The 288358-nt window shown below is 43.3% G+C and overlaps 1 protein-coding gene across 2 annotated transcripts; it reads left to right on the top strand.

Annotated features, from left to right (window-relative positions):
* The first annotated feature begins 62671 nt into the window (after window positions 1-62671).
* PPARGC1B (PPARG coactivator 1 beta) lies at window positions 62672-253213 on the top strand. Of its 2 annotated transcripts, none has more exons than XM_068272876.1 (12): window positions 62672-62743; window positions 191632-191799; window positions 200077-200274; window positions 214796-214912; window positions 216428-217481; window positions 226704-226740; window positions 227312-227376; window positions 233900-234611; window positions 236780-236849; window positions 247608-247726; window positions 248694-248848; window positions 252355-253213. In XM_068272876.1, exons 1-12 carry the CDS (start codon window positions 62672-62674, stop codon window positions 252456-252458), a joined length of 2871 nt encoding a protein of 956 aa, XP_068128977.1. In that variant the 3' UTR covers window positions 252459-253213. The 2 variants fall into 2 exon arrangements, with proteins under 2 accessions (XP_068128977.1, XP_068128976.1); XM_068272875.1 differs by having other exon boundaries at window positions 236777-236849.
* The last annotated feature ends 35145 nt before the right edge of the window (window positions 253214-288358 follow it).

The following is a 288358-nucleotide window of genomic DNA, read 5'->3' as shown; positions in this document are numbered from 1 at the left end:
GAGATGACAGAATCTGCTTCTATGTTGTGTAGGGAAAACATGTTATACATGGACCTAAGTATGTATTCGCTGTGCTGAGCAAAATTTGTGTTTCAGCATTATTTGCAAAGTTATCAGTACCAACAGCTGTTTGCCTTTGGACTTTTTCCACCTGTTTTTCACTCATTGCACACATGCCTGGGTGTTTTCCAGCATGTTATTTTGTTGGTGGCATAGAAGCAAGAATTTCAAAACCTTTACCTCAGATGAGGTGTCCTGTCCCCAATGGTGTCAGCAGAGGACATTCATACTTCATACTTAAAGCAAAGTACATTCACATGTCCTTCTGGGGCGTATGTTTGATAAAGATGCTCGTTTGAAAGGGTGCGAGAATAGTGGTAGTAGAATATCGGAAATCGTACTGATATTTTATTCCTTCATATAGTAAAATATTTACAAATATTTTACTATGACCTGACTTAGTTCTCCCTGCTTTCACACTAATCACCCCCCCCCCCCCCCCAGCTGGGCACCTAACCTTAAACAGCCCCCCACACACACACACACGCTATTTGTAGACTAATTTGCAAAGCAGGAGGGCCCTGGAACCCACTAATATCAGGGTCACCCTTTTAAACAGGACGCATTTTGCACCTTGTGTAAGACTATTAAAGTGAACCTCCGGACTAAAAATCGACTCAGCAGCACTGAAAAGGTTTTGTGTTTCTTTAACAGTTTCACAGCATCAGAACTTTGTTTCTCTTATACAAGCCTCATTTTTAGCTGCACAGAAGAAAACTGCCCGGGCTTTTTTCCCCTGATGCTGTGCAAAGCATGATGGGATTTCTGATTTTGTGGTTCTCGTTCTGCTGTTTTGGTGCAAATTTTTTTTTTTTACATTTTGAATTTGACATTTGAAGCCTAGCGTGTGCAGCTGGGAGGGGTTATCAGGACACAGGACTGTTGGAACTGTGTCTCATGCTCCTTGTCACCTCCTTTCAACCAAAAAGATGGCTGCCCCCATGACAAAGATGGCAGCCCCCATGAATAACAAACATTTGCCTGTTCTTTTAAAACAGGGTGGGTAAAAAATTATATTACCTATCTATTCTAATTAACATAACTAATGTAACACAATGACAGTATGTTTGTTTAGGCTGAAGTTCCCCTTTAATAAAGTACATGTTACCATGTAAATGAATAGATAAATAATTATTGGTTTTTTTCAAATTTTGCTTAGTAGGGATAATCAATGAGATGTAAAAATGTCCAAGTTGATGCAAGTGTATGCACATTTTTATGCAAATATATGCAGTTTTAAACCGGGTTTAAATTGATTGTTCCATGTTCACACTGCATATATTTGCATAAAATTTGCATAAACTCTGAAGTATTTGCATCTCTTTTATCATCCCTATTGGTTAGATGAGATCACACCAGAGTTGCCATCCAAGGGTCGGTTCACACGGGGGGTTGCCAGCAGCTAGTTTCACCAATGTCATATGCTTTTCTACTGCCAGGCAGAAAAACGTTGGGCATCATTTCCCTGTCAGTTTGTCTTCATGTTGCGTTTTGAGCCCCTAGGGGGATACAGCTTGCAGCAGTCTATCTAAACTGGCCCTTCAATCACTTGCATGATTGCAAACACCAACTTTGTACAGCTAAATGTGCTGCAAAGCAAATGCAGCTTTTCTTGCATTCTTTTCTGCCTAATCTAATTCCTAATCCATAAAAAGATTGTGTAGCATAAGTCTATTTTTAGCGTGCTTTAAGTGCAATGAAAATGTCTTGCAACGAGGCTTTGACCAATAACCGCATGTACTTGTATTAGTATTTTTAGCCTTATTTTTTAAGGCTGGCATATCAGCCCTAGTGTGCATAGTAAAAGCCAGTACAAATAAACAATAAACTTGAATTATGACAGTAAACTAACTGCAGTTTGTAATGTTCCCTGTTTCAAATGTGTGCTTTTAAGTCATGAGCAAAACTGCTGATATTCTTTTCGCATTAATTTTCACGAAAATAATTCCTTCTAGACCCAAAATTATATAAGATGGTCTGGCGAAAAGGTGGACAATCTATCCATTATTGACTTCCAGACTTGTCCCTTGTGCACAGAGATTTTCCCCCAAATTATCTGAATCTTTTAATTGCATTATGTACACTAGATTACTAAACAGTTGCAACATTTGTCCATGTAGCATTTCACAGAATTAAATGATTACAATATTTACATCTGAGAATCTGGGATCTTTCACCCAATCATGTGACATTTTGCCAATTAGCCTAATTGGTTATGAGATGACTTTGCCAGTCTTCTGCTGATGCGTCAAATTCAAAATTAGTGTCACCAGTTCAGGCATTCTGCTTGGCTGCCTGTGGAGACTTTGGTTGTTGCCGGGCAGATATTTACCACCAAAGCTGGTAAAAAAATTAGCCATACTGCCATTGTTGTTAATAGGAAAACTACAGTAAGGCCAGTATTTTTTCCATGATAGAAATAGTAATGGAAGGCTTTCATCATAACTGGGAACAATGCTTATACAATTCACCCTGGACAGCAAAATAGGCAAGGGCACTGACAGGCTCAGAGGAAGAGCAGGTTTGTAACACTCTGAGGTATGAATTGAGTCATCTGACAGGCGGAAGATTGATTTTAAACCAAACAGTCTGGGCAGAGCGGACTGACAAGTTAAATGGTGAGGATGATCAATGTCAGATAATTCAAGAATGGATAACTAGTTCATTCACTTAATCTGCATAGAATGGTCATATTCTGAAAGAAGACTTCCAATGCAGATGACTCCAGGATGGACTTATAAAAATGATAGAATAGTTTAATAGACTATACTCATTGATACAGTTCTGTGAAGTACATGTACAGAGGACATCTAACCTGTCAAAACTGGCCTGTTTCTTTAGATGGTTGCTAGCTAATCATGTACGTTACTGAAACAAGCAAATATGTACCCAATGCATGGCCCAGCCTGGTGTTAACTTACAGCACTTAGGCTGTGTTACCACTTGCTTCTGGATCATGTGCAGCCAGCAGGAGTGGACAGATTCACTCCCCCATAGGCCAAATGAGGGAACACATCTGCCTGGCCCGTGATTATCGTGGACTGCACAGAAGTGTGGTCCGCTTACTGCAACGGCTGCTATGTATAACTTTCACTTTCCACTTAGCAATGAGCAGAGAACAGACAAAAGAAGTCAGTTTTCTCCTCTAGTGGGAACATAGCCAAAGTATGGAGCGAGAGAGGTTTAAGAGGAACCTTAACCCAAGATTGAACTTCATCCTAACTAGTAGTCGATAACCGCTGTTTTTTAAGTGTTAGATGGCTGTACAGGCAGGTAAAAGGTTAAGTGTAGGGTGGATTAGCAGAATAAGGGTTAACTTATAGTTGGCTTTGCAGACAGGAAAGGGTTCAGGAGGAGGAGAGTCAGGTCAGGCATGGAAGGAGGTATGCACAAGCGATGAAACCCCATTTCCAGGTAAAATAATTAGGGTTTTAGATGGTTTGGAAAGGGGTTGGAAGCTCTGTTTGGATTTTGTATTGCTTGCCTGTTCTCCCCAGAGAGGAAGCTGGGAAATCTATTTGGGTCCATTTCCACTTGTACAAGTCTTTAGATGGGCAATTGCAGCATATTGAAAACAAAAGGCTGCTTCCAAATTGGCTTGCAGAGGAAAAAATGGACATTCAGCAGAAAAAGTTCCCATCATGCATGGGATTCCCATATCCTTATATGGCATGGCTAGAGGAATCACATGCGTACTCTCATTGAAAAGTGCCAACGTGCATCTCGGAGATGCATGTTGGGCACACATGGAGAGACTGATGGAGAGCCTTCAACAAATAAATTATTTTGTATTGAATCTGCAGCCAGAGATTCATATTTGGAATGCTTCATTCGGAAGGAATTCCATTGGTAAGTCTACAGTCAATAAGAAACCCTTGTGGTAGATTAAAGTATGATTTTTTTTTGTCTGCATCTTCTTTATTACAACTTTGAGCAGGGAAACTGGAATGTCCGCATAAAACATCTTTGAATTTGTCACCCGAGCATCTCTTTGGTCCTTTGATCTGTCCACTGGGAATTCTCTTCAGGAAGGATTCTCATTGGTCCAGAAGCTTTATGCTAGTCCTCTTGTTAGCATTGCGACGTAGTCCAGTGGTGTTGAGGTGGCAGTGCTGTGTGGACGGACATGTGAACAGATTAAAACTAAAGTATTTTACATATTGTTTAAATATCTGTTACTCAAGGAGCTTACATACAGGTTTGACCTGAACAGAACTAGGTGAGTGATTTAGAAGGTACTATGTAGACTGAGGGTGTGTATAATGGAAAGGCAACTGCCATTTGGTAGCCACCATGATATTCTCTCAACAGATTTAGTTTAATATGTGTTACTAGTCAGAAAAACTGGACTATACAGATTTAAGTATACCAAAGGTGAAATTTGGTAGCTTTTTATAACATATCATTTTTTCACCTACAACCTCCAACAACAGTTGGAGGTTATCTGACAAGTGTTGCAGACATCTCCTATGGTTTGTACTCTGACACCAAACTGCAACTTGCATAGCTTTTAAAAGATTAGGTAAGATGATCTCCCTCCCCTCTGTTGAGTTAACTAGACAGCCTCTGCTTTTGTTTACATATTACCTCTGAGCCCCAGCTGCCAATCACAGCATTAATTTTAATGAGAGGGTGTGGATAGGTAACTGGCTAATGGACAGCATGGATAGGGAACTAGCTAATGGACAGAAAACAAAGAGTTGTGGTCAATGGATCGTACTCAAAATGGGAGACTGTTAGCAGTGGGGTCCCACAGGGGTCTGTACTGGGTCCAGTGCTCTTCAATTTATTTATTAATGACCTAGTAGATGCAGTAGCGAGCAATGTTGCCATTTTTGCAGATGATACAAAATTGTGCAGAATCATCAACTCTCAGGAGGATAGTGTCATATTGCAACAGGATCTGGATAGGATGGCTATATGGGTACATACATGGCAGATGAAATTCAATGTTGAAAAATGTAAAGTCATGCATTTTGGTCGTACCAATGGTCTAGCACCATACAAAATAAATGGGATACAGTTGGGGACATCAAACTTGGAGAAGGACTTAGGAGTACTCATCGACAACAAGTTAAATAATCGTACTCAATGCCAAGCCGCTGCAGCTAAAGCTAACAAAATTTTGGGATGCATTAGAAGGGAAATAAAAACTCGAGATGCTAGCATAATATTGCCCCTGTTTAACTCTCTAGTAAGGCCACATCTGGAATATGGAATTCAGTTCTGGGCACCACATTACAAAAAAGATATTGCAGTTTTAGAGCAGGTGCAGAGACGAGCAACAAAATTGATACGTGGGATGGAAGGTCTCGCTTACCAAGAAAGGTTAGATAAACTGGGTTTATTTAGTCTAGAGAAAAGACGCCTTAGAGGAGATCTAATTAACATGTATAAATACATCAGAGGGCAATATAATAGCTTGGCGGATGAGCTTTTTGTCCCTAGGCCTTCTCAAAGGACTAGAGGACATGATCTGCGCATGGAGAAAAAACGTTTTAGCCATTTATTTAGGAAAGGGTTCTTTACAGTAAGAGTGATTAAGATGTGGAATGCATTGCCACAGGAAGTCGTTATGGCAAACTCTATACCTGCATTTAAAGGGGGCTTAGATGCTTTCCTTGCGTTGAAAGACATCCATGGCTACAATTACTAGGTAATGCCTAATGATGTTGATCCAGGGATTTTATCTGATTGCCATCTGGAGTCGGGAAGGAATTTTTCCCTTTTGGGGCTAATTGGACCATGACTTGTAAGGGTTTTTTCGCCTTCCTCTGGATCAACAGGGATATGTGAAGGAGCAGGCTGGAGTTGTACTTTGTACTGGTTAAACTTGATGGACGTATGTCTTTTGCAACCAAAATTACTATGTAACTATGTATTCTGCTCTCTCATTGGTCAGCCAATCATAAGAATGAGAACACCAGTGTAGATTGCAATAAAACAAGAATGTATAATGTGCACTCTTAAAATATTGCAGTACTGCTTTTTTTCTTTTTGGTTTCTTCTCTTTATTTAAACATTAGCTGGAAGCACATGCTACAATGCACAGGTAGGAGTGCATGCACGATGTCTCTGGACGTTGTGTCATCTCCCCATGTGCCATTCTGACGGATGCTAGCAACACCCAATAAACGCGGTGGTCAAACACAGTGGGGCGGGGCAGTTCAGGGGGTGGTGGGTCTGTAGCGGACAGGCAACAATATACAGTGAACAGCTTGAAAATTATTATTATACAAACTTTTCGATAATAACTAGGCTGCATCTGCAGTGCTGGGTAACCCGATTCTGCATAAAACTCATTTCACGTACTCAACACGTATACCTTTTGTCAGTGATCTCCCATCTCAAGATAAAAGGGTTTTATAAATTAATAAAGAGCTTTCCACTAGTGCCTATATATAGCTGCTTTGCTTTGGAGTGGCTTGTTCTTGGCATGTCTTTTAATATTGCATTGTTGCCTTTATCTCAGAAGCGTTCAATAATCCATAAACCTTTCTGTAAAGTAATATATTCACTAGGTTTATGCTGCCGGCTGGTTAGTGAAATTCTAGGACACACGCAGAGTAGCTAGGCGCTCAGGGTCACTTATGTGTTATACCGGCAGGGAACATGAAACTAGTCAATGTTCATTGGGATTTTTCTTAATGCTATAGAACGCCCAATTATAGACACACACAGAACCATATATACCAACTTAGGGTTTTGTGAGCAGGGTGAGAAATTAATTTTAGTGCCAGAGGTGGCTTGCTTAAGTGATAGGCATGTGATTCGAAGCAGCAAAATGATACAACAGCAGGTTCTGTGGAAAGTTAAATTGCTGCTCCTTGGTGTTGCATCATCATGTTTAACGTGTGTACAGTACGCATGCATTATTAGTGTCACCTGTCAGGATCCAGCTTGAATGTGTGGGTGACACTGGTCTGATATACCCAAGTGATGTGTACTGTCTCTATGGGGATGAAGGAGGGATATAGGTACGACACACATTGGAGAAGCATGCTAGATGTTTAAATGAGCTCAAGGGACCTCTGTACACATGCTAGATTCTTGACAGAGGTGATTCTATCTAGCATGTGTAAGAGGCTTCAGGGTGCTTTCACACTATGCATGTTACATTGTGCAAAAATGGAATGCATTCCATACAGTTGAACTCACTGTTTGTACAATTGTATGGGTATGTTTACATCTCTGCATTGTATCAAATCATGATATTCCACTGTACATCTCCAGTGTGCTTCTGGATAGAGTGTGCAAAAAAGCATGTGTTCCATAGTAACTTACAATGCATAGTTGTACATTGCATTATATGCACAATATAGCACACACGTTAAGCAACACACATGTTGTTAATGTACCTTTAAAGTGACTCAGAGGTGAAAATAAACTGATTAAATATGGTAAACAGTTACATTGACCCTCCTATTCTTAAAATTGCAATACCATATTTTAAAGATATCCTACCATTTTACTTTATGTTTAAAAACTTAAAAAGTAGATAGTAAATATACTGTGGGGTATTGTGGTGCGATGTAACAGAGCCATTTTAATGTAAATAGTCATACTGTACTATTAAGCATATGTGATGGTCAGAATACGTCCAGTGCAATACAATCCAGTGGACTACAGTATCGCCATGCATTACTGCATAATGCACACGTTAATGTCGGCAGTGAAGCATACTGTATGCAACATGGTGTGCAACATGGTGTGCTCATGTGCTGCTCAAGACTTCCTGTGTCCCCTGGCTCTTGCAAGCAACATGTCAGCTGTGCAACAATCAGGGATTCTTCCTGTGTGGCAATCGCTGTCTCATATCTATGAAGCCATTTAGTGGCTTCTTGAGACACAGCTGCATGATCCTGGGGCACATCTAGCTATGGGAAGGGGGGCTGACTTGTACTGGGGAAACATCTGGCTACTGAGGAGGGGGCTTATACGTGAATCAATCACTTTTTCCTGGTTTCTGAGGGAAAGGTGGGTACCTCGACTTATACATTGGTCGGCTTATGTGCGATTATATATGGTACTTTTTCATTGACCGTATGCTGCACTGTATGTGACGAATCTGTTGTTGCTCATTTTTAGCACCTGCCCAAATTCACTGACTGGCAGCAATCTCTGACATTCTAGTGTGAGTGGAATTGCTGTGTTTTATATGCACAAAAAAGGAAAAAACTATTGCAAGGCACCCACTGCACTGTAAATATCACATAGTTGGTGCATTGCAGTGCAGCAAGGCAAGTTACAAAGCGGCCATTAACACACATAGCAATGCACCACTGTGAACGTAGCCTTAGTCTAAATTCTTGCTATATACAGAGTGTAACTGCATGCATTGTTTTTTTTGCATGAAAGGTGGACTTTCTCTTTAAGGACTATGATGAAACCGGTGTTGCAAAATACTAGTACAGTGCCCCCAGAATTTAGGGGTGGCGGAGTGAGTGTCATGCCTAGGGCCAGAGCAAGGGAACAAAAAGCCATCTTGGCAAATACATGAAAATGTGGATAATATGCGTGATTAGTATCTGCTTATTGCTCCTCAGCTCTGCATACAAGCGCTCACACAAAGCAGCGTTCAGTTGGTAGACTGAATAAGAGGACCGGAGAACCCTATCATTGACTGCCGAAACGTCCCACTTAGGACATGAGGTTTGTATACAGAAACTACAGGAAAAAGGCGTACATTATCAAATATGTTTTCATTTCATGATACATTACTAATCTTTTTACATGCAAATTTCAATTATAAAATGTTTTACAAACTTTATTTAAAACTAGTACTTGAAGTTCTACTTTAAAGGACAAATGAAGTGAGCAGTATATGGAGGCTTCCACATTTATTGCCTTTTAAGCAATACCAGTTACCTGGCTGTCCTGCAGATCCTCTGCCTTTAATACTTTTAGCCATAGACCCTGAACAAGCATGCAGCAGACCAGGTGTTTCTGACATTGTCAGACCTGACAAGATTAACTGCATGCTTGTTTCTGGTGTGATTCAGAAACTACTGTAGGAAAATAGAACAGTAGGGCTATCAGGCAACTGGTATTGTTTAAAGCGGAATGAAACCCCGCATTTGTTCTGTACTCTAAGATTATTTACAGCATATTATAAACTACCATCATTTTTTTTACTGGAACAGCATTTAATTAGTTAAACACAGGACTTACAAGTTCCCTGCCGAGAAAGCTGGACACATCCGTACTGGAGATGTTATCTTGTGTTTACATTCCTCACTTGATACAATTAAGAAAATACTTCTCTGAAAATGCAGACACTCCTGAACACAGTCAGACTTTCAAAAAGCATTTCTGCTCAAAATTCAAGATGAATAAAACAGTTATGAATAAAATGCAAAGGCAGCTCTCAGAGCAAAAAAAACTGTACTTTGGGAACTTGTAATTTCTAAATGAATAATAATACTTATGCACAAAAGCAAATATAACTGTATGGCATATAAAAAAGTAAAACATGGTTTTATTGAATATTATGTCAGGGTTTTATACCGCTTTAAAAGGAAATAAATATGGCAGCCTCCATATCCCTATCACTACAGTTGTCCTTTAAGTAATCAGCATGCTAAATTAAACTTAGCAATTCTTGGTTAAGAAGGCATATTTATTATTGATAGAAGAAAAAATAAAATAAGTTGTATTCTGAATGTCCTATTCATTAAGAATGATTGCAGTCTAATTATACTTGACTGCATTTTATAGGACAATGGGTCTGTTGGTTTTCATTCACAGCTACTTTGTTCAGCACCCAGTGTATATATACTTTTCATTCCCTGATCAGATTTCAGTCATTAATTAGTGTAAGAGCCAATGCTCAGCAACTGTCAAAAGTCGTATTATTAGGGAATTGACAGAGGCGTCCTGCCAGGTGTACAGACATCAGCCAATGAACTACAGGCCTCTCATTGTCTAATCCTAATTATGTAATATGCACTGACTGTATCCAAGGTATTATGGGGCACAGTAAGCATTCTGTAATGTACAATTGGGTTCTTGTGTTCTTAACACCTGCTCACTCCACTGTGAGACTAGAAGTCAGTCCTAATGTCATGCTTCTGCTGCATATGAAATCTTAACAAGCGACTTGTAATCAAGGTTAGTACAAAGTGCATGGCAGACATGTGCTCAGACTTCACAATATTGCATCATCTCACAATCACAATTTAATAAAGAGGCTATGACTGTAATATAACTCGATCAAAGTAGAGCACTGGACTCACGTTCTTTATTGAAATGGAAGCTCCTGGCGCCATGTGATATTGACCAGGTTGAGTTGTTGAAGCTGGCTGGTCACTATCGCTATTTTAGAATCCGGAAGCCCCCTTTAATAATAATGGTCAACAAGATATCTGTCTCTTTATAGAGTGAAAAATGAGCAAGACTGAGGCTTGACGACTGAGGCTTTAGCCCCTGAGAAAAGTGCAGTAAGGGGTACATAGAAGAGGGGCGGAGCTGACTTCTTTCCTCCCTCCCTCCTGTAGTGCCCTTTTCCTTTGCTCCCTTAGTTTTGTCACCTCTCATCTTCCTACCTAAAGTGCAGCAGTGGGGCTGGAGCTAGATTCATACTTCCTCCAGCACTGTGTCAGCAGCCACCCGTTGTCTGCTTACTGGTCCTGATTCTTCCTGCATGTCACCCACATGAGGGATGGAGACAAAAATCTTGTCTAAAAGTGATTTGACCACTATAACTGCTAGCTTTGTACTGCTCAGTGTGGGTCTATTGAAAAAAACTATTTACGGTGTTGCCAACCCAACTTAAAGAGACACTGAAGCGAAAAAAAATATACGGTGATTTGTATGTGTAGTACAGCTAAGAAATAAAACATTATTAGCAGAGACATAAGTCTAATATTGTTTCCAGTACAGGAAGAGTTAATCTCCAGTTGTTATCGATGCAAAAGAGCCATTGAGCTCCACAAAGTTGCAGAGAGCTCTGTCTTCTGAAGCTTGTTATCTCAAGTGTCTGTCATGGTAGTTTCTTTTTCCCTGCAGAGGACAGGTCAATAGTTCACTGGTCTGCTCTGTAAAATAATTTAGAATGCTGAGTAGTGTGTAAACTGCAAATATTAGAGCATGATGCAATGTTATAAAAAAAAACCTATATAACCGAAAATAAAAATGAGAATATTTTTTTTGCTACTAATGTTCTAGTAATTATCCGTAGTACACAACCAATTCATTATATCATACATTTTCTTTCACTTCAGTGTCTCTATTTACTGACATGTATGAATTGTACCGGTCTCATGGCTAGCTTGATGCACTATAGACATTGATTACATGTAGGGAGCTCCGGAATCTGTAAACCTTATACTTGCCAATTGTTAAAGGTCTAATTAGGCAACCCTGCTAGTGTATGGGCACCGTTAGGGAAGGCTCGCACTTTTTCACAGTGGGAAAATGCATTAGAACTGACAACCCATGCAAGTCAATGTCCTGTCCTGATGAATCGTCAATGGCTGACACAAAATAGCTGTCGGCGTCTCTGCACTGTTACTATGCCCCTCTTCATCATTGTTTGCAGTCTTCTGTGTTGCTGGCTATGCGGAATTTTAAGTGAATTCAATAATAATGTTACTGTTTTTTTTGCTGTATATGGTCCACTGCTGTTTATTCTGTGCATTTAGCCCATGTAAATCTGTAGGCTTGCTCACATCTAATGCAATTATCCATCTGCAGGAAAGAAAAAAAAAACCTTGCCGATTTGGTTTTATTTGCAAATTGATATTTGTATCAAAACTATTCGCCAGTGTGAAGAAGTGGCTGTGAACACAGGATGGTTGCTTTAGTTGCATGCCTGATGATTATAATGATAGGTTTCCTCAGTCTCCAGTGCTGGAGGACCTTGTCCTGGCCCTGGGAATGAGTAGAGGGATGCACCCCTTACACATTCCCCAGAAGAGGTGAGAGTAAAAACAACAACAAAAATTGCATCTTGAAAAAATATTTAGAATGTAAACAGGAAACAAGATCGAAATAAGTGTTTGTTTTTTGTTTTGTTTGGTTTTTACTCTTAAAGGGATACTGTAGGGGGGTCGGGGGAAAATGAGCTGAACTTACCCGGGGCTTCTAATGGTCCCCCGCAGACATCCTGTGTTGGCGCAGCCACTCCCCAATGCTCCGGCCCCGCCTCCGGTTCACTTCTGGAATTTCTGACTTTAAAGTCAGAAAACCACTGCGCCTGCGTTGCCGTGTCCTCGATCCTGCTGATGTCATCAAGAGCGCACAGCGCAGGCCCAGTATGGTCTGTGTCTGCGCAGTACACTCCTGGTGACATCAGCGGGAGCGAGGACACGGCAACGCAGGCGCAGTGGTTTTCTGACTTTAAAGTCAGAAATTCCAGAAGTGAACTGGAGGCGGGGCCGGAGCATCGGTGAGTGGCAGCGCGGGCACAGGATGTCTGCGGGGGACCATTAGAAGCCCCGGGTAAGTTCAGCTCATTTTCCCCCGACCCCCCTACAGTATCCCTTTAACCAATTCCAATCCTGTGTTGGACACATTTTTCTAGAATAGGTCCAATGTTGAACATAGTCCGACATAGAAAAAATGGCTGCTGCTAGGGGATGCTGTTGCAGGGTAAATTAGGCACAGCGTAAGCCTGTTTAGATCTAAGTGTGATGATATATTGTGGTGATGATGATATGTATGGTAATATGCAGAACATAGCAGCCATGTTGTATCTGGTGGAAACCATATTTTCACATTTTCTGTCTGTGTCATGTGTATGTCTGCTAAAACCCAGTCTGGCTTTGGGGGAAGCTGTGATTGTCTGTATGTCAATGACAACTACATTTGCATTTAGTCCCTGTGGTAGCAGGGTGCTGCTAATTAGCAGCCACTTGGCAAAGAATAGTCTGGGTCTGCATGGCTTTTGAACTCTGTGTACATGTAGACAGCCCATTGTCCCAATATACAAATCCGGACCAACGGAGTCTGAGAACTTCAAAGGCTAACAGGAAACTCTGTAATTTACATATGACAGCCTGCTGGAATGTTGAAAGCAGGCACGTGCAGAGGGGGGTGCTCTGGGTGCCCAGGCACCCCCCCTTTTTAAAATCTTCAAAAAAGACTACTCTCGCGCAAAATAAGCTCCGTCCCGACCGCTATAAGCCCCGCCCACCCTCAGGAAGCTCCGCCCCCCACCTGGAACACTTTGAAGTAAAGAGGCTCAGACAGGAATCCTAGTGTGGCATACTGACCTCTCCCTCCACCTAGGACCCATACTGGCCTCTACCTCCCCCTGCACCCATAGTGACCTCTCCCTCCACCTAGTACCCACAGTGACCACTCCCTCCCCTAGCACCCACAGTGACCTCTTCATCCACCTAGCACCCAAAGTGACTTCTCCCTCCACCTAGGACCCATACTGACCTCTCCCTTACTCAGCACCCACAGTGACCTTTCCCTCCATCTAGCACCCCCAGTAACCTCTCTCTCCCCCAGCACCCCCAGTAACCTCTCTCTCCCCCAGCACCCACAGTGACCTCTCCCTCCACCTAGCACCCACAGTGACTTCTCCCTCCACCTAGGACCCATACTGACCTCCTTCCTTTCCCAGTACCCACAGTGATATCTCCCATCCCATCACCTAGCACCCACAGTGACCTCTCCCTCAACCTAACATCCACAGTGACCTCTCCCTCCCCCATCACCCACAGTGACCTTTCCCTCCATCTAGCACCCGCAGTGACCTCTTCCTTCACCTAGCATCCACAGTGACCTCTCCCTCTACCTAGCACCCACAGTGACCACTCCCTCCCCTAGCACCCACAGTGACCTCTCCCTCCCCCAGCACCCACAGTGACCTCTCCCTCCACCTAGCACCCACAGTGACCTCTTCCTCCCCAGCTCTAGCAGTGATCCTGCCTACCTCAGCACCCACACTGACCTCTCCCTCCCCCAGCACCCAAATGGGTGTGGCTACAGCCGCGGCGAAAAAAATGGGCGTGGTCATGACCGGATGAGGGCGGGGCTAACAGTAATTTAAAGTGAACCCAGGGTGAGAGTGATATGGTGGCTGCCATATTTATTTCCTTTTAAACAGTACTAGTTGCCTGGCAGCCCTGCTGATCTATTTGGCTGTAGTAGTGAACTGAATTACACCAGAAACAAGCCATGCAGCTAATCTTGTCAGTTCTGACAATATTGTCAGAAACCCCTGACCTGCTGCATGCTTGTTCAGGGTCTATGGTTGAAAGAATAAGAGGCAGAGGACCAGCACGGCAGCCAGGCAACTGGTATTGCTTAAAAGGAGATAAATATGGCAGCCTCAATATTATTCTCACCTCGGGTTCCCTTTAAAAGTGCAACGCAAAGACAGAGGGCCCAAGTTTTGGTGACCCTTTTCCCAGAAAATTCACATAATTGTGCAGGTTTTCTCAAGAAAATACACGTAATGTGAGCAGATTTTAACAAAAAACACGTCCAATGACCCCAATATGCACAATCGTTATCAGATATGGCCCCAATATGCACAATCGTTATCAGATATGGCCCCAATATGCACAATCGTTATCAGATATGGCCCCAATATGCACAATCGTTATCAGATATGGCCCCAATATGCACAATCGTTATCAGATATGGCCCCAATATGCACAATCGTTATCAGATATGGCCCCAATATGCACAATCGTTATCAGATATGGCCCCAATATGCACAATCGTTATCAGATATGGCCCCAATATGCACAATCGTTATCAGATATGGCCCCAATATGCACAATCGGTAGCAGATATGACCCCAATATGCACAATCGTTATCAGATATGGCCCCAATATGCACAATCGGTAGCAGATATGGTCCCAATATGCACAATCGGTAGCAGATATGGTCCCAATATGCACAATCGGTGGCAGATATGGTCCCAATATGCACAATCGGTGGCAGATATGGTCCCAATATGCACAATCGGTGGCAGATATGGTCCCAATATGCACAATCGGTAGCAGATATGGCCCCAATATGCACAATCGGTAGCAGATATGACTCCAATATGCACAATCCGTAGCAGATATGACCCCAATATGCACAATCGGTAGCAGAAATGACCCCAATATGCACAATCGGTAGCAGAAATGACCCCAATATGCACAATCGGTAGCAGAAATGACCCCAATATGCACAATCGGTAGCAGAAATGACCCCAATATGCACAATCGGTAGCAGAAATGACCCCAATATGCACAATCCGTAGCAGATATGACCCCAATATGCACAATCCGTAGCAGATATGACCCCAATATGCACAATCCGTAGCAGATATGACCCCAATATGCACAATCAGCATCACCTGAAAAAGAAAAGAAAAACCCATTTACTCACCTACAGCCAGAAGACCTTCTTTCCCGACCTCCTGTCCCGAGTCCCGACCTCATTGTGGCGCGCAGCGCCCGCGCGCCCACGATCCTCTTCCTTCCCGACGTCACGACGAGACTTCCTGCCTGCATGCAGAGAGCAGGGCTACGGGAAAATGGCCGCCCGAAGCCATGCACTGCAGACTCGAAGTCTGCAGAACAGGGCTCCGGGCGGCCATCTTACCGTAGCCCTGCCTGCTGCTCCGTGCTGCCGCTGTGTGAACTGACTTGGCGTCTTTTAGACGCCTGAAGTCAGTTCACTCCAGGGGGTGCTTTGGGGGTGCTTGGACAATTCTAGGGGGTGCTCGAGCACCCCCAAGCACCCCCCTGGCGCCGCCCCTGACCCACAGTGATCTTTCCCTCCCCCAGTGGCTACTCTCCTGCCCCCTGCAGCACCCACAGGGACCTCCCATCCCAAAAGCAGCACCAACAGTGATCTCTCCCATTGCCAGCGCTCACAGTGGCCTCTTCCAACACCCAGCATCCACTCCCTCCTCCAGTAACTACACTGACTATCCCAGCACCCACAGTCACCCCCCCCTTCCTCCAGCACCCATACTGTTCTCTTCCTCCCACAGCACCCACAGTGAATTACCCTTCCCCCAGCACCCACACTGACCTCTACCACCCTTAGCAGCAACTATGCCATTCACAGCAGCACCCATAGTGCCCTCCCCTTCCTCCAGCACCCACAATGACCTCTACCTCCAACAAGACCCACAGTGACCTCCCCAAAGGACCCACAGTGACCTCCCTTTCCTCCAGCACTCATACTGACCTCTACCTTCCACAGCACCCACAGTTACTCCCCCCCAGCACGCACAGTGGCCTACCCTTCCCCCAGCACCCACACTGAGCTCTACCTCCCGCAGCAACCACACTAACCTCTACCTCCCCTAGCAGCAACTATGCCATTCATAGCAGTACCCACAGTGATCTCCCACCCCCTGCACCCACAACAATCCCACCAATATTCAGCACCCACATTACACTCAACCAGTAACCCCCACTATAGCAAGCACCCAGTACTTGCACCAAGCACCCGGCACCCAATACTCACATCCGGCCTCAATATGGCACTTAGTACTTGCATCAACCAGCCACATGACACCCAGTACTTGCACCCCTTCACCCTATAGCTGGCACCCAGTACTCACACCCACATGGCACAGTACTTGCACCCAGCCCCAACATGGCACTCGCTACTCACACCTGCACACCGCCTTCACATGGCACCCACTATCAGCACTCACATAACTAGTACTAGCATCCAAAGTACCTGCACTCAGAACCCACATAACACACAATGCCCACCCATAGCTAGCACCCAGTGCATGCATGGCACCAAGTATTCACACCTATGTGATACCCAGTACCTGCACCCAACACCCACATGGCACAGTACTTGCACCCAGCCCCAACATGGCACTCACTACTCACACCTGCACACCGCCTTCACATGGCACCCACTATCTGCACTCTCATAACTAGTACTAGCACCCAAAGTACCTGCACTCAGAACCCACATGACACACAATGCCCACCCATAGCTATCACCCAGTGCAGGCATGGCACCAAGAATTCACACCTATGTGACACCCAGTACCTGCACCCAACACCCACATGCTTCATCTGCAGTAGTTCCAGTTGCACTAAGCCTCCACTTAGTGCCCAGCACAAACACCAAGCACTCACATATGACATCCAGTACTTGCACCCAGAACTCACAAGGGACTGAGTACCTGCAATCTACACTTACATGATGGTTGATACACACCCATACAGCCAGAATCCACATGACACCCTGTGTCAGCACCCAGAACCCACATGGCACCCAGCATCTGCATTTAGCACCCACATGACAACAAATACCCCATTAGCCAGCACCCATCACCCATATGTCACTATGTACTCACTCCCAGTACCCGCTTGGCACTCAGTATTTGCACCTAAGACCAACAGTGGGCACCTATCACTGCTGATGTGTGGGTGGTGGCGCCAAAAGAGTTGGTTGAAAGGAGACACAAAGTCTGCCTGATACTGCTATAAAGGTGTGTGTGTGTGTGTGTGGGGGGGGGGGGGGGGGTGTTTGGTGGTTAAAACTGCCTTATGCTTTCTGGAGAGGGGATATTACATACACAATTTAGCACAATTTATCGATTTCAAATTTGAGCACCACCCCCTTGAGGATCCTCTGCACGGCCCTGCCCCTTCCTGCAGCATCCACACTGACATCTACTTTTCCCAGCATCCACCCCTTCCCCTCATAGCTGGCACCCAGTACTCACACTCACATGACACCAAATATCTGCACCCAGGCCTGACATTGCACCCAGTACTCACACCTGCACACAGCTTCCACATGGCCCCCACTATCTGCACCAAGCACCCACTTAACTCGTACCCGCACCCAGAGTACCTGCATTCAAAATCCACGTGATGCCCAAAGCCCACCCATAGCCAGCACCCAGTACAGGCATGGAGCCAAGTATTCGCACCCATGTCACATTCAGTACCGGTACCCAGCACCCACATGACATCCAGTACTTGCACCCAGATCTTACATAGCACTAAGTACAATCAACACCCGCATGACACTCGATACCCACCCATAGCCAGAACCCACATGACACTCAGTACTTACACCCAGAACCCACATGGCACCCAGCATCTGCATTCAGCACCCACATGACAACCAATATCCCCTAGCCAGAAACGAGGAGGGGGGGGGGGTATGCAGGGGAAGACGTTGCCAGGCCCCTTTTTTAAATTTGAGCACCCCCCACTTAAGGAGCCTCTGCACGGCCCTGGTTGAAAGCATTGTTCAAGTTGTCACCTGTCACCTGGAGATGGGAAATCTCTGCAAAAATAACAAGCTAAAACAGTAAAGCTTTGAAGTTTGCATATCACAGAAAGGATATGACAAACTGGGAAATTGCATTAGTTTTGGGACTGAACATTAAATACCCCCGGGCCCCACTTCGAAATATATAAGTGGCCTAGAATAGTCAAAACTGGTAGCTCCTCGGAGATAGCAAAGATGTTAGAGCTGCCCCGACTACTGGTCGGAAGCTGCATTCTCCCGCAAACAACTCTGTATACGCTGGTAACATTTATTTCCCTTTTATTTCTGCAACTTGTCTTGTTGTATATCTTTGTAACTTTTATTTTGTAACTTTTGCGTTACAAAGTCAGTGCCTGATTGTGTCTTGCTACTGTACGATTGTAGTGTGTGTGTGTGTGTGTGTGTGTGTGTGTGTGTGTGTGTGTGTGTGTGTGTGTGTGTGTGTGTGTGTGTGTGTGTGTGTGTGTGTGTGTGTGTGTGTGTGTGTGTGTGTGTGTGTGTGTGTGTGTGTGTGTGTGTGTGTGTGTGTGTGTGCGTGGCGTTCCCATATTTGGCCTAAAGCGCAAAGCTGACCCGAATACAAAAACGCGGACTGCGTGTAGATCACTCTACAGCAGAGTGGAAGTGTCTAGCGGCAGCTAGTGGTGGCAGTGAGAAGTGTTCTGAGGGGTCACAGCCTTTTGTTAGCTCGACTAAGGCTGCTTCCCCTCTCGATCTGGTCAAACCCGCAGTCGGGAACCGTATCTGCAGGCTTGCCGTGGGGCCATTTCCTGACACTAAGTGTTGGACGAAGTCTGACACTTTGATCACCACTGACCCTGTTCTGCGCCACGATATTTACGGTAAATATGTATTGGGCACATTTGGGGTAATTATGATGGGTGCCATTGCTGGATCTAGGCCAGCATGGGGTCACCTGATGTGGATGAAATTGTTGGATACTGTGACCTGCTCCAGCACCATGCTGCGCTGCATAATTACAAAATGACTCAGGCACGCCCCGCCCATCCCCATGATGCGTTGATGCCTCCTCGCTCTAGTGTGAGAAGGTAGAGAGTGCTGCAGTGGTAGGGATCCGGACCTCCCATGTCCCCCCACACAGCAGAAAAAAGTAAGAGGTTTGGATTGAAAAGTGTTAATGTAATCCAACCTAACAGTGCTTTCTCTGCAACTCCACTTCCTTGTTTTGGTAACACCAATGTTATGGTAACAAAAGCACAGCACAATCAGCTCATTATTAATGGTTACACAGCCAGTCTTGATGCCACGCTTAGCTGCTTTCTCTGACATCTATACTTTGTATTCAGTCAATACACTGTGCACAATTTCTAGGCAAGTCAGTACTCTGACCTTATCATGGTTTCTGTGCACATTTTCCAACTCTACACCATAGAAACCTGAATGCTTATTGGGTATGATGATTTTCAGATCATATATGTAATAATTGAAAGCTCCTTTCCATCACTATTTCTTCAGGTGAACATATGTCAGCATTCTGTTGTTATAATATCATAGCTCACAACTGTTTCTCTTTCGAAAGGGACAGTCCCTCTTTTGGAACCAGATCCCAGTCCCTCTTTCTTCCTCATTTGTCCCTCTTTTAGGAATGATGTACAGATTTTTGTAAATATATGTATTTTTATACTGAAGAATGTTTAACTCATAATTTTAGTCCCATCCTTTAAATTTATATATTCCTTATTTTCATGTGTTAATATGAAGAAAAATCAACCGGTATAGAATTATAAAACACGTTTTTCTTATGAAATCTTTATGGTGTGTGTGGTTAGGGGTGTGTCTGGGGGGGGGGGAGGGAGGGGTAGGGACTGGTTAGGGGTGTAGCAGGGGCATGGCTTAAGTGTCCCTATTTCTTATCTCAAAGTGTGGACGTATGTAGTATTCCTGTAGGTCTCGGGGTACTTTGCTAAGCCTTTATTTTATTCAGTACAGCCATGCTATTTTCAGTTTTACGTCCTTATGTTGAACTTGCGAGTATTGTAAGCTGCCAAGGGCAGGGCTCTCTCACCCTTTTCTCTCTTGGAACTTGTTATACATTTTATTCATAATGTTACATTTGTCACTGAAATTACTATGGCTACCAATTCCGTATTTTGTACCAGTATCTATATCTGGTGTTTATCATGGTTTCTATTCTGTGCCCCACGTTTTGTTTCTTACTTTGTACAGCACCACCTAACATGTTGGCGTATTATAAATCTATAATAATAATAATAATAATAATAATGTATATTGTTATGCACATTTTAACCTTTTCAGTCGCACGGATGTGAGTCTCATGTCTGCAACAGCTGCTGGGACGCGAGACTCACTGCCGTGCACTTTGCAGGGCTGCGCGTGCAATCGCCCGTGATTGAGATGGTCCTGGAGACGGGTATTGATGGTAGGGGACAGAAGTCCCCTAAAGCTAATCCGTTCTTGTACAACGAGAATGATCACTGTTTTTATTCAAGAACAGTGATCATTCTCAGATAGTGCCGTCGCGCTACCTCCCGCTCGCTTGTTCCCGCTGCTCCTACCACCGATCGTTAATTAATGAATGGGAACTTTGTTCATTCATCTCCCTTATAGGTCTCTGTAATCACTGGCATCAATGAGAGGCCTGCGTCCATATCGAGATAACACAGCCACACATTACTTCCTATTTGCGTACTTATTGTACGCAATAGAAAAAATGTGCGAGGACATTTTGTGGCCAAATAGTGGAATTAAACAAACTTTACAGACATTAGGTAATACTTTTTTTTTTAATATGTATGTCAAGAGGGTATATTATTATTAAATGATGTGCTTGAAATTCGTGGTGGATGTAAAACTGAAAAAATGCACATTTATTTCCAAATAAAATATTGTCACCATACATTGTACTAGGGATATAATTTAAACATTGCAATAACCGGGACAAATGGGAAAATACAATGTGTGGCTTTAATCCACAGTTTTACATTTTATTTTGAAACTATAATGGCCGAAAATGTAGAAATAATGAATTTTTTCAATTTTGTATGTATTATTCCCATATAAATGCAGAATGCAGTATTTAGTACTGTACCACCCAAAGAAAGCCTAATTGGGGAAAAAAACAAGGTATGGATCATTTCGTTGTGATAAGCATTGATAAAGTTATTGGGGAATTAATGAAAGAAGCGCTGAAATGTGAAAATTTCTCTTTTCCATAAGGTGAAAACAACCCACAGGCTGAAGTGGTTAAAATGTCCTTTGTGGAAGTGTAGTCCTACTTAGGCCTGTTTTATAAATGTGAGATGGTGACCATTAATACATATTGGATGATTTTATTGAAGTTGTTGTAACTATATAATCATGGTGCTCGGATCATAAAGTCATGGGAATGGATGTGTACACTTCATAATGCAAATAACTGCACTTAGCTTATAGTCCATTTGAAAGCTTACAGCAGCTTACAGGTAATGTAGCTCCTAAGTCAGATAGCAGTGGTTAGTGGAGGACATAGAGACGGGCTGCACACACCACCCCTGCTACCACGTAATTCCAGCATGTGAAACTGATGTCTCTTCGTCTGACAGAGGAGATTTAATCAAGGCCAGATATATATTTTTTGTGCCCCTAGGCTAGTGATCTGCAAACTTGGCTCCCCAGCTGTAAAGGAACTACAAGTCCCACAATGCATTGCAGGAGTCTGACAACCACAGTCATGATTCATAAAGGCAAATGCGTTGTGGGACTTGTACTTCCTTAACAGCTGGAGAGCCAAGTTTGCAGATCACTTTCTTGTTGGTCCTCTTCCATTAGCAGCTGCATTGCCCATTCAATGTGTAGCGCCAATTTCATGAGTACCATCCATGTACAGCAGCCCCTCTTCCATGTACAGCTCTCTTGGACAGCAGTACCCCTCTTCCATGTTTCACTCCTCATTTGCAGCCTTCTTTTTCATATGCACCAACACCTTCTCCATGTCCAGGTGCCCCCATGTCTGCTGGCACACAAGGCCTAGGCCTTTGTGGCCTTTCCAGAAATCCAGCCATGAGTTTAATTGGTTCAGCCCTTGCTAAATCTGGTACTCCAGGCAGGGCCGGTTTTTCCATAAGGCACTGTAGGCACGTGCCTACAGGCTCCTGATAAAGAAAAGGTGGCTCTTTTTTTTCCTCCCCGAGTGCCTCCTTCCCTATGCAAAGCCCTGAGCAGCACATAAATGAGAGATTCTCAGCATTCTACAGACAAGATCTCTGTTCATCCGGGGGCACCTCTAGCTACTTTATCTCCCTGGCGGTAATCATGAGCTGAGCTCAGGGTAGGAAAAATGAGACAGGAGTGGTAATAGCGAGCTCAGCTCAGGGTAGCTAAAATTAATGGTGCTGCAGCTTACCTGGTTCTCGCGCGCAATCTGCGCTGTCCAGCGGGACTTCAGGCCTCTCTTGCCAGTCACTGGGATCCCCATCTCCCATTCTTCCTGGATTCCGGTGGCTAATTAGCGGCAGTATGGAGCAGCGTGACGTCATCGGGTCGGTGTTTAATTTTAAAATGGACCTGAACTCTTGCATAGAAAAAAGGAAAATGAGGAAATGCACCCTGTATGGAGAGAGTTGAGCCTGTCTTATCCCCCTCTGGAGCCCGATCGTACAGGACAGAGAAATGCAGACTGTATGGAGAGAGTTGTCTAATCCCCCTCATTTGTCTCTAATCACAAATTGTAATCTGATCTCTCTTGTGTCACATGACTGCCATGGCAGATAAGCTCATTTGAAAGCACAGAATGCTAACAATATAGCCATTTGGTTCCCATCTGCTTCCGAGCTAAGTGCTTCTGCTGATCTGCCTAAGGGTCCCTGCACACTGCATGCAATTCCGATTTTTAATCGTTTTTTACATCCGATTCCGGTTTTTAATTGTTACTGCATGCTGCGTTTTTTCCTCCATTTTTCTGTTAATTGCATTCAGAGAAAATCGGCATTGCAAAACGGAAAACTGAATCGCGAAGCGGATTTGCAGTGTGCAGGGAGCCTTACCGTTACTGATTTTTGTCTGGATTTTGACTACTCTCTGCCTGCTACCTGCACGGACCTCTGCCTGGATTTTGACCACTCTGCCTGTCGCCGACACGGACCTCTGCCTGGATTTTGACTACTCTCTGCCTCCCGCCTGCACTGACCTCAGTCTGGATTTTGACTACTCTCTGCCAGCCGCCTAAGACCGATCGCAAAGGGAAAAACCTCCAAAAGGAATCGGGCTTCTACTGCCCCGATTGTGATGTCGCCCTCTGTGCCATTCAGTTTCAAAATGTACCACACGCGGGAGGTGTGTTAGGTATACTGTATATGTAGTACATACGGTATGGTCTGGTGCCTTATTTGTAGTTTCACTATATTTAAGTTTATTCATAAACTTAGAGACTCTGAAGTCTCACTTTTTACCAGTTTCTTTAATTTAATCTTGTTTAGCATTATAGCCTAAGTTGAATCGCCGCAACCCTGCTGCAAAACGAGTGTTATTTCATATAGAAAATGACCTGAAAAGTTCCACGACTTTGCAGGTCGCAGATCGTGCTGCCCTGGAGAGGTAGAGCTTTGCGCTGTAGCTCTGCCTCTCCGCAGTCAATCTCCGCCTCCTCCCCGCCCCTATCAGTGAAAGAAGACTGAGAGTGGTGGGAGAAAGGGGGCGATGAGCAGAGATTGACTGCGGAGGAGGCAGAGCTACAGCGTAAAGCTCTGCCTCTTCAAGGAAGTAAAGTCCTGCAAGGCCAGGAACTTTGCAGGGCTTTTTCTCTATGAAAAAAACACTAGTTTTGCGGCAGGATTGAGGCGATTAAACTTAGGCTATAATGCTAAACAAGATTAAATTAAAAAAAAACTGGTAAAAAATGAGACTTCAGAGTCTCTTTAATCACTTTAACAATTTTGTGTTCTAGTCTTTTATTATACGTGGGTTGTCTACATGATCTTAAGTCTGACATATTTTGTTGAGTTACGACTTAAGAATTGTAGGCCTAATAAAAATGTACCGCTTTTAGACCTATGAATTTTGAAAGAAATGAACCGCCAGGGAGGTTAGTACTAAGGGTACCTCTGGCTATTAGGGGGCATCTGTGGCTACGTACACCGGGCAGATGAAATAGTAGAGAGGTGACAACTGGACCAGCCAGCAAACTTGTGGTGCGATTCGGCATGGGTTTGTGGAGGGAAAAGTCTAGGTTGTCAGAACATCTGTGCCCTTAGGCTCCTGTGATGTAAATCCAGGCCTGACTGCAGGTGTCGGTGTGCCTTTCCATTTGCTGATAGGCTTACCCTGCAGATCTTTCAAATAGCCAGGTGATACCTTTGAGTGAGCACTTGCCATTCGTTGTGTTTTGCATCAGTATGTCATCCTGCCTTTGTAATTCTTATATAAACTCTCTGCTGTCAATCAGTATCTTTGCTACGGCTGTCAATCTTGGGGGTTTAAAGGTTGAGCATGATTAGCGCACTGAGATGGAGCAATAGGATCAGGAAAAAAAATTCAGTATCACAAAGAATTACAGTCCATCCACTTCACATATCACTTCTACCCCTTTTGCTGTCCTCCAGCTTTCATAGTAAACTCATATCATGCAGCCCTCACTTGAGGGTGTATCATGTACTTGGCACTGAAGACTTGGCCTCTTCTATATTGCATTATACTGCACAAAGGAAAGCTTGACACAGCAATAGCTGACTAGATTGAGTTTAAGGTCATATGGCATTATTTTATTAGCATTGCCCTCAAACTGCAAACACACATTTTTATTCTGTGGAATGTTTTTATTGTCATTGTAGCAAAATTATAGGTGAACGTCTCTATAAAAACGAAATGACTTAAAGATCAATACAGAAGAAAAGACTATGGAAGGCAAACAAGGGGCATATGAATGTAGGCCTTCAGGAAACAGGCCAAATGTCAATTGAGCACAGAAGCGTCATTGAACATTACTGGGCCCTAATGCACCTACTGCACTTCTAATCAGCACCCTTTGGTGTTGGACCTGTGGTGACACTAGAAGGACTTATACCTTATAAAGATGTTTGTTCTGAAAATCACTGTGATAGTATCAGCTGACACTTTGCATGCTCCAACTGACTGTTCATACTTGATCATTTCAGCTAAGATGCAAGTACTGTCCTGTGGAGAAGAGAGGAGGAGGAGAAGCAGAAGGCACTCCAAAGAGCCCAGGCACAAAGCAGTCAGCAAAAAAACAAAAAATGCTTGTTACTCAAGTTGTGGCAGGTACAGAAGATGTTGGACGCTACAGAAAGCACAGTATGTGCATAAATTTACTTTTCAGTAGTACTGATGTCTATAGGTATTGTAAGTGGAGTTGTTTTTGGAGGTCAGGATGACCAGCTCAGCCTGGTAGGCAGGGCCACGTAGAGGCGAAAGAGGCTCTAGCCTCAGGGTGTACAGTTCATGAGGGGGCGCACAACTCACTCAGCTATCATTCCCCTCTTGTGTTTGAAGCAGAGAGAAGTAAGAAAAGATACATGGCAAGCCAGATAACTAGAGATTAAGGTGTTGAGGCAGTTGGGGGCCCTGGTGCGCCTCTTAGTCTAATAGCAATCAGTGTGTGATGGGTGGGAGGTATGGAGATTCGCACTTTGGTGTCTCAGCCTTGGGTGCTGGTGGACCTTGTCCCGGCTCTGCTGGTCTTGAATTTTTGTCTTCTGCAGTCTTTGAACCAAATCATGCAAAACAACTGTGGCCTCCCTATTAAAAGTGGACCTGAATACCCATATACCTCCTTCATATGGCCTTGCCTCTAGTCATTTATCTTCTTGCTGAGCAATGTTCTTGTCAAAACATATATAATGGATTGTTGCACTAATGAAGTCCGTTTCCCTCCTCCTTCCCCCCCCCTTTTTTCTTATCCTATACCCCTTTTCTTCAACCCATACCTTGGGGGCTTACCCCCCCCCCCCCTCAGGTCCTCCCCTCACCCCTTCCTCATTTTCCCACCCCCTCCCTTCCTCCCTCATTTTCCCACCCCCACCCTTCCTCATTCCTCGTATTCCCCTCTTTTATGTTACTGACTTCTCCAACTCTTTGGAGACCTAGTATCAGAAGTGGTGCCTAGACTTGTGTTAAGCTGTTTTCAGGTACTTTTCTTAATGTTTATTGGCTTAGATGAAAACTTTAGTTGCAATACTGTACCTTGTTGAAATTCATTGCACTGTTCCCTGTACTGGATATAAAATCAACAAAATATGATTTTTGAAAAAAGTGGACCTGAAGGAAAACGTAGAGAAATGCACCCTGTATGTATTTAGAGAGTTTAGCCTGTCTAATTCCCCCGCTGTAATTTGATGACTTCCCTGACTGCCATGGCAGAAAAGCTAATTTGAAAGCGCAGGATGTTAACAATATGTCTGCTTCCATGAAAGCAGGAAGTAGAAACACTGCATATTTATTGCAGGATTTGTTTCAGCTGTAACAAGTACATGTTTTCCTTTAAAGATTATACTGTTGTGTGCATTGTGGGAGACAATACGCTCACTCCAACCTGAATTATCACAAATACCTTCTGTTTTAAGAAGGTAAACTTTTGTTTTGTTTATCTTTTAGAGCAAAGGGGAAGTTCTGAGTTCAGATCCGTTTTAAAGACTCCACCCTCCATAAGCCTTTGCTAGAGCTTAATTTGGTATTAAGCTGTTGTGTGATCTTCTAACTTCTGTTCCCAATCCCCATTACTGAGATTCCTTGTTTCTGACCCTGTTGCTGTTTCAGACCTGAATACTATTATGATATGCTGCTGACTTAGACAAAGCATACTGTTGTGGTCATTTAACTGATCAGCCTGGTGCATGGGTTTTGTATAAAGGAATGTTTTCTAGGCAGTAAAGCCTATAACTATAGTAACCTCCATGGCGATAAAAAGACTCTCTGTTCATTGCACTAGCACACCTCTAGCCAACGTTTGCTGGCTGAAACAGTGAATGATGTTCTTCAAATGGTTGGTTGGCTGTAGGTAGTTGACAGCCTACCATTTAAGGACAAAAGTTCCAAGTCTACAGTATGACACTGATTGCAAACAATACTTTTTGCAAACAATACTTGGGAACAATTGCAGTACAGAGATATCAGTGGCTGCAAATTGCAATAAAGGCTCACATTACCCATTCACTTGATGCCTTGGTCAGCTGAAGTGGTCAATATAATAAATAGAATTCAAGATTCCTCTCAGAGGAAAAGCTAATCTGAAAGTGTCTTATGCTGGGCATACACGGCATCGAGGGGAGGATTATCAATGATTGTCCGATCACCGCGCTCGATCCCTGCAGGCGGAGAATAGCGGAGAATCGAGCGGATGATAAGAAGCGCCAGCGGGGAGGAGCGGGAATCGATCCGCGGGGACGATGCGGTGGCCGATTAGCCCTTGTATACCCAGCATTATCCAAAACACTACTTATCAGACTGGGTTACTCTATGATGACAACCTCATCTAACACTATAAATCAAATGAACAGAATAGTAATTTCAAGCAGACGGTCACCTTATGCACTGATGGTAGAGGAGACATCAGCCAGGAGCAAGGCCAGATTTATACTTTCTATCCCTAGACCAATGCTTTTGGGGCTCAGATTCCACGCAGAGGTACCCTACTGTTCCATGTGCAGCCCCTTCTCGTATGTGCACATTCCATCTACAGCAGCCCTTCTCTTTCATGTACAGCTCTTTTGGGCAGCAGCTCCCCTAAGGAGTTGCAGCCTATCCTATTCCATGTCCAGCTGCTCCATTTGGGAAGCAGCCACCCAAAAATCTGGCCTTTGAAGCCTTTCCTGGAATATGGCACACTGGCCAGAGGTGTCTAGGGTGAAGCACTAGGTATGGGATGTTCAGGTTAGGCAGGGAGGGAGTTACCAACCATGATGTGTTAGGGTTACACGCCATGCAGAGTGGTTAGGATTAGAGGGTAAGCACTAATTAGGATTAGCTTATGCACTGTGTCAGGAACCGGCCCGCGGCACGCCTGCGTATATGGTTCCCGACTGCGGGTTTGACCAGATTAAGCGGGGAACAGCCTTATTTAAGCTACAAACAAGGCTGGAACCCCTCAAACACTTCCCACTGCCACCACTAGCGTTGCTAGACACGTCCCCTCAGCTGTCGAGGGCTCAACACGCAATCTGCGTTTTCGTATTTGGGTCAGCTTCGCGCTTAGGCCGAATATGAGAACGCCACGCACCCACACACACAGTACAGTTGTACAGTAACACAGCACAATCGGACAATGATTTGTAATGCAAGTTACACTGTTGTGCAGCAAAGCCACTAACAGTCGTTCCGAACGATACTGTTAGACTTCCCACTCGGCTGTCGAGCGCCGAAGTGCCCCACACACACAATGCAATTGCGATTTCATATGGTAGTGTTGCTCAAGCATACAATTAGGCACGGACTTATACACAGCTACACTGCAGTCTCCTCTAGGCTATGAGTGTTAGTTTAGTACGGCAGAAGTCAAGCTTATTAAATAATAATTTAATATTCCAGAAAAACATGGAACAATGCAGAACAGAATATATACAAAAGATTACAAAAAACAAAGTAAAAAAGTTACAAAATTAAGAGTTACAAAGATACACACAAAAGCAATTTGCTTACCCAAATACACAGGGATCAAGATAAACGAATCTTGGACTTGGGTTCTGTGGACGGACACCCTTCTGATTGGATCAGGAGCCCCTTAGCTTGGGCCGGGAGTCCAGCCGCAGCTACCGTCAGAAGAGGACTGATTTGAGGTAGCTGTCCCCTGGTTTTTATAATGAAATAGTCGCCTCGAGGCTGTAAGCCTGTGTGGACGGGGGGGGGGGGGGGGGGGGGGGGAGGGGGAGCTAGATTTAATTACATCCTCAGTCATCATTGGATTTCCAGAGGCCTAGTCCATACATAACGCGCGTCATATTCTTTCCTGTGATATGCCACTTGAAAACCTTTCCTGTATCAGTTTTCAGATCATCAAAAAGGTCTTTTCCCCACTCCAGGTGACAATTGATTAAGGCTTCCTCCCCAACCCCGGCAGGCCTGTCAGATGTAAATTCTGGAGTCCTTTCTTAGCCTTTGAAGTTCCCTGACTCTGTCCTGATTTGTATAATGGGACAATAGGGCTTCTAATTAGCTCCCTGCTCTCAGAGGAACTGAGGGTAATTGTATTCCACACTGTCACACAGACAAGTACAGCTTCCCCAAAACCAGATGATGACCCATACATACGCATCTGAAGTACATAGCAGACAGGAAAATGAAAATATTATCCTTACATCATAAGCACCCCAGTATATTCCTGACATGCCCCCTCCTCCAGATGGCGTCGGCAGATGATTCTAACGAATCGTCCTGCCAAAGCCGACACTGACGGCCGGGCCTGGGGGGGGGTAACTCCTTAGCCCCAAGCTACAGGACTGGAAAGCTAGGTCAGGTTGCTGCAATGTGTCATTGCCCCTGACAACCTGACGTAACCAACCAGGGGAATGAGGGTCAGTGACGACCGTGAATTCGCAATCATAGAGACAGTGCTGCAGCTGGGGAAGGGTTCCAACAGTCGCTACACGCACTTTCTCTATAGTGGTAGGAGCTATCTCTCGGTCCCTTTGGGGAACGATTATCTGCCGGTCTGCCTCCTCCACTTCGGACAGCTCCAAGGGAACAACTTCCCAGAACCCTCTCAGCCCGCCCCTCCCAGCTGGTGACCTGCTGGCTAGCCCCCTGAGCTCTTCCAGGCTGCTGTCAAATCGAACAGCCCCAGAGAGCTCAGTGCTGCCTGTCACACATTCCAGGAAGGCTGCAGACGGAGAGGCTCCTGGGCCCTCAGAGCCAGGTTCCGAAGTGGATGTTGCTGACCCAGCAACATTTGTCGCTTCAGTGGACAGTCCCTCTGCTGTAGACTCGCTAGCGCTGCGGGTTACCACTGCAGCTGAGGGGGCGCCCACCTTACACATATCATAAACCACATCACCTTTGGTCTTGAAACCATCTGAAGGAGGAGGATCTGGCCTGGTGCCATCTGCCCCTTCAGTGGACAGTCCACCTGCTGCAGCCCAGCGAGCCCGGCTGGTTACTCCTGCAGCCGACGGAATGTCCACCTGACACACAGCATTATGTAGCACAACACATATGACATCAGCATTATCCATCTTACACCTATTGACATTTAGAACATTACATTCCACATCAACATTATCTGCTGCATTATACCCAGTGCTACCCAGCACTTCACAAGTAGCATCAACAGTTCTTGCATCGATCGCCTCGATAGTCCGTGCGTCATAAAGGACATAATCAGTTTCTGCATTCTCCGGATCAACATGTCCCACTCCCGGCCTAGGCACTGGAGAATCACTAGGGCTGGCTCCTAGCACACAGTCCATAGCCCCTGGGGGCCCACTAGCACTCCCCACTTGCACAGCATTATCAAACAGTACCTTGCAAGAGTCTTGAACTTCTGCTGGGGAAGCGGGCTTCAAGGGGGTTGGATTAGGCTCATACCGGACTACTAACCGTCCCAGGTCAGTACCCAGCAAAACGTTGGTGGGGATTTTGTCAGTTACCCCAACTTCTTTCAATCCGCTGCCGGCCCCCCAATCCAGGTGGACCAAGGCGGTGGGTATTGCAGGGGTGACATCCCCAACTCCTCTGACAGCAATCATTTTCCCAGGTATGTACTGCTCCGGGTTCACAAGCTGGGGATGTATGAGAGTCACTTCTGCTCCAGTGTCTCTCAGCCCAGTGGCAACTATACCCCCAACCGTGACAAGCTGCAGATTCTCTGCATAGCCAGTGGCATTCCTGGTAGCACACAAAGCCGTTGGGACTTCACTGGGGTTTGAGGCCTCACTGGATTTTGGGGCCTCCCTCTTCCTCTCTGGGCAAGTCGTGCTGATATGACCCACCCTGTCACATACAAAGCATTTCTGAGTGTCAGTGGTTGGTTGCCTGAATCCAGGAGACAGCGGTGCTTGCCTCCTCTGGGTGCTGGGTGACACAGGTTTAGCACTCTGTTCTCCCATCCAGCTGGGCGTAGTAGTCCTCCGGGACTCAGGTGCTCTATGGGCGGTGTAGGAATCGGCCATTTCCGCAGCCTCATCCACTGTCTTTGGTTCTCGATCCAGCACAAACAGCCGGACATCAACAGGACAGGTGTGGTCTTTTATCATCAGCTCCTGCAGGGCATCCAAGGTTTTGACTGACAGTCCTTTTAACCACTGCTGGAAGGCAGTGCGCAGGTTGCAAGCATGATCCAGGTAACTGTCATTAGGACCTCGCTGCACTGTCCTGAAACGTTTGCGATACACCTCTGGCGTGAGGTGGTATCGCGCAATGATGGCTTTCTTAATTGCCTCAAAGTCTGTTTCTTCCTCCTGGGGGAGACTCACAAACGCCTCCAGGGCCTTGCCTCTCAGCCCTGGTGTGAGGTATCTTGCCCACTGCTCACGGGGCACCCCATACTGCCGACAAGTCCTTTCAAACCCCTGTAGGAAAGTGTCTATGTCGGAGTCCTTGTCCATAGCGGGGAACTTATCCAGGGGGATTCTGTGGACTCGCTCACCTTCGCGTTCTGCGGGTCCAGCAGACCGGTTCTGCTGCTGAAGTTTAGCCAGCTCCGGCTGGTGTCGCCGTTCAGCACTTTCCCTCTCGGCCTGGAGTCGCTGTGCAGCTTGTTCCCTCTCGGCCTGGAGTCGCTGTGCCGCTTGTTCCTTCTCTGCCTGTCGGTGCAGTAGGATCAGCTTTAGGCGTAGTTCGGGATCAGCCGAGTTCAGTAGCTGTGGATCAGCTTCCAGAGATGTCATCTCCGTGTTCGGTGGATCAACCAGGACATCGTCTCCACTCGCATCCTGTGGCGGGAGCGATTCCTCCTCTGGCGTGTCATGAGCTGCATCCGCTGATGTTGAAACACGGGCTTGCTCTGCCTCATCATACTCCTCGAGGACACGAACTAACTGCTCCTTAGTCTGGCCGCTCACCGTCTTGATGCCTTTGTGCTCACACAGGTTCAGTAGTATCTCTTTGCTTTGCCTTGCATAGCTGGATGCTTTCTGAGCCATCGTGTTGCAAAAAATAAAAGAAAAAATGGGGGAAGGTAAAGCAAATACCAAGTGTGTATCTTTGAACAACAAAAAAAAAAAGTATATAGATTCTGCACTGAGTAGACTTCTGTAGGCTAGTTGCTTCTAGCAAGCTTCCAGCCTTTAGTACTCAGAATAGCGAGCTAAACTGCGTACTAATGTACTAAACGTTCCCACCACTGCCAGCCAATTATGTCAGGAACCGGCCCGCGGCACGCCTGCGTATACGGTTCCCGACTGCGGGTTTGACCAGATTAAGCGGGGAACAGCCTTATTTAAGCTACAAACAAGGCTGGAACCCCTCAAACACTTCCCACTGCCACCACTAGCGTTGCTAGACACGTCCCCTCAGCTGTCGAGGGCTCAACACGCAATCTGCATTTTCGTATTTGGGTCAGCTTCGCACTTAGGCCGAATACGAGAACACCACGCACCCACACACACAGTACAGTTGTACAATAACACAGTACAATCAGACAATGATTTGTAATGCAAGTTACACTGTCGTGCAGCAAAACCACTAACAGTCGTTCCGAACGATACTGTTAGACTTCCCACTCAGCTGTCGAGCGCCGAAGTGCCCCACACACACAATGCAATTGCGATTTCATATGATAGTGTTGCTCAAGCATACAATTAGGCACGGACTTATACACAGCTACACTGCAGTCTCCTCTAGGCTATGAATGTTAGTTTAGTACGGCAGAAGTCAAGCTTATTAAATAATAATTTAATATTCCAGAAAAACATGGAACAATGCAGAACAGAATATATACAAAAGATTACAAAAAACAAAGTAAAAAAGTTACAAAATTAAGAGTTACAAAGATACACACAAAAGCAATTTGCTTACCCAAATACACAGGGATCAAGATAAACGAATCTTGGACTTGGGTTCTGTGGACGGACACCCTTCTGATTGGATCAGGAGCCCCTTAGCTTGGGCCGGGAGTCCAGCCGCAGCTACCGTCAGAAGAGGACTGATTTGAGGTAGCTGTCCCCTGGTTTTTATAATGAAATATTCGCCTCAAGGCTGTAAGCCTGTGTGGACAGGGGGGGAGCTAGATGTAATTACATCCTCAATCATAATTGGATTTCCAGAGGCCTAGTCCATACATAACACGCGCCATATCCTTTCCTGTGATATGCCACTTGAAAACCTTTCCTGTATCAGTTTTCAGATCATCAAAAAGGTCTTTTCCCCACTCCAGGTGACAATTGATTAAGGCTTCCTCCCCATCCCAGCAGGCCTGTCAGATGTAAATTCTAGAGTTCTTTGTTAGCCTTTGAAGTTCCCTGACTCTGTCCTGATTTGTATAATGGGACAATAGGGCTTCTAATTATCTCCCTGCTCTCAGAGGAACTGAGGGTAATTGTATTCCACACTGTCACACAGACAAGTACAGCTTCCCCAAAACCAGATGATGACCCATACATACGCATCTGAAGTACATAGCAGACAGGAAAATGAAAATATTATCCTTACATCATAAGCACCCCAGTATATTCATGACACACTGGACAGGGATGTTTAAGTGAACTGAGCACTATTTTTAGCGCCCAGAGCATATTTGAAATGCATGCCAACAATATGTCTCATTAAAAAAAAAAAACTTCCATTTTAACTTTTAGTTTTACATTTACAGTTTAGCACAGGTTTTATAAGCCTACTTCAGCAGGCCTGCCCGTCTGCAAAGATTTCAGGCAGCTTTTATTGCACTCATTAGCAAGAAGTAAACAATACCTTTTCATCAATAGAGGGTGTGGGTAATTATGAAAACTCCTTCAAAGAGCTAATCCAGGGGGAATGTGTGAAGATGGCATCTGTGATTTCTGTAAATAAGGAAAGCGAGGATGGGAGCGGGGAACATGGCAGGCAGCTATTACATGGCAGGCATACTTATTACAAGCCAGGAGAAGTTCCAGGGAAATAAAGGGTGCTTTGTTCCCTTTAAAGCTAGCTTGAGGGGGGGTGGGGTGCTGTGGGTGTGTTAATGATTTAACTACCTTAAGACCGTTCCACGCCCATGGGAGTGGCCGCGGCAACAGCCCCAGGAGCGCCTAACGCCGATTGGCGTCAAGTCCTTGGGCAGAAATTTGCAGGAGACTGCGCACAGGCTGTATGGATCAGGCCTTCATGGAGATCGCGTGCAGGCTGTGTGGATCAGGCCTTCATGGTAGAGTATCTGCTAGGAAACCACTGCTAAGGACAGGCAACAAGCAGAAGAGACTTGTTTGGGCTAAAGAACACAAGGAATGGACATAAGACCAGTGGAAATCTGTGCTTTGGTCTGATGAGTCCAAATTTGAGATTTTTGGTTCTAACCACCGTGTCTCTGTGCGACGCAGAAAAGGTTAACGGATGGTCTCTACATGCCTGGTTCCCACCGTGAAGCATGGAGGAGGAGGTGTGATGGTGTCAATTCTAGGAGCAAAGGATTGCCGGCACTCCGGGATCTGTAGCCGTACCACTGGGAGTGAGGATTGACAGATATTCAAAAGCCACCTAGACAATATAGCAGATGCTGCGTGCTCATGATAAATGTGCGAAATTATACATAAAGGATTAGCATCAGAAAGAGAAAAACTGTTGAATCAGGCACTGCAGTTAACTCTGTTTTAATGGTGTTTTTAATGTGGGTAAGATCACCATTTGTATAAAAGATTGTTGCATTTAAAGAGGTAGGTACAAAAAAATCATCATCATGTGCAGACATCTTGTGCATTCAAACAATTGCATGAGGAGGATGTCCTACCATATCAGAGGGTGGCGGTGGTGGGTGCAGGGCAAAATTGGTAGTGTTTTTGCCCTGCACCCACCACCGCCACCCTCTGATATGGTAGGACATCCTCCTCATGCAATTGTTTGAATGCACAAGATGTCTGCACATGATGATGATTTTTTTGTACCTACCTCTTTGAATGCAACAATCTTTTATACAAATGGTGATCTTACCCACATTGAAAACACCATTAAAACAGAGTTAAAGTGACTCCGAGCTCATAAAAAAAATGAAAGTTGTACTCACCTGGGGCTTTCTCCAGCCCAGTGCTGGTCGGGAGGTCCCACGACGGCGTCCTGGCTTTTCTCCTTCTCCCCGCTCCGGAATGGCTGACAGGCCGCAGCCCGGGCGACACTCAGCAGAGTGTCGGGCTGCTCCTTCCGCATATGACGCGGATTACGTCACACGCCGGCCGCCTCGCGTCATCACAGCGGCCGGCGTGAAAGTACTGCGCATGCGCGATTAAAGCGCGCATGCGCCGTAGTGCCACGCCGGCCGCCGTGATGACGCGAGGCGGCCGGCGTGTGACGTAATCCGCGTCATATGCGGAAGGAGCAGCCCGACACTCTGCTGAGTGTCGCCCGGGCTGCGGCCTGTCAGCCATTCCGGAGCGGGGAGAAGGAGAAGAGCCAGGACGCCGTCGTGGGACCTCCCGACCAGCACTGGGCTGGAGAAAGCCCCAGGTGAGTACAACTTTCATTTTTTTTATGAGCTCGGAGTCCCTTTAACTGCAGTGCCTAATTCAACAGTTTTTTTCTTTCTGATGCGGAGGTGTGATGGTGTGGAGGTGCTTTGCTGGTGACACTGTTGGGGATTTATTCAAAATTTAAGGCATACTGAACCAGCATGGCTACCACAGCATCTTGCAGCGGCATGCTATTCCATCCAGTTTGCATTTAGTTGGACCATCATTTATTTTTCAACAGGACAATGACCCCAAACACACCTCCAGGCTGTGTAAGGGCTATTTGACCAGGAAGGAGAGTGATGGGGTGCTGCGCCAGATGACCTGGCCTCCACAGTCACCAGACCTGAATCCAATCGAGATGGTTTGGGGTGAGCTGGACCGCAGAGTTGAAGGCAAAAGGGCCAACAAGTGCTAAGCATCTCTGGGAACTCCTTCAAGACTGGAAGACCATTTCAAGTGACTACCTCTTGAAGCTCATTAACCATCTTAGCGGTATGGACGAGCTCAGCTCGTCCATCACCGCCGATGGCTGCCGCTCAGGCCCTGCTGGGCCGATTTTGATGAAATAAAGAGCAGCACACGCAGCCGGCACTTTGCCAGCCGCGTGTGCTGCCCGATCGCCGCCGCTCTGCGGCGATCCGCCGCGAGCAGCGGCGAAAGAGGGTCCCCCCAGCCGCCTGAGCCCTGCGCAGCCGGAACAAATAGTTCCGGCCAGCGCTAAGGGCTGGATCGGAGGCGGCGGACGTCAGGACGTCAGCTGACGTCCATGACGTCACTCCGCTCGTCGCCATGGCGACAGGAGAAGCCAAACACGGAAGGCTGCTCATTGCGGCCTTCCGTGTTAATTTTGGCCGCCGGAGGCGATCAGAAGAACGCCTCCGGAGCGCCATCTAGTGGGCTTTCATGCAGCCAACTTTCAGTTGGCTGCATGAAATAGTTTTTTTTTTATTTACAAAAAACCCTCATGCAGCCGCCCTGGCGATCTTAATAGAACGCCAGGGTGGTTAAGAGAATGCCAAGAGTGTGCAAAGCAATAATCAAAGCAAAAGTTGGCTACTTTGAAGAACCTAGAATATGACATATTTTCAGTTGTTTCACACTTTTTGGTTATGTACTATACTTCCACATGTGTTAACTCATAGTTTGGATGCCTTCAGTGTGAATCTACAATGTTCATAGTCATGAAAATAAAGAAAACTCTTTAAATGAGGTGTGTCCAAACTTTTGGTCTGTACTGTCTATCTATCTACTCTATCTATCTATCTATCTATCTATCTATCTATCTATCTATATATAATTTAACAGTCAATATAGCTGTGCAGCTAACACGCAGATTTTTTTTTTTTTTTTTTTTTTTTTAAGGGAACCTAAACTGAGAAGAACATTTATTTTTCCTTTTAAAATAATACCACTTGCCTGACTCTCCTGCTGATCCTGTGTCTCTAATACATTCAGCCACAGCCCCTCAACAAGCATGCAGATCAGGTGCTTTGACTGAAGTCAGACTAAATTAGCTGCATTCTTGTTTCTGGTGTGTGATGCAGCCACTATTGCAGCAAAGAGATCAGCAGGACAGCCAGGCAACTGGTATTGTTTAAAAGGAAACATCCATATCCTTCTCAGTTAAGGTTCCCTTTAAATATTAACTTACTGTATTTTATTATTGCTTTGCCAGATTTTCATGACTGATGTTGATGTGATTTTTATGGCAGAAAACCAAAACAATTCTGACTGCAATCTTTACTTGCACTGCACAGGGTCTATGCAATCCCTTCATTCCAGTGTGGTAAGACAGGTCAATAGTATGTTCCCTTACAGTCATCAGGTCTGGAGTGGAACTTTGGAGATTCTGGATATTTACCAGGTGGGTCTGGTCTGGGTAGGAATATGTAATAGCTTGTGTAGGATGCATAATCTTATTTAGTGATGTTATATTAAAGGCAAAAGTTATCAGGACATTATACATAATCAGCATTCAAGCTCAACAAGAGTACAACGTTTTAAGCAATCAGATAGAAAACTGTATTTCAACAGCATACTCTATCTCTTTCTCTCTCTCTCTCTTTTGCTCTCTTTTCATCTATAATCTACCAAGTGGCGTAGCTAGGGTGTTTGACACTCGGTGCGGATAATTTACGGACGCCCCCCCCCCCCCAAAAAAAAAGTGGCAAAAAGTGGATGTGGGCATGCCGTGAGTGGGCGTGACCATGGGTGGGGCCAAACGTACATGAACTTAGCAGCGGTGTAAGCTACAGATAACGGGCCTGCCCATTGAAATACTGGATGGAGCCCCCTGTCCTTTATTTAGATAATTTACAATCAGTATAGGCATAGATCAATTTTGATTGGTCAATCACGGACCAATTTTACCACCCCCATGCAGTAAGTGAGCCAACACACAATTAATTTGATGAACAGAGCTAAAATTGGTTAATCAAAATTGTATGTGTGTACCAGGCTTTACAGCTAATACTGTACATACTGAAAGTAGAAGGGATCAGCATACAACACAGCTGGTTTACACTCAGTGAAGGCACAGAGTAAAACCTTATACTGTACACATTGGAGGTAGATCAGCACACAGTGCAGGCACTAGCAGGGTCGGACTGGGCCACAGTAGTACAGTTTTTTCCTTGGTGGGCCGCGCCTCCAGGTCTCTGGTGCCCCCCCCCCCCTCCTCGTCTGACAGAGCTCCAATTGCTGCTTGCAGCATAGAAATTCTCTTCTCAGTGCTGTAATCACTCATGCTGAGTGCAGTGGCGTAGCTAAGGAGCTGTAGGCCTCAATGCAAATTTTACAATGGGGCCCCCCAAGTAGTCAATACATAGCAATTGATACGGCGCACTCAAACCTGCCAATGGCAACTAGAGTGTCAGAGGTGCAAGAAGGGGGTGGGGAATAGCTTGTTAATGATTATTTCCCACCATATCTAGCCTAGTGTGCTATATTTGTATTATGTATTTATATAGCATTAACATCTTCTGCAGCACATTACAGAGTACATAGTCATGTCACTGGCTGTCCTCAGAGGAGCTCACAATCTAATCATACCATAGTCATAGTCTAATGTCCTACCATATTAATATTATTATTATGTATTTATATATCACTGACATCTCCTGCAGCAGATTACAGAGCACATAGCCATGTCACTGACTGTCCTTAGAGGAGCTCACACTCTGATCCTACCATACTCCTAGTCTAATGTCCTACCATATTATTAGTAGTATTATGTATTTATATAGCACTGACTTCTTCTGCAGCACTGTACAGAGTACATAGTCCTGTCACTGACTGTCCCCAGAGTAGCTCACAGTCTAATCAATATCATATGTATGGTAACTAGGACATTACTTTATATTGAAGGAGGGGACCCTGTGCAAAATTTTGCTGGGCAGCAGTGTCTCTGAATTACAATGCTGCTAAGATCATGTACATTTGGCCCTGTCCATAATACATCATGACTACGCCCACCTTCCGGTGCATGGTCACTCCCTGTTTTCACCGCAATCATGGGATGTGTGGGCCACAGGTTGAAATTTCTTTGGTGGGCCCCCAGTGTCCCAGTCCGACCCTGGGCACTAGAGAACAGCTTATACTGTACATACTGTAGGCAGCAGAGATGAGCACACTGCAGCTAGCTTGCCAAAAAATATGAGGGTTACGTTGTGCGGCGTGCATAGAAAAATAGGTGTGGCCATGGACCAGAATATGGGCGTGGTCACGGGTGGAGACAAATTTACATGAACCTAGCAATGGTGGGCCATTAGACTAGGACAGTGGTGGCAAACTTTTTGGAGGCCGAGTGCCCAAACTGCAACCCACAAGTCACTTATCTGTCACAAAGTGGCAACAGCAATTTAAACTAAATACAAATGTTTTAACTCATACATGAACATTATGGAAAATCCAAGTTGAACATAAACTGTGAAGATAAACTATTTCATCCATCCTACTCCTGAATAAATGAATTCATTTTTTTAGAACCTCCCAGTTTTATTTTCTGTTTTAAAAAGCTAAAAAAGCAGGTTTAATGCTATTGTTTCATATGAGGATTCAGCTTTTCCCATAGTCTCACAGTTAGCAATCATGTGACCCCCAACAAGACAAATTAAGCAATCATGTGACCCCCCCAACAAGACAAATTAAGCAATCATGAGGCCCCTATCCAGACAAATTCAGCAATCTTGAGGCCCCCAACAAGACAAATTCAGCAGTCATGAGGCACATAAATAGACAGCATTTCACATAAATAGGCAGAATGCCCCCTTAATATGGTAGACACCTCTCACCTGGCTTCTGAATTCTCCTCTACCGACTGCTGTGCCTGGCAATACTGTTTTTGGCTGGAATGGTGGATGATGTGTGAGCTGAAAGGCCTGGCAGTGATGCTGTGGCCGGGTTGGCTGGCGGAGATGCTGTGGCCGATTTGGCTGGGTTGGATGGCAGTGATGCTGTGACTTGGCTGGCGGTAATGCTGGTTGAAGTAAATGCTGGCCTGACTGGTGGTGATGCTGTGGCCTTTTTGACAGTAATTCTGGGCTGGTTGGCTGGTGGTGATGCTGGGCTTGTTGGCTGGTGGTGATGCTGGGCTGGCTGGCCTGGATAGTTTAGGTAGCAACAGGTGCCCCCTAGTTAAGGTAGCGCCAGGAGCCCCCCCAGTTCATGTAGTGACAGGAGCCCCCCCAGTGTAGGTAGTGACAGGAGCCCCCCAGTGTAGGTAATGACAGGAGCCCCCAGTGTATGTAGTAACAGGAGCCCCCCAGTGTATGTAGTGACAGGTGCCCCCCAGTCCAGGTAGTAACAGAGACCCCCCAGTGTAAGTAGTGACAGGAGCCCCTCTGTCACCCCTCTGCCCCCTGCATTGCAATAGAACAGATTGCTAGTCTGTAAACTAGCAATGCATCTGTACAGCCTCGGCCCAACAATATAAACATGTTAATTTGTAATCTCAGAAAATGCCTTTCTGAGCATGAGACTTCTTATAGCTGCCACCTTATGGAGGCCGCTGGCTATGACATGCAGCTTAGAGTGGCATCAACAGAACAAATACTCACCACTCATTAAGCCCTTGTAATCACATATTGTGTCAGCTTTTAATCTGTCAGCAAATCTTTGTCAATTTTCTGTGGTGTCAATACAACATATGAAAGGAACTGGCGGCTTTTCTGAGAGGAATGAGAGACAAGACAGGTGGTTGGGTTTAGCAGTCAAAAGGTCAAGTGAAAAGATGATAGGAGGAGAGCAAGAGTCTAACAGGAACTGAACAATGATGAAGTTGTCAACGTTACTTTGTACTGCCTACTAAAACTGCAGCCCTAAACCTGCTTTTCTACTGTGGAGTTCTTTAGTATTGTGTCTGTCAGACTTCTGTTTCATTCCAAGGGGCTGGGTGAATGCAGGAAGTTTAATTTGTCTGCAGGCCACTTTAAAATTACCCCCTGCTGGGATAAACTGACACTGTCGTTATTATTCTGTCTTGTGTTGTGCCGATAACCCAAACAGGTTCTTCTGAGCTTCCTGTCAGAGCCACCCCAACGGCCGCTGACCAGGCACTGCATTTAACTGTCAAGTACTGCAGGTGCTGTGATATTCTATCATTTATTCATGGATTATTAGTTTAAGAAGGCTGCTTCAGAGTAAGAGCCATTGTTAGCAGAACAGAACTTGCAGGAGATGTCATGCAGATTTATAGTATGCATACCTGAATATGTGATACTGTTTCACTCCGAGCACTCCAGGGCATTCCTCAAACAATAAAGGTGATTTCCATTCATGTGGCATTAACAGAGCGAGACAGAGTGCAAATACCGGCAAAATGACCCAATACATCTATGTGATTCCTTTTCAAAGGAGTTTTTTTATTGGACTGGGCATTTAATGACGATACCAATTGTAATTAATATATGTCAAAGATTAAACTTAACACTTATTATCTCCAACTATAAAGAAAAATCTCATGATTTTGTTCCTCCTTTAAGCAGACTCTAATTTTAGTGCATGCAGGTGTCCTATACTATCTAGACTATTGTAGCACCTTCCTCTGTGGTTTACCACTGACACCCCTTTATGCTTCATGAACCCTGCTGCTTGATTTCTTCAGTTTTGCTCCTCAGATGCTGCTCCTCTCTATAGTGTTGCAGCAATAGAACCTTTGGTCAGGTGTTCATTTTACCCTGGGCCCCCTGCAGAATTACAGAACACAAAGGGGGTCAATGCCAGAGAAGGATTAACGTAAAATGGGGCCCTAGGGAGCATAGCAAATTTGGCTCCCCCTGCTGGCCACCTAGCTTCTTTGCTTTGGTAAGATAAGCAACAGGAGACGGAAAAGCTGCCAGCAATGCCCCTGTGCTCCTGCTAGGCCCCAGGCACCTGCCTAAGATGCCTACTTCTGTCGTTCTAATGTGTAAGACTTGTGCACACTATTTGTTTTAACTGATGTATATAATACAAACAGATTGCATCTTTGGGTGTGCAGATTATTTGTATTTACCATTGTATTGATGAGAGTTGCACTCAGTTTTGAACTAGCACCCCTCCATCTCTGTATATGTATAGCGCCACAGAATATGTTGGCACTTAATAAATCAATAATAATAATAATGTGTTAGTATGGAGTGCATGCCCTGCATTGTCGTGTTTCTGAAAGAGCTTCCATGCTTAGCTGCTTTGACTGTATTACCCAAAATGGTATCCTAAAAGCCACCTTCTGCTAAGCTACACAGGCCAGACACCAGTGTTCAAGCACCGTGGCACACAGGCACCAGTAGCTGAACCAAGCCTCTTAGGGCCCATTCACACTTAAAAATGTGATTTTAGCGCGATTAGCGCAGTAAATCACTGTACACTTCCGCGATTCCCGCCGATCGCGATTAGCACTGTACCACAAATGCTCGAGAATCGCGAGCTGCAGGTAACACATTTTGCTGTTAATAGCGAAACACCCGCAATCGGCAGCCGCGGCAGTGAGATCACTGCCATTAGGTTTCTATTGCACTAGCGCTTTAAAAAGTGCTAGCGCTTCAGCGATTAGCGGTAATCACCCGCTAATCACCCAAGTGAGAACAAGCCCTTTCTGTCATTCAGTTTAGGCCATCTCCAGATGCCAGGTCTGCTCCCCAGGATCTACTCAACCTAGTGAGAAGGAAAAAATATGAATTTAAGATAATCTGCAGACTCCAAGAATATGTTTTATACATGATCCAAACTCCTTTCTGACTAGGATTACTATAAAATAAATACATTTATTTTTTCTAGGCAGTTTCCAGGCTAAATTGCACCCAAGGCGAGGGTGTAAAAATTGCACCTCCTTCCCCCTGTGGACTCACAAACCCTTACTCTTTAGGGACAGTCACAAGTAGATCGGCCTACTTACTAGTGACAACCATTCATCCAGGAGGAAGCAGGGACTGGGAAAACACACAAGTGAAGAGAGCTCAGAAAGCAGACTCCTGATCACGCTGGTAATCTTCTTTCTTCTTCCATTTGGCTGCACTGCGTGTCACCAGCTCCCTCCTGTCCTTCTGCCTGCGCGGTCTGCGCCCAGGGCGGTCGACATGTCCGCACTGCCCAAGAAACAGGCCCTGTACATAGCAATATGCCCGCACCTCATTCATATCACAGTGCACACCATACGCCACATCAGTAATCATTCCCAGTGCTGTTTGGCCATTAGTTGTAATGGGATCCCTAAAGTTAAAGTGGTCTGAAACTCTGCATTTATTTTTTGCAATGAAATATTATTTACAGCCTTAATCCTACTACCACAAAAAAAATTGTAGCAGAACTGCATTGAAACTGTTAAACACATCACTTTGTTCTTCAGTGAAAAGCTCCTTCAGCTTCTGGCAGCATCCAAAGAGGTGATAAAATTATTTTGTTTACATTCCTCTGTCTGCTACATTGCTAGCTGTGCTGAAAATAAGCTCAGCTCTCTCTGCTTCAAGTATGCATGCAGTTGAGAAGTGATCACTAGAAGATTTTAATATATAATTACAGCAGCAATGAATAAAAGGCAATAGCATCTTTCAGTACTTCGGGGATTTGTAATTTGTAAACAGACAATATTACTTGTGCATTGTGCACACAAGTAAATATGATAACTATGGGTAATAAAAAAGTAGGAAAACATATTTTTATTGAATGTTAAGGACCAAACAAAGGTGAATAGAAGGGGAGCTTGGAAGTCCCTAAAAATCGTATGTGGGTAATTGTCAGGAACAACTTTGACATATTTTAGTAAACAAATATGTAATGAATTTTTTGTTGTTGCTAAATCTTATCTTTGTATAGAAAAACTTCTAATCAAATATTCCATCAAAGGGTTTTATAGTGTATTGACTTAAATGTGTGCGCTAAAACCTTAGACATGGTTAAAATGGAAAGCAAAGGGACAGGACATAAAACACAATAATTACTGTGGTTATCCACCTTCACATGACAGTTATGCATTGTCTTGTACTTATTTTTTACACTTGTCATCATCACTGCATGTGACTATATATTTAATAGAATATTATACTGGTCTTATAGGCTGGCAGAGAACTGTCATGGAGCCATAAAACAAATATCAAATGTAGCATACAGTATGTCAGAAGCCAAAACAACACTGAGGTTAATTTACAAGGTTGGAGGAAAGCTGTAAATGTAAGTGATCCAGCAAATCAATCAAGCAGGATTTTTAAAAGTGGAGATACTTCTGGTATGTTAGTGGGTATACTGCAATAGAAAAAAATGAACATCATCTGGATGTTGCTCACCATACTATTCATAAATAAATTCTATTAGTTATTGGTTAAAAAAGCCAGACAACCGCCTTTGCCAAGAATCCAGCGTGGGTACACACCAGCCCGATGGCTCAGCTGGCGATCAGCCTGGTGGATCAATTCAGCTGAGCATTGCCTGAGAACAGTGTTCTCCTCACTCGCCTCGCCCATCGTGTGGCATCACTTGTGTGTCTCTGACAGTCCTTAGCCATCCATATAGCTACAATGCAGTAATGACACCTGTGATATAGACAATTACTTCAAACCGTTAGGCATCTGAAGAAGGAATGTTGCCTGAAATGTTTCCTCTGCTCTGCTAGATGTAATGTTTTCTTTTATGTCTTTGGCTGAAAAAAAGGATATTTCTGTGTGTGCAGCATTAGCCTCCGTTTGTTTCTTTTCACACACTGATCTATGCAGTGCCCTGGAACAGTAGTAAAGCAGTGGTAAAAAGCAGTAGAATGCAAGTGCAGTTCAATTGCTTCATGATCATATTTATTTAAGAAAATCTGATAAAGATCAAGCAGGGGCAAGGTGCTCCTATCCAATCAAGGAGCAATCATTCTCTTACAGGATTGGACCATTATCACCTGTGTATGACTAGTTTTAAATGTCCCATCAATATTTAGTCACACCGGTTACCTTCATGTTAGTTTGCTAAGCGCCATTCCCCCTCCCTATGCAATGGATGCAAATGTTAACATACTTCCCAATTATATTATCTTTGAAATCTGTATACAAATTTACGGAAATATTTATGTAAGTAACTGGCCTAGTGAACTGGATGACTAGCTAGCCTTAATCTCCTTCCAGATTCAGATGCCTAGTCTTGCTATGGTTCCAATGTCAACCCCTTTCTAATGTTTAACTCTAAATTCCCACAATGTTAATGCCCTCGTAATGCCTAAGCCTACTACCGCCCCCCCCCCCCCCCCCCCTCCCCAACCACTATACACGCACACACACAATCAGTTAACTTTTTTGATGCCTAACCCTAATCTACCATAACTCACAATATCACTATAAAAAGTGTAACTCTGTAGAGTACCAAATCTCAAGGAGTTTGTTTGGTGCCAAAACTCACTGAACCTCGGTGGTTACCAAATCTCAGTGGATTTCTGTAGTGTTACAGATCTCACTGAATCTCTGTAAAATCCCAAATTTCTGTAAATTTTTGTGAACAGACGGAAGCACTGTAAGTTCACAGGAGGCTAAACCAACAAACGTTTGGTTGTAACCACATCTTCCCAATTACCACCCTCAAATTTCACCTGCATAACTCATTATTGGTGGTTAACGTGTGTCATCCAAACAAAACCTGCTGATGTTGCATGTTGTTAATTAAAATCCATGTAAATGAAAGCCTTGTAAAATGAGATTGCCCTGTACATATTAAAAGTACAAGAAGAGTATGCCAGATGCACAGTTGTGGAAATACATTCTCGGCATTGACTATAAATAATAGGGGGAGGGTCCTGTCCTTCTGAGCAGACAATCTTTGTTTGAAAAGGGTGCCACGTGTTCCCCGGAATAGACGCCGCTATGCTGCTGTAGCTCATCAAGTTTCAGATTGACAGTGAATCTGGGGGGCTCAGATGCACAGGAGGATTCTGGAAGCCAGGAGAGGCTATTTACCATATTTCTAAGCCTATTTATTTCTGTGCCAATTATCATTCCAGCAGTTCTGACCAGGCCATGCAGAAAGCAGTCTCATGGTAGGAAAAACCTGTTGACTACATTAGTGGCATCCCAGACGCTATTCAGTAATTAAAGCAGGGCACCCCACCTCTTGTAAGAAAGTGCTTGAGTTATTTTTAAATTATGTGAAAAGAGACACTGCTGTTGTGAAAGAGAACTGTAAACCGTGACCACGGCTTAGAGCGCTTTCTAGCTGCAGAGGTCAATCTCTCTGTCATCTGCAAGAACCAGGGGTAAAAGTGATCTCTGCATGGACCTCTCAAACATTTCTCCTTCTTAATTAGGTCAAGTCAGCTGTAAAATCCTTGAGCCAGGGTAATCCATCCAACTTATCTCAGGCTAAATCTGGGTATATAAATAAAATAACTGTTAGCCATTGAAAATGTGATCTACAACCATTTTAACCAATCGGCGTGTAAACCTGCAGTCTGGCGATTGGCTCAGCTTTGTAGAAAGGTTTACTTCTATGGTGAGAATAAACGGAAAGGAGAGGCGAAACGGGAGAGGTAAGGGCATCAGAAGTAAAGAAACTCCTCTGGCAGGGGATACCATAGCCAATGGCAGGCAAATCCAAACCAGCATATCGCTATACTCGAGTGCAGAGCTGGATCCATACAAGTACTCTTGATAGATCTGACTGTAATTGTTCATCTCAAGCTTTGTACGCACGATATAAAAAAAATTTAGAAACATCTGACAAACTACAGATTTTTCTTTAACAGGTGATAATCATTGCAAAAAATGCAGCTAAATAACAAGAAGCAACTCATATTGGGCATTTTTCCTGATTCAACCGGAGGTCCAGTTCAGATAACTGTGGGGTAGAAATCATGCAGTTGGCCAGGTGTGTACAATACTATTCAAATGACCTTGTTTTACAGTGTGCGCGCATGTCATGCAAAATGTCCCTTCCGCTTGCATGCTAAGTATTTAAACTACATAGTAGTTTGGAATATCGGTGTGTGAACAACGTCATTTGAAATACTTTTTTTCTTGTCACGGGTAAAGTTATTCGCACGACATTGCATGTTTGTTTGCAGCGACTTTACTCTAGCATGTGTATGGACTTTAATGTTTGTATCTATCATTTTTTCAGGGAGGCTCTATCCTGCCAAAATTCTGTAAGTCTGATCAGACACTCTTCCAAAGCTTTGCTTGCAGTTTCGTTTGAACTTTTTTTGTCTTTCCAAACACATGATCAACACTGTGCATGTGATAAAAGATCATTAGAGGAAAACTGATGAAATCTGCATTCAGAAAGATCAGTAGTTCTAGAGATACAAGGTCCTAAAGTTACTAGTACTAGTTAGTGAAGCCACCCATCACAGTAAAGAACCAAGAGGGACACTTGAGTGTTGGTTTAGCCAAGGTGGACTTTAACAGGAATTGCTCCAATCTGAATACTGCTTTAGCAGCTTGCATCACTCCCTGCAGATCCACGTTACATGCTGCTTTTTTTCAGCGGAATCACCTAGGGTTTCTATAGATCTTTTCCAGATACGTTCTTTATTTTTATTTTTTTTGTGTATAGATGCATCCACTATTTACACATTTATTAAAACCACTGACAGATTGAGTGAATAACATGGGTCATCTTACTAGTACTACAATGGCACCTGTCAATGAGTGGGAAATATTAGGCAATCTTCTTGAAGGTGATGTGTTGGAATCAGGAAAAATGGACTAGCGTAAGGGTCTGCATGACTATGACGGGGGCCAAATACGGACAGCTAGATGGCTGCTTCAGAACTCCAAAACAGCAGATTTTGCAGGGGATTGTGTGTGGGACAACGTCTAAAGGGTGACAACTGCTAAACAGGCTACAGGTTAATGAGTACTCAGAGCTCACTGATGCATAGCTGGCTAATCTGGACCAATCCCACAGAGGGGATACTGTAACACAAATAGCCGATTAATGAAAGTAAAGGTGTCAGGGTACACCATGCACTGTGGTTTGCTGCATGTGATCAAAGTGCTCATGTTGATCCCCAACATCTACTGAAAGTGCCAACAGTGAGCATGAGTGCATCAGAACTGGACCATGGAGCAATGACAAATGGTGGCCTAGTCTAATGAATCACATTCTTTGGCATCACTTTTCCCCAACTCTCAGTCCTACTTGGCATCTATGGGATATACATGAAGGTCCCACCTCACAAGTTAGACAGATCTTTATGGTTTCCAAGCCAGTCCATGGCTACTGAGGCTATACAAGACATATTAGGCAAGTCGTTTTATATTTTGACTGAATCAGTATTCAGTATATGATATTCTCTTAGGAAGACCTCTTACTTCCGTTATAGTGGACGATGTCTTGCTTTTCTTTAATATTTTTTATGGCAAGTTCATAACCGAATGTTAGTTGGAACAGAACAGCCATACCTTGCACCCTAATGTCACTGTATTGGTGAATCATGCTGCAAACCACCTGCTTCAGTGTGACCCAGGTGTGCGCTGCAGTCTTTTACCACATAATAATGGACCATTGAATTATTCCAATTCAGATTTGCTGAATCACTTATGAAATCTGAAACCTGCTGCAGATGCTTGGAGATCTTGGCATAGTACACCAGCCAAACAGGAATTTTTGTTACTTTTTGCCCTGAGTTTCTCTTTACACTAAAATTTCAATTTTTGTGAGAAAAAAAAAAAAACACCACCTTAGTTCAGGTTCTCCTTAGTTCTTAATATTACCATATTTAAAATTGTTTACCCTAATTTATAAAGGGATTTAAAAATAGCTTTTTTGAGCCTTCAAGATTGTAAGTGATTTGTTAATTAGTGCATACGTTTAGTCAAGATTTGCAATGTTTCCTGCTCTGTGCAGCTCATTACTCATGCAGAAATAAGACAATTACTGGAATAAAACTTACCAGGAAGTTCATGAAATCATGACTTATTAAAGGATTCAGAAAAACTGCTATTTGAGTTTACAGTCCCTTTTAGGGTTTCATAACGTTCTTCAAACTGAAATGCAAAGATAGTGTTTCATAAATTAATTGTGTGGCACTGAATTGTTTCACAGCAATTTCTTTAAAGTGGGAATATCACTTTGAAGGACCACTATCGCAAAAAAGTAGACAGTTAAAATCTGACAGAACCAACAGGTTTTGGGCCAGTCCGTCTCTTCATGGGGGATTCTCAGGGTTTTCTTTGTTTTCAACAGCATTTCCTGAACTGCAGTTGCAAAGTCTAACTGACAAAATAGTGTGCAAGTGAGTAGGGAGGCTGGCTGGTATCTTACTATTTTGGCAGTTAAACTGCTGTTCAAGAAATGCTGTTGAAAACAAAGAAATCCCTGAGAATCCCCCAGGAGGAGATGGACTAGCCCAAAACCTGTCAGTTCTGTCAGATTTTGACTGCCTACTTTTGTTGAGATAATGGTCTTGTATAGCAGTGTTCCCCAACCTCAAGGCCCACCAACAGTGCATGTTTTGTGGAAATCCACACAGGTAAATAAGAGATACTAATTACCCCACCTGTGCATGTTTGTGGTTTCCTGCAAAACATGTACTGTTGGTGGGCCTTGAGGGTAGGGTTGGGCAGCTCTGCTTTAAAGGACTCCTAAGCACCTATTCAGTAGGAGACCTTGGGCCAGTCTCCCTAACACTGATACTGCCTATAGAGCGCGTCCTAGTGGCTGCAACTCTGGCGCTTTATGTCCGCCATGAGAAAAGCGCGATATGTGTTCTGTGTTTGTTTGAACTGACCCAAAATATCCAATAATATGGTGAGTGCATAACAAGAAAGCTTCCAGCTGGGGCTGCTGAACACAACTTCGGGGGGTGGGTGGGGGGGATTGTGGACAAAAGAGAAGAGCTCCTTTAGCTTCTGAATCACGAATGGGGGCAGTATGGTGGAATATGGAGGGGGAGGGAAGGGGATTATACACCCAAAACTAACATTTTAGCAACTACGCCTCTGTACCGAAATTTGAAAGCATTCCCAAGCATCCCTTGTATTTAAAACGTTTTATGTTCACTGGAGAGAATAATACAGGCTAGCTTTTCTCTGGCTAATCATCAAATTTAATCCTTGCTGGCCAGGAGACGCTCTCTGCCTGTGTCTTTATTCTGCTCCTTCTGCTGAATAAACACATTGTCCTGGCAACAGCTGAGTCACTTCAGTAGAGGAGGAGGGGCAGAGTGAAGACACTGACAGAGATTCTTGCCAGCAAGGTTTACATTTGCCAATTAGCTAGAGGTAAGCAAGCCTGTACTGCTCTCTGCAGTAAAAGTAAAAGTTAACATTTTTACACACAGGGAATATGTGGGAATGCTTTGAATTTTTTTTGTATTTGTTTTTGTAACAATCTTACTGAAATGTTAGTTTTGGGAGTATAATCTCACTTTTACTGCATGTTTCAAGAGCGTTTTGTGACTCTTCTCCCCGGGCTCTGCATTACTTCCCAATTCAGTTTTCCAGATAACAAGGTAAGAAATAAAGGTCTCACTTGTCCTGGAATGTTTTATGGCAGGTAGAGCTAGAGGTGCCTGCTTTGAATTTTTGTGACAGCTGCTATTTCTCTGGGTTTTGCACACTGCATATGAAATAATTACCAGCTCCCCAGTCCAGCAGCCTTGAGAAAGCTAAATACTAGGTTTCCTCAGCTCATGTATTTTGAAAACTATTTACACAGCATAAATATACAGTAATCATCAGAAAAGTAAATAAAATCAGTCTGCCATATTATCAACACATTGTTGTTTTCATAGCAACTATAGTGGAATCCCTTCAAGGGACCTGGACAAGTAGTTTGCTATATCAGACGTTTACTATATCAGAATGGGTCATACATTGTATATTTTTACAGGCACATTTGACGGGTCCTGGGGACAGAGTTTACTATAGTCAGAGTATTACTATCTCAGAGTTTACTATAAAAAGATTCTATTGCATCACTTTGTTTAGAAGCAAGCAGCTAGAAGGCAATGCTAAGGGCTGTTTGACACCTTAGAAAGCTTTAGTGATTTTTCAATCGCTAGCAAATTGAAAGTACTTGGTTAATGTAATAAAATGGGCTATTTCACAATACAGTGATTTGTTGTTGTTTTTTTATTGCAAGAGCGCTGCATGTAGCATTTTTGCAAAAAATATAAAAAACTAAAGTGCTGTGAAAATCGCTTGCCAAAAAGCACTAAGTACAAAGCGCTTTTTGATGTAAAACAGCCCAAGGCCTCTTAAATTCTTACAACTGTTGAAAGGGTAAGTACAGTAGCAAGAAAAAGTATGTGGACCCTTTGAAATTATATGGATTTCTGCACAAATTGGTCATAACATGTGATCTGATCTTCATCTAAGTCACAACAATAGACAATCACAGTCTGCTTAAACTAATACCATACAAATAATGTTTCCATGTTTTTATTGAACACACCATGTAAACATTCACAGTGCAGGTGGACGAAGTATGTGAACCCCTAGACTAATGACCTCTCCAAGAGTTAATTGGAGTGAGGTGTCAGCCAATTGGAGTCCAATCGATGAGATTGGAGGTGTTGGTTACAGCTGCCCTACCCTATAAAAAACACCAGTATTGGGTTTGCTTTTCTTAAGGAGCATTGTTTGAAGTGAATTATGCTTCACACAAAAGAGCTCTCAGAAGAGACCTACTATTAAGATTTGTTGACTTGCATAAAGATGGAAAATGGTTATAAAAGTATCTCTGAAAGTCTTGCAGTTCATCAGTAGAGATGTCCCGAACGGTTCCCGGCAAACTTCGGTGGTTCGCGTTCGCCTGCCAAAGGCGAACTTTCCCGGAAGTTCAATTCACCCCATAATGCTCTATTGAGCAGAACTTTGATACGCTACATCACAGTCAGCAGGCACATTGTTGCCAATCAGACTTCCCTTACTCCTAGAGCCCCACCCCCCTTATAAAAGGCAAGGTCCTTTAACCATTTGACTCACTCGTCTGCCTACACTAATTAGTTAAGGGACGGCTGCTACACACACTCTGCTAGGGAGAGTTTAATTAGCCTCATCCTCCCTCCTCCCTTCTACCTGTTCCCTCCTCCCTCCTGCCGGAGGGAGGAGGGTCTCATCTGCCAGGGAATTCCAGTATTTCAAAAGCCAGCTTACATACCATGGTTGGGAATTGAACCCAGGTCTCAGTGTATGGTAGGTAACTAACATATCCATTATACCACCAACACTACTAGCTGAAGCTAGCCTAGCATGTACCATTTATGCTCAATCCAAAAGAAAAATTAGACAAGACAAATAACATTTATATCACGCTTTTCTCCTGGCAGACTCAAAGCGCCAGAGCTGCAGCCACTAGGGCACGCTCTATAGGCAGTAGCAGCTTTAGGAAGACTTGCCTAAGGCCTCCTACTGAATAGGTGCTGGCTTACTGAACAGACAGAGCCGAGATTCGAACCCTGGTCTCCTGTGTCAGAGGCAGAGCCCTTAACCATTACACCATCCAGCCACTGCTTAAGGAATTGTAGCCAGGCATGGCCTTGCCTTTTGTGTTCAACAGTTGTCCAAAGAGAACCCCAGATAGCCAGGTAGATTAATCTCTCTCTCTCTTGTATTTTTGAGCATAAATGGATTGAGCATAAATGGTACATGCTAGGCTGGCTTCAGCATGTAGTGTTGGTGGTACAGTGCCATTGTGGGGTGAAGGGACTTCCTCCAGGTATTAGATCTCTTGAAATATGGTTTATATCATTTTTCCAGCCAGTAGAAATTTTTCTAAATTTTTAAGTTCGCCTCCCCATTGAAGTCTATTGCGGTTCGCGAACCAAACTTTCCGCGGAGGTTTGAGAACAGGGTTCGCGAACCGAAAATCGGAGGTTCGCGACATCACTATTCATCATTCCACAATAAGACAAATTGTCCATAAATGGAGAAAGTTCAGTACTGCTGCTACTCTTCCCAGAAGTGGCCATCCTGTAAAGATGACTGCAAGAGCACAGCGCAGAATGCTCAATGAGGTGAAGAAAAATCCTAGAGTGTCAGCTAAAGACTTACTAAAGTCTCTGGCATATGCTAAAGTCCATGTTAGCGAATCTACGATATGTAAAACACTAAACAAAAACATAGTTCATGGGAGGATACAACAGAGAAAGCTACTGCTGTACAAAAAAAAACCCCTCATTGCTGCACGTTTAAAGTTTGCAAAAAGAGCACCTGGATGTTCCCCAGCAGTACTGGCAACATATTCTGTGGACAGATGAAACCAAAGTTGAGTTGTTTGGAAGAAGCACACAATTAAGGCCTCAATTCACTAACCTTAACTCCTGTCTTTAATAACTCTTCTGAGCTTTTTTACAGTTATCACAATTATATCACCATGGTGATAACTGTAAAACAGCTCAGAAGAGTTATTAAAGACAGGAGTTAAGGTTAGTGAATTGAGGCCATATGTGTGGAGAAAAAGAGGCACAGCACACCAACACCTCTTCCCAACTGTGAAGTATGGTGGGGGGGGGGGGGGCATCATGGTTTGGGGCTGCATTGCTGCGTCAGGGCCTGGATGGATTTCTATCATCAAAGGAAAAATGAATTCCAAAGTTTACCAAGACATTTTACAGGAGAACTTAAGGCCATCCGTTCACCAGCCGAAACCCAGCAGAAGATAGGTGTTGCAACAGGACAACGACCCAAAGCATAGAAGTAAATCAACAGAATGGCTTAAACAGAAGAAAATACACCTTCTGGAGTGGCCCAGTCTGAGTCCCGACCTCAACCCGATTGAGATGCTGTGGCATGACCTCAAGAAAGCGATTTACACCAGACATCCCAAGAATATTGCTGAACTGAAACAGTTCTGTAAAGAGGAATGGTCAAGAATTACTCCTGACCATAGTGCATGTCCGATCTGCAACTACAGGAAACATTTGGCTGAAGTTATTGCTACCAAAGGAGGTTCAACCAGTTATTAAATCCAAGGGTTTGCATAGTTTTTCCACCTGCACTGTGAATGTTTACATGGTGTGTAAAATAAAAACATGGAAACATTTGTGTGGTATTAGTTTAAGCAGATTATAATTGTCTATTATTGTGACTTAGATGATCAGATCGCATTTTATGACCAATTTGCGCACAAATCCATATAATTCAAATGGGTTCACATACTTTTTCTTGTTACTGTATGTTAAAGTTACAGAACTGTCCTTGATGAGACCAACCCCAATAGTCTGATAAGGCATTGTGGACAGCTCTCAGATGCCAGCAGGGCCTTTCAAAGGCTGGATGAGGAGGTGCACTACGTGCAGCCTGGTTGGTGGAATGCCTGGTGGGTGCACATGAGGTGCTGCTGTTAGAAAGATGTTCTAGACTTGTAGGCAGAGCAGGATCATCCACAAGGCAATTTAAGCAGGTGATTGATGTTTTTTTATTTTTTTTATTTCGGGTTACAGATAGTCCGGTATTGTATTTACTATTTCTGCAGTGGAACGCAGAGGAAACTTCCTGGTTCCAGTTTGGAAATATGAAAGCTGATTAGGAGTGGAACGCATATGTCACGTGTGCTGTTAGCACCGTAAAGTAGATGTGTTTACGTTTGGCAAGGCATACGTGAACATGGAGGCGTGCCGTGTGCATGAGATAATATGATGCACCGTTATGGGCGCACTATAACCAGAGTGTAAGTTTAAAACAGGGCTGTGGAGTCGGAGTTGTGGAGTCGGAGTCGTGGAGTCGGGCAATATTGGGTGCCTGGAGTCGGAGTCGGGAAAAAATGCTCCGACTCCGACTCCTAATGAATTTGTAACTGTAATTAAAATAGAAAATATGATAAAATGTTCTATTTCTCAGATAATAGTCATTAAAAATAATGTATATATACAGTATATATACAGTAATAGCTGTGCTTAGTCCACAAAAATGAAATAAACCAATCAAAATTAGTTGTGCTGCTTCAATAAAGCAGTCCCCGTATTTTTAAGGTCAGATATACATATCTGATTGTGACTGTATATATGATGTGTATACAGGAATTTCTTATATATATATATACTAAATAACATCTATGCTGTAAGAATAAAGCCTGGTGTGTAGCTGTGTCACTAATAGAGATGGTCAATGAGATGGAAATAATTCTGCACTGATGCTGATTTATGCAAATGTATGCACTCCCTTTGCTGATGAAATCAAATAAATTGATATGTTAAAATTTGGTTTGGTGACTACAAATTAAAGGGTACCTGAGACGGATGAAAAGTAAAGTTTTATACATACCTGGGGCTTCCTCCAGCCCCCTTCAGGCTAATCAGTCCCTCGCTGTCCTCCACCACCCGGATCTTCTGCTATGAGTCCTGGTAATTCAGCCAGTTAGCGCTGTCCGGCCGCATGCCGCTCCCACAGCCAGGAACATTCTGCACCTGTGCAATAGTGCTGTGGAGTCAGTCCAAAAATCCACCGACTCCGACTCCTCAGTTTAGGATTCCACCGACTCCGACTCCTCTAATTTGCATATTACAATTTTGTTGATTAAGAGTATGTAACATGAAATTCGTCTCTTAACTGCCAACGCTTAGGAATTTTACAAGACAACTGAAGTGAAAAGGATATGTAGACTACTATATTTATTCCATTTAGAATAAAACTAGTCCTTGGTAAGAGTACTTGTAAAAGGTACACACCGGAACAAAGAACATCTATCAGGCCCTAGGCAATGTAAGTGTGGGTACATGTAAGAATGATGTGCAGGTACTCTGCAGGGGAATGAGGAGATTCTTCCTCTATTACACATTCTTCATGCACAATCTGAACAAGGTTTATGGGTGACAGACAATACCTCTGTGTTCAATGTGCACAGCATTCTCAGTGGATTCCCTGCAGCTCTGTGGGGAGTGCATATGTAGAGTATAGTACTACTGTGTAACAAAGTAAACCTGAGACAGATGAAATTAAAGTTTTATACATACCTGGGGCTTTCTCCAGCCGCCTTCAGGATAATCAGTCCCTCATTGTCCTCCTCCACCACCTGGATCTTCTGCTATGAGTCCAGGTACTTGAGCCAGTCGGGCGTAGTGCGCATGCACACACTCCGCCGCCAGGAACATTCTGCACCTGTGCAATAGTGCTGCACAGGTGTAGTATGCTCCTGGCGGCGGAGTGTGTGCATGCGCACTACGCCCGACTGGCTCAAGTACCTGGACTCATAGCAGAAGATCCAGGTGGTGGAGGAGGACAATGAGGGACTGATTATCCTGAAGGCGGCTGGAGAAAGCCCCAGGTATGTATAAAACTTTAATTTCATCTGTCTCAGGTTTACTTTGTTACACAGTAGTACTATACTCTACATATGCACTCCCCACAGAGCTGCAGGGAATCCACTGAGAATGCTGTGCACATTGAACACAGAGGTATTGTCTGTCACCCATAAACCTTGTTCAGATTGTGCATGAAGAATGTGTAATAGAGGAAGAATCTCCTCATTCCCCTGCAGAGTACCTGCACATCATTCTTACATGTACCCACACTTACATTGCCTAGGGCCTGATAGATGTTCTTTGTTCCGGTGTGTACCTTTTACAAGTACTCTTACCAAGGACTAGTTTTATTCTAAATGGAATAAATATAGTAGTCTACATATCCTTTTCACTTCAGTTGTCTTGTAAAATTCCTAAGCGTTGGCAGTTAAGAGACGAATTTCATGTTACATACTCTTAATCAACAAAATTGTAATATGCAAATTAGAGGAGTCGGAGTCGGTGGAATCCTAAACTGAGGAGTCGGAGTCGGTGGATTTTTGAACTGACTCCACAGCCCTGGTTTAAAAAGAGGTATAATAAAGTTGGTTGATTTACATCACGGCCTGATGCGCCGTAAACTGTGCATTGTACTTAGAGCGTAGGTTGGAGGATAGGTACAATAAAGTTAGTTGAAACGTCAGTATAAAAAGTGCCGACAGAGTGTCTGACGTCAGCCCCTGATGAGTCGCATAGGGCGGAGCTACGCTAGACACTGTCGGCAATACCAAGAAGTACCGGCGCACACGCTTAGAGACACGGAGACTGAGGCGGATGTTGGCAGAGTGGTCACCGGGGACCCAACACTGTTATAACGCTAATTAACAAGTCAGCAAAGTGTGAGTGCAATCCGGTTTTTCTAATTCTTATAATAAAAAGTTGTACACTATCGAGATTCTTTTAGTCCCACAGTTAATTGATGAAAAAGGAGGCGGTTGAATCCTGTTTATTAAATACCCTACTATGCTGTAAAACCTACCTCCAGAGACTGCAGGAGGTTTACTGGGTGAGTGCAGACAAGGTAAGGGTGTGTCAAGGTGCTCACTTGTGGTGTATTTTAAGGAATAGTTTCCATGGTCATTCTATAAGGGAGAAAGTGGTGGTAGACACTGATGTCCATGACAGAATTACACTATCTGCCCTCTTCTTTTTATATGACGTGTTGACCTAAAGCGGAGCCTGAATAAAGGGAGAACAGAAGCAATCCAGAGTTGAAATATATGGACTTTTGATTGCCCTGTATATGGACTTTCTGTCTGGTTTTTACAGTTTTGATTTTTAGCTTAACAGGTCTGGAGCGCTGCTTTAATTGTGAATAGCAATTTAAGCAGGTGCCTGGGTCCTAGTGGGTGTATAGGGGCCTGTCACCTTTTTTGACTTCACCCCCATTTCAGCTTACCAGAAAGACTATGGTGTGGGTTTGCAAATTTATGTTGTCGTGGGCCCTGTTTTGTCTTAAAGTAAACCTGTAAGAATGTTAGGCAAAAAATGTAGATACTTTGGATCCTCTAGAGCAGTGGTTCCCAACCTGGGGGCGATCGCCCCCAGGTGGGCGATTTGGGTTCTAAGGGGGGCGGTAAATTTGTGGAGGGCGACAGGGGGCGATCAGTATGAAAAGGCAGAAAAAATAGTGTCGCAGTGTCACTCGTTTTTAAGAAAATTATGGGCAAAAAATATGATCTGTATAAAATATGCAAGTGTGCATGATAGAGTTGCGTAATTCCTCAGGGCTCGTTGGCCACGCGCCGGTGTAATGTCAGATATTGCAGCCTGGAAGCAGCCGCATGCTCAGTGGGAAGTTAGATATTATTTACCTGAAATATCTCCGCTTCCGCACCACGTACACTCCCGAAATTTTCAGGGGAAGGAGGGGACCCCCAGATCTAGCTCTGTGTCGAATTGCAGCCCCCGAACCCCGCGAGTTCCCGAGATAGGTTTGCTGCAATCAGTCTCGGGAACCAGCGGGGCTTGGGGGCTGCAATTCGGCACAGAGCTAGATCTGGGAGTCCCCTCCCTCCCCTGAAAATTTTGGGAGTGTACGTGGTGCGGAAGCGGAGATATTTAGGACGTTTTATGTGGCTGCACAATTTAATAGGACGCAGGCTCCTACTGCGCATGCGGGGCTGCACAACGTGCGGGGCTGCAATAGCTGACATTACACCGGTAAGGGAATTGGCGCAAAGTAGTTGAGTCACCGGCTATTTTTAGCTGGCAAGGTCACAGCGATACCCCCTCCACTGGCACCACCACCTGGCGTAAGGGTATACCGTACTGAGAAGGGGGGCGACAGGGGTGAGTCGTCTTCCCCTAAGGGGCGATACCTCATAAAAGGTTGGGAACCACTGCTCTAGAGGCTTTCACCATCCCCCTCCATTCCAGCGCTGGGAATTCTGAAGTTCGTGGCTGGACAAGCGAGGCGGCACTGTGCAGGACAGCTCGGGTACCACAGAGCTGCTGACCAGGCTTGGTGGAAAAAGCAGTGTGGCTGAACTCTGTAGACAAGCCCTTTATGGGCTTGCAAGGGGTCTTGGCTCTGGAACAGCAAGGAGGACTGAGGAAACCTCTGGAGGAGGATCCAATGGTTTCTCTCTCTTGAGGTAAGTACCCAAATGTAGCACTTTGTTGCATCAGGGTGCTTTAATAAATGTTTGGGTTTAGAAACCTGACAATATACAGTCCTGGCCAAAAGTTTTGAGACTGTCAAAAATATGAGTTTTTACAAAGTTTGCTGCTAAACTGCTTTTAGATCTTTGTTTCGGTTGTTTATGTGATGTACTGAAATATAATAAGCACTTCATACGTTGCAAAGGCTTTTATTGGCAATTACATGAGATTTATGCAAAGAGTCAGTATTTGCAGTGTTGGCCCTTCTTTTTCAGGACTTCTGCAATTTGACTGGGCATGCTCTCAATCAACTTCTGTGCCAAATCCTGACGGATAGCAATCCATACTTTCATAATCACTTCTTTGAGTTTCTCAGAATTAGTTGGTTTTTGTTTGTCCACCCGCCTCTTGAGGAATGACCACAACTTCTCAATGGGATTAAGATCTGGGAAGTTTCCAGGCCATAGACCCATCATTTCAACGTTTTGGTCCCCGAGTTACTTAGTTATCACTTTTGCCTTATGGGCGGCACGGTGCTCCATCGTGCTGAAAAATGCATTGCTCTTCACCAAACTGTTGTTGGAAGAAGTTGCTGTTGGAGGGTGTTTTGGTACCATTCTTTATTCATAGATGTGTTTTTTGGCAAAATTGCAAGTGAGCCCACTCCCTTGGATGAGAAGCAACCGCACACATGAATGGTCTCAGGATGCTTTACTGTTGGCATGACACAGGATTGATGGTAGCACTACCCTTTTCTTCTCCTGACAAGCCATTTTCCAGATGCCAAAAACAATCGGAAAGGGCTTCATCAGAGAATATGACTTTGCCCCAGTCCTCAGCCGTCCATTCACCATCCTTTCTGCAGAAGATCAATCTGTCCCTAAAGTTTTTTTGGGAGAGAAGTGGCTTTGTTGCTGCCCTTCTTGACACCAGGCCATCTTCCAAAAGTCTTCGCCTCACTGTGCAGGCAGATGCACTCACAACTGCCTGCTGCCATTCCTAAGCAACCTCTGCACTGGTTGCACTCCAATCCCGCAGCTGAATCCTCTTTCGGAGACGATCCTGGCGCTTGCTGGACTTTCTGGGACGCCCTGAAGCCTACTTAACAAGAATTGAACCTCTTTCCTTGAAGTTCTTGATGATCCTATAAATTGTTGATTTAGGTGCAATTTTAGTAGCAACAATATCCTTGCCTGTGAAGCCATTTTGGCTGCACGCGTTTCTTTGCTGGTCACCATGGTTAACAATGGAAGATCAATGATTTCAAGCATCACCCTCCTTTTAACATGTCAAGTCTGCCATTCTAACCCAATCAGCCTGACCTAATGATCTCCAGCCTTGTGCTCGTCAACATTCTCATCTGAGTTAACAAGACGATTACTGAAATGATCTCAGCAGGTCTTTTAATGACCGCAATGAAATGCAGGGAAAGGTTTTTTTGGGATTCAGTTACTTTTGATGGCAAAGAAGGAATATGCAATTCATCTGAACACTCTTCATAATATTCGCTTTCCAATATTTTTGACAGTCTCAAAACTTTTGGCCAGGACTCTATTGTGACCTGTTTCTTCCCTGCATACATTCAGCGCTTTAGGGCCAAGGTAGTCAGATGTTAGAAATCTTTTTTTAAAAAATGGCACAGCTCCGAAATTTCTGATAAAGTGCAGTTCTGAATCCTGAACTGTCATCCTTTACTTCACTAAAACAAGCATAAAACAAACCTGGAAAATATGGGGCTTAGTAACCTGGAAGCTGTCTTATTTGGGAATATTAGGAATATTGGCAGTCCCAAAATGGCAGCTAAGTTTTTTGTTTTTAAACTGTGTTCTTGTGTTCAGGGGACTTGGTGTGCGGGACAGAGTCAGGGTGCAGCGAAGTCTAGTGGCGTAGCTGCAGAGCCGTGGGCTCCATTGCAATTTTTTAAACCGGGGCCCCAGCCCACCCAAAACTATACTGCTTGATTCAGAACACCAAAACCATCTTTCTAAGGACAACTATTGTGTAGGGTTGCCAGGTGTCCGGTTTTTGGCCGCTGTGTCCTGTCCAAAAAGGCATGTTAAACCGGACAATTAAGATGTCCGGTTTAATGCCTTTTGTCACTTGCCGCCACCCGTCCGCCAGCGCTGCGCGACCGCTGATTCGCTGCCTGGCTGTCAGTCAAAGGCACAGCCAGCCAGCTTACACGGCGTAAGTTACGCCAGCTTAAGTACCGCCCCCGAGCCCGCGCTTCCCGACGTTGCTACGGCAACGCCAACGCACGCATGACGTGCGTCACTCGCGTCATTTGCAATGCGATTCTGCATCTGCGAAGGAAGCAAGGTAAGGTCAGGAGCCTGGAGATATGGTGAGTGAGTGACCCATAATTCTCTGGTTGTATTTCCGCTCTTTGTGTGCATTGGCTCCACTCTATCTCCCCTCCGTATAGTCCAGGCGTGACTTTCAATCTCATTCAATCTCGCCTGAGCCCGCTGCTTACTATACTTTACACTTGAATTCATACTATTGTACAACGCAATTTATACTGTTATACTTGTTATATTTGCTCAAAATGTGTACATACATGTATGCGCAGATTTATATTTTAACTTTATGCCTATGTATGTCCACTTTATTGTTCTCAATAAAAAATTTTGGTGGGAAAAAAAAATAAATTTTAAAACTTCACGCAAGAAATTGACCACTTCACTGTGCAGAAACGCCATAAATGCATTGCATTATTTGCATAGTTTTCCAGTTTTGTAATAGTTTTCTGCTTTGTCTCTTATGTGCATTTACTGGTGAAAAGCGGTCTCTTATTAAGTGCATTTACTGGTGAAAAGTGGTCTCTTATGTGCATGTACTGGTGAGGACAGTTAGTGACATGGCTATGTACTCTGTAATGTGCTGCAGAAGATGTCAGTGCGATATAAATACTGTAAAAAACATTTTTTTAAAAAGCCCATTGCTTAGCCCCACTCTACATAAAAGTGCGCTTCTGACTCCGCCCCTAACTCCACCCCCTGTCCGGTTTTCTCCATCAGCCGACCTGGCAACCCTACCATTGTGTGAGTGGTGTAAGCGAAGGAAAAGGAATGGCTTGTTAATGATTATCACTACTAGCCAAAGCACATGGAGATATGATCACTACAGCACCAATAAAGATCATGCAGTGCCCCTTACAACAGTGGTGAATAACTGAATATTATTCATATGCTGGACTGGTAACAAGAATGTAACAGCTACAAATTAAAAGGGAATGACAGTGTGGTGTCAGATAAGTATACAGGAGCTGGTAGACATAAACCAGCAGCTCTGACAAGTTTCTTAACTTTTTTTGCCAGGGAGCATTGCTTCTGGTGATTTCACACTGCTACCTGCGGAGGAAAAAAAACTCAAGACGTATTGGGAAGAAGCAGCGTGTGACAATGTGGGACAAAGGTCTAGCAGTGAGAGCAGCAGCAACGTGCACTCCAATCCCCGGGCTGTCACTGTCATCCTCCTATCCTATCCTGAGCCGGCTGCTTGGCCCTCCCCATTGCCGGCTCGCCTCCTCCTCCTCCTCACTGTGCTCTGCTCTCTCAGCCGGGGGAGCTGCACTCGCTGATGAAGATGGCGGACTGCAGCACACTGTTGGATGAAGATCTGGAGTCTTTCGTTTTCAGCTATCTGACTGACAGCCCGGTAAGAAGCGGCGTCTCGGGGGATGTCGCCAGGCTTCTGCTGAGAGTCCCTAATCACTGCAGCGCTTTGCAGTGACAGATTAGGGGCACCCCATTCTTACCATACACCCCAATTTTTGAGTTATGCAGAAAATGATCTGCCAGGTGATCCTGCAGCATGTGCAGCCATGCCTGCTGATGCCCACATGCTTGGCGTGCCCCCCCCATTTCCTCACCAACGCTCCTTATCTTCCATTAACTGCATGCATGATTTCCTCTTCATATTTTACATCCGATTACTGCTCCCAACTGGGACCCTTAATAATCGCAGGAACAATATTGCAGACTGCACCCTATTCCTTTTTCTTACTTACAGCCCAGCTTTGAGCAGGTTATCACCACTGACCTGCACTTTCAGCACCATACACGTGGACTTTGCTGAAGTGCTGCTGATCGGGGTAGTAGCACACCACTAGTCCTTCTGCAATGTCTGGAGAAGTTGTTACTAGTTTCATTCATTCTTATGTGACACGTGGAGCCGGTAGGGTAGCGGCGGGTGAGGGTTCAGGCTAGATGTGCTTGTGGATGGGCACTAGTATGCATACCGGCTGCCCATGTGCTGCTGGCAGCCAGCATGTTCCGTGCACTGTGCAGTGCTGGAGGGGGCGTGTAGCTGCCTGGCCTCATCCCTCTGCCTGGAAGAGTGTGAATGTGTGAATATAACTTTCGTAATCTATGTTCCAGCTACAATCCATGTGGCATGCAAATTCTCTATAGCAGAAAATACTATTTCCTGCATGCTTGCAAAGCTTCCACCATCTGTGATCATTTCTAGATCTATGGATGGGCTGCATTGAGGAAAAAAACGTGGCATACATCACCATGATGTATAGATCTAAAAGCACTATGTACTAATGCCTTCTACACGCCAAGCAACTGTCACTTCAGATTCTACGTTCAATCAAGAAAAACTATACAGCCTACTAATGACCAGTGGCCAATGTCGAGTTCAAAATCAATCTCTTTTTTTGATCAGATGCAGATCAGACATGCTGGAAAATATTGATCAAAATATCAGTCATCATTCCATGTGCATGTCCTCTGGTTCCATTTTCGATGGTATCTGATCGGCATTTGAAAAAGAAAATCTCATACATGTGTATGCAGTTTTCTTCTGTATCTGATCGATATCAGATCTGAGTATCTATCTCATCGCTAGCTCAAATAGGATCTGATGTTAAAATTGCATGGTGTGTACCAGGCTTAACAGGTTGATGGAGGATGGGGGAATATTTGGATAATTAAGTAATGTTGCCGACATCACATTTTCCAAGATTTTTTTGAACCATGCTTCAATCTAGCCTGCCAGCCTTCGATTTCATGCAGTTCATTTAAAAGTCTGATTGGGCATGTTGGATGATCATTGTTGAGTATGGTGGGAGATGCATATAGTGTTGTGCTGCATTGAGTGGTACAATGATAGCAGTTTATCCATTCTCAATCACATTTCTGCTGAAATCTAATCTGGATCATGTGGAAAAGGCGGTAGTATTGACCAGAGAGTGAACAATGATTTGCTGGATAGGGCTGTTATCAAACCATGTATGGCTGCTGGATTTAGTTATGAAAGGATTTTGGAGTGCCAGTAGTTGCATTGTATATGAGATTTAGCATTATACCAAGTCAGTCAAGAAATACATTAATGCTGAATAAAATTTGGATGTGTTGCAGACCTATGTATTGTGCATGACTCCCTCTCTACTGGTGATCACAGAGAAAATCAGAGGCAGGTGTATGTTTCATCTTGGAGGCTGCATTCAGGGCTTCCTGTGTTGACATTCTTGTGTTTCCAGAGTGACTCCAAAGCTCAGTGACCATAGCCAGGTTTGCAGATGGAATCTACAGTGAGCCCTGTTAATTACTATGTTTCCTGTCCAGCCATACGGTTATGAAAGTCGTTCCAGGCTGTCGGTACTCGGTTTTATAACAGAGTGTTATAACAGATCCTCAGAGTAGTGGTTACAAAACAGAGCTGTTCTGGGCATGTGTGAGTTTCTGCTTGCTCCAGGCTGTTGTTGGGAGAGAAATCTTGTCCAGTTGTCTTTTATAATGCATAGTGACTTCACTGCATGAATCATCCCCATCAGGATTGCAGAAGCACCATCTAGATAGCAACTTGCTGGATCTTGACTGAGCAGTACTGTCGCAGTTCAGATTATGAAACTCCTTCCAATGTACAATTACCTTTAACATTATCTGACTTTGGTCTGTGCACTTTAATCTCAAGACAAGGTTTTCAATGAAGGTGTGTAGATCAAATCACAGGAGACAGGAAATACAACATTTCCTGAATTTCAAAGCTCAGTTAGCTCAGTTCCTAATTTAGAAGCAGTCGATAACCTGCTTCACTTCAGTAGCATTACTGCTGGTGAAATGACAAGGCTGAGCTAATGCTCTGCCTCCCCATCCTGCACACTGGATGATTTGTGCTGCATTTGCTCCATCTGACTATAGACCGCTCTGCCAACCCAGACTGCACACATTACGTCCACTCAGAAATCATAATTACAGGCGTGATTACATCTTTATGGAGAACAAATAGCTTTTCAAGAGCTTGTAGATTAGAATGTGTGGTGGGAGGCAAGGGCTGCTGCAGTATGAATTGGTAGCACAGAGCTGATATGAACTATCGTCATTAACTTCTCCATGAGAAACTAACAGGTGTCTGCAAAATTGAGTTGAGGACTCCAATGCCGGCATGTTTCCATAGTTATAAGTGTGCAAAAAGCACTGGGGAGTGCTAGCCCATGAGATGCTAATGGTTCATTCCTCTTAAGGTCCCCAGAGATGTGTCGCGGATTATGCAGATTTCGATGGGGAGTGGGATATCTGTGTACACACTCTGAAGAATCTCGATTATGGATTGGGGGAATCAATCAATTGGATTGGATCTACTTATACTTTTGTGGGGATTTATTAAAATCAATGCATAGAGAAGTGATGCTGTTGCCTAGTGCCACCAGTTTGTTTTCGTCTGTTCAAGAGAGCAATAATTGGGATTGGTGGCACTGTTAAATGGCTCTTTGCTTCTTTGCACAGGTGTTGATAAACCAGCCCCAGCCCCAGGTTTCACAATGTGACTGTTGGAACACGTCCAACTGGCATCTTCTCTCTGTGGTTGGCAGCATTGATGATTTTCATGAAAGATCCATTTTCCTAATGATTGTTGCTGGGCTTACTGGAAAATACTGGCTACTAATGTAGAAGACATTGTTCTCGACCAGAGCATGTATCTGATACTGTGCAATTAGTGCTAACCGAGACAAAGTTAGTTGTACCACTAGAAAATCTGGTTATGTATCAGTTATATCTATGGTTGTTATAGCAAACACCACCATCAGACCTTAACCCTGTGAGTGACAGAAAGGGTAGTTAGTACATTCACACTTTTGTCTGCCTTTACTTGTGTATTATAGTTTTGCTAGCCGTTGGGTTGGTCTATAGAACTGGTTTTAGTAATGTACACTTTCGTATTGTTCAACATTCTTTTTTAAAAGAATGCTGAACTACTCAATGTCTGTTAGTAGTGATGTGACTTGTATTAATGTGACAATTTATCAGGAGATGTTAGAATGATTGTTTATCAGTAAAAGTCATGGAAATCAATAAGCAATAAGGGGTAAAGGGGGGGGGGGGGGGTCAAGCAAGCAAACTTGAAGTAAACAATTTGCTGTTGGACTGGGCACCAATTCTATGTTTGTAGGCCTCTAGGGCATCTTCTGGGACTTGACCTATTTGGAGAGGAGCAATCTGCCAAACTGCACTCCTTCAGAATGTCTGTCTCCATAGAGATGGACAGGCACACTTGACCAAGTTGAGCTGCCAGTTCTTGCTTGCTGTTCCATCATTGGATCTTGTTCTTTAGAGTGTATGACCATCTGAAATGTGTAGGTAGTCTTATACTATGTATAGACATTAGAGATTTCTCATCCAGTCCAGGTGTCTGTGGTTGGATTGAAGGTCTGATGATATGAATTCTGCTTCAAGAGTTTTTGATTGCTACTGTTGGTAGATAAAAATCTTGATTTGACACCTATGAGTCCAGTTAAAGGACCATTCCAGCATAAAAAAGTAAGCAGTTAAAACCTGAAAGAACTGACAGGTTTTGGACTAGTTAATCTACTCATGGGGATTCTCAGGGATTTCTTTGTTTTCAAAAGCATTTCCTGGATGGCAGTTGCGAAGTCTTACAAAATAGTGTGCAGGGGACTAGGGAGGCTAGCTGGTATCTTACTATTTTGACAGTTAAACTGCCATTCAGGAAATTATTTTGAAAACAAAACCCTGAGAATCCCCCATGTGGAGAGGGACTAGTCCAAAACAGGTCGGTTGTAACTGCTTACTTTTCTCACTTGAGTGGTCCTTTAATTCATGGGTAGCTTGAATGTTAGAATGCATTTTGCATTAAATGGTGGTGTTGGCATTTAAATACAAGTGACAGTTTTTCTTGACTTTAGCCCTAAACTTGCAGCTTGCAGGAACAAGACTTTAGATAATAGGCAGACAAATACTTCCAGCAGCTCCTCACCTACACACTAGCCCAGTGTTTCTCAAACCTGTCCTCTATTCCCTCCAACAGTGCATATTCTGCAGCTAACTTTATTTATACATAAGTGGAGTAATCAGTATTTCAGTAATGTGAATTAACCACCTGTGGGGATGTGCAGCCCACAGAATGGAACTCCTTGTTGGAAATTGTGATCGGGTTTGGGAGATGCTGGCCAATAGACTATACAGACTAATGCTTGCCAGCTGATGAGCTTTATCCAGCAGTGTGCCAATGTACAGTAGCTTTGAATAGAGTTTCTACATTCCCCACTGGCAGATCATCATGGTCATGTGACACATCAACTGGCTGGTGCGACCATTTGTTCAGACGATGGTCTCCTGAAATGGCAGACGTCTGTTTCAGCTTTATGTCTGTGGGTACCTTTATGGTACCTGGAATTGCTCATCACCTCATGCCCATCTTTCCAAACCCTGCAAAATGCAGAAACAATGAATATGCCCAGCATATCTCCCTTTGTAGCTGCTCAGCAGTCAGGTCTTGTGAATAATCTCTCATTTCTGCAAAACAATTACTGCATGGCATGCATGCATGCATATCATTTGATTTTCTGTACCTATCCAGCTTTATTATCAGTGGCCATTTGAGATCCTGATATGCAAAAACACCACATTTTTACGTTACATGTTTGTCCAACCTCACCTTTTTCCATTTAGTGTAATGGTGGTCAAAGGTCATGGAGTGCAGCGTGCAAAGATAAAGTTAATGCTGGCATCCTGTAAACATCTATGTTACTATTTGGATTATATTGCCATGCAGTAAATCTATCTAATGCAGTAGCATAAGTAAATTACTGCATTTTGCGGGACTGATCTGACATACTTGAAAATGTTCCTGTCTAGTATTCATTCCTTTCCTGTCTTCATACACATAAACGCAAGCATGTGACCAAGCGTTTCTATGTGAATGCCAGCTGACAGAAGGTCGTCTTAAAGGTAACAAGATTGTCTCCATACCTCTATTGTCTGTGGGTGGCATATTACCGCACAAATGATCACACTGTAAGGAATGGTATCCTAAGTGGGTGAAAGACAACAGCAGACCATATGCAAATAGACATTTCAAAAGAGGCGCTTGACCATGTTTGCATGCATTTCTGTTTGTTTCCTAGACGCTACACAGCTTGGCCATCTTGAAACATTATAGCCTCCATCAATGTGTATACTGGCATATTAGCATAAAATGAGATTTAACACAAATCAGCTGTGGGGCATTACAACACTATTTTATGCTGAGCAATTGTTCATGTAAACTAGGCCTAAGACTAGCTCTTGCCATACATCCAGTTCTATCTTTGCCACACATCCAGTTCTATCTTTGCCACACATCCAGTTATATCCTTGCGGTACCTCCAGTCATGCCATTGCCACACCTCCAGCCACATCTTTGCAGTACCTCCAGTCATGCCATTGCCACACCTCCAGCCACATCTTTGTGGTACCTCCAGTCATGCCATTGCCACACCTCCAGCCACATAATTTCGGTACCTCTAGTCATGCCATTGCCACACCTCCAGCCACATCTTTGGGGTACCGCCAGTCATGCCATTGCCACACCTCCAGCCACATCTTTGCGGTACCTCCAGTCATGCCACTGCCACACCTCCAGCCACATCTTCGCAGTACCTCCAGTCATGCCATTGCCACACCTCCAGCCACATCCTTGCTGTACCTCCAGTCATGCCATTGCCACACCTCCAGCCACATCATTTTAGTACCTCTAGTCATACCATTGCCACACCTCCAGCCACATCTTTGGGGTACCTCCAGTCATGCCATTGCCACACCTCCAGCCACATCTTTGCGGTACCTCCAGTCATGCCATTGCCACACCTCCAGCCACATCTTTGCAGTACCTCCAGTCGGGCCACAGCCACACCTCCAGCCACATCTTTGCGGTACCTCCAGTCATGCCATTGCCACACCTCCAGCTACATCTTTGCGGTACCTCCAATCATGCCATTGCCACACCTCCAATCATGCCATTGCAGTACCTCCAATCATGCCATTGCCACACCTCCAGCCACATCTTTGCGGTACCTCCAGACTCCAGTCATGCCCATTGCCACACCTCCAGCCACATCTTTGCGGTACCTCCAGTCATGCCATTGCCACACCTCCAGCTACAACTTCGCAGTACCTCCAGTCATGCCATTGCCACACCTCCAGCCACATCTTTGCGGTACCTCCAGTCATGCCCATTGCCACACCTCCAGCCACATCTTTGTGGTACCTCCAGTCATGCCATTGCCACACCTCCAGCCACATCTTTGCGGTACCTCTAGTCATGCCATTGCCACACCTCCAGCCATGCCATTGCCACACCTCCAGCCACATCTTTGCGGTACCTCCAGTCATGCCATTGCCACACCTCCAGCCACATCTTTGCAGTACCTCCAGTCATACCATAGCCACACCTCCAGCAACATCTTTGCGGTACCTCTAGTCATGGCGTTGCCACACTTCCAGCCACATCTTTGCAGTACCTCCAGTCATGCCATTGCCACACCTCCAGCCACATCTTTGCAGTACCTCCAGTCATGCCATTGCCACACCTCCAGCCACATCCTTGCTGTACCTCCAGTCATGCCATTGCCACACCTCCAGCCACATCATTTTAGTACCTCTAGTCATACCATTGCCACACCTCCAGCCACATCTTTGGGGTACCTCCAGTCATGCCATTGCCACACCTCCAGCCACATCTTTGCAGTACCTCCAGTCGGGCCACAGCCACACCTCCAGCCACATCTTTGCGGTACCTCCAGTCATGCCATTGCCACACCTCCAGCTACATCTTTGCGGTACCTCCAATCATGCCATTGCCACACCTCCAATCATGCCATTGCAGTACCTCCAATCATGCCATTGCCACACCTCCAGCCACATCTTTGCGGTACCTCCAGACTCCAGTCATGCCCATTGCCACACCTCCAGCCACATCTTTGCGGTACCTCCAGACTCCAGTCATGCCATTGTCACACCTCCAGTCACATATTTGCAGCATCTCCAGTCATGCCATTGCCACACCTCCAGCTACAACTTCGCAGTACCTCCAGTCATGCCATTGCCACACCTCCAGCCACATCTTTGCGGTACCTCCAGTCATGCCCATTGCCACACCTCCAGCCACATCTTTGCGGTACCTCTGGTCATGCCATTGCCACACCTCCAGCCATGCCATTGCCACACCTCCAGCCACATCTTTGCGGTACCTCCAGTCATGCCATTGCCACACCTCCAGCCACATCTTTGCAGTACCTCCAGTCATACCATAGCCACACCTCCAGCAACATCTTTGCGGTACCTCTACTCATGGCGTTGCCACACTTCCAGCCACATCTTTGCAGTACCTCCAGTCATGCCATTGCCACACCTCCAGCCACATCTTTGCGGTACCTCCAGTCATGCCCATTGCCACACCTCCAGCCACATCTTTGCGGTACCTCCAGTCATGCCATTGTTACACCTCCAGCCACATCTTTGCAGTACCTCCAGTTGGGTCATTGCCACACCTCTAGTCACATATTTGCAGTACCTCCAGTTGGGCCATTGCCACACCTCCAGCTACAACTTTGCAGTACCTCCAGTCATGCCATTGCCACACCTCCAGCCACATCTTTGTGGTACCTCCAGTCATGCCCATTGCCACATCTTTGCGGTACCTCCAGCCATGCCATTGCGCACACCTCCAGCCACATCTTTGCAGTACCTCCAGTCATGCCCATTGCCACACCTCCAGCCACATCTTTGCGGTACCTCCAGTCATGCCCATTGCCACACCTCCAGCCACATCTTTGCGGTACCTCCAGTCATGCCATTGCGCACACCTCCAGCCACATCTTTGCGGTACCTCCAGTCATGCTCATTGCCACATCTCCAGCCACATCTTTGCGGTACCTCCAGTCATGCGATTGTCACACCTCCAGCCACATCTTTGCGGTACCTCCAGTCATGCGATTGTCACACCTCCAGCCACATCTTTGCAGTACCTCCAGTTGGGCCATTGCCACACCTCCAGTCACATATTTTCAGCACCTCCAGTCATGCCATTGCCACACCTCCAGCTACAACTTTGCAGTACCTCCAGTCATGCCATTGCCACACCTCCAGCCACATCTTTGCGGTACCTCCAGTCATGCCCATTGCCACATCTTTGCGGTACCTCCAGTCATGCCATTGCGCACACCTCCAGCCACATCTTTGCGGTACCTCCAGTCATGCCATTGCCACACCTCCAGCTACATCTTTGCAGTACCTCCAGTCATGCCATTGCCACACCCCCACCTACATCTTTGCAACACCTCCAGTCATGTCATTGCCACACCTCCAGCCACATCTTTGCAGTACCTCCAGTCGGGCCATTGCCACACCTCCAGCCACATCTTTGCAGTACCTCCAGTCGGGCCATTGCCACATCTTTGCAGTACCTCCAGTAATGATGTTGCCACATCTGGTCATCATACTATGAGTAATTCATAAGAAAAAGATGTTGTCTATTATTCACCTTAGGCGTCCTCTCTAACATCACTACTCCTCTGTCATGTAAGCATATGGAAATAAGCTGTACATCATTTTCAAGCATGGGGGGTATATAGTCCCATAAGCCATTTTCAACAGAGAAATATATACACAGATCAGCACACCTGACGGACAAATGAGGATGACAGAAGGAGAGGAGATTCAGTTCCAAAATAAGGCCTGTTTGTCGCCCCCTCCCCCCAAAAAAGAGGGACACTTAGAAGCTCTGTATAGCAGCTATGTGCAGCTACTGGTCTGCTGATCCTAAGTTTAGCGGAATAGTGTGAGACTGTTGTGTTGGCATAATTAAACTAAATCTTACAATATAAATGCAATGTTTTTTTTAATCATCTGTTTTGTATGGATCATGTTTTTCACTATCTTACTGGGCCCCAAGTAGGTAGTTTATTGCTTTTCATTGACCTGAAGGCAAAATGGGCCTGCAATAAGATTAGACAAGGACTGGAAACAGAACTAAATATGTTAATCCCTTCACTGCTTCAAGTGCAGAAATGGTGAAAAAAATGATAATATGATCTAAAGCCACCTAATAAAGTAATATGCAGTGCGGCTGTCTGGCCAGCAGTATGTGTTGGGCTGGTGGAGACAGGCGAGGCACTGTAGTCACAAGACAGCACTGCTGCTGAGCACACTACTGCTTGCGTCTATGTAACCTCTGATGCAATTGTCTTAGGCTTCCTGGAACAGTCACATGCTTTTCTCTTGTAAATTATAAATGGGAGGCGGATACCCGGACTACTGCTGACGTCCTTCATTACTACCTAACCAGCCTCCTTTAGACCCGCCTCCTACACTACTTCTTACTACGGTCTCTGATCCTCTGAATGGAGGCACAAGGCAGCTGGAGCAAAGTCTGCTTGGCTCATGTGTTTGCTGTGTGACATGAAGGACATTAGGCAGCTCCCAGCCGCGTTTCTGCTGTGAACAGTTCTCTTCCTCTCCCACTGCTGGTCTGCACCATTCTTCATCCTGCAGGCAGCAGCAGTGCACATTGTTTATTGAGAAGGATCCCACAGCTCAGTGTATTGAATACAGACCATGAACAATTAACAGGAACTTCAGAAGTATTCATGCTTATTATACAGTTATTACAATCCTCTAGTCTGCACAGTTGTTGCTTTGTTTAGGTGCAGCCATGTTGCACATGCAGATACTTCACGCTTTGTAATATAATCTACTGTACTTTTTTTGGATTCTCCCTCTTGAGATAAACTTTTTCCACAGCACAGAGTGCATCAAACATTCCATGTCACTAGCTGTCCCTGTTAGGGCTCAAAGTCTAGCCCACACCATAGTTCTAAGCCAGTTTTCAGAGGAAACCAATCTTGTCTGATTTTTGGAGCACCCGAGGGACACACACAAATATGTGGGAATCATACAAACTCCATGCACATAGTGTAGCCTGGACTCTAGCACTTCAAGGAGTTTACAATCAAATTGCGGAATTGTTCTTTAACCCTCCTGGCGGTTTGCAAAAAAATCGCCAGGGGGCAGCAAATCTTTTTTTTTAAATTTTTTTTTTTCTTTTCATGTAGCGAGACAAAGTCTCGCTACATGATAGCCGCTGCTCAGCGGCATCCCCCCAGCCCCTCCGATCGCCGGCGGCGATCGGAGATCCGGAGATCCCGTTGAAAGAACGGGATCTCCTGGAGGGCTTCCCCCGTCGCCATGGCGACGGGCGGGATGACGTCACCGACGTCATCGACGTCGTGACGTCAGAGGGGACTCCGATCTGCCCCATAGCGCTGCCTGGCACTGATTGGCCAGGCAGCGCACGGGGTCTGGGGGGGGGGGCGGCCGCGGCGAGAGGAATTGCGGCGGATCGGCGGGTAGCGGCGGCGATCGGGCACTGCACGCAGCTAGCAAAGTGCTAGCTGCATGCAGCAAAAAAAAAATTATGCAAATCGGCCCAGCGGGGCCTGAGCGGTGCCTTCCGGCGGCATAGCCCGAACTCAGTTCGGGCTTACCGCCAGGAAGGTTAAAGAGAACCCGAGGTGGGTTTGAAGAATATTATCTGCATACAGAGGCTGGATCTGCCTATACAGCCCAGCCTCTGTTGCTATCCCAAACCCCCCTAAGGTCCCCCTGCACTCTGCAATCCCTCATAAATCACAGCCACGCTGCTGACAAACAGCTTGTTAGAGCTGGCTGTGTTTATCTCTATAGTGCCAGTCTGCTGCTCTCCCTGCCTCCTGCAGAACTCCAGTCCCCGCCTGCATCCCTTCCCTCCCTGCTGATTGGAGGGAAGGGACGGGGGAAGGGACCGGAGCTATGCAGGAGGCGGGGGAGCAGCTGAGACTGACACTACAGATGTAAACACAGCCTCACAGCATGGCTGTGATTTATGAGGGATTGCAGAGTGCAGGGGGACCTTAGTGGGGTTTGGGATAGCAACAGAGGCTGGGCTGTATAGGCAGATCCAGCCTCTGTATGCAGATAACATTCTTTAAACACACCTCGGGTTCTCTTTAAAGCGGACCTGAATGCATAATATCTTTTAAAGAGAATAATTTGTTACAGCCAATACAAATCCTGTAGTAAATGTGCAGTGTGTCTACTTCCTGCTTTCATGGAAGCAGACATATTGTTAACATCCTGTGTTTACCAGTTAGCTGCTCTGCTGTGGCAGAGGAGATTTTTACGGTGACACAGTTGAGAGATCAAAATACAGTGCACAGATGTGGATGAATTGGACAGGCTAAACTCTCTGAATACATACATGGTGCATTTCTCATGTTTTCCTTTTGTCCTGTGCAAGAGTTCAGGTCTGCTTTCAAATTGTATGTTTGAGTTCTCTACAAAAGCCTCTATAAGCTGTTTTCCGAGATGCTAATTCTCCTTGTGGGTCTCCTAAAAGTTGCACACTGACTCCTGAGGTCCTTCCTACAAATCACTGAGCACGTCTGGCTTACCGTAAACGACCCACACACAATTGGTTTTAGCGTTTGGTTTTCAAGTGATGTCTCCTGAGTGACCTGCTGATCTGAGGTGCTTCATGATTTTGTTGTAATTGGTGTTATATTCTGAGACTTCAGTATAGAGTCTACCACATGATATGAAATGAAGCCGTAGATGTCAGAGGATGGCCAGCTATAGTCTGAGCCATTAGTGACCATAGTGGTGTGTGTTTGTGTGTAAACAAACCTGATGGCTGGACAAAAAGAATATTTAGCTCCAAATCACAGGTTACCATGCTGAAAACAATAGTGATGGGACAATGTTTCAGACCTGTCCGGCAGGTATCACAGGGTGATCAATTTTAAATGCGGAAGTCACTATTCTAAAGCCATATGCACAGAATGAATGGCGCTATACTGATCAAACAGCAGGAAGTTTTAAATCAGGATGATTTAAAAATTGTTCTACTGATCAGTATCGTGTCATCCGCTGCTTTCTCCCATCCTGCATTCAGCCATTTGTTCTACTGGCAAGATGCCCAAATTGTGTGATCATATTGAGGCATCATCTCTGAAAGATCTGTTATGTATTATTCCACAGCATGAGCAGCCCTGGCTCTGCCATCCATTCCCTTTCCTGTTATCTCTCACACTAGAGACACTAAACTGAGAAGCCCACAGCCATGAAATGATTCTTATCTGATTCTGACCTTTTTAGGCAATGATAATTGTGTGTCAGTCATTACAAGGTGGTAGATCACCTCAGCCCTCTGATCAGAAGCCTTGTACAGACACTAATGTTGGCATATGTGGCCTGATAGCGTACATTGATCACTTTTCAGGTTTTCCATGATTTGCAAAACTGAGTACTCTGAACTGAAGATTATAGTTGCCTAGCGCTTTGGAGTCAATTCTGTTTCCAATTCCAAATTGGACACTGCAGTGTGCTGTTGTGAAGCCGTAGCCAAATCTCTATAGCACAGCTATAGTGATTAGGATGTGGTCTGCGGAAAACTGCTGGTGGCATTTTTTTTGGGGGGGGGCTGCACGCAATTTGGATGCAACCTGTTGATTTTAATGGGCTGCAATTCCGCATCCCAAATCACATGCGGAAAACGCTAGTGGAAATAGGCCCTTAGGCGTATGATTAGTTTAACACTAGTCACAATATTCATGTTGAGGGATTGACTGCCATAAAATCTAATTCCAATTACCCACTGCTCTGTGTTTATTAACTAGTCTACATCATGAACCTGCATAGCAAGCAATTCAATATAATCATAAATGTGTCTGCTGTAATGTCTCTTAGTCTCCTATTTCAGTCAGCTTGGCCACTTTCTGGTACATTGCGGGGGAGAGGGAAGCTTGTTATCTCTACTCCCACATTCCTGCTCCTCACTGATTGGCTGAGGGCATTTTAGTGTGACAGGAGGCTGAGAAGGGAAATACACCTCACCCCTCTGCAGAAGCTACTGAAATATGAGCTATAGCAGTTTTCTCTTTATTTACTAAATAAAATGCACTGAAATCAAAACATGGTCAGTGCAATACATACATACATACATACATACATACATACATACATGCATATATGCATTATGTAAGTAGAATAAGTATTAATCTACTTATATATGTTTTTCCAGGGATAGTATGGCTTACCCTTGTGCTTTAAGGTTTGTACATACTCTTTTAATTGGTATTGCCCAAAACAAACATTCTTTTCAGATGACCGCTTAGGAATGATCGTTGTATAGATGGGCAGTTCATCTGTTTGCCAATAACAAGCAACCAGTTCTGTTCTGTAAAGAGGAACAAATATATGGTGACTCTTATCCATGCCAGTCATATTTTTATTTCATTACAATCCAAGGTCGCTGCAAAAGGTAGCTGTCTATCCCTAGAACATCCTGTCAGAAACCTTGTTTTATTAATCAGCTGAAACCTGATTGGTTGTTCTTGGCTCCTCCTATACTTTTGCTCCAGTTTTCTATTCATCTGTCTAGACAAACTACCATTGCTGTCTATGTACGGATGCTTTTAAAGTCAATAAATAAATGATTATGGCTTTATTTTGTTCTTGCATTGGGTCAATAGCACTGCTTCCAGTCCCCTTTAGTGCAGGCAGAGTTGCTTAGTTTAGTGTCAAAGAGTTCATGAAAAACTTATTAACCAGTGCAAGTTCCACAGGGCAGGAGTGTGCATTTATCAGGAGCTAGATACCACTGTGCTAGGCATTTGGATGGTATGTCAAACCTTTTAATGACTTTAGTAGAGGAGCAGCGATAATGCAGACCTGCTGGCGCTAGTTAACATGTAACAGGATTTTACAAAGCCTTGCAAGTCTGCACGACAATCTGCAGGGATTTACATTGTGTTTTATAAATCTCTTAAATGTTTATAAGTAGGAGGCTGTGACTTAGAGGCATGTTTGGTACGCACAATGGGACTGGCAAGGAAAGTCGAGCTGTTGGCAGTAGCAACCTAGTCACTTTGTAAATATTTCAGCAGCCCGGCTGTTGAGGTTTGCATTAGAATGGGGGCAAGGAATGTATGTGGCTTGTCGGCACATATAGCAGTGCTACTATCCTTGGATAATAGTGTGCAGCTGTTAAAAAAATATATGATATGATATTACCCCTTGACAGGCTTTGTTGCTGATGTTATGACTGGTATTCACCAATGATTTCTTGCTTATGGAAGAAGAGGAAAGACCTCAAGAACCAGGTACTAAAATTTAAAGAAAACATCCAGGTTTTTTTTTTTTTAAAAAAAAGCACATCTACTTAGCTGGGGCTTTCTCCAGCCCCTGGCATCTTATGTGTCCCTCGCTGCAGCTCCGATCCCAGCCGGTGGCCTGGGATCCCCTCTTGCAGCAGCTGACCTGGCGAGGTTGGCAGCCTCTGCGCCTGCATGTGGTCGCGCTCCCGCAGTTGGGAGTGTTCTGCACAGTACTTAGTACTGCGCCTGTGCAGAATGATTCCAGCTATGTGAGCGGTGTGGCCAGGTACAGGTGCAGAAGCTGCTGACATCGCCAGGGGCACCAGCTGGGAGCAGAGCTGCCAGGGGCTGGAGGAAGCCCCAGGTAAGTAGATTTAAAAAAAAAAAACGGATGTTTCCTTTAAAAGTAATCTACAGCGAGAGGGATAGAGAGGCTGCCATATTTATTTCTTTTTAAACAATGCCTGGTTGGCCTGCTGATTCTCTGCCTCTAATACTTTTAGTCATAGACCCTGAACAAGCATGCAGATCAGATGCTCTGACTGAAATCAGACTGAATTAGCTCATGCTTGTTTCAAGTGTGTGATTCAGACACTGCTGCAGCCAAAGATATCAGCAGGCTAACCAGGCAACTAATATTGCTTAAAGTGAACCAGAGACGAAGCACCCTCATGTATTTTTCCATATATATCAATAGGGACATTAGAGAAAACCCCTACCAGCAGCTGCTAGAGAGATACGTAGAGGGCGCACTTCTCTTAAACCAGACTGGCTCTGACTGACGGAAGTGCAGGGACTTGATACCGGAGCTGCGGGAAGACTGAGGATGGCGGCATGGCAGCGATCCGAGCGGATGGAGCTGGAGGAACCCCCAGTTATGTATACATCTTTTTATTTAACAGAGCTCTGGTTTCCTTTAAAGAGAACCCGAGGTGTGTTTAAAGAATGTTAACTGCATACAGAGGCTGGATCTGCCTATACAGCCCAGCCTCTGTTGCTATCCCAAACCCCCCTAAGGTCCCCCTGCACTCTGCAATCCCTCATAAATCACAGCGGTGCTGTGAGGCTGTGTTTACATCTGTAGTGTCAGTCTCAGCTGCTCCCCCGCCTCCTGCATAGCTCCGGTCCCTGCCCCCGTCCCTTCCCTCCAATCAGCAGGGAGGGAAGGGATGCAGGCGGGGACTGGAGTTCTGCAGGAGGCGGGGAGAGCAGCAGACTGACACTATAGAGATAAACACAGCCAGCTCTGACAAGCTGTTTGTCAGCAGCGTGGCTGTGATTTATGAGGGATTGCAGAGTGCAGGGGGACCTTAGGGGGGTTTGGGATAGCAACAGAGGCTGGGCTGTATAGGCAGATCCAGCCTCTGTATGCAGATAATATTCTTCAAACCCACCTCGGGTTCTCTTTAAAAGGAAATAAATATGGAAACCTTGCTTTAGGTTCTCTTTAAGGGGTTGCTCTGTTTTGACACAATCTATATAGCATTCGTCACCACTATGGAATTCATTTAGTAACTGAATGTCATTAAATATTACCTTTTAACCTGAGTCTGCGGCTGCTATAAGCTTTTAGTAAACTTGCAGGAAAACGTAAACTATACCCAGAATTCTCCTCTTACTGATGTATCATTGGTTTATGATTCTGGACAAAGTGGGAAGTAAAATACTTCTGCCTTTGTATCCATCTAGCTGTGCTGGTTTACTGCAGTGATAGTCATTCCACAGAGAGGATGTGCACTTGTCATTTGTCACGTGTCAATCTCTAAGCAGCTGTGAGAGGGGTGACTTTACTCTGAAGTGAAAACTGCCCACTGTTGAGAACACCCACTATTATGTCAGCACCAAGCTTTCTGAATGAATCTCTGGGTCACATGACTGAAAGGGAATTTCTCTGGAATGGCTGCACCAAACCTGAACATTTAATGAATAGAAACATCCCTTATTCAACTATATTAAGAATGACCGCTTTTCCTGACAAGGCACCCGCTGCAGATGCCCGCGGAAGCAATAAAAGCATATGAACAGTTTATTCACGGCCACATACCTTTAGCACTACCTTTTAACTAGCCTATTTAAAGCCTTTGTGGCAGTGGGCACAGTCTCATTTGCTTGTAACATGCCCAATGCGTGTTCCATGGTCATCCACAACAGCCTGACAGTGGTTACTACCACCAGTGTACAAGTTGGCAGCATGATCACTGGCAGCTGCATGGACCAATATTGCAATGCAGCTATGAGGGCGGTAGAATGCCTACAGTGTACCACCCCTATAATCATCAGTTGTGAATAAATTCCTTTTAAATATATCTCCCTCACTGTAGCCATCTTCTTTGTCATGCTGATACACTTGAAATCAGAAACAAACACCCCCAAAAAGTGGGAAAAGCATAGGATCTGCTTTTTATCAGTAGTTTCATCCTTTCAGAATAAAAGCAGCACATTAAAGTGTCTGGGAAGCCTTTATCAGTGCTTATCCCCAGATAGATGCACATCAGTACATGCCATTGACTGTGCTGCTTTCACTCCGTGCAGCTAATTGGCAGAGTGTGCAGCCTCCTGCTGTTTGCTACATGGACTGTGGAGAAACTGAACACGTTTATAAGTGTCTGGTGGACTGATAGGAAATGCTACGTTTTCCTACATGTCCGATTTTCATACTGAGATTGCTTAACCATCAAGCACAATATGCAATTAACTTCCACTTGTTTGGAAATGAGAGCGCTGACAAATAGAACATTGTGTGTACAGTCCTAGTGAATGGTGTGATGTCTGTCTTCCTTCTTCTTCAGCTCTTGTCACTGATCCCAGGCCTTTGTTAGTTTTTCTTTTTTTCTTTCTTCCATGTCTATCTTGGTTTGTATAGAGAGTATGGATGGACATCTGCCGTGTTGGCATCCGTTCTGTGAATTCTCTGTGAGGTGACAGTCGCACTGCTTCCGCATTACGCCCTCTGATGAGCCAAACAGACCTGTCACATTCCCCAATTTGATACATGAATCTGTTACATTATTATTGTTATGCATTTTTATAGCCTTGACAGTTTTCATAGTGCTTTATAGAATTCACTGAATAATTTCTGGCACTCTCTCTCTAAGGGAGCCTTAGAGAGAGTGCCAGAAATTATTCAGTGAAATGCACACTGCATGCGATTCCGATTTTTAATCGGTTTTTACATCCGATTCCGATTTTTAATCGTTACTGCATGCTGTGGATTTTCTTCCGTTTTTCTGTTGATTGTATACAGGGAAAATCGGAAACGAAATCGGAATCGCAAAACGGATTTGCAGTGTGCAGGGAGCCTAATGCTGATGATCTAATGCCCCTTATATGGTCATAGTCTAATGTACCTGCCACAGTCCAAGGATAATTTGAGCAAAAAAGAATTAACGTGCCAGTATGTTTTGTGAGGGGTATGTTGGCGGTGAAAGCAAGATACTGTAAAAATGTGGACATTGGGATTTGCTGCTGTGATGGTCAAGTGACCACTGGGAAGCTTATCTTGAGATAGTTAAAGCCAATTGGTGGTTCTGTTTTTGCGTACGTATATCTACGCCGCCCGTGTCCTGGGCACAGGGTGAGCTGAATGATGGTTCACCCTGCTGCTACTGAAATTCCCGGCGGCGTAAAATACTGTTTATCCTCAGTCGTTGCTACTTGGAGGGAGATGTCATTTGGGGTCCAGCTATCTCTGGAACCTCAAATTACCCTTACGCGCCCTGCACAGTATAACATTACTGCTATGGCGGCACCTACTTGCGGAGCTGAAAAAAAACACCTGCTACATTTGTTTAAACTGGCCATACACTAAACAATTTTTCTTATTTTAATGCTAAGATTGACATTATGATTGACCAACCAAAAACCAACGTTGCGGTTTAGTGTAACGTTGCGGTTTAGTATTTCAATTGTAAATACGATCGATCATTCATTTTTAAATTCACTTCAGTTTATAATCTGTAAGATGTTTTTGTCTGATCGAATGTCTAATTGGGCAAAATTGGACAGTGTAAAGGGGCCCATACAATGGTCGATTTCAGCCATCGATTCTATAGAATCGATCAGAAATCAATTCTATCAAATTCCCCATTCGATCGATTTGCAGCCGATTTTGAACGATTTGATCTATATGGCCCATAGAGTTGCATTGGATCTAATGGTCCAATAATGCATTTAGATCGATTTCCAATAGATTTCATTGTGAAATCTATTGGAAATCTGTTCCTAGTGTGTCGCACACATCAAATAGATTCCTGGCAGATTCGACTTGACAGGCATCTGACAGAAATCTATCTGATGGTCAAATCTGCTGCAAATCTATAAGTGTATGGCCACCTTAAAGAGAATCTGTATTGTTAAAATCGCACAAAAGTAAACATACCAGTGCGTTAGGGGACATCTCCTATTACCCTCTGTCACAATTTCGCCGCTCCTCGCCGCATTAAAAGTGGTTAAAAACAGTTTTAAAAAGTTTGTTTATAAACAAACAAAATGGCCACCAAAACAGGAAGTAGATTGATGTACAGTATGTCCACACATAGAAAATACATCCATACACAAGCAGGCTGTATACAGCCATCCTTTTGAATCTCAAGAGATCATTTGTGTGTTTCTTTCCCCCTGCAGCTATCTTCCACTGAAGTGTCAGGCTATTTCTTCCTGCAGAGTGCAGACAGCTGTGCCTTTATGTAATTCCTCAGTATGTGAAAGCCCAGCCAGCTCAGAGGAGGATTTATCCAGCTTGTAAAAGATAATAGAACAGAGAGAAGCTGCACTAATCTAAATATCACACAGGCAGTGTGCAGAGAGGGGCCTGGATGGGGGAGTTCATAGCAGAACCACAACACTGAAGAACTTGGCAACCTTCCAGACACAGGCCTGACAAGTCTGACAAGAGAGAGATAAGTTGATTTATTACAGAGATGGTGATAGTAGAACGTGCTGCAGTAAGCCAGAACACATTACAATAGCTTTTGGAACTTGTAGGATGATAAAAAACAGGATGCAATTTTTGTTACGGAGTCTCTTTAAGACCCAAACCAAACATTCTTTTAATTAAAAATATTTAGTTGCACCACTCTGACACATACAAAGATAAATAAACACTCCTTCAAACCTATGATCATTTCAGTGCATGCCTTTCACCCTTCTCTTTTCATAGCTAGGGTTATACTGGGGGCAGCCATTAGCAATTTCTCCATTGCCAGACACCATCTACTCCACCAGTTTGCCGGAAAAATCCCGGCAATTTGAAAGGAAGGGTGTGGTTTCTCCAATAAATGTAAAATATTTTATATTTGTCATCATGCAGCTGAAAAAAGGCTGCTATTTATTATTATAATTTAGAAAATAGATTTTATTTCTGAAATCTTGTATTTTTAATTTGGGTCCACTTTAAGGCTACCTTTTTATATAGTTATTTCTCATTGGCATAGTCATGTTACTGGCCAGCAGAGGGAGCACTGACATTTTAGCAAATAATGCACTAGCAACCTTTATGAACTTATATTAAAGAGCAAAGCTATATAATAAAATAACTAGCCTTTTTTTTTTTTTTTTTTTTTTTTAAATCCATATACCAATAGATATTTTTCATAAGTGTCAGCACTACCTGTCACTATATCCTGTTTTTGGGTCTTGACTTAGGCATAGTGGAGAAACCTGTCCCCGTCCCACCTGCCTCAGGCTCGCATCTTTTTGAATAATGTCTGAATAGCATATAAAGCTGTTGCTATGTATATGAGAGAAAGCAGATCCTCATATATCTGTATCTGGAAGCTGGGCTTCTGAGTCTTGTGAGGGGACCTTCATGGCTCTTTTCACACTATGTACATTGCGATGCCCATCCTGAAAAATAAAACCGCTACTGTGATATAAAGTTGCATCGCAGCCTATCGCTGCAATGTGACCCGTACGGGTGCAGCCCATAGATTGTACATTTGTATTGCGCACATTGCCCCATAACGCACTGCATGTATGCAATTCTGTTGGAAATCATTCTGAATGCCTTCATTTGAGGTGTGAAAGGAGCCCAAGTCAAGTTTTGCGCGTGGATAATAAATAGAGGCTTCACTTAAGGCCTGCACATACCTGTGACTGATGTTGCCCGTCAGAGGGCCTACGAAGGGGCATGCATGACGGTCATGTGGCAGGTGGGGCATGTGGCGACACAAAGGAATCGGCTGTCGCTCAGCCAAGTTGATCCGCCTGGCAGATCGCTTACAGGGTGGGGGTTGCTAAAATCAGCATGTGTATACTTTGTTATATACATAAATACTTTGGATGTTATTTCAGGCCTGTAGATATACTTTGGCTTCAATTCATCAAGCATTACCGCATTCGGTAATGCTAAAAACAGCTGACTTAAGGGAGCACTTTAGAAAATGTTAATTCATCAAAGCTGTTACCGAATGAGAAGCTGAAATGACACAGCAATGAGATAAATTACCGACATGTGCTCAACAAATGTTAATTCATCAAGGTTCCCACATTCACTAACACATTCGGTGTTTATCTCAAGCTCTCCCCTGTCGTTACAGGCTTCGAAAGCCTTCTGTGTGAATGTTTTCATGATAAGCAGGAGCAGGCAGCCAATAGAAACAGCCCATGTTCTCCTGCAAGTGCCGCTGATAGGTCACACAGGCTTCTCCACACAAGCTTTCAGACCCCCCAAGCAGTGAGCAGAGAGAACGGGTCAAAATATATCCCCAGATTCCCTTCGGTGGTGTAACCCTTTCAGGCCCTGTTTGATAATGCAAAGATGCTGGTGGTGAAATCACCAAGCATGACATTTGTAATGTCTCCAGGAAGTTCATCTACGTTGTGGCAAATAAATAAAATGTTAAGAAAGACTGATGGACAGATTCAGAGCAGCAGAGGCAGTACAAGTAACAGTAACTATAACACGTTTACATGTAAAGGGATGTCTGGATGCCTTCTATTGTTATCAGCTTGTAACAACACAGAGACATTCCAAGCTGCTCTGCACCACTCTGCTGTTATCAAACAGCCTTTGATGAATTGAAGCCTAGTAGTTCGGTAACTTAACGAACCTCTACCGCACATGGGAAAATATTGATGAATTAGCACAGTGAAGTGTAAAATACCGAATGCGGTATTTTAAGGACTGGGGTTTTGTTATCGAACACCCTTTGATGAATTGAAGCCTTTGTCTGCTTTAAGTTAGGTTGCTTGTTAAAGGAATACTGTAGGGAGGGTCGGGGGAAAATGAGTTGAACGTACCCGGGGTTTCTAATGGTCCCGCAGACATCCTGTGCCCGCGCTGCCACTCACTGATGTTCCAGCCCGCCTCTGGTTCACTTCTGGAAATTCAGACTTTAAAGCCTGAAAACCGCTGCGCCTTCCTGGCCGCGCCCTTGCTCCCGCTGACATCAGTACGGTCTGTGCCTGCCCAGTACGCTCCTGGTGACCTCAGCGAGAGCAAGGACACGGCAACACAGGCACAGTGGTTTTCAGACTTAAAAGTCTGAAATTCCAGAAGTGAACTGGAGGCGGGGCCGGAGCATCGGTGAGTGGCTGCGCAGGCACAGGATGTCTGTGGGGGACCATTAGAAGCCCCAGGTAAGTTCAACTCAATTTCCCCCGACCCCCCTACAATATTCCTTTAAGTCAGTTGCTGGTAAGGGGTTCAGTATTTTTCTTTGTAATAATCACTCTTAATTCACATGGTATTTCATGCTTGATTCGTTACAGCCAAGCTATAAATAATAATGAATAATATTCTTAATTTTAAATGAGGCTTTTAATCCCCTCCCGGTGTGCTTTCCTTCATACCGGATTATCACTCTCCAACCTGTGCTTAGGATTCTTCTACATCAGGAGTAGAACAGGAAGTGGCGGGCAGTGTGGGCAGGAGGAGTTTTGTTTATTTTACCTTCAACAGGATTTTGTGGCAGGCCATATACAGTGGAGGAAATAATTATTTGACCCCTCACTGATTTTGTAAGTTTGTCCAATGACAAAGAAATGAAAAGTCTCAGAACAGTATCATTTCAATGGTAGGTTTATTCTAACAGTGGCAAATAGCACATCAAAAGGAAAATTGAAAAAATAACCTTATATAAAAGATAGCAACTGATTTGCATTTCATTGAGTGAAATAAGTTTTTGAACCCCTACCAACCATTAAGAGTTCTGGCTCCCACAGAGTGGTTAGACACTTCTACTCAATTAGTCACCCTCATTAAGGATACCTGTCTTAACTAGTCACCTGTATAAAAGACACCTGTCCACAGAATCAATCAAGCAGACTCCAAACTCTCCAACATGGGAAAGACCAAAGATGTCCAAGGATGTCAGAGACAAAATTGTAGACCTGCACAAGGCTGGAATGGGCTACAAAACCATTAGCAAGAAGCTGGGAGAGAAGGTGACAACTGTTGGTGCGATTGTTCGAAAATGGAAGGAGCACAAAATGACCATCAATCGACCTCGCTCTGGGGCTCCACGCAAGATCTCACCTCGTGGGGTGTCAATGGTTCTGAGAAAGGTGAAAAAGCATCCTAGAACTACACGGGAGGAGTTAGTGAATGACCTAAAATTAGCAGGGACCACAGTCACCAAGAAAAGCATTGGAAACACATTACACCGCAATGGATTAAAATCCTGCAGGGCTCGCAAGGTCCTCCTGCTCAAGAAGGCACATGTGCAGGCCCGTCTGAAGTTTGCCAATGAACACCTGAATGATTCTGTGTGTGACTGGGAGAAGGTGCTGTGGTCTGATGAGACCAAAATAGAGCTCTTTGGCATTAACTCAACTCGCTGTGTTTGGAGGAAGAAAAATGCTGCCTATGACCCCCAAAACACCGTCCCCACCGTCAAGCATGGGGGTGGAAACATTTTGCTTTGGGGGTGTTTTTCTGCTAAGGGCACAGGACAACTTAATCGCATTAACGGGAAAATGGACGGAGCCATGTATCGTGAAATCCTGAACGACAACCTCCTTCCCTCTGCCAGGAAACTGAAAATGGGTCGTGGATGGGTGTTCCAGCACGACATTGACCCAAAACATACAGCAAAGGCAACAAAGGAGTGTCTCAAGAAGAAGCACATTAAGGTCATGGAGTGGCCTAGTCAGTCTCCGGACCTTAATCCAATAGAAAACCTATGGAGGGAGCTCAAGCTCAGAGTTGCACAGAGACAGCCTCGAAACCTTAGGGATTTAGAGATGATCTGCAAAGAGGAGTGGACCAACATTCCTCCTAAAATGTGTGCAAACTTGGTCATCAATTACAAGAAACGTTTGATCTCTGTGCTTGCAAACAAGGGGTTTTCCACTAAGTATTAAGTCTTTTATTGTTAGAGGGTTCAAAAACTTATTTCACTCAATGAAATGCAAATCAGTTGCTATCTTTTATTTAAGGTTATTTTTTCGATTTTCCTTTTGATGTGCTATCTGCCACTGTTAAAATAAACCTACCATTGAAATGATACTGTTCTGAGACTTTTCATTTCTTTGTCATTGGACAAACTTACAAAATCAGTGAGGGGTCAAATAATTATTTCCTCCACTGTATGTGTTAAACAGATAAGCTCTTTGGATCATCAGAGGTGTTCATTTTAACACCCACAGGTCTTCTAACATGTTACAAAGTATTTGATTGTTTAAGTTGTTCACTCTTCTATAGAAACTCATGCTGACTGTTAGCTTATCCATTTGCTGCAGTCCCATAGCTTATCCAGAGATGACACTTATTTTCTCTAATGTAATTGCCTGAAAAGACTCTGGACCATACCATCTATGTTGCTTATCACAGAGTGCAGCTTAGGCAAAAAATAATATATATATATATATATATAGGCAAAAAAATTAAATATATATCTGCAAGTTGTAAGTATGTACACACGATATACTAAAGTCGCTTAAAACGCCTGACAGATTTGCCATATTGACTAAACAATCCTTTTGAAAAAATGTATCCCAACGACGAATGACCAACTGATGCTTGATGGATTACTGCTGAAAGCTATCAAGATTGAGCAGTGTGGCGTGAAAATCGATCGCTATGCGATTGATTCTGAATTCAAGTTCTGAAGAAGTGCTGCATGCTGGTGGCGTGAAACAGCTGCCTTAGTGCCCTTTTCCCGTCTCTGCCTATAGTTGCACTGTTGTGCTTTTAATCTTGTTGCGAATAAAAGGTATCTTTTACAATGGATGTGTGCTACCACCTTTTCTGATGGTATGGGCATAGTGGTGATAAAGCTGGATATCATTGTATAGTTTATGGGCTATTTTAATGTTCCAGATAACAACCCACATTTCAACCAGCTCAAGCTTGAAGGGAGGGACTGAATTACACACATCTACAGTATCTTTAAACTTGGCTTTTTTCCAGTTTTATTTGTTCAAGTTAAGTGTTTGAAGGGGTCCATAAAAATATCCATGTCACATAAGTTCGCCCAGATTTTATGATGTTGGCCGTTAACCAAATTGTAAAGCTCAGCAAACAGTAGATCGGACAATGGTTTGTAATTCCCATGCTCTATTTCCTCCCTGCATTCCCTTGTCTGCCTTATCCATCATCCTCTAAAAATAACTTGAATGTGTTGCTATCTGTATCAGTGGAACTCTACTAGAAGGCTGTATTGAATACTTTGTAATATTTGCTGGTAAGGGTTGTTACCTTAATGGGATCATTGTGAGGATAATTAAGGTGAAAATTGTTATTATTTAGTATTTATATTGCACTGTACAAAGTATATTGTCTTGTCACTTAACTGTCTTTTAGAGGAGCTCAAACTCTAAACCCTACCATAGTCATATGTCTATGCATGTATCATGCAGTGTATGTATCCTAGTCTAGGGCCAATTTAGGGGGAAGACAATTAACTTATCTGTATGTTTTTGTGATGTGGTAGGAAACTTGAGTGCCTGGAGGGAACCCACGCAGACAATTGGAGAACATACAAACTCCTGGCAAATAGTGCCTTGGCTGGGATTTGAACCTGGGGACCCAGCACTGCAAGGCGAGAGTGCTATCCACTATGCCACCATGCAGGGGGCTGAGTGAGTTAAACAGGACGTGAAAAAGGGTATTTTTTTGTTAGTTTGTTTATACCGGGCATGGGCAAACTTGGCCCTCCAGCTGTTGAGGAACTAAAAGTCCCACAATGCATTGCAGGAGTCTGACAGCCACAATCATGACTCATAAAGGCAAATGCATTGTGGGATTTGTAGTTCCTTGACAGCTGGAGGGCCAAGCTTGCCCATGCCTGGTTTATACTGTACAATAGAGGGGAGTTATGTTGCAGAGGAGGAGTCTGTAGGGCATACAGTAGATAGGGAATCGTATTTTACAAATCTCTGCAGAAACAACAAATAGCAGACTGGGAATTTCTTCCTCTGCACCAGTCATTCCTCTGCATCACCTGACCATGCCCACCTCCTCCCTCTGCTCCATTCTGTTGGCAGGGTCAGCTCTATGTTCTCAGGAAAATACTATCTGATAAATACTGTCTGAAAAATAGAATCACAATGATGATTGAAATTTGCATCACACATTTTTGATGCAACGCATACAGTCCATAGACTTATGCTTGCACCACCCCCAGAACCAAGCGTGCCGCCCAGTTCATTATCCTGACAGTATGCATGGCCGTGTGAAAGCCCCATTGAAATAGAATTGCATCGCATTTTGATGACATCCTATTGTCTGCTGTGCCACAATACAACAGACGTAGTGTGAAGAAGACTAAATAGTGAGGTTTCCAGGGTCCCTCTTTCCACTGATCTCCAGCACTAGAGGACACCAGTCAGGCGGGCAGCATATGTTTTCCTGCTGTGTATTTAGTTATCTTCCTGAAGTACACTTCAACCAAAGAACACGCTTCTAGTCCCAATAATTTAAGTTTCTGTTAGTACATTTGTGAATTAAACATCAGATTTCAATGCTCTTGAGTGCTTTCAGCGGTTTCAGAAGGATGAGTGGATGGCCAGTGCTTTTCACATAGAGCTACTTGACATTTGAGCAGATCTATTATTTTCAAGGCTTGCAGGTGGAAAGTGTTCTGCAGAAATATAGGGAAGAGGATGAACTTTGCAGAGAATTTAAACTACCTACTGCAGCATAACTGGAATTAGCACAAAGTTCAGAGTCTTAACTGCTGCACTCTGTCACTGCAGGCTGTTATGCAAGATTTCAAGGAAGATTAATCACATTAACAATTATATGTGTATGCAATTTTAGTTTCACTTTGCCTGTACTGTACTGTACTGTTCCAAATTTATTTAAGTTTCTTTGATGGATTACGCTACAGACACCCCCTTGTGCTTGGAAAGTAAAGCTGAGAAATTGAAGTACAAGACCCCCCCCCCCCCTTCTCCCCAAGATGTTGCACAGTGTGCTATTTCTTTATGTAGAAAGTAGGGATAGTCGATGAAATGTAATCTGAGTTGATGCAGAATTATGCAAATGTGTGCAGCTTGAAAACAGAAAAATCAAATCCCAACATTTGATTGGTCCATTATCAAGCTGTATGAATTTGCATAACCCTACATGTACTCAAAATTATTTATATCTCATTGACCTTCCCCAATAGATACGTATAATTCCCCTGTCGCACCACAATTTGTGACCACTGGTATAGTAGAAGTAATTCCTACGGTTCTCAAAGTTGATTTATTTATAAAGGTCGGACCAACCAGGAATCTTTGCCTTCCAAATAATCCCTGATCTCTGTGTGGCTGCTTCTCCTGTGTTTTTTCTGTCTTTCTTCTAGACCAATGTAAAGCCCGGTGGGAAATTCAAATTAACTCAAATGTGGCTACAGGGGCATACCGGTAGCTATAACCATAGCAACTGCTATGGGGACCTGGAGCAAAGGGGCTCAAAGCAGTAATGTATTCACTATTTACTTGATTGTTTTTCTCCACACTCTGACTTAATCACAGTGCCCATAGACTGTTTGCAGTGTACATTGCATAGGAACGTACATTGGCCAGTCAACTTATATCTTATAGGGTAGGGGCTGGTGGCATTGCTTGTGAGTGCCTAGGTCTGATGGCCCCATCAAAATTCTGCTATGGGGGGGGGGGGGGGTCCTTTTGGCTGATTTTAATATCTTACTATGGACTTTTTAAAGGGAATCTGATAGTGAAAATAAATTTGATATAATGATTTGTATGTGTAGTACTGCTAATAAATAAAACATTATCAGCACATATGAGTCTCATATTGTTTCCAGTACAGGAAGAGTTAAACTTCAGTTGTTATCTATGCAAAAGAGCTTCTTTGAGCTCTGCAGCTTTATAAAGTTGTGGACAGCACTGTCTTTAGAAGCACTTATCTCAACTGTGTCTCATTGTTTCTTATTTGTTTGAGGTTTTTTTGTCTGCAGAGATAAGTTCAAAGGGTCATTAGCCTGCTCTGTGAAATCATTTAAAATGCTGACTGTATTGTGGAAACTGCAATTATTAGAGAATGATGCAATGTTATAAAAACACTATATAACTGTGACACACACGCACACCATGGACAGCAGTGGTCCCACTGACAGCTGTTTATGGACCCATGCATGGCTCTTGATGTGCAGGAGACTGCAGTTCCTGCACATCTCTGGCACTCCCCCTGGTGGGCAGGAAGCAACACATCTTGCTGTGGTAATCACAGATTACTATCGCTCAGTTTAGTAAATCAGTGTCCCTGAGTGCCAATCAGCAAGTTTATTGAGCAGAATAACATGTATGAGATCCACCAGTAACATGACAGTCAGATAGCATTATCACTAAGCGTTTTATAAACAGAATAGATAGTTTTAACTACCAGTGTTTGTCGGATAAAAACAAGTGAACCATGTTTTAGTGCTCTCTCTTGTGTGGTTTTGATTTGGCTGATTTTCCTGATTGAGTGTTCATAGTAACATTTAAGGTTCTTGTTGGTAATGTGATGGGTGCAGTTTTTGTCTGTTAATGTGTATATGACTGAGCAGATGGAGCCCAGGACCAGCTATTTCTGTCCAATGTTATTTTATACACTCTGCAAAGTAAAGACTGCAGGAGGCTGTATTCTCAGTGTTGCTATAGCAGACCTCTCTGAAACACTAACCTGTCTCGCATCTTTCCTGAATCGTTACTTCAACTGATTATTCACATTTTCTTCCCCCGAAGCAGATTAGAAAGCTTTCTTCCATTAGTCTGCAAGTGAAGAATCTCTACCTGCTGTCCGCATTCTTTGTCCTTGCAAATCTTCACAAATAGCAATATTTATGTGCATAGGGCTCTTTCACATTAGGGCAGATTTTCTGCGTTTCAACGCAAAGGATAAAGTTTGCGTTACCCAAGGTGAAATGAAAGTCCATAGACTTTCATTTTAGCTTTCACATATAACGCAGCCTTTTTGTGCGTTGCGTTACACTGCACCCAGGCGCAGTTTTTCAGCCAACGCTAGCTTTATGCGTTACAATGTTAGTCAATGTAAAACGCACACTATGCGCGTTTTTAATCCGTTAACGCAGGCAATCAGTCCCAGAATGCAACAGAGGAACAATGTAGAAAGTTGAAAACTAAAAGAAAAAAAAATTACCTGCGTTTTCCTATGTCCTGTAACGCATTGAAAACGGATTAAAAACGCACACTCACTGCAGTGCAACGCATATCAAAACGCATTAAAACGCATACAACAAAACGTATGCTTTAAGCGTTCTCCAACGCAAGCTCTGATGTGAAAGAGCCCATAGACATACGGTCTTATGATTTGCACTGTAGTGTTAGTATGAGATTCTGATCATTACGCATATGACGTAAACAATCGCATTCTCTTGCATAGCAGGTGCCATGGTGGGGAACTATGGGTCCCAGGGGGAAGGTGAGCCCAGTTTGTCCTAATCTTGTTCCTTGTCCTCTCCATGTGTTACATATTTTGTAGTGGGTTAATTATGCACTGTTTGGGGGAAGGCTGGCAACCTTGGGAGACATGCGCGTTCTTTAGCTTTCTTTTGAAGCTATCATGAATGGTCATTTTTGCCACGGGTAAACTACAGTGAGCCTGTCATTTCAGATTATGGTTACACTGTGGACATTACGGTACGTTATCACACTGCAATGGTCCCACAAGGGTCTAATTCACATCATGCGCATTGCCTCTGTGATGTTTTGTGTTCCGTCATAATAATGTGAGCCATGCTACTGGACAAAACGCCCACGTTACAAATGAGTGGTGAATAGATACCATGTGTTTCCATGCTTACTAAATCCTCTTACCCACACTTGTGTTTTTAGCTGCAATCTGTGGCAACGTGATGCAGCTCGATCTGTGGGGACATCAGAAGTCCATAGACTGCACTGTCTGATGTCTCCATCCATGTGTAGTGATTCATTGCAGAATCACAAACTATGGTTGCTGATGAGTTACTGCAAACACTTTATGGTTTTCATTCAGTGTGGTAAATGGAATCGCAATACAGTGTTCTCCCCAGAAATTTTTCACAGCCGGGTGGCATGAAAAAGTAGCCGGGTGGCGAAGGGGGGGGGGGGGGGGGGGATGCAGGGCCAGTGCAACTCTGTCTGCTTACAAAATAAAAGGAGGATGAGGAGGCAAGCCGATGTACCTGCTAAGTACACACAATGCAATTTTCTGACAGATTTACTGTCAGATCGACAATTTCCAACATGTCCGATCTGATTTCCGATTTTCTGTTCACTTCTATAGGAAATTGTGCAGAAATCAGATCAGACATGTTGGGAATAATCGATCTGACAGTAAATCTGTCAGATAAGTGCATTGTGTGTACCTAGCATTAGCATTGTTTCAGATTAAGGAGCCCAGGTCCCTTTTTAAGCCGACCTGAACTTAGAACTTCCTCTATGCTCTAAAAGATGTGCAACAGCATAATTTAGCAAGCAACCTTTAAATAAAAGCATTTTTGTTACAGCTGATGCAAATCCTAAAATAAATCTGCAGTTTCTAGTTCCTGCTTTCTTGGAAGCAGACAGGGTTTACATCCAGTGCTTTCAAATGAGCATATCTGCCCCATCTGAAATGGCAGTCATGTGACACAGGAAGAGATCCAATTACTCAGGCTTATTTCTCTAAATACAGGGTGCATTTCTCTGTTTTTCTTCTGTCCTGTGCAAGAGTTCAGGTCCACTAACTTCCCACAGAGTGAAGGGGGAGGGGGAGCACATCACTACAGACAGATACAAGCTGGGGCCTGGGGAAGATGCAGACACAGCAGGAGAGGAGTGCACAGGACGCTGCCTTACAGCCTGTCACTGAACATGCTCTGCATGGCTGCGTCTCCTCTGCCCCCAAACTGAAAGTGAAAAAAACATGCAGAGCTCTGAAGGGGCATCACTTCTCCTGCTCCGTGTCTCCCCCCAGCTGGATTAGACCAGCAGCTGCTGTTTTCATTCTCTGGCATGTTTACCTGCAGTCTGGGGGAGGAAGGAGAGAATTGATTAGCAGCTCTGCGGCTGTCCTGGACTGCTGGACCCACGTGGCTCTCATCTCACTCCTGCAGGCTGCTGATAATGCCCAGGGATGTGTGTGCGTGCTTGGCTGCCTCTCTCTTCTCATTGACAAGAGAGAGAGGCCGCCATTACATAGATCCTACTTCTCGTGGAGGGCAGACGCGGGAGGGAGAATGGAAGCAGGAGTCCCGCCCCTTACAACCCGCCCAGCCAATCCCTGTGTCGTCAGAAAGCCTGCCCAGCCAATCCCTGCCTCACCAGAAAGCTCGGGGTGACAGGCAGAGGAGCGCTCCTGCAGTGTACAGCCTCAGCTTTCGCTATTGAGCATGCGAGAGCTGGCGCTGATTGAAAGAAGGTAATGGAGCGCTCCTATGTGCAGTTTAAAAAGGTCCATTGCTGAAGCTAGGCAAGCACATGACAACAGGCGGGCGGGGTTTCAAATCAGCCGGGCGGCCCGCCCACCTAATTAGCCCTGGGGAGAACACTGCAATAGCTGAAAATCTCATTGAAACAGAAGTGGCGTGCTTTGCGCCAGCACTAAAGTTGCGCTCAAAAGGGAAAGGACCTTTCAGTGTGAACTTACCCTCAGTACTCATCTTTTAGTACTGTCTGCTGGGGGGAGGGGGGGTGCATGACTTGGGTACTGATTTAAATGACCTTATAATCACCCTGAACACATAGTGGGATTATGCGGTAACTTTTCTGTATATTTGTGTGAAGTAAAGCTATAGATACTGTATAACACTGATGAGCTCTGTTTATTACAGCAGGAGTCCTGTTTATGACATACATCCTCTATTGAATGAAATGTCGGTAGCAGTAGAAAAATGGTAAGCATCCACCAGTTATCTGTAACTAGATCTCATAAAATCCGGGACAAGCAAGTTTCATTGCCATATGAATCTTATTCCTCTCAAATCTATGAACCGCACAAGGCCACGGGCCAGAAAAGCTAATAATCTATCACGTGTTCCGCTTAACTTCTTGGCCTCTATAGGCTATAGGCACTGGGAACGACCTTGGTAAATAAAATGTAGGTTATTCATTGAAATCACAAGGGCAGCCATGCATTTAACGAGGCTGGTTTCCCAGCATCCCCCCCAGAGACCATTGCTTCTCTTTCATTTCCTGCAGATCATTAACGAGGAGGAGATAGGGTGTCGCAGGTGAGAGCTCTGGTGCGTCCTGGTGGGAAGCTCACACTAGTTACCCGGCCTGATTTACCTGGAGCGCTGCTTCGGTGCTTTCTGCTCGGGCCTATGCAAACCATTTCCTGAGCGTCTGCAGATTCCACCAGCCTTGGTGAGATGAGGAAGTCTTGCTGCCGCACGTACGTGTATTTTCATGCAGGCTTAGCAGACAAACCACCCCGCGCTATGGATTGTTACGTTCGTGCCTCTCAGAGAAAGCAAGTCTCACCATGCTGTTGTGCTAATTGTAACCTACGCCTCCCCCTGCACATGATTTCCCATCCTACGCGCACGTTTTCAAAAGCTCCACTTCACAGCATGAGAGACGAGGTTAGTGAGCGACTCTTTACACAGCAAGCCTGCCTCTCATCTGATTCTATTTTTGTAGGCCATTGCTATGACTTCTCCCATCCATGCAGATTGATGGAGCTCGCTCGAGAGATGGTAGAAAGCCTCTGTAGCTCCTAAGAACTGCAGGCAGTTGTAAAGAGTTACCCACACCTCTTCTCTACGGCCATTGTTTCAGCTCGGACAGTGAAATTATTGTATCTTGTTTCCTGCTGCAAAGGAAATGGCGATTCTTCACAGACCTTTTCTGTGAGAGTGTTGGTTGGAATTACATTTAGTGTTCTATGCACTCTGTCTGTGGCAAACCGCGCTATAGTGAACTTTAAAAACAAAAACTAATTATGCATAACAAAGTTTTGAAAGAGAAAAGAAAGATGCTCTCTGTCAGCTCCTTATTTCACCAGCTACGTTCCCAGTTACTTCCACATCACGTGCGACCAGTGGCAGTAGACAGTAAAATGTCCGCAGTGATGCCACTGTAAACCGGGGCAGATGCGTTCTTCTCGTACCCTCATAAGCTATATGGGGGGTATGAATCCACCTTGCCTGGGATTATTGTGGACTGCACAGAAGTGCGGACCACTTAAGGCCACAGATCCCGCAGATCTGTCGCAGTGTGAGCAGTGTTAACGGCTCCTATGTTATACATGCCCTCTCCATATTTAGTAATGAGTGGAGAACGAACAAATGTCAGTTTTCCGCTCTAGTGGGAACAGAGGGTTTAGCTATTTCCAGGTTTTGTACCTGCGCCCTCCCAATCAGTCAGAAACCGAGATAGGTCAGTACAGAGGAGTGGTGACAGACCAATCATTTCACTGTCAAGCAAGATCCATGCCAGCAGAGCTAATGATCACGCTATGAGCTGCAGAAACCCTCTATCAGTGCAAAATACATCTAAATGGATGGCAGAAACAAAACCAATAACCCTTTCTTTCATTGCCTATCATTCCATACCCAGCAAACAATATGGTTTCCCTTGTAATCTAGCATTCTAAAGCACAAAAGTAAAACAATGAATAAAACATATTTTATAAATACTCAAATGAAGAAGCCCAGTGCCAAAATACACAGAGTTGATGTAGTTGCAGCATCTGTTACTTGGACAGCATGGGACATCCAGCATTATTCTGTTTGGCACGAGTTTGTTTTAGCACTTATGGCTTTGCTATACCATACATGTGAATGGAGTTCCCTTCTAATTAGAATTATTAGTATCTCACTGACCATCTCACTTCACCAGTATTATGAGACTTGCCTTCAGTTATGACAGTAACGGCTGCGGTCACTCAGTGTCAAGTAACATAGTAGCGATCACTAAAGGTGGCCATACACTTATAGATTTGCAGCAGATTTGACCATCAGATAGATTTCTGGCAGATGCCTGTCAAGTCCAATCCGACAAGAATCTATCTGATGTGTGCCACACACTAGGAGCAGATTTCCAATAGATTTCAGAATTAAATCTATTGGAAATCGATCAAAATGCATTATTGGACCATTAGATTCAATGCAACTCTGTGGGCCATCGATCAGCTGCCAGCAGCAGATCGACCTAGATCTTCCATCCTGTCAGATAGATCAAATCGATCAAAATCGGCCGCAAATCTATCGAATTAGGAATTTGATAGAATCAATTGATCGATCGATGGCTGAAATCGACCAGTGTATGGGCCCCTTAATAATAATTTTTAATATACAAACCGTTTCCAGTAAGGTGACTGTGATTAACCTCCCTAGCGTTCTGGACGAGCTAGGCTCGTCCAGAGACGCCGGAGGTCACTGCTCAGGCCCCGCTGGGCCGATTTGAATATTTTTTTTTTTTAAAACACGCAGCAAGCACTTTGCTTGCTGCGTGCCTTACCCGATCGCCGCCGCCCGCTGCCAATCCGCCGATATCCGCCGCAATGCAGGGCCCCCCCAGGCGAGAACCCGTGCGCTGCCTGGCCAATCAGTGCCAGGCAGCGCTGAGGGGTGGATCGGGTCTCCCTGTGACGTCACGACGTCGATGACGTCACGACGTGGGTCGCCATGTCGACGGGGGAAGCCCTCCAGGAAATCATGTCCAGAACGGGATTTCCGGACGGGCCATTGCGCCGGCGGCGATCGGAGGGGTGGGAGGGATGCCGCAGGGAGGGGGGAATCATGTAGCTAGCGCTAGGCTAGCTACATTGAAAAAAAAAAAATATATGCAAAAAACGTTCCCGCGGCCGCAGGGCCGCGGGAATCAGAACGCCAGGCAGGTTAATGGCGGGGTTTTGTTTGTGACTGTCACAGATTCTGCAGCACACTGTGACAAAAAGCATACATTTTGCTGAAGATAAAGGAAGGTATATATATATGTTCACAAATCGTGATCGCAATTACCTAGCTTTTTTTCCTGCCAGGAAAATGTTACATGCAGCACGTTTGTGATCATCGAAAATCGCAAACGCCCCAATTGCCGCATTGTGAGTAATCCCATAGGATTACTTGTGTTGCAGCGATTTGCTCTTCTCTATCGGATCAGCAAAGCGCAAAACGTGGGCTGAAAGCACCCCAGTGTGACAGAAGCCTTATTAAGGACACATTTGATATCTGTAACAGGTTAGCTTTGTTGCTCCTGTGTATCATCCTCCACAGTGTGCTGCAGAACCTATGATTGTGACTTACTGTCAGTGTGGCTTTCCTGATCCTGCTTTGCTGCACATTTCTGAGCATTGAGCAGTTTTCCTCTCCTGTTCTTGTGCTCCTGGATACAAATTTTGCATGTGTGCTATGCTGAAAGGGATACTGTAGGGGGGTCGGGGGAAAATGAGTTGAAGTTACCCGGGGCTTCTAATGGTCCCCCGCAGGCCTCCTGTGCCCCCGCAGCCACTCACCGATGCTTCGGCCCCGCCTCCGGGTCACTTCTGGAATTTCAGACTTTAAAGTCGGAAAACCTCTGCGTTGCCGTGTCCTCGCTTACCCTGATGACACCAGGAGTGCACGACGCAGACACAGACCATACTGGACCTGCGCAGTACGCTCCTGGTGACGTCAGTGGCAGTGAGGGCACTGCAACGCAGGCGCAGTGGTTTTCAGACTTTAAAGTCTGAAATTCCAGAAGTGAACCGGAGGCGGGGCCGGAACATCGGTGAGTGGCTGCGCGGGCACAGGATGTCTGCGGGGAACCATTAGAAACCCCGGGTAAGTTCAACTCATTTTCCCCCGACCCCCCCTACAGTATCCTTTGAAGGTATAAGTTAGTTGTAACACTGGTTGGTTGTTATAGGTGTCAGGTGCAGGTCTATAGGAACCAGGTCTCACTCAAAGAAGGGACACTGCTATGATTTATGGCTTCACTGACTAGGAAGTCAATGATCTGGAACCAGCTTAGTGCATAGGTCGGGATTTCTGACTTCATTGGTCATATCGTTAACCTTGGTCACTGCTGTTCAGTGACTCAGTATGAGGCACCCTATATTCCGGCATATAAGACGACTGGGTGTTTAAGACAACCCCCCAACTTTTCCAGTTAAAATATAAATATATAAGACTACCCCTCTTCTAATGCACACCAAATATATATATATATATATATTGGTGCTATGTATGAACGGATACTGGTGCTGTACTGTATATGGTACCCAGTATATAACAGTATATAGCGATTGACTGGTTGGATTGGTGAACTCTCCCTAAGTGGATTGGTCAGCTCTCCTTGTCTACCTGATTATCAGAGTGGTATGGAAGAATAGATCGCGCTGTGCCCATAAAACATGCCTCTTTCACCCTTCTGGTCCACCCTTGTATTCTATTACTGCCTTCTCTGCCTCTCAGATCTCGCACATGTGCACTTGCGCCACCTCACTACAGTCCTCACCAGCGAGATCTGAGAGGCGGTAACGGGATAGGGCGTATCACCCGTCATCAATGACACCCGGCGTATAAGACTACCCCTGACTTTTCAGATGATTTTCAAGGGTTAAAAAGTAGTCTTATACGCCAGAATATACTGTAACTGGCACCTTCACTGATGGCTGCTCCTATACTGCTTTTATAGCAGGCTTACGCCAAACTGACTGCATCTCCCATCAGTATAATTTGGTGCTTTGCCAAATCCGGGGCAAAGCAGCTCAGGCAATTTTAATCTCTTACAGCAATCATGTAGTTGTGTGACTATCGCTTTTACAATCAAACATTTAGCCCATTTCAATTTAATGTATTAAAGAAATCACAGATATCTCTTGCAGTGCTACTAGGCTGTTTGACTGCTGGCCTGAAATAGGTTGATTGGAAAACACTTCACACTTAACTAAAAAAGTGCATATAAGGTAACATAGAAAATTAAGTCAGTTATACAGTCAGTCCTGGTCCCCTAGGCAGTAACGGGGGTCATCCGACATGCACTGATTATCATGCAGGTTAAGCAAAAAGGAGAATCATGCAAAGGTTTCAGTGTTTATCTTCATTTATCATCCAGGTCCACTACAATAGGAAAAAGTTATATCTTAAGCAAATGTGTAAGGCAATTGCTCCCAATGTTAACTGTTGGGGTTATTATTTAGTATTTATATAGCACCAACAAATTACACAGCGCTGTACAGAGTATATTGTCTTGTCACTTAACTTTCGCTCAGAAGGGCTCACAATCTAATTCCTACCATAGTCATATGTCTCTCTATATCGTGAAGTATATGTACCGTAGTCTAGGGCCAATTTAGGGAGAAGTCTTTTAACTTCTCTGTATGTTTTGGGGATCTGGAAGGAAACTCGAGTGCCCGGCGGAAACCCACACCGACACGGAGAGAAAATACAAACTCAATGCAGATAATGCTCTGGCTATGAACCCGAGCGCCCAGTGCTGCAAGGTGAGCATGCTAACCAGTTATCCAATAGAGTTGCTGCCGGCAACCTGATATGTGTTTTAGCTTATACTAAAGCAGCGAATTTTACCAGCTACAAGGCAAGTCTATAGAGCATCAGGTTGCTGCTAGTCTCACATAGATTAGTGGATAACTTTAGCAGCAACTGTGATAAATAGGCTACAAATATTTTGTGCCACAAATTTGTGTCTGTGACTGACATAAATAACAATTAGGAGGCTTCAAATGTTGAAGGGGCAGAGACTAAAGCCTTGTACACACACCAGATAGTTGTCATCCAAGGTAGCCAATGAGGGCTGCCTCTGTCAAGAATCTAGCTTATGTATGGTAGCCCCCAAACCACCTGATGTCTCAGCGAAAGATCAGACTGGCAGATCGTCTCATCCAATCGTAGGCCGACCCTATAGTTCTTTTACTCACTCTGCCTGCTCCATGCGGATCAGTCATGCGCCACGTAATAGGTCCTCTTACGCCCTCCTTAGCAACAGATCGTGCCAGTAGCCTGGAGGCTAGCGATGTGTCTGTACAAAACATGACCCTGAACTGTTAGGCCTGCACAAATAGTCTGTTTCTCATATTCATTCATTCATCAGCCTGTGTTTTCAGAACTACTGGTTATTTTGTCATTCAGATTTCTTTTTAGATATCCACTAATTATGTATTTTTTCATTATGGGAACAGCTTGTTTTGCAGATGTTTTGCCTTTGGGAGAACTGGGAAACTGTAAATTTAGTTTGAAATATTAGGGAACAAGCTAGGCACTAAACATTCTTTCCTGAGTTGAGGACCTTGCTTAACTTACAATTTCAGACTTAATGCCTGGAAATGATTTGGTTTAGAGCGCTACATTATGGCAAGCTGAAATGCACAGATATATGAATGGTTCCTGGGAAGTGATGTGACAGCCAGTCCACTCAGGAGCAGCTTAGCCTGTCCGCCTCCCACCTATCAGAGGGTCACATAGCTCTTCAGCTGTGCACAACCAGATTACTCAGCTAGCTGGAACCTGTCACTTATCCATGATGAGGATTGCTGCTCACTTTTATTTTCCCTGCAGCTTCTCTGTGGGGGGCATACAAGGTGTAATACCGTGTGTGGCTTTCTGGTAGTTCTCTATTCTCTTGTTCTCTGCTTCTCCCTCACAGGAAGCAGAACTCTCATCTCATGGTAAAGCCCTGTGCTGAAGTGATGCATTGTGGCCTAGTTTTTTGGAAAGAAAATGAAGGTTACGACTTGCCTTTACTTTCAATTTTAAAAAAGTCAACAATGTAATGCACAGTGATGTTACCAGAGGTGTTTTGGTTCTCTCTTTTATTTATGCCCTCAAGGCCACTGCGGAAAGATGTTTGGATTTGTAAGTTGCCCTCAATAGACCAAATTAGCCTGAAATGACTGTGTGAAATCAATACACCCTAAATAAAGGCTATAGGTGCACTATGCTGCAGTGATTCTGGAGACACACGTGGCTGATGGGGTGTAAATGAATGATTTGCAGGGCTTTTACTTTTGAAGTGTTTTTGCTTTTTTGACATACAGAATGCTAAAATTGAAGACTTAACTTCGGGGGCTACTCCACATCTCTATGGAATCAATGTTCTTACAGGGAGACTCAGGTGCCACAGTTCCCGGGTGTGTCGCATATCCTGAACCATCGCAGTGCATGCTGGCAGATGTAGGCCTTTGTTGGTAGTACATCTACTGGCTTGGAGAAGCTCCCTTTGAAGGACTACATCTTCCAGCGTGCATTAGGGTGGCCAGGAGCGTGCAGCACCGCCGCGGACGCTTCAAACTTGCAGCTGTGGGTCTCCCTGTAAGACGATGGATGCTGAAGGTGAGTAATGCCTGTCAATCCCTCATGGGGCACTCCATTTACCAACCTCCCTTAGTAGGATGTTTCTCATGTGGATTTTTTTGTAATCAAGGTGCTCAGGAACCTTTAAAGGGAGTGGTTGGGGCCGAGGCGGGAATGGGTAGACCCACTCCCAAGCATACCTCCTGTCTTCCTTTGGTAACATGAGATGCTGTTGTTTATAGCTTGGAATAATCAATTAGATGTAATTTACCTAACTGATACTTTAGCTTGGAACTAGACCAATCAACTGAAGTTGCAGCCAAATTTGATTGGCCTTTTTTATTCAAGCTACAAGCATCTTGCAACAACATTTGCTTCAAGTTGAATAATTATCATTCGTTACCTCTATAGTGTGTGCATGCGTGCTTGTATGCATCAATATGAAGGCTTTGTTTATTTTTTGTAGTTTTTCTCTGAAGATCTTCTTGGATCCTTCCAATCCTTCCAACCGGCTATGCAAAGCTCTGATGGTTCTCCACAAATTGAATTTGCTGCATAGAACCTGATACTTTGCGGTTAATATTTGATATCCCTCAGGCATCCTGTTACCAGGGACCTCCTGCTCCCTGTGACTTGTTGAGTGACAGTTCAGCTCATAGAGAGCAGAAGAGGGGAATTACCTGTTCAGAATGGGAGCTGTTTTTTGATCCCATTGGCCAAGCTTTAGATTCTAGTATGCGTAGATTACCGAGATATTTAGGCACCACTAATAGCATCTCTCATAGAAAATGCTTTATTTTATGTTCTGTAATTGTAAATTGTGATTTTCCATTTTACAGGCAAACAGAATGAAACTGAATGTGTAGTTCCTCTGCGTTGTGTGTTTCCTTCTTGTTGCCATTACAGGAATGAATGACACGGTTAGGAAAAGAGAACAAAGCTCGGGGGAACATTGATACTTGTGCAGAAGTCTTAGGACCATAGAACAGTGTGAGTGACTGCTTCCTTTTATGTGGTTTCTAAGAGCCAGGCCAGGCTTTCCAGATTTAGATTGCGTTCCAGTGCTGGCTAAAGTGCTGTGTGACAAGTCTTGTGACTCTGTATCAGACTGGAATGCATGAGAGGGGCTGTGAGGCACTGCCTCTTCTCTTTACTGCTCTGTTCAGCTGGGAGATCCTTTTTTGTGATTTCCTTTTAAAGGCATGATTCCAAACAAAAACCCTCCTGATGTTCTTGGGGAGGGAGACCACTGGAAGCTTTCTTCTCGCTAACTTTTACAATGGGGCTGCAGTTTAACCTCTGAGACGCTCTGACGACAGAACGAGCCCAAGTTTTGTTGCACATATCCCTGCTATCCAACGTTAATCGGAATGGTTGGGACTGCTTCTACGCACGTCATGCTCAGCATCTCCTGTTTCTCTGCAGAGACCTCATGTGTAAGCAGCGTGCTGCTGCTTGGACGTCACCCACGGACAGTGCTGTGCAGCAGTGCTTTGCATGGCAATGAAGCTGTTTGTTGTTTCAGCTATGCATGCTGTACCTTACGCAGTTGTAGCAGGCTATATATAGCTATATGGTGGCTTTTACCAAGACCTCCATCTGGTACATAAGGGGGGGGGGGGGGATTTACTAAAGGGGATGTTCAGGGAAGAGTAGTACATTTCAAATCAAGCACCCTCTAGGGGAGTTTAGCAGGATAAGAAGTTGAGGCTGGTCCCTTGTATAGTTGCTGCAGTCTTGTCATCGTCCTCCTCTCATTTCAATAGACTTGCCAGACAGTTGAGCAGCACATTTGTGAACTGATCCTGGGTAAACTGTCTTCTGAAGTGATCAAAATGGATTGCTTTGGGTGAAGTTTATTCAGAGCATGTATGCAATGGGAAGATAGCAGGTCAGATGTGTATTCATTGCTTTTACATACATTAGGGGCATGCAGGAAGAGTTTGGAGAGAATAGAGAGACCTGTGGATGCTGACAGACTTGCATTGTAGTGAAACTTAAAGGGAACCCGAGGTGAGAGGGATATGGAGGCTGCCATATTTATTTCCTTGTAAACAATGCTAGTTGCCTGGAAGCCCTATTGATCTTATGGCTTTAGTAGACCCTGGAACAAGCATATGGCTAATCAAGTAAAACCTGAGTTAGAGTACCTGATCTGCTTCATGCTTGTTCAGGCTCTATCACTAAATGTACTACAGACTCAGGATCAGGAGGACTACTAGGCAGGTGGTATTGTTTAAAAATAAATACATATGGCAGCCTCCATATAATTCTCACCTCAGGTTCACTTTAAGCTTATATTGCAGACTAATTTTTAAAGATGCAAGCTGTAGGGCTGTCATTCCCTCACTATGTAATAGAGCAAACATGAGGACCAGATATTTTGCCCAGTACTTCTGCTGCTATGTTGTTTGTCAGTGATCCACTGTGCATTCATACCCTAAGCAGGATTAAAGTTCAGGAGCTAGCATATCTAAATATCTTACATATAAAGAAATGAGTATGCATTGGCAGCTGCATTTTCTGTCTGGACGGGCCCATTTAAAATCACACAGTCATAAGCTTTGAAGGTAGTTGCATAATACTGACTAATGACTTTTCTGTGAACCTCTGAGGCAGTGTAAAGACAGAAAGTGGACAGCAGGGGGAGATCACTTGCATTCTTTCTGACTGGATGTTGTCATGGTGTTCTCTGTGTTTTCTCTCATACAGGGAAACATTCTACCAGCCCTAACGATAAAATGAATGTGCACATTGTCAAATTCCACTAGCTATCAGTGATAGGATATGGCTTTACTAGATCCTACAACCTTATTGAGGTAACGCTCCATCGCCTTTGATCAGTGTATGTTTGCATAGGTGATTAATTCATATTTGCAACTGTAAAAGAATACATGTCTGGGCACGGAGTGTCTGTGTCCTTGTGAACTCCGCATTTAAAACAAGCAAGTGACCAGATGGCATGGCTGACAGCTATTTATATCCTCTTTATTACCTCTGCTACTGCTGATTATCTGCTCAATTGGCCAACTAGTGTGGCTATACTTTCTGGCTGACCAGGCTAATAGCTCATCTTCATAAACATAGCACCTGAATAACCAATAGCATAGGCCTTAACTAGCACTTTGCTCATTGTGTATTATTTCATATAAAAGAGCTATTCAGGTATTGCTTTTGACCCTTTAGACTTGGTTCACACATAAAAAGGTATCCAGTCCTGTCAGTTTTTGATAGCTGGCATCAGTTTTGCATGTGTTTCTATAGATGTGCTCACACATAAATGTGTCCATTTTCGGTCTGATCTAGTCCTATCGGTTTTGTATGTATTTGTATGGGTGTGTTTACACATAAAAGGTATACATTTCAGGTTTAGTAAGGTAGAACTGATGCAAAACTGACAGGACAGTACTGGACCAGAACCAGACACGTGCAGATGTGTGAACCAGGCTAGCCCATCAGTTTTCAGTGCTGGGGGTCAGGAGTGGGCATGGTTGGTATGAGAAGGGTGGGCAGAGGCATAGCATGGGATGGGAGGAGGTGCAATATAGACAGTAGAAAAAAATTGTGCAGCCTGCTGGAAAATGATTTAATCATGTATTTACTGCATTGACTTGCAGCATACAATCCTTGTACCACATAAATGCATTGCCTATTTGTTGTGCGCTCTACAAACGCACCAGTTATAAATATAGCAGTGACCCAGATAATTGCCCTTTGCAGATAGTTCCAGAGGCTTCAGGCTACTAACTTGCCGAAAAAGAAGAGTATATATAGCTTATGTACAAGAAGCATGCATGTACGTTAAGTACCTCAGGGTAGCTGTTCAGTAATCATATCTCTCTGAAATGTTTGGCATGTGTGCGGGCCTTGGAAGTACTGAACAATGCTAAGATACATCTTCTTAGCTGTAGTAATTTATGTGTAATGGGATCTTCGCTGTTCCTCTGCAGATCAGTGCACTTGCTTCCGTTTTACAGAAGCAAATTCAAACTACTGAGCTTTTCCCTTGAATCACTCCACTACTGATCCACGTACATTTCCATAAATACAGCATTAACTGCCATCTCTGCTCTTCCACTCACCTGTTAATGAATTCCTCACAAATAACCACTTTTCATGTCTCCAACTCCAAGACTTCTCTAGTGCTGCCTCCACACTCAGGAATTCCCTCCCATGTCCCTTTAGGTGTGCTATTAATCTTCAGCATATTTAACAAGGTCCACAAATCTTATTTTTTTTAACCTCAATTACCCATCTTCCCCATCTCTCAGCCATCACTAGGGATGGTCAATAACATGCAAATAATTCTGGCTTGATGCGGGATTATGCAAATTTTGTATGCACATTTTTTCAGCTTGAAAATGGACCGATTGCTTCTTGCCAATGTAAAATTCGATTGGTCTGTTTTCAAGATGCACAAATTTGCGATCTTTTCCTATCTGTTGTTTACCATATTCCCACCTTTAAAAACAAGGAACACCCAGAGCCCCAATAGTGTAATATGTACTGGTGAATGGTTACTAGATAGAGTAAATATTAATACTCAAAAACCAGGGTTACCATTAGGCAACCACTGTAAGGGCAGGTGAGGAGATTTTCCTGACCCCAGTGAGGAATAAGAAGTTGCTCTCTGTAGATGAGAAAAAGGGGTTCAACCCTCCACCCAGGGTGGACTCAATATTATGCAGGAGAACAGAGGCACCAAAAGGATAAAAGGAAGCTAAATGAGCTTAAAAACCAAATACTTGGTAAATAGCGGAGGTAATGGTGGACTTACCTACTCCAAGTAGACACACAACGACTGTAGTAAAGACAGTCAAAATATTTTATTTATGAACTCCAAATATGCAACGCGTTTCGCAGTTTGATTCCACTTCATCAGGCAATAACAACGAAGCAATAGCATATGTGGTCAGTAGAAGAGCCAGGCACCTCTGTCTGGCTCTTCTACCAGAGGTGCCTGGCTCTTCTACCAGAGGTGCCTGGCTCTTCTACTGATCACATATGCTATTGCTCCGTTGTTATTGCCGGATGAAGCGGGATCAAACCTGCAAAACGCGTTGCACTTTTCAAATGTCTTTTCCTTATCACCCCTTAAAAATAACAATCCTTTGATACCACATACAGTAGAGCAGATGATTATCTGGTGTTTTTTCCCATCAAAGTAAGAAGTGCTTTCCTTTGCAGTTATAAAAACTGACTGAAGCCATTTCAGAGTTTAGTGAACCCTAATGCCTGGTACACACCATGCAATTTCCCGTCAGATGGACACGGGTTGAATCGATTATTTCCGACAGGTCCGAATTTTTTTTTTTTTTCTGAACGATTTTCTGATCACTTCTATACAAAATTGATCATAGATCAGATTGGATCTGGTCAGCAGTAAAGCACCCATTAACTGTACAAATGTTAGTGAATGATTATATCGTTAATCAGATTTTTCAGAAAGTATTGTATAAATAAAGAAAATCTGGTAGGCTCAATTGATTCTGAGTGATCCCATTATCTATAGTTTTCTAAAAACAAAATAAAATTTAAATTAAAAAAAGGTCAATTAGTGTTTAGTTTTTCATAGATAAGATCACAATTATGTAGTTTAGATACGACCGAAAGTCGGAATCTTTAATGCTGTGGATAAATTAAATACAATCTCTTTTTTTTTTTATCTGAATCCTCTATTGTAAATACAAGTGTTTGCTAAATATCAAGGTGGGCACGATAACAGGTGCTGTGCCAAAGTCAGTGTACCCATAGTGTAGCTGGGAGCTGTGGGAAAAGGAATGAATGATGTCAATAGTTCTCAGCAGGGCCAGATCAGTAAGATTAGTGCAAAGAGAAGTGGAGCAGTTGCTCGGAGCAACTAATTCATTTAAGAACTGAAACCTGATTAGTTGCTCTATGCTACTTTTCCTCTTGTGTTTCAGATTTCTTAGCACCCATCTTCATCAATCTTCATCAATTAGCCCCTGAGGTCTCTGTCGAGGTCTGCATATATAGTATCGTCTCGAAATAAATAAGTAAAACCTATTTTATTACTTCAGAAAAAGATTATTATACAGACCACATTCCCCAGCCCTCTCTCCAGACTCTCAGCCATTTCATGAATTCACAATGCTGCTGCACTTTAGCCACAGTCCCTGCTTCACTGGGCAGTAAAATGAATTGTGATATCTATTCCCTGAGGATGTGCGTCGCTCCCACACAGCTTTATTTTCTCTAATAGCGACTCTCACTTCCTATGATGCTGCTCTCTGATCATGTGACTGCGGAGCTTTTGACATTCTACTTTGTCAGGTGCATGTTGTGAATGAAGATTGGGAGTGTTAAGAGACTCCATTCGTCTCCTCACGCCAGATCTTCTCCCTAAAACCCATGAGAGGAGTAGCTGCATTGCACAGGTGGATAAAGCTGAGGCTCAGCCATCGTGACAGATTCGCCCGGCGGGTGGCAGACAAATAATGAGTGCATCCTTTAAAATCTGGCCTGCTAGGGGTACATGAGGACACTATTAGAAAGCCTGGAGCTTGAGGGTTTAGTGGGATATTGGTAGTGCTTTTCAGATCATGGTGTGAGGCTCTTAGACAATGTCGTGCAGAGCACCAGACTTAATGCGCTGCACCCCACTGCAGGATTGCTAATATGCTTGCAGATTTGACTTCTGTTAGCCTGGAAAGGAGGTCCTGAATTTGTGGTGTAAAAATAACTACTGATGGCTTTATAATACAACATAGATTAAACTATATGCATATGATTAGAAGACTGATGGAGTACCCCCTCCCCCAGCTCATCAGATTCCAACAGCAGCGGCGTGAAAATCTTACTTCATGTCATCGAGAGAGCTCAACTCTCTCTGCTGTTTTAAAAATGTGGTCACGAAATGTAGCAGCCCAGCAAAATGAAGTAACAGCAGTCTCTGTGGATAGCCGAATGCTGAGTGTCACTAGCAATGATAGTTAATAATCATGTCAGGATGACAGAACATTCACTGTACATACACCATGTTCTGCTACTGGCAGAGCGGCCTGTTCTCTTGTATGGAGAGGAGGAGCAGGATATGCCCCACTGCACGGACAATACCCTAACAGCAGTTAGCCATTAGTGATCCAGCCTGGTGCATTGTTTACAATACTTCCACCTTAAAACTGACCTGAACTCAGATCTTCCTTACTGCTCTAAAAGATAAGCAACAGCATAGTAATCTTTAAAGGGAACCTTAACTGAGAGTGATATGGAGTTTTCCTGTTAAACAATACCAGTTGCATGGCAGTCCTGCTGATCTCTGTGGCTGCAATAGTGGCTGAATCACACCCTGAAACAAGCATGCAGCTAATCCAGTCTGACTTCAGTCAGAGCACCTGATCTGCATGCTTGTTCAGGGGCTGTGGCTAAACGTATTAGAGACACAGGATTAGCGGGAGAGTCAGGCAGCTGGTATTATTTTAAAAGGAAAAATCCATATCCTTCTCAGTTTAGGTTCCCTTTAAAGAAAAAAAACATAGATACAAATCCTGCAATAAATCCGTAGTGTGTCTACATCCTGCTTTCATGGAAGCAGAAATAGGGTTAACATCCTGTGTTTACAAATTAGTTGCTCTGCCGAGCTGAGAGATCAAATTACAGTTGTGATTAGCCACAGATGATAGGGGAAATATACAGGCTAAACTCACTACATACATACAGAGTGCATTTCTCTATGTTTACCTTCTGTCCTTTGAATGAGTTGAGGTCCACTTTAACTTACTAGAGCCTAGCGTATGTACATAACTTTGTCAGCATCATCATGCTGTTCAGACTGAACTCTCTAAAAAGATTGCAGCCTGGAGCTCTGAAAGTCAGTGCTAGCACGCTTACAACTGAATGCCTGCATGGGAACTACAGCAGGTGAATGTGTGAATGGAGGTCTTTACAACAACTAGATGAGCATAATTATAATATGAAATACCATATTAGCCCTGATTGGCATTGCAGTTATAACCCATTTGTGACTTGGCACCCTTATACATGAGCAAGCCCGCCGTCATCACTATATGCACAATCGCTGAACACACTTGAGGGCATTAGCCGGTAGGTAAAATATTATAGATTCATAAACAGAGACTTTTCAAAACCTGAAATACATATTACTATTGTGTATTTATGTAGCGCTGACATCTATTGCAGCACTTTTATATAATGTCATAAATTTACATTTTTGCTAGACTGCCAGGAATTTAAAAATTCACATCTTTTAATGGAATTATTATTGTTGCAATACAAATAAACATTGAAGAACATTTGATACAGTATACTTTAAACCATGAACAAATGCCTTTACAAAATATCTTTTGTTTAACCGTGTTGCATTATAATAGCATACAGTGACCTGGAACAACCAATTAGAAATCACCGGTTATTGCTGGGACACAAACTGAAATCTAATCGGTATGGTCTACATGTCACTCGTGTTTCAAAGTAGTCAGATAGGCCTGTTGTCCGGAAATATTCTGGACTCCTGTATAAAAATATAGAGCATATGAAAAGGAGGAGCTGTCTTCAGAACCATGCATTTGTCCTATCTGCAAAGTGCTGAACTTTAACCTAAATCTCTTCCACCAAAACCATGAAGATGTACTCATGCAGATCACCATCTTTCACCTCTTCATGTTTTACATTTGGATTGTGCTTTTTACTTTCACCAGTTTACACAGGTAGCTGTATAACAGAAATGGAAGGATCTTTTCTTGTCCTCTGCTTGTTGTAAGTGTTGCATGCCCGCTGGCAGAGTTGACTGGACATTCTCAATGGTAACAGGATGCTCACAGCAGTTAATGGATTCCATTTGTAGATAGTTTTGGCTCTAGGGAAAGCTACTTATTAATGCAGGTGAAGCAGGTCATTCTATTCCACTACACACTGTACCTTCCAAGTCATTTGCAGGCGCAAAAGTAATTCCCTGAACCTGCTGTGACCTTTTTTTCCCTTCGTTAGCCTTTTTCCTTTTTCTTTTGATACTTATTTTTATAAGCTGGTTTAACTTTCCATAACTAAGAGCGTCTGCTTAATTTTACTATGTTATATTTTTAGACAGAGAGAGATTAGCCTTCAAAGTCATTTGTAAGTGCTAACGGAAGTAGTGATGAACAGGTGTGGATTAGTGTACGCCGATGCCTTTTTGCACCAGTGAAAGACTTACTGAACTGAATATGGTTGAAAGTCTGACAAAAATTTGTAAAAAAAAAATGATCTACATGTCAACACGCAAACACTACCCGTTCAGCAATCTAGAAATGCTTAGCATTCAATCGTGTGTTCATAGCGCCACCTAAACACATACTGTGCATAAAGCCATGTACACATGCCAAATTAAAATAGTTGGAAATGACAAATAAACGACCCATCGTTCAAGTATTGTTTAATAGTCATAAGTACATGCAATGGTTCAAGGAAACGATAATTGACAGATCCCCGGTGGTGCTTGGGCAATTTGAATACTCAACCTCACAGATTATTTCAACTGATAGTCGTTCATCATCCTTCATTATCCTTGTGTGCATAGAGCTTGTAAGATTTTTAAACAATGTGTCTGCAAAGTCTGCTGCACTTCTCCCTATGGTCGGATACTGTAAAGTCACATCTTGTATCTTTTAAAAGCTTTTACAATCGTGGTATTTGGGTTGTTTACCAGGGCTGTGGAGTCGGTAAAAAAATCTGCCGACTCCTCAGTTTATGAAACCACGACTCCGACTCCGGGGACCCAAAATGGCCCGACTCCTCGACTCCGACTCCTTAGTCTAATACTTAACAGGGCTGTGGATTTTGTACAAAAATCATCCGACTCCGACTCTTCAGTTTGTGAAATGGTCTTTCATGGGATGTTTCAAACAATGACTATCCTTCAGAAGCCCAGGGTCAATTTGTACTTCTCTGGTCTTCTGGTTCTGCTTTGGCCTACACAAGAATCCAAAGTGAGACACGATTTCATTATCATTATCAACTTGCCTGAGATGTCTGTGAATTTTCTTTGCAGGATAAAGTATTCTAGGAGAATAGGCAATAACTGAGGAGTGTAAGAATTGGAAAGTGGCACAGACATCCCAGGCTCTAGTTTTGAGACTGTATCAGGACAACTTATAAGTGGCATGGCGTCTACGTGCCTGCCACTCTGGGCTTGCAGTGCTGGAGTTCCAAGATCAAATCTTGGTCATGAGATTATCTGAATGTTTAGTATGTTCTCCTTGCATTTGCATGAGTTTTTCACAAAAACATGCCGATATGCTGACTGGCTTTCATCACAATTGTGCTGGACTAGAAAAACAATATTTTATATCCAAGGATATCAATTCACTGTTATAGCTTGGAAGTATTTTTCTTATGTCTTACCTAGCCATATTGAAAACTGCAGTTTTAAAGGAAACCAGAGATGAACGTTTCACAGAAAATAAACTCAGTCGATAGCTTGTAAAGAATAAATGCTCTACCTTATAATTTTGCCGCTGTGGTGTGCCTTTTTTAGTGTTTATTATCCATTATTGCGCCAGGAAAAATCAAATATGGCCGCCGGCTCATATCCCTTCTGCTTCCGGGTTATGAGTTGTTCTGGATGTGCGGTCTAGGCTATATGAGACTAGGCTGCTGTCTAGGCTATATGAGAAAGGCTGCTGCAGCCTTTCATCTGTGTGCTTTCATTTTGGTATGATGTGCAGCTGACTGTAGGAAGTCTCTCTCATAGGAATGAAACTGCAGTCATCATCAGCATCTATGCAGACAGAGTGCACACAGATCATTATTGCAGCCACACTTGTCTGTTTCAGAGATCACCTCTTGGCAGCAGCAGCCCCTCCCATGTCATCACAGCTCTCAGTATGCAAAGCAGGAAATCTGAGCCAGGAGGTGGCAGGCTTGAGCTTGAAAAGACTCCACAGAAGAGTGACTCAGCTATAATGATTTCAGGTCAAACCTAGGCTGAGCCAGTCGGGGATTCTTATCACAGCTGATAATATACTAATTAAGCAGATAAGAATGAAACTAAAAGCAGGGTAGGTGTTTACTGTCATGTTCCCACTGATAAATGTAATAAAATACATGAGGGTGCTTCGTCTCTGGTTCTCTTTAAGCAACTACTGGAGTAAACTCCCAGGTGGTCATTGCATCCTTCTTTCCAACTTGACAGCGTGAGTCATCAGAAAGGAAGACAGCAAGAGTCCTCAAAAGGGGAGCAATGAGGAGTGATCACTTGGAAGTCAATAACAACATTGAATGACCTGTAGGAAATAGTCATAGGGCTGGATAAGTTGTAAGAGAGTATTTTTAGGATAAATCTATGCACAGACTTTAGATTTTCAGAAGAAACCATTAAAAATGCAAAGTGTGTACAGGTGTCCTCCAATGTTGATAGTCTCTTCTTCCCAATCCGCCATGACGGATTACCTCCCCTGATGTAATTTGCTTTTGTAAGAGCTTCAAAGGAAGTTCCTAGAGTTAAGGGCTCATTTCCACTTTGCAAGCCTAGGGATCCCTGCACACTGAAAATCCGTTTTCCCATTCCGTTTCCGATTTGCAATCAACAAAAAAAGGAAAGAGGAAAAAACGCAGCATGCAGTAATGATTAAAAATCGTAATCAGATGTAAAAATAAATTAAAAATCGGAATCTAAATCTGAATCGCATGCAGTGTGCAGGGAGCCTAGGAGCCATTCGTTAGCACGGCTCTGTGTTGCACGTGCCTCCCCCGGGGGCTACAATTGCGATTCCATTCATTATATTGAATGAGATCGCGAGTGCAATTGACCCAGAATGCAGGAAATCGTAGTGCATGTAGGAAAACATCAGAGAGTGCAGTCTATGCATTCTCTGATGTCCCTGCCATCGAAATTTCCTTAAGTGTGGCTGGAATCACGCATATGGAAACGAGCCCTAAGTGTGGCTTCTGCGCCTGCCCCTCCCCTTTACATAGAGTAATACATGCTGGTTAGCTAGGGGCCACTCCTTACTAAATTGCTGCCAGAAATAAAGTAATTTGGGCAGCAAGTGTCTAAAGTGTGCACCCAGCTAAAGAAGCAGAAACTGCTTTTTTTTTTTTTTTTTTTTTTTTTTAAACACACATCTGTTTTATGATATAACAGTGGATTCATAGACGTGGATCCATTATAAAGTTTCTTTGAACTATGAGACGGTGAGTTTTCTAAGAGACAATTAGTGACAAGAATAGTTGTACTGTGTAAAGTATTGGGTTAAATGTCAGAGCTATATAAAAGCATCATAAAAATGTAACCAAGCCTAGCAACTGAATTTGACATGACTGTAAGAACTCTCGGCAACTAAGCTTACTTACAGTAAGATTTACGGACTATAAAAAACAATTTGTGAGCAATTGCTATGGACGTCATGCTTAACTATACATTGTCCATTATCACAGCCGTATTGATATTCATTTTATTACTTTTATGTAATGGTGACTCTCTCACAGTCGGAAGCTTTGTGGTTTTGTGATCAAGCATGCAGCTAGTGAGCTCTGAATACCCCAAGGCATGCTTGTTTCAAGTCACTGACTCCTGTGGTGAAGCTGGGGTGGAGCTATGCATCTTTCCTACATCTGTAGTTCTAGTTTCACTTTAAGTTAAAGAATGAGGCTTCTTAAAAAGTTGTTGTTTTCTGCCAGTAGGTAGCAGGCTTTACTGCCGGGGCTCACGTGTTACCACAGAACTGCCTACGTGCATGAGGAAAATCACCGTGACTGTGTAACATCTGGATTCTCCAAACATGGATGAACCTGCTCATCTGTTATGCAGTTGCTTACATTCTTGGAAAGCTGCCAATTTTAATACTTTTCATTGCAACCCCTACTACATATTCCTCAGTATTTCCCATCTCTGGGTGACCTAACCTGCAGAAGTTACAATTTACGCCCAACTGGCCAAGTTTGTAATTTGAGATGCACTTTAATACTTTGTATGAAGCGCAGGAAAAAAAAAAACTATTCAGGTTTGTAATGTTTAACAGTCCATATGGACAGCTCTCATTCATGTTAAAGGCCTCAAAAATCAGGAACCTTATGGGCCCGCCTCCTCTTCTTCAGCATGTTATCACTGTCCGTAGTGGGTTTGGGCATGGAATTATATAGCTGACATCCGTTCTCCCAATTTCAGATCAGACAAAATTGTTAACAGGCTGATTTACTCTGACCAGCAACAATATAAAAATAACTGACGAGAAAATTACTGGCAGGTGAAGTGATCTTGTTTTTAATGGCCACTGTCAAGAGGTGGGGTTTTAGACAGCAAGTGAACAGGTGAAAAATGGGCAAGTGTAAGGATCTAAGTAACTTTGATTGCCAAACTGATGGCTAGATGACTGGGTCAGTGCATCTCCAAAGTGGCAGGTCTTGTGGTATCTTCCCTGCAGTGGTTAGAAACTACCAAAAGGGGTTCAAGGAATAGTGTTGATGTTTGAATTTGTCATTATCCCAAACACACACACGCACTCAGCACCAAGCATCTGAATGGGGCACGTTTCATTTGGCTCCGATACTTCCTCCAAGCTGGAAGGGGAAAGTATTGGAGCTAAAGGAAATGCACCCCTCCCAGCTGTTTGGTGATGAAATGGTGCTGAATGCGCATGTTTAGGTCCCAAACACAGTAATGCTGAATTTAAACACCTCCACTATCAAGAAAGAACAATTGAACAACGAGGCTTATTGGTGCCCATGGGTAGTGAAGGCTGGCCTGTGTAGTCCAGTCCCCAAAAAAAGCTATATTGTAGTGAAGAATGCTGAAAAACGTAATGCTGGCCATAAGAGAAAGGTGTCAGAACACAAACTAAAGTGGCAAAGCAACAGATTAGTAATCGTGCCCATGGGAACTGGAAGCACCTATAATAGGGAGGTAGTGTCAGGACTGAACACCAGAGCAAATTGCAGAGGTTGGCATGGTGTGATGATTCTTTGGCCCGCCAAGTTCCGCAGAGCTCACTCCAATCAGACATGTAAAACAGTGCTGGAAAAAAAAATCTGACCCATGTAGGCCCCACCTCACAACTTACTGGACATTCTGATCGGCTGATAACATCTTGATGTTGGTCACCTTCTGAGATCTTGAGCTGTCCATGCTTTAAAGGACATGTGAAGTCAGAGGGGGTATGGAGGCTGCCATATTTATTTCCTCTTAAACTATATCAGTTGCCTGGCAGTCTTGCTGATCTTTCACGCATCAGTAGTGTCTGAATCACACACCTGAAACAAGCATGTGGCAAATCAAGTCAAGCTTCAGTCAAACATCTGATCTGCATGCTTGTTCAGGGTGTATAGCTAAAAGTATTAAAGGCCAAGGAGTAGCAGGACAGTCAGGCAATCTGCATTGTTTAAAAGTAAATAAACTTGGCAGCCTCCATATCAGACTTACTGCCTCAGATGATATTCAAGCGTGTGTGCGGCAGGCCCCGACTCCCAACCCGTGAGCAATCCTGGTGGATCAACTCACCTGACCAATGGCAAACTTCACTGTTCACACCACTCCCCCGCCTATCGCGTGACATCACACACGCGCCATTTCGTCGTCCCTTCACCTCCCTACATAGAAACAGAACATGTTACTAGCTACATAGCTGACACGTGTCTGTACTCGCCAGCCCATCGATGTCGTCAAGGGGATCTGGTCCTAAATACCGACTAGGCATCATGGATGCTACAAAGATGTGTAGGTACCTTAAGGGGTTAGAACTGTCTTTCAGTATATAGGATATACACAGTTGGTTTCACTTTTTTTTTTTTGGCTGATCAGATCAGTGTATGTACCCATAGAGATTAGACCTGAAACTAGAAGCTTTGTAATAATGAGAAGATTTTATGGAGAAAAGTTTACATCCTAAAGACGTGTGGACTCTTTCCTGCACTATTGTTCCAACCAGAATCTGCGGCTTTCCAAACTTATAACCAGCAGATACGTTCTGCAACAAAAGCACTTAGAGTTATATTATAGTCATCGAGCAGGCATCAAAGTACAAAGCAGCTATTAAGCTAGGCGGTTAACATACCCTGGACTCTAGAGAATCCAGGGTATATATATAACTGCCTTGTAAGTCGTTTTGTGAAACGTCCTTTTGATTTGTATGCCCCTCCTCTACCTGCTGGGCTTTAGAATTTTTTGCCAGCGTTTTGCTTTTATGAGGTCAGTGCAGTCCTAGCAGCACAAAATGCACACAATGGCATTTATATAAAATCCTGTTTGGTGTTACACATCCAGAATTTTCATGTTTTATTTCATTGTAATTCTACAAGAAAATACATAGTGATGGGCAAACCGAGCTACCAAAAGGGTGCACTCCTATTGCTAGAGTATCACCCATTTAATAACTCCATAGATGCCTCTAAGACCCCTGCTTACCAGGGGGTTGTATAGGAAGGCGCTGGGTACAGAATTGTATATAGATGGCTGATGTTTATAAGGTAAGAACACACTTGAAGGGAACTGGAAATGAGAAGTACATGGAGGCTGCCATGTTTATTTCTTTTAAACCATACTAATTGCCTGGCAACCCTGCTGTATATTTGGCTGCAGTAGTGTCTGAATCTCACCAGAAACAAGCTTGCAGCCAATCTTCTCAGATTTGAACAAAAAATGTTAAACACCCCATTTGCTGCATGCTTGTTCAGGGGCTGTGGCTAAAAGTATAAAGGCAGAAGATAAGCAGGAGACTATTTCTCACCACTATTTGATCACCCCTAGTTTTCACCATTGAGAATTCAGCAATACCGTATAGTCCCGGTTATCCAGAATTCAACTAACCAGCAGTCTCAACCAACTAGCATAAATTGCTGGCAGTACTCCTAGTGATGAATACCAATTTCTTAGGCTGTTAGTGGGCTCTGCTGTTCTTAAAGAGAACCTGCAATGAGAAAAAGGGCCCCTGGGGTCGTACTTGCCTCGGAAGGGGGAAGCCTCTGGATCCGATTGAGGCTTCCCCCATTGTCCTCCGTCTCACAGTGGTCTCTCTAGGCCGCTCTAAATGGTAGCCATGTAAATATTTACCTTCCCCGGCTCCAGCGCAGGCGCAGTAGCGGCTCTCGGTTCAGATCAGGTGGAACTAGCCGATCCCAGTCATGTCTGCTCCACTGCATAGGCGCAAGTCTCCTGTGCAGTTGAGTGGACCCGACAGGGATCGGCTATTTCGCCTGATCGGAGCTGAGAACTGCTACTGCACCTGCATTGGAGCCGGGGAAGGTAAATATTGCAGGCACTACTGCACCTGTGCCACAGCCTGACAAATTGTCGGCTGTGGCTTACGAGCGGCCTAGAGAGACCACTGTGGGACTGAGGAGGAGGGGGAAGCCTCAATCGGATCCAAAGGCTTCCCCCTCCCGAGGTAAGTACCCCCCAGGGGTCCTTTTTTTAGTACAGGTTCTCTTTAAAGACTTCCACAGCTCCTCCAAGTTTCATATACTTTCAGTTACTGTATTTTACTTACCCAATACAGAGTCATGGTATGTATTTAGAGTGCGGTATAGTACTGTATTAGCTGGGCCTACTTTTAAATTTGAGTTTCAAGCAACCGGAAAGCACACTTATGCGGCATCAGCCGGATATAATAATAATAATAATAATCCGAACATTTGTATAGCGCTTTTCTCCTGTCGGACTCAAAGCGCTCAAGAGCTGCAGCCACTGGGACGCGCTCAGGAGGCCACCCTGCAGTGTTAGGGAGTCTTGCCTTGAACTCCTTACTGAATAGGTACTTGACCTAGCCAGGAATCGAACCCTGGTCTCCTATGTCAAAGGCAGAGCCCTTAACCAGTACACTATCCAGCCACTAGTGGTTATGGTGCCGGATAACCGAAACTCTACACTGGTTTTGCCTTTCAGCCTATGAATATCTGTTAATTAAATGATTTATAGTGCATCTATATGTTTTAAAAGGTCATTCAATGGTCCAAACGCCCAAGATCCCTAGTGCTTAGTATTCTGTTAGTAAGGCCAGTCTACATGAAGAATATATGTGAGCCAAAGCCAGCTTTCAAGGTTCCACGACATTGTTAGTGCTGTAGTATGGTGTCTTGGGCAGGGCCGGATTTGTACTGCTTAGCGCCCTAGGCCCACTAACGCCAGCCGCCCCCTGAAAACAGCACCCCCCCCCCCCCCCCACACACACACACACACACACACACACACACACACAGCTGTGTGAAGGGTGGGGTGCACAATGGGAATCACACAAGGACAGCACGCTTCCTGAAAATTGGTGTCCATGGGCTGCTCTATCTGTATCTGCTAATGTCCTGGCAGGCAGCACACATCATACATGCATGGCAGTAAAATAGCAGGTGAGCCTACAAAACAGGACACAAAGAGAGCTATAGTACAGTGCAAGTTGTGAACTGCAACAAATTCCAACTGGAAACAACCCTTTATCCAGGAAACCGTTCTCCACATCAGAGCTCCATGCGACAGTTTGCAACACTGTTTGTGCAATGAGCAACAACCTTTAGATCATAATAGGGAATACGTGCACACAGCATGCCAGCTATTCAGCATATCTTGCTTGCAAGTGAGGTGTATGCACAGCAAAGCCAGCACTAACAGACATATGTCCTGTCCTCCATACTCACAGACCACATGTCATCTGCAGGTTGCTTGTGTTGCCATGCATAAGTTTAGTGCAAGTGTCCCAGGTGAACTCAAATGTCCATAGGTAAGGGGCCTCAATAGCTTCCATTTCTACAATGTATGCATTGCATATACTTGTAGACAGCACTGCTGATATACAGTATGTAGGTAGCTTGCCCTCCGATGAGAGCTAAGCAATAACTCCCCTGCTGCTCTCTTTATATCAGCTGACAGATCAGCTGTTTTAATTACCGGTCTCTGTGGCCGCCCGTATTGTTACCTAGAAGCGCTCCTTCCCGCTCGCTAACTTGCGTGCACAATTCAAACACACGCGTCCTCCATAAAGTTGTTTTAGCTTGCTGGACTCCCCGGAAGCAAACACATAACTGCAGATCAATGGCGGCGATTCTCTCATCCCAGTGGCGAGAGAACGAGCAGTACCCAGAGACGCGCCGTGTAATTAAAATACAGGAAGTGAGCGGTGTCACTTCCGGTATTTTAATTACACGGCACGTCTCTGGGTACTGCTAGTTCTCTCGCCGCTGGGATGAGAGAATCGCCGCCATTGATCTGCAGTTATGTGTTTGCTTCCAGGGAGTCTAGCAAGCTGAAACAACTTTATGGAGGACGCGTGTGTTTGAATTGTGCACGCAAGTTAGCGAGCGGGAAGGAGCGCTTCTAGGTAACAATACGGGCGGCCACAGAGACCGGTAATTAAAACAGCTGATCTGTCAGCTGCAACGGCGCCCCACCTATGCTGCCGCCCTAGGCCAGTGCTTTGATGGCCTGCCCACAAATCCGGCCATGGTCTTGGGGCCAAAATATATACACTGGAGCAATGTTAATCATTATTTACCTACTTCCAATAAAGAAGTAAGTTAACAAAATAATCATCCCTTTTTATATCTCCCTCAGTAAAAATACTTGCCCTCCATTAATTCTAAAAACACACGATTGGTTCGCACGATGGCCAGGGGCCCCGGACCTCTCTCACTGGCCGGGGCCCCAAGGCCAATGCGCGATATCTGGAGGGGAGTGCAGGTGGGCCTGGACCTCTCACACCCAGGCTCTGGACCTCTCACATCCAGAAAACCCACCAACACTGCCTCCATACTGAATGCTAAATTCGACACACACAAGCAATAGAACACAGCAATACATGCATGCAGCTACATTTGAGTCGTCAGCAGGTGCTCGTCAGCCAATCAGGATGCACTGTCATACACCCTTTACCTGCCATACCACATCTAGCAGCCATTAGCATTCAGGTGGGAGGCTTCAGTTGGACGCAAATCGCAAGATTGCGTCGCTAGCAGGACCGCCCCGTGCAGGCATCCCTCCCACAGGGGTCCCTCCCTAACCGCTCACCTGTCCGCCATGTCCTAGAGCTGAAAAAAAACGTTTAAAAACACACGATTGGTTCGCACGATGGCCAGGGGCCCCGGACCTCTCTCACTGGCCGGGGCCCCAAGGCCAATGCGCGATACCTGGAGGGGAGTGCAGGTGGGCCTGGACCTCTCACACCCAGGCTCTGGACCTTTCACATCCAGAAAATCAGGATGCACTGTCATTTTTTTTTTCAGCTCTAGGACATGGCGGACAGGTGAGCGGTTAGGGAGGGACCCCTGTGGGAGGGATGCCTGCATGGGGCGGTCCTGCTAGCGACGCAATCTTGCGATTTGCGTCCAACTGAAGCCTCCCACCTGAATGCTAATGGCTGCTAGATGTGGTATGGCAGGTAAAGGGTGTATGACAGTGCATCCTGATTGGCTGACGAGCACCTGCTGACGACTCAAATGTAGCTGCATGCATGTATTGCTGTGTTCTATTGCTTGTGTGTGTCGAATTTAGCATTCAGTATGGAGGCAGTGTTGGTGGGTTTTCTGGATGTGAGAGGTCCAGAGCCTGGGTGTGAGAGGTCCAGGCCCACCTGCACTCCCCTCCAGGTATCGCGCATTGGCCTTGGGGCCCCGGCCAGTGAGAGAGGTCCGGGGCCCCTGGCCATCGTGCGAACCAATCGTGTGTTTTTAAACGTTATTTTTCAGCTCTAGGACATGGCGGACAGGTGAGCGGTTAAGGAGGGACCCCTGTGGGAGGGATGCCTGCACGGGGCGGTCCTGCTAGCGACGCAATCTTGCGATTTGCGTCCAACTGAAGCCTCCCACCTGAATGCTAATGGCTGCTAGATGTGGTATGGCAGGTAAAGGGTGTATGACAGTGCATCCTGATTGGCTGACGAGCACCTGCTGACGACTCAAATGTAGCTGCATGCATGTATTGCTGTGTTCTATTGCTCCATTAATTCTACCAAGAATATACTCAAACTTCATTTGAAAAGGTGAACTTGGTAAAATGTATGGCTAGCTGCTGAACTGATTACCAGAACTCTAGCTCTAGCTTGGTTTTGTTCCACCACCTAGATATGGCTGCTGAGCGCTGGTTTTGACCTTGTAACCATAGGCCCCTATTACACTTAATCAGTTGCTTTCAGTTATAACTGAAAGAAAACTGATTTTCAAAGTAATGCCCATGTTTTCCTATGGGTCAGTTCACACTATACGCGTTTTAACTGAAATCTTCACAATTCAAGCATACCAACACATTAAGTGTAAAAGGGCCCTTAGAGCCCCATGTTACATTTCACAGGAAAGTAGAAGCAAAGTGGACCAGCACCCAATGGGGAGAAGACGTGGGCGCTAGTCTACTTTAGGGGACCCACCGCAAATCCCCATAGACACTTTAAGCTGGGCTGCAAAACGGAACAAATGGCTTCCGTTTGCTTGTTGAAACCCCCACAAGCCTTATATCCCCGGGTAGCTACGCATGTCCTCGTACGAATTTTGCGGGTTTCGGTAAAAAAAAAAGTTTGAACTGACTGTGCTAGGAGCCGCGGAATGACCGCAATTTCGGGTCCGTCGGCCATCTTGGTTCTGCTCTGCAGGTCGTTTCTTCCTCCTCATTGGAGGGATTGTTAGGTGGGGGGCGTGCCAGCTAACAAACCCTCCAATGAGGAGGAAGAAAGAGACCTGCACAGCAGAATTAAGATGGCCGACGGAACCGAGATTTAGGCCGTTCGGTGGCTCCTACACTGCCAATTTAAACTTTCTGTTACCGAAAACCTCCCAATTCGTTACAGGGCATGCTTACCTATCCATGGGTATAAGGCTTGTGGGGGTTTCAACAAGCAAACGGAAGCTATTTGTTCCGTTTTGCAGCCCAGCTGAAAGTGTCTATGGGGATTTGCGGTGGGTCCCCTAAAGTAGACTAGCGCCAAGACATGTGCTAAGCAGAGTAGATCCCATGATCCTCCGGGAACCGCACTATCCAAGGAGTAGTCCGCATGTGCACATGGCTACGTTTTAAACTTTGATATCAACAAAAGAGCTTTAATACATGACGTAGTGCAGCGGACTTCTCCTTTGAATACAGGTAAGTAGACTACAGTTGCCAAATCTGCTCATTTTATTTTACTGAATCAGGGAACAATTACATGTTTGCAGATTCTGTAGTTGAAGGGTGGCAGCACTTGAGTAAACTATTTTTATTGGAATTATTTATAGTGTGTAGCTTGAATATGTCTGGATGAGAAATGTTCATCTTGATAACAAGTGAGGCCTGCATATGATGAACTACAGCTGCAAGTCACTAAACAGGGCAAAGAAAGGTTCTCCGTGAGCTACATTTCCCCAGAAATAACGCTGCAATAGTGTTACTGGAAGTTTTATTTCTAATTAGTGTAGGGGGAACACAGAAGGCACTGAAGGTCCGCATGCGGCCCCTGGTTGAGTTTTGGCTCTGTGTTACTCAAGCTTGTTTCGTAAGCTTAATTGCATCTTCTGCCATGTAGGTGGCACCTAAACGCTACTGACTTGGAAATAAAACGAAAAAGCTAGAACTATTAGACTATAAATACTGTACAGTTGGGATTTTACATAAACACAGATTGACAGGTCCTCCTTGAGGTCATTCTCTTTCCAATGTAACATTTTGTGAAATTGCTTTACTGGGATTATCCGTTGCTTCTTTCTTTGTCAGTGTTTATTTCAAGCTAGAGCCAAGCTGGATGTTAAATCTCTGTGGGAAGGCTCAAACTTGGCAGCATAAAGGCAGAGTAACTCAAATTACATATCTGACTGTACTGGTTATTGGTGCTTAGCTTCCAATGCGCACTAATTGTTAGGAGAGCAACTGTTCAGGAATGTAACAAGCGGTGACATAAACTGTGGGACTCAATAGCTCCTCTGGCAGGGCTGTTGGGCCCTGTCTCTGTCATACCACAGCAGAGAGACTTGCTTGTAAAAGAAGCATGTTCACAGCGGGCAGCAAATCTATGTTTGTCACATAATGCAGAGAAAGAGGATGCAGTGGTTATGTAACCTATTATCCTAGATTTGTGTGTTTGTTACTGTACTAAAGGGGTGTGCAAAATCTGGAAGAAGCGCACCTTATGTAACAGTAAAGCTGTAGCCTCGTGCCCTATATAAACAGATTGCAGCCAGCTGAAATGATAATTTTGGCTGATATTCTTCCACCAGCATGACACATCATGCATGCTTAGCACAGCAGAGTACACCATACTGTGCCCTAAGGAGGGGGGGGGGGGGAGGGCTAACAATTCAGGTTATGGAAAATAATTGGGGATGCCCATATGCATATCATGCGGTCAGTTAAAATAATGTTGATCTTTAATACCTGGCTTTACTGATCGCCTCTCTGTTTGTTGATTGATAAATTAGCATGCTGTGGATTTGGCAAATCACCATTATATGGGGGCCTGGAAGGGGCTAAATTGAAGTCATGGAAAAAAATTCAAATACGGGATATATAGAAAAATCAAATAGTGTTACCTTTGTAGACAGCAGGCATAGGGTAATGACTGTTGTTAGCAATTCAGCTGTTGGCCAGTGTGGTTTTGTTGCCTTACCCCCATATGTCTGTGAGTCCAAGCAGTTCTTCCAAAAGAATGTTTTCCCCAAGGCTGTTCTACCTTCTTAATGGAAAGCCAGGATGAGAGGGATATGGAGGCTACCATATTTATTTCCTTGTAAACAATGCCAGTTGCCTGGAAGCACTGTTGATCTTCTGGCATAAGTAGTCAACCCTGGAACAAGTATATGGCTGATCTAGTAAAACCTGAGTAAGTTGAGTCAGAGTACCTGATCTGGTGCATGCTTGTTCAGGATCTATGACTAAATGTATTACAGACACAGTATCAGGAGGACTGCTAGGCAGCTGGTATTGTTTCAAAGGAAATAAATATGGCTTCCTTCATATCCCTCTTATCTTGGGTTCACTTTAAGTATAGGTTTTCAACAGATTTTGAATAAAGTATATTGCCTCAGACTGAAAGGAGGAGGATAGGTTAACAGTGCTATCTAGGTGGCAACCGAATGATACTTGGCCATACACTTATCGGTTTGCCCATTCAGTTCTCGGCAGATTCAATTCATCTGCTGGGAATTGATTTCCCAAAATGTCCAATACATTTTTTTTTTTTAACCAAAAATCGTTCAAAAACATTGACTGGACAGAATGGAAAATGTAGGTTGATCTAGGGCGGGTGAGAGCATTGGTAGTTAAATAGCCCATAGTGTTGCAGTGCAACGCTGCGGTTTAATCCATTTTTTTAAAATAGATTCTCTGCTGGAATCTATTGGAAATTGATGTGCAGTGTGTGGTAGGAATCGATTATTTCTGAATGGATTCTTTACAGAAGGGAATCAATCTTTTTGGAACATTGAGTGGAAATCTATAAGCGTGTGTATCCAGCTTCAGACTGGATCTACACTTGTCAGTTTTTCGATGCATTTTCTGCACAGGAAAACTGAGAACCAATGGTAATCAATGGGATAGTTCACACTAGAATGCGTTTTTCATGTGCCGAAACTGACAGCAATTCAGCACTGTCAGGCAACTCATGCAGAAATGTGATAGACAAGTGTGGATCCAGCCTTTAACAAGATGAAGGCGAGAATGAGCACCACGTTCCCTTCAGAGAAGTGAAAGCTGTGTGTACTGCATTTTTACAACACATTTTCGTAACTTCCCGTCAACTCGCCTCAGACTTGCCTTAAAAGTTTCAGTCTGATAGGTGGTGGTTATGAAATGACTCCAGTTCTTAGTAAAGACATATGGATGCATCAGGTGACAGAGCTCTCCACAGCTGCACTTGTGTGAGGGGAATGCCTGCTTTCTCTGTCTATAGACTATCATTTTGTCTTTGGCTGCAGATCACTTTGTAGATGTTAGTTTTCATTGCATCCTTTTATGCAGCGCATCGCTATGTGCTCCTGTGGTGGTTATATCATTGTATTTGTCAGTAAGATTAGACTGATGGTTTCATCTTGCATTATTCTTTCAGGGCAGCTCTGAGCATGATACCCCTAGGTTCTCATCATGGGGTGTGAGTACCTTAGGGAGGGAGGTATATTTGGGGTCACAGGGGATGCTAGTGTTACCCCTCCCCCCTGCAGCACTCCAGTAATGAGGACCATAGAGGTACTAGTGTAACCCCCCCCCACCCACCGCACCTCCAGTAATGAGGACCATGGAGGATTCATAAGCAAAAGCCATTTTGTCTTAGCATTCTGAAACGCCTGCAATGGCCACAAAATAATACAGTCAGAACACACTGCACTTTAAAGCAGCACAATTATTTGGAGATTACGTGTGAAATGCAAACACAAGTAGTAGTTATGAGGTACTGATCAATAATGCAATATACTTACTGTACATTATTTATATTACGCTTTTTTTTTTTTTTTAGGGCACAGGCTTGTTGACTCCAGTATGTACAATGTACCGGCAATCTCTTACCAATGTCCTTAGCTCCTGACCCCATAATTGCTGCGAGTCAATTACAGCAATCACAATGTAAAACAGCGAAAGCATGGCTCTGGACTTAAAGGGGCCAGAGCTGTCCAGTCCTGGAAGGGTTAAGCACATGTTGGGTGGCATGGTGTTGTGGGGATTTGAGAATGGATACGTTCGGCCATCACTCTAACCCTTCCGCTGTTGTTCCACGTGGGATGGAGGTGGGATTTGAGAGATTAAACTTGACAGTAAAGAAATTGCTTATCGTTCTCTTGGGTGAAATAGGTAGGAAAACCTTTGAAGTATAATTCAAACTCGTGTCAGCATACAGAAGCCAGTACAGGATCACTGCAGTGTGCCCCACCCCTGATTCGAGGCATCACTGGTAATTCCCATAGTGCTAGAGTAATGAAAGCCTATGGCTGTGACTCTACTACCAATTGCGGTGCTGGTCCTGAACAATTTGATTCGGGGAATGCAGAGCCTGAAATCGCTCTGGAAATCTGTGTTTTTAGTAGCAAAGTTGCTCTCAGTAACGGTAGTGGTTTTGAGAGCGATTTGCGATTTCTAGTGGGTCCCAGCCCTTACTGTTTTTTGGGGTTTTTTTCAAAGCAGTTGACAGGCCAGGGAAAACACAGAATGAATTGCAACAACTGATATAGCAAAGCTGATTGCATCTGAAGGGTTTTATTCTGTGTTTATGTGGCAGGCTTCCGTGCTTTAATTTCAGCGTCTAGCAACCGGCCGAAAAGTAATTAACCGATACAGCCCAATTATTCCCCACCACTGTGATTGTGTAGCTCTCCAGTTAATGAAAGTAGATAAGCTGGAAAGACGTGTCAGAGCTGTTGCGGCTGGGCTGGCATGAGCTCTTAGGACAAGTGGAAGCATGATGTTGACTATTTACATAAACACACGGTGTGCTTGGCGCTATGCTACAGGGTCAGCAATTGTACATCGCCGCACTCCCTCCCTTTTTCCGTTGGACTCTTGTATTCACAAAGCATAAAGCAAAGCTTGCCAGAGATTGGAGGAGGCAGGAAGAATTTCTTCACATCTTGAAGAGTGTTTAGGCTCGCTCATTGTTTTGTGTTGGCTTATCAGAGTGAGCACACATTATTACAAGAGCAAATTAACCACAAGTCAGGTGCTCAGACACTTGCAGCGTAAAGTCAGTACTATTTGGAAAGTGCTAATGTGGTCGTGTGTGTGTGCAATGAGACATTTTGCAGATGCGTTTAAAGCCCACCTACACCAATAACTGAACATAGCAGATTTTATTTCCAGGCAGAGTGATAAGTGAATATAAGCAGTGTAGAAAATCAAGGTAGTGGAAACAATACCTGTTTCATTGGCTGAGCGTACTTGGAACTGCAGTGCGTAACTTGATTCCTTTCTTTATTCACTTTGGCCGCTGGGTGGTTCAGTAGGATGGACAATAAGTGTATAGATAGATTTCTCTGAATCCCTATATTACAGTAGAAATCACATGTATATGATTTGCAACATTAAAAGAATACTGGGGTGGGTTGGCAGTTAAGATTTACTTAGCTGGGTCTTCTTTCAGCCTACTGCAATATATAAAGTCCCTTGCTGTGCTTCCTATACTCTCCAGTGTGCTGCTAACCCCTCCAAAAGATCCCCAATCGGAACTCTGGTCACGCCTACTTGCGCATCCCTTCTTGATTGCACTCCAGCGATCAGGAGCATTCAGAAATTATGCAGTTCACAAAGACTTTAACTGCAGATGCGCAGAGTGCTCCTGGCCACTTGATCAGGGAGGCATGCAGACGTGCAGTAGCTGGTTCTTTCGGAAGGGGGGGGGAGGGCGGCTGGAAGAAGCCCTAGGTAAATCTGATCTCCCACCCTGATCAACCATCAGTAAGATTGAATGCATTTCTCAAATTGAAGAGATATATAATAAATTGTGTGTGGCCGCCTTTACTGTGTTCAGTACAGTACCTTGTACTTTTTTGCACATCTGGATTGAAATTTTAGATTAAATATAACAATTTACATTACCATTGGGTGAATTGGTCTTAAATGGACTCCAGTGGATGATGAAGGTTGATGTTTGTCTACAACTGTCCCAGTTCTGCGTTTTGTGGACGCGATACCTATATGCTGTGTGGTCCCCAGGGATACTCAAAAAAACGTATTCGGATAAAATCCGAATAGGTTTATTCAGATTTCATCCTGCTAATTAAATCACCTGTGTGTGTGTGGGGGGGGGGGGGGGGGATTAATCTTACCCATCAGATGTCGTCTTTGATCCGTCCCTCGGCGCCTCCCACAATGTATTCCAAGCCGTGGTGACGTGATCACAAACCCTTCCTCCTTCCGGGAAATGTTTAGTCACGTGACGTGTTTGGAACGCATCGTGGGAGGCGCTGTGGGACGGATCAAAGAAGATGTCTGATGGGTAAGATTAACCCCCCCTCACTCACCCGCACAGGTGATTTAATTACCTGGATGAAGTCCGAATAAAACCTATTCGGATTTCATCTGGTGATCATCACTGGTGGTCCCAGACATCATTCAGTGCCTAATCTTGAAGCTTGTCTTCTTAGTAGCAAATTTAGTGGCCGCCCAACATATGGAAACTTCTGAGATAGCAGAAGGAGGATCATTATTGCCCAGCAATTAAAGGGTCATCCACAATCCATGATAACCTGCACAGAAATGGGACATTGCTTCTCTGCTTACCAGTACAGATGGTTGAAGCACCTGAGATGGTGGACAGAGAAACACCGGGCAGAGTCCTTAGAAGGCTAATGGTAGATCTAGTATGCTGTGAGCCTCTCCAAAGTGGCAGCCTTAACTGGAGTGACAGGAATGGCCTCCTGGGCAATTACATTGCTGTCAGTTTATCCTACAGCTTTGCTGTGTTGAAGCTGAATCCTATCAACGATTTACAAAGTCAGCTTGAATTTGAAGGGAAACTGGTGTGAAAATAAACATATGAGATAATGATTTGTATGTGTTGTACAGCTAAGAAATAGAACATTAGTAGCACCGATATGAGTCTCCTATTGTTTCCAATGCAGCAAGAGTTAAGAAACGTCAGTTGTTATCTATGCAAAAGAGCTTCTCTGAGCTCTCTTACTAATTTAGTCAGAGAGCAGTGCTATTTTCTGAAGCACTTATCTCAACCGGTCTCACTGTTTCTTGTTTAAGGTTTTTTTCTGCCAGGAAGTTCAAAAGGTCATTAGCTCTGTTCTGTTCCCAGTTTACAATACAGAGTGTAGTTTGTAAACTGCTAATATTAGAGAATGATGCAATGTTATAGTAAAACGGCTAAACAGAAAATAAAAATGACTCTATTTTCTACTAATGTTCGATTAATGAACCATACCGTACTGCATATACAATTCATTTTATCATAAGTTGTTTTTTAATTTTTTTGCTTCAGTGTCACTTTAAACTCACTTTATAAATCTGCCAATCAGGATCAGAGTGCTAATAAGTAACAGTAAATCATGGACATAAGTGTGGCAATCATAAAAATATATTGACCCTTTAAATAAAGGGACCCTTTCGAGCCTGTCTGTCTCTGCATCATGTGACCTGCTTGGCATAGATTTCTGAAGCAGTAGTCAGTTCTTTATTCTGAGGAAGTTAATTGACTTTCTTAGAAGCATCAGGTGTTTGTGCAACAGAGTTATATGTGAAGATGAAGCAATATCATGTGTGTCATAATGTTTATTCATTATACATTTCTATTTATTAGGCAATGAGTGAAAGAAGCTAGCTGGGGGCTAAGGCGTGGTTCTGCATATAGAGTACATTTGCTGTGTCTTCTGCACAAATCCTCTGTTCAGGCAACTGCATCTAGTGATTGTGATGTTGCTGCTCAGCACTGTGACTAGGATGTCAAGTAGGGATAATCAGTCAAGGTTCCGATGCAGTGCCTTACCGGCAATGCTGTTATAAATAACTGCTATACGGCTCATACTGAATAACAAATGTCAGCTACTTGGATTTAGCAAATCCATAGTCTGTGTAGCTCCTCATATGTCCAGGTCTTGGTATATTTAGTGGAAATAAGGCAGTTTCAACTTTAAACAAACATTGCAGCCCAAACCCAAGTGGCTTCATTTGTTCAAGTGAAATGATAGAATACCCCAGAATTTATAAATGTGGATAATGTTTACTTCAGTAACCAGAAAATATGGCGTAAGCCTTGGACACACATACAAGGACTGTTTCTCACAGGAACCACACGTCGTGGAGACTGTGTAAGATTGAGTGTTATGCAGATGCGTCTTTAGCCTGCAGACTAGCAACACATTCTGTTGCTGTTCAGGGAGATGAAGGGACAGCGGCATGGCGCATGACATAGCGGGGAGAGATAAGGGGGAGAACAATGGTCAAGGTCTGCATCAGGCTGCCATATATATATATATGTATGCTAGATCCTCCCAAAAGGTGGTCACAGACAACCTCCTTGGTCGAGAACTATTTAGAGTGTGTACAAAACCTTAGATTAGATTAGATGAGCTATCTCTGGCTTTCTCCACACTCACGTGTCAGTTGTTTAATGCCGCATACATGCTACCAACTGATGTCGTCCGTCGGGCATCAGAACCTTCTGGTCCTTCAAGTAAATACTTCCACATATGTAAATCCTGGGGTTTTCTTCCTTTTCATTTGAACTGATATAGCAATACAACAGCAATCAGGAACATTACCGGTGCCCTGATATAGAGGAGATTTGGATACAGGCACATGGACCAAGTTGCATTTTGGGATCTAATAAGTGGTACTTTTTAGCATTATTTATTACTGATGTTTAAATTGTGCGGTTGGTTGGTAAATATGCATAAAACCTTGGCAATTGTCTTGGTTTTCAGTTGGCTGACTATTGCTTCCAATATTTTTTGAATCACTGACCTAGAATGACTGTGTGTATCAGGTGGTATCACTCCACTGGCTGCATGCTTGTTCCCAGATGACTCGGACAAATCAGCATGACAGCTAGGTCCTGGAAATAAATATGGCAGCCTCCATATCCTCCTAACATAAGATGTTCTTCCTTTTTAAGCTAAGCCGTCTCCCTCTGGTATCTTAGCCCTCTGCGGCTTTGCCTGTGATACTAATGCAAAGCTGTAACTATTCTCCATTTCCTTTTACAGTATAGCTAGTTGTCTGCCTCTGCATTCCTTCTCCTTGCCTTGTTTGGTCCTTGTTCATTTGCACTGCTTACACTTGTCTGCCCAGCTTCAGCTTGTTACAAAGCCTGGGTGGAGATGTGCAATCTTTTCAGTGTGAAGCAGAGCACTTTCTGAACAAAAGGTGTCAATACAGCTTATTTACTTTCCAGTGAAATAATTTTCCATTTACAACTGATCTCCGGTGTCAGCCACTAGGCAAAGCCATCTGCAGTAGAGCTCTGTGTTTTTGCCCTTCATTGGAGCCGGTAACACCTTTCACATCCTCTTCCTTGCTGTGTGCATCGGGCTTGATGTATAGTAAGCTACAGGGTTGGTTTTTTTTTAATGTATGGCTGACAGGCGATAAGTTAATTACCACATGTTGTATAGGTTGAATAATGGCATGAGCTGGGATCAATATGAAAATGATTACTTTTATTGTAAGCCATAAATAAGGAAGATAAATGCACACTTGAAGATCTCCAGATATATTTGAACCAGTTTTCTTGTCTTGTATGTTGACGTAAACATGCCCAGAAACATTCTTCCAGCTAAGCAGATCATCTCTTAAAGGAAACCAGAGACACTACAAAATAAAAGTTTTATACATACCTGGGGCTTCCTCCAGCCCCAAGCACGTGGATCGCTCCTGCAACGCTGTCCTAAGCCTTCTCTGTCCCTGGTACCGGGTCCCGTAACTTCCGCCAGTCTGCACAAGAGAAGTGGACTCTCTACAGCTCTCCGGCGGCTGCCGAAGAGATACGGAGAGAGTGCACTTCTCTTGCGCAGATTGGCCACAACTGGCAGATGTTACAGGACCCGGTAACGGCGATACAGAAGGCTGAGGACGGTGGTGTGGGAGTGATCCGTGCACATGGGGCTGGGGAAAACCCCAGGTATGTTTAAAACTTTTATTTTGTAGTGTCTCTGGTACACTTTAAAAAAGCTACAGGGATAGCAGTGGTGCAAATATTTCAGTTCCCTTTGCAAAGCTAGTATTATTATTATTAATAATAAACTTTGTTTTTAAAGCATTAACATGTTACGCAGTGCTGTATGATCGATAGGGGAGACATTACAGCATCAAATAATGTTACACAGGGACAATATAGCATTCAATAATGGTACACAAAATAGTGCTGTAACAGTGTAGGGATAGTACAGCAGATGAGTCACTGAGCCCATGTGGTGGCGGAGAAGTACACACATGGACTTACAATCTAAGAGGTGGGGTTTAATATCAAGGGAGGGGGATGGAGCCATGAAGATGGCAGGTAGGTAGTGGTGAACAGATGGGTCTTTAAGGTCTACTTGAATTAGTTGAACGTGGAAGCAAGCCTGATTGGGGGGGGGGGGGGGGGGAGTTCCATAACGTAGGACCTGCACTGGAGAAGTCTTGGAGCCTTGCGAGTGAGAAAGGGCCTGTTCATACTTGCTGCGTTTGTAGAACGCGTATAAATTCAAAGAAACGCAAGTTGAAAAACGCATGCGTTTTTCTTGCGTTTGAATGCGTTTTCTATTGCGTTTTGCACAAACACGTGACCCAGGGGAAAAAAAAGAATTATGGGAACCGCAGAGGAAAACGGACGCTAAAAACGCAATAGTACGCGTTTTTGATACGCGTCCATAGACTTTCATTGCATCCGTTTCTATGCGTATCGCACAGAACTGCGTGCAGCAATGCGGATGAGAAACGTATGCGTCTCATACGCATACATGTGAACTAGCCCATTCAAAAGCATTAGGAGCCGTTTCTATGCGTTTTTGGTACCCGGACATGTTCCCTGAAAACGGCTAGGAACGCATATAGTCTGAACAGGCCCAAAGTGATGTTGAAGGAGCGGATAGAGTGGGTTGGGGAGCACCTGTGGATGAGGTCCAAGATGTACTAGATGACCCTTGGCTGAGGTGGCTGTTAAGGACTGGTAAGGATCTAGCGTGTGTATAGGATCCCCCCGTGACGCAAAAAGATCCCTCATGGATCTATAGCAACAAGGAAACTCAATCAACCTCCGAGAGCATTGTTCTCTCCTTCACCCCAGCTGTCAGAAGCTGCTCTATTGTGCACTGTTCCTCACCTCTCCTCCAGTGCTTGCCCCGAATTGATGCCTGAGGGATTGTGTCCTGATACCTGCGGGCGACAACAATTGTAACGTATATGAGGCTTTAACCTGCTGTAAGTGGAAAGGAGATTTCTGCTGACAAGTCTGAGAAAATAAAAAATTTAATCTAATCCATATATGGCACCTATTGTGAAGAAAGTATGGAAGCTCCCATGTATAGTCTTTTACAATCGCTAATTTCCAGGCTGTAATGTAGAGTATCCACCTCATTGAGTCACTCACCCGGTACAAGTACACACATTTGTAAAGTTAGAAGAGTATCAGGACACCTGATGTGCAATCATGTTCCAAGTAAGTGATTTGCAAATAATTATAGACAGAGGATCAGTATTACAGCCAAGTAAACACCTTGTATGCTTTGACAGGACAAAGATCTCAGCTGCCAAGTTCCTGTTCCTGTCTTTAGGTGGCCACACATATTTAGATTGGGCAGCTGATCGACCATCAGATAATTATTGAATGTGATAAAAATCAGTGCCATCAAAAGCATGCCTAATCAACCATGCAACCGATTTCAGGCCGAAATTGGTCACGTTTATCCATTGGACATGCTGGGAAATCTTGAGCTGACATGCTTGATCGGGTGCGTGGCTGTAACATGTAAAAATGTGCATAGATGAGCTGCACACTTTCCAGTGAAAAGGCCATTGTCAAGGTGACCATGCTGTCCATTGAAACATCTGTGGAAACGTCATGGCTGGAGAGATTTGATAAATTCATCCAATAGGTGACGTCCTGCTGGTGCCCCCATCCCCCCCGCTCTAAAGGGTCAGGTGACCCCGTGTCTGTGGGCCTCCATACATGTGCAGCATGCATGCCTTTGTCAATCTGATTTCTATAGGTTAATGCACTTTTTGCTTCTTGTACCACAATAAGATTGTATTTGTACAACCACTTAACTTGTGATCTATGATAGTACAAATGGCTTAATACCAAGAATTACAGTACAAGGGAACAGAATCTAGACCAAAGGACTTTTCCTTGTAAAGTTTCTACATAGGCTCTTCCTCGAATTGTCAGTTTGTTTTTTTGTTTTTTTTAAATATTGATATGAGTCCACCTCCAAGCTGTTGAATACTTTGTTTGTGTAACTGCTCAGGCTTGCGTATATTCACAATGATGTTGGACATGCAGGGGAATAAGGGTGACAAGAGGTGTAAGGAAAAACAAAATCCGAAGATTTCCAGTCACACAGAGCAAGGCCAGAAAACAAACAGCAATAAGCAGAGCTAGATTCCTTCAGGCAGGGAACACACTACATGCGTTTTTGCGCGTTTTGCCGCGAACGGCAAAACGCGCACGATTTTAGAGGCTATTGAAAATAATAGCCTAGCTCGGGAAACGCTGCGCCGCATGCGTTTGTGCGCGTTTGCGTTCGCGTTTTTTTCCGCGTTTTGTAGCCGCACAGTTTTCTGCTTTTTTCCGCACATTGCATGACTACATGCCATGCAAACGCAGAAACGCAGAAACGCACGCGGAAAAACGCACGCGTTAGACGCGACCGCAAAACCCGACGGAAACCTGGGAAACGCAGGGGAAAACGGCCCTGCAAGTGTGTTCCCTGCCTCAGGGTATTCAGATCACTTTGAATACAGGAGCAGATTATGAAGATGCAGGCTGCTCCAGCATTCCCAGCTGAATATTTCTGGCTGGATGTGGTGTGTAAACAGTAATGTGTGTGCACAGTAAACACAGCTCTGTGTCTGATGTATGTGCTACTTTGTATATACTAAAGACATTTACCTGTCTCAGCCAGGTTTAGTGTAAACAATGTCTGAGGACTCGGCACAAAATAATTGCCTATGTATATAAACACATTCGCTCAATGACTAGGAGGGGAATCGGGAATGTGAGCAACGTAATTATGAAATCTGTGGTAAGTGCATAGACCAGTGCCTAGGCAACATAAAACATCTAGCTAAGCTAAACTCTATAGATAATCACATTGTTTCCATTGCACCCTGACATTTTTAATGTAAAATTGCTGTAATAACTGTGGTGTCTTCTTCTGCCTGACCCAGACTCCTGCTTGCATAACTTCTGAATTGAGCTAGATTCAGTCCCTTATCTCATCAATATTGTTTTCTTTGCTCCTTATCTCGCTTTACCCCTTATAAGTCCTCTGAGTTTATATATCTAAAGGACTCGTTAACACTTGAAAAGCACAAACCGTTCGCGCTAGTAAAATCGCTGTACACTTAAGCAATTCAGAGCAATCGCGATCGGCGCTTTATTAAGCACTGTACCGCGATTGCTCCAGAATCGCTGCAGGTAATGCGTTTTGCGATTGGCACTAATTGACAAAACGCCCACAATCTGCGCAAACCGCGGCGGTGAGATCACTGCCATAGGTTAGAATAGCACTCGCGCTTTGGCGATCAGCAGGAATCACCCGCTAATCGCCGTAGTGTGAATGGGCCCAAAAAGTGTGAATAGTGTCAGGATTAAAAAAAAAAAAAAGAGAGATTTTGCCAGCCAATTGACCAAGAGACAGATCTCCTTGATCGGAGAGAGAACTGTTGGCCGCCATAAATCGCAGGCCGATTCCCGATAGATTTCAGCATGAAATAGTTCAAGAATTGGCCTTGTGATGCCACCTCGCTGCCCCCCACCACATCACCCCAAATGTTAGATTCCCCCACCCCCCTGAGGCATTAATACTTTAACTGTGTCACGCCGTCCCCGAGTGTGCCTGCACTTTTCTTCATCATTGGCGCCCCAAGTGGTTGTCAGTGTAGTGCAGTATACAGTGTTCATGCACGGACACTGGGGAGTTGATTTAACATTTGGGGAGCATGGCCGGGGTTTCAGTCACGTTCATCATTCACAATTCTTGCACACCGTTACCTGATCAACCACATTAGCCTAGGATTTTACATCATGTCCGATCTATACATGCAACCAATTCTGGCACGAAATTGGTGGTATCATCGATCGGGCATGCGCTTGGCAGCACCAATTTTAATCCAATTTGAATTGGCTGGTTGGTCGGCCACCAAGTTAAAAGATGCATGGCCACCTTTAGCAGTCAAGGGGGAGAGGGGATCGTGGAGTATCGGAGAGGGTTGGGGACACTCTGACGACACTTAACATATATCCTGCTAGCTTTCCATATATTTCTTCTATTATCGGCCATTGAAAACTGATTTTACATCTGGTAATATATTTGTACTGTATATATCAGTTATGGAGGGGAAGGGGCAGTTTAAAGAGAAGTAGAAAGATTCTGTGAAGCTTCACAAAGGCATCCATCTTATCTTGTGTGAAGGGACAGAAATGCTTGATTCAGTCATGTCCCAGTGTACAGAATATTTATACCGTGTATAGAAATATTGCTCTCCATACTGTATGTTCTTTTTCCTCTTTGTTGTCATACAGTATGATGTGGTTTACAGCTTTGCTAGTATTCCTTACTGTATCCTTACAGGGCCTTGAACAGAAGCAGCCTGCAGCAATGCAGGGCTTCTTAGGGGAGGTGGTGGAGCTGGCCTCCGCATGCGCTCCGATGAGCAGCGATAATAGATGAAGTGGCTATATTTAGATGCACGCTGTAGTGCAGTCACGTGGCTGACAGCACATTTTACTATACACTGTATACAATCTCAGCTCTGCCTACTGTGCTGTCCTCTGATCTGTCATCTTCAGGAAGGCATGTGGCATAGTTTCAGCAGAAGGTAATCTGAAGGACACAAAGGTCTTATAGAAAACAAATGAATGACAAACCAGTTCAGTAGATTGGCCTTTCCCTGCACCTCTTGGCTTTTGGGCTTCTGCACTGCTACATTTAAAAAGGCAGAGACAACCATGAGTGTTTTTTGCTTCTTCTTTTAAATGGTACTTTAATACAGAGCATATTCTAAAGAGAGGAGGTGATAGCCAATTAACACTCGTAGATAATAAACCAACCCTGTGCTTAACACCTTTGGTAACTGAGTAGCTGCCCACCTCTGCTATTACATCATTACAGTTGATTATTCATCATTACAGCACACAGGGTATGCCAAAAAGTTCTCAAACGATCATGGGAAATTTACTATTTTTCTTTCTTCTTGTAAAACTAAAAAAGTCAAACACTGAGTGTCAAAGGAAAAGTTTAGGTAACAATTTTGTCAGATTAGGCAAAGGTCTGTGTAGTAAGAACTGGGAGATAATGGTGATCCACAGTCTTCAAAACCTTGTCCCACCTTTAAGCCTGGTATACACCTTCAATTTAGATTGGCCAATCACTGACCAATTCTTCCACCTCCTAGGTAGTTTGAGAGTTTTCCTACACAATCTGTTCATAGTAGTCAAAATCTGTTGCGCTCCATATTAAATGGAGGTGGTAAAATTGGGCAATCAAGATGTTTACCAGGATTGATGCAAAGAAAACTGAAGATATAACTAAACCATAACCTAGGGCAGCCAATCAAGCTCTATTATGGAATGCAACATGGTTTCTGATTGGTTGCTCTGGGTCAATCCTACATGTTGGCTCCAGTTTACTTTGTTTTCATGTTGCTTGTGAATAAATCCATTGTATGTTCTCATCCAGAACATGTATCTTTGCTTTTGAGGACTTCTATAGTAACAGTTTCATACATTTAACTTTCAAGGCTGCACAATCCGAGTCCTGATAGAGTGTGAAAGAATGGTGATGAATGGTGTGTTTGCCTTCCGCCTGCCACCCGATATGTGTACTAGCTACATAAAGCTCATTGGGGTTGATTCACTATAACAAATAGCGTACCTTATCAGAGTTGAAACGCCTTATCAGAGTAGCATAGCTAGCACTACGAACTTATGCTTGTTAATTGGCAATGACGAGAGCTTCACTCATCCTGCCCTTAGCCCCTGTGGGTCCAATCACTTTAAAGGACATTATCCCCGCAATTTGATTGGCCCAATAGGCTGCCTGTCACTTGACAGGAAACTTAACAGACAGACTATTGGGCCAATTCGAAGTGCGGGGATAATGTCCTTTAAAGTGATTGGACCTGCAGGGGCTCAGGGCAGGACGAGTGGCGCTCTCGTCATTGCCAATTAACAGGCATAAGTTCGTAGTGCTAGCTATGCTACTCTGATAAGGCAGATCAACTCTGATAAGGCATGTTAACTCTGATAATGCACGCTATTTGTTATAGTGAATTAACCCCATAGTCCTGTACACAATGACTAGGTTTAGATTTCTTTCTTTGGGTAGGGATACTGTAATTGAGTATCTTCATTTTCTCAGTGTTCCCTTTTGCTGCAACCTTGGGGGTTAACCAGATGCTGCTGTTTCCTATTAATCAAGTTGTCAGCTTGCAGAATTCATATAGAAGATGGTGCAGCTGCTGAGGCTGACGTTTGGTGGAGAGCGCACACTGTCGCTTGTGCCTTGTCAGGTAAAATGTGTACAGGAGCACTTTGCCGTCCACATTTGAGTGCCTAAGGGGTAGCCTGTAGATAGGGGTTCAGTCTGTGGGGGGGGGGGGGGGGGGTGATGCATTCTCTGATGTCCGATGCCTCCTGCTGTTATCCTTATATTTAGAGAATGTCATCGGCACCATCTATGCCTGCAGTTATAATTTATTGAAAACTGTCTCAAGTATCAAAATATCAGCAGTAATCTGAGACTACTGCGGCCTTTGTCATCAGGGGCCATTTCAGGTCTCTGTGACAAGGGCATTGCTGGTGTAATGTGAATGGATGGAGTACAGAGTGTCAGGATGCAGCGTAGTTACCGGCAATGTATTATTATTAGAGGGTGTTAGATTACATCTTGTAAGGTTGGGAGACACCGGGCTAGGATCAGCAATCATGATATTGATGCTATAGGTGATAATATTCACCTCCGTCTTATGACATCAGTGACTTTAGTTCATCTGTTTGTCACAGAAGGTGAGGCTTCAAGCAGGATAATATCTTACCCTTTGACGTGGATGTGATGTGGAAGCAAGTATTTTGCTCACAGAATTATGGCAATTTTGCTACTAAGAGCTGTATGGAAATTGATATGGTCAGTTTGTAGTGCTACATAAGTGCATTAAAGCAGAGGTCCCCAACCCTGTCCTCAAGGCCCACCAACAGTACATGTTTTGCAGGAAACACAAACATGCACAGGTGAGGTAATTAGTGTCTCACCAGAGCTAATAATCTACCTCTGTGGATTTCCACAAAACATGCACTTTTGGTGGGCCCTGAGGACAGGGTTGGGGAACACTGCAAAGGACAGTTGAAGTGAGAGGGATATGGAGGCTAGTTTATTTCCCTTTAAACAATATATATGAGTAGTAACGACTTATTTTCTGTGCAGGTAATTACTCATGCAAGCAGGTGGGAGGTTTCTGAAAGTATGTACTCCAAACATAATATTGTTGCTATGGTTGTAACGACGTTTAAGCTCACTGTCAATTGTGTAAATTCTTAGCCTGCTGCAATCAGCACACTGTTCTGGCAATCAGCTGACCAATACCTTTATAAATAAGCCCCTAGAACATGTACATTTTTAACTTTACTCAGTTTGGAAACTAAACCAATGAAATACTGTAGCAAGCTGCATAAAATTGATGTAAATTTGCATAAACTTCACATTTTTACCACCTCACTGACCATCTCATAGCGCACGCCATGCGATTTCAGTAGACATGAAATGCTACCAGAATACATTTCAGTTTTTCTGCATATTTAATGCCAACTATATGCAGCTTGGAATTGGACCAATCGATCGCACATACTGATGATTTCCATTCTCAAGCTGCATACATTTTGCATTAAAGTATATCTGAGGCGAACCTCAGACAGAAAATCAAATGCTTACCAAAGAATAGGGAAGCCTCTGGATCCCATAAAGGCTTCTCAAACCTTCCTATGGTCCACCGTTGCCCAGTGCGGTCCCCCCAAAGGAATGTGACATGCTCTTCCAAGCTCGCGTCCATGCACCTCTATAAGCACTGCAATGGCACGGCCACGCCTGCGCAGTATTCCAGAGCCACTCATACATGAGCTCCTCCATGCTACTGTACCAGCCCAGCCTTGCTCGTGGGGGTGGAGCAAGCTCATGCATAAAGAGGAGCGTGGTCGCTGTGTGCAAGAGGGTCCCGGGTATCAACTGAGGACGACATCAGAAGCCTCTAGAGCAGGCTTTCTCATCCAGGGTTCCCTGAGGACATTACAGGGGCTCTATGGCATTTTTCCCTCCAATGAGTGGTCCCAGGTGGTGATGTGAAGTACTTCCTTGGCTTCTCTTTAGGGGAGCACTATAGTTGTAGGAATTATAATTAGATACACACTGTCTACTTTAATGAGGAGTACTATAGAGGAGGAACATGGAATGGGGGCTAAACAAGGAGGCTGTTAGTTACAAAATGTTTTTAAACACATCTTCTATTAAAGACCGTGCCTCCTGTAAAATAAATCCCCACTCCCTGTCATCTAAAAATTATTTGAAAAAGACTACTCTGGAGGATCCAGAACATTTTCCTCTCCTTAGGTAAGTATTTGACTTTTTCCTGAGGTCCTCGGCAGGTTCTCTTTAAACTTGCATTTGAGGCAGAATTGTTGTCCACCTCTATACATCACCTGCCCCCCCTATCCAAAGAAATCCCACTCAAGGTAATTTAGCAACTTCTGTCTTCAAAATGAGGGCACACACCATGCTGAAAAATATGAATAGCAGCTGGGAAGAGCGTTGTGGCAGGCCGAGTATCCCTTGTTCAGTTTCTGCTGCTATAAGCATTTGCTGCATCCAGGAGGTGCCAGTAACTAGCTGGAGGACACTGCAAGGTCTGCCGGCTCCATTGTCATCCCATCCCCTCGGGAGGCTCTGTACAACTCAGGTGAGCCGGCAGCTTTGCACACAACAGCGAGGGATCCTGCATCTTTCATTTATCTCACTACATTGTTCTAATGAGGATAGAAGAATAACATTTATCATGAGTAATCGGAGGATAAGTAGTGAAGATGTGCTTTGAAGGGCAGTAAAGTAACATTTCTCAGGTCAAGCACACACTCACATGCAGAGGAAAACGATGCACATCATTTTTCAAGACGTGTCTAAACAGAACTGGAGCAAAAGTGGAGAGGTTGCCCAGGGCAACCAATCATGTTCCAGCTGTCAAATAGAAAAAGAATTCTGGTTGCCTCAATAACCTTAGTGTTCCTCATTGCTCATCATTCATCATCTTTCATAATTAACCCTTTAACTGCAGTATAATTATTGGAGCTAAAGCTGGATCTGAAATTGTACATTTTAGCAATTCTATATACGGTATTCACTAGTGGACCTAAGCCCGTTTAAAAATGGCTCTAGGTCTATTTTTCTGTCACTGCCATCAGTCAGTGCGCATGCCCGCACCGCGCGCGCAACCGCCTGCCCCCCCACCTCGCTCCCTGGTCCCATCCAGCTGTCCGTGTCCGTTACTGCGCACATGCGCAGTAGCAAATAACGGACACAAGGACAAATGCTGGACGCAGCGACACGGGTTTTATAGTATAGGATGGCTACCTGCAAATGTAAAGTTCCTGTTATTTTTGATGACATGCAAATGAAAAATGCTACAGTCACACTTGGCAAAAATCATTTTTCCATTGTGGAAAACGCACATGTTTGACCCACAGAAATGCATTTTTGCCAAGCGTGACCCAGTGTTGAAATTTAGTAAGCAAGGATTGATTCCAAGCAAAAGAGTTTTAGGCATTGTTCCGCTCTAAAGTATATATATATAATATAATATACTATTATACTGTTTTATTTCTTGTGCCTCTCCAGCCGTAATATTGGACTGAGCAAAATGTAGATAATGGGCAGGGAGGAAGCGGCAGTTCTTCCTCCTCTTTGCCCATACTTCACCCCCCACACACACACAAACACACAGTTCCTGATATGTGCTACTGCACACAGTGTGCAGGCTTGTGGTAATTGAGGTCAGAACGGTAGTGTACTTATACAGCTATTTCACAACTGGGGAAGAATTTAACACGCGTGGGACATTGGTCAGAGTTTTCACATTACAATCAGTCAGAAAAATATTGTAATTCTTGAATTGAATAGAAGTTTTAAAAATGTTATGGTTTGTGGCCACATCAACATTATACATAAAAGTAACATTTTGCCACTCTCTTCAGTAAACGGTCATATGGTGTATATGTTACGGCCAGAACCCGAAGTTTGGCCACTTCTAGTTCTGGCCGGCCACTTCGGGTTCTGGCCGGCCAATTCGCGAAGTGCCCGCTGCGCTGCGGCCAATGTTAGAAACGGATCGTTTACTCTGATATGAATGTATCTTCTGGCCGCAGCGCAGCGGCCAAACGTATTAATTTGTTGCAATTTTAAGCCGGCGGCAATGTAACGATTCAAGCCGCCGGCTTTTTCATCTGCCTCATCTCTCTCCCTCTCTTTCTTATGGGCAGCCGGGCGGGGACACGCGTGTCCCTCCGGAGTCGTTCGTCGCGGCAGGGAAGCCTGCCGTTCTTGCAGAGCGGGTGCTGGCAGAAGCAATGTCTGCAGCCTCCCCGCTCTGCTGCCCCTGCTGCGATGAACGACTCCCGGGGGGACTCGCGTGTCCCCCCCCCCCCCCCCGCCGGCTGGCCATAAGAAAGAGAGGGAGAGAGATGAGGCAGATGAAAAAGCCGGCGGCTTGAATCGTTACATTGCCGCCGGCTTAAAATTGCAACAAATTAATACGTTTGGCCGCTGCGCTGCGGCCAGAAGATACATTCATATCAGAGTAAACGATCCGTTTCTAACATTGGCCGCAGCGCAGCGGGCACTTCGCGAATTGGCCGGCCAGAACCCGAAGTGGCCGGCCAGAACTAGAAGTGGCCAAACTTCGGGTTCTGGCCGTAACATATATATAGATCTGTGACTTTAAATAGCTAAAATAAGTACATGTATGGTATTTACAGCCCATAAATGTATATTATTCCCCTCATGATGCAGCTTATTATAGATATTCAGCATTCTATACTGGCCAGATATGAATATCACCTCCTATTTCCTGCCAAGTATGTTTGCATTCAGGTCACTTCTTGGAGGCATTGAATTTTGTTCCCTGGGCCTCAGCTCTTTGCTATCACCAATGCGGAAGAAAACTATACCCAGTGGTGGCATTTTGTAAGCAGCAAGTCTCCCATTACAATCAGCTATTCATTACACATTACAATTGCTTCCTAAAACTATTAATTCAACAGATCGTCCAGTAATTAGCCGAAGGCGCATTAATCATAACGGAAATAATGTTAAGGCTTGAAAGGCTTGCTATAGGGTTGAACATGAGCTTTTTGTGTTTTAGTAATTGCTTTATTGGCAGATATTAGAAAAATGTATTTTTATATATTGCTGGCCAGAGACAGACTGATTTGCCATCTGCGCTTCTAATATTGAGAGGGCTCTATTGTTAATCTTTGTGTATGGTGATTGTGTTGTGGCAAATAGCCCTCCTGATGAAATAATCAAAGCTGAATCAAAACTGCGAGAGCATGTTGGGAAATTTGTTGGGCCATTTTTGTTTAAGTCCCTAGACTCTCAAGGACTGTACACACATTTAAATCAAAGTCGGTGCAAAGACGCAAGCAGTGTAGCGCAGACAACTGAATGCCCCGTCAAAGAGAATCGGCATTGTTCACACACAGTATTCCAAATGACTGTCATTTAAATACCGTGTGCAGAAATGACATTTGGCGCTACATGCACACATGCTGTAAAACAAAATGTCTGACTCTGTACGACACCGTACACACCTAGTTGACTGCACGATATCTGCCCAACAGTCATCTGACTTGATCCGCCTTTTAAATTGGGCAAAAACTGTAGTTCGTTGGACTTTTACAATGAGTTTTGTATTGTGTGTGTACTTGGTTTAGGTTGCCATGTGTGTTGCTGCAAGCTGCGTTTCTGTATGGGAACGTACTGCCCATGTCGCCCAATCTCTGGTTGAGAGAGAGGAAAAGGTGGCTGCTTTACACACACTGGGTTCTCCACATAGGGCCATTATCAGCTTATTCAGCAGAGTTTCATCTAGTGCAGTGATGGCTAACCTTGGCACCCAGTAGCGCGGGGTCAGCTCTAGAGAATTGGTAGTTTCTGTACAGATATCATTGCTGAAACTGCCCATAAACAAACAGATCAGGCACCACTCATCTACCAGCACAGATCTCAGAAGAGCAGATGTGACCTGAAATTTCAGCACAAACTTTCGGAGTAATTTTGTTGAGCTGGCAAGAATACATCATTCTCCATATACAGTATGCTGCTTTATGAACATTTGGAGAACAGACACGTAGGGGAGCGTTTGTCGAATCAGCTGAAAAATCCACCTGTCCTTGGCTAGCTTACCTCTGCTGATCTGTCCACAACGTGATGTATAGCCCAAGTCATTCTCTATTTCACGGCTGAAAATGTTATTCTTCTGTACTGACCATTATCCACTAATTGAAGCATGATAGTGTTTTTAGAGGGCTCTGCTAAATGTGATACATCCTGAACAGAGAGTGTTTACCTACCAGGAAATAAAACCATAGGTGGTAAATTGCCGGACAAACCTGAGACGCTCTTAATAAGCAAAGTTATGGTTTAATTAGTGGAGGGCACCTTTTTCCAGACGCAGACAGTATGCGAGTTCATGAAGCCACCACGAAAGAAGTGGGAACTGAGCTTAGCTGTAGATATGAAGATGATGGCGGTTTTTGTAGCACACGCACGGCTAAGGCAGCCTTTCTAATAGGAGCCGTAATAAAAACGAGGTTGATACATCTGTAGCAACTAATGTCAAAATTATACTTTTGACCTATCTTTTAATATTATACCCTCAGGCGAAATTGCTCACTTATTTTTCCTTTTTTGTCTATTAAACGGAATAGATAGTTCTTTTTAAAATGGCAGCCGGTTCTTTGAGGAAAACTGTTTTGATTATTGTCTGGCAGACTTTTGAGATGAAGTAATTTTTTTTTGAACAGTTAGGCTTGATAATGCCCTCCCTCTACCCCCCTCCCCAGTATATTCTCAAAAAGGAATTCCATTCCAGAGAATGTCTATCTGATATGTGATGTGCAATTTCACTAATCTATCCTTTGAAACCTGTGCTACTTCCCAGTGCAATGAAGTATGGTTGTGTAAAGTGGGCACACACAATGTAAGTCATACAACCATTAAAGGGGAACTGTAGTAAGAGGTATACGGAGGCTGCCATATTTATTTCCTTTTAATCAATACCAGTTGCCTGGCAGCCCTGCTGGTCTATTTCTCTGTAGTAGTATCTGAATAACACCAGAAACAAGCATGCAGCTAGTCTTGTCAGATCTGTCTTTAAAGTCAGAAACACCTGATCTGCTGCATGCTTGTTCAGGGGCTATGGCTAATAGTATTAGTGGCAGAGGATCAGCAGGGCTGCCAGGCAACTGGTATTGCTTACAAGGAAATAAACATGGCAGCCTCCATATACCTTTCTCTAATTCATCAGCCGGGATACCCTCTTGAGTGAGTGCCACGCCCCCTCACTGCGGAAACACAAGCCAAAAAAGCATAAAAGAGCTCCCACCCCCCTCAAACCTCAGTTCATTTGTGTTTCCGCCCAGGAAACACCAGAAGAGCTTGGCTCCCAGTTTTATTTTTTTATTATCCTCACCAGAGGGTGAGTGTAATGGCGGCAGAGTACCTGGAGGAACGCAGGGAGGTCTCGTGGTCCTGCTGCCTTGACTGTCGGTGCCCACAGAGGTAGGGTAGGACAAACGGACGCCTTCCTCCTGCGCAAGACGTGCGCCGCCCTATGTAGCGGTGGAGCGCACGCGTCATATCCGGCGGAAGGGGGCGTTCCAGTGAGGCAAATCCCGGAAACAGATGGGGGAATGTGCTCATAAGCCGAGCAGTGGCGTGCGGCGGTGGCAGCATTATGGAGGAGCAGGAGGCTAATCCGGCTGCTGCCGCCGCAGCGTCTGCAACAATGTCGGCTTCCGCCGCCACCACTTCTACACCCGCTGAGAGAGAGGGGCATGCTGATGGTGGGGTGATTGGGAGATATTAATCTCCCTTAAAAGGAAGAGTCACCTATGTAATTATGATGTTAATGGTGCTCTTTTTTTCTCCCTGTTTTTCCCTTTCCTTCCTCCTCTTTTTCTTTTACTGCAGGCTAGAGTGGAGTCTAGATCTGGAGGCTCTAGCACTTCTAGTAAATCTAGGTCTAGGAAATGCTGTCAATGTGGGATTAAACTTTCCTCTTCTTATGCAAAATCTTTATGCCAAACTTGCATAGATGCTGTCATTGCTTCTGAGTCCTCTTCTATTCTTAAAAATGTTTTAAAGACTGTTAAGAAGGATATGTCAATTGCCTTTGAAAGATTTAGAGAATCTATGCAGCCCGCAAATTTGGAGGCTGTTCCCGGTCCCTCCTCAATTCCGGAGGTACCCAGGGGCAGTCTGCCTCAAGGGGGTGATCCGGAGTCGCCTATAGATCCGTTGGGATCAGCTTTGGGGGCGGAGGAGGAGGAGGAGGAGGAAGATTTAGAGGGTAGAGAGGAGTTCTCTGACATTGAGGAGGGGGAGAATATTAATTCAGACTTGGAATCTGAGGAGGATTTAGGAAAGGCAGCTAGGTTTCTCTTTAACACGGATGAAACTAACGAGTTGTTAAAGGCTGTTTATTCCACTGAGCAGATCCCGGAGATACAACGGGAGTTATCAGCTCAGGATCAAGTTTATTCAGGTCTGTCTCAGCAGACGGGACGGGTTTTTCCCTTCCATCAATCTCTCAAAGATATCATTTTTTCCCAGTGGAAAGATCCTGAGAGGAAAGTCTTTATCCCTAAATCTGCTAAAAAGAAGTATCCATTTGCTGACACAGACATGGAACAATTTACTAAATGTCCTAAGTTGGATGCGGCCTTGTCCAAGCATTCTAAAGGGGCAGACCTGTCCTTCGAGGACGCGGGGGTTTTAAGAGATGCAATGGATAAAAAGATTGATATCTTGCTCAAAAGGGCGTGGGAGTCGGCTTCTTTTGCTTTTCTCCCGGGGGTTGCGGCCACTTGCATCTCGCGGAACCTCCGGGTTTGGATGGACAACCTGCTTTCTCATATCAAAGCAGGGTCTGATATAAACAAATACATTAAGTCCCTTCCTGTTGTTTTGAGGTCGGTTGCCTTCCTGGCTGATGCGGCAGTTGAGATTGTTCGTATTTCGGGCCGCACAACTGCTTTGGTGAACTCGGCTAGGAGGGCTCTCTGGCTGAAGACGTGGGAGGGGGACTTGATGTCTAAAAATAGATTGTGTACAATTCCATTTTCAGGCAATTTACTTTTTGGCAAAGATTTGGATGAGGTGCTTTCCAGATCTGCTGAAAAGGGGAAGCAGTTCCCGAGTAAGCGTAGAGTTTTCAAAGGAAAACCTCAGGGTATATTCAGGAAACCAGTACAAGAGCAACCTAAACCTCAAAACCAGCAAAAGAAATGGTCCTTTCCAGCAGGTAGAGGTCGGGGAGGTTTCGCCCTTGCAAAACCCAATATTACAAAAGAAAACAAATGACTCTTTGCCAGTGGGGGGAAGGCTCCAATTTTTTCTATCCCAATGGGATGCGATCAATCCAGATCCATATATTTTAAAGATTATAAAAGAGGGATATCGACCTCAATTTTTTGTTCCGCCTCCCCCCAGGGTATTTATAAACAATCTTCCGCGAGATCCTACCAAAGCCAAGGGGCTACAATTAGAGATAGAGAAGCTTGTGTTAAAGAGAGTGATTATTCCAGTTCCAATGTGTCAGGAACTTCAGGGATATTATTCCCACATTTTTTTGGTAACCAAGGCGAACGGAGAGTTCAGGTTCATTCTGAATTTAAAGAGACTGAACCCCTTTTTAGTTTACAAAAAGTTCAAAATGGAGAACATTTTTTCTGTAAGGTCCCTTCTTCAGGGGGAGGAATATTTTGTATCAATCGATTTAAGAGACGCGTATCTCCACATTCCGATTGCAAAGTCCCACCAAAAATTTTTAAGATTTGCAATTCGGGTGGGGAACAAAACTTGGCATTATCAATTTCAGGCCCTGCCCTTCGGAATAGCCTCAGCACCGCGGATCTTTACCAAGGTGCTTGCAGAGGTTATGAGGATGTTAAGGCAGCAGGGAATCTCCATTGTTCCTTATTTAGACGATCTGCTAATTTTTGCCAAATCTCGGGAAGAGGTCATTCTTCACAGAGATTTGGTAATTCAGAACCTGACACATTTGGGTTGGATGTTAAATTACCAGAAGTCGAATCTCAGTCCAACTCAGTCCATAATCTTTTTAGGCTATGTGATAGATTCCAGAAGTCAAAGGATTTTATTGACGTCAGAGAAGGTGATAAGGCTTCAGGAGGAGATAAGATATCTTCTTCTAGGCCGGGACAGTTCCTTAAGAGAACTCATGAGAGTTCTGGGTTTAATGACATCCTCTATTCCGGCAGTGATGTGGGCGCAGTTCCACAGCCGACCGTTACAAAATTGGGTACTAGAGACCTGGGACAAATCAAGAGAATCACTGGATGTAAGGTTTCAAATCCCCCAGCTAGTGAAACAGAGTCTTCACTGGTGGTTGGAGTCCCCAGAGCTGGGGCAAGGGAGGATTTGGAGACAGGAGAATCCGATCAGGATTCATACGGACGCAAGCGCCTGGGGATGGGGGGCCATGGCCATGGGTCTTCATTCTCAGGGGAGGTGGTCCAGGGCAAATGCCAGAAAATCGTCCAATTTCAGAGAACTTCTGGCTGTGAAAGAGGCATTTCTGTCGTTCAGAGACATAATTTTTCACAATCACGTTCTAGTTTTTTCAGACAACGCCACAACAATTGCGTATCTGAACAAACAGGGAGGTACGAGAGCCCAGGCACTGTTGAGGCTAGCGTCGGAGATTTTTTCCTGGGCAGAGGACAATCTTCTGTCGATACAGGCAATTCACGTCAGGGGGGTGTTAAATTGCGAGGCGGACTTTTTGAGCCGCCACGAGATAGACCACTCAGAATGGGAATTAAATCAAGTGGTATTCGAGTGGATCACAGAGAGGATGGGGGAACCGGACGTCGACCTTTTTGCGTCGCCGAGAAATGCAAAGATTCCTCAGTTCTTTTCCGTTTACGACAGTCAGAAGTCTCTGGGGTTGGATGCCCTATCGGTACCTTGGACTTTCAACCTCGGATACGCTTTTCCCCCTCTAAAACTAATACCACAGGTTCTGGAGAAAGTTCAGCGGGAGGGAGTAACTCTAATCCTAGTGGCACCTGCCTGGCCCAAGAGAGTGTGGTACTCTACAATTTTGAGGCTAGCAGTAGCACCTGCATTGAAACTTCCGGTCAGTCCGGATCTTTTACTGCAGGGACCTCTAGTCCATCCCAGACCGGAAATGCTCAATCTCTCAGCTTGGATCCTGAAAGGGTGATTTTGAAGAGCAAGGGGGTATCGGATAAAGTAATCGATACTCTTCTAAAATGCAGAAAACCAGTTACACATGGTATCTATAGGAAGGTCTGGAGGGTGTTCTTATCCTGGTGTTCTTCACATCAAAGAGACAAGTCAAAAATTGGATCTATTTTGGATTTTTTCCAAGATGGGGTGGATAAGGGTTTAGCCTTGAGCACACTTAAGGTGCAATGTTCAGCTTTATCAGTTTTACTAGATAAGTCCTTGGCACAGGAAAAGTTGATTAGAGATTTTTTCCGGGCAATCCAGAGATCAACGCCAGTAAGACAAAAGGTGTTGCCCCCATGGGATCTATCCCTAGTGCTTGGAGTACTAACCAAGCCCCCCTTTGAACCGATTAATCAAATCGATTTAAAATACCTTACGCTTAAGGTGGCCTTTCTAGTTGCGATTACGTCCGCTAGGAGATTAGGTGATCTCCATGCACTCTCCATTAAAGACCCTTTTCTTTCGGTTTTTCCGGATAGGGTGGTGTTAAGGTTAGATCCTATGTACCTACCCAAGGTTGCGTCGGATTTTCATAGGTCCCAAAACATTGTCCTCCCTTCCTTTTGTGACAACCCTTCCTGTGCTAAGGAGGCCGAATTCAATTGCTTAGATGTAAGAAGGGCAATTTTAGCTTATTTGGATAGGACGAGAGAGTTCAGGTGTTCTTCTCATTTATTCGTTCTTTTTAAGGGGAAAAAGAGGGGTCAGCAAGCCTCTAGGCAGACAATTGCTAGGTGGATATGTGATATGATTGCTTCAGCCTACCAGATGTCTGACTCCACTCCTCCATCGAGTATCAGGGCGCATTCTACCCGTTCGATTTCCTCATCATGGGCAGAGAGAGCGGGCGCTACGGTCCAGCAGATATGCCAAGCGGCCACTTGGGCAAGTACGTCTACTTTTGTTAAACATTATAGAGTGGACGTGCTTTCCCAGCAAGATTTGTCGTTTGGCCGGAAAGTGCTCCAGGCTGTAGTCCCTCCCTAGGTGGGTATTTACTTGGGTATCACTCAAGAGGGTATCCCGGCTGATGAATTAGAGAAAGCACCAGTTAGTCTTACCGGTAACGGTGTTTCTGTTCAGCAGCCGGGATACCGTCTACTACCCAGCCCATTCTTTCTTCTGTCGCATTTCCTTTTGACTTTTCTTATAAGATTGGTTTCACCAGGAGGTGCGTCGCCCCTCTTCTACCTGGTGTTGGTCTTTTACTTTATATGCACTGAGGTTTGAGGGGGGTGGGAGCTCTTTTATGCTTTTTTGGCTTGTGTTTCCGCAGTGAGGGGGCGTGGCACTCACTCAAGAGGGTATCCCGGCTGCTGAACAGAAACACCGTTACCGGTAAGACTAACTGGTGCTTTCTCTTCAGTTGTCCTTTAAAGAGAAACTCCAACCAAGAATTGAACTTTATACCAATCAGTAGCTGATACCCCCTTTTACATGAGAAATATAATGCTTTTCACAAACAGACCATCAGGGGGCGCTGTATGACTGATTTTGTGCTGAAACCCCTCCCACAAGAAGCTCTGAGTACCGCGGTACTCTGGGCAAACTGCCACAATGTAACAATGTTCACAGACAGGAAAGAGCTGCTTACAGCTGTCTCTAACAGCCAAAACAGCTAGGAGCAGCTACATAACCTGTCCACAGTAAAAATGTCACCATGTAATAAATGTCAGAATGTAAATCGGGGAGAGGAAAGATTTTACAATGAGCAAACACTGACTAAATCATTTATACATAATTATGGTAAAAAACGAAGCACTTTTTTTACTACATTATTTTCACTGGAGTTCCTCTTTAAGTAGAATTCATGCAAGCCTTACTATCGTTTTATATGACCCGTTCAAGGATTGAAAATGTATCCCATGTAAATAGCAGGATTTTTCTGTTTATGATTGTGCAGATCCCATACGTTAGAGACCACCTTTCTTTACGGTTGCTGGTCTGAGCTGGACTTGAATCTGCAACATATAGCAGATGTGTTTTTGTACTTTGATCTTACTTGGTGGGCTGAATACCTGAAGCAGCAACCTATGGTAGAAACATGTACTCAATGTAGGTCTCTACCATATACTGTGCTATCATTGGCCTGGCCTGTAGACTCTTTAGACTGCTGTGGCCTTGTATGGCTGGGACAGCTTTAATGTGTTTCCTAGTATAATTTGAGTTGATGCAGGATTATGCAAATCTATGCAGATTTATGCAGCTTGAAAATGGACCAATCAAATTTTACCTCAGAAGGCTTTGATTTGTTCATTTTTAAGCTGCATAAATTTGCATAATGCTGCATCAACTCAAGATTATGTGCATCTCATTGACTATCCCTTTTTCCTAGTTATAAAAATCCAGCAGATGCATTAGGTGCACGATGATCCAGGCTGGTCAGACAGGCCACAAACTAATGTTACTACCTTATTTAGGATGGGGTGAAGTTCCATAATTCATAAGCTTACATTTATCCATTAGAACAGGGATGTTCAACTCCAAACCTCAATGGCCATATCCATGCCAGTGTTTAGGATGAATAGAGAAATGTGTTCTGCTTGATGAACCACACCTTTCCCGATTCAGTCCCATCAATTAGTTTGAGCTATGCCAAACATGAGATGCCCTCTGCCTTCGAGGACTGAAGTTGGACATCCCTGCATTAGAAGGTATAAAGGTGGCCATTAACGATATGGTTCTTTGGATGATCAATTCGATCAGATTAATGGAATCGATCCAAAACAGTGTCGATGTGATCGATATTATGAAAAAGAATTGATTGTCTGAAAAATGTTATCGTTAATGGCCACCTGAAGTGAATATCGGAGCCATTCATAGTCCTGCAGCTGGAGTGGCCTTTCATGTTGATTGTTTGTGAAATTTTTGCTTGCTGAGGTAGGGTTATTTATGGATACATATGCACTGACCTCATTTCAAAGAAAATGATTGCGACAATGTTCTTGTATGTGATGTGGGCTCTCAGGACATGTTGTGGGCTTCCGTCAGGCTGCCTCCCAGGGCACACGGAGACCCTGAAGAGAGAGTTGATATGAATCCAAAGTGACTTGCTATCACATCCAGAGCACGCCAGTCTTCCAAACCCCTCGCTCTCCATTGCTTCAATCCAGTTTCAAGCAGTTTGTTATGAAATGTTTTGTGGCATGCGAGTCAATGTGTGTGAGGAGATCAGTGGGAGAAAGAGCACGGGAGGCTACCATTCCCACCCTAATGCAATTATTATCTAATAACTTTTTCCTCTGAGACTAATGCAAAAATCTAATTTCTGTAGCTGGTAGAGCAGGTAATTTATGTGAGTAGAGATATGGGAATGCGGGGATATTATTAAATGGCATGTCAGCTGAAATGACAGCCCTCAGGAGTGTGGCGAAAACAGACCATTAAAAGGGCATTTTCATTCACATACCAAAGACATGGCTTTCAGGGTTTTGTGTGACTAGGAATACTTCATGGTGATATCAGTGAAAAGCAGACATACTAATATACACTTAGCATCGCACTTCATACTGTATCTGGCATTTAGAAAAGAAAATGATCATCTTTGTGCTCATTTTTCACTTCTACTATTTATTTAAATTGTCAGCTCTTGCAGCCAGGGCATTATGAGCATATTATGTTTGTGGGATTAATTTAATATTTTTATGTTAACTCCACAACGTGTTAAGCACTGCAGAGCATGTTTAAGGCTGAATTTCCACTTGTGCGGTGCAGAATCGCCGGGAAATCACCGCAGACGAAATCGCATGCGGGTGCGATTTTGCATGCGTTTTTTCCGCGATTTCGCATAGGGTAGTAGGTGGGCGATTTTAACCATGTCACTGCCTGTGTAAATTAACATTATCTCCTATGCGAAATCGCGGGGAAAAACGCATGCCAAAACCGCATGCGATTTCCCTATTAGATACATTGTATGCGATTCGCTTAGCGGTGTGCGGGGAGCGAATTCTGACGGCTCTGCCGTGCAGATTTTCCCCGCACACAAACGCTCCACACAACACACAAGTGGAAACAGGCCCATCCACTTGTATTGGCTGTGCGAATCCGCATGCGGACAACGCATGCGGATTCGCTATAGTGGAAATGAGCCCTTATACTTTGAGTGATCAGACTGGGTGATATTTTCTGAGAGGTTGTTTTATGATGATCTCCTTTTGCCTTAGTCTATCTCTGATTCTTTTAGTTTAGCTCGATGTGATTGCTAGAACTAAGGCTAAATGTTATTTTTAAATGCCATACCTTGTTACTGAGGACACAATCGCACAACCCATCCACCAAGACCCTAACAACGTCTGCCCAGCTAGCAGAAATGCACGCAAATCAAATGTGTGCCTCCTGCCTAAGAAGTAAGGTTATGAACCTGACTATGCTGGGGGTTTTTTGTTTGTATTCATTACATCATGTAAACTACATTTATTTTTGAGCATAGTGTTTTCACTTTTAAGCATTCTATTTTATGGAAAAACTGGATTTTTGCTGGAAATGCTTGTGTTATGCTTTTAGCTGTTTTTTGTTGATTATCTTTAATGGTCAGAAATGTCACTTTTGAATTACTATAAACAGTACAACAAGCACTTTAGTCTTGAAGGCTCGAATAGCCGGTTTCCATGCGGGTTCTTAGTGCAAGGTGCAGGATGGGAGTAGTTTTCCGATCTAATAAGGTAACTGATTATTGCAGGTTGCTAGTTTCACCCAGTTCCTGTTGGTTTGTACACCAGAGAAGAGTCAGTTCTGGTTTAACAAGAATCAACTAGAACTGACTGGATGACCAAAAAAGGTTAATTCAAGGAGTCAGGTTTGTTTTACTGAGGAAGATGTCTTGGAAAAGGTTCAATGGTAAAAATATTTGTTGTAATTACTGTTTTAGTATTTCCAAATATATGCAAAACAGCCACATTCCTATTGCCACCCTCACTGGGCGTGCAACATCTCTAGAGCATGCCCAGTACAATAATGATAGTGGTTAGGATTTCACAAATGAAAATACATTGTAGCTTAACAGGCTGAGTTCCTAAATGTGACATTCAATGTTGCTAATGAGAAAACTGCAACTAAAATGCCGTTGTTGAAAAGTGTAGTCATGTGACCTGAAGCACTTTAAGTTGATTGCTCTCTGACTAAAGCAGCAAGTCCATTCTCTGCTTTCTTTCTCTCAACAATCGGTAACGTTACAACACTATGCAGTAGATAGGGCAACATGTTATTGTGTCTCTTCTGTTGATTCCTCCAGGAGATTGTGGGTTTTAGTCAGTCTGGATATATATGGCAGCATTGTAACCAGATCTGCCTATTTTCCAAACATTCACCACTTCTATGCTCCGAACATCAGTTATTCCTAGACATAATGCAACTAGACATGAAAGCAGTTTCCTAGTTACTTTAGGGTTAGGCATATGTCTCTTAGATGTGGTAGATAATCAATGTCTACCTTATAGTTATCATTTACCACGTTCCCACAGAGCAGCATTAGATACTAGGTCTCAGCAGAAGTCCAATCTAATCGCTCCCTTTCTGCCACAAACTTTGTACTACAAAACTGTAGAACCTCGCTCTCCTGCTGCTCCTGCTGACGCCCTCCACTCTTGTGCTTCTGCTTGTATCCTTTCACTCTTTTGCTCCTGTTTACACCCCTCCATTCTTGTGCTCCTGCATGCACCCGCCACCCTTTTGCACCTGCTTGCATCCCCCTCCACCCCCTGTTTTCTAACTGGCAACCTCCACCTTTGTGCTCCTGCTAGCAACCTCTACCTTTGTGCTCCTGCTAGCAACCTCCACCTTTGTGCTCCTGCTGGCATCGCTCCACTCTTGTGCTCCTGCCTGCACCCCTCCAGCTCTGTGCTTTTGCCTGCACCCCTCCACTCTTCTGCTCCTGCCTGCACCCCTCCACTCTTCTGCTCCTGCCTGCACCCCTCCACTCTTCTGCTCCTGCCTGCACCCCTCCACTCTTCTGCTCCTGCCTGCACCCCTCCACCCTTCTGCTCCTACCTGCACCCTTCCACCCTTCTGCTCCTACCTGCACCCTTCTACCCTTCTGCTCCTGCCTGCACCCTTCTACCCTTCTGCTCCTGCCTGCACCCTTCTACCCTTCTGCTCCTGCCTGCACCCTTCTACCCTTTTGCTCCTGCCTGCACCCTTCTACCCTTGTGCTCTTGCCTGTACCCCTCCACCATTCTGCTCCTGCCTGCATCTTCTACCCTTGTGCTCCTGCCTGCACCTCTCCACCCTTGTCCTCCTACCTGCACCCCTCCAGCCCAGTGGTTTTGCCTGCACCTATCCAACCTTTTTGACCATGTCCATCTTCCTTCCTGCACCCCTCCACCGTCCTGCATGTGCCTGCACCGCTCCCCTCTTGTGCTCCTGCCTGCACCGCTCCACCCTTGTGATCCTGCCTGCACCCCTCCACCCTTGTGCTCCTGTCTGCACCCCTCCAACCTTTTTTGATCCTTAGGGAAAAAAATAGCCTTTCCTGAACAATGTTTTGATTTTGAGAAAATGATCCAACATCACTTAATGAGGCTTAATTTTTAATTATTCATTACACCTTGTTTTTCTTTTGTTTTTCTTAAATTGAATCTAATACAGCATCCATTAGAAACGGTATAATGTGTGCCTATCTTAAAGTGGCGCTGATGAATCCTTGCACAGGAAAGAAATGCACCCTTTATGTATTTAGAGAATTTAGCCTGTCTAAATCCCCCTCATCTGTGACCAACCACAACTGTAATTTGATCTCTCAGTTGTCAGCTGGCTGTCTCGGCAGAGCAGCTAATTTGTAAACACAAAATGTTTATCCTATGTCTGCTTCCATGAAAGCAGGAAGTAGACACACTGATAATTTATTGCAGTATTTGTATCAGCTATAACAAAGAAATGTTTTCTGTATAGGTGGTTATGCTGTTGCTTATCTTTTAGTGCAGATAGGAAGTTTTGAGTTAAGGTCCGCTTTAAGTCCAGCTGTTGTCAGTATGCAGGCTGGACCTGTTACAGTTTAATAATACTTCCTATCTATGTGTGCCTCTGGGAATGAGAGGCGGGGGGAGGGGGGGGGCAGCTGCACAAGTGAAAGTCTACATCCCTGCAATGTCTGAGAAAGTGAGCAAGCTTTTTGCACTGTGTACAGCACACCCGCCTAGGCCTGGGAAAAGCCATGCCTCAAGGAAGTGGATCGGGGAGGACTGATTAGAAAAAGTACAGTGTGTGCGTGTTCCTTTACGTGACCGTTCTGGGAAATAAGATTAATAAGGAAAACTTCTGTTATTAACCTGCCAAATGTACAGATTGTATTGGAGGATTACTGCATACTCATGTTTGTGCAAATTATTGCATGAGGTGGCATATTTATGATTTATAAAACTGAGGCACTTCACAATGATGCAGAAATATGGGTGTTGCTGTTAGTTTTTTTTTTAGTTACCTGGCTGTCACTTACAGCAAGCATGATGCCAGTGAAACGAGGATTGTCAAAACGCATATTTAATTTGTCACTCACACAGATAGTATTGAGGTTGTTGGGGCCTCAGCAACATTAAATCAAAAGCCATAGCTTTGACCTTTATCTCATTAAAATAGTACTTGCATCTTACACAGTTATTCACAGAACATGTTAAATGTACCCACTGATGACTAATGTGGGTACATGGCATTAACACTTAGCTTACCCTCCTTAGGTAGGTCCAGTACACAATTTTAAAAACCCTCCACCTTTACTGTAGGCTAACAAAGGCCATTGTCTTCTTCCACCAGCTGGCACTGTCCAGGGCAAAGCTAGTGCTGACCATCTGCAAAGGAAGCTACAGTCAATTTTTAGTGCTCATTTGCTGCTGTGAATTCTCTCTGAGCACTGGTGGAAATTGTGAAGTCATAAACCTGCCTCTTTGTGTAATCCCATCCTCGACATCTAGATTTGCAGCGATCAAGTTTTCCCTTAGTACAAGCAAATGCAAAGATCCTCCGTACACATTAGTCCAGTTCTCTGGTGACAAATTAGAGTTATACCAAATGCATGATGTCCAGGAGGCATGTATACAGTGGAATACCGCAGTGACCACTGCCAGATTTAATTCCTGCAGGCTTGGGTAGTCATAGGAAGACCACAGTGACCACTGCCGGCTTGAATTCCTTTCGGCCAGGGCAGTCAGTGGAGGACCACAGGGGCCTGTGTCGGCTTGAATTCCTTTAGACCCGGGCAGTCATATAAGACCACAATGACCACTGTCCGCTTAAATTCCAGAAGGCCCTGGCAGCTAGGAGAAGACCAGAGACCAGTGTCAGCTTGAATTCCAAAAGGCCCTGGCAGCTAGGGGAAGACCACAGGGGCCCTTGTCAGCTTTAAATCCTGTACTGTAGATGGTTAGCAAAACGTGTTTCCCCAACCCTGAACTCTGGAAGGGAGATCATTAATATACCCTTTGTGCATCATTCATCAATGTTAGTGATGGGGTATGCAAGCCTAAACTACTAGTATATTTTTGGGTTGTGTAAGGAAAACCATACAAAAGTGGAGAGAACATACAAACCTCACTTATACAGGGTCCAGGCTGGAATTGAAGTCTTGGGCCCGTATGCAATTCACTTTTTTTCCCTGAGTGTTCTCCTAGGCGATAATTGCACACCTTATCATAAAATGCCTTTTAAACAGCCAGCAAGCAAGAAAACAATCAAAATAATTTTAATAGTACTTTTCCACCAACTTTTAGGTATTTTTCAGTTGCAAAATGCTTAAAAGTTATTTTAGAGAATATGAAAATAATCTCTCCTAGGACAGTGATCTGCAAACTTGGCTCTCCATCTGTTAAGGAACTACAAGTCCCAAATGCATTTGCCTTTATGAATCATGACTGTGGCTGTCAGACTCCTGCAGTGCATTGTGGGACTTGTAGTTCCTTAACAGCTGGAGGGCCAAGTCTGCAGATCACTGTCCTAGGAGATCACTCAGGAGAAAAGGTGAATTGCATATGGGCCTTGGACTCTTGTGCTGTTGAGTCAAGCGCTCTAGCCACTTCACCCCCATGCTATCATAATTACAAAAGTGAATTTTTATGAAGGGCAAAATCTGTATACTAAAAAATATATCAAGAAAACTCCAGGATTTCTGCTTCAAAGGATATTGATGTTGTCCTTAGGTCACTGATAAGTTGTCTGCTGAAGGGCAGATGTGATATTGACATTTTGCCATATTAACAGGAAAAACAGTATCAGGCTTCAAGCATTCTATTTCACCATGTTATTACCAGTTGTAACCCAGCATATGATAGAACAGAAGTGACTGCACTGCCAGTCTTTACAGCTTGTTTGTATGTGATGGGACTGAAGCGTCATTGGGTTCAGTATAGGAATGGTCAAGATAGAATTGTCGTTGTGCTCAGTATGGTGATAGCCAGCATTGGAAGTGGTTAGGACTGATGGAGTTGGTAAAGTGTAAAACATCATTGAGATCAGTAATGGAATGACCAGTATAGTAATAGGTTTGAACCATCATTTGGTCCAGTAATACGATGGCTAGTACAGGAATGGCCAGGATTGATGGAGATGATCATGTTGGAAGAGTAGAGGTAGCCATACATCTAGCGATATATGGGCAGATTTGAACAAAAGACAAATCTCTCTTATAAATCATGGGAGACAGAGCTGTCAGCTGCCCATACACCACAGGCTGAATCCCGTTCAATGTTAGCATGACATCTCTGGGGATTCGGCCTTGTGCGCTGCATCTGCCGCCTCGCCGATGTGCCCATTTTGAAACGGGCTTAGGTCTACTAATTTCTGTTTTTCTTCTGTCCTGAGCAAGAGTTTAGGTCCACTTTAGAAGCCCTTTTAAACAGAAGTATAGAATATGTTGCTGATGTTTCTGCAGGACTCACCCATGCTTCAACAAAGTAGCAGAACTGAAAAGACAACATATACATATTTAAAAACATAATGTATAAGTTATAAATAAGTATTCAGCTTAATGAAAATATTTGTGCCTGAGACCTTTGTGCACCTGCTTTCCTGCACTCTGTGGGAGAAGGGCTTACTGCTTCCTTCTAAACATTAAATATTTATACGTAGGAGAGTCGCTTCCCCTAGAGGAGGCCATCATCTCTGTTTATAATTATAATTCAATGGTTGGTGGCATTCAGACAAAGGAGGCAGCAATTCCTATTCACTGTGACATTTTATCCAAAACCATAGCAGGAGGTCCTCTTGCATTTAGCCAGTGTTTGCATCTGACATTAAAAGGCTGACAAATGCCATTCTTCATCTCTCCGCTTCTGGGTTTGTATCGAACTCGGAGGCGTAATAAGTGTTAACTAGTCCTGTAGAGCTCCGTGGAAATCATCCAGAAAGCCATTTAGCTAAGGCATTAGCTGGTACATGGATAAGCATAATCTCGATCTTACTGCCATCTTTTTCTCTCATAAACAATCCCTGTATAGATATGCTTAGCTTGGCTTCGCAGGTGTGCTTTTTCCTGTGAGAGAACTTGGGAGACAAGCAGGTAACCTACAATATAATGCACTATAAAAGTCAAATTATACCCAACCTATCACTATTTCTCCTCCAACACTTCAGTGGACATAAACTTTCCAGAAGTGAATGTTGGCATTTGGAGTGGGTAACACAGCTCCAGTCATACAAGTGTCACTTGTTCTTCAGTTTTTGAAGCTTATTACTTGTATGTGGCTCATTGCAACTATTCTACAGATTGTGTGCGTCTGTAATTAACGCTGTTTTCAGTAGTGCTAACTTTTATAGTAAGCTGTTTAGTCTGTGAATCTAAAGTCAACCAGCTATTTGCCTCTAGTTGCCATTTTGCAAATGGCGCATGCATCTGACTGTTCATCTAACTTTTGTCCTTTACCACAACTGTTACGGTACCCACACACATACAAATTCAGCCCCAAATATCTATTTTAGCTAAATGGGGTGAAGCTGTAGCTTAGTGGTCAGAAAGTGGGTGTGGCCAATAGTTGCCAGTGCCACATGCAGGGTATTTAGCATACCACAGTCCCACTTTCCCTTGCGATCACATTTGGTATTTGCAAAACTGTACACTTCTTTTCTTTTCTCCCATAAAAAGGGTTGCAGCTGAGGTCTCATTCTGTTTATGGGATGGTGGCTTCAGTGTATAGTTACAGTTGCATGCTGCCTCTCCCAGTACAGAGTCCACCTAGACTGAAATTCTCAGCACACAGCGAAGTGCCGCACTCCAGCAAACTGACTGGTCAGTTCAGACTGGCACTGAAACGAGTGCTAATGGCTAAAGGTGGTGCCATACAACGTTATTACTGAAATCAAGCCAGTATTGCTTTCTTTGCATTTATTATGCTGTTAATGACTCATGAGCCCTGAGTACCACAGAAAAAGAAAAACTGTCTATGCCAGCGTGTCCTCTGCCTTCGATTAACTTATTTGAGTCCAAGGTACAGAGCTGTACTATTTATACTCTTAAAAACACTACTATGCTTCCTTAATGAACTGCAGGGTTAAAGGTGATTTTTCTGGTGGCATTCTTGTTGTGTAGGCTCTTAGTGGTCCATTAACATTTTAAATGGAGAAAGGTAAAGGCACTATATCCAGATTGTTCCAAAATAGTCTTCTCAATAATGTAATTATATTGCATTGTTTATTTTCCCAGTAGGAAGGCCCTTATGGACCTCAGATTCTACCTCACCCATGCAGCCACCCTAATGCAAATCGCTTGCCCATTCATAGGAATTTGTGAGTCTTGGATGCTCAGGTTTGCTTATAATCTGGGAGAAATATGGAAACTGTCATATTTATTTCATTTTGTACAATACCAGTTGCCTGGCTGTCCTGCTGATCTCTTTACTGCACCAGTGTCTGAATCACACACCTGAAACAAGCATGCAGCTAATCTAGCCAGACTTCAGTCAGAAACAACTGATCTGCTTGCTTGTTCATGGCAAAAAGTGTAACAGCCAGAAGTGTAACAGCCAGGCAATTTGCATTGTTGAAAAGACAATAAATATGGCAGCCCTCCATATCCCTCTCTATGACAGCCGGGTGATTGGCCGGGTGGAGCACCCGGCTAAAAGAGCCTGGGCAAAGGTTCAGAAGGAGAGCTAGGCATCTGGTATTGTTTTAAAGGAACCTGAAGAGAAAGTGATATGGAGACGGCCATATTTATTTCCTTGATTAAGAGTACCTGATCTACATATGCTTGTCCAGGGCCTATGGCATTCACCTACTGAGCGTTACGCCGCTCAGGAGGTTTTGCCAGTTTGTGTGCCCCAGTATAATTAATTTGATCCCATGCCTGTAAAACCCTATAGCTAGCACTAGGCTAGCTAGTACAAGTGTGCGGCACCCCCCGATCCCCGCTTCTCCCCCATTTACACATTACCCAGCCTGGATCCAGCAATCGGCGCAGCCTCCCCGCACAGCTTCGGTCTTCACTATGGGGAGGATCGCACATGACGTCGCCGATGTAATGCGCAAACCCGATCCTCCCCATAGAGAGACCGAAGCTGTGCAGGGAGGCTGCACGATCACCGGATCCAGGCTAGGTAATGTATAAATGAGGGGATCGGGGGGTGCCGGACACTTTTACTAGCTAGCCTAGTGCTAGCTAAAGGTTTTACATGCATGGGATCACATTTATTACGCATGGGGGGCTCCTGGGGCCAGCAAGCGGTATGCCAGACTGAAATAAATGTCAGTCTCCATATCCCTCTTAGGCCCAGTGCACACCAAAACCGCTAGCAGATCCTCAAAACGCTAGAGGTTTTTGGAGCAGATTTCAGAGCGATTCTAGGCATGTTTAGAGGCGTTTTCTAAACATGCCTAGCGTTTTTTGGAGCGTTTTTGTGTAGCAGATTACAAATATTGTTACAGTAAAAGCTGTTACTGAACAGCTTCTGTAACAAAAATGCCTGGAAAACCACTCTCATCTAGCGTTTTCCAGAGCGGTTTTAGCTTTTGCTATACTTTACATTGAGGCACAAACGCTTCTGCAAATCGCAAAAGTGCTGCAGGACCCACGTTTGCGGTTTGCTAAAAACCTCAAACCGCTGGTGTGCACCATCCCATTGAAATACATTAGCCAAGCGTTTGCACAGGCGGAAGCGGTTTGGAAAATGCTACAAAAACCGCTTGGTGTGCACCAGGCCTTAGTTCAGGTATCCTTTAAGCATCTACTCTCATACCATTGTAAACTGTACTTTTTCCCATCCTCATAGGAGGTTCTAAGTACAAGTTGGCTTTCTGACTGCTTCCTAAAGCCTGAATAAAAATGTATGTTTTACCATTTATGTGAAGATATTTGGTGGTACAGGATGTTTATGCACACCTTGAGTGATGTCAAACTACTTTTAAATGACCTAGTCAAAAGCTTCTTCTCACGCCCTTTTTTTGCAGCACAGCCCTGCAGAACTGCAAACTGCACTACTGAACCGAGCAACAGTCCTTCCCATAGAGACTGCTGTTAAAGAGACACTGAAGCAAAAAAAAATATGATATGATATAATGAATTGGTTGTGTAGTATGGATAATTATTAGAACATTAGTAGCAAAGAAAATATTCTCATATTTTTTAATTCCGTTATACTGTATAGTGTTTTTATAACATTGCATCATTTTCTAATATTTGCAGTTTACACACTACTCAGCATTCTAAATGATTTTACAGAGCCGGACAGTGAACTGTTGAACTGTCCTCTGCTGAAGAAAAAAAACAGAACAGTGACTGACACTTGAGATAATAAGCTTTAGAAAACAGAGCTCTCTGCGACTTTGAAAGTCGTGGAGCTCAGTGGCTCTTTTGCATAGATAACTGGAGTTTCTTAACTTTTCCTGTACTGGAAACAATATTAGACTTATGTCTCTGCTGCCGATGTTTTATTTCTTAGCTGTACTACACATACAAATCATTATATCATAATTTTTTTTTTTCACTTCAGTGTCTCTTTAACTCATTAAACTGAGCTACTTTAGGTCTGTGTTTTCTAACCTGTCTAGTACAACCCACCACCACCCCATCCTTTACCAGCATTAATCTGTTAGCAGTATTTAGCTCAAGTAAAGATGTCCAAGCCAAGTGGCAGCCATCTTGTGTTTGTGAGCACCCTAACAGTACCTGCCAGACATTTGCATTCATACCCCGTAGTGCTGGGAGAACATAAAAGGATACAGTTTTAGTTTCTAGGTGGGTTGATGACAATCTGCACTAGGAAACGGAATACAATTCTGAACCATACAGTTTCATTAGAAATCACCATAATGTTGCCATCCCTCTTCTTTCTAATGAGAGCTCTATCTGGGTAATGTGGGCATTTTGTAAGCTTTTAACCAAGCAGATGGTTTGTAGGCTGCATTAACAAGGCTTTCAGAGAATACCGCACACAAGACTCTGCTCAGCTATACATCAGTGATACTGATGATTCCGCTAACTCATCCCTTACCCCCACCCCCTGCATATTTTAAAGGAGTATTGTTTCCTAAGTATTACAGACTGGAAACTAATAGGGAATTACTGTGAGGCATATGTGTGCTAGTAGTAATTACATTGACTTGGTAAGCTGATTTGAATGGAGCACTTTTGACCTATATTTCTTGCAGTGTGTGCTCTGTGTGTTGCTGTCTACAGCCAACAGCTGATGAAACAGCTGAAATAAGGGCAACTGGACAGTGCAATCGTCTTGTAAAATTGTAAAACACTCAAGTGGCAGTTTTGAAGCGAACAATAAAGGCTTGATCATTTTTTTTGATTCTTGGAATTCCCTGCATTGTGTGTGCCTGTTGCAGCTGACAAACTTGATGGTAGAATTCATGTCGCACACTGAACACTAGAGGTCACTGGTGGAAATGGTGAAGTAGCCAAGAAGCTATGGGCACTAGTGCAGGTTTTAAGGTGTACCCAAGGTTGACAGTTATGATTATTATTTAGTATTTATATAACGCTGACATCTTCTGCAGCACTGAACAGAGTATATTGTCTTGTCAACTGTCCCCCAGAGGGGCTCAAAACCTAATCCCTATCATAGTCAAATGTCTGTGTATGTATTGTTGTCTAGAGCCAATTTTATGGGGAAGCTTATTCACCTATCTGTATGTTTTTGGTGTGTGGGAGGAAGCCGGATTGCCTGGAAGAAACTCATACAGACACAGGGAGAACATACAAACTCCTTGCAGATAGTGCCTGGCTGGGATTAAAACTGGGGACCCAGCACTCAGAGTAAAAGCAGATACAATAGAATCCCTTAATAGTAAACTCCAAGAGACCTGGCCGAGTAGTTGACTATACCGTATCGGGATACATCATACTTTGTATATTCATATAGGTTTATGGTCAGGACCTAGGGACCAAGTTTACTATAGCCAAAGGTTTACTATATCAGAGTTTGCTATAACGAGATTCTTCTGTATTTACCTGGGTAGAGGGAAGCCTTTATATAGTCCAGAGGCTTCCCATGTCGTCCTTGTCACTAACGTTCCTGTGCACGGATCCCTGGAAGCAAGCTCTTGTCGGATATGCACAGTGGCCGCACTCCCCACCGTGTACGAGCGTGGCCATACTGCGCCTGCATGAGTTCTCCCATACTTGCGCATAAAGCCCAAGTCGCGTGTATATGAGTGGCTTTGTGCACAGGTGCAGTACAGCTCATGCATGGCAAGGATCATGGCTGTGATCTGAAAGGAGGTCCCGGCGAGCAGTGGTGGGGTTCAGGAGGACACAGGAAGCCTCTGGAGGATCTAGAAGCTTCCCACTTCATAGGTAAGGTTTTGTCTCTAAGGCTTGCTCAGGTTTTTTTTAAACTGTGTATATACCCGTGATTAAGCTTTGGTGAGGTGGCCGGCAATGACCGCCTCTATTGAGAATGTAGCATGTGTTCTGCGGCCCTCGATGCCTGGGCCAACAATAAGCCTGGGGATTGACTCGGCTAAGGGCTGGCCAAAAGCATCGTTCTTTGTATCAACCTTACCCGCTCAGCCCTCCTGTCTGCATAGCACCAGAATGTGTCCATAGCTTGCAGGCTAGTGATGCATCTGTGCAGCCTCAGCTCTGCAATGTCGCCCAAGGTATAAAGTCCCGATCCCTGATGGGCAACATGTCTTGTATGTGTGTACATGGCTTTATATTGGGCTGTCTCAAGCACTCTGTACATAACTATTGATATGGAGGTCTAAATCCTGGCAAGGGCAGATGCAGTGTCAGAGAGGTGTAAGCAGGGGAAGGGGAACAGTTTTTTTTTTTTTTTTTTTTTTAATGATCACCATTATTCAAAGCACATATAGAGGTTGAAAAATTACCAGCATAAGATCAATGAAATGCAAAAACAGTGGATGAAGTGCCCCTGGTTGTCCTCTCTGCTACAGGGGCCTGGTGTGATTGCAGCCATTGCATCCCTTATTATTATGCCATTGGTGGGGAGACAGCAGACAAGCTCACGATTTTTCTTCCATCTACCAGCAATAAGGCCCAGCAGTGCAAGAAGGTGGCAGAAATTAGCTTCTCTGAAGGAGGATAGCTGGTTGCTGCAAATCTTGTGTGATAGAACTCTGAAGTGTTTTATTGGTAAAAGTTACTTTAAAATTTTTTAGTTTAAAGCTTCTGTTGTTCTTGTTTCAGAATCCTGTTTTGACTGTATAGTTATCCTTTAATTAGTTTTATTAGTTGCCAGAATCCTATTGATACAACAGGCACTGCACTGGATATACCGTATATAGGTCAAAAGTACTTCAATCAAATAATCTATAGAAACCATGTAATTACTGCCATCCTACACATGCCCTCTGGTACATTTGTAATTCTTCTGCAAGTACTGAAATTACTTTGCTTGGTATACAAAGTATGCAGGATGGTCGGTTTACACACCTAGAGGCAGCCTAGGTACAGCTAATTACTGTATGGTAAAAATAAATTGTATTCATGCGGCTAATAAGAATACCAGCTCTACCCATTGCTTACCGCAACTCATGGAGGGGGGCTTGTCGTATAAATGCATTTGGAAGTTATTTACTATGGGTCTTTCATGCATGTACATTTATTATAAAGGGCTCATGTTCCATATATGGTTAGAGTATGTTCTGTATGTGTTGGCTGAAGGGACAAATGCAGGGTAGTGGAAATCTTGGAATGGAGTGTGTCACAGGTGAGCAACCTATTATTTGTTCCTGAGTCCGGACTGATAGAAGCTCTCTGCGATTCCAGTGACCTTATCCATTATCGGATGATACTGGAGATATGCTCTGATGGAAATGTCACATAGGTTGTGCTCGCCATTTTTCTTTTAACTGCACTTTTTTGTTAGGGAGGAAAAAACATTGGCTGTTAAAGCAAGCTTGGCAGCAGGCTGGGCAGAGCGACAAACTTGCTGTCTGCTGGAGCCTCGGACAGCAGTTCGGAGATAATGTGAGCAGCCAGTCGAAAATGTGGAGAGGAGGGGCAGTGTATTTACCTAGTAGGCTAGTAGCTGATTGGCTAGTCATTTTCATAAATTATACAGCAGATTAGTGATTTAAAGCTATCTGAGAAGTGACTGATAAAAATATAAGGATGGCCATGCACCAGTCTCATTGCCCAGTGATTTCCCAGTTTTACCTAATATATGGAGTAGAAAGGCATATGCAGTCACAGTACAGGTTGATAAGTAAAATACCCTTTTTTGATGAGTCACATCTGCTTACAATTGCACTATAGGACACATGCCCTCTGCATGTTAACTACTTCCCATCCACAGTTTTTTTCCCCTTAAAAACAGAGCACAATTTTCATGTCCCGCTCCTCCCATTCATTCACAAATGACTTGTAACGGTTGGGTGTCGTAGCTCAGATGTCTGATTATGTGGTGATCTGCAGAATCACCAATAATGCAGACGCTATACCCAATTATGTGTGATCTGCAGAATCACCAATAATACCAGTATAGCAGACAAAGAGCAGAGTGTGTAGTGATTTGGTGCAACCGTAACTTTAATAGCAATGATACTTTACCAGAGAGGCTGGTGAGGTAATAACAGTACACTAATCGTGCACTAGCGTACAAGCTCCAGCAAGCTGGAGAACAAAACTGAAGAGGATGAATCTCCCAAGGAGCGGGTGATTCAGGATGAACTGCAGGCTAAGGGATACAGTAATGCTACAATGACAGATTACCTGAGGAGCAGGCAATTAAGGCCTGCGGCCTAGCAGAACTGCTTCACCAGCGGAGCTGGCGTAGTTAACACCTCACCAGTGGCGAGGGCCCACTGGTGAGTAGAATAGTCAGGCAGGCAAGGTTCGGCAACAGAGAGGTAAGTATCAGTACAGGATCGTGAGACGAGAGTAATCAGGCAGAGGGTCAGCAACAGGTAGGCAGATAGGCGAAAGTACAGGATCAGAAAGCAGGATCAGAGTCAAGAGTAATCGCTGAGAGTCATACACAGGAGATCAAACAGTAAGCAATAACCTAGTCTGGGTGTGAAATCCTTAGCATCAACACCCGGGAACTAGTCTAAACAAATCAACAATAACAAAGTAGCAATATCCTAGTCTAGGTGTGAAATCTTTAGCATCAACACCAGGGAACTAGCCTAAGGTCTGAGCGTTAACACGCAAGTATATACGACAGCAGACAATGAAGCCCGGAGGCTTATGAAGCAGAGGAGACCTCACTGGTACGCCCCCCTCTCATCAGCCAATCCTGGGCGCCGTGGGTCTCCTCTGACGTCAGCCAACCAGCAGGTCAGCTGACGCCTCTCTTCCAGGCATAAAGGTCCTGACTGTGCGCGCGCCCGTGCAAGACAGCGACCCTATGTGCTACAGAAAGCCCCGTCCTCGGCGTCCTCACCGCCAGAGAGACAAGCAGGGACACGAGGACAGCCGTGGCGGCGGCACCGTTCGCCGCGGCTGTCACAGTCGTTACATGACTTTATCTTTACTTATCACACCAATCTACTGTATATAGGTTTTTTTTTTTCGCCACAAGTTAGGCATTCTTTGGGTGGTACTTTTTCTAAGAATTATTTTATTTTGTATGCATTTTAAATAGAATAGGAAAAAAAAAATCTTAGTTTTCAGCTATTATAGCTTTAAAATAAAATGTGCTACACATTTTATTAACGCTTTTGTCCCGATTATTTAAATATTTAAATTATGTCCCTAGTACAATGCTTGGCGATATTTTATTTGGAAATAAAGGAGTATTTTTTTCTGTTTAGTTTTTTTTTTTGTTATATACTACATCAATTACATGCCATTATTTGCAAAAATAACAGTAATATACCTTCATGACATACATATTAAAAAAAGTCGATTAGGTAATTATGTATTTTTTTTTATTCAGTTTTTTGTTTAACAAGTGTATTATTTTGGTAAATATGGGGTAGCGGTGAAAGTGGTAAAAACGAATACAAATGTATTTTTAATTCATATATATTAGTGTATGCAGGTGTATTTTTATATTTTGGCCACAAGATGTCGCCACACTTAATTCCTGTGTACTGTGGACAGTACAAAGGAAGTGTTGTGTTAGTATTACTTACGTTCACTTTGTGAATTCATTACAGGCACTGTGATCAGCTTTAGAGGCAGTTGTTCCCATTCACTGATCACAGAGGGGCAGGATTGTGATGGAAACAAACAGGAGCGCACTGGCAATCGCGAGCTAACGGGTAAATAAAAAAATACGCATATCTACGCCTCTGATGCACAAGTTAAGTTTTAAGGGGAGTAGATATACGTAGCAGCGGTGGGGAAGGTCTTAAGCTAGTGGGTCAAACAGGGGTAACCATGTGACTCCCAGGAAGGAGGAAGAGCAATAGAAGCCATTACTTTAGAAAACCTGTGACTGAAGGTGGTGGCAAAGTGCTGTGACAGAAGCAGTGTCAAGGGTGGAGCTTGAAGATAGCTTTCTCATCGATTTTTAGCTGCATAGCACCACATGCTTTATCCATGTTAAGAGCTATGCACAAGTGAAGAGCCCCACTTACCCCACCCCTACATGCTGTAACTCTTGCTCCTCCCCCTGCATAGAGCAAAATGTTGCCAGTTAGTGATGCGTCTGCACAGCCTCGCCCTGCAATGTCGCCTAAGTGTTCTGGTCCTGATCCCCATTGGCCGACCTTGAAGGATAGTGTGTACGGGACAATATTTGGGTACAACATATCGGAATGCTTTTGGAATGTGGGTGGAAACTGGCTTGCTCAGAGGAAAGTCATGCAAATATGGGGAAACACCATACAGGTTGTGACCTGGCTGGGATTGAACTCTGGAATTGCATAACTGTAAGCTAATGGTGCCACCCAGTAAGTCCCTGTGCTGGCCAGAGACAGACATTAAAATATACATGTTGTCCACTCTACACTGTGTTACTCAGGCTGTTGCTATTGATTCATAGTGGGGAGTTAGCCAAAGTGTTATTGCTTCATCAGAAATGAGGCGCGTCATTTCCTAAGAATTTATTTTGCATCATAAAAAGGGTTGGGCTACAAGGTGCAGATAAAGAATCTCTGGTAGTTCTAATTGAATCTATGTTGCTGGCTTTTGGCATATAACCATGTACTTTTGTGAAGGGAATGTTAGAGATGATTGTATATTACTAATCAAACAGTTCCCTTCTCAGGTTATAAAATTGAATTTATGTGATAAGGTCAGATAAGGTAGATCATTTTATTTGCAGTCTGGATCTATATCTAGATAGATAAATATGTTGTATCCCCATTGTTATAAGACAAATATAGGTACATATAGTACTAGTCCCACTAAGGAATTGTCTGAAGTCTATTTTTGTTTTCCTTTATGTTAAGTGTTAAAAAAAATGTATCTGTGCAAATAAGCTTGTCAAACAGCTTGTCAAATTCAGTCCGGATTCCTGAAAAGTAAATGCAAGGCAAAATCATTTTATCTTGCTGATAAAACACTGTTGATAAGTTTTAGTGCTGTAAAGTTCAAATAATTTTTCTTTGTTTTGGGGCTAAATGAAGCAGATTTTACATCAGACTATCATGCCTGTTGCTTAGAATGCTGTTTTTAAAGCCCTTTAACTGAAAATAAAAATGGGTTTCTGGTCTATGTTACTAATGTTCTATTTACCATTTGTTAAAGACCTACAATTAGTTATTTTAAAAGTTTATTTTCAGTTCGAGTTGCTTTACGGAAAATCCAAATTTTTTTACAGTATTTTGCAGAGGAATCCCACCTTTGTTGAGAATTTAAGCAATCCTCTTTTTTTTTTTATTACAGTAACTTCTGCAAACCTTCCCATTTTCTTACCTTGATTTTTTTTTTTAGTAAGGTCAAATAACATCAATCCACGTGATTCTTGCCAGCAAAGTGCTAGGTGGTGTATCAGTTTGCAGATTGCTGCTGATGTGTGTGTGAGTGGGGAGGGTCGATGCAATACTTCCAGCTATGTGCAGCTACTTACTCATGCAGGAAAAGGGAAGTTGCCAGGTGTTAATGGACAGTCCATACTTCAAATAGTACATCAAAGAAGACTTAATTACTGGATATAATAGTATTTGAGTTTTGGGGGAATCTGAGACTTTCTTAGCTATCTATAAAATGTTATTGGTTATGACTGTTTTTCCCATTTCTTACAAATGCAGAAATTCACTTTAAATCTTACTTATGGTTAAAGGACCACTACAGCGAAAAACTTAAGCAGCTAAAATTTGTCTGAACCAAAAGGTTTTGGACTAGTCCATCTCTTCATGGGGGATTCTTAAGGTGTTTTTTCATTTTTGGAGATCGGACATGTTGGAAATTTCAGACCAACTTTATCAAGAATTGGTTGGTGTGTGATGGATTGTCAATTACTTGATGTACAGTTCCAATCATTTTTTTGAGTTTTCAATTATTTTATTCATAAATGGAGAAAAATTGAACATAGGTGTGTGGTAAATTGGTCAGATTTTTGAATTGTTACAATCAGTCAGACTTTTTTTTTTTTTTTGCTATTCTTGAATTGAACAGATATTTAAAAAACTGTATGGTGTGTGGTCACCATTTGGGATTTTCTTTGTTTTTAAAAGCATTTCCTGAATGGCAGTTGCTATGTCAAACTGCCAAAGTAGTGTCTAAGCAAGTAGGGAGGCTGCCTGGTATCTTAGTATTTTGGAAGTTAGGCATTTAGGAAATGCTTTTGAACACAAAGGAAACCATAATAATCCCCACATAAGGAGATGGACCAGTCCAAAACCTGACAGTTCTGTCAGATTTTAACTGCCTATTTATTTATTTATTTTTTGCTATAGTGGTCCTTTAAATGTTTTTCAGCTGTTTCCCTTGTTTTTTTCATTGTCTTACCTCTGAGACAGTACAGCGGCATGTTGAGGGGCTTATTAATCGGTATTCTGCGCTTGTTCCTGACCTATTACTTTCACTTTTAAAAGGTGCTGCTGTAGCCAATACATTACTAAAGACTGTTGAAGAGGGGGAACATTCAGTTATGCTGGGAATACACGGGTCGATTTTGCCGCTCGATTCCGCGGCCGATCGTTTTCCGCGCTCCATTCTGCAGGCGATTCTCTTATCTTCCATTCGTTTTTCTTATCTTTTCCCATTGTCCTCCATGCAGAATCGAGCACGGAAACGATCGAGCGCTAGATCGAACATGTCGGAAATTATCTATCAAGCCATCTGAAATGGCTCAGAATCGACCCATGTATTCCCAGCATTCGACGTACGGAGCTTAGACAATCCAATATACATCTTTATTTTGGTGCATCAGACTTGTTGAAAGCAGAAAACTAGCAAAACCTATTTAATGGATTTCTTTTACAATTTACTGTAGTTTTGAGTGGAAGTTAGAAACGTTTATGGGTTTTTGATGCAGGTCTGACTCCCTATTTCAAATGTTACCCTTCAGGAAATAGGGAAATTTTCACTGTAGGGGATTCAGGAGAAAAGTAAAACTATTTTAGAGACTACTAGGTAATGGATTTTCCTTTTAGTGCCGCTTTAAATAACAAAACTAACATGTTTTTAAATGTATGAGTCAGATTTTATTCCACTACAGAAATATCTGGGCAGTTCTGTCACCGTTTTGTAGATTTCCCTGTTAAACAGCTGGCCAGTATGAATGAAGGTTAGCAAATGGTGTCTGGCCTAGTCATTTACGTCTGCTGATGGTATACAGACTTTTCCCCCACTGGCCTCTAATCTGCATTATATTGCAAGATAGTGTTAGGCCACAGCTGCTGTCTGTAGAAATAGGGGCAAAGTGCAGAAGTATCAAAAGCAGGCAAATGACCTGCAGAGAAACCTAGTGTAGAAATGTTTCTAGAAGTGTTTTATGAGAAAGCAATGCTGGGGAAATTAGGGACACGCAAAGAATTTCTGACAAATCTTGGGGAAAAAAAATTCCTCTTCCTTAAAATTTTTTATTGGTGGGATAGTAGAAGAAAACACAGTACCTGGCACCAAATACAGCAGGGCAGACACACAGGGCGTGCACTTTCGAAATAATCCGTACTCCAGTAGAAATAGAAAGTAGAAACCGGGGCATCGCTCCTTTAAAATTCCTTTATTCCGATGGGGGAAGTAGCAGGTACATAGCAGTGGGGGTGACAAGTGCCTGGCACTTGTCACCCCCGCTGCTATGTACCTGCTACTTCCCCCACCGGAATAAAGGAATTTTAAAGGAGCGGTGCCCCGGTTTCTACTTTCTATTTCTACTTAAATTTTTTTATATATAAATGTTACGGCCTGATCCTCAAGTTGGCCACTTCGGGATCTGGCCGGCCTATACCTGAACTGGCCGACTGATGTGGCCAGTACGCAAAAAAACACGTTTAGATTGGACTTTGGCCAGCCTGAACATGACCTGACCAGATCTGGCTGGCCAAGTCCCTAAAATCATTAAAGTGCAGCGATGGCTGCTGTAGCGTTTGCACTTCCCAATGCTCCTCTTACCCCTGTATACTTCTGCTGCATCCCGACTTCCGCTCCCCAAGTCCCCATGTCCTTTCACAGAGACAAGGCAGCCCCTCCCCAACAGAACGCCGGTGTGTGGCCTCGGCCCTGCTTGCAGCCCTAGGTGTTGCCGGTATTCGTTGCCTTATGGAAACTTTTTTAAGCGGCAAATTCCAGCAAATCACATGGAGCTGCAATCGGAATCTGGAGAGGCCACACCCAGGCGTGCTGCTGGGGGGGAGTGGTCTGTTCCTTCTATTTCCTTGTCACTGTGAGAGGACAGGGAGCGGCAGTGGAGAGGTTAGAGGATCATAGAGACGTGCAGATACTACCACAGCTGCAACTGCCGTTGAACTTAACTTATTTTCGGGATTTGGCCATCCTGCTCTGGTCAGGTCGCATTCTGGACGGCCAAAGTTCAATTTTGGACAGTTATTCAGAAGCGTTCCCAATGTTGGCCACAGTAGCTGGCCACTTCTAACATTGGCCGGCCAGATCCCAAAGTGGCTAGACTTAGAGTTCTGGCCGTAACATATACGGTACATTAATTGTTGACTGCTACTATGTAGTTATTTATTGAATAATTTCATTAAAATAACTTTTCAATATCATGATGTCACCTATGCTTTTTATGAAAAAAAAAAATCCTCTGTTTGGAGACCTTGTCCACCTTGGCTCCATATCCTAAGTGCCAGAATAAGCAGAAATGGAAGTCACCCAGTCTTTTTTGCTATTGATGCAAACGCAGGTGTTGGGCAACCTTGTAGACCTGTCTTGGCTGCAACAATGAGGACCTGTCTGGGATGTAAGAATGGGTACCTATTGATGCACTTCATGTATTAGCAGTACTTCCTGGTTTGTGGCAGTATCTGCACAAGAGAAGCCAGTAGGAATCTGCAATAACTGCTTCTTTTATTGAAATATGCATTGTAGATTTTTCAGTTGACATGGGCTTAATATTTTTTTTTTTCTTTTTGTATTCAATGAACATTATTAGTAAGCGTGAGTTGCCATATTGAATGCATTCTAAATATAGCAGTGCAGTTCTCTCACCCGTGATAGCCTGCTGGATGTTCTGTTTTCATTCTCGCTGAGCAGCTTCATACAAAGCACAACACTCGTACGTTTCCATCAGAAGCAGCGGCTGGTTTAGCTAATCAATTGATTGCTCTACAGTTTCTGCCTTTATATTACATTAAAAAATGTAATTAAATTTGGTTCAATCAACCAGGCCACTTGCTGGAGCAAGTGATTACCTCTAGTGCTGCAAGAAAAGGGGCAAGCTTTCTACCCACTGTGGGAGTAAATTACTGTGCGTCTTGCACGCTAAGTTCCCCCAGTATATTACTCAGATCCACAGATCTGTCTATTTCTGTAAGAACAGTTCTTATTGTTCATTTATAAGATTAGCCTTATGTTAAATGGTAACAGGATGAGAAGTGCATTTCTACATCTAACAGGCACTTGGTGCAGTGATCAGTAGTAAGCCCTCCCAGTGGGGACAGATGTTGCTATTGAGTTTGGCACCAGTACTAAGCAATTACAAAGCCAATGCATCGGGTTTGCATGTGAGCGCCCCACACTGCTTAATATAACGCTATACATAGTTGATGCTGACGCTCACAGTATTGCGGCTTAACGCTGCTTAATTTGTGCACTTGCATTTTGCTTTATATAGCAGGTGCCAGCGCTCACCCCATTTCAGTTTCACAGTATTTGGGTGTCAGGTTTTGGCTATATAAAGCAGATACCGGCAGCCTTCCCATCAGTGCTTGATCATCCACAAGGCAACCTAGGCATGTGCCTAAGGAGTGGTGATTTTAAGAGACATACCTGTAAAGCTGTTAGCAAGGAGACCAGGTTCAAAGCTAGATGAGCAAGCTCTGAAATGTTACCTAAGGTCCAATTTCACCTCAATCCTTCTTAATCTTCAATGCTTCATGTAGAGCCAATGCTGGCATCCCTCAGTACTTCATTTCCAATGTCAGACCCTCCAGTGCTTGGAATCGGCATCAGGGTGTAGATGGTAGAAGGTGAGTAATGCTTAGGGTTAACATTTATAGTCAGGGCCTTTTAACAGCACAGCATTGCCTTTGTAGGTTGCTTATGTTGGTTTTGTTTGCACACATGCATTTTTTTTCTTTTCACGTTTACATTCTTTTTATATTCAAAGTTCTGCAACAGACTGTACAAAGCTTGAAGCTGCAGCGTATGACCTACATGAGGCCAGATCTCTACTGAGATCAGACCTAGTATTGAGTGGGAAGCACTGTGGCAAGGTATTATATTGACATCAAGTAGAGATTGTTTGCTAAATCGTATAGCATAGTGTATGTCTAGCGCAGGACAGTTATTTTTAATAAATTAGATGTTACATTTTAAATATACAATGAACCTTACAAGAATATATTCAAGACTTAAGGCCTTGTTGACCAATGTTTCCTCATTTTTTTTTAAATAAAGAAACAGCATTCTTTCTACTGATCAGCCAGGAACCATGCATGGTTGGGATCAAACCTAATATTTAATGGTGCAAAGTAGTAAATGATCTATATCAAGTACATATTAATCATTTTCCACATCCAATAGTACATGCCTACCTTAACCTTAATTAAAGGCAATGGATTCTGATTCTTATATTCTTTATCAGAACCAGCATGTTCAATTAGACAAAACAATCATAAACTGAAGTGGAACAATCGTATATTTCGGAAGTTAAATGATCAATAACTGATATCTTTTGATCAATATTAAGGGCTAAAGATTGTGCTTATGTCGATAAGACATAATTTAAGTTCGTTTACATGAAAAATTCTTGTAAATCTTTGTTATTGCAGATTAATGGAAAACTTAACTACCCTTTTCACAAGGATCTTTCTACGTGAGATTGGGGCAAATTCGCCACACCTTGAACTTGAGAATTTAGCTCCCTTGTCTTTAGGTATTAGAGATAAAAACTAATGATGATTAATTAACTGCTAGTCATTTTCTGATGGTTTCTGTTTAGCCCCTTAAAATTCTTGTTCATTTGGAACCCGGTTATGACCACCACCAATGATGGTCCATAAAAGAAATCATGGAGAAGAATTTTAATTAAATTGATCATGTAACAGACATTAAATGTCTGTTAGTTGGTTATAATCGTTCCTCGTTTTTGGCTATCCAGGATGCAGAAGTGCCATGTGCTTGTGATCAACAAATTAGAGATTTACAAATCTGTCACATGATCAAATCGATTATAGACTCTTCCAGGTTTTCTTATGATGACGACTGATGATTTGATCCATGGCTCCATGACTGTTGGCTGAATACAGATGAAATACGCTGGGATACCACTGGATTTTTCTTTCTTTACATTTCCTAGCAGTCATAAGCCTCCTCTTTTTCTAACAATTCAAGTAATTAGATTTCCTTGTTTTTAATTTACATTTTAAGTGTGTAAGAGTGTTAGTCACAGTTTCAGCGCAGCTAGATGTTTTTTTTTATATATGTATATTTAGAGTTCTATTTCTAGATTATAATTGAACTGAGTGGGAGAGATTTGTGAAGAGTACATCAGAGTAAGCTATTGCACTTGCTTTCAATGAATAGATCTGTGTACCACTTGTACCTGCAGGATATTAGCGTGTATTGAAGACAAAAAATGCTTTAGTACAGTGATGGTGAACCTTTTAAGAGGCCGAATACCCAAACTGCAACCCAAAAACCACTTATTTACCGCAGTGTGCCAATTTTAGGCCTTTTTTACACGGGAGGCTGAACTACGTGCTGGTACCATACAGACAGAATGCCAAGGAGGAGGTAGACGGTTCACATGTCCTTGGTGGATCCCGAAGAGGTGAGTTACTTCACACCTCCACTGAGCAGTCTACATCCCCCCCACCACTACTTTGCACCAGGTGGTGAAATGCCCCTTAAAAGGGGTGATGGCATGCAAGCTCATATAGAGGCCTTTCGGTGCCCCCTCTGTCACACATGACAAGGGTTCTCCACCGCAACCTTAATATATGTCTGAGAAGGTACTCATTTAGCAAGTTCTTGGCATGTTTATTGGAAAAGTGTCATATTCAACTGAATAATGTAGATCATGTTTCACCACTGATCCAAGCGGCTTCCTCATTTTAAATGTTCACCCACAGTAATCTAGTTACCTTATGGGCACCATGGTTTCTATACCTGAAATAAGGCAGAGGAAGTTGTCCAAGGATATATTATAGACCCCTTTTCACAACATCTGGTGATGCACTGGAACAAACTGTCTCAGTTTAGAGCTAAACACCTTGGTTCCTACAGAGAATTGTCTGAATTATCTTAGGAAGCATAAATGTTATGACTTAATGAATTCGGGATGCCACTTAGATTGGTGGCCAAAAAAAAAATCCTCTAGTGTATTCCAAGATCCGTATTCTTTGATTTCCACTAGGTATGATTTTTTTGGAGCTTTTTCCCCTTTGAAATGTATTAACCTAATGTCCATGCATTTTAATCAGATTAAGATAAAGTAGGTAAAATTGATTAAATCACCATAATATATCTAAAAGGTTATAAAAATGCCAGTACTAAGTGTCTAATTTAGTATCTTTCTTATACTGTATTGCTATATTACACTATATTAGCACTAGCAGCAGTAGCACCAAAACACCTCAGGAGATGAAGTATTTGTCAATAGCCGCATTTTCCAGGCTGTCAGTGCATAGGAAAATCATCATTGGAAAAGGCTGCTGTACTAGTCACACAGACAGTGATGCGGTTACCACACAGGGAAAAGTCTTAATAAAAAATAAATCTAATCTTGCCGAAGCAGCTAATGAAACTCCAACGTGTATTTAGAAAGTACAGGGGGAAAAAATTATGCAGAGACTCGGAGCATGAAAGTAATTTCCATTGAAAGCCTTGGATTTTATCATCTGCATTAAGCGGCAGAAGGAGCTGTTCGATCATAATGCCTTTGTCTTGAAATTGTGACAAATATGGAAGATGTACTTTTCAATAGCTTTTGAGGCTGCTGTCACTGGAGGCGCAGGGCAGAGTCAGGACCGTGGGCTAAATGAGAGGTTTTACTGCGTAGAGAGAAGTTAATGTGATGCAGAGCATAGAGGACTGTGGTCTGAATTCTCACATAGAAGGAACTGAAGCTTGGTTCTTTGTCATTGGTCTGAGAAATGGACAAGAGAAGTCTTTGAATTGTAAAGAAAAAGGTACATTTGTTCATCAAACATTAAAACATAAACATGTACTAGTGAGTAAATGTGGAATAAAAGTACAGAGAGTAGTGGTTAGCTGTGAACTTTCACCATAGTCCATCTATACCGGCTGCAGCTTTTTCCCCCTATACTTAGCCTGTATACAGGTCTGTTGTGAAATGTGCATAAGCTGGCCATACATGACTAGATCGACTATCAGATAGATCCTTCTCTAAAGGAATCTGATCAGAGGGATCAATTGCCCGCCCACACACTGCACAGTGATTTCCAATAGATTTCAGCATATAATCTATGGGGAATTGCCATGCTGCCTACTGGACCGCCCCCTAAGTGTAACGTGTCCCCTGTTGCCCTTGCTCAGTGTTTTAAAGTCTCACCTCTCCACCTGCATAACCCCTGGCCGCCTCCAGAGTTCGGCTTAACCAATGCCAGTGTTCGCCATACCATCTTCCGGTGCCTGTTGTCCCTGCGAGCACCTGTTCCATGGGACACTAGTGTAAATGTAACTACATCATGTGCTGAGTCACATGGAACAGGTGCTCGCAGGAACAGCAGGCACTGGAGGAGGCCAGAAGTCACGCTGTAATATTGAATGCCGGAAATCGATCGATGAATCATTTAGTCTGGAAATTGAAAGTTTGATCGGGTGGCCATGCTGCGGCACTGATTCAATACAATTATCAGATCTGAAGGTCTATTGAACCACAATATCAATTTAAGAATGGGCACCCTTAGGTTGTATAAACACACTGAGGAGGTTGTTGGGTGGGCTAAATATCATCAGTAAGAAGGGACAGCAGCTGCAAAGTTGGCTACAAAGAGTTAAACTCTTGGACCACAGGCAGGAAGTGGATAGTGCCAGGTAATCTGCTTTTTCGGGAAACACTCCTCTATGCTGGCAAGAATTAATTTTAGGAACCAGCCACCTGGTACCCTAAACACATTTATTATTCGATACACTAAACTTTGTATTGCGAAATATTGTAAACGTAATATCTTGTGTACAAAAAAAGGGAAGCTTATGTAGGGCACTAAGTAATAGTACTACTACTAAACAGCGCAGTCAGTCCAGCTTATGTGATTGCTCCTCAACAGGTCAAAAATGTAGATTCAAATTTCAGCACTGAAATTTGGATCTGCATACAAGTACTAATGTAGGATGGCCTGGCAGTCCCTTAGTTTTGGAAGCAATAACTCAACATTGCCATGACTGGACGTGCAGCATGGTGGACTTTTGTGCAGGGCTGTGGAGTCGGAGTCGGAGTCGTGGAGTCGGGCAATTTTGGGTGCCTGGAGTCGGAGTCGGGAAAAAATGCACCGACTCCGACTCCGACTCCTAATGAATTTGTAACTGTAATTAAAATAGAAAATATGATAAAATGTTCTATTTCTCAGATAATAGTCATTAAAAATAATGTATATATACAGTTATAGCTGTGCTTAGTCCACAAAAATGAAATAAACCAATCAAAATTAGTTACTTGTGCTGCTTCAATAAAGCAGTCCCCGTATTTTTAAGGTCAGATATACATATCTGATTGTGACTGTATATATGATGCGTACACAGGAATCTCTTATATATACTATATAACATCTATGCTGTAAGAATAAAGCCTGATGTGTAGCCATGTCACTAATAGAGATGGTCAACGAGATGGAAATAATTCTGCATTGATGCTGATTTATGCAAATGTATGCACTGAAATCAAATAATTTGATATGTTATTAAAATTTGGTTTGGTGACTACAAATTAAAGGGTACCTGAGACGGATGAAAAGTAAAGTTTTATACATACCTGGGGCTTCCTCCAGCCCCCTTCAGGCTAATCAGTCCCTCACTGTCCTCCACCACCCGGATCTTCTGCTATGAGTCCTGGTAATTCAGCCAGTCAGCGCAGTCCAGCCGCATGCCACTCCCACAGCCAGGAACATTCTGCACCTGCGCAATAGTGCTGCACAGGTGTAGTATGCTCCTAGCGGTGGAGTGTGTTCATGCGCACTACGCCAGACTGGCTCAAGTACCTGGACTCATAGCAGAAGATCCAGGTGGTGGAGGAGGACAACGAGGGACTGATTATCCTGAAGGCGGCTGGAGGAAGCCCCAGGTATGTACAAAACTTTAATTTCATCTGTCTCAGGTTTACTTTGTTACACAGTAGTACTATACTCTACATATGCACTCCTCACAGAGCTGCAGGGAATCCACTGAGAATGCTGTGCACATTGAACACAGAGGTGTTGTCTGTTTACAATCTCCTGATTCCCCTGCAGAGTACCTGCACATCATTCTTACATGTACCCACACTTACATTGCCTAGGGCCTGATAGATGTTCTTTGTTCCGGTCTGTACCTTTTACAAGTACTATTACTAAGGACTAGTTTTAGTCTAAAGGGAATAAATATAGTAGTCTACATATCCTTCTCACTTCAGTTGTCTTGTAAAATTCCTAAGCGTTGGCAGAGACGAATTTCATGTTACATACTTTTAATCAACAAAATTGTAATATGCAAATTAGAGGAGTCGGAGTCGTGGAGTCTGAGTCGGAGTCGTTGGAATCCTAAACTGAGGAGTCGGAGTCGGTGGATTTTTGGACCGACTCCACAGCCCTGCTTTTGTGCACATATACTGTATACTTGCTATAAATACAATGTTTTTGAGAAAATGTGGTTCAGAAAAGCACATTTACCCCCTATAGATCATCCATATAGGGTTACTAGCCTTCAGGCTTGGCTACTGGATAATTTACTTTAAATTGGGATTTGTTTAGTTAACACCAGTAAGGTTTGTGTACAAAAGTGTGTGCATTTTTCATTTTTTCTGTTTTGCTTTACAGTTACTCACCTGCTCTGTCAAAACATAGATCGAGGCACAAAGAGGTGTTTTAAATAAATTATTGTCGGACAATCTGTTACTGTTTTCTATAGCGCTCTGCGGGGTGATGTGTTCCTGAAAACCCGTATCAGTTACCTCCTGCTTTATGTAATGCAAACAGACAGTGAGAGTGTAGAGGAAACAGCCACTGTAGGTACCAGCTGCTTTCTGTAATTAGAGGGATATATTTAGCTTGTGTTCCCAGAGCATCAAGCTAAGTCCTACGCACATCACAAGGAGGGAGGGAAGAGAGGGATGTCATACACAAGACAGATCTGTGTGCCTTCTCTTTGTGCTGTGTGAGCAGTGGAACCTACTTTAACATCTCTCTTGCTGGTGGCATTTTTCATCCGCTCTCTGGCATGCACAGGGTAACCTGGGAATAAAAAATTAAATGTATTAGCCACCTCATCAAGGATGTCTTCCATATAAGATCAATGCACTAACGGTGCCCATGCATCACTCAAAATTGTGGGCCAGTTGACCTTCCAATTTGATATTTTTATTGAATTGGAAGAGAAACGGTGCCACTTCATGGTTGCCTGATCGATCTTTTGATCGATTTTGGTCTGAAATTGGTCGACAGGATTGATATGCATGGGTCGTAAGGGCTCGATTGTGTGTGTGGTGGTAATGATGGTTGATATCGTGATGACCGAAGTGCATAAGTGTCTAACACTTAACCCCCCTCGGCCCTTGTGCAGTGTTAAAGGCTCTCCTATCCGCTGGGCCCCCTCTGGTGTTTCATGACATCACGGGCGCTCACACGGGGACGCCAGACGCTGAAGGCGGCCAGGAGTCACGCCAACGAAGAGGCGAGACATTAACAGGAGGGTGACACTTGAATACGTGGGGGGGGGGCTACCCACCCGCCCGCCAGGTTACAGCAAGATTTCCAATAGTTTTCATGCTGAAGTATTGGAAATCGCTGTGTTGTGTGTAGGCAGGCAATAAATACCTTTCTGAGCAGAGAGGGATTTATCTAATGCAGGGATCCCCAAGCGTTTATATTCAAGGGTCGGGTCAACATACTTTAGACTGCCGGGGGGCCAGAACATACATAAAATGTTGAAAAACATTACATTGAATTCAGGTATTGATCCCCCCCCCCCCCACCCACCCCCGTTATGCCCGGAGGAGAACTCCCAGCAGCAGCCATTCAGTCGTACGGCGTCCGAAGAACGTCTTTGTGCACCAGACAGTGAAGCATACCCAGGTGACAACCTGCCATCCAATTGGACAGCAGTGTCACCTGATGCAGAACTGGATTGAAAGCCAGTGAATGACTGCTCACTGTCTTCATGTGGGTGGATGGTGCCAGCACTGCTATTCTATATGCTGGCCACTGATATTTTTAAGGGTGCAGTTGGCCACATCTATAAGTTATACATTCTGGTTTGAGTGGGGGGCCAGTGAAAAAGCCTCGTGGGGCCACATTCATCCCGCGGGCCTTAGTTTGAGGACCACTGATCCAACGGTTGGTCTGGCCACGTTCACAATATTTTGTCTGATAGAATAAAAGCCTTTTTTTTTTTTTTTTTTTTTTTTTTTTTTTTTTACTGATGGTACACATGGCACTATCCCATTGTGTGATCATGTGATCCTTTAGATCATGTGATCAGCTCTATAAAATAGTGATTCGTTTACGGGAATCTTTTGATCACCCTTTATTCTTTTTATTCTTTTTATGATTGAATCAGGGTGCAGAATTTTGTTTGTTTAGATAATATGGATGAACATCATTAACCCAATGAAAATATTGCGATTTGATCATGGTTTGGGCATACATTTAAGTTGCATTATTGAATTATTGTGAATTGATAACAGCCCATCAAAAGTTATTAGTCCAGGAAATGATCATAAATTGTAACAGCATCTAAAAGAAAATTGATGAAAGATTAAATGGTGTGTGGAAGACTCTAGTAGAGTCATAATTAGGAGCATCTTAAGTGTGACAAAGACAGATGTCATAAATGACATGGTCGTAACATTAGACATTATTGTAGTGTATGTTTAATACATATTATGTTAGGGTGTGTTTTTACTATGTTTGGTGCTTTTTAATTAGATTTTGAATTCCAGGAATTGTTTGGCTTACATGAAGCACTTCTACCAGTTCACTACAGGAGATTATCATTTGCTTGTAAGAAGTGCGCCAGAAATTACTATGCTGTGCTCAAGCCTTATGAAACATTTTGGCATAGAGCTTTAAGGGAATGGGGTGTGTCCTGATTCAAGCTGGAGCCGTCACATGACTGTGATGGCTCAGCCTGCAAAAAGGTATTTAGAGGTTGTATTTTTAAAACCAACTGGTATTTCTGTCATGTGATTTGCTGAATCCATGGAATTAAGCTGTAAGCTAATGGTTAGTTTGATGGAGCCTGCTATTCTCAGATCTCAGCTTGGTAGAAGTAAGACACCTGCTAAGTGTCACTGAGTAGTCCTCTTGGATGCTGATTCCCCTATAAAACGATTTAAGTTACAAACAGGACAACAGCTGTAATTTTGGGGCCACTAAACGCTCTGTACTCAAATGTTTCAAGAGACTTGTGAAAAGCCTGGTCCTAACACCGCAGATGTAATGTCTTATCTATCAAGATACACACTTCACTTCAGTGGACGTTGAGAGTGTACAAGAGGGAGGCACTTGGCTTTGCTTTGCCAGAGTGGGTAATAAATAAAATGATGTTGTGACGTGACCTCACAGAGCATGGGGATAATCCACAGAACCCTTCTCATTAATTATCAAAGCAACTTGTGGCACATGAGTAACGCAAGCATTGCTATGCTACTTGAGCATGTTACCATAGCAATGCTTGTGTTACCCATGTACTAATGCTTATTGCATGCCTTCAACGCTTTCCCGCTGAGATCACTCCAAAAATGCTACACTTATTGCTTTTGTAATCGCAGCGCTGTAGTAGAACCGCCCTCATAGGGTTCCACTGTTGCAGAACTTTACCAATTAACAAGCGCTGCAGAAGTGCTTATAGTGGGCTCCAAACCTTAGAGTCCAGCAAGCCAAAAAAGCACTAAAAATAAGCCGATATATGGTAACCACTTAATGTTGTTTACCATTTTCCTTGGTTGTTTAGTTATTTTAATTAATATGAGACAAGGTAATGCGGTAATTTATGAGATCTAAGGTAGGTATTGTGAATCTACCCCATATGCAGGGCCATCTTTCAAATAAGAACAATCAAAAGTTAGATCATGGCTGACTGCATAAATTATCACAAAAAAAGATTGTTCTGTTGAACAGAATGTTCCCGCTTGTTGTGATTGTAATTTTCCACTTATCCTGATTGATTTTCTGAAGAGAAATGATTAAAAGATCATTCAGTGTTGATGAAGAGAACATTTGCATTTCATTTTATGATTGATCCATCATTTTGTCAAATCAATTGTTCTGTCAAACTATTGGATTTTATCATATATGGCCAACCTGTGTAGAAAGGGGTGAGTCACAGTAAGGGAATATTTTACCACAGGAGGTAGTTATGGAAAATTCTCTACTTGCATTTTAAAGGGGCTCAGATGCTTTCCATATTTTGAAGGCCATCAGTAGCTATAATTGCTAGTTGTGGGAAGGTGATACCTTAAACCAGTGAGAGAGAACGTTTCTGGCCTTGTGGCTTTCCCTTCTCTGGATTGAGGTGCAAGAGATTAGACTTGATACACACAACTTTTTTTCAACCTAGATAACTGTGTATCATTAGGGCTTTGTGAAAAAGTCAGCAGGGGTTTAGGTGTCTTTTTAGCGCTGGCTTTTGCATGTCATGTCTTTTTAACGCCAGATATTGCGGACGTCTCTCTTTCAGCTGTATCTGTAGCCTATTCCCTCCCCTTGCCTCTTCAGCAATCAGCCATACAAGATTGCTATTGTAATTTCCAGGAGAAAACACCCAAGCAAGCATGTCTATGCATGGATCACAGGCTAACTTTCACCTGTAGTGATCATGAAAGAGCTTATTGGGAGACAGAGACACAGTCTGTATGTGACATATGGATAAAGATGCTGGTTAACTAAATCATGTGGGTTGCCATGTTAAGATGCAAATAAGTCTAAATTTGTACGTTTTGCATGTTTGATATGTAACATGGTGCATTTCAGTAGATTTTCAGTGGGATCTAAACAGCATTTTGGACTATCAGGCAGTATATGAAGAGCCTTTTGCCTCGCTATCAGCCAAACAAGGCTTTTACATTGTTCCTAGGCAGAGAAATATTTAATCAAGGTAACGACAGAGTGGTTTACCATGTGCTTGGATTTGTCCATCTGAATAGTGAATTTAATCGATTTAATAGTGTGTCTTCCAAGTCCTATTCTGCGTTATCTAATGTGAAGGGACAAACTTAATTTATATTGATCTTGAAATGTAGCCTTTTTTCTGTAGCCCCACTGAAATCAAATTTATTTTCTTATCTTGGCATAAATACATTTCAAAATGTGCATTTTTAGCATGAGATTGGAAAATGAACAAAATATTTGCCGGATCATATGTCAGAGTGTAAAATAACGAGCTTTAATTCTCTTGAATGGTCGGCTCAAGCACTAAACTATATTTCAAGGGCTGATTTTTTTTTTGTAGCCCGATTGTTGTTGTTATTGATTTATATAGTGATATTATATTCCTTGGTGCTGTGCAGTGACAGTGATATGATACCTAAAATGACAATAATGACATATAGATGAATAGGAAAACACATACAGCAATATCAAGATAAAACCATAGCAACCTACCCTTGTGATGTCACATTCTAGAGGGGCTATTGCTTGGAATGAGCACTAAGGAGGGTGAGTCAGATGTATATATTGTGGAAGCAGCGCTGAGTCCGTGACTTAAATCTATTATAAGGAAGTTCCGTTAAAGTGAAGTTCTGTTCTCAAAAACATCTGATATGGATGTGTATTAGTGTTGCACAAATGTGTTTGTAATGTAACCTACAATAGTTAAAATCAGCTATCAGTTTCACTGCACTTATTTTACAGGCTGGAATCTGTGATTCGATAAAGACAACCCTTGTAGTTTTCATTGCCTGCATGATTGTGTAAGGCCCGTTCACACTGCACGCGCTTCCAGCCGCGTTTTGGAAACGCGTGCAGGAGGCCGGCACGCACGACATCAGACAGTGCATAGAGTGCACTGTCTGATGTTCACACTGCATGCGTTCCGGACCTGTGCGGTCCGGAAACGCATGCTGCACGCATTTTTTGCTAAAACACGTGGCTGGCCCATTCACTTTTCAGTGATGAATCAGCCACGCAACGCACACAAACGCGGATGGCGTGCGTTCGCATGCGTTGCATTCCGCACGCATGGCCATCTGCGTTTGTGATGTGAACGGGGTCTAACTGCAACGTAGAAGGTCTTGTTAGTGATTTTCCACACCTGCACTTACTGAGTTACTGTCAGCAGTATGGGAACACCCAACCAGACAGGCTATGTTAGTAGTGTGGGACGGGGGAAGAGGTTGCGACGGCACTTCCGCTACCCGATACGCTAAAGTGGGGAAGGGACCTTAAAATGCACCTAAACTGAGAGGGATATGGATGTTTCCTTTTAAACAATACCAGTTGCCTGGCTGTCCTGCTGATCTCTTTTGCTGCAGCAGTCCCTGAATCACACACCTGAAACAAGCATGCAGCTAATCCAGTCTGACTTCAGTCAGAGCACCTGATCTGTATGCTTAGGCCCGGTTCACACTTGCGGTGGCCCTCCGGAATCGCCGTGCCGGAGCCGCACCGCCTGCAGAACGGACGGAACGGACGCACGGCATAGCAATTAAAGCCTATGCGTCCGTTCACATGGGTCCGTTCTGCAGAACCGGAGCCGGACCGGATCCGGGCCGGATCCGGACTCCGGCCTCCGTTCCAACATGCGCTATTTTTTCATCCAGCCCCTCCGGCAGCCGTATCCGGGGCGGAGCCGGACTGCACCATCCGGCCAATACAAACAAATGGGAACCGGAGGCCGCACAACACACTGGCTGAGAAATCCGGATGTTCTACCCCACTTCCTATGCGGATTTTTGCGGCGATATTGGCTGGGGACACATGGGCAAGCATTTTGGAGTGGAGCAGCACGAGCTGGAGGTGTTGGCAGGATGTTGGCAGCATGTCGGAGGTGGAGGTGAGTGCTAAACAGCAGAGGGCCTGATTCCACAGGTCCCCCTTCTGCTGACCTCCCAGACCCCAACATTTTTTTTTTTTTTTTTTTACGTTAACTTTGCCAAACGGATCCGGATCGCATCCTGATTACCACCTGATGCAACCTGACCGGATCCGGATCGGATCCGGATCAGAACCGTACGGTTCCGATCCGGATCCGGTCCGGATCCGGTCAGGTCATCCGGTCCGTTTGGCAAACAACCGCTAATGTGAACCGGGCCTTATTCAGAGGCTGTGGCTGAAAGTATTGGAGAGACAGGATCAGCAGGAGAGTCAGGCAACTGGTATTATTTAAAAGGAAAAATTCATATCGTTCTTAGTTTAGGTTCACTTTAAAAAAGAGCTTGGAAGATTAGATTTAGTCTGCCTTCCATGTATGACTAGATGGGAGTGCAGGGAAGGACCAAGAACTGAAAGAAAGCTGATTGAAGCAGCAGGTTGACAATGCATAATGGCTACCTCTCGCGCATTGCACTTGGGTTTAAATTTGGGCGAAGACTCTATCTGCATGGAGTTGGTGTGTTATCTCTGTTTGGGTGGGTCTCCACTGGGTTCTCAGTCTTAAGCCGCATCTACACGCGTAGATGCGGCAGCGATGTTCCTTATCAATCGATCCGCTGATGCAGCTCGATTGATAAGATCCGACAGGACGGATCTCCCCACTGACGATTCCCTGCTCGCTCCCCGCGAGGGGTCAATGGCAGGGAATCGAGCGGAAGATAAGCGGCCCCGGTGGGGACGAGCGGGGAGTCGAATCCGGAGCGGAGACGCGGCGGGCACGTGCGGGGACGCGGAAGACGCGATCTGGCGGCTAATCGAGCCGCCGGATCGGAGCCTCATCTACCCGTGTAGATGAGAACACAAGTGAATTGCTTCCCCCAGAACTTGGCCTTAGTTTATGATTGGGATATACATTGGATTACATTGTGAGCTCCTCTGAGGACAGTCAGTGACATAACTATGTACTCTGTAAATGCTGCAGAATATATCAGTGCCATATAAATACACAACAATAATCATTCCATCAGAACCTTTGTGCGCATTGGTAGAAAGGTCACTGGCCTTGCTTTATCCAACATGCTGCTGTAGCATTGTCTTTGCTCCGCACGAGTGTATGTCGTTTCACAGTTACACAAGCTCCAGCAACTATGTTTTTATGCTGAATTATACACAGCTAGTCCCCGACTTATGAACACTTGACTTACGAACGACCTGCCGATTCAAGCGGAATGGGTTCTGTGTTTCCATGGGAACAAGTTAAAAAAAAAACCCGGGACTACCTGTACTCACATCTTACTGACCGTTTTATGCATGAATCAGCATTCAGTATGAATAAGGAAACTCTCAGCTCAAGCCTCTTTGAAATACTGTGGAATAATGCTTTAAAAGAAAAAGATGGAATATGGCGGCATGTAGACTTTTGTTTGTCATAAATTATTTGCTAGACTCCTGCATTGATTGTGATTCTGTAGCTACGTGATTAGGAGCAGAGAGAGATACTTGCCGTGTTTGCATAATCTATACAGCTCTATAGTCAGCACTGTCATCTCCAGTCTCTGTAAAAACCCTTTAATGTTTGTGATGTTAACACCATCTTTGCTTTTAGCTTTAGAACTAAAGCTTCATACACACACCAGATAGATCTCAGCTGGAGTGGCTGGTCCGAATGTATGCGTTGGCAAAAAAATTAATCCTACCAGATCATTTCATCCAATCGCAGGCAAAGGCTGTTGTGCTCGTCCTTACCCCTCCCATTCTAGGCCACTCTGTTATCCCTCTGCCCACCTACATGGCAACAGAATGCATTGCTAGCCTGCAGGCTTGCAAAGTGTTTGTACAAAAATCTGTCCCCAAACAGTCATCCAAAGGTGCAAGTCTTGATCTCTGCTGGAGACAGTCGTCATGTATGTACGAGACTTAAAGAGAAACGGTTTGCGAAAATCTTAAAAATTTAAAACGCATACAAATAAGTATATTTGCATGTTGACGCCTTTAAGGGCCCGAAGTCACATACCTCCTAAGAGTAGCTACTATCTTTTTGGACACAACCTTTTATTTTTAAGCAAAACATCATCTGTCCACTATTTGTTTTGTCGGACCTGATCTTAAAGCGGAATATAACCCTGCATTTCAACTTTGCTCTAAAACATTATTTACAGTATATTATATGCAACCAGCATTTTTTTTTTACTAGACCAGCATTGGAAGGGTTACACAGGGCTTTAAAGTTCCTGGAGATTTCTGCAGACGCATCCGAAGCTGAAATAGATACATTTTGTTTACATAAATGTATCTAAGTGTTGAATGTGACTCATCTCTCTGACTGAGAAGGAGCTTGGAGGACAGCCAAAGAGTGTGTAACATTTATCAATAGATACATATAACTAAATAGAATGTAACAATCTGAACTTCTGCATATCTCTCCATGGAACTTTAAACCTCTGTGTTTAACCCTTCCAATGCTGGTCTAGTAAAAAAAAATGCTTTTTGCATATAATATGCTGTAAATAATATTTTAGAGCAAAGTTGAAATGCAGGGTTATATTCCGCTTTAAGGATTGAGCACTGACGGGACCTGCTGACAACTCAGAATCCATCATCAGTGTCTTGCAAGTTGTTTAATTCAAGAAATTTCTACAGGGAGACCTGGGGTTCTTGAATCCTTGGACTCTTTTTTTCCCCATGCTTTTAGAATGGATATGTCTTTATATATTTGATGCTCAAATGATCAGGGTTTTCAAGAAAAATGGAATTGCTCTATCTGCTGTACCATTAGAAATGTCTGTTCTCTCCAGCGTAACTGTAACCAGTTGTAAGAACTTCTTCCCACCACTTACAATTGTAAGCTTAGAAAACCATTGAATTTGATTGCCATGCCTCAATACCAGCTGACACTTAAAGTGGCACCTGTAATCGTAACTCTCATAGGAATTTTGGAGGTTGCAAGAGGGAGCCGCCTTCAGACAGACAAGGTTTCCAGTCTTCTGGGAATCACCTTTAGGGGTCCCTAGAAATTACAATGTGGTGAACTTCATCCAAAAAACCATATGGTGACTGCATACCTTGTATGTTTTAAAATAGCAGAATAAGCAAAAATAGATCTGATTGCATTTCTTCTGTGTATTCCTGAAGGTATTTTCTACCTCAAAACTCCTGGGACATCATTACGTGTGCAGAATACAGCGGAGATGCTCCAGTTGTTACTTTAAGCAAAACTCAGCCTTGTTATTGCTGGGAATGTGGTGACTTGTGTTTTAGAGCATGCATTTTTATGTGATGGATGTGGTAGGCCTAGAAGACTATTCATTAGTGCTGTCAATAGTAGGATTTTCTTGGAGTCCGGAAACCTCATTCCTTGTGTCATCATGTGCCCTTTGTTTCTCTTTCAGGAACCTGGTGAGGAGCCTCTGTCACTGGACTTCCCTGAGATCGATCTGTCCCAGTTGGACACTGGTGATTTTGACTCTACCAGCTGCTTTAATGAGTTGCAGTGGTGTAACGATCACTCAGACAATGAGATCAGCCAGTACAGCACTGATGACTCTGAGCTCTTTCAGGTAACTACAGCCTTTGCATCCTACTGCATTTTACACAGATAATCTACTTGTGCTGATAAAGTGATTTTGATAGGCAAATCTCTGTTATTAGATAGTGGGACACAAAGGATACTAGGTGACATGATTAGATAGAAATGTATATGTACAGTGCTAAGCATACACATAACTAAGCTGAGTTCCTTTTCTTCTCTTTCTGCCTGAAAGAGTTAACATTTAGGTATGCAAGTGACAGTTTCTCTCATGTGGGTCTGACTATAGTTTAACCCTCACTGATAAGGAATTACAGCTAAAGAAAAGCTGAAAGCAGGAGATAGATAAGAAAGGTCAATCGTTCATATATTTTAGCTTCTAGGACACTGAAAAACTGTCAGGATATGAGACAGTACAAAATGAAAACACTTTTCTTAGCTGATACACAGAAAATAAAACTGCAAGATTTTAAAAGCAATTTTTAGGAGGAGTAGTAGTTTATTTATTTTCACCTCGGGTTTCATTTAATGTTAAATGTGATTTCGAAAGAATTAAGATTTACCATACAGGTTATATCTTTATTGATGCAAATAGTAAATAACTAATGCATTGTGGTTACTCTGTACAGTTCCATTATTTTTCTCTGATAGTTCTGTGTAAAATGCAGTACAGTACACATTATTCAGGATGCACATTATAGATCGAAGTTTTCAGATTAAGAAAGTCTTTAGTTCTCATATCTGAAACAAGACCACATTTTGGGCAAATGGATGAATACCAACATTTGTGGATCAAATCATACATCTGGTATGCCGGGTGTGTTGCAGCCTGCAAGTTAACCATCCTTATTACAGGTCAGTGAGTGGCACCATCACACCATGTATGTCAGTGCAGGCAGGACTGCATTATAAACTGCTGTGAAATAGCTCTAAAGGTAGCCATACACTGGTCGATTTGCCATCAGATTCGACCAACAGATAGATCCCTCTCTGATCGAATCTGATCAGAGAGGGATCGTATGGCTGACTTTACTGCAAACAGATTGTGAATCGATTTCAGCCTGAAACTGTTCACAATCTGTGGTGGTGGTGCTGCCGCCGGTCCCCAAGCATACATTACCTGCTCCGCCGGCGCGACTCCCCTGGTCTCTGCTGTCTTCTCCGCTCTCGTCTGGTCTCCGGGTCCGGCATGCTTCACTTCTTCATGTGTGGGGGAGGTTTAAACAGTAGAGCGCCCTCTACTGTTTAAACTTCCTGCCGGGACAGGAAGAAGTGAAGCATGCCGGAGACCAGAGCGGAGAAGAAGACAGCAGATACCAGGGGAGTCGCGCCGGCGGAGCAGGTAATGTATTGCAGCTGTATTACGTCGGGCACTCGAACGCCGCTAGCGACGCGCTCCCTACCCGCGGGCGATCGACGGTAATTTCCCGCAGGGAGCGATCGACGGGATCGATCTATTTCGGGACGAAATAGATCGAAATTTAGCGTGTACGATGTGACAGCAGATTCGATCCCAGTGATCGAATCTGCTGTCGATCGGCGGTGAATCGGCCTAGTGTATGGCCAGCTTTAGTCATTGAAGGATACCCGAGGTGACATGATGAGATAGACATGTGAATGTACAGTGCCAAGCACACTAATAACTATGCTGTGTTGCCTTTTTTTCTTTCTTTGCCTGAAAGGTTTAAAAATCAGGTATGTAAGTGGCAGTTTCTGTCTGAGTCAGGACTGGGTCAGACTACAGCATAACCCTCTCTGATGAGGAAATACATCCATAAAACACTTTCCTAGCAGAAAATGGCTTCTGAGAGCATAAAAGACATAAAGGGGATCAATAGTTCATAGATTGGAGCTCTGGCATGCTTCAAAGAATGTGTATCTCAACAGTTAAACAATAAAAACTTAAAGTAGATTTAAATATAAAATAAATTTGTGGGATATCTAAACAAAAGTCATTTCTAGGAGGAGGATGGTAGATGCAATTGTTTATCGCATCAGTTAATTTTCACCTCGGGTGTCCTTTAAATCACACCTGATCTCAGATCACCGCAAGTGAAAAACTGGTAAGGCTATAGGTATGGCATTACATACCTCTCTGTGCTGGCTTCTTGGTAATATTCCACTGTAAGCTTTCATGCGTTCCTGTTAAAGAACCTGACATCTGCATTGTTGCAGTGGAGGAGGACATTAGGAAGGGTATGCATGGTCTTTCAATGTGTAGTAGTGCAGTGAGGAAGTACCGTAGGACTCACCAGACCTCACAGGACAGTTACAGAGGAAAATAACTTCATGAACTTTATGAAATTTGTCACTGGTGGCAACATCTTTAGTGCTGTCAGATGCATCTCTGCAGAGTGTTTTACTCCTGTGTTCCAAATCCAGTAAAAATGATACCTGGTGTCTGGAGAATTCCACATAGCTAAACAGCCTAGGCTGTGACATCACTGGGAGAGGAGTGCTACATACCAATGTACAACAGTATTTACGGTAGATGTAGGAAGTGTTTCTGATGCCGACACCAGGATAATTAATGTAAGACTGGGTATCCTAAATAATGTACTTTATTCTACTATTTGAATGTCAATACAGTGCCTCGTAAAGTAAGGCAACAGCTCATGCAGGTTTTTGCCTCTTAATCATTGAACTTCTGCTCCACTTTAATTAGCCCATAACTGCTTGCTCAGTGTACACAAAAGGTGGCAGAAGCACCAGTAGACCTAGCTGTGTGTCTGAAGCTAGATACAGATGGTCAAAAGTTGTCAAATGTGCAGACATGGACCAGCAGCCAGCAAGTGGCAGAAATTGACCTTATGAACAGGTGTGCTCTGCTCTGTGACTGTTTTTTTTTTACTATGGCAGACTGAGAGGGAATGAACAATGAGTCTGATGTTGTTCTGTCTCAGAGAAACAGTAACAATCATTTATTCCCTGAAGCAGACTTGAGCAAGGACATTGCAAGTTGCCTGTACAGACAGCAGATTGTTGCCCAGTCAGCCCTAAATGTTCCTTTGTGCAAATTTTATCTGATGTCTGTATCCTCTTACATTCTATTTGTATTCAAATTAACTTGTAACCATTTACGACTGCTGAATGCAGCACGATTCAGTTGTTGGTGTAGGGCGGAGAGGCGATGGAGTGGTGCGTGCGTGGTGGATGGGGGAATGGCGTAGACAATGCAAGCGGCAGTCGCGGGGCATGCGTTGATCCGCCGAGTGAATCGGTCTGGGTCGGCGGCCGCTGTACACACAACTGACGGTTCAGGAGGTCATTATTGTCCACCTTACACAGGTGTGCAGTAGAGCCTCAGGAGGATGTCTCCCAGTGTCCAGAGGAATTCCCTTCTTCCTTCTTTGATATTTCAAGCATCGCTGTTGGTCTTAGATTGTGATGGACAGTGGAAGTGGTTCATCTCATGTTACCTACGGTTCCACTTTGCCTTCATAGATCTTCTCCATAGTCTTGAACACTGAAATATTTAGGCCAGTAGTTTTTACTGTAGAATAATATTTCTTTGTGCCATTTTTCATCACATGCTGTTTCTCTGGGTCTGCTTCATCTTAGTGTATCAATCCCTTTGTCAGTGTTGTGAGCACACATTGTGTACATGTCACACATTGGAGGCTTCTATTCTGAGCATGCTTTCACTAAAAATAGTGCTGCAGATATTGCCATTCTGAGGTGTCCATATTTGTATCTGCTTATCTTACAATTGATTTTTTTTCCTCTTGTATCTTTACTAAGTTCAGTGTTTTTCAAATTGTCTTTCTACCTGGAGACAGTGGAGCTCATTTGTCAGCTGAGGAGGAGATTCTCTGAGGATCTGATGAGCACAGAGGACAGGATGTTTGAGAGTTGGTATTTAAACACCTCCGGTGTCTCAGACTGCCGCAAAGTCTATGAGAGGACTGAAGGGATTTGGAAGCTAGGTTACCGGCAGGTTATAGCAAACACAAGGGCAATGCCTGCTAATAGCTCAGATCATGGAAGAAATCGGAACCGGAGAATGAAAGCTCTCTCACTTCATGGTATAATCAATCCATTCCATCCCAGCGTCCCACTAAAGCTGGAGTCATCTCTAGTCCACGCATTCATTTGGGCACTGGGACACATAAATGGCAAAGAGTGCAGAAGTAAAAATAAAATCAAATACACGGCTTGTTTCACAGCAGCTCTAAGTGACACTTTCTGTTGATATAACACTATGCTGCCCGAACAAGTGCTGATGAAACTTGCACATATATTTTTCAATGTTGTTTGAGCATTTGTTTTTTCCACAAGAAGTGGTCTATAGACTGGTCTGTTACTGACAATTATTGAATGTTCCCTCAAAGGAATAGCAGAGGTAGATTATCATATGGCCTGTATAGAATGGGAATTAAATGCAAGTCTCCGCTCTTAAAGCACGCCTGAAGTGAGAGGGATATGGAGGCTGACATTTTTTTACTTTTAAACAATGCCTCTCCTGCTAGATACACACCATACAATTTTGTGTTAGATAGATGGTTTGAGAAAGAAAGAAAAGATAACAATTGAATATCGATCGGAAAATCAAATCTGAAAACGATTGGATGGAAAAGCGTCCCAAAAAACGCACTGTGTGTAGCCAGCATTAAAAATTGCCTGTTGCGCAAAAGGTGGATCAGCGCAACACCAGGCCGCCTCCGAATGGCCTCCATCAGAGATGCGCTGAGCCCCCCCCCCAGGAACTACAAACGCACCTTTGAAATTGCCTGGCTGTTAATGATCCTCTGCCTCTAATGCTGGGTACACACGATGCGTTTTTTTTTCAGTTGATTTTCCATCCGATCGATTTCCAATACGATTTTCGATGGATTTCCAATTTGATTCTGTTAACTTTTCTTATTTATTTCCATTCACTTCCATGAGAAATCGAACAGAAAAACAATCGAAAATAAGATCGGACATGTTGGAAATTATCTATCAAACCATCTGTCTAACACAAAATTGTATGGTGTGTGCCTAGCATAAGGGCCTGTATGCATTAGATGCACATTTGTGTGTATTTTCTGCACACAGATTTGCATAGTAATGTATTTCAATAGGCCTGATTCCACTGTATCCAGAAGTAGCATTCAGACAATCTGTACAGCAGTGCTACTACATTGTGAATGCTGCATGGTGATTTCATGAGCATTTCACCTTTGCATTTTGTGTATGTTAATGGAGGTGAAACACGGAAAAAAGTGATTACACATGCAAATTTGCTTGTAGTGGAAATGTACCCCAAGGTTCTTCCCAGAAGAAACCGCTCATTGATAACACAGCAGATGTAAAACCCCTTACGACCTGTACCCACTATGCAATTTTTCTGCCGATTTTTCCACCGAGTGATCATTTCTGCAATCTTGCCATGTAGGCACAGGCACGCAATTATGCAAATGAGGCTTAGTGACGAATGCAGATCAGTCATGGCAGATCTTTAAGATTCTTGACAATTCCCGCACAAAGTACCATGATCGCTTGAAGTCTCGATCTTGCCCGTTGCGTTTAGCCGCCGGCAGGAAGATGTATTTGCAACTACTTTGTAACACTTGTCGTCATGGCACGCCACTGGGATCCATCTTCCTGCCTCGTGAATTGAGTATTAAGTTTTATTTAAAGTAACCCTGAACTAAACTTAAGGTGCGTACACACGCCTGATTTATTCAAACGATGAGTCGTCAGACCCGCCCGCAGGGCGGCCGTGGTAGCGACAGTTTCCCTGTGTGTACAGTCTGTCGGCAGGCAGATAAGGCCGGTTTTGACTGATCTGCTCGGTGGATTGGTCAAAACCAGCCTTATCAGACTGCCGACAGACTGTACACACAGGGAAACTGTCGCTAGAACGGCCACCCCGCAGGCGGGTCTGAAGTCCCGTCGTTTGAACAAATCAGGCGTGTGTATGCCCCTATAGACAGTATAAAGTGAGCATGTGGTGATAAATGGCATGAGGTAATCAGAGGTTATCTACAGTCAGCTGTTCACTTTTTACTCTGACAAGGTTGGAAATGGACTATTTATGGCTGACATTCAGTCATTATGTAATCTGTCCATAAACTGGTGAAAGCCAAATGTCTGTAGATTTGCGGTCTAGAATCACCAATTTCACACATACGGTCTGAGTGAATTGTGTTTACATTGATCCTCTTTGGACATGGTCAGTGCTTTGTAATCCTGCCTTGTTTAGTCATCACATTTGTCAAATCAGTTTAGTCTTGGGACACAACCAAGTGTGATGTCTGTGCTCCAGTTCCAGCAATGGTTGTTAGGTTGGTGGTGGATTCCACTGGCGTGGATTAGCACCGTTATATATACACCATTAAAATGAAGGTCACTGCAAAACATTTTCCACTTTGAGTAGTTGGGGCCATCTTAGAATTTTTATCAGGCTTTTGCTGCAGCCTTCTCCAGGAGATTTCCCCCTCATGCTCTGTCCCTGTGAGGTGTCGGGAAGGAATACTGCATAGGAATAGGATGGCATTACATTCCATGTGGCCAGGATGAAATCAGGAAACCTTTAATTCCATCCTGTAATTTTGATGCATAATTTGTTGTGCAAGTATTCCCTCTCCTCTTCCCTGAACGCATCTCTCTTTCTGTATTTTGTTTTTGGGCAAGTCACAGGAATATATATCTAGACTCACCTGTAAACATTGTCTGTACAATTCTCTTTAGTCATCACCTTTGCCTCATAAATTATTAATTATTCCCCCTTTTGTTTTTGGAAATCATTTGTCTGCCGCAGTAAATTACATTGTGCTTCATTAAGCTTTGTGTAGTATTTAATACCTAGACAGCTCATGTTGACCCAGAACTGCATGGAAGGTATAAGGAGCTCAAAAAAAAAACCTCTTACTAAAAAACAATGCTTAACATAAATTTGCCTTCTTAAAGAGACCCCGAGGCATTTTTTTTAAATCTTAATAAGACACAGAGGCATGTCCTGCGCACAATAACATGCCTCTGTATGCTTCTGTACAGGCTCCAGGGCTCTGCTGTCCCCTCCTGTATAATAGTACCAGGCTAGCGACAAGCAGATTGTCACTACCTATTACCTGTATGTGTCATTCACCGCTGATCCATAACAAGTACAGTACTTCCTGGGTCGCAGCTTAGCTCCTGATTGAAAAGCTAGCGGCAGGGGGAGCCATGTAATGGATCAGCGGTGATTGACACATACAGGTAAACAGAAGGCTAGCAACAATCTGCTTGTCGCTAGCCTGGCGCTATTATTCAGGGAGGGACATCAGAGCCCTGGGGGGACTGGGACCGGTACAGAAGCATACAGAGGCACGTCATTGTGCACAGGACATGTCTTTGTGTCTTATTAAGATTTTTTTAAAACGCCTCAGGTTCTCTTTAAAAGAGAAGGAAATTCAGCTTTCAGTGAGCAAGAAAGGTCTCCCATGGTGCAATACTACCAAATATGTAAATCAAATATTTATGCTGCCGAAATCCAAACACACATCCAAAATCACTGGTATACAGCGTGCCTCTACCTGGATAGCTCAAGGTGACCCTGAACCACAAGGAAAGCATGTAAATTAGTCCTCTTTTACAGGACACTCACTATAAGCTTGAATTGCTTTTGATAACATAACTTGAGTAAAGGATGTACCTCTGTGTTAGAGGAAGGAAGGGAAAAATGCCAGAAACACAAGAATAACAATGCTACAGAAGCTCTGACTCTTCTACACTCTAAAGGTGGCCACTAATGGTCCAATTTCTAGTGAAAAATCGTTTGAGCGATCAGAAATTCTGATAGAAAGAAAAATCGTTCACTACACCATCAACAAACTAATCTTTGCTTCCTATCTATCACAACCAATCAAGAAAATCCATATTTTGGTTTGACAAAAATCCAATCGGACGACTATTTTTATAATCGTTCATAATTGATTGTGCCCATCAACTAACGTTATTTTCATCTAATCCGATCAGAATTTCTGATCGCTTGAACAATTTTTCGCTAGAAATTGGATCGTTAGTGGCCAGCTTAAAACCAACACATTACTGTAACCTATAACGTAGATCAGAAGTGAAGCAGTTGCCAAGTGCAATCAATCGGGTCTCAACTCATTTATACCTAACCAGTACGCTATTCTGAATGGGCATAGCCACGCTTTGTTTTTTTTTTTCTTTGCACCTGTTTTGACAAATTTGCATTATCATTTTCTAGGTTGTGTAGATTTGAGTTACATTGTCTAATTGCTGGACAGCAACATTACAAGAATTACTTTTTTGTAACACATTCTGTGAATCAACTGGGCCAATAACCATGACTCATTTACGGTTTTCTTTTTTTTAGATCATAGATGGTGACAATGAGGCCTTGCTGGCAGCCCTCACCCAGACACTGGATGATATACCAGAAGATGAGATCAGCTTATCAGCCTTCATATCCTCTGGAGATAGGGACTTCTGCCCTGCACCTGCCCTCTCGCCAAAACCCAGCCTCCTAGCTGAGTCCTCTAAGAGTCTAGAAACTGAAGATGAGCTGTCTATAGTAAGAACCACTTCCTACTGTTTAAACTGGAAATGGATGAGGCCCTGAATAGCCGCCTGCATGGGTATGATAGGCAACAAAGGTCTGAATTTTTTCATTTAAGGCTTTAAAAATATACAAAACTCATCCATATGCTGTGTGTAATATGTATTATCCGTATCCGAAGCAAAGATGTTTTCTTCCCCCTTTCTAAAAGACAGATCATAGCTTTTCCTGCAAGTCTCTTTATGGAGGGCCAGTGCCATCTCCATTCTGCTAAGGGCTACATTTCTGTTTAATCTATATTATAACATCATGATCGGCTTTTAAAATGTACCCGAGCTGAAGCTCAGGTCCAACATCACGTACTTACCTAAGAAGAGGGAAGCCTCTGGCTAAAAATCAGCGATCAGTGCTTTGCGGTAATCTGATCAGGGCCAGGCTACTCTACAAGCACTGGCGTACTGCACCTGTGCGAGTACACATGCTCCTGTGCAGTAAGCTGGAGCCAGTCGTACATGACCAGCTCTATGCAACTGTGCAGGTGCAGCCCTGCTCTCATGGCTGAAGCATGGCCGCATTTGTGCCAGAAGAGGAGCGCGGCCCTCATCAGCTGAAGGATCCGCGAACAGCAATGGATGACCAGAGGAGAGTGAGGAAAGCCTCATTAGGATACAGTGGCTTCCCTCTCAAGTATGTGTGTCTGAGCTCGGGGTCTCTTTAACTAGCGCCTAGTTCTTTTATTAGTAAAGCTTACAGAATTTATGAAGCATCTTTCTTCAAAGTAAGAGTGCAAAAATCAAATGTGGTACTTAATATTTCCAGCAAATTACATGCACTGCCAAAAATGTTTTCAAGGGAGTCGATATGATTTGTTTTTTCGTTTTTGATTTATATGATGTACTATTCTTAGGACAGACAGTTTACATCTGAATGACATATCTTGAAATAGCAAACTTTCCCCTTGATCACCATGATTGCCTTATCTTTGTGATCATGGGACTGAAGGATACCACTGATTGGTCTTTGATCACTTTTTGGGTGCTAAAGCTGTTGTCATGGCTATAAGGGTCTCAAAGTTGTTTTGTGGGATTTTTTTATACTGTGTATATATAGGGAAAATATTATATAACACAAATACAAATGTGGCATTTATCTAGATCTCCACTTGCTGGTTTTTTTTTTTTGCATTTACAAGTACTAGAAATGCCTCATTTTAATTCAGTGCAATAAAGATAAGATGTCTTCACAGAGATCCCTATGGATTAATGCATACATTCAACAAGTCTGAACTATCGGCTTTTTGTACTATTGTAGACTTCTTTTTTTGCAATAGCAAACTGACATTGTGTTCTCATAAAACACATGGAGATCCAAAAATAATAGTTATTTTATTTCTATTGTTTTTTTTTATTTTGTAATGCTAAACATAAACACGAATTTAAAAAAAAAAAGTACATGTTTATCAATACTATACATTCTCTTTAAAACATGAAATGGATGCATCAGTATTTTTTCTTTCAAATAAAGAAGCAGCTGTAGTTTCACAAGTGCTGCTTATGAACTAGTTGTGTCTTGCCTTTCATTCTGATTGTTATATGGTGCAAGCAGCGCAACATATTAGACACAAATTGACAAACCGTCTCAGAATACAAAATGTAACTGACTGCCACAATATAATGCTAACTGCATTAGAACAGTGGTAATTTTTAGTTTTTTCTTCTCAGTTGCAATCTCAATAACCTGAGCAGTGTCTCTAGACTTCAATAATCATCGTACCCATGTAGCTTGCCCTTCCATTTTTATTTTTTTTTTTTACTTTTTTTTTAAAAATTGGGAATTTAATTGTCTCAGTAAATTGAAGACTAGAAAAACTTGGGAACCACTGAATACAAATTTAGCTTTATTTTTCTGTACGACTTTGGTCAGATCAATCTAGCATGTAAATACTGTATATTCCTGCGTATAAGACTACTTTTTAACCCTTGAAAATCTTCTAAAAAGTTGGGGGTCGTCTTATACGCCGGGTGTCATTGATGCCGGGTGATACCCCCTATCCTGTTACCGCCTCTCAGATCTCGCTGCTGAGGACTGTAGTGAAGCTGCGCAGGCGCATATTTGTGAGTTCTGAGAGGCAGAGAGGGAGGTAAATAGGATACAAGGGTGGGCCAGAGGGGTGAAAGAGGCGTATTTTATGGGTACAGCGCGATCTATTCTTCCATACTGCTCTAATAAACAGGGAGACAGGGAGAGCTGACCAATCCACTTAGGGGAGAGGGAGAGTTCACCTATCCAACCAGTCAATTGACTATATAATGGGTACCACATACAGTACAGCACCAGTATATGATTTTTTTTTATTTGGTGTACGTTGGAAGAGGGGTAGTCTTATACGGTGAGTATATCACAAACTCCATATTTTAACTGAAAAAGTTGGGGGGTCGTCTTATACACCCAGTCGTCTTATATGCCGGAATATACGGTAATATGGTCAGATTTACTCTTATAAAGTGTCTCTTTTAACTTTATTACCCATAGGGGAAATCATATCTTATAAGTTATGTCACATACCATAACTTATGTTTTATTTCAACTATAATGACAAATAATTTATGAGATTAGCAGATAACAGCTAAGGTAAGACAAATCATATATGAAGGCCAATTAGGAGCGATCATTTGTGAGATTAACAGGCAAAACTTTCTCCTGAGTTTTTTGACACAAAATGTTTTTACACCTTAGTAATACTATATGTTTTAAGGTCCCAGCAAGCAAAACATTTTGTTACCTACTTTTTAGTATTTTTTCCTCAGGTATTTGAAAAATTATTTGGTAGACAAGTTGAAAAATAATCTATCTCCTAGGTGAAAACTCAGGAGAAAATGGATTGACTCAAGGCCAAGTTGAAATAATGAATGAGATAAATAGGTAGTAGATCTCACCCACTGGGGTCCTAATCCATTTCCTTTTGTTGCTGTGAGAATATCTGTGAATGCAGGTGCACTAACATCTACTGGAGTTCTCAGGGCCCATGCTTGGTACACACGATGCAATTATCGATTCTTTCCTACAGGTCCAATCTGATTTCTGATCGATTTTCCAATCAATTTTTCATTGACGTGAACAGAAAATCAATCAGAAATCAGATTAGACCTGTTGGGAATAATCGATCTGCCAGTAAATCTGTCAGAAAATTGCACTGTGTGTACCTAGCATTATGAAGATAGTGATTTTATCCATCTGTGCAAAAGTAAATGTAAGACTTGAGTCTTAGGATCCTTTACTTGTTTATTAATTTGTCTAATTATTCGGGTATCTGCTATAAAATGGTGAAATGGACATACTGTGCGTACAACAGGTTAACAGTTTTTAGCCAGATGTTGAGTTCAGTTTTGAAATAGGTTAATGTTAGGAGGAGAGGTTAGGTTTGGGCATTAGGAAGAGTTTTACTAAGGGGAGGGGTTATTAGGATCAGGTGTCTGGAAGGCGATAGCGTTAGAGAGGAGGTAAGGGATAAGGCCAGGCTGCCTCTGTCATGTTTTGTTTTCACCCAGGTGACTGCTGCAAACTTTTCTTACAGAAAATTGTTACTTAGCGTAGGCCACATATCCGGTCCACCAATGGTCTCCCGCCACAAAACAGTTTAGTAAATAAGACTATTTGTGTTTCTTCCTGAGATGGTGCAGTTGAATGAAGCAGTAATAAGAATCCTCTGAACTGATTGGGGCACTGATTTAGATTTGTGCTTTTATACATATGAGAACAACTAAGCCAGCACAATAGCATAGGAGCAGCATCTGAAGTGCAGGATTTTCTGCTATCATCAATGATCTCCTTTTATTAAAGGGCAAATTACAGTATATTTGTATTATGCTTCCTGACATGAACTGTTGATTTATTTACTGCAAAGCTGCTGAAGGCCCAAACACACTTGCAATAATAGTCATTTTTATATAGCCTATGAGGAAGAGGATCTGAAATGTTCACATTTTTGGGACAGAGTTGTTGGCTCTCATCCATATGAACATGCCCAGTCTTTTGTTAGGATTCGCCTGCACATTATGAACCATTGTTGGTGCCATGACCTGTCTTTTATACCATGCATGCGCAACACAGATTAAAATGACGGTCCTAAACTACTGTGTGCATGTGAATCTTAAAAGGTCCTTCATAAAAAAGAATGGATGACAATACGTTTATACAGACATCTGATCTGTATTGCAGGTGTTATAAGCTTTATTTTGCAGTAAATACTACCCTTCTGATTATGCTAATGTGCTGTCATTTCTTTTTTACATGGGCCATTGCCTACTTTATGTTTGTAAATTTGGATGATGTATATAGTTGGGTGACACCCTAACCGTTAATTACCATATATGCCTATACTATATATAACTGTTATAAGTCTAAGGGTGGCCATACACTGCTGATTTTTTTTAGTTCAAAACATTAATATAATCGATAAATGAATCGAATGGATCAAGAATCGAATTGTCATTTTGATGTAGAATCGATTCTTATTGGCCAATATTCGTTTGAATTCTTAAAATGAATCGATCCAGTATGCCAGGTTATTTCAGTCGATGAAACAAGAATTGAGAGCTTTTTATGGTGTATTTGGTCAAACTTTACTCAATCTGATTCATCCTGGTGCTTATTTTGGGATCGAAAATTGCCTCTGATTAAAGGTGGAAAAATGGAACAAAAATCGACCCTAGTGTATGGGCAAAAAAGTCAATTCATGTTCGATCGATTCATTTATTTTGAATCAATTCTTAGTATCGATAGATCAATCGATCGTCCTATTATCAACCAGTGTATGGCCAGCATTAAAATGTACTCCGTTAGTATGATACAAAAAAGCCTGGTCAATTGCCTAAACAGCATATTGCTAGCAAAGATACTCTAATATTTATGGCCTAGCTAAGCTCCTGGCTCCCCAGAGTGACCGCAATCCCAGTAGTCTCTTCATGTGTGGTTATTGGCTAGATTAATGTCAATACTGGAAACTGATGACCCCCTCTAGTGTCTAACACAGAGCAGAGTGAAAAATGACAAACTGCTCGGAATCTAATGGAAAAAACTCAAATTATCATCTACTCTTTCCAGCTGGGTAATAATGACATGATTTACATGGAAATTGGATAACTAACCTACTGTTTTTGTTTTTTTGTTTTTTTGAAAAATAAACTGACAACACAACCTGTTAATGAAGAGAGCAGAGGAAGAATAGCAGCCATCTGAGTTTCCCTGTTGCTTCGTCATCGCTTTTTACTTGGGCACAACAATATCTGTATGAGCGCCAAGTTACATTATGCATGTCACACGGACTCAAACAGGAAGACAATTAGATTTGCCAGCGGTGCATGCACTTGCGACACACTTGATACACAGACTGCCAGGCAGCAAGCAGCATCATTTATCAGAGTCTTCCAAATGACATGTATGCTTAATGGATGCTTTCTGCTCACTGCGGGGCCGCATCTGCTCCAGATCTAAGCAGTTGTTTGAACTCCAGTAATTGCCTGTTCTGGCAAGGAAAAAAAACTCTGCTATGCTCCAGGAAGTTACTTTATGCAAGGAATAATGAATGTCTGCTTGTTTTACAAATTTACTAATAACTTAGCTGCTCTTGATGTGAGATAGTAAACACCATTTGTAAAGGAGGGAGGGCCTTACTGATCAGCAGCGGTCGCCTCCGTCAAGATGATTCGGCTGCTAATGAAAATGTACATGAGTTGGAACACTTGCCATTTTTTACTATACAAATGTATGTTTCTAGTTATAGATGTTGTTGTTGCAGCTCATTTTTAAAACATGGGAGGGCGTGAGTGAGGACAACATTGCGCTCGGCTGAGTTGATCCAGCAGGGGAACCGCTCATTGGGGGCTGCTGTGCACATGCTAAATTCTCAGCAGAGACGGTCGTTATCTGCTGCACCAGACAAATTTAAGCTTGCATGTGTATGTAGCTTTAGGCAAGATTCCCTCAGAGGTTCTGTCTGCAGCTCGGCTCACACTACAATACAGAATGGGAGCTTTTTGCCTAGTTTGCCAGATCGCAGCAAAACACAAAAACGGACAGCTAGATGGATCCTATGTATTAATGGGATTCATTCACACTAATGAGTCACAGCAATGCAAAAATCCAACCTGCACACATTTTTCCATTCAGTAGATGTGTTTCCCTGGGATGGTAACACTTCTACTCCCGACTCAAACCGGATACAAGATACCATTGGAGCGGGCACTGCACTGTCTGCTCCAAACGGGCGGCGCAATGTGAACTAAACCTCTAATACTGATGTAGTCATTGCGCACTGCTCCTGCCCATGGTCTCTTATGCTAGGTACACGCAATGAGAGTATCTGTCAGATCAATTATTTCCAGCATGTCCGATCTGATTTCCGTTAGATTTTTCATGAAAGTGAACGAAAAATCGATCGGAAATCAGATGGAACCTGTTGGAAATAATCGACCTGGCAGCAAATCTGCCAGAAAATCTCATCGTGTGTACCTAGTAGGCCTGAACGATTTTAGGAAAAAATTGGATTGAAGGATTTCTGTCTGAAATTGCGATTTCGATTCATGATTTCCTTCAAATCAAGCTTTGTTCCCCCTCTGTGCCTGTTTGTTCTCCCTATGTCCCCTGTCTCTCTTTGTGCCCCCTTTGCCTCTTTATGCCTCTTTTGGGTCTCTCTCTTGCCCCCTTTGTGTCTCTGTGCCCGCTCTGTTTCTCCTGTGTCTCTCTGTGCCCCCTCTGTCTCTGTGCCTCCTCTGCCCCCCAAGCTGCATCAGTACTGGACATAGCTTCAAGCATGAGTCCAGCAATGCCCGTCTATCCACTTCGCCTCCTGCAGGCTCTAATGCACGGAATACTTCCTGTATATCATTTGACATACAGGAACCCAGAGTTTTGCCAAACACAAGACCCGGCAGACGGCGATAGAGGACGGACAGCGTTGGACTTGTACGGAAAGTATGTCCAATGCTGCGAGCCGCATGGGCCGGGACTTTGGGGAAGTTTGAAGCCACTTCTTCAAACTTCCCCCATTTGGAAATGTGATCGCGATAATTGCTGCTTTGACGATTGTGATCTTGGTGATCGCAATTTCGGTTTAAATTCGATTTACCTTTCAGGCCTAGTACCTAGCATTACACTTTTGCCAGGATTGCTTATGCAAAGAGCCAACCTATCGATCTATATTTGATCAATATTTTGATTGTAATATTGATCAAAAGTGCTGTTGTTTCTGTAGATTTTCATAAAACTTTATATTTATGTTGAATCCAATGTCTAATCTATTGAAAATCTCATCCACTGTATGAGGGGTATGATTAACTAAAGAAAGTTATTCTTAACATGTGCAGATTGCATACGTTAAGATTACCAGCATTTACGCAATTTATTTGGGGACTTAAAGAGAAACTCCGACCAAGAATTGAACTTTATCCCAATCAGTAGCTGATACCCCCTTTCCCATGAGAAATCTATCCCTTTTCACAAACAGACCATCAGGGGGCACTGTATGACTGATATTGTGGTGAAACCCCTCCCACAAGAAACTCTGAGGACCATGGTACTCCTGGCAGTTTCCTGTCTGTGAACCTTGTTGCATTGTGGGGAATAGCTGTTTACAGCTGTTTCCCACTGCCAAAAAAGCATGCAGCATCTACATCACCTGCCAACAGTAAAAATGTCACCATGTAATACATGTCAGAATGTAAATCAGGGATTTAAAAGATTTTACATTGGGCAAACATTGACTAAATCATTTATACATAATTATTGTAAAAATGAAGCACTTTTTTATTACATTATGTCACTGGAGTTCCTCTTCAAAGCGGAATATAACCCTGCATTTCAACTTTGCTCTAAAACATTATTTACAGCATATTATATGCAACCAGCATTTTTTTTTTACTAGACCAGCATTGGAAGGGTTAAACACACAGCTTTAAAGTTCCTGGAGAGAACTGCTGCCGCATCCGAGGCTTACATAGATACATTTCAGCAAAACAAAATGTAACAACTGTGGAATGACTCACTCTCTCTGGCTGTGCAGGAGTTGGAGGACAGCCAAAGAGTGTGTAACATTCACCACTCGCTACATTTTGTTTACTGAAATGTCTCTATCTAAACTTTGGCTGCTGGGAGCAGCTCTCTCCACAGACCTTTAGGGCTCGTTTCCACTATAGCGAATCCGCATGCGGGCACTGCATGCGGATTCGCATAGTCAATGTAAGTGGATGGGGCTGTTTCCACTTGTGCGGCGGCGGGAGCGTTTTTCGGTGCGGCAGAAATCTGCACGGCAGAGCCGTCAGATTTAGCGTGCGGGAGGAATGCGGGCGAATCGCCGCTAATGCATTTAATAGGGAAATCGCATGCAGCTTTGTCATGCGGATTTCCCCGCGATTTCGCGTGCGATTTCGCATGGTTTGCTATGGAGCTTTACTCAGGCAGAGACATGGTTAAATTCGCCTGGCTCCTTGCCATGCGAAATCGCGGGGAATCCGCATGCGGAAAAGCAGCCGCATGCGATTTCTTCTGCGGTGGAATCCAGGCGATTCCGCACCGCAACAGTGGAAACGAGCCCTAAGGGTTAAACTCTGTGTGTAACCCTTCCAATGCTGGTCTAGTAAAAAAAAAAAAAAAAAAAATGCTTGTTGCATATAATATGCTGTAAATAATGTTTTAGAGCAAAGTTAAAATGCAGGGTTATATTCCGCTTTAAGCCATGTAAGTGATGCATTTATATGGCACGTTGAACAGTATTTGCATAAGTCACTACATTCATTGCTGGTAAACCTAATATGCGCTATCTGCACATGTTTTTAGTGAATCAATCCTAGGCCTCTAAATGAGTCAGAACTGCATAATTCTCACTGATCAGTAATTACAGTACAATATCATCATAAAAACTCCTGTGTGACTGAGAAAGACATTTCCAAGTGCAGGGAGTACATACAAAGCTCAGGCATTTAAGATTTGTCTGTGTGGGAGCTAAATATAGAAAATAATTTATTTTTTTCCTTTTAAATAAGACTATGGAATTTCAGGAAAGTCTTTTTTAGGATTAATACTATAGCTAGAATTGTTAATCTCATCAGTTTACTTTAGATTTGTTTTAAGGGCATGTTCACACTATGAATGCTTTTGGATTTTTTTAAGTGCTTACGATTTTTAAAAGCGCTTGTGCAGTGATTTCTTATGTAAGTATGCTCACATGAGCGATGAGCTTTCTGTCCAATCACAGACGTGGCTCCTGCACCATTTTCTGAATGTTTGCACTTCAATGCAAGGTATTGGAAAATCGCTAAGCGCTTGGAAAAGCGATTTTGTGAGTGTTTAAAAAAAAAAAAACATTAAAAGGATTCAGTTCCAGTTCAAAGAGTTCACTTCCTGATTGACTATGAAAAAAAATCGCCACACAAAAGCACTTAATAAGATCGCTCAAAATTGCTGGCAAAAACGCTTTGCAAAGTGCTCAGCGATTGAGCTAGTGATTTATAATGTGAACTAGGCCTAGGGGCACACTTCCTAACGGTTTTGGGAACATTTATGTACAGATACAGAAACACAAGCCGAGAAATAGTATTCCACTGCTTACAAATGGTGACCACATCTGATCAGTCCACCAGCTTTGTTGATTTGCATGTTGCCAACGGGAACAGCGTTTTCAGTGTGTGGCTGTAGTGATTGGAGGGACATGGTGGGTCCCTGCAGAGTGCCTAGTCTTGGGTGGTCACTAATGATCCAATCTTTTTCATCCAATCTTACCATTTCTATGTGATATAAGGTAACTGCCTGAAGTATCCATTCAGTATATTCACTCAATTTACCCTTATACTACATAGATTTGGTAAGATTGGATGAAAATGATTGAATCATTAGTGGCCACCATAGGGGAGGGGGAAACTGTCATGCATTACCAAGGAGCTTGTGAGGCACCTGTAGCATGTGTTTTCTGAATGTGAAAAGAAAAAAAAATTCCCATTAGAAATCACATTTCACTTTGAAAATATGTGCAAAATGCCAGCTCATCCCCAACTACATATCTCAGCATAGATTTGTTTTCAGCAGCAGCTTGTATGCAGCACATCTCTTTTGTTTGCTCTCTAGTGGCAGCTGGAGCCTGTTGGTGTAACTTTGAGAAAAATGATACATTTGTAGCTGAGAATAGGAAAATCCAAGAATCTGATCACAGTGTATTACAAGTACTGCTAACTTAAGTAAACAGGTACCGCATGGTAATGTTACCATGTGTTCATCTCATTGCAGCATGATAGGCAATTAGAACCATGTCTATATTTGAATGATTACCGGTGGCTCATCTATTCATGTTCATATTATTATGCACATATTTCATTTTTAGGCATTTTGATTAAGTTACTTTTAAGGGACATATGGCATTTGGAGCTAGGGACAACATGACAGCTGAGGTGAAATGAAACCCTGATGTGTTGATTAAGTTATATGCAGGTTTACAGACCGAGAACATTGGGGCTGACTCACTGCACTTAACTCATTAATTATCTCTCATTAGATAGTGTTCCAAACAAAAAGAAAAAAAACCTCTCAAAATAAGTTTTTTTTCATTAACTTAAATTCAGTATTACTTTTTGCCTGTTGAATGCTTAAAGCGGACCGAAACCTAGAACTCCATCTCTAAGCTCTAAAAGATATGCAACAGGATAATAACATTTAAAGCAAAACATTTCTTTGTTACAGATAACACAACTGCAGTAAATCTGCAGTGTGTCTACGTCCTGGTTTTATGGGAGCACAGAAAGAGTTAACCTCCTGTGTTTACATATTAGCACATGACCTGGCACACCTGTGGCACAGAGCTGACAGCTCAAAGTACACTTGTGATTACTTGCTGATAAGAGAGGAATAGACAGGCTGTACTCTTAATACACACATGGTGAATTTCTCTCTGTTTTCCTGGTCTCGTGTTCAACAGTTAAAGGACAACCGAATTGAGAGGGATATGGAGGCTGCCATATTTATTTCCTTTTAAGTAATACCTTGAAGACCCCGAACAAGCATGCAGCAGATCATGTGTTTCTGACATCTATTTCAGATCTGACAAGATTATCTTTATGTTTGTTTCAGGAATGTGATTCAGACACTACTATAGCCAAATAGACCAGCAGGGCTGTCAGGCAACTGGTATTGTTTAAAAGGAAATAAATAACAATAACAATAATATTTATATAGCGCTTTTCTCCCTGGGGACTCAAAGCGCTGTGACCCTGCATTATGCAGTCTCAAAGGCTCGGGAAGAGAGGTGAGTTTTTAGCCTTTTTTTAAAGCTGTCCAGAGAAGGAGCCTCTCGTACTGATTGTGGAAGTGAGTTCCATAGAGTAGGGGCTGCGTAGGAAAAGGCCCGAGCACCAAATGTTAAGTGTATCCTGGGAATAACCAGCTTCATCTTGTTGGCAGAGCGGAGGGTGCGTGAAGGGGCATAAAGTTCCAATAGATCCGCTATGTATTTGGGTCCCATGCGGTGTAGAGCCTTGAATGTCAGCAGGCAGATCTTAAAATTGATTCTCCATTTTACTGGCAACCAGTGAAGAGTTTGCAGTACTGGGGTGATGTGTGAGCTGCGGGGGGCATTGGCTAGGAGTCTGGCTGCAGCATTCTGTACTAGCTGTAAGGGGCGCAGAGCCTTATCTGTAGATCCGATGAACAGGGCGTTGCAGTAGTCTAGGCGGGAGGATACAAATGCGTGAACCAGGGCAGGTAGGTCTTCAGCTGGGATAAGGTGTTTGATTTTCGCTATATTTCTTAGATGGAAGAAGGAAGACTTGACGACAGCTGATACCTGCTGTCTGAGTTTTAGATTTCCATCCAGGATCACCCCAAGGTTTCGCACAGAGTCTTTATACTGTACAGTATCTCCCCCAATTGCTAGTTTGAGGTGGTGAGCGTTTTGAACTTTATCCATCATGTGTGGACCACCTACCACCAACACCTCTGTTTTGTCAGAGTTCAGCCTCAGCCAGCTGGTGTTCATCCAATTTTGTAAATCCACTAGACACGCATTTATAGATGCTGATGGGTCTTGGGTGCCAGGCTTGAAGGACAGATACAGTTGTGTGTCATCTGCATAACAATGGTATCCTAGGCTATGGTAGCTTCAATATCCCTCTCAGTTCAGGTTTTGATTAATTATAGAGGAGTTATTTGAGAGATAGTCAGGGTGCTCATACATTGCTTGATTTTGCAGGCTGATCATCTTTACTATCTGCTTATTTTATTGAATCGGAGGCGAAGTGGTGCAGAAACCTATTTGCCAGATTGATAGATTTCTGGCCAAAATACATTGAAAGAATTAGTCGGGTATGGCATAAAATCTCGGTTGCAAGAGTTTGATTTCATGTACTGCAGTATTGGCATTAGATTTCCTGATGATACCCCCCCCCCCCCCAAGTGTATGTGTGTGCCCATGTGCAGTGTTAAAAGCACACCTGTTAGGCCGGTGTGAATCCTGGCCTACCCCGTGAGGTGGTAGTACTAGGACAATATCCAGTAGATTTCATACTGACATCACAGTGTGTGGGCAGGCAATAGATCCCTCTGACCAGATTTGATCAGAGAAGGATCTTTCTAATGTTCGCTTGGGTGGCAGATTGAATAATATATGGCCACCTTAAGCAGAGCTAATGCATGAGGTAAGGCAGATAAGGAGAGCTAATATGTGAGATATTACAGATGTGGGCTATTTCATGGGAAAGGGAAAAAAGGGAATTTCAAGGGAAAAAAATAAATTTGTCTGTATGGTAATTTGCAAATTATAAACACAGATATAGTCATCAATATCTTCTTCCCCAAAGTAGGCACTTGGTCAACAGAGTAATACATGCAGTGCCTAAGGTTTTTACTGTATCTGTTTTATTGTGTCCTTTTGGAATTATGTGGAATTGGCATGCTGCCATGAGATAACGACACGGTTTCCTGCCACATACAAAACTATTTACATTTCCCACTGGAAAGTGTGTACTTTTGTCCCAGATTTTATAACCTTATAATTTTTAAAGACCGTCCTTAAATAACTTCTTTTCTGAAGGTTGTGTTCTCTTTCTGAAATATAACTAACTAAATCTAGATTAGGATGGAAGGTCTTGGTTAGATAAACTGCTTGTTTGGAAAAGAGACAAACTTAAAGGCAACCTAATGAATAGTATAAATATTTGCAGGGGCAATATGAAGTTTGACAGTAAGCTTTTCATCCCTAGGCCTGTACCTATAAAACATTTCAGCACCTTCAAAAAGGGAAAAAAACACAATTAAACACACTCAAAATTAGTTATTTAACATCCTTCATTATTACTTTTCCCAACTTATTCGTAGTACGTTCTTGCTTATTGAGTACAGTCTGTATTGATAAGGGAAGATAATTAACGAGATAGGACAGATAAGGAGTATAAGGGTAAGCATATTCTACCTCTTGCTAGAGAATGGAGTTCTTCACAGGAATGGTGGTTAAAGTGTAGAATATATTACCATGGGAAGAAATGACAAATTTTTTATTTGCATTTAAACGGGGTTTGGGAAGCTTTCCTTAAGTCATCCACAGCTGCTATTTCTAAGTAAGGGACGGTGGTAATTTAATCCAGAGAACAGAAAAGTCACAATGATAAAATTATCTCTCTAACTGGATTCAAAGGACATTTGATCTGAGGTAATGCTACATAAGGTAAACACATAGGTAGGTTCATGCTAGATCCACATACATTTGTGCGTTATCCCTTTCTCTCCTTGTGCCTCCTGGGCTTACAAATCGCTCCTTGAAAATTCTGACTAAGGACGTTTTCAGGCAAGAAGAGACGGGCTTTTCCCTCCTCTTTCCCACCCGATTCACTCCCCCCCCCCCCTTCCCCCCCATAATAGGAGGAAATATTGCAGCCAACTTTCAGAGAAATGCATTAAAGTAGATGTCTCAGCAAAACTTTCAAAGCTCTCAGATGAGAGAAAACCTTTTCCTCTCTCCACGCAGGTGTAGCAACTCAGGGATCCCTCAGTACAAATAACTAGTCCTGCTTACAGAACTAACACAAGAATGTGACCCTGTAGAGATCTCAGTTGCAGTGTCCACTATGAATCACCACTACCCTAGATTAAATGCAAAAGTGTTAACTGGAGCTGTAGTTTCTGCAGCATCACCATTCCACTAGTTGTGAGCCTGGAAGAGCAAAGCTCTGTTTTTACATCAGGGATGTATCAGTGGTTGCCCTGCAGAGGGTAAAGGTGAATATTCAGTTTTCTCTTCCCTGACTTTGGAAAATGTGCTCCGTTTCTTAAACTCCTGTGGTTTAGAGGGGAAAGTGGGGCCTTAGCACTTTTTTTTGGGGGGGGGGGGGGGGGGGGTGAGTTAACTATTAACGTAATTAATATAGACTTTTTGTGAATCGCTAGGCAAGCTTAGACAATGCTTATGTTCAAAGATGGTGTGTGATTGTGTATAGATGTATATATTTACATGTTAATGATTTGCAATGTATGGTCTCTGATGTGTCCTCACTTTGTTTTACAGCTCAAGAAGTTACTTCTTTCTCCAGCTCAGACCCCCACAAGCTCCGACGCACACAATGACAATAGCTGCCGGCAGTCAGGAACTACAAAGCTTCGTTCTCAGCGGCAGCTTTTAAAGGTAAAGGTAGGATTTTGTTCAACAGGCAATTCCTCTGATTTAAAGCGGATCCGAGATGAAAAACTAACTATAACAAATAACTTGTCAGTATATCTTATCTAAAGTTTAGATTGTTTACACAGCAAATCTAGCTACAGACAGCTTCAATAGAATATGATTATTTCTTCCTGTGATACAATGACAGCAGCCATGTTGTTTGTAAACATTACACACAGGCAAAAGCTTATCTGCATCTTTAGCACACAGCCTAATCCCCCCTCTTCCCTCCTCCCCTCTGCCTCTGAAATATCTGGCTAGTAATACCTCCTCCTGCCCAGACTGAGCTCCCATGAGCCCTTGCTACAGTGCCAAGGCTCTCTGAAAGGCTGTGGGTGAGGCTTGTTTAGTTTATAGGGAATTAGAGTATTAAAACAAAAAATTATTTGGCTTGAGGAATTCCCTGTAAACAATAGGAAAGGAACACAATTATGCAATGAGTAAAAGTTAATCTCGGATCCATTTTAAGCAGAAACATTTTTAAAAAATGTGTTTTAAAACCTCAAAGTACAGTACGAATATGATATGTAATTTAGCTCTTCCTATGATAGCATTGATCAAGGGATCTTGAAATTCCATTTCCTGTGAAGTACAAATCTACTGTAGGCTTTGGCAACATATATTGTCTAAAACAAGCAATCTGCTACCTCTTTGGATAGAGTAGTTAACTGTGCAGCTCAGAAAACAAATGTTCAAACTATTTCCATGTTCCACTCCGGTCACTGTCCATTGCAAGGGCCTACTGTGCCATTTTCTCTGCTGTAATGCTGGAAAATGCCTGTCCTCGTATGTTATTTTTTGGGAGTCACATTGTGCCTCCGGATAGACCCACCAGCCACTTAAATTTTCAGTAGGCAGGAAGCAAATTTTACCACAGCTGATGAGAATATTTGACTCATAAAAAAGTATTTCGTAAACCATTTTGCTTCTGTACACCATTATGCATGGTCATCTTTTGTGCCTGATTGCTGTTAGCATTTGCCTTGTTTAGTTATGAGTTTAGTTGGGCTTTAGGTTGGGTTCCTATCTGCCTGTCGGACCACATACAGGGGCGGACTATGTACTGTCTGTTCCAATGGCTTTGGTCTGGCTGGAACCTGGGGCAGATGCATTATTACCATAGTCTATATGGGGAATGCATCCACCTCACAAGGATTATCATGGACTGCACGGAAGAGCGGCCCACTTACCATAACAGATCCAATGGATGCGTTTCAGGCTGACTAGTGTGAACAGCTCCCATTTGTAAAGCAGGATCTGTTCTCTGTCAGTTTTGCGATGAGCGATGAACAAACAAAAAATGTCCTGCTCAGCTCAAGTGGGAACACAGCCTGGGAGTGGTTCAGGGATTGTAGATGTGGGTCAAATTACATGAGTAGCAGAGTAAACTGTGGTTTAAGTGTCTGAAACATTAATTTGAACTTTGTGGAATGTAAGATTTTCATATCTCATTGTATGTTTTTAAATGCTATTTTGCAGTTGGAAAATCCAACCGAGAGACAGAATGGTGTTCCTCAGACCAATGGCAGAAGCTGTACTGAGCTGCACCGGCATTTGATGTCTGTTTCAAGCGTGCCTCCATTATCAGCCAAGGATGACAGCAATAAGGAAGTCGAAAGTGATTCAGCAGAGGAGGATCATGTGGAGGATGAATCGGGGAACTCCTCTCTGAAACCAGCTGTACAGAGCCAGGATCTCCAGTTCACATGCGAACAGGAGAAGCAAGCGGTGGTGGACCTTATCCGGTATATGCACACCTACTGCCTTCCACCCAACAAATATCACAATGATGAGAAATACCAGCATTGTACCAGTCTCCAGAAGAGACCAAAGACTGACATCACCCCATCTGTGACTTCTTGTTCAAGCCAAGGAAGCAACGCAAACTTGGATAATGCCAAGGGAAAGCCCCACGCAGTGGGCAAAATTAAAAAGACAAAACCTTCACGGACTGAATCTTCAATCTTGAAAGTACTGCTCGCTAAAGACATTTGTGGGGATGTAAGCAAGCCATACAGGTTGGCAAAGCCAGTATATGCAGCAATTACTGACTTGTCTTGTAGCCATGTAACACAAGGGAAAACAGAGAGGGGGTTGGGAAGGGGTATCGGACAAGAGTTGGAGAAAACTCACAAGCCATTTCTGTCTCTCAGAAAAGAGAGCAAATGCATGGAAGGGGACTCTGGGAGGTCAGCACTAAGTGCTTCAGAGCAGGTGACCAATAAATATGCTTTAAAACAGGAATGCTCTGTTTATGCAGTCAGGCGCTCAAGTAGGCTGAACCCAGAGTTCTGGTTTAATAATGAATCAGCACAGCCAGACATGAGTGGGCAGATTACTCCAGAACAGTCTCTCTATTTGACGGAACAGCCTTTTGTTGATGAAGAACAGGTGGCTGAAGTGGAGGTGGAAGAGTCTCTTGACACTACTTGTCAGGTGGGAGTGGACAGAACTCCAGAAGACATTAATATGCTTGAAATTGATTCTAGAAAAGCACAGAATGACTCAGACAAGCAACAATGCCACCCCATGGGTAAGACTGACTGGCTTATAGATAGCCAAAAAATGTATGCAGAGCTGGTGATTTCTCATTGAACAAATAACTGCAGATTTACATATATTTAAAGTAAGCATTATAGATGGTGCAGATATACTGGATTAATTGTACTCCAATAAGGATTTATACGAAGGCAGTGGATGCCTTCTGTTACATGTACAGGCCTCTTGCTATATCACATAGGAGATTCCTCCATTACCAAACTACTACGCTGATGCAAATGTTCAATTGTAGTACATACCCAAAGTTTTCCGGCCAATACTGGAATCTTATATCGAGTTAAAGTGACACTGAAGTGGAAAAAAAATAATATAATGAATCGTATGTGTAGTATGGATAATTAATAGAACATTACTATAAAAGAAAAGAGTCTCCTATTTTTATTCTTAGTTATATAGCTTTTTTTCTCTTTTTTTCTTTGTTTTATAACATTGCATTGTTCTAATATTAGTAGTATACAAACTACACTATGCATTTCAAACTATGAAACAGAGCAGAGCTAATGATCCCTGCAGTAAAATCTTATCTGAAATTGTATTTCATTGTTTCCTTGATATATAAATTCTTCAGAAAATAGCATTGCTCGCTGACTAAATTAGTTGGAGAGCTCGGAGCAGCTCTTTTGCATAGATAACAAGTAACGTTTCTTAACTCTTCCTGTACTGGAAACAAAATGAGACTCATACCTTTGCTTCTGATCTATTTCTTAGCTGTACTACACATGCAATTCATTCTCATATGTTTATTTTCACTTCAGATTTCCTTTAATGGCATTCATAGAGGAATGGATGTTTGCCAGTCAATAATAAGACTATCTTCATGTACAGTTAGTGTAGTTGCATTCTCGGGAGAAAAGGCCTATGATTGCATACATGGAGCGAAGGCAGCATTTTTAGCTACAGCTGTATGTAAACAAATGGGCTCTGCTGTTTTCTCAAATCTTCTAAGTGGACTTGTATTATTAATCAAGCGATATTTGTAAAACTATGTGCGGTAAAAGTACACAGATCCTGTAAGTGTTTTTACATTGCTTTTTAGTTATTAGCGAATGTGTTATACGCAGTCTCCATATAAATATAAGAATTTATAAATGTAGTGTGTAATGGTAGTGATAAAATGTACAACACAATAATGTATAGGTGCAGCCTGAGTTTTTCTCTATATAGGTTCCTGTACTTATCACACCATCTTTAATTACACACCTTTGGCTTATTGGGTGTACCTAGAAATATTAAGATCATATTTAAATATTGTGTTTGGCTTAACACTTCATAATGTTCAGTAACTGTGGCCCAAACAGAATTCAGAAGTAGGAGGACTTTGCATTGTTGTTTCTTATTGTGGTTAGGTGTGCCAGTGTGAAGAGAATAAGGCGACACTCTTCCTTGGTGCATTAATTGAAGTGGTTAGTTAGCTTGGGTGAGATATTATTATTATTATTATTATTATTATTATTGATAATAAACTTTATTTATAAAGTGCAAACATATTACACAATGCTGTGCAATGTAAATGGGAGACATTACAATGTTCCTGTGTAGCGTTGTTTAATGCTGTAGTGTTCAACAATGTTACACAAAAATAGTGACGTAAACATTGTAGCATACTTGTTACTGAGTCCATATGGTGGGGGAGCGGAGCACACAGAGAAGTAGGGCCTGCCAAATAGGCTTACATTCTAAGGGGTGGGGTACAAATCCAAGAGATGGAGCTGGAGCAGTGAAGGATGGCAGTTAACCTCCCTGGCGTTCTATTAAGATCGCCAGGGAGGCTGCGGGAGGGTTTTTTTTAAATTAAAAAAAAACTGTTTCATGCAGCCAACTGAAAGTTGGCTGCATGAAAGCCCACTAGAGGGCGCTCCGGAGGCGTTCTTCCGATCGCCTCCGGTGCCCAGAATAAACAAGGAAGGCCGCAACGAGCGGCCTTCCTTGTTTTGCTTACATCGTCGCCATAGCGACGAGTGGAGTGACGTCATGGACGTCAGCCGACGTCCTGACGTCAGCCGCCTCCGATCCAGCCCTTAGCACTGGCCGGAACTTTTGTTCCGGCTGTGCAGGGCTCGGGCGGCTGGGGGGACCCTCTTTCGCCGCTGCTCGCGGCGGATCGCCGCAGGGCGGCGGCGATCAGGCAGCACACGCGGCTGGCAAAGTGCCGGCTGCGTGTGCTCCTTTGTATTTTGTAAAAATCGGCCCAGCAGGGCCTGAGCGGCGACCTCCGGCGGTGATGGACGGATATATTCGTCCATACCGCTGAGGAGGTTAAGCAATGGCGAACGGATGAGTCTTTAACCTCTTGGGAACCACAGGCTTACACCCCCCTAGTGACCAGGCTATTTTTTACAATTCAACAATCTGCAGCTTTAACAGTTCGCTGCACAGCCATACAATTGTGCACACAAATTAATCTTGCCACCAACAGAGCTTTCTGTTGGTGGCATCTGATTTCTTCTGCATTTTTTTTTTATTAATTTTGTTCTTATTTATCTTTGAATACATTTCCTTATTTATTTTTTTAGTTCCCTGCTTTCCTCCCGAGATCCAATCAGTGATCACCTCTCATAGGCATCAGTCTATGAGATGGGATCACATTGTAGGCCACTTGAGGGGACAGCTTTGTCACTAAGCTGTCCCCTTACAGTGCTGCACATAGATCGCAGAGCTGTATAAACAAAAGAAAATGTTTTTTCTCTAACAGCCTGCTGGCCGCGATCATGTGCTAGCAGGCTGATGTCGGAGCTCCACACCGTCACCCCCACTAATCTCCGCTCCCAGGACTTAAGTCCTGGGGAGCCACTTTGGGGCCGCTGAGGAGTTAAAACTGTAGTGTGGAGAATATGGAGGCTGCCTTATTTATTTCCTTTTAAATAATACCAGTTGCCGGGAATCCTGCTGGTCTATTTGGCTGAAGTAGAATCTGAATAACACCAGAAATAAACATGCAACTTATCTTGTCAGATCTGACAATGTCACAAATACCTGATCTGCTGCATGCTTGTTCAGGGGCTATGGCTTACAGTATTAGAGGCAGAGGATCAACAGGTCATCCAGGCAACTGCTATTGTTTAAAAGGAAATAAATATGGCAGCCCCAAATCCCTCTTGTTACAGTTGTCCTTTAAGCACTGCTTGAAAGAGCTGAAGGTGGGGGCGAGTCTGGTGGGGGAAGGAGTTCCATAGAGTATGGGCTGCTCTGGAGATGTCCAGGAGCCTTGCGAGTGACTAAATGATGCGAGGGGTGGCAGTGGCATAGCTAAGGAGCTTTGAGCCCTGGTGCAAGCTTTACATGGGGCCCCCATGCACTCTATACATAACAATTGATATGGCACACCAAAAATTACACATTACAAGTATTTAGAGCATCTATAGAAGTGATTATTACCAGCACAGGACCAATAGGAAGCTAATACTGTGTTTGAGGGAGGGCCCCATGGGGTTCCCTCTGGCCCAAGGTCCCCGATGCGGTTGCATCCTCTGCAACCCCTATTGCTACGCCACTGAGGGGTGGACACCCGTAGAGTGTAGGAGGAGCAGAGGGAGTACGTTGGAAAGTATCTCTGGATGAGATGTACAAAGGGGAGGTATGGTGGATGGATTTGAACTCATGGGGGATTCCTCCTGGTGTTCAGTTTACATTAAGATGATGTATACATAGAAGCAACCCACTAAAAGATAAATAATGTGTGGCTGCTGAACAAGTCTCAGGTGACAGTAAAAAAAAAAACTATAAATGGCATATTTTATAAGGCTAAACTGCTTCTTCAGGTCAAGTGCTAAAATGTGAGAGAGGCCAAGCTCTCGGGGGTTAATCTGGAGTGGGCTACAGTTTCGGAGTAAGCAGGAATATCTGCGGCTGTTGGCTTGTTGTGGCATCACAGTTCATTGTTTTTGGCACACTGTGTGTCATGTGAAAAGCAGCCTGACTTTAGTTGTGACCTTGTCTGTCCCTAAAATGTGACCTTCATGTGCACTGGCAAATATCTGCTTTCACATCGAAGCATGCAACCTGGCTGACCATGATTGACTGATGAGAAGTCTAAACATTTGTTGCTTGAATTTAAAGGAGAATGCCACTAAACTGCCTTAGTATTATTTTACTCCAAGGCACAGTTATACTTGTCTTCTGGGGTGACATTTAGGCCGCTTTCACATTTGGACGTTGCGTTTTAGGGGACGTTAAGGTCGCATTACGTCCCCTAACGCAACACATGGTGATGGTATTTAGGAGGACGCTACATAGAGCTGCGTTAAGAGGCTGTTGGTGCGCCTTTTTTGTCCTACAGACTGCGGAGACCACGTGATCGGAACACTCATCAATTGGTCCCGCCAGCCAATCAGATGCCGCTCCAGGAAGTAAACACTGCAGTGCAGTGAATAATAATTAGCCATGTGGCTGGCTGCAATAGCGGACTCTCCCCTCCTCCTCTCCTGCACAAAACAAGAAAAAAAACACAAAGTACTGAGCAATGTGCAAACACGCGGCTAAAACAGCTTAGAACGCACAGCATGATGCACTTTCATACAACGTCCAGCGTTACACTGTAACGCAACGTGGGCACTGTGAACAGCCCATTGATTTTTCTTTACTGTGAGTTGGGCTGCGTTACAGGCTGCTGTAACGTCAACCTATAACGTCCCAATGTGAAAGCAGCCTAACTAAGCACTTCCACTTTTTCTTGCTTCACTTGAAGATGTTTAGAATTCAATTGGCATAAAACATCAGAACAAAATTTCTCACAAATAAGCTGTGGGATTACCCCCTTTTTTATTTATAGGGCTTTTAATATCAATAAATAAGTTCCCATACCCCTCATGTTGAGAAATGCATGAATTTATTGCTGCTATAGATAAAAATGTGGCTTGACCGTCTGCCAGTGGGTGGGGGAGTCCTCTCATCTTCAGCGCCCCCTAGGTGGAGGTGGGGGTACTGCATCTCTCTTAATGCCTGTTGGAAGGGGGTGTGACCCTATTAACTGTAATTCAAGGGATAGTGCTGTCCTATGTCCTGGGACTGGTTGTGGCCCTGTCCTCTTCCTGTATAGGAGGAGTGTCTTGGCACAGGCATGTTATTCTGTCTCACTTCCACAATGTATTCTGGGTGGGGGCTTGGCACTGTGCCGCTGTTCATGCTCTTTGTGGGAGGAGTGTCTTGGTACAGGCAATTATTCCAGTTACTCTGTCTCACTACCAAGCTATATTCTGGTAAGGGGTGTGGCTCTGTGCTGCTGATAACCATCCCTCTTGCTATCCTGTATGGTAGAAGTGTAATGGCACAGACAATCGCTTGGCCTTTCACACTCCGTTCTAGAGCAGGCTGCGACTGGGTCATCATTTACATCCTTCCTCATCTATCAACTTAGAAGAGGTGTGGCCCTGGAACGGTAGGTGATAGTTAGGCTGTTAGACAGCAGAGTGAGTCAGCATACAGCCATACTTGTAAGAATTACCACGTCTACCTGATTGTTTGATCAGTTTTGGACAAGCTTTCTATTAGAATAGTAATCAGGCTTGTTGGGAAATCTCCATTGAGTTAGCTGGTGGAGGAGCAGTGGGGGGTCCACAACCTTGTAGTGATGTGCTGCAATGCGCAGTAGCATGCAAGTTGCTTTAACAACTCTGTTAAAGATTTCTGCTTAGTTCTGTTTTAAAGAGGACAAGGTTGTACAATCTATCAGAAGCTGTAAAAAAATCGATCACTACAGGCTCCTAAATACACACAGCTGAACCAATTATTTCCTGCAGGTCCAATCTGATTTCCGATGGTTTTTCTGATTGATTTTATAGTCACTTCTATATAATATCGATCAGAAATCAGATCGGACCTGTTGGAAATAATCAATTTGACCATCAATCTGACGGAAAATTGCAGGGTTTGTACCAGGCACAAGGGTGCTGATCTCTGCAGTGGAGCTCTCTACTCTGGCCAAGTGCTGCCTCACTGTAATGCTAGGTACACACCATAAGATAGTTTGGCAGATAAATGGTTTGATAGATAAATTCTGTCATGTCCGATCTTATTTTCGATAGTTTTTCTGATCAATTTCTCATAGAAGTGAATGGAAATTGATAAGAAAATCGATCGGACAGTAAATCGGCTGAAAAACCTTATCGTGTGTAGCTAGCATAAGACCAAGGGGCTAGTGACAGAAGTCTATTGCATAGATTGTTATCAGTAAACATGTTTCTGTACCGTGTTAGCCAAACAATATATGTAGGTAGAAAAAAACAAAAGTCTGTGTAATGGGAGCATTGTCCTTGAGACGCACTCTGTTGTCCTTCTACAAGTGACCTTGCTTTAGGCGCTTGTAGAATGTGACAGTGGCTCCTACAGTGACCTTGTAGTGAGAAGGCCCTGGGGTCATATTTCTTTCCTATTTATGATAGGGGTCTTATTTCTTTCCCTTTAAACATTGCCTGGCTCTTCCAATGTGATCTTTTTGGCTTTAGAATTGTTTAAATCGCCCACCTACAACAAGCATGCAGCCACTGTAAGCAGATCTCAGTCAGAGCATAGGGACAGATGCAGAATGAGCAGAACAGCCATACAATTAAAGTGAACCCAAATTAAAAATACAAGATTTCAGAAATGAAATCTATTTTCTAAATTATAATAATAAATAGCAGCCTTTTTTCAGCTGCATGATGACAAATATAAAATATTTTACATTTATTGGTGGAACCCCTCCCTTCCTTTCAAATTGCCGGGACAGAATCCGGCAAACTGGTGGAGTAGATGGTGTCCGGCAATGGAGGAATTGCTAATGGCTGCCCCCAGTATAACCCTAGCTATGAAAAGAAGGGTGAAAAGCATGCACTGAAATGCTTATAGGCTTGAAGGAGTGTTTATTTATCTTTGTATGTGTCAGAGTGGTGCAACTAAATCTTTTAAATTAAAAAAAATGTTTGGTTTGGGTCCGCTTTAATATTGAAGTAGTAGTTGAAATCTATTTAACCACTTAAGGACTGCAGTCTTAAACCCCCCCTAGTGACCAGGCTATTTTTTACAATTAAGACCACTGCAGCTTTAAGGGCTCACTGCAGGGCCGCACAACTCAGCACACAAGTGATTCCCCTCCCCCCTTTCTGCCCATCAGCAGAGCTTTCTGTTGGTGAGCTATGATCGCTCCCAGGATGTTGTTGTTTTTTTTTGTTTTTTTTAATAAATATTTCTTTTATTTTATAATAAATTTGCCTTTAAAAAAAAAAAATCTCTCCCTCCCTCCTCCCACCAGCTAATCAGTGTGATCTGCTGTCATAGGCTTCAGCCTATGACAGCGGATCGCTTCCCTGCCGCCAAGGGGGACAGCCGTGTCACACGGCTGTCCCCAGAACAGCGCTGCCGTAGATCACAGAGCTTTACTATGTAACTAAGACGGTGGTTTCGGCGTCTAACAGTCTCCTAGCAGCGATCACCGCTGAGAGACTGACAGAACGGAGTGGCGTAATTCAAGCGGAAATGCATTCAAGCGGAAATGCACGCGCATTGGCGCACAATCTCCTGAAAAACGCCCCCAGGACTGCTCGACAATTGACGTTAGGCTTTTCTGGGGCTGCTACCACTTCCACGCCAATAGGCGTGGAGCAGCCTTTAGGTAGTTAGACATTGAAGTGCAGTGTATGGCAGTTTTGAACTGTCAAACTATTTTTTTTAATTTTTTTAAGGAACTTGACTTGGCAGTTTCTTTAAGAGTAACTGTCAGGCGTAAAATCAAAAATCAATTCTCTTTTTTTATCTAGTAAACAAGTAATAAGGATGCTAACCAGGCAATCCAAAAATTAAAATCTCTATTACTTGTTAATAAGAGTCAGGTAAACTGGGGAATGATTATTTATTTGGTACACACAAAATTTGGTACACAAAAAGGAAATTGCAGGGCATGCTGGGTTGTGCTTTATTGCTTCTGTACTTCCCTTTAGACTAAACTAATGCAGCTTGATTGGCTGAAGCCTCTTTCCCTCCTGTTTTCCCCTCCCACACTTTTGTTCCTCTCTGATTGGCCAATATTTCTCATGCTGAGACAATGCCGTTTTTATAGTAAAGGGCAGGCAAATCAGGCAGAAGAGACTAAGGGAGGAAATGACATCAGAATTGGCTTCAAAATAGCCACACTTAAAATGGGAAATGCTAAGAAGGCTTTTCTTTTTTTTTTACTGTGAAAAAAATCACTAAAATCAAAACGTGGACAGTGCAAAACATATGTAAGTAGATCAATTATTTATCTACTCATATATGTGGGCGTTTCTTTTTCTGAGATAGTAAGGCTTGACCGCTCCTCTTTAACAGACACAAACAAAACAATATAAGGGATAGACGGTGTGTGTGTGTGTGTGTGTGTGTGTGTATATATATATATATATATATATATATATATATATATATATATATATATATACATATATATATTACAAGTCAAGGACAGTATGTAAGTTCTAGTGGCAATAAACAGCAGTAAATACCCACCATAAAGAGCGCGGAAGGTGGATCGGGGGATACGCGGTGACGAAAGATGTGCTGAATGATTGTTCCCCGATCCATCTTCTTCTATTGCGTACCGTGGGAACAAATAACGGGGGCAAATGCAATGCTGAACAATGGTGGTAATTAGCGTGGGAGTCAGTGGAGATTAGAAAGACTGTCCACGATTGGATCCCTCATGACTGTTGTTAGAAGCCAATGATTATCGTGTGTAATTGCCCATCATTAAACGAAAGTTCATTAAACAGTGTTACGCGATTATGCACAAACGGTTGGAAATCAATGGCGATTCGATGCGGAAATCTTCTGGTGGGTATGGGCCTTTAGTCTCCCACTAGTTTTACACTTCTAGGGTACCCATGTCTGTAGAGAAACATGGACTGACCAATGCCTGCCCAAACCATCCATAGTACTTGAACTGAGAACTGTAGCTCTGTTACTTGGTATAATACACAAGATCAAGAGAAATTATTTTTCTTAGACAAGCAAATACCAAAAAATACACCAGTAGTAGTTTGTTTCTTAAAAATTATTTTATTGCCTTGATGGTGTGCTGCATTGCCTTACATTTGCACATTACATACAGTGTAGTAGTGTATGCTTTAATCTTCTTTATTGGCATTCAGTGGAGTGTAGCACCATCCAGTGGATGAAGTAACATGCTGCAGACTATAGCAACGTGTGATTACTGACAGCAATAATTACTTTGTTTTGTTTATGCTTACAGATAACACCAGATGCCCTTCTGTCTCCTTGTCACAAACGTAAGTACGCCACACAAATGAATGAATATACTATTCCTTGCATGACTGATAACGTGTATGGTTTTTTTTCTGTGGGGGGGAACACTTAAAGTATGATGAAGATGATGTTATCCATTCAGTCGTATCCGACTCTCTTGGTGATAATATGGGTTAGCTCTCTCCATGATGCCCAATCTTGTACAATTTCTGCCAGTTGTCTTAAAGTATAGTTGCCATTAAACTGTAATAAGATATGGCAGAAAAACAGCTCTGAATAAAAATACAATCCTATCCCTCCTGTGATTAAAATAACTACTTTATTACTAGTTAGTTTTTTTATTAATATTTTGAGTAGTAGTTGAATTGCTGTTATTTTCAGTTATGTCAAGCCTATGTTTGCTCACTTTTCTGTTTTTATCTGTATGAAATCCATGTCTTCTCGTATTTGCTGTATGTTTTGTTAGATAGCTGTTTGTGCCTGTTATTGCTTATTTTGTATGATGTGCCCTTGCTTGTATCTTACTTTGTACAGCACAATGGAAAGTAATGGGGCTGTATTAATCATTAATCATGCTGCTATGTTACTTTGTAGTAACTCCGCATTTGAGAAGAGGAACTTTGATCAAGGACTCCCAGTGGAGTTATGTGGGACTGCAGGTACCATTTATTTGAGTTACAAATTCATTTTTTTGGTGACTGCTTGCATAAAAGTATGAGTACCTCAAATTCAAGTCACACAGAGTAAAAATCTTGCATGCTGCAACTAAACATTATGCATTCATTGTTAGATTGTTTATTAAAGAGGAACTGTAGTCCAAATAACATAATAAATTAAATAGCTTTTTTTTTTCCTTTATTCATTTATAAATTATTTAGTCAGTGTTTGCCTATTGTAAAAAAATGTTCCCTCCCTGACTTACATTCTTAAATGTATCCCAGGCAACACCATCTTTAGTACTAGCAGGTGATCTCTGAGGAATGTTCATCTACTGACTGATTCTAGGAACACACCATACAAATGTATTCTAGAAAGATGGTTCGATAGATAATTTCAGTCATGTCCGATATTTTTGATCGTTTTTCTGGTCGATTTGTCATAGAAGTGAATGGAGATTGATAAGAAAAGATAAGAGAATTGAGCGAGAAATTGAGCAGAAAAACGAATTGAAAATCAATTGAACGGAAATTCGACCGAAAAAAAACCGCATTGTGTGTTCCTAGCTTTAGTTCTAATGCCAGTAGAAAAGATCTCTGTGCTTGGGAGGGAGGGGGGCATTCTGCATAATAGCCGGGGGGGAGAGGGGGCATACTAAACAGCCTGGGCTAAGCCAATCCTCAGTGGGAGGGTGAGGCTACATACCAATATACAGCAAAATATAGCTGTAGGAAGCATTGCTGATGCTGAAATAAGGTGACCATTTTAATGTAAAAGTGGGCATCCTGAATAATTTACTGCATTCTACTATATGTCATTACGGTTCCTCTTTAAGCTTTTTGATGTTTACGAAGGTCCTAAACAAGATGACCTGTTACAGATGCATTTCTTTTGAGCCTTACTATCATGGGTGTTCATAAGTATGGCATTGAGCAGTACATGCCCTCCCTCACTGGATAAGCCAACCACCTTCTACAATAATTAGTGAGATTGCAGCTTTAAAGGGACTCCGAGCAGTGCAGAAACTATGGAAAGATGCACATCATTTTAAAGCTCTCTTTCTCCTCTTTCCAATGATATATAAACCGCCACCCTACGCCTTTTAGTTTTAGCTATTTTCGCGATTGAAATTGCAGTGGCCGCGATTTCAATCGCAAAAATAGAGAAAACTAAAAGGCGTAGGGCGACAATTTAGGTGTTGCCAGAAAGAGGAGAAAGAGAGCTTTAAAATGATTGGGAAGAGCTAGGAGGCGCCCGTGGACGTGTATCTGTGGTTCTTGAACTGAGTGTAATAGTTCACACAAGGTACATGTAGTCCTACCTTATAGTAGTGCGATTCACACGTACAATGATGGTTGAAGTTTCTCAAATTTTATTGGGGCACAAATGACTTTTTTCCCAGTCCCCTTTACCCCTGCACAGGGGTGCACACTCGGAATTTTTTCCAGTGGCACATTTTTCTCTTGGAGCTGCGACCTATTCCATCATCGGAAGCAAGGCCGAGTGAGGACAGTACTTCCTCACATGCGAGCAAAGTGGTTGCTTATGGATAGCAACCTAATTTTGTGAGTATATTTCTTATTATATACATATACTGGTGCCTCGTTGATAATACACCAGATCGGGCTCCCGGTCTCCCTGTGCCTTTTTTGTTTCCTACAAGAGCCAGCTTTAAAATGATATCCATCTTTCCATAGTTACTTGTATTACACAGGGCGACACTTTCCCCAGTGTCAGCAGCTGCATTCAGCAGAATGGAGCTGCTGACTTTGAGAAAAAGTTGCCCTGTGTAATACAATGTAACTATGCAAAGATGGATATCATTTTAAAGCTCTCTTTCTCCTCTGACGACACCTAAATCGTCGCCCTACGCCTTTTAGTTTTCTCTATTTTCGCGATTGAAATTGCGGCCGTTGCAATTTCAATCGCGAAAATAGCGAAAACTAAAAGGTGTAGGGTGGCGGTTTATATATCATTGGAAAGAGGAGAAAGAGAGCTTTAAAATGATATGCATCTTTCCATAGTTTCTGCACTGCTCAGAGTCCCTTTAAACCCTCAGACTAGTGCCCTTTTACTGCCCAAGCAGCCTCCTTCCAGCCTGCAGCTATGAATGTTCCTGGGCTGCCGTGCTACCTCTTTCCAGACTGCGCTTATTATATCATAAGGCAACTTTGAGCACACTTCAATCTTTATATCTGACCCTCTTAATTTGAACATTAAGACTTAAGTTTAGGTTGGTGCAGGAGTATAGCCAGCTATGATACCCCCTCAATGCTTCCTCCATGCTGCAGGGAAGGAGATTGCAGCATGGTTAGCTACTAGTTGCTATAGTGTATCCCTCCATGGTTTGCCCTATCTTCTGTCCCAGCAGCTATGTGGCATCACAGCGGCAGGGCTGGTTTAAGGCTCAGTGGGGCTCAGGTGCAAATGTAACCTGGAGCCCACCTCCGCAGCAAAGTCAAGCCCACAGAGCCCCTGAGCTGAATTCCATTTTCTGCCCCCAATCTTCAAAGCTTCCTGAGGCCTGTACCATTTTGAGTAGTATTGTAAGTCACTTGTCCCGGCATGCTGCTCCGTGTGTGCTCCCCATCTTCATCTGCAGTGCTGGGTGCCTCTTCTTTGTGACCTGGCACATGTTATGCGGAATGACATGCGCTGGGTCATGGAGAAGAAACAGCCAGCACCAGGAACGTGGAGCTTGGAGAGAGCAGCGTGCCGAAATAGGTGAGTTACTGCCAGGAATGGTGTAGAGGCCCTGGTGAGAGACCTAAGGGAGGGATACGGCAGAGCTGGGGTGTTGCCCTCTTTGCCTTGGGAGAACAGACACACAGTGAAGGAGGAGAGGCGCTCAATTCTGCATCTAGACCCATTGAGTTATGCTCCTGTTTGCCTGATGGGGCGGGACCACACCTGCGAAACGCGTTGCACTAAGTGGAGTTCAATACAATATTTTTGTATTGATATATTGTGACTCAATTGAGTTTTATATTTTTGAGGGAGGTAAGTCCACCTTAACATCCCCCTCTTTTAGACGGTTTTTAAACATTTTTATTCTACTCTGGCGCCTCTGTACACCAAGCCTTGCTGAAATGAAAGTAGGGATGGAATGAAATGCACAGTAACGAGGACCAATTAGAGATGGTCAATGAGATGCAAATAATTTTATGAAAATTGAATGTAGCTTGGAATTAGGCTAGTTAAAATCAGGAAGTGGATTTCACTGGCCTTCTGCATACAGTTTGTATGAAATGTGCATGCAAGCCAGAATTATTTGCATCTCATTGATCATCTCTAGTAATGACAGGCTCCATTGTTCTTCTGCACACCAGCATTGTTGAAGGGAGCAGGAGTGGCACACAGGCAGCATGGGCTTTCAGGGCAGGAGTGGCACACAGGCAGCATGGGCTTTCAGGGCAGGAGGCGCGTAGGCAGCATGGGCTTTCAGGGCAGGAGTGGCACACAGGCAGCATGGGCTTTCAGAGCAGGAGGCGCGTAGGCAGCATGGGCTTTCAGGGCAGGAGTGGCACACAGGCAGCATGGGCTTTCAGGGCAGGAGTGGCACACAGGCAGCATGGGCTTTCAGGGCAGGAGGCGCGTAGGCAGCATGGGCTTTCAGGGCAGGAGTGGCACACAGGCAGCATGGGCTTTCAGGGCAGGAGGCGCGTAGGCAGCATGGGCTTTCAGAGCAGGAGGCGCGTAGGCAGCATGGGCTTTCAGGGCAGGAGGCGCGTAGGCAGCATGGGCTTTCAGGGCAGGAGTGGCACACAGGCAGCATGGGCTTTCAGGGCAGGAGGGGCGCGCAGGCAGCATGGGCTTTCAGGGCAGGAGTGGCACACAGGCAGCATGGGCTTTCAGAGCAGGAGGCGCGTAGGCAGCATGGGCTTTCAGGGCAGGAGTGGCACACAGGCAGCATGGGCTTTTAGGGCAGGAGTGGCACACAGGCAGCATGGGCTTTCAGGGCAGGAGGCGCGTAGGCAGCATGGGCTTTCAGGGCAGGAGTGGCACACAGGCAGCATGGGCTTTTAGGGCAGGAGTGGCACACAGGCAGCATGGGCTTTCAGGGCAGGAGGCGCGTAGGCAGCATGGGCTTTCAGGGCAGGAGGCGCGTAGGCAGCATGGGCTTTCAGGGCAGGAGGCGCGTAGGCAGCATGGGCTTTCAGGGCAGGAGTGGCACACAGGCAGCATGGGCTTTCAGGGCAGGAGGGGCGCGCAGGCAGCATGGGCTTTCAGGGCAGGAGTGGCACACAGGCAGCATGGGCTTTCAGAGCAGGAGGCGCGTAGGCAGCATGGGCTTTCAGGGCAGGAGGCGCGTAGGCAGCATGGGCTTTCAGGGCAGGAGTGGCACACAGGCAGCATGGGCTTTCAGAGCAGGAGGCGCGTAGGCAGCATGGGCTTTTAGGGCAGGAGTGGCACACAGGCAGCATGGGCTTTCAGGGCAGGAGTGGCACACAGGCAGCATGGGCTTTCAGGGCAGGAGGGGCGCGCAGGCAGCATGGGCTTTCAGGGCAGGAGTGGCACACAGGCAGCATGGGCTTTCAGAGCAGGAGGCGCGTAGGCAGCATGGGCTTTCAGGGCAGGAGGCGTGTAGGCAGCATGGGCTTTCAGGGCAGGAGGCGCGTAGGCAGCATGGGCTTTCAGGGCAGGAGTGGCACACAGGCAGCATGGGCTTTCAGAGCAGGAGGCGCGTAGGCAGCATGGGCTTTCAGGGCAGGAGTGGCACACAGGCAGCATGGGCTTTCAGGGCAGGAGTGGCACACAGGCAGCATGGGCTTTCAGAGCAGGAGGCGCGTAGGCAGCATGGGCTTTTAGGGCAGGAGTGGCACACAGGCAGCATGGGCTTTCAGGGCAGGAGGCGCGTAGGCAGCATGGGCTTTCAGGGCAGGAGTGGCACACAGGCAGCATGGGCTTTCAGGGCAGGAGGGGCGCGCAGGCAGCATGGGCTTTCAGGGCAGGAGTGGCACACAGGCAGCATGGGCTTTCAGGGCAGGAGGGGCGCGCAGGCAGCATGGGCTTTCAGGGCAGGAGGGGCGCGCAGGCAGCATGGGCTTTCAGGGCAGGAGGGGCGCGCAGGTAGGTGGGGAGAAGTATAAGTTGAAATAGGGAAAACTTGAATTTTAAGTCAACCCACCTATTTTAAGGCTAATTTTTACATATATATATATATATATATATATATATATATATATTATGATTTGTTTTAAGTACCTGTTAAGGAGCTGAAGCACTGCACTTCATGCACCACAGACTGTCATTGCTATAGGCTTCAGTCTTATCACATTATTCCTTCCAGTCTGAACAGTATGATTATGCAATCCAAAACACCACCACTAGCACCACCCACACAGTCTGAAACTTTTTAGCTGCCAAGAATCACTTTACTGTACACATTAAAGTAATATTTAAATACACTAGCATCTAAGCTGTAATGCAGTATCTTTATTTATCTGGATATAGTTTATTTTCATGTTATTGGTTTTGTGGTCAAAATTGTATTTGTGCAGTAAGGTGGGAAAATTTGCCTGACTAAACAGACAACCTTAAAGGGATACTGTAGGGGGGTCGGGGGAAAATGAGCTGAACTTACCCGGGGCTTCTAATGGTCCCCCGCAGACATCCTGTGTTGGCGCAGCCACTCACCGATGCTCCGGCCCCGCCTCCGGTTCACTTCTGGAATCTCTGACTTTAAAGTCAGAAAACCACTGCGCCTGCGTTGCCGTGTCCTCGATCCCGCTGAGGTCATCAAGATCGCACAGCGCAGGCCCAGTATGGTCTGTGTCTGCGCAGTACACTCCTGGTGACATCAGCGGGAGCGAGGACACGGCAACGCAGGCGCAGTGGTTTTCTGACTTTAAAGTCAGAAATTCCCGAAGTGAACCGGAGGCGGGGCCAAAGCATTGGGGAGTGGCTGCGCCAACACAGGATGTCTGCGGGGGACCATTTGAAGCCCCGGGTAAGTTCAGCTCATTTTCCCCCGACCCTCTACAGTATCCCTTTAAGCTCACATTTAATGCTTGGGCAGAAAAGTATTAAGAATAAGGGGAAAAACATATCAAACTTGAATTTATTAGAGATATCTTATTTTGAGTGCGTCTGCTTGCTGGGGACTGAAAATCAATCGCATATCCAAAATTCAATAGTTTTCTCACGGGTTTCTAATTTTATCTACAAAATACAGCACTTGGCAATTGAAAAAGTACTACAAAGTGTGGTAGCAAAGTCATATAAGTTGGGACAATGTATTTTAAGTACTTGTGAGAGGCTAAAAAAGTATTTTATCATTATCAATATGGCATGAAAATAGCTCCTGTGAGAAAACTCAGAATAGTGAAACTGTCTTTTGTGATTGTGAGAAAACTCAGGAAAAAGTTTTTTATCTAGGGAAAAGGGGAGGGGGGTAGTTTGAGAGATGCTTGATGTATGTGGGCCAATATCTCTTGCATTTTGATCTTGGAAAAAAATGGGGCCTCCAATCTGCAGAATCCCATGTCTGCTTTGCATTTAGTAATTTTTTGCTTTTCTTTGAAGGCCTAACACCACCAACTACTCCTCCATACAAGCCTGCGGAGGAAGACCTGTACAAACCTGACATCACTCAAGAACCTGTAAATAATGATTCATTGATCACCTCGTCCATAAAATCTGGAGTAACTGAACAACACTTGACTCTAAGTAGGAGACTGTCGAAGAAACAGCCTGAGAGGACTGAACTGTTTGCACACTTGAGCAGAACTGCATCCCTGCCTGTGAGCTCAACTCCTCAAGCAATGAAGAGACCATTTTCCCGGTCTTTTGGAGACCACGATTATTGCCAAGTTAGGAAATCAGAGACTGCTTTTCAGCGGAAAATGATCAAATCTGTGAACCTGCCAAGCTTTGAAGACAGGAAGCAGAAACTTATGGTGCCTCCAGTACCAGTGAGGAAAATGGACAGAAAATCTGAATCTAAGAAACAGGACAACAAAGTATTAAAGGACCATGAAATTCGAGCAAGCCTTACTAAGCACTTTGGTTTGCCAGATAACACTCTTAAAGAGGAAGAGGATAATGTTACTTGCAACAGTCCTGAATATGATTCAGTCTTTGAGGACAGTGAGAGCGAATGTAGCTCTCCAGATGAAGAGCTTTTCTTGTCTCCGCTCAGAACAAAGTCATGTTCTCGAACATGCCCACCATCCAAGCGACAAGGCTATCCTCGCACTCAGGTTGTCAGGTCACCTGATCGGAGGAGGACACACAGGTATGAATATTTTTTTAGGAAGGTTTTAACTAAAATATATTCTACATTTATGCAGCCTGTAAATGGAACTTTTTTTTTATTATTGGTTTTGAGTATAGTAGGGATGTGTAACCTTCTTCAGCTTATAACTTCTCTCTTTGACCAACCCCTTGACCAAACCACTTCTCCTGCTAACGGAGTGCAACTTGTGATGCTCTACAATGCACCCATAACCCACTCATAGAAAATGTATCACCACGTCCAATCAGATTCATAAACTGTCTAAAATGAATTGGAATTTTGTTGAAAAGATGTGCTGGGACCAATAGATTACTGACAGATTCATTCCAGGTAATCGGCTCTGCCTTAAAGCGGAATATAACCCTGCATTTCAACTTTGCTCTAAAACATTATTTACAGTATATTATATGCAACCAGCATTTTTTTTTTTTTTACTAGACCAGCATTGGAAGGGTTACACAGAGGTTTAAAGTTCCGTGGAGAGATATGCAGAAGTTCAGATTGTTACATTCTATTTAGTTAAATGTATCTATTAAGAAATGTTACACACTCTTTGGCTGTCCTCCAGCTCCTTCTCAGTCAGAGAGAGTGAGTCACATTAAACACTTAGATACATTTATGTAAACAAAATGTATCTGTGTCAGCTTCGGATGCGTCTGCAGAAATCTCCAGGAACTTTAAACCTCTGTGTAACCCTTCCAATGCTGGTCTAGTAAAAAAAAAATGCTGGTTGCATATAATATACTGTAAATAATGTTTTAGAGCAAAGTTGAAATGCAGGGTTATATTCCGCTTTAAATATCAACTCATGTATGGCAGATACCTACTGGTTGCAGCAGCCTAAGGCAGAAACCACTGAACTCAAAAGATCAGTATGAAAGGCAATGGACATTTAACCTCCTCAGCTTTAACCCCGAGACAGGCTCGGGCCAGAAATCCGCAGCTCAGAGCGGTAACCCTATGCCTGAATCAGGGTAGATGCTGGGAAGTATATGCAGAGCCTGCGTGCAGTGGGCATTTGTAACTCACCTCCCCTGGGATCCAGACACTGGCAGCAATTCTTCTTCCGGTCCTCGGGGGCTCTCGATCACTCTGTGACATTGCCATCTGTCGTTATGACAACAGACGGCAATCTCATTATAGGGGTTGAGTGCCACCTGGAGTATGGAGGGAGAATTGCAACGCTGGATCCAGGGGAGGTGAGTAATAGTAATCTGCAGGGCTGCCTTAGATCTATCTAGCGGTATGAATTTTAGGGTCTAAAAGCTTCTGAAAAAAATGCACCACTACCACTTAACGACCGCCTAACGCCGATAGGCGGCGGCAGGTCGTAAGTGATTTTGCATGGAAACAGCCTTTCCATGCCACTTCACGGAGGGTGTCGCCGTGAACAGCCTGCAAGCCTCCAATCGCGGCTCGCAGGCGAAATGTAAACACGCGGGGAAGAAATCCCCGGTGCTTACATCATACGGCGCTGCTGCAGCAGCGCCGTAAAGCAGATCGGCGATCGCCGGCATCTGATAGCTGAAGCCTATCAGAGGAGGTGCAGGACGGTTTGCCGTCCTGTGCCGCCCAGGGGAAGGTGGGGAGGGAGGGAAAAGGAGCGAGGCAGAATATCGATGCGGAGGGGGGCTTTGAGGAGCCCCCCCGCTCGGTCATACAGAGCGGCGGCAATCAGACCCCCTCCCCAGCAGGTCATCCCTCTGGTGGGGGAAAAAAGGGGGGAAATCTGAACGCCCTGCAGTAATTCGGATCTGTGCTGCGGGCTGGAGAGCCCACGCAGCACAGATCATCCAAAACAGCGCCGGTCCTTAAGTGGTTAAGACCCTAAAATCCATAAGTAATAATACCGCTAGGGAGGTTAAAAAAAATTGCATTTCCAATATACCTTCCACTTGAGGTGTTGTGTAAAATAACATTGAAGCAGGGCTCAGCACTCCAGCCAGCTAGCTATACAGCCCTGATTTCCAGGTAGCCGCCATTCATTGTCAGAGGGTGGTCCTAATGCGTTTGTTTAATAATAATGCTGTTAAATAATTCATGCTCTGTGACATTTATTCTAAGCACATTCTGCCCTATGGCTTCTAATATTACTTAAAATTGGGCAAACAAAAGCTTGAATATGTATGCATGATGTTTTATTCACACAGAGCTTGTTCTCTTAGCAGACATGATCGCACTGAGCGGATGCGGGCTGGACACTTGAGCCAAAGGCAAATCCAAAGGAGAAGAGAGAAGGTAATAATGACTCTCATAGCGCAATATGAATTGGTTTACCAGCCTCATAACTCTAGCACAATATGTGTATATATTATTTAGGTGATACCTTATGAAAGGGCTTCATAATGAATCATTTCAATAATGTACTTCTTGTAAGAAGAAGAGGACTTATTTATTGGCTAAACAATGTCAAAGTATGGTAACTATATAGAAGAGTCAGGGTCATTCCAGTCCACTTGAGTGCACATCCCTTTTAGTAGAACAGCTCCACAAACTGCAGAAAGTTTTCCAGCACAGTGAAAATTCAGACACATACTTATGTAAGACAATTTCACAGCATAGTAGTTGTCATTGATACCAAGATATCACTTGTACCCCACAGATGATTGCCACTCGGTCACTTCAGTAGTGGTGTATGACAAGACAAATAACATTTATATTGCGCTTTTCTCCTGGCGGACTCAAAGCGCCAAAGCTACAGCCACTGGGGCGCACTCTATAGGCAGTAGCAGTATTAGGGAAACTTGCCTAAGGTCTCCTCCTGAATAGGTGCTGGCTTACTGAACAGGCAGAGCCAAGATTCGAACCCTGGTCTCCTGTGTCAGAGGCAGAGCACTTAACCGTTACACCATCCAGACAAGCAGCACCCTAAGCTGCTAATATACCCACAGACAGAAAGAGAATTTCACTATAAACCAATACATGCTCCCTGAAGTCTGCTAGAGGTGGGTCCATCTCCACTGATGATGAAACTTCCTCCTGTTGGCTCTGGACAGGGTTTTTCACTATCACAGTCAGCAAATAATTGCTCCAGGTTCTTTCTCATGTACACATGGAAATGCTGTTAAAAACGATTTCGCCTCCAAGTCGTAGCAACTTTTTTTTTTTTTGGGGGGGGGGGGGGTGTAATTCGGGGTCTGATTATTGCCGACACCCTGATTACACATGTGTGGGCTTCAGACTATAGCACTGAAGCTATACTGGTGCCCAACTCGTGCTATGAAACAACTTGCTTTGGCTATTTTCCTGAACAGAATATGTCTCTTTGCTTTCTAGTCAAGCCAAAGAAGGACTGTCTTCTTAAGTTTTTGCTGTTCAGGAAGTAGTACTGCATTTGCTTGCCAACCAAATAAGAGCAGAGCGTCACTTGTTGCTGGGGAGACTTTCTGCTGAGCTGAGTTATTTGTTGCTAGCTGGGGCTTCCTGCTTTCTGTACACTGCTGGTAGACTGATGGCTGCCTCAGACTAGTGTTAGCACTAGGCGCCAGGAAAATGACTGCACACTAGTACCTAAAGACTTCCAAACATTGAATAGATATGCTTGATGGTCCTAAACATCTGAAAATGTTGTGTTAGAAGTGTGCCCATCATTAACCTTTTATGGTTATGATTAAGGTCTACATTATGTGACGTGCATTAACTCTTTATGTATGGCTTAATTAGAAATACCAATGAGAATATATATTATGGTGTGTTGAGGACTTCTCCTTTATTTTTTCTTATTATGCAGAAGCTGCACTTACTGTTTTTGTGCAGCTTGGCACAGGCCTGGGTTCATAGTAAATCAATGGCAGTGTGAGCTAAAGAGAGGATATGGAGAAAACGTTGAATATCTTCTCACTCAGACATTATCTTCTGGAGTCCAGTCAAATGTCATTGTCCTGAATGCCCACCTACAGCAGCATATTTAGAATAATACATGCACAGAGCTTCTGATTATAGAGATAAGTGACGTTTTCTTTTCTACGGCATTCAGTTCTACTTTGGCTATGGAAAGGTGATGTTTTTAAGGTCTGGCTGCACTGAAGGCACAACGACAACAATTAGCAGGTGAAAGGTAAAGCTCTAGGGGTCAGTGAACCTACCTGCATCTTGTAGTTAACGTTCCATTCATTAGGTCACTGCACAGTAAAGGGGACTAAGTGCAAAACAACATGTATGGACCGATGCTGAATGTGCAGACACAGCTCGTTCTTGGCAAGCCATGCATGGGTTTCACAATAATCACAAAGTATTGCTTGCTGGTGTTTATTTTATTTTACTAATTTATGTGTAAACCAGCAAATAATATACTGCCTGAAGATGTGTCCTTTTAAAGAGACACTGCAGCGAGAAAAAAAATATCATCATGAATTGGTTGTGTAGTAGGGGTAATTACTAGAACATTGGTAGCAACAAAAATATTCTCATATTTTTATTTTCAGCTTTTTTTTTTTTTTTTATAAAATTGCAACATTCTCTAATACTTGCAGTTTACACATTAATCCGCATTCTAAAAGTTTTTGCAGAACAGGCAGTGACCTGTCCTGAACTGTTTTCTGCAAAAGAAAAACACAATAGTTGAGATAACCTAATCGGAAGTCAGAGCTCTCCATGACTTTCAAAGTCGCAGAGCTCAATGGCTATTTGCATAGAAAACTGGAGTTTCTTGACTCTTCCTGTACTGGAAACAAATATTAGACTTATGTCTCTGCTCCTAATGCTTTATTTCTTAGCTGTACTACACAACCAATTCATTATATCATCTTTTTTTTCACTTTAGTGTCTCTTTAAAGACAGAATAATAATTTTGTTAGTGCAAGCATGTGGTCAAGCTTACAAGAGACCACCTTTCAGTGTGTTGCCTGAATTTGCAGATCATTCTGGGTACTATAGGCAAAGCCATTCTTCCCTAATGACCATTACATGTTCGTGTAGTTGGGTGTGCTTGATGGTCTGAGTGTTCCACTGATGGTAGCACATTTAAAAGCTGCTTTTTGTAACTGCTGGGAATATTACTCAGCAGAGATTTGGCATGATTTTTTTGTGATATCTGCTAGGGAGTCGATAGATGAGAGATCACAGATGGAAAAGGTCGTAGATGAAATGGATATTTTGAATTTCTAATAGTTTTTTATTTGCAATTTTCAACATAAATATTTATTAACAAATGATTATAATAATTAAATAATAGGGATACAGAATACTAGAACATTAAAGTATAGTTTAAGGGCTCTCTCACACTAAGACTTTGCTTTTCATGCGACGTTAAGGTCGCATAACGTGCCCCTAACGCAACACATGTTAGTATTGAAGTAGGACGTTGTATAGAGCCGCGTTATGCATCTCTTGATGCGTCCGTGATGCATACTTTTTGACGCATACTATTGAACAAAAACGGCGCATGCGGCAAATTTTTTAAAAAAAAACCGTGCTGAGCATGTGCAAACATCCGAACACAGCCACATGCGAGTATAACACACAGCATGCTGCTCTTTCATTGAACGTGCAGCTTTATACTCCAGCGCAACGTGGGCACTGTGAACAGCCCATTGATTTCTCATTGCTGTGAGTTGGGCTGAGTTACAGGCTGCTCTAACGTGCGCCTGTTATGTCCCACTGTGAAAACAGCCTTAAAGAAAACCTGAACTGAGGATTACAAGTCAAAATAAGCATACACAAGTCATACTTGCCTTCCATGTAGTCTACTCCTCAGTGTCTTTCTCCTGTCCCGCGTCCTGTTTGTTCACTGTGATCAAGGGAATTTTCTGTCCTCCATGTTGAAAATAGCCATTAACCATAACCGCTTTCTGGTCAGCACACAGTTAAACTGTAACATCGCCCACTTGAGCCATAGGGAAACATGGACATTACCTGGTACATCAGTTTTCCTCTCAGCTATAACTGACAGCAACTGATATATAACTGACAGCAACTGATATTTTACTGACAGCAACTGATATATTTCAGATCTGACAAAATATTGTCAGAACTGGAAGGGATCATTGTTAGAAGAAAATGGTGAGCTTCTGAGAGGAACTGATGGCAAGGTAACTATGCAATGTTCATTTGAAGTTACCTCATGTGTTTGTTTTAAATATTTTTACTCAGTACAGGTTCTCTTTAAGGGAAACTAAACTGGGAGAAAAAAAACAGCAGTTAAACTTACCTGGGCCTTCTTCCAGCCCCCTGCAAGTCCTTCTGTGTCTGCACTGTGCTTCTGCAATGCTCCAATTAACTGCAGTGCCCCTCTGCCAGCTGGATGCACGGCCCTGGTCCACGCATCTCCTGATCACGCTCCATTGGACTAGAGTATTCTGCGCATGTAAAAATTTCTACTGCATGATCGAAAATGCAAAGTGGCCGCCAAGTCGTGCTGCTGACAGCCGGGGCGCAGGCACAGAAGGACTGCAGGTAGCTATATGAGGCCACAGTTTAGTTAAAGGACCACTATTGCAAAAAAGTGTAAATTTTAAAGTACATGTAAACATATACAAAATAAGTAAATTTTTCCCAGAGATGAGACAAATTACTTTTCTCCTATGTTGCGGTCACTTACAGTAGGTAGTAGAAATCTGACATTACCGACATGTTTTGGACCAGCTCATTTTCTCATGTGAGATTCTCAGCATGGCTTTTATTCTTTATAAAGACACTCCATGAAAAGGATTTATACAAAGATACTGGCCTGCCTCCCTGCTCGCTGCACAGTTTGTTGACAGTTGGATGTAGCAACTGCCATTTACTAAGTACTTTTGAAAATAAAGAAAATCTTGAGAACTCCCCATGAGGAGATAAGCTGGTCTGGAAAGAACTTTTGGTTCTTTCAGATTTCTGTTACCTACTGTAAGTGATAGCAACATAGTAGAAAAGTAATTTGTCTCATTTTACTCTGGGAAAATGTACTTATTTGTGTATGTTTACTAGTACTTTAGATTTTACACTTTTCACAATAGTGGTCCTTTAAGCTTCTGTTTTTAGGTACCCTTTAAGGCAAATTTAAATGTTCTTCTTGGGTGCGTTGGAAGATGTGATCAGATTTAAACTGAAGGACAACTAAAGCAAAAGGGATATGGAGGCTGCCATAATTATATCCTTTTAAGTCATACCTGTTGCCTGGCTATCCTGCTAATCCTCTGCCTCTAATACTTTAGCCATAGACTCTGATCAAGCATATGCAGACCTGGTGTTTCTGACATTGGCTTTGATTCATCAAAGTTTTTAAAATACTGCATTTGGTATTTTAGACTTTTTTTTTGCTAATTAATCAATATTTTCACAGGTGCAGTGGAAATTGAGTAATTTACCCAAGCCCATTCACACAGTAACAGCAAAGCAGTGTGAGTTGTCTCTGTTGTTCCAAGCTGTTGGTGCAGAGACAGCATTGCAATAGTAAGAGGCATCCCCACATCCCTTTAGATGTTCATGTTTGTTGTTTGTTATAAAGCCTCTGCTCGCTTTGAATCTGTCCATTAGTCTTTCTTAACATTTTATTTATTTGCTACAGCATAGATGAACTTCCAGGAGACAGTACACATGCCCTGCTTAGGTGATTTTCCAACTAACTCCTCCACTAGCTCCTCTGCATCTTTAAACAGGAACCTAAGAGGTTAAACCGCCGAACGGCTGCAGGGGAAGCTGCTTTTGTTCCGTGATCTCTGCTTTGCCTGGGGGATAGGAAAGCTAGACCCACTGGAGAAGCCTGACTGCTGTAACCTTGATGAATTGACATTTTTACTGACATATGTTGAGGTATTTACCAAACAAGTCAGTAATTTACCTCTGTGCTTTGTAATTTCAGCTTTTCATGTGGTAACAGCCTTGATGAATTGACATTTTCCTATGCTTAGTTAACTCAGCTGTTTTCAGCATTACCGAATGCACAATTGTCAGATCTGACAAGATTAGCTGCATGCTTGTTTCTGGTGGTTTTATGCAGCCAAATAGAGCAGCAGGGCTGCCAGGCAGGCAACTGGTATTGTTTAAAAGGAAATAAATATGGCAGCATTCATATTCTTCTCACTTCAGTTGTCCTTGTGTCCTTTTGTACATGCGGGAAAAAGTGCATTAACTCAATGCAGACAAATGGGAACAGAATCTGATTCCCAAGCAGACCATTGACTTCAATGGCCAGTGCAGCGGTGTGTATTTTGCCGTATGCGACACAAGTCTAAATACTTACTTGCTAGGTCAGCACACACATTTAAAGGGACACCGAGCTCTGGCTAAAATAAAAATTTTCACTTACCAGCGGCTTTCTGCAGCCCAGTGCTGGTCGGGACGTCCCACGCCGGCCTCCTGGCTCTTCTCCCCACGGCTGTCCATATAGGACTGTCCGGCGGCTCCCCGGGCGACACTGGCCGAGTGTCGGGGCTCCTTCTTCCGCAAACCTCATCAATGACGTCGCACGCCGGCCGCCTCGCTTCATCACGGCGGCCGGCGTGACATCACGGCGCATGCGTGATTAAATCGTGGGGAGAAGAGCCAGGAGGCCGGCGTGGGACGTCCCGACCAGCACTGGGCTGCAGAAAGCCCCTGGTAAGTGAAAATTTTTATTTTAGCCAGAGCTCGGAGTCCCTTTAAGCATATAAAATGTATATAGGAGTTCAATACCAGTTCAACATCTAAAGATATGCATACTGCCTAATACTATGCATGAGACACTGAAAAAAGCCCTCCAGGTTTCTTAAATCACTAAAACAGAGAATGAGAACGTTGGCAATTTCTGTACAGTAAATGGTGTACTATTGCCAAGAGGCATATTTTGAATCATTTGCAATGTCAGTCATAGCTGTGTGGCAGTCATTGCAAACATAAAATGGTTTGTACAGCAATGACGTGTGTTATCAATTTCAAGGAAAGTTCAGATTTGCTTTAATTAAGCAGAAACGTCCAGTAAAATATTGCCCATTATAGCGCATGAAGATACAGCAGAATCACTTTGGTAAATATTTAGCATAGTCCCTGTGTGAAGCATTTAAAGGTAGTCATTTAGGTTATCCGAGCCTTTCTCCTGTGGATTAAGCTCAATCTCAGTCAAGTGAAAATATCTCTGAGTTGCAGAAGTTGAGATTAATCAGGCGTGGAGGTACAAAACACGCAGTCCTTGCTTTTAGAGCCAAGAGTGCCGCTGTGGAGGAGATTTAAATGGGCCACAATGTCCTTCAAAATTATACTGCTACTAGCCAAATATATTGGAAATTCAATAAAGCAGGAGTTGTAGAACACCCTTACTTTCATAATGCTATGTTTCATTATTCAGAAGACTTAAATAGGCTTTTTTTTTTAGTATTCATTTAGAAAACCAATATCAGCAGATCACAGTATGATGTACTTAGAGATCCTAAGTGGTTATGAAAGTCTATAAGTAATAATGGCTATAGCTCCACTTACCACCTGAGACTAGGACAGGATGGGCCACTGTCAAAGCAAGTCTCCGGTTCCTGACTGGGTCATCTATGAACTGTCATTCTTATATATAATCCTAACATTTGCATAGTGATTTTTTTCCTGTTCGACTTAAAGCTCTCAAAAGCTGCAGCCGCTCAAGAGGCCACCCTGCAGTGTTAGGGAGCTTTTGCCCAAGGACTCCTTAATGAATAGGTACTGACCCTAACCAGGATTCAAACCCTGCTCTCCCTTGTAAAAGGCAAAGAGCAGGGTACCAGTACCAGTACACTACTACTGTCCTTGGCAAGATTTACAATTTCTATCTAGTGTTGGAGGTTCAGAATTTAGTAAGAATAAACTTGCTTCTAGTAGTGATGAAACGCTGTTCACAATGCCTGTCTGCTCGTTTAAAATAAGAAAAAGAAGGCAAACTTCTGTTCTGCATAGCATTTTTGATCTCTTTCAGAGCCTAGGGGCCGTTCACATTACAAACGCGGACGGCCACGCATGCGGAACGCAACGCATGCGAACGCACGCCATCCGCGTTTGTATGCGTTGCGTGGCTGATCCCATCACTGAAAAGTGAATGGGACAGCCGCGCGTTTTTGCAAAATCTGCATGCAGCATGCGTTCCCGGACCACACTGGTCCGGAACGCATGCAGTGTGAACATCAGACAGTGCACTCTATGCACTGTCTGATGTCGTGCGTGTCGGCCTCCTGCACGCGTTTCCAAAACGCGGCTGAAACCGCGTGCAGTCTGAACGGGCCCGCAGGAGTTCTGTTCACCATAATCTTGCTGGGCAATCTTTAAATAAGATCATACTTACAGACTCTGGCCCTTGTCCAATTCACTTTTTCTATGAAGTTTTCTCTTAGGTGATATTTTTAAACCTTGCCAATAAAATACCTTTTAAACCAGCAAACAAGGATAAACTAAGAATAATTTTCACAGTATGTTTTCACGTACTTTTTGTTACTTTGGTACTTTTTTTTTTTTTTTTTTGCAGAGTGCTGAAAAGTTAATTTAACCATTTAATGACACCCTAACGTATTAAAACGTCATGCTTTACACTATTAACAGGAACATGACGTTTTAATACGTCGCGCATTCCCGCCGCCGCTACCATCGTGTGTGCGCCGCTACCACCGCCGTTTCCGACGGGATCCCGTGCTGAGTGATTGGGGAAGAGGACTGAACGGTCCTCTACCCAATCGCAGTGCCTGGAGTGAATGGACGTGACCGCAAACAGCGGCTATGTCCATTCACAAAAACAAGAAAAAAAAAAAGTGATCACTTCCTATAACGAAGTGTTCACTAGCACCATCTTGTGGCCAAAAATATATTACACATACAAACTACATACACAAGTACATACACATCATTAATAAAATTACACTTCCAACCCTCCCCCCCCCCCCCCCCCCTCCCCCAAAAAAAACACTTGTAAAAAAAATTCAGCTTAAAATAAATAAATAAATCGTTGCCTTATGGACCCAGCTTTTTTTAATCTATATTTTATGGGGGAAAATTAATTTTAATTTATTACATTGGGGCTGGTAATTATGGCCAGAACAAAAAAAAACAAAAGGGCTCACTTCCAAACTAAGCATGTTTGTGGGGAAAATGTTGCAAAAAAATCCTGGTAGATGCCAAACAGTAGACGAATCCACGGATACAGCAGTCAAGGGTATATACCTTCCCTGGACTAGTTTGCTGGTGCCAAACCTCAGTCGGACTGCTAGGCGACTGAGGTAATGCCAAAGTATTGAAGGAGGCTGCACTGACCTACCTGATGAAGGATCGCTGGGTCTGTACTATGTAGTGTGGCTCTGTTCCTTTAACTACTTAGGGACCTTGGTAGTTGAAGTCTACGCCCTGTTTTGATGGCTATTTGGCTGGCAGGGCGTAGATTTCAACTCACCACCACTGCGTGCATCTGCCGTTTTTGTCGCTCCCGACGATCTTGCAGCTGAATCCCTGCCGTCTCCTATCACTGCTCACTCGCTCTTCCTGTCTCTATGACGGCAGAACCTTGTGAGCCGGTCAGAAGCCGATTTCATTGGCTTCTAGCCCTGTTTTTCAATGTAAGCATCTCCCATTGGCTTACATTGAAAGACAGGGTCAGGAGCCAATGAAAGCAGCTCCTGACCGGCTCACAGGAACTCTGCCATTTATAGAGACGGCAGAGAGGGTGGCCCAGGTTCCTGACATGTGGCGGCGATGGCGGTTGCAGCAGGTATGTGCGGTGATCATCGGGATTCCACCGTTTATGTACTAGCGGTCTCTGGTCCTTAAGGGGGCAGAGACCGCTGGTACTTTAGTGGTTAATACAAGCACTATTGTAAGACAGTTGTGTGCTGTCTCCTACATTACTTTGGCATAAATTAATCCTGGGTTGACTTATTTCGACTTAAAGGACAACTGAAGTAAGAGGAATATGGAGGCTGCCATATGTACTGTATTTCCTTTTAAGCAATACCAGTTGATCTTCCTTCTCCAATACCTTTAGCCATAGACCCTGAACAAGCATGGAGACCAGGTGTTTCAGCTACATAGATCAGCATGACAGCCAGACAACTGGTATTGATTAGAAGGAAATAAATATGGCAGCCTCCATATATCTTTCACTTCACTAAGAGGGTCAAATATTGTGGTCGACTTATAGTTGAAGATACATGGTATTTAAAAGTTAAAACTTGCATGCAATGTTTTGACTCATCCCTTGTTTTTTTTAAAGAGACTCTGTAACAAAAATTTGAGCCTTATTTCTTCTATACTATAAGTTCCTATGCCTGTTCTAATGTGCTCTTGCTAACTGCAGCCTTTCCTATTTGCACAGTGGCTGTGTTATCTCTGTTATAGGATCTAATCTTCTCTCCTCTGTCGAGTCTGTCGGGCTCAGGCAGTCAGGCTGGAATGTTCTGTGCTGCTTGTGATTGGCTAGAAGCTATACACACCCTCTCCAGGCCACCTGCACACTCTGTAGGACGTACACACTCAGCTCCTCTCAGCGTATCAATTGCTATGTCTTTTGTTTGTAAACACTGCATAAAAATGGCAATTGCAAGCCAGGATTGCAGCAGAGAGTAGCAGAAACAGCACAGAGGGGCCCAGGAGAACATAATGAATAGAATGGTATGCTTTTTATTGTAAGAATTTTAGAGTACAGATTCTCTTTAATGTTTTTTTTTTTTGTTCATATCTCACACAGACAAAATATTATTATGCTGTTTAAACCTATTTGTCCCCTGGGCCATCATTTGTTTTTTTTGAGCTGTACAGAAGTATTACAATCTCTTATTACTTATTAATGAGAGTTAAGCTATTGTTCCAACTGCGGAGAGACAGGGTAGTTCTAAGTAGGACGGTACATGCATGTTTATCACCTCGTGTCATTTCAGGTACCCTCTAACAATGAAACAAGCCAGATAAAATAGTCATTATGCACACAGATGTCCAGCTTGTGAAGAAAACTGTTATAGGCCAGTTTTTAACCCAACCATAAAAGAGGTGTAAAAAGTTTTCGCTTCTGATGTGATAGCTTTCTTTCTTCTCTAGATCCAGTCATATGATTAATAGAGCAGGTTTTCGGACGGTGGCCTGACGTGTGTTTCATCTTTGCAGGATGAAGGCCGTGTAATTGTCATCAGAAACCTCTCTAGCAGCATTAATGCTAATGAGCTGAAGAGGAGATTTGAAGTGTTTGGAGAGATCACCGAATGTCAGGTCCTTAGCAAAAGCAGGTACTAATCCTTTTTTATGCTATTGCTCATATTTTAATTAGCCAGTACTGAAAAGTAAGTAGTCCATTGATTTGACAAGCCATTATGTGTTGATCCCACAGTTCCAATACTGATTGAAATCTAAGGGGGAACTCTGCTTCATTTTAATGAACTAATTGAAAGCTGCAATGAAGTGGTAGTGTACTTATAACTAAGGCCTTGTTTCCATCTGTGCGCTTCTATCTGCTTCTGTCCGCTTTTTATCAGCACATCAATGTTAGAGATTGATTCATGTTACTGAAAAGCTGACAGAAGCGGAAAGATGGAAACAAGGCCTAAGGGCCCATTCACACTAGAAGTGCTTTTCTGAGTGTGTTGCGATTGATTAGCGATTTTTCAAATCGCTCTCATTCACTTTCATAAAAATTGCAGAAAAATCGCAGTGATATCGCGTACGTGAAAATCACAGTGATTTTTACCGCAATTTTAATGAAAGTGAATGGGAGCGATTTTAAAAACCGCTAATCAATCGCAAAACTCAGAAAAGTGCTTCTAGTGTGAATGGGCCCTAAGAGCCTTTTTCCTCTAGCTAACGCGTGCACGAACCCGATTTCATGCGTGTGTTAACACATTACATAACAGCAGGAAGTTGAATTTTAGCATGAATCTGCAGTGCTAGTACTAAGGGCCTTTTCACACCAGGCATGATCATGTAAGTTTTGACGCAATATGTATCGTGCACAAAATCCAAGGTAAGATAAAAAGTCCATTTTACCTTTCACATCTATCATTGCTTTAGTGTGCATTGCAAAGTAATGCCTCCAGGAACACTTAATCGCACGGCGCAAGTGATTTCCCCTCGTTGGTTTCTCTTACGACAATTCTGAAAAACTGTTAAATGTTTGCAACAGATTTCTGTTACCTATAGTTCCAGTTACACATTTTTGAAGCTTTTGAATACTAACGGCTTCCTTATTTTCCCTTTCAGAGGAGAGAAGCTTGGCTTCATAACGTACCGCCAGTCAGAGCATGCTGCGTTATCGCTGAAGAGGGGCGCCTCCCTGAGGAAGCGGAATGAGCCCTCTTTTTATATGAGTGATGGGGGTTCCAGGCATTTATTTTGGACCAAATATCTTGATCTCGGTAAAGACTATGAGTGTACATTTGTGATTCTGTAATGCTGTACCTTCACATAGATGGGAATCGGAGATGTTGGAGTCTCTGCTTATAGAGACACTGAAGCGAAAAAAAAAATTATGATATAATGCATTGGTTGTGTAATACAGATTATTACTAGAATTTTTGTCGCAAAGAAAATAATCTAATATTTTTATTTTCAGTTAAATAGTGTTTTTTATAACATTGCATCATTCTCTAATATTTGCAGTTTAGACACCACTCAACATTCTAAATGGGTTCAAAAGTTCACTAGCCTGCTCTGTACGATCGATTTCCGTCCAAAATCAATTGTTACCGGCGATCAGTCCGTGCGGAAGATTTCGCTCGATCGGCAGCGGGTCGGGAGTGCGTCGATAGCGGCGTTCGAATGCCCCACGGTAGAGGCAATACATTACCTGCTCCCCCTTGTCTCCGCTGTCTTCTTCTCCGTGCTCAGCTCCTCCAGCTTCACTGAACTTCCTGCCTGGGAAGTTTAAACAGTAGAGGGCGCTCTACTGTTTAAACTTCCTGCCGGGACATGAAGTTTAGTGAAGCTGGAGGAGCCGAGCACGGAGAAGGGACAGCGGAGACCAGGGGACACGCGCCGGCCGGATCAGGTAATGTATGAGAGGGGGGGGGGGGGGGGGGCGTAAGCGTCACATATTGTGATCGGTTTCATGCTGAAATCGATTACCAATCTGTTTGCAGTAAAGGCAGCCATCCGATCCCTCTCTGATCAGATTCGACCAGTGTATGGCTACCTTTAAAGAGGGAAAAAAAAAATACATTGTCTTTTAAAGCTTATTATCTCAAGTGTCTGGCAGAGTTCTCTGCGACTTTAAAAGTCGTGGAGCTCAATGGCTAATTTGCATAGATAACAACTGGAGTTTCTTAGCTCTTCCTTTACTGGAAACATTATTAGACTTGTATCTCTGCTGCTAATGTTTTTTTTTCTTAACTGTACTACATATACAAATCATTATATCATAATTTTTTTTTCGCTTCAGTGTCTTTTTATTGAGCATGAGCAATATTCCAGTGACACCTGGTAAAAGTCTTAGTGTACTCCTGCCCTACCATAAGTATGGTGGAGATGTCAGAAAAATGTGAATCTGACCAATAATGGAAAGTAACTGTATTACTGGTTTTTAATTCTCATATAATGTTGAAATAGTGGTGTGTCATGTCCCTCCCATAGTTTACATTAAGTAGTTAATGACTGGTATGCATTTTGTAAAGGAAGATGCCTGAAGCAGATATTTCAGAGAACAATACGTACTTTAACTATAATAATAGGTTATACTGTACATACTGACTGAGTCAGTAATAGAAGTATATAGCATTATCGGTCAATGTGGTAACATGCACACTTAAGTGTAAGTACACTAAAGGCCCATACACACGTTGGATTTTTTTTAAATGACGGGTCGTTAGAACGTCCCGTCGTTCAGTCGTCCGGACGTCAAATTGGGCGTGTGTACAGTCCGTCGTTCAGGTGAAAAGACTGGTCTTCAGCGATCCGCCAGAGCGATCCGCTCAAGATCGTTTAAAAAAATCCAACGTGTGTATGGGCCTTAACACATAAAATGTTTAGGTGTAAGGATACCAAATTGCAGCTCATGGCTCATCAAAGGTTCATGTTATGGCCCATACTCACGAGGGACTTTTGTCGCCTCAACACGCGGCGCGCGCGTGTTGCGGCGACAGGTCGCCCGTGAGTATGGGCCGTTGCACGCGCGCGCACCCCGAACTGTCGCCCGTCGCTCATGTCGCCATGCGATTGAAAGTTTCAAACGCATGGCGACAGTCGCCGCCGCACCCCCGCCGCAACTGTCGCTAGTCCGCGTGAGTACGCGGACTAGCGACAGCAACCTCCATTAAAGTATATGGAGCTTCCGGCGGAGGGAGGAGGAACGTCGGCGACAGCTTCCGCCTCGCCGCTGGTCCCTCTTCCGCGTGTGTACGCGGAGGGACCTGGCGAGGAGCTGTCGCCGGCCTGTCGCCCACACGCTCACGTGTGCTGGCGACAGGCAACATTTGCAGCCCGTGAGTGCGGGCCATTAAAGTGAACCTGAATTGAGAGGAATGCAGAAGCTTCTAATAAGCAATGCCAGTTGTCTGATTTCTGAGCTAATGTTCTGCCTCTTAAGCCTCATACACACGAGGCACAAATGTCTCACAAGAGACAAAAAAAAAACAGCGACAGGTCGTCGCCAGGTTCCTCTGTGCAGCAGCCGTACACACGGCGCACAGAGGGACAGAGATGCAGCAGAAGCTGTCGCCGAAGGTTCCTCCCCCCCCAGACCTCCCCCCCCCCCCCCGCCGGAAGCTCTGTGCATTGTGTATCGGCTGCTGTCGCTAGTCCGCATACACACGCAGTACGCGTGGCGGACTAGCGACAGTTGCGGCGACAGTTGTTTCCGGCGATTGGCCACGGTTCGTGGCGCGCACCTCATACACATGGGGGACCTGTCGCCGCAACATGCGCGTGCCACATGTTTGTGGCGACAGTTGTGCCTCGTGTGTATGAGCCATAATGCTTAGTCAGTGGCCCAGAATGAGCAAGCAGGCCAGATGCTTTGACCCTGGCCTGACTCTACTGGCTGCATGCTTGTTGCAGGTGTGCGGCTCAAAAACAACTATAGCCAAAAGCTTAGCATGACAGCCAGGCAACTGGCATAGTTTAGAAAGGAATAGGAGGATACCAGCCTCCTCTCACTTCATGTTCCTTGTAAATGAATCACAATTGAAGTTTTTTTGTTCAATAAACTTGTAATATTCCAAACAGTTTAGTTGCTGCTTACCTCACCATGACTGCCTTTACTGTTTATCCCTAACTAAAGTTATTAGCATGCATTGTATACATTTCTATATTTGCAGTGCAGAGGGAAGGCATTAGTGTACTAAAAATAAAATTCTAAGCATGGAGCTATAATTAAATAGCACCTGACACAATGATAGCAAAAGAATTTCTACTTACCTGTTTCTTCCAGTCCCCTGTAAGTCCATGTGCTCTCTTGATATCCTGTCGCTCCTCCTTCGTTGTGCTGTTGTAAACTCCGTAATGTCTGCAACTCAGCTGAGTTGCAGACTATGGCATATGAGTGGTGCTGACCACATGCACCCCTAATTTTGTTCTGTGGCAGGGAGCATTCTGAGTATGCACAGGTTTTTTTAAGACTGTAACTGCACTTGTGCAGAATGCTTTGAGCCACAAGAGCACAATTGGAGGGGGTTTCCACGCATGGACTGCACGTAAGCAATGGCCCTCAACCTTATTTGATTGCGGACTCGAGTGGTAGAACAGAAGGGACAAGGCGGACACGGAGGGAGCTAATGGCCTCAAGGGGGCTGGAGGAACCCCCAGGCAAATGTAATTGTCTCAGGTTTACTTTAACACTGATATAGGAGAGTGGTTGTATTACTTCCTAAATATAGACTGTTGTGTGCTTCTCATTATGATGGTTAACAAATCTTTATTTCATAAATAGATTCAAATGCAGAAGAGACTTCTTCAGCTGTAATGAAGAGCAAGTATGAGTCAATGGATTTTGACAGCTTGCTGAAAGAGGCACAGAGGAGCCTGCATCGATGACAGCCTTATTCACGAGCAGTACCTCAATACCTCAGTCAAGGCACTTCCAACATGTTTACGTTTTTTGAGAACAAAAAATGGAATACAGAAACAAAAGACTTTATCCTTTAAATTGATGTTTACATTGAACGAAGCTGCTTCTGTATGTGATTTTTTCCCCATGGTGTTGCTGTCTCACTGCCACATTTTAGAATCCTCGCTTTTTCTGGGTGTGTCTGTAGACCTACTGTCCCCTCTTCTGCCCCCTTGTGGTCGCAGCTGTGTTCGCCATTAACATTTTGTCTGTAGTATGGAGCATACTAAACACAACAACAAAAAGATGTCTTTTGTGAATAGTCTGAATTGCAAACTCATTTTAATTGGATAAAAAATTGTATATTCTTCAAAGTAAGAATGATGTATTTATGGTTCACATGTACTGTATTTCGGATTGTTGTTGCTTCATCTTGAACTATGCACTCTAGTGAGGTGTTTGCAAAAGATCAGAATTAATCCTCATACATTAATGTTCATTTTGATATTACAGGGCATTAACTGTAAATCTGGAAGATTGCAGGGCATTGAGGGCCCGTTTCCACTATCGCGAATCCGCATGCGGGCAACGCATGCGGATCCGCACAGTCAGTAGAAGTGGATGGGACTGTTTCCACTTGTGCGTTTCCCCGCACGTTTTTCTGTGCAGAAAAAATCTGCAGGGTAGGGGCCTCAGAATTCGCCTGCGTGTGGAATGCAGGCGAATCGCACACAATGTATTTAATAGGGAAATCGCATGCGTTTTCCCCATGCGTTTTTTGCCGCGATTTCGCATGCGATTTCGCATAGGTACCCATGTTAATTCACACAGGCAGTGACATGGTTAAAATCGCATACAGCCTTACCTATGCGAAATCGCATGCGAAATCGCGGCAAAAAACGCATGCGGAATCGCACCCGCATGCGATTTGCCTGCGGTGATTCGCCGGCGATTTCGTAACGCTACAGTGGAAACGGGCCCTGACCGTAACATAACTGATATTTTAGCCAATCAATGCAAGTTTTAATAAATATATTTAATAGCACATAGTGCATGTGATTTTGAAGGACACTGGATCACCTTTGCAATGTAGAAACAATACAATGACATCCCTATAGTTTCTTGTTTTTATTCTTAAAGCACATTTGTGTCCTCGGAAATTGAAACCAGGACTAAGACTACTTAAAGGGTATTTAAACTTATGTTAAGCAAAAATGCAATTTGCTCCAGGACAAGTGTATACATTGCAATGATCTCAGGATACATTTCTGTGCTTTCATCTCTGTCTGTTGTACAGATAGACGGATAAGACAACTGATGTTTGAGGCAAGAGGATCTCAGTGATCCTTAAGGCCCATACACACGTCGGATTTTAGCGAATGACCCGTCGTTTGAACGTTCCGTCGTTCGGACGTTTTCGCGTCTAATCCGCCGTGTGTACAGACTATCGTTCGGGTGATAAGACTGGTTACCAGCGATCCGCCCGGCGGATCGTTGGTAACCAGTCTTATCACCCGAACGATAGTCTGTACACACGGCGGATTTGACGCGAAAACGTCCGAACGACGGAACGTTCAAACGACGGGTCGTTCGCTAAAATCCGACGTGTGTATGGGCCTTTAGAGTGAAACAGCTGTTTTGTGAGACAAGTGATGAGACTGATGACCTGTATGTAACACCTGATTTGTGTAATGCGTGTGTGGAAGCTGATCTATGGGACAAGTGATCTGAGTGTTTGACAGCTGATTTGTTGGTAAAGTGATCTGGGCAATCGCCTGACTCTGAGACACCTTGTTCTGTGACACACATTATCTGAGTCACCACCTTCTTATAAGATAGCTGCTATTTGAGGCAAGTTATCTGAGTGATCATCTGCATGTGAGACAGCTGTTGTGTGAGACAAGTGATCACCTGCTTGTGAGACGGCTGTTGTGTGAGAAAAGTGATCAATTGCTTGTGAGACAGCTGTTTGAGATAAGTGATCATTGCTTGTGGGAAAGTTGTTGTGTGAGACAAGTGATCGCCTGCTTGTGAGACAGTTGTAGTACGAGACAAATGATTACTTGCTTGTGAGACAGCTGTTGTGTGAGAAAAGTGATCATTTGCTTGTGAGACTTCTGTTGCTTGTGAGACTTCTGTGTGATCATTGCTTGTGGGAAAGGTGAGACATGATCAGAGTGAGCACTCTGTAAGGCAGCTGTTTTGTGGTTAAAAAAAAAAAAAAAAAACATGATCTGAGAGAGCACAGGAGTGAAGTTGCAGTTGGGTTTGTGGATTAAGTACATCTCCGTCCAACAGACATTGTACCGGTGGCATGAAATTTGTAGTAAATCACAGCCATTGTAAAATAAATGGAGAAATAATTTCTAATAACATTAAGCTACAAATGGTTTGTGCATAAAGAATGTTATCACAGTTGTTTAACAAACTTTAGATACCCTTTATAATACAGCCTTAAATACCTCCAGCTGGTACTTGAACAGAAGTAGACCAGTAGGGATGCCCTTCTGTCCACATTTTACTAGTTCGTGCTTTAGTGTAAACCCTAGAACATAGACATTGAGGGCCACCAGGTTGGATCCCAGAGTGTTCAAGAAGTAAGCTTGCTGGAGTCCTATTTTTGAAATCTGATACCACAACGTTCAGCTAAGCCTGCATGTGACGCAGCCTAAAGCTACGTATATACACTGAATTTCCTTTTTTGTAATGGATTCCTTGTGATCATTTTGGGCGACAAGCTAGCTTGGGTACAGCTGTCCTCCGGTGTCAGCAGCCACCCCTTTAGCTATCCACTAATTTAGATAGTATTCAGATGGCACCTATCCTAGTTCCCATAGCCGTACACCTAATATTTGTCCTTTGCCTTGCCCTTTCCATAGAATAGAGCAACGCAACACATCTGTACACTAATCTTTGGTAAATTGTCACTCTGAGAGATCACATAAGATTGCTTTATCCCTTGCTGTTATGTAGCTTTGGACTGGGTTAAAATTGATCCCTTGACATAAATGCTTTAAGCCCTTTAAGTGCTTTTCTCTATATTTGCTAATCAATTAATGAACAATAGATCAAGGATAAAATAATGAATCAGTATAAACTCCACATTTCTTCATTTTGTCCAGAGGACGTGCAAACCCTTATCCAGTAGACATCCATTGTCCATCTTGTACCAGGACTATTTGTAATATGTTGAAAGGTTTTAACAGTCGGAGCATATTACTATTATATAATAGCTGGCATAGCTCAGTCATCTTGAACACAAAGCGGACTTGCCAACACCTGTATTGAGCTGACTTCTTCCTTTGATGTGCTTGGAGCAGATAAGCGAATGAGGAGAAGCCAGTTGGTTGCTATGGGTAACACAGGCAGTCCCTTCCTCAAACATTTGGTCCATTGTGTGTAATTAAGAATTAAATGTTAATGCCCTTAATTCCACGTTATGTGAAAGTCTGTATCTGTTATCATTGATCGTGTATGTCGCTTCCAAAGTCTGTGAAGGAGATCTGTCTCCTTATTACTTTATGGTCTACAGTGAATCTGATATCACTCTAGGACAGCAATACGTACCTGGAATAATAGTCGCCATGTTGCAACGCAGACATTGGGCCTTGTGTTATCTTTTGTTTCAAGTAGAGATGAATACTGACAATACAGGATTGGCCGGCATAGGTCAGATGAGGCAATAATCCTCATCTTTATGGATCTCAGAGAGCAATAACATATAGCTGTGTGTAATAACATATAGACAGGTGACATAAAGTATGCACCTCTCCCAGTACAGTGATCGTTGCTGATCAGTCTTGTAGACTTTTAATCTGGATCTGGAGATTTTTTTTAATAGAACAAATTCATTCTAAAATTGTACATTCAGTATTATATCAGTATAAAGTTTAAAACAATAACTTATGAATATATTAAGGTAAACCTGACTGTTAAAAAACAAAAGCTAAGAATTAAGTTGCTTTTTAGCCAGCCTTACTGATTGATCTGCTGTTCTGCTTATGTGAATATGCAGGTAAGGGATTGGTAGCGCATTGCCCTCTGGTTGTGTGATGAGACCAGGAGTGGTGTGCCTGGAATTCCACAGCATGGAAGAGCAAGCAAAACAGGACACTTGCCTCTGACACTCAGAGATACCGATTTGTATGTAAGCTACTGTATATTGCAGGAAGTTATGTAAGGCTGCTTACAAGAATGTAGGATTGAGCCCAGTCCGACTTACATGGCCATCTGTAGAACCTGCCTTGTGAAGGGACACTTGTATAACAACGCTTTGTACTTGATTGGTGACTTTGGAGCAACTCGTAATGCTTCTAAACTTGAGACAAATGAGAGCAAAAGACCAATTGTTTCAGGATAAAAGTAGCTTTGTGTAAAATGCCATTAAATGTTGAGAATATTGTTATTTCCGTTTGAAAACAGGGACTGCTGAGGCTGCTTAACGTATGTTTACCAGGGTAGCATAGAATGTAGGATTAAGCCATGTGTGTAGAATAGGAAATATAGCCTTACTACTTTAAACAGTTTCCGGCTGCTAGACTTCTACCGGTCTTACTTTTGTTATATTTTGCCAAAGTTTCCAGCAGCTCCCGAGACCCTGGCTAGGATTGAACATACCTCTTTAGCAAACACCTTAGTGTAGATCTGCCTTTATGTCATAGTATTCCCATACAATGATGTTTACATGTGATTGCTATAGAGTTTACTGTAGAAAAAAACAAAAAAAAGATATATAGCTATATATAAATATGTATAAGTATATAACCTATGAAGCCCTTAGGGTGATTAGTCATGTTCTGTGCTGTGCTGATAGTTTTGAAAATATGAAGTATTGGTCACCTGACTCAATGAATACAGTTTACCTAAAGCCCATGATGCCTTGGGATTCAAATTGTATCAAGATCAATGATCAATATATTTTTTTAACCAGCTTTTCTGTGGAAGGTGGGTGACTTTTTTTTAGCCTTCGTATGGCTGTTTTGTCTCCTGCTTGTAAAGGTCAGTAGTGCTTCCTTTTTGGTGACCAGATTTTTATTTTTTATTTTCATGCGGAATAGTTGATGCTACTGTGACCAAGTGGTTGAGCTTGGTGTTCGTATTCAGTGGTATTAAGAATAGTTCTGACTCGTTTCCATGAGGCCTTTAGAATATTGTTTAGCAGGCTTATTGTCCAGCACTTATGCAACGCTTACCTGCTTGTACGGGTACACACGCACAGGTAGTCACTTAGCGGGTCCATCTTCAGTATGTTCCTCGTAAGCCATGTTTCCTTGCTTTCTTTGGTTTAAATGGTGCACGCCTAACACCTATGAATGTATTTCAAGGTAGATTGTGGCCCCTGAAAACCCTTTTAACAGTGGCAAAGATTTTATAGAAAAAAAACTCTTAATTATTTTATGCATTATCTGTGTTTAGCTATAGTAGGCTCTTGATTAACCAGATTTCTTACTTTATTGGTTAGCATGCTATACCATAGAATATGTTCAAGCGAGTGGTGATTATTTACAAGAATATACTGTATCCATTTCAGTTGTTTTTTTTTTATTTACTTCCTAATGGAAGTGACTAATTTAATCTAAATACATTCTCCTTAAGGAAAAATTATTAAGAAACCAGTGATTGGGTTGATGATATGACTGATTTGTAAATCTCTGATTGGCTGGTTAGGATCATGTGATTATGCCTCATTTCTTTTTTTTTAGTCATACTCATGGCTGGAGAGCATTGTATTTACGTGTTCAAATGCTTTCACAACAGATAATAGGCATTTTTTACTGTTTGTGTGTGTTCATAACTTCTTAAAGGCCTACTAAACACATTAAAGATAGGTATTTGTATAAGGTGGTTTTGTACAGAAGAAGTTGATAACAAAAAGGAAGCCTAAAATATCTTTCAGATAGACATGTTGGATTCTCTGCACTACAGTCTGGGCCATTACGTCACTTCCTTCTGCTAGCCACCTAGTTCTGGGCCATTTCCTGTAATTTGATTCCTCCCAAATGCTTTAATACATTTTCATGTCCACATAGTAGTTGAATTTAAGTCTATTAGCATTATTGAGCTGCTAAACATTGTCATCCATTACATGAATCTGTTTTGAACCTCGCCTGATCAATGCGGTTACTGAATGCTGCACAACTACCAACCAGAAACAATAGTTTACACTGTGTGGTAATTGATTAGGATCTGTTTGACAGTCAAGCTGCTTTCAAACCATGTGGTTCAAATGTCACACAACTGTCTATTCTTTCTAAATTCTCATGCACGTACTAGAGGTTTCTATGCAGAGGTAGCTGGTTGTGACAAGAATATAGTGTGTGTGCAGCGGCCCCAAAGTGTGGCCAAATGAGTCAGTGACCGATTGCCTTAGTCAAGCCCATTGTTCTCTTTTTTGTACATCGTGCTGTGATCCATCCTCCCCTTCTGAATCATCCTCTATAATAAAATCCCTGTGTCTCTGCGTCCTCTCCTGTCCCTGTGTCCGCGCGTTTGCGCTACTGCGCATGTGTGGCACGCAAGCAGACGTTGGAAAGCAGGAGGACAGGTGCAGGCACGAGGCGGTGAGTGCGGCATGGGCAAGGTGGTGGTGAGGGAAGGGATCGTGGCTGAGTCCTAGTGCCTGTTTTAAATGGGCGGGCTTATGCCTAGTATAATCATATAGCCTTAAAATACCAAGGCATAATCCCAAGCAAATCACACATTTGTACGTTTTTATTAGAAAAGTATATAATTAAAAAGAAATCCTCACATCCCATGTATTAAAGTGGACTCAGAACTCCTCTCTGCTCTAAAAAAAAAACGTTTTTTTTGTTACAGCTGATGCAAATCCTAAAATAAACCTGCATCGGTTCTACTTCCTGATTCATGGAAGCAGACATATTGTTTACAGTCTGTACTTTCAAATGGGCTTATCTGCCATAGGCAGTCAGGTGACACAGGGGGGAGATCAAATTACAACTAGTGATCAGACACAAATGAGGGGGAATTACACAGGCTAAACTATCTAAATACATACAGGGTGCATTTATGTTATGTTTTCCTTGTGTCCTGTGTAAGAGTTCAAGTCCACTTACTAGTATTTATTCAAGAAGGCTAATTAGGATTTTTTACCCTGCCATAGCAACTGGACTGAATGCACAGAACGTGGCCCGAGCTGTTGTCCAAGGGAAGGAGTCTGGATCCCTGTGGACATTAATAATTGTGCAAGTGTAGGCATCCCTCAGCCTGCACTTGAAACAGAAATGAGACATAATTATTTTATTATATCCAGCCAATAAGATTCTTGCAAATCAATCACCTGATCAAATCGATCACATGCTTCTCTATGTCTTCTCCCCAAGGAGAGTTTGTTTAGAATATATTGATTATCTCTACTTCTTAAAATTTCTTGATATGAAAAACTGAAAACCTGCACAAGCTTTTAATATAACCCGATCAAGTAATCACAATCATTTAAAGGGGGATGACTACAGTGAATATATATTATTAATCTGCTATAAATTCTAGCCAAAGAGGTAAATGTATAGTTGAAATACATAAAAGGGAAAAGGTTTGACTTATAAAAGATTTTCCGTTTTCTCCAGCATGTTTTGATACGCCCACAGCCATTCAGGTGACACCCTTGCTTCATATCTCGGCTTTGCTACTTCCTGTCACAAGCCTGCTCACTGTGTGCAATACTGCTTCGTTTAATTATATACATGCATTTTCAAGTGAGCAGACAGTTAGAAAGATGACGTCATAGAAATAACACTCGCAGCAGAGTAGCAGCGTTTGGTCAGTCAGTTCACATGTTTTTTTTCAGCATTTTAACTTTTTTTTTTTTTTTCTTAACACAGTTCCTTTTTTAATACTCTTAAACTCATAACCTGATTTTAAAGCATTGTTTCAAGGCAACAATACCTTTCGAATGCAGTGAGGAGGTTCATGACGCTCTACCCCTAACCATCATACCAGTCGGTGCAGGATCAGGCAAGCCAGGCCATGGTAGTAGAGAAATGCAAAAAAGGGATCCGCAAACCAGAGCAGGATGAGGTAAAAAAGGCTGAAATGTTTATTTGAAAAATCCACAGTCAAGGCAATAAAATCACAGGATCAACTAACGCGTATCGGGCCTACCATCTGCCCTTAGTCGTAGTTCCTAAGGGCAGATGGTAGGCCCGATACGCGTTAGTTGATCCTGTGATTTTATTGCCTTGTCTGTGGATTTTTCCAATACCTTTCGAATGCGTAACCGTGCATTTATATGAGGACAAGTATATGCCATTTATCATACGGAATCAGCGTTGAAAACGTAACCATTTAATGTTATAACTGAGATAAAATGTAGTCCGTGGGATATAAAACCCCATTTACACAGGAGCATGACTTTTTTCATAGAGTGCTGTGGTTGAAGAGCAAATAGGTGCTTCAGTGTTTTCCCAAGCTCCACACGGTTGATTTTGGTGGGCACCCGGTTGTCATCATCTCACCTCTTCATCCTCCTCCTATGCTGTAAGTAGAGTTGCGCCGGCCCTGCGTTCCCCCATCATACCTTACCCGGGTACTTTTTCATGCCACCCAGCTGGCAAAAAAATTCAGTGGAGAACACTGTGCTTGTTTCCTTTGGCCCTGGCATACATTACTATTGGCAACCGATGGGGCTGCCCAACATTAGACTATAAATGACAGTTGTCTATTTTCTTCATTATTTTATTGTATTATCAGTACTTTAGGGAATATTTGTGTCCTTGCAATTACACACACACCTATGCTCTTTATATAAACTCTCAGCAATTTAAGAATAGTATTAATTTGACTATTAATAACAAATGTGTTTTTTTTTTCATTCTGCCCAGCCAGTAGGGGGGAGTGGAGAATTGCCCTAATCTCAGTTAATTAGCTTTCAGCCAATTCATCAGCATCTAGTGGCTTTCATTGGTTAGCACTGCTTTTCTTCCGCTTCCTGGGTTATAAGACAAATTTCCCACGCATTCCTACCAGCCAGCAATGCGTACATAATATGCAAGTACATCAAAGTATAATTTTTTTTAATTTACTATATGTATAAATGCACCTTGAACGTATGTATGGGCAGTATTCAGAGTCCATGATTATTTTTTAGATAATGATTTGCAGGTTTTAACCACTATATAGTATTTTTTGTAAGTTTAATGCTTTAATAGGATATATCTTTACTGTAATTGACATATCCTAATCCTGGATCATAGGATCCACTTTAAAAAGACTTTCCCATTAGATTGTGGAGAAAACAATATGGCCATTCCATGGGGCAAACCTGTCTGCCCATGTCACATCTAGAAAATGGGAATAGTTCTCTTGAAAGAGCTAACAATTCTTCTTGTAAATGCGACAGGTCGGCAGACTGACCTCCCTGTAAATACACAGTGTGTTTTCAGTTATAATCGTTCTAATGGATATTTTTTTTTTCTAATTCTTATTTTCTCACCAATTCATCCCAATAGTTTTTCTCATGTCCATGGCTTTTGATGTTCAGTTTAATTTTGTTCTATTGGTTTTATACAAACCCCAATCATATGTACAGCTTTTGTTTTTTCTAATTTTAGTTTTGGATTTTTTTTCCCGAACATGTACATAATTTTCTTTTTTTCGTTGTTTTGCCCAGTTTAGTTACTTTTTTCTTTAACCTATGTTAAGTACCATTAAGCAATATTATAAAATATCTACCCATCCACTGATGACTTGTCCTGTCACTGTTGACGTAGTTAGCATCACTGTCCAATGGTTTGTGAGCACCTTTCAAATGGTCTGACCTGCTGGAAAAAAAAGATATTTATGGAAAGTAAGATGTGTCTGTTGCCTGTAGCAAACAATCTTCCCTTCATCTGTTTGCATCCTAGCCAGTTCAGCTGGCACTTGTAACACTTTCCTCTTCTTCAGAATTTTAACTCCTGTCCATTTTACTTTCTACTTGGGCCGCATAGAATATAATGGAGCCAGTGGCAGTCAGTTAAGATGCTGAAATCTGGTTTCTAGTGCAGGATGGGAAGTATTAGAAAAATGGGGTTGCTATAGGCAACATGGAAACTTTGTCCAAATTAAGGAAAATTGTAGACCTTTTTGTGACTCAAGCTGGACAGTGATTTCAGCAGCCTTTGCCATTGAGAATGTAATACTTTAGATCACAGTGCATAGGGAAGTTGTAACAATCTAACTTTACTATGGGTAATAAAATATGATTTGTATATGATTTAATTCTTTTCAATAGGAAAATGTATGGATTTTTGCCATACCACATCAACTTATTTATAATTACAAAATAAATCTATTTTTTGTAAGAACACTGTTAATTATTTAATGGTTAATATGAATGATTTAATTGTTGTTTGTTTTATTAATGGTAGTGGTTTTTTTTTATATGTATATGTATATCACCTTTTAAATTTAGTTACTGTATGTTATACCTTTTTATTTATGCATTATCCATTTTACCCCTGAAATGACATAAATTTGGTTGATATTTTCTTTGTTATTATTTTGTTTTATTTTTCTTAGTGTGATTAAACTGTCTACCTTATAAAGAAAGAGGATGTTTTATTGTATTTTTACATTCAGATCGTATAGTTTCGTAGATAATTTAACCAAAATCGCTCAGTGTATTTATCCAAAAAGAGTATATTTTAAACTATTTAAATACTTTCTGGACTGGCTTCTTTTATTCAAATTCTATTCCTCTGGATAAGGAGTTTCTTGTTTACATTACAGAATAAACTGTAGATTCTCTACGTTCATGTACTGTAAATAGCAAATGTGTTCAGCTTATGAATAAAACAGTGGATGGTGAAAACAAAATCCAAACACTGAGTTTGTCTTGTGGTTTAAACTTTTTCCTGTTTACAAGATCACAACTCTTACGGTGCCATCTAGATTTTAGACAAAAGTTTTCCAGGACCCACCAACAGTTTATATTTTGTGGCTGTTTTCCCAGGCAAATAAATAGACACTAGTGAGTAGCTTAACCTCTTTAGGACCACAAGTTTATACTCGCCTTGTGACAAGGCCATTTTTTTACAATTCAGCACTTTGCAACTTTAACAGTTTATTGCTTGACCATACAACTTAGCACCCAAATGAATTTTACCTCCTTTTCTTCCCACTAATAGCACATTCGTTTGGTGGTCTCCTGATTGCTGCTGCACGGCGCACTTCCGAAAGGAGGAAGTGCACCATGGTGAGGCTTGCAACGCGACCAATAGGACGCGTGCAAGCTGTTTGGAACGCAGGGCGGATGGTGAAATTATGGATAAATAACCCCTTGTAATCCAGCCGCTCAGCTGTGGCAATTAAGGCTCATTTAAATCACATGTAAGCACTTGTGATTACTTGTGAGCACATCCCTGCTGTAGACTACAATCCATACACTACACAATCATAGGCATCAGCCTATGAGAGGTATTAGATTGTGAGCTGTTAGGAGGGACAGTTAAGTGACAAGGCTACCGCCTGTACAGTGATGCGTTAGATCGCAGCTCTGTACACATATTTGCCTTGGTTTTTTTTTTTACATTACAGCCTGCCAGCTCCGATAGCGGCTGGCAGGTTGATCACAGATCCCCGCTTTGTTTACCTGCAGGGAACGCGCGTGAGAGCGCTAGTTCCCTGCTAACCTCGCCTCCCGCACTATGACTCCAATCAGCGTTAGGCGGTCCTGGCAGCGCCACTCTCCCACCGCCGATCGGCATTAGGCGGTCGGGAGAGCGTTAAACTAATGACTGGATCTATCGAAGTGAACCTGAGGTAAAAATAAACTGATGAGATAAGCAATTATTTTTATCCTCCTATTCCTAAAAAATTACTTTTTTAAAGTGAACCAAAGACAAAGCACCCTCATGTATTTTACCATATATATCAGTGGGAACATTAGAGAAAACGCCTACCCTGCTCTCTGTTTCATTTTTAACTGTTCAGCTTGCTTATCAGCCCTGATAAAATCCCTGACTGGGCATTCAGTCTGGCTTTGCTCAGGAATTATTATAGCTGAGTCTGTCTTCTCTTATGTCTTTTCAAGCCCAAGCCTGCCTCCTTGTGGCTCTGCTATAATGACTCAGCTATAAAGATTCCTGAGCAAAGCCAGACTAAATGCTCAGTCGGGGATTTTATCAGGGCTGATAAGAAGCAAGCTGAACAGTTAAAAATGGAACAGAGAGCAGGGTAGGTATTTTCTCTAATGTTCCCACTGATAAATATGGTAAATTACATGAGGGTGCTTCGTCTCTGGTTCACTTTAAGTATCCCAGGGTTTTTGTTTTTTTTTATAATTAAACATTTACAAAGCAGGTTGGATGTTTTAGGGTCTCTAATCAGTGGCAGCCTATTAAGTGTCCCAGAGTTGGAAAAAGGTCAATAGTTCATGTATTTTAGCTCTCCCTGCCCTCAAAAGTTGTATTCTTCCAGGAAAGCTTTTATAGCAGTAATTCGCTTATCAGTGATGTTTCCTATATTCCCAACAAGCTACTGACAAGACAGAAGCTGTCACTTCCATGCCTAGAAATTCAGTCTTTCAGGCAACAAAATAAAACAAGTAAAACAGTCTGGTTATTAAAGAGAACCTGTACTGAGTAAAATTATTTAAAATAAACACATGAGGTAACTTCAATTGAACATTACATAGTTATGTTGCCATCAGTTCCTCTCAGAAGCTCACCATTTCCTTCTGACAATGATCCCTTCCAGTTCTGACAACGTTTTGTCAGAACTGAAATATATCAGTTGCTGTCAGTTACAGCTGAGAGGAGAGCTGATGTGTCCATGTTTCCCTATGGCTCAAGTGGGCGATGTTACAGTTTAACTGTGTGCTGACCAGGAAGCTGTTATAGGGTAACGGCCATTTTCAAAATGGAGGACAGAGAATTCCCTTGATCACAGTGGACAAACAGGACGCAGGAGAGGAGAAAGAGATTGAGGAGTAGACTACATGGGAGGTACGTATGACCTGTGTGTGTTGATTTTCACTTTTAATTTTCAGTTCAGGTTTTCTTTAATGTTGAACATGCATGTTTATCTCATCATGTCACATATCGCCTCAGGTACACTTTAAAGTTTAACCTCAAGAAAATTCATAGCTAAAAACACCAAGAGCTGATAGGGTGTAGTATTTATAAAACTGGGGACATATAAATTATATGAGTAATAGGTACTCACAAAACCATCACCAACCAATGACCACTGTATAAACAGGTAAGGAAGACCGATCCTTACGAAGGTAATGGTGCAAATTGGCCAGTCAATCCAGGGATGGTGATCGCTCTCCATCGAGAGAGGTTTTTACATAAGAATGATCATTTAAAAACAAAAAAACATAGCACTGTAAAGGCACATGCCTAAAGTATGGAATGGAGAGCAATAGACAATAGAATAGTTTCCTAGTAAACTACAGGGGTATATTTCCAAAGTTAATGGGTGCTACAAGGCTCATTAAAAATGTTTCCAGAATTAACTTGCAGAATTGGTGGAGAACCAAACACTCCTTTAGCTCTGAAAGTTCGTATGCCATCATGTGCTTGAGGATGGTATTTGCGAAGGTAGTGAAGAAATGTATTCAAGCATTCAATTTAAAGTTACCGTATGTGTTATTGACAAGGAGTGTTTGGTTCTCCCCCTATCCTGCAAGCTCTATCTAACAGAGAATTGGTACTCCTCTCTTATATTTACACTGGAAAATCAAAATACATATTTTTTGAAGACATCTTGGCCCCTATTTAATAACTTTTCTCTCAGGAAACAGTTTTTTCATTGTATCTATAAAATGTTATTGATAAGGCGTGAAAACCTTGCCTGTGAGAAATCCATGAGAAAAATGAATTAAATACTAGCCAGAATTATGTATTAGTGTAACGATCGGTGTAACACAGAGAGGATCTGATTACCGGTGATCTGCAGTATCACCGAGAATACAGATATATACCCGATTATTGTTGATCTGCAGTATCACCGATAATCAGATATATCTCTAACCTCTGGACACCTGAGTAATATGAGTGTTTGGTGCAACAGTAATACTTTGAGGAGAGCCTCCGTATAGAGGGTGCAAGGCAGTAAGAGATACTGCCCAAAGAACAGGCTCCTTCCAAAGGCCTGAGGCTCCCCAAGGGGAGGAGTCAGGCTGAGAGTGGGAAGGACCAGAGTGTGAGTGATACCAATGGTGGAGTGTCACTGACAGATCTGTGAACTACCTCTAAACAGAGGAGATAGTTCTCGAGGTCGGACAAGCCAGGTCGGCAACAGACAGACAGATCAGATACAGAGGAAAGAGACTGATACGGAATCCTAAGGCAAGCAAGGTTTGGCAACGGAGTATCAGAAATAGCAAAGTACCAAATCAGAGATCAGAAGAGAGGTCAGGAAAAGCAGAAGGTCATAACAAATAATCAACAATTGTCTAGTCTAAAGGTGTGAGCTCCTTGATCATCAACACCCTGGAACTAGTCTGAAGATATAACAGGATGGTAAAGCTAATTCCTAGTCTTAGGTGTGAGCTCCATAGTCATCAACACCCTGGAACTAGTCTGAAGAATAACACAGATAATATACAGTATTCCTAATCTGGGGTGTGAGGTCCGTGATCATCAACACCCTGGAACTGGTCTAGAGAATAACACAAATGATATACAGAATTCCTAATCTGAGGTGTGAGGTCCTTGGTCATCAACACCCAGGAACTGGTCTAAAGAATAACACAGAATCTGACAAAAAGGTCTGAGTGCTTCCACGTAGTGATCGCAACGGCAGACAACCAGAGAATGACCAGCATCCAGTATATATAGCAAGGCGCTCTCCAGCGCCTCCCCTAAGTGCTGGACCAATGGGAAGTGGTGGAATTGTCAGCTGACCGGCTTGGTCAGCTGACTCCCTTCTGGCTGTCATAAAAGCTCTGCCTCTCAGCGCGCGCACGTCCTTCTGAACCTGTGTGGACTATCAGTCCCAGCCACACCAGACCTGTGCTGCAAACCATCCGCTGTGCTGAGCGCGGAACCAGCCGCACCGCTATCAGAGCATGCGGCGGTTCCTCCGCGTTCAGCCATACTGCCAGATGTAGGCCTATGCGTGCAAACCGCCGCGTCCGACGCAGAATCCGCTGCCTTGTTCTCAGGACATGCGGCGGTTTCTCCGCGTTCAGTCATGCTAGCAGATGCAGGCCCACACGCACAACCTGCCGTGTTGGACGCGGAATCAGCCGCCTTGCTCTGAGCACCCGCGGCGGCTTTTCCGCGTTTTCTCACAATTAGTAGTGGATTTCCGAAATATTGCTTGTGTCCAATAAGGCCCCGTTTACACTTAATCAGTTGGTATGCGTTAGTGTGCGTTGGTACGCGTTTTTTCAATAGCAGTGCATTGAGAAGAAGATTTCAGTGAAAACGCGTTAAGTGTGAAAGGTGCCATAGGAAAACATGGGAATTACTTTGAAAATCAGTTTACTTTCCGTTTTAACTGAGAGCAACTGATTAAGTGTAAAAGGGCCCTAAGCCTGTATGTGCTACAGAATTGCTCATGTAGAAATATACAGATTTAAATAATTATACTTAAATTGTTCTATGTAGCATACTCTGATACCGGGGTTGTAAAGTATGATTCATCATGAGTAGTTAGTGCACAGTTAATGCAACCAAATTCACTTGCTTCGAAAATGCAAGAAATATAAAAATCATGTAAAGGCCCGCAGTGTACATGCGAGTTACACTGTTATCATGACCCCTGGTACTTGAGTAACGCGAGCATTGTTAAGATAGCGTGCTCACAGTACTCCGTACTGCGGGTTATGCTAATACGGTATACTGCTGACAGTAGTTCCAGTATGATTTCCGTGCGCTGTCGACGCATATTACCGCTGGTTACCTCATCAGATCCATAGGCCCTTATTCAAATCACTTTTTCTCCCAAGTATTCTCCTAGGTTATAGTTTCACACCTTATCAATAAAATATCTTTTAAGCCACCAGCTAGCAAGAAAACACGCCAAATAATTTTAGTACTACTTTTACGCCTGTTTTGGGGTACTTTTTCAATTGCTAAAAAAGGCATTTTAAACAGAAGATGAAAAATTATTCCCTAGGACAAAACCGAATCGAAAAAGTGAATAAGGAGCCTTGCATTTCTCCCAAGTTTTCTCTAGGAGATAATTGTTGTCCTTTCTATAAAATAACTTTTCAGGTCTCTGCAATTGAAAAAGTACTAAAAAGTAGGTCAGAAAGTACTATTTTCTAGCTTGCTGGTGGCTTTTTATTTTATTGCTAAGGTTGGAAAATATCTTCTAGGAGGAAACTTAGGAGAAAAGGTACATTGAATAAGGACCATGGTGCATGGTACTCGACTCTTGGGAGCCAATGACATTGAAGCAATAAGGTGCCTGTATACAAACCAGCTATTACAGTATGCTGTGCCGTCAAATAAGAAAAGATTCAAAAGAGTGATTACTGTAGAAACAGCTTGTGCTGGTGAGTAAGAGTCACCAATGTGATAGGCCCAAAAAAGAGTAAGTGGGAACTGAGGATGAGAGATGTGAGACCAGAAGAGATAAAAATTGCCATGTTGTATTACATAGTTTTAATTTTTCTGTGAAATGTATATGAGTTGAGAACTTACTTAGTATTTGTTATATTTTGTATAATTATTATAGTGCATTTTCTACAATACTGTGCTGTGATGCGTTCGAGCTTCCTTCACTTTCCACTTGCTGAGATTGCTGCGTGAAACATTTGGGTATGGAGTGCAACCGCACCAAAAATCATGTAGGACAGCGTTTGAGATTCAAGGAATATCGAAGCACGCTAGTAGAAAAATGGCACCATGATTTACATCCGCTGCTGTTGTGATTGACAAAAGGCAAGCAATGCACTTTTTAGTGCGGATCGCACCAAAGTGGGAAAGGGCCCTAACTGCAATCTTGCTATTTAACCTTCAGATAAAGAAGCAAAGGTGGTTTTAAAGGACAACTGAAGGAATGTGGAGGCTGCCATATTTATTTCCTTTTAAGTAATACTAGTTGCCTGGCTATCCTGCTGATCCTCTGCCTCTACTACATTTAGCCACAGACCCTGAACAAGCATGCAGCTTCTTCAGGGTCTGTGTTTTTGACATTATTGTCAGCATAAGATTAGCTGTATGCTTATTTCTGGAGGGATTCAGACACTACTGCAGCCAAATAGAACTGCAGGACTGCCAGGCAACTAGTATTGTTTAATGGGATATAAACCTGGCAGCCTCCATACTCTTCTCCCTTCAATTGTCCTATAAAGTGTACCCGAGGCAGCGCAGAAAGGGCAGATGGGACACACAGGCATCACCCCCCGAAATTGCTGACATCTCGAGGGGGTAAGGGCAGAGGGGGTGTTCCAGAAATGCTTCCCCAGCTGCCATTGAGCATAAATTTTAAAAAAATAGGCACATTTATTGAAGATAAATAAACAGCCCAGCAGCGATCAGAGCCCACCAACAGAAAGCTCTGTTGGTGGGCAAAAAGGGTGGGGGGATCACTTGTGTGCTGAGTTGTACAGGCAACTGCAGCAAGCCCTTAAAGCTGCAGTGGCCTTAATTGTAAAATATAGCCTGGTCACTAGGAGGGTGTAAGCCTATGGTCCTGAAGTGGTTACAAGGCATTTAAATAATACTTAAAACTATGTAAAGTGAATTATCAGAGGTATTGGACAAGTATTTATAGCATGTATTAATTACAGTGCCACAAATGTAACATTCACCCATGCAAGTTACTTTTTTTGTGATATATAGCTGAACAGAAAACTGTTACATCTTTGTACTGAAAACCAACATTTAGCTATATATTTCTGCACGCCAGAAGTTCACATCTGCGGCCTTATATATAATTTACCCATTAGTCAATAACTTATTTCACAATAAGTGTTTTAAAGCTAGTGTTAGGTTAAAAAAAAAAACATACCTATGGAGAGAGAAGGCCAGTGATGGAATGGAGGGGACGTGAGAGGTGTGGGAAGGCTCTTTCAGTACCAAGTGTGGTGCACAACAACACAATGCTGCTTCTGCCTCACAGGGCCAGCCCGCTCATGAGGCGGGGTGAAACTTTTGCCTCAGGCGGCAAATTTCCAGGCGCGGCATCCGCCCGTCCGTGCGGGGAGCCGGCCGCCGAGCTGGAGGGGTAGCTGGCAGGACGGGGGTATTGGGCCTAGCGGCGGGGAAGGGGGGGGGGGTGGCGGCGGAAAATGTTTTTTTGTCTCAGGCGGCAAAAAGTCTAGGGCCGGCCCTGCGTGCCTCAGCTTGACCACTTCTGGTGCATCACAGGTAAAGCAAGATATTCCATTGACTTTAATGGCCACTGAACATCCATGCTGATCAGATGTATGACATAAGTTTGACTACATTTGCATGCTTGTTTCAGTGGTGTGATTCAGACACTACTGATGCATGAAAGATCAGCAGGATGCTAGGCAACTGGTATTTATTAAAAGGAAATGAATATGGCAGCCTCCATATTCCTCTCAGGACAGTTGTCCTTTATCTACTTCAGCCTTCAGTTGTTTTCACTTTATGCATCCGAGCAATGTTCACCTCTCATTCATTAGCCTATAACTTTATCACTACTTATCACAATGAACTGATCTATATCTTGTTTTTTCCGCCACCAATTACGTTTGCTAAGAGCTACTTTGCTGTAAATGCATTTTAACAGGAAGAATACGAAAAAACGGGAAAAAATAATTTCTCAGTTTTCGGCCATTATAGTTTTAAAATAATACATGCCTCCATAATTAAAACCCACGTATTGTATTTGCCTAATAGTCCCGGGTATTACACCATTTAAATTATGTCCCTATCACAATGTATGGCGACAATATTTTATTTTCCGTTTTGCATACATCACTATTTACAAGCTTATAATAAAAAAAATGAAATATTTCATCTTTACATGGATATTTAAAAAGATTAGACCCTTAGGTAAATATTTACGTGTTTTTTTTTTTATTATTGTAATGGTTTATTTTATTTTTTTTATTAAACATTTTATTTTGGGAGGGTGGGATGTAAATAGTAATTTTTTTAATGTAAATATGTGTTTATTTTTTATTGATTTTTTTTTTACATGTAGATGTAGTTTTACTTTTTGGCCACAAGATGGCAACCTTGAGATTGTTTATATGACGTCACTCTAAGCGTAACATGTACGCTTAGAGCAGCTGTGCCCAACCTACGGCCCGCGGGCCATTTGTGGCCCGCGAGGCCTGTTTATGTGGCCCGCGCGGAGGTGTCCTGCAGAGGGAGAGGATCGGGTGGTTATAGGCTGAGGACGGAGGCTGCCTGCGGAGGGAGAGGATCGGGTGGTTATATGCTGAGGACGGAGGGAGAGGATCGGGTGGTATTGTTACAGACCGTTATCCTTGCATCGGCATTCGGCAAGTAAGTAGTTCCGCGCATACACCCACGTGTGCTGCGTATTCAGCCCCGGGTAGCGCAGGGATAGTTAGAAAGCCTTCCTCATTGGTTACTGCAGGAACCTTCCTCCAATAGGAATTAGGCTGATTCCTATTGGAGGAAGGTTCCTGCAGTAACCAATGAGGAAGGCTTTCTAACTATCCCAGCGCTACCCGGGGCTGAATACGCAGCACACGCGGGTGTATGCGCAGAACTACTTACTTGCCGAATGCCGATGCAAGGATAACAGTCTGTAACAATACCACCCGATCCTCTCCCTCCGTCCTCAGCCTATAACCACCCGATCCTCTCCCTCCGCGGGCAGCCTCCGTCCTCAGCCTATAACCACCCGATCCTCTCCCTCCGCGGGCAGCCTCCGTCCTCAGCATATAACCACCCGATCCTCTCCCTCCGCGGGCAGCCTCCGTCCTCAGCATAATTACTAAGGCACAATACCACCCTATCCTCTCCTCTTCCGCAGGACACCGCGGGGGAACCCCCTCAGGCCCACACAGAGCCGACAGCCCCCTCAGGCCCACACAGAGCCGACAGCCCCCTCAGGCCCACACAGAGCCGACAGCCCCCTCAGGCCCACACAGAGCCGACAGCCCCCTCAGGCCCACACAGAGCCGACAGCCCCCTTAGCCAGCACAGAGCCGACAGCCCCCTTTTGCGGAAACACGGCCTGAAAATGGTCACAACTTTTGCCAGTACTTATGTCTGTGAGCAAACTTTCTCAGTGATGAAAAGGGCAAAAACTGGCTCACGTTCTCGCATCACAGATGATCATCTTCATTCTGTATTAAGAATAAATGTTACAAATTTGGAGCCAAATATCCAGAAATTGGTTTCTGAAAAACAGCCGCAAACTTCTCATTAAGAAAATGTACATCAAATGGTGAGTACAACAATTCTTATATTGTCGTTTTCTTTCCATTTCCAACACCATGTTAACTGTTACTAAAAAAACGTTAAAAGTTTTACATCGAAATTTTGTATGCATGTGTTCCGGCCCTCGAGATTTTTCTTGATTTGAAGTTCGGCCCTCGGGCCAAAAAAGGTTGAGCACCACTGGCTTAGAGGGACGTAGGGGGACGTAAGAGGCAGAAAAAGCGAGGCTTCCGAGAGAAGCCGTCGCTTTTTCTGCCGGGGAAAGGAATTAATGATCGGGCACCATGTCCCGATTCATTGATTCCTGGGCTAATGATCCGTGGCCGGGAGCGCATGATCGGCCGCGGGAGCGCTCATGGCCTTCTGGACGTAGCCTCTACGCCCAGAAGGCTTAAATGGTTAAAGAACTTTTGGGCACCTTTTCACCTTTGACGGAATTTGTGTTAATTCACAAACATCTAATGCAAGTCAATGGCATTGCATTTGAAATGCGTTGTGTGAATTTTTGCATCTGGATTTTTTGCAGAACAAAAATGGCCTAAAAGTATTTAACTTCTGCAACAAGCATGCGAGTCGAATACCGTGCAAGTCAATGGAAATTTGAACTTTCGCATTACAAATATGTGAATGTGAAGTTAATTACACATAATTTCATGTAAATGAACCTCATTGGTATACATGGAAAAATCAGAGTATGAAAATTTGCATTAAGATGGTAACAAAAACAGGGATCAGATGGAAAAAAAATCAAAAAATGTAAAACGCGGTGATGTGCAGAGCCAGATTTAGCTTAAAGGACACTTAAGCCAGAAAAAAAAGAGTTTTACTCAAGTGGGGCTTCTACCAGCCCCCTGCAGCAGTCCTGTGCCCTCGCAGGCACTCGCTAATCCTCTGGTCCCCCGCTGCCAGCTAGTTTCGTTTAGGCCGACAGGCCCGTCAGGACTGGCCACGCGTAGCTTTTTCCGCATTCCCGACTAATTAGCGCTATTGCGGGCCGCAACACGTACAAAAATATGCGTTGCCGCATATCTATGCGTGCGTAATGCGGCAACGTGTATTTTTGTATGCGTTGTGGCCCGCAATACCGCTAATTACATTCGGGAATGCGGAAAAAGCTACGCGTGGCACAGGACTGCTGCAGGGGGCTGGTAGAAGCCCCAGGTGAGTAAAACTCTTTTTTTTTCTGACTTAAGGTTCACTTTAAGGCACTGTAGACTCGTGCCTACAAGCGCCTTATGGGGTAGATGCAAGCTTCCTGAATATCCCCTTCGCAGTTGAAAAGCAGTGTGATGTCAGTGTAACCCGCGATCGCGCCTTGTAGTCTGCAGCCGCAGACGGTGACAGGCTGAGGCTAGGGCACTATAGCTAATCACCCTGGGCATTGATGGAAGAGAAAAACTGATGAAATAGAAAGATAGTCCGGATGGTGGATAAGCAGCCCCAAACAATTTCCAAAGAAATTGAAGCTGACCTGCAGGCTCAGGGAGCATCAGTGTCAGCGCGAACTATCCGTCGACATTTATATGAACTGAAACATTATGGCAGGAGACCCAGAAGGACCCCACTGCTGACACAGAGACATAAAAAAGCAAGGCTACAGTTTGCCAAAATGTACTTGAGTAAGTCAAAATCCTTCTGGGAAAGCGTCTTGTGGACAGATGAGACCAAGATAAAGCTTTTTGGTAAAGCACATCATTCTACTGTTCAATGAAAACGGAATGAGGCCTGCAAAGAAAAGAACAAAGTACCTAGAGTGAAATATGGTGGAGGTTCAATTATGTTTTGGGGTTGTTTTGCTGCCTCTAGCACTGGGTGCCTTGAATGTGTGCAAGGCATCATGAAATCTGAGGAATACCAAGATCATGGGTGTTCCAGCAGGACAATGACTCCAAACACACATTAAAAAGCACCCAGAAATGGTTGGCAACAAAGCGCCGGAGAGTTCTGAAGTGGCCAGCAATAAGTCCAGATTTAAATTCCATTGAACACCTGTGGAGAGAACTTAAAGGGAACCAGAGAGGATCAAGTATACATACCTGGGGCTTCCTCCAGCCCCATACGCACGGATCGCTCCCACGCCACCGTCCTCCGCTGCCTGGATCGGCCGATACCGGGTCCCGTCATTACCGCCAGTCGGCCGGCGGACGCGGCTAATTCTCTGCATCACAGGGGGCTCCCTCCATACAGTTACTGCCTACTGCGCAGCCGCATGCGTACGGGTATGGAGGGAGCCCCTGTGATGCGGACAATTGGCCGCGTCCGCCTGAAGTGACGGGCCCGGTACCGGCGGATCCAGGAAGCAGAGGATGGCGGCGTGGGAGCGATCCAGGCTTATGGGGCTGGAAAAAGCCCCAGGTATGTATAAAATCTTTTTCTATTTTAAAAATGCATTCCTCTTTGGTTCCCTTTAAAATTGCTGTTAGGAAAAACGCCCTTCCAATAAAAGAGAGCTGGAGCAGTTTGCAAAGAAAGAGTTGTCCAAAATTCCGGGTGAGAGTTGTAAGGTTATTGATGGTTATAGGAAGCGAATGATTTCAGTTATTTTTCCAAAGGGTGTGCAACCAAATCATTTTGTCCAGCCCATTCTTGGAGTTTTATGTGACATTATGTCCAATTTGCTTATTTTCCTCCCTTTTTTTGTTTTGTTCAAATACACACAAATTGAATACACGTGTATGGTAAAACATGTTACTGCAATACTTTTCTGTGAGAAATACTTGATTTTCTGGAAACATTTCTGGGGTGCAAACAATTCCGGCCATGACTGTAGGTGGCGCATTACAGTGTGGCAAGCCACGTTACAAAGGGTATGTTACGCTGCACCTCAACACACTACTGTTAACCTAGTCTTAGCGGTGAGAGGAGGTGGGCTGGGACAGGTGATGTGCTGGGGAAGGAACTACCACTTGAACTATTGGCTACTGGATGCAGCTTGTCAGAAGCCAGATAGACACTTTATCCTCCCTGGCGGTATGATTATTTCCGGATTTTAGGGCCTTTTCTGCATGTTTCAGACCCTACAATCAGGAAAAAAATCATGCCGCCAGAAAGCCTTTGGTTGGTTCCCCTAAAAATCCATTAAATAATTTTTATGCCCTCTAATAAAGTGCGCCTTTGAAACATGTGAAAATGCTTCTACCTATACTTAAAGGACAGGTGTGAGGGGAAAAAAAACATCTACTTACCTGGGGCTTCCTCCAGCCCCTGGCAGCCTATCCGCCACTCGCCACAGCTCCGTTGTCCCGGGATCCCCTCTGTTGCAGAGGCTAACCTCACCAGGTTGGCATCTTCTGCGCCTGCTCAAGCGCGCGGCTACTCCGCTCAAGTGGCCTGGAGCGTTCTGTGCAGGTGCAGAAGTGCTGTGACTGTGCAAAACGCTCCAGGCCACATGAGCACGATCACGAGCGGTACGCAGGTGCAGAGGAAGGAATTGAGGAGTGGGAAGAAGTAGGAAACTAAGGGTAAGAAAGTAGTTCATTGGAAGGTGTGGGGCTGGGTGGTGGGTTATATTGCTTCTATCTACTCTTCTGGAAGGCTATCAATGTCTTAATTTGTTTACTATTTTTGGAGATTGCCTTTGTACAATGTAATATTGTTCTCTATGTATTAATATTGCATTTCTTCCTGTGTTAACAGCAAAATCATTTTCATGGTGTATTTTCTTTCTGCAACTTTTTCTTTTTACTAAAAGGTTTTTTTGTTTGTATAATTTTTGCACATATTGAATAAATGTTAAAACTTTAATACGCTATTTTGCATCATCCATCAATATGCAAAGACATTTAGCTTCCTTTAACCACTTGCTGACCGCGCACTCATAACGCACGTCGGCAAAGTGGCAGCTGCAGGACCAGCGACGCAGTATTGCGTCGCCGGCTGCAGGCTAATTAATCAGGAGCGGCTGCTTCCTGTCAATTCACGGCGGGGGGCTCCGTGAATAGCCTGCGGGCCGCCGATCGCGGCTCGCAGGCTAAATGTAAACACAAGCGGAAATAATCAGCTTTGTTTACATTGTACGGCGCTGCTGCGCAGCAGCGCCGTAACGCAGATCGGCGATCCCCGGCCAATCAGCGGCCGGGGATCGCCGCCATGTGACATGGGACAGCCTGTCACTGGCTGCACAGGACGGATAGCGTCCTGTGCAGCCCCGATCACCGGAAGGGTAGCAGGTAGGAGAGGGAGGGGGGAATTTCACCGCGGAGGGGGGCTTTGAGGTGCCCCCCCCGCAACACCCACAGCATGCAGAAGCGATCAGACCCCCCCCAGCACATCATCCCCCTAGGGGGGAAAAAAGGGGAGCGATCTGATTGCTCTGCATGCCAGCTGATCTGTGCTGGGGGCTGTAGAGCCCACCCAGCACAGATCTGAAAATACAGCGCTGGTCCTTAACCACCCTGGCGTTCTGATTAAATCGCCAGGGTGGCTGCGGGAGGGTTTTTTTTAAATAAAAAAAAAACTATTTCATGCAGCCAACTGAAAGTTGGCTGCATGAAAGCCCACTAGAGGGCGCTCCGGAGGCGATCTTCCGATCGCCTCCGGCGGCAAGAGATAACACGGAAGGCCGCAATGAGCGGCCCTCCGTGTTTCGCTTCCCTCGTCGCCATGGCGACGAGCGGAGTGACGTCATGGACGTCAGCCGACGTCCTGACGTCAGCCGCCTCCGATCCAGCCCTTAGCGCTGGCCGGAACTGTTTGTTCCGGCTACGCTGGGCTCGGGCGGCTGGGGGGACCCTCTTTCGCCGCTGCACGCGGCGGATCGCCGCGCTGCAGCGGCGATCAGGCAGCACACGCGGCTGGCAAAGTGCCGGCTGCGTGTGCTGCTTTTTATTTGGTGCAAATCGGCCCAGCAGGGCCTGAGCGGCAGCCTCTGGCGGTGTTGGACGAGCTGAGCTCGTCCAGACCGCTCAGCAGGTTAAGGGGGGGGGGGGGGGGTAAAGGCTAGGTCCTCAAGTGGTTAAAGTGTTCTCAAACCAGTCAATATTTCCAATTGATTTTGTTCTTTTCATTTAGAGGGTCAGTAGTCATGTTTACATCGGATGATATAAACTAAAGTACTGTGCCGTTTTAGGCAAGTGCGGTAAAAATGCTTTATTAATCATACTAATTCTAATTGTTCTTATCTTCTCAATTTGCAAAGTGAGCTAGTAAGTATATGAGTAATCAGTCCTTTCAAACAGGGTACTTATGATCATCATTTTCATATTTAGGGTGAAACAATAATTAACCACTTTACCCCCAGTGGTGCCGATATCTCCGTCCCTTTTTCTATCCTTTCACCCCAGGGACAGAGATATCCACACCTCCCGCGCTCCCGCCACGGCCTGCGCACCTGCTCGCTCTTGCCCACGCTTGTGCATGCCGCCGCCCGCTCGCCCGGAGATCAGTGAATGGGAAAAACGGTTCCCGTTCATTGATCTAAGCCCCCCGCAATGATCGGCTGCTTCTATGAGAAGCAGCGTGATCATTGTGAAGAAAAAAAAAAGTTTCCCAGCCTCCCTGAACTTCCTGCAAGCGTACTTCCTACGCTTGCAGGTCGCATAACCAAAAAGTTACTGTGGCCATCTTGTGGTATAAATAGTAAAACTACACCCTAAAGCATTTTTCATATACAAATACATTAGTTTTACACAAAAAATTAGCTCATTACCTCCCACACTCCCCAATTATTATTTTTTTGTAATAAAAAAAAAAGAAAAATTACAATAAAAAAAATACATAAATAGTTACCTTATGGACTAAACTTTTTAAATATTTATGTCAAGAGGGTATAAGACTGTTACTTTATAAATTATGGGCTTGTAATTAGGGATGGACGCAAAACTGAAAAAAATGCACCTTTATTTCCAAATAAAACATTGGCGTAATTTTCCCATTAAAACACATTTAGAATAAAATAATTCTTGGCATAATGTCCCACCTAAAGAAAGCCTAATGTGTGGCGAAAAAAACAAGATATAGTTCATTATCTTTGTGATAAGTAATGATAAAGTTATAGACGAATGAATGGAAAGAGCGCTCAAAGGTGAAAATTGCTCTGGTGCTCAAGGGGTAAGACCCCTCAGTTGTGAAGTGGTTAACTGCATCAAAACCAACAAAATAGAAGGCTTTAAAGGGAAGGAACAGCCATATTCTGCTACCAAGGTGACCGTAGATGCAGTGGTCAGCCATGGAAACTCAATGCAGCAGACAGAAGACACATTACACTTGGTCCTTTCAAAACAGGAAGATGTACTGCAGAGCCATTAGTTTATAAATGTCAGAAACCTGTAGGACTCACTTTCACCAATGTAGATGTATTACACCAATGTACTCAGTTACATTAGTGTCTGTAGAAGAGTGGATATAAGAGATCTCCATTGAAGAACTGCAGCCAAAAAGACCTGTCCAATATGGAAAAAAGATCACGCGAGTCAAGTATGCACAAAAACATAAGAATTAGGGTGTAGAAACTGGCAGGTGCTCTGTACTGATTTGAATTTGGATTTGGTTGTAGCAGAAGGCAGGATATTTGCCAATGGACTGGAGAGTGACACATTAATGAGTATCTGCAGGGAACAGTAAAGCATGGTGAAAATTCTTTGCATGAGGCAGTATTTCTGCAAATGGAACTACAAGCAGACACTTCTGTATCATGCAGTAGCATCAGGGAGGTGTTAGATTGGCCCCAATTAAAGTCAGCAAGGAGAACAACAATTTCTGGAAGTGATGAAATGGCCTGCACAGAGCCCTGATATCAACATTATTTGGTGTATCTGGTATTGCATGAAGAAACAGAAGAGCTTGAGGCAGCCCACATCCACCAAAGATCTGTGGTTAGCTATCCAAGAAGATTGCACAACCTACCTGCTAACTTCATTCAAAAATGGCATGCATGTGTACATAGAAGAATCAATGTTGTTTTGAAGGCAAAGGTTCATTTATTTTGCTTTGTAGATTAAAGAAGAAAAAAAAACTATGAACACTTCTTTTTCTGAAAGCATTCATACTTTACAGCATTTTTCACAGTTGACTAAACTTTTGCACATTATTTGCTATGTATGTAATAGCTTGAAATTGTGTAAGCCAGCAGGCTGGATGTCACTTTAAAGTGAAACAAATACCATATTCTTCTTGAGCTTTTGTAAACCACTGGGTAGCATGAAGAAATGAGTAGATTTCAAATGATCCTTTTACCAGTTCACTTTGATCAAATTTACTGTGTAGTTATTGACCATTAATATCTCGCAACAGATCAGCCACACCTACTACGAATACAAGTTAAAGAACAGGTCTGTCCAAAATTGATGGTTCTCTCTTGTTTTTATGTTAGATGCTATATTGACAAAAGTATTTGAATGCCTGTCTTTACATACATATAGACGTTAATGACATCCTGTTCTCAATCCATAAGTTTACATGTAGTTGGTCCACCCTTTTCACCTATAACAGATTCAACTCTACTGGGAAAATTTTCCACAAGGATTAAGAGTGTGTTTATTGGAGGTCAGGTACTGTGAGCCCTAGCTCTCAATCTGCACTCTAATTATTATTATATATTGGATATATATAGCGCCAACATATTACGCGGCGCTGTACAATACATAGGATAACAGACCAAGACAACAGGGGTGACCGACGGCACAATACAGGTAATATACAATAGATACAACAATACAGGTAATAAAAAAGCAATAAGATACATAACACAATACAGGTAGTAATACAATTCCAGATCACACACTGGAGTGGTAGTGCTAATAATACAAGTTCACATATTCTGGGTAAGGTGTACAATCAAGTATGATACACAAGGGGAGAGGGCCCTGCCAAAGGCTTACAATCTAGAGGGAGGGGTGGTGATATGAAAGGAGGGGGTGCATCAAGAAGTTCTTGGCAGAGAGAATCAGCATCGAGGTGTGCTAGGCCTCCTTGAAGAAGTGAGTTTTTAATGCTTTTTTGAAGAAGGGGGCAAGCCTGATGGGTAGTGGGAGAGTGTTCCACAGGATGGTGGCAGCTCTAGTGAAGACCTGTACTCGAGCATGGGAGTGCGGAATGCGTGGGGTGGTTAGGAGGAGGTTGTTGGAGGAGCGAAGTGGGTGAACAGGTGTGTACCTGCTGACCAGGTCAGAGATGTAGGTCGGGCAGGACTTGTGTATAGATTTGTATGCCAAACATAGGATCTTGAAGCTGATTCTGAAGCAAATTGGAAGCCAGTGAAGGGATTTGCAAAGAGGAGTCGTGGAGAGAGAGCGGTGGGAGGAATAGATTAGTCTGGCTGCAGCATTCATGATGGATTGTAGGGGTTTTTTGATGCGGTTTTGAGAAAGGCCTAACAGGAAGGTGTTGCAGTAGTCCAGGCGGGAGATGATTGGGGCATGGACAAGGAGTTTGGCCGTGTCTGGGGTCAGGAAAGGCCGAATCTTGGAGATGTTGCATAAATTAAAATTACAGGCCCTAGCCAATGGTTTGGATGTGGGAGGTAAAGGAGAGGGCTGAGTCCAGGGTGACACCCAGGCAGCAGGCTTGTATGGTTGGGCGGATGAGTGTGCCATTGACAGTGACATAGATGTCTGTGGGGGGTGAAACTGCACGGGGCAGGAAGATTAGGAGTTCAGTCTTGTCCAGGTTTAACTTTAGGAACCTGGCAGACATTCAGGAAGAGATAGCCAAGAGGCAGGAGAATACCTTTTCCATGATGGCGGTGGAGAGGTCCGTAATGTACAGGTAAATCTGGGTATCATCTGCATATAGGTGATAATTGAAGCCCAGAGAGGAGATAAGTTTGCCGATGGAGGCGGTGTGAATGTAGAATAGCAGTGGACCAAGAACAGAGCCTTGGGGACCCCAACAGAAAGGGAGGTGGAGGTTGAGGAGGAACCATTGAAGGAGGTCTTAAAGGAGCGATTTGAGAGGTAGAAGGAGAACCATGCTAGGGCAAGGTCTTCGATACCCACAGATTGCAGGAATTGGAAAAGCAGGAAATGATCAACAGTGTCAAATGCTGAGAGGTCGAGGAGGAGATGGATGGTGTATTTACCTTCGGCCTTGGCGAGCGTGAAGTCAGTGTCAGTGAAGTGGGATGGCCGAAATCTGGATTGTAGGGGAATCAAACAGGTAGGAACCCTGTACTCAGCAGGTACCCCCCTAGCATAGTAAACATTATCACAAGTACCCCTTGACAAATATTTATTTAACCGTAGTACATGATACCTAATTGGTTCTAAACAATTTCCAAGCATTTACTATTGCTTTTAATTAGCTAAAATACTGATTTGGTGTTGTTTAAATAAGATTTATCATTTTCTAAAACTCTAAATTTGTTATTCTTGGTTAACTATATCAAGCCAGAGTACCCCCTGGAACCATCAGAAGTACCCCCTGGGGTACGCGTACCACCGCAGCTAGACTTGAATACGCTTTAATTTAGTCTGTGATAACTTATTTCTAGTGTCAGTGGCTAGACTAGTTGCTTTAGTGTATCCATGTAACTCTTTCACCTTATTTGAACTTAAGAAGTCACCTAGTAAAAAGGATGAAACTCAAAGAACACAGAAAGTGTCTATTTGAATCTATACCATAATGTGGATAAATAGGAATTAAGGAAAAAATAGCCAAAAGTATTTTTTTAATGTAGTTCTCACCAGCACTCCTGAAATTACAAACTTTTTGAGTTGTTGGTAAGTAGCAACTGTCAGTCAAGAAGAATGCCAGTTTCTTCTTCCAGGCAATGGGCTAGCTGCAAAATGGGTCTTTGGTGGTTTTTCACAACTGACCAAAATCAAAGTGAGGTTACCAAATTTCATTTTTTCCAACTAGCTAATCTTTCTGCAAATGAATTCTTTATAAAATGTGTGGACCTACAACTAATGCTGTAGCTTGTCTTTTTATTTTTATGTTTTTTTACCTATTAGCTATATTAATGTAGCTAGCACACTGTGATTATCATTTATGTATTTACATTGGATGTTCTCCATGTCTTGTGTTACTTATTGTCTCTTTAACATACTTACTGTATTTGAATTGGTTTCTAATTTACTTCTTGGCATCTATCAAGTTCACGTGCCATAGATATTTCAAAAAGCTGTGTATATCCTGCCAAGTTATTCTGCCACCAGTGTCGATTTATACATAAATTACTCGTCCTGAGAGCCAATCTGTATGGATGGCATGTCTCCTTGAAGAACACAGAAGAGTTTACTTGCCAAAACACTGCTTATAGGTTCCATCATTCTTTAATCCAATTCAGAATTCACAGGAGAGAATAACGTTTAAAGGAAGAAACTGATGAAATTTTGCGAGCTTAACTAGATGTTGCTGGAACACTATAACACTGCAAATTAAAGGTACAGATGGTAGGGACTGGGAGTGGCAGGTGGAATGCGAACATGTAAGAAGGGTGTGAGGAAATAAGGGCCCAGCATATAGCCGTTAAATGAAGTTTTTGTTATAGGGTATTACTTCATATATCAGTATTTTACTTTTTTCTACAGAGAGTCTTTATCCATATCTTGAATTGCCATTTAAAACATAATTTGAACTGACAAACAGTAATCAATATAACTTTTAAAGCCAATGGGAACCGCTCATTAAAAAAAGAAAACAGATACTTGAGAGGGAAGGCTCTGGCTCCTAATGAGCCTTCCCTCTTCTCTCCCGGTGCCCGTGGTGCTGCGCTGTCCCCGGGATCAGTATTTGACTAAATTGGCCAAATACCTCTCCTTCCGCCGGTGAAGGGGACTTTGGAAAGTCTTCGAGAGCCTGTGTACTCCCGAAGAAGGGCCTTCTATTGCGCATGCGCAGTATGGAGCTGCCTGTCTTCGGGATAACTCGGCTCCCGAAGACTTCCGAAGTCCCCGCAGTGGGGGATTTGAACAGGGGAGCCAGTGCTGCACCAAGGGCACCGGCAAAGGAGAGGGAAGGCTCCCTCTCCTTAGGTAATTATCTGGTTTCTTTTTTTTAATGAGTGGTTCCCATTTGCTTTAAAGTGTTAAGTCATGGCTATAGAAGATAACGACAAGCCCACTGAACTCTATTGCTAAGAGGAAGGTAAACTGCAGCATTGGGCAGGACTCTTATGAAAATTTAAGCGCTGCACATAACGGCAAACCATCAGAATTTTGTTGCTAATGGAGGAACAATTGTATCACGGCATTGGACAAGGCTCTTATGAAAACTACATTTTTTTCACAAACCCACAGAGCTCTATTGCTAATGGGGGGGCAGGAAAACTGTGGCATTGGCAAGGACACTTATGGAAACTTGGGTGCTGGCCATAATGGCATTCCAGTGCGGAAACCGCATGTATGATTTTGCATGCGGATGCGTTTTTCTATGCGATTTTGCATGCGTTTTATGGCCAAGTGTTTTTAATCATGCTGGTGTGCTTTTTACATTGTTTTTACACAAAAACGCATGTGTTTTCCTATTTAATTACATTGTATGCAATTCGCAATTCTGATGGCTCTGCTGTGCAGATTTTTTCTGCACAGAAAAATGCTGAGAGATCCTGACAAGTGGAAAGAGTCCCATCCACTTGTATTGGTTATGCGAATTTGCATGCAGAAAACGCATGCAGATTCGCTCTAGTGGAAACGGGCCCTTACTCTTCCACTCTCTTGAATGGATAAATAATGCATGTTGGCCTTTATTATTATTATTACTCTAAATAAACAGTGTGCACACTCCATTTGTCAACGGGTATTTTATTCTTTTGTAAAACAATTTACCAGATTACAATGTCTTAAAATCACACGTCACACTTTTACAAGTCAACGTACAGTTAAATGTTTGTATAGAAGTAAGTCTACAGAATTATGAAAGATTCCTTCAGTGGATTCCCGGGGTAACACATGTGCATAGTCATACTGTCATTTTCCAAATGTCGGCAGCAAACAGTAACCAGATTATTAGAAACCTGATTTGGACCCAAAAGAAAAGCTCATTCCTAAGGTAACTAATATCAAATGATTGATGTCTGCTTTAAGCACCAACCACCCTGGCGTTCTGATTAAATCGCCAGGGTGGCTGCGGGAGGGTTTTTTTTAAATAAAAAAAAAACTATTTCATGCAGCCAACTGAAAGTTGGCTGCATGAAAGCCCACTAGAGGGCGCTCCGGAGGCGATCTTCCGATCGCCTCCGGCGCCCAGAATAAACAAGGAAGGCCGCAATGAGCGGCCTTCCTTGTTTTGCTTATATCGTCGCCATAGCGACGAGCGGAGTGACGTCATCGACGTCAGCCGACGTCGTGACGTCAGCCGCCTCCGATCCAGCCCTTAGCGCTGGCCGGAACTTTTTGTTCCGGCTACGCTGGGCTCAGGCGGCTGGGGGGACCCTCTTTCGCCGCTGCTCGCGGCGAATCGCCGCAGAGCGGCGGCGATCAGGCAGCACACGCGGCTGGCAAAGTGCCGGCTGCGTGTGCTGCTTTTTATTTCATTAAAATCGGCCCAGCAGGGCCTGAGCGGCAGCCGCTGGCGGTGTTGGACGAGCTGAGCTCGTCCAGACCGCTCAGCTGGTTAAAAATAAGTATGCTTTGTGTTGTTGTCTTGTCATAACAGTAGAATGGAGTTACTACTATGAATCGGTGCACCACTCTGACGGCCATTCTTTGTTGACACGGCCTAAAATTCAGCTCATAAGGCAAATGTTTACGATTCGCAGAGTATTTACTAACCTAATAACGTATTTAAGGACCAGTTAACACGGATGGTAAAGCAGTTTTTTCAGCCGAGGAACACCGTGTTTGAATCGAGATGAACTGTTTTTACATTTGTATGAATGTTTAGACAATGGTTACAGCATTTGACCACGTTTGGACAGTTGCCAGGGTAGATCGCTCTTCTCGTCCCGGATGCAGCATCCAGCATCTCAGTCATTTGCTTTTGCCAGTGATGAGGAGAAAAACTTGCATCAGCTGGCAATTGCTGGTAATCACTTGCAACTGCTCTGTTTGTCTTTGTGGAAGGGTTTTGAAAGTTTCCCAGAATTTTCTTGGACAAGAAGTATGAATGTGGAGGAGGAGGGCCAAAGAGACTAAATAGAAGATGGACACTGTAGTGGAGCTGGGGCAGATGGTGGACCAGGTCCAGGTAAACCCAATCATATGGGATGCCGGCAGTCCAGAGAACAGCAACAATGTGCTGAAGAAAAGAGCATGGGACAGCATCTGTATGCACTTTCACAGACTTTGAGGGCTGTTTTGCAGCTACCAAGGACCACTAGTTCTGCCCCCCCCCCCAAAAAAAACCACTTGTCCTGCTACTCTGCTCTAAATGCAATGCTCCCAAACGCATTCAAAGCAACTCACAATTTCTAGGGATTGATCTCCAGCATTTACAAGCACTCAACAGCCATCCATGTGAACCGGCCTTTGAGGGGTTTCTATACTCTGTCTTAACCTCCTTGGCGGTATGGACGAGCTCAGCTTGTCCATAATCGCCGCAGGGCACTGCTCAGGCCCTGGTGGGCCGATTTTCGTAATTTTTTTTTTTAAAACACGCAGCTAGCACTTTGCTAGCTGTGTGTTGGGGACAATCGCGGGCGATGCGCCGCTACCCGCCGCGTAACAGGCCCCCCCCCCCCTGCAGAGACCCCGTGCGCAGCCTGGCGATGGGGAAGCCCTAAAGGAAATCCCGTTCAGAACGGGATTTCCTGGTGGGTTTGATCGCTGGCGGCGATCGGAAGGGTGGGAGGGATTCTGCAGGGAGGGGGGAATCCTGTAGCTAGCGCTAGGCTAGCTACATGATTTAAAAAAAAAACATTCAAAAAATACTGCTGCGCAGCCACTCTGGCGATCTTAATAGAACGCCAGGGTGGTTATTAATAAACAAAATCCTTATGAGCGCTGGCATGGTACAGACAATGGAGAATGCTACCCTCTCAACCACTCTTTTTTCCAGTCTTCAAAGTGTTCCTGTACTTCTACTTAAGTGTGGTAAAAACGGTTTTATAATTAGGGTCTGACCAATCATGCAATAAACTTGAATGAGTGATTCTAGCTCTGTTTTAAATAATGGCATGTGAAAGAACACTATGTACAAAAAGAAATTACTCATCACTAGTCACATACTCAGCAGCACAGACAGACCGTGTACAAGACAGAAAAAAGTAACATGGTAGAAACAAATTAACCAAAGAAAAAGCAACACACAGTGAATCTCATTTATTTATAGTATAAGCACAAAACAGGTTACCGTATATTATCAATACTGGAGGCAGTATTCCAGCAGTATATAATGGAACAAAGACTAATAAGTCAAGTATATTGTATTATTAACCAGAATCCAATTTTAATACAGTAGAGTCCTGGTTATTTGGAACTCAACTAACAAACAATCTCAGCCAACCAGCACAAATCACCGGCGGTACTCACAGTGGTGAAGGCCAACTTTTTAGGCTGTTTGTGGGCTCTGCTGTGCTTAAAGACTGGATTCCACAGCTCCCCCAATGTTTATATACTTTCAATTGATGTATTTCACCATTTAATACAGAGTTCATGGTGTGTATATATAGTGCAGCAGTGCTGTATTAGCTGAGTCTCAAGCAACCAGAAAGCACACTTAACTAGCATCAGCCGAACCCCGTCGCTGCTTGATAACTCTACTGTATATTGAAGTACACTAATGTTTTAAAGAAAACCAGAATTAAAACTGTTTTGTTCCGTTGTAATTGCAGCCAAAACCATAAGGTTATAGCTGCACGTTCTGCTTACCTAGCAGGGCAGAGGTGAGAGAGGCTCCAGCCTCAGGTCGCAGTGAAGGAGGGGGCACACAACTCACTCAGCTATCATTCCCCTACTGTGTTTGAAGCAGATAAAAAAGGAATACATGGCAGTGACTGCAAGCCAGATAACTAGAGATTAAGGTGTTGGGGGTGGGGGTTGGCCCTGGGGCGCCTCATAGCAATCAGTGTGTGACTGCTGGCGTGGGAGGGATGGAGGGGCACACTTTGCTGTCTACGCTTTGGGTGCTGGAGGTTCTAGTCCCCGCTCTGTTACCTAGTTTAATGCCTCATGTTATGGTTTGAGTTTACAAAGCGATCGCATTTTTTTCTACAGCAATTTAATTTTTTTTTATTGTATACACATTTTTTAATTGTAACCTATAAACTTATTGTTTTAGAGGACAGCGGTTGAAGGGAGAATGGAGCCAAAGAAATTTCTAATGTGAGGTGGATGAATGATGTGCACTGACTGCAGTGATTATGGTGGAGTGGCTCGATGACCAAAGTCATTTCAGTCCACATTAGAATATATCCAGGTATGTGCCATATATGTTAAAGTATAGTTCCTTTCAGAACCTATCAGTATAATTGTGATGAGTTACAGGCAAGGTCCCCAATGCTTCGAGATACAGACATTGGTCTAAACATTTATTGCACATTTCTTCGTAGCCAGTTTCTTACCATAAGCTGAAATTAGGCATTGTGTGCTATTACACCATTCAAAATGTAAGGCCTTGCTTACACAAGTCAAGCTGTAAACCCATTATCTTCTGAACTGGCACCATCTCTGGATTATGCTTTCTAAGTTAAAGAGTAAGTTAAATAGGAAGTGACATTAACAATGCATAAAATTGCTTATTTTTTACAGTATTCATTTATAGTTTTAGTCAGTGTTTGCCCA

This window comes from Hyperolius riggenbachi, chromosome 3 (assembly GCF_040937935.1).
Source record: "Hyperolius riggenbachi isolate aHypRig1 chromosome 3, aHypRig1.pri, whole genome shotgun sequence".
NCBI lineage: Eukaryota > Metazoa > Chordata > Amphibia > Anura > Hyperoliidae > Hyperolius > Hyperolius riggenbachi.
This window is presented reverse-complemented; position numbering and strand designations above follow the sequence as displayed.

What these genes read in the sequence shown, in the direction of transcription:
- PPARGC1B (XM_068272875.1), top strand. Translation starts at nt 62,672, where the DNA reads ATGGCGGACTGCAGCACACTGTTGGATGAAGATCTGGAGTCTTTCGTT. An exon ending in CTGAAGATGAGCTGTCTATA is followed by an intron (nt 200,275 to 214,795) that starts GTAAGAACCACT and finishes TTTGTTTTACAG; the next exon opens with CTCAAGAAGTTACTTCTTTC. An exon ending in CAGGTCCTTAGCAAAAGCAG is followed by an intron (nt 247,727 to 248,693) that starts GTACTAATCCTT and finishes TTTCCCTTTCAG; the next exon opens with AGGAGAGAAGCTTGGCTTCA.